General features: G+C 46.5%; 2 protein-coding genes across 2 annotated transcripts; both read left to right on the plus strand.

The window, feature by feature from the left end:
* The first annotated feature begins 1,893 nt into the window (after positions 1 to 1,893).
* Positions 1,894 to 41,423, plus strand: RRP15 (ribosomal RNA processing 15 homolog). Its single transcript, XM_066595079.1, has 5 exons — positions 1,894 to 1,978; positions 7,435 to 7,685; positions 15,579 to 15,676; positions 19,583 to 19,772; positions 40,536 to 41,423. The coding sequence occupies exons 1-5, from the start codon at positions 1,951 to 1,953 to the stop codon at positions 40,701 to 40,703; spliced, it is 735 nt and encodes a 244-aa protein (XP_066451176.1). The 5' UTR covers positions 1,894 to 1,950; the 3' UTR covers positions 40,704 to 41,423.
* A 65,979-nt stretch (positions 41,424 to 107,402) lies between these two features.
* On the plus strand, positions 107,403 to 213,894 carry TGFB2 (transforming growth factor beta 2). The gene is made up of 7 exons (XM_066595080.1): positions 107,403 to 108,461; positions 193,476 to 193,639; positions 199,130 to 199,262; positions 200,717 to 200,827; positions 202,975 to 203,152; positions 205,050 to 205,203; positions 209,140 to 213,894. Exons 1-7 carry the CDS (start codon positions 108,107 to 108,109, stop codon positions 209,296 to 209,298), a joined length of 1,254 nt encoding a protein of 417 aa, XP_066451177.1. The 5' UTR covers positions 107,403 to 108,106; the 3' UTR covers positions 209,299 to 213,894.
* The last annotated feature ends 58,043 nt before the right edge of the window (positions 213,895 to 271,937 follow it).

The raw sequence follows: 271,937 nt of genomic DNA on the forward strand, positions 1-271,937 counted from the left end.
GGTACTACTTGTACTATTGACACTACTATGGGCGCTGTGCCTGGCACTGTTATGGTGGTGATACTACTTGTACTATTGACACTATTATGGGCGCTGTGCCTGGCACTGTTATGGTGGCGGTACTACTTGTACTATTGACACTATTATGGGCGCTGTGCCTGGCACTGGTATGGTGGTGATACTACTTGTCTCACTGACACTATTATGGGCGCTGTGCCTGGCACTGGTATGGTGGTGATACTACTTGTCTCACTGACACTATTATGGGTGCTGTGCCTGGCACTGTTATGGTGGCGGTACTACTTGTACTATTGACACTACTATGGGCGCTGTGCCTGGCACTGTTATGGTGGCGGTACTACTTCTACTATTGACACTATTATGGGTGCTGTGCCTGGCACTGTTATGGTGGCGGTACTACTTGTACTATTGACACTATTATGGGCGCTGTGCCTGGCACTGGTATGGTGGTGATACTACTTGTCTCACTGACACTATTATGGGCGCTGTGCCTGGCACTGGTATGGTGGTGATACTACTTGTACTATTGACACTATTATGGGCGCTGTGCCTGGCACCGTTATGGTGGTGGTACTACTTGTACTATTGACACTATTATGGGCGCTGTGCCTGGCACTGGTATGGTGGTGATACTACTGGTACTATTGACACTATTATGGGTGCTGTGCCTGGCACCGTTATGGTGGCGGTACTACTTGTACTATTGACACTATTATGGGCGCTGTGCCTGGCACCGTTATGGTGGTGATACTACTTGTCTCACTGACACTATTATGGGTGCTGTGCCTGGCACTGTTATGGTGGCGGTACTACTTGTACTATTGACACTATTATGGGCGCTGTGCCTGGCACCGTTATGGTGGCGGTACTACTTGTACTATTGACACTATTATGGGCGCTGTGCCTGGCACTGGTATGGTGGTGATACTACTGGTACTATTGACACTATTATGGGTGCTGTGCCTGGCACCGTTATGGTGGCGGTACTACTTGTACTATTGACACTATTATGGGCGCTGTGCCTGGCACCGTTATGGTGGCGGTACTACTTCTACTATTGACACTATTATGGGCGCTGTGCCTGGCACTGGTATGGTGGTGATACTACTTGTCTCACTGACACTATTATGGGTGCTGTGCCTGGCACTGGTATGGTGGCGGTACTACTTCTACTATTGACACTATTATGGGTGCTGTGCCTGGCACTGTTACGGTATGTTGCCTGCGTTACGGGCGCTGTCATGAGGGTACGGTCAGGGTGCACGCGGGGAGGGTGATATCAGCGCGGGGAGCGGTTGTCGCACTCTGTAACCTGCAGTTTCCGCTGGACGCCCGCAGCGTTTTGGGACGCGCCGTATTTCTCACACCTGTGATTTTCGTGCACATTTTTTAATTGGAAAAATACAGGAATCGCCTTTACATGAGACGCTATTTATGTTTCTGCCTCATCGCCTGAGCGAATGAACGGATTGAAAGCAGCGCGTTGTGTTCACGAAGGACGTCTGACCGTATCGCAATCGCCAGGCAGAGCGCCGCAGCAGCGTGGGGGCTCCTCGTGGCGCTACTGTGGATGGCAGCGCGAGGAGTGGAAACAAGGATGAAGCAGAGACGGCACTGCGCGCGGCTGTGCCAGGATTACACCCCTATTACTTTACACTGCCGCACTGACACTGAGCTCCTCCCTGCAGCCACCTGCAAATGACCGGATAACAGCCAACTGCAAGAGGAAAGGCGAAATGTCGGCGTATTCCGATCAGCAAACATTCTCAGGTATTACCAGGCACTCACCACCAGATGGCAGCAGAGCAGCGGAGGACGGGATTCCCGACTCAAACATGGCGGAGTGAGAGCCGCGCAGACAGGAAGTGGAGCCGGAAATACGTCTTGATACCCGGAAGTAGTAGTGTAAGCACGTGTGAGGCTGCAGCGATGGAGGTGCGGGCGGCGGAGCGTGCAGGTGGGTGCGACGGCTCCTCACTGTAAATGTACTGCTGGAGGACTACAAGTCCCAGATTGCTGGCTTGTCCTGTAGTGACCAATCGGGTCCAGCTGCCATCAGAGTGGTTGCTCAGGGTAACGGTCCTACGTGGGGTCTGCACATACAGTGCCGCTCTCTGGTGCCCCCTGTGACGCAGTGGACTCCTCTAGACGGTGATGGAGAAAGCGGTGCTGCTGGATGTAATTATAGGGCCGTCAGATGAGAGCAAAGCCCCCCTGTAATTACTGGGGCCGCGGAGGTGGTGGGAGCACGGGGGCTGGGAGCTTCGTCATGTGACTCCCCACTTCTTCCCCCATAACCTCATGTGACTCACCCCCCCCCCCCCCCTCATAACTACCCAGTAGTCGCCACGCCTCCCCCCTTCTGCCATAGCCTCCTCAGTGGTCGCCGCGCCACCGCCCCCCCATTCTACCATAGCCTCCTCAGTGGTCGCTGCGCCACCGCCCCCCCCCCCCCATTCTGCCATAGCCTCCCCAGTAGTCGCCGCGCCTCCCCTCCCTTCTGCCGTAGCCTCTTCAGTGGTCGCCGCGCCACCGCCCCCCCCATTCTACCATAGCCTCCTCAGTGGTCGCCGCGCCACCGCCCCCCCCCCCCCCATTCTGCCATAGCCTCCCCAGTAGTCGCCGCGCCTCCCCTCCCTTCTGCCGTAGCCTCGTCAGTGGTCGCCGCGCCACCGCCCCCCCCATTTTTGCCTTAGCCTCCCCAGTAGTCCCGTACTCCCCCCTCTTCTGCCGTGGCCTCCCCAGTAGTCCCCGTACTCCCCCTCTTCTGCCGTGGCCTCCCCAGTAGTCCCCGTACTCCCCCTCTTCTGCCGTGGCCTCCCCAGTAGTCCCCGTACTCCCCCTCTTCTGCCGTGGCCTCCCCAGTAGTCCCCGTACTCCCCCTCTTCTGCCGTGGCCTCCCCAGTAGTCCCCGTACTCCCCCTCTTCTGCCGTGGCCTCCCCAGTAGTCCCCGTACTCCCCCTCTTCTGCCGTGGCCTCCCCAGTAGTCCCCGTACTCCCCCTCTTCTGCCGTGGCCTCCCCAGTAGTCCCCGTACTCCCCCTCTTCTGCCGTGGCCTCCTCAGTAGTCCCCGTACTCCCCCTCTTCTGCCGTGGCCTCCCCAGTAGTCCCCGTACTCCCCCCTCTTCTGCCGTGGCCTCCCCAGTAGTCCCCCCCCACTTCACCCCCCCTCTGCCGTAGCCTCCCCAGTATTCCCCCCTCTCCCCCCCTTCTGCCGTAGCCTCCCCAGTATTCCCCCCTCTCCCCCCCTTCTGCCGTAGCCTCCCCAGTAGTCCCCCCTCTCCCCCCCCTTCTGCCGTAGCCTCCCCAGTAGTCCCCCCTCTCCTCCCCCTTCTGCCGTAGCCTCCCCAGTAGTCCCCCCCTCCCCCCCTTCTGCCGTAGCCTCCCCAGTATTCCCCCCTCTCCCCCCCCTTCTGCCGTAGCCTCCCCAGTAGTCCCCCCTCTCCCCCCCCTTCTGCCGTAGCCTCCCCAGTAGTCCCCCCTCTCCCCCCCCCCCTTCTGCCGTAGCCTCCCCAGTAGTCCCCCCTCTCCCCCCCCCCTTCTGCCGTAGCCTCCCCAGTAGTCCCCCCTCTCCCCCCCCCCTTCTGCCGTAGCCTCCCCAGTAGTCCCCCTCTCCCCCCCCCCCCTTCTGCCGTAGCCTCCCCAGTAGTCCCCCCCTCTCCCCCCCCTTCTGCCGTAGCCTCCCCAGTAGTCCCCCCCTCTCCCCCCCCCTTCTGCCGTAGCCTCCCCAGTAGTCCTCCCTCTCCCCCCCCCCCTTCTGCCGTAGCCTCCCCAGTAGTCCCCCCTCTCCCCCCCCTTCTGCCGTAGCTTCCCCAGTAGTCCCCCCTCTCCCCCCCTTCTGCCGTAGCCTCCCCAGTAGTCCCCCCTCTCCCCCCCTTCTGCCGTAGCCTCCCCAGTAGTCCCCCCTCTCCCCCCCTTCTGCCGTAGCCTCCCCAGTAGTCCCCCCTCCCCCCTTCTGCCGTAGCCTCCCCAGTAGTCCCCCCTCCCCCCTTCTGCCGTAGCCTCCCCAGTAGTCCCCCCTCTCCCCCCCCTTCTGCCGTAGCCTCCCCAGTAGTCCCCCCTCTCCCCCCCTTCTGCCGTAGCCTCCCCAGTAGAGCCCCCTCTCCCCCCCCTTCTGCCGTAGCCTCCCCAGTAGAGCCCCCTCCCTTCTGCCGTAGCCTCCCCAGTAGAGCCCCCTCCCTTCTGCCGTAGCCTCCCCAGTAGAGCCCCCTCCCTTCTGCCGTAGCCTCCCCAGTAGAGCCCCCTCCCTTCTGCCGTAGCCTCCCCAGTAGAGCCCCCTCCCTTCTGCCGTAGCCTCCCCAGTAGAGCCCCCTCCCTTCTGCCGTAGCCTCCCCAGTAGAGCCCCCTCCCTTCTGCCGTAGCCTCCCCAGTAGAGCCCCCTCCCTTCTGCCGTAGCCTCCCCAGTAGTCTCCCCTCTCCCCCCCTTCTGCCGTAGCCTCCCCAGTAGTCTCCCCTCTCCCCCCCTTCTGCCGTAGCCTCCCCAGTAGTCTCCCCTCTCCCCCCCTTCTGCCGTAGCCTCCCCAGTAGTCTCCCCTCTCCCCCCCTTCTGCCGTAGCCTCCCCAGTAGTCTCCCCTCTCCCCCCCTTCTGCCGTAGCCTCCCCAGTAGTCTCCCCTCTCCCCCCCTTCTGCCGTAGCCTCCCCAGTAGTCTCCCCTCTCCCCCCCTTCTGCCGTAGCCTCCCCAGTAGTCTCCCCTCTCCCCCCCTTCTGCCGTAGCCTCCCCAGTAGTCTCCCCTCTCCCCCCCTTCTGCCGTAGCCTCCCCAGTAGTCCCCCCTCTCCCCCCCCTTCTGCCGTAGCCTCCCCAGTAGTCCCCCCTCTCCCCCCCTTCTGCCGTAGTCCCCCCTCTCCCCCCCCTTCTGCCGTAGCCTCCCCAGTAGTCCCCCCTCTCCCCCCCTTCTGCCGTAGCCTCCCCGTAGTCCCGCCCCCTCCCTCTCTTCTGCCGTAGCCTCCCCGTAGTCCCGCCCCCTCCCCCTCTTCTGCCGTAGCCTCCCCAGTAGAGCCCCCTCTCCCCCCCTTCTGCCGTAGCCTCCCCAGTAGAGCCCCCCCCCTTCTGCCGTAGCCTCCCCAGTAGAGCCCCCTCCCTTCTGCCGTAGCCTCCCCAGTAGAGCCCCCTCCCTTCTACCGTAGCCTCCCCAGTAGAGCCCCCTCCCTTCTGCCGTAGCCTCCCCAGTAGAGCCCCCTCCCTTCTGCCGTAGCCTCCCCAGTAGAGCCCCCTCCCTTCTGCCGTAGCCTCCCCAGTAGAGCCCCCTCCCTTCTGCCGTAGCCTCCCCAGTAGAGCCCCCTCCCCCCCTTCTGCCGTAGCCTCCCCGTAGTCCCGCCCCCTCCCTCTCTTCTGCCGTAGCCTCCCCGTAGTCCCGCCCCCTCCCCCTCTTCTGCCGTAGCCTCCCCAGTAGAGCCCCCTCTCCCCCCCTTCTGCCGTAGCCTCCCCAGTAGAGCCCCCTCTCCCCCCCTTCTGCCGTAGCCTCCCCAGTAGAGCCCCCTCCCTTCTGCCGTAGCCTCCCCAGTAGAGCCCCCTCCCTTCTGCCGTAGCCTCCCCAGTAGAGCCCCCTCCCTTCTGCCGTAGCCTCCCCAGTAGAGCCCCCTCCCTTCTGCCGTAGCCTCCCCAGTAGAGCCCCCTCCCTTCTGCCGTAGCCTCCCCAGTAGAGCCCCCTCCCTTCTGCCGTAGCCTCCCCAGTAGAGCCCCCTCCCTTCTGCCGTAGCCTCCCCAGTAGAGCCCCCTCCCTTCTGCCGTAGCCTCCCCAGTAGAGCCCCCTCCCTTCTGCCGTAGCCTCCCCAGTAGAGCCCCCTCCCTTCTGCCGTAGCCTCCCCAGTAGAGCCCCCTCCCTTCTGCCGTAGCCTCCCCAGTAGTCCCCCCTCCCCCCCTTCTGCCGTAGCCTCCCCAGTAGTCTCCCCTCTCCCCCCCTTCTGCCGTAGCCTCCCCAGTAGTCTCCCCTCTCCCCCCCTTCTGCCGTAGCCTCCCCAGTAGTCTCCCCTCTCCCCCCCTTCTGCCGTAGCCTCCCCAGTAGTCTCCCCTCTCCCCCCCTTCTGCCGTAGCCTCCCCAGTAGTCTCCCCTCTCCCCCCCTTCTGCCGTAGCCTCCCCAGTAGTCTCCCCTCTCCCCCCCTTCTGCCGTAGCCTCCCCAGTAGTCTCCCCTCTCCCCCCCTTCTGCCGTAGCCTCCCCAGTAGTCTCCCCTCTCCCCCCCTTCTGCCGTAGCCTCCCCAGTAGTCTCCCCTCTCCCCCCCTTCTGCCGTAGCCTCCCCAGTAGTCTCCCCTCTCCCCCCCTTCTGCCGTAGCCTCCCCAGTAGTCTCCCCTCTCCCCCCCTTCTGCCGTAGCCTCCCCAGTAGTCTCCCCTCTCCCCCCCTTCTGCCGTAGCCTCCCCAGTAGTCTCCCCTCTCCCCCCCTTCTGCCGTAGCCTCCCCAGTAGTCTCCCCTCTCCCCCCCTTCTGCCGTAGCCTCCCCAGTAGTCCCCCCTCTCCCCCCCCTTCTGCCGTAGCCTCCCCAGTAGTCCCCCCTCTCCCCCCCCTTCTGCCGTAGCCTCCCCAGTAGTCCCCCCTCTCCCCCCCCTTCTGCCGTAGCCTCCCCAGTAGTCCCCCCTCTCCCCCCCTTCTGCCGTAGCCTCCCCAGTAGTCCCCCCTCTCCCCCCCTTCTGCCGTAGCCTCCCCGTAGTCCCGCCCCCTCCCTCTCTTCTGCCGTAGCCTCCCCGTAGTCCCGCCCCCTCCCCCTCTTCTGCCGTAGCCTCCCCAGTAGTCCCGCCCCCTCCTTCTCTACTGCCGCCCCCTCTCCCTCTTCTGCCGTGGCCTCCCCAGCAGTCCCGCCCCCTCCCCCTCTTCTGCCGTGGCCTCCCCAGCAGTCCCGCCCCCTCCCCCTCTTCTGCCGTGGCCTCCCCAGCAGTCCCGCCCCCTCCCTCTCTTCTGCCGTGGCCCCCCCAGCAGTCCCGCCCCCTCCCTCTCTTCTGCCGTGGCCCCCCCAGTAGTCCCGCCCCCTCCCCTCTCTTCTGCCGTGGCCTCCCCACTAGTCCCGCCCTCCCCCCTCTTCTGCCGTGGCCTTTCCAGTCTTCGCCGTGCCCCCCTTTTCCTGAGCTTCCTACCTGCGTCCGGACCTTGTCGTTGGCCACATATAATGGCGTTGCGGGGCTGACTTGCCCACGGACCCGGAGTGTGACACGTTGTGTAATCTGTCAGATGTCCGTGTTCTCGGAGCTCAGCTGCCATTGCTTAAGCTGCTGTGGTACAATGGAAGCTGCGCAGTGATTGGTCGCTGCGCAGTGATTGGTCGCTGCGCAGTGATTGGTCGCTGCGCAGTGATTGGTCGCTGCGCAGTGATTGGTCGCTGCGCAGTGATTGGTCGCTGCGCAGTGATTGGTCGCTGCGGGCAGCGGGGACACCTTCCTGTCAGATATCTGTGATAACGAGGCCCTTTGTGTCTGTTCAGGTTCTGAAGATCCCGACTCGGGTGCCGACGTTCTTTCTTCCGATGGCGGAGAGGAGTCGGATGCGTCCAACCATGAAGCAAACAACCAGGTGGAGTCGGACGACCCGAATAAAGGCTGGGCGGACGCCATGGCCAAGATCCTCAGCAAGAAAGTCCCCTCGGACAAGGCCAGCGCCATCCTGGTGAAAAGCAAAGCGCTGGAGAAGGAGAAGGAAAGAGACAGACAGGAGCGGCTGGAGAGAAAGACACAGGTGAGTGACAGCCGGAAATACCTCTGCAGGAGGGGCGGAGCCTCGGGTGCGTGACAGCCGTAAGTGGGGCGGAGCCTCGGGTGCGTGACAGCCGTAAGTGGGGCGGAGCCTCGGGTGCGTGAGAGCCGTAAGTGGGGCGGGGCCTCGGGTGCGTGAGAGCCGTAAGTGGGGCGGGGCCTCGGGTGCGTGAGAGCCGTAAGTGGGGCGGAGCCTCGGGTGCGTGAGAGCCGTAAGTGGGGCGGGGCCTCGGGTGCGTGAGAGCCGTAAGTGGGGCGGGGCCTCGGGTGCGTGAGAGCCGTAAGTGGGGCGGGGCCTCGGGTGCGTGAGAGCCGTAAGTGGGGCGGGGCCTCGGGTGCGTGAGAGCCGTAAGTGGGGCGGGGCCTCGGGTGCGTGAGAGCCGTAAGTGGGGCGGGGCCTTGGGTGCGTGAGAGCCGTAAGTGGGGCGGGGCCTCGGGTGCGTGAGAGCCGTAAGTGGGGCGGGGCCTCGGGTGCGTGAGAGCCGTAAGTGGGGCGGGGCCTCGGGTGCGTGAGAGCCGTAAGTGGGGCGGGGCCTCGGGTGCGTGAGAGCCGTAAGTGGGGCGGGGCCTCGGGTGCGTGAGAGCCGTAAGTGGGGCGGGGCCTCGGGTGCGTGAGAGCCGTAAGTGGGGCGGGGCCTCGGGTGCGTGAGAGCCGTAAGTGGGGCGGGGCCTCGGGTGCGTGAGCCGTAAGTGGGGCGGGGCCTCGGGTGCGTGAGCCGTAAGTGGGGCGGGGCCTCGGGTGCGTGAGAGCCGTAAGTGGGGCGGGGCCTCGGGTGCGTGAGAGCCGTAAGTGGGGCGGGGCCTCGGGTGCGTGAGAGCCGTAAGTGGGGCGGGGCCTCGGGTGCGTGAGAGCCGTAAGTGGGGCGGGGCCTCGGGTGCGTGAGAGCCGTAAGTGGGGCGGGGCCTCGGGTGCGTGAGAGCCGTAAGTGGGGCGGGGCCTCGGGTGCGTGAGAGCCGTAAGTGGGGCGGGGCCTCGGGTGCGTGAGAGCCGTAAGTGGGGCGGGGCCTCGGGTGCGTGAGAGCCGTAAGTGGGGCGGGGCCTCGGGTGCGTGAGAGCCGTAAGTGGGGCGGGGCCTCGGGTGCGTGAGAGCCGTAAGTGGGGCGGGGCCTCGGGTGCGTGAGAGCCGTAAGTGGGGCGGGGCCTCGGGTGCGTGAGAGCCGTAAGTGGGGCGGGGCCTCGGGTGCGTGACAGCTATAAATACCTCCGCAGGAGGGGTAGAGCTTCAGGTGTGTGACAGCCCTAAGTGGGGCGGGGCCTCAGGTGTGTGACAGCCCTAAGTGGGGCGGGGCCTCAGGTGTGTGACAGCCCTAAGTGGGGCGGGGCCTCAGGTGTGTGACAGCCCTAAGTGGGGCGGGGCCTCAGGTGTGTGACAGCCCTAAGTGGGGCGGGGCCTCAGGTGTAGGACGGTCCAGGCAGCGGAAACCTTACCAAAAAATGGGATTTTCATTTGGAAAATGTATTTGTAGTAAATGTGAAATGAAAGTAAACCCGTAATTTCTCGCAGATGATGGTGAAGTTTCTGGGGGGTTTCCTGCCTCGTTGCATCGTCTGCGCTGCGGAGCGCCGGAGCGTTTCGGGACGTTCAACAGAATTGATGCAGCGAGAATCATTCCGCCTCATTTGTGGTTTTTTTTCACCTAAACAGATTAAAGGTTGAATCTGCCGCCGATCCGCAGCAAAAACCGCGTGAACGTCCGCAATCGTATTTTGGTCCGTATTACAAACTGAAATTGCGCAAGAAAGTCTGCGGGAGCCTTAAAAATACGCAATCACTACATTTGCAAATGCAGGAAGGAAGGAGAAACCGTCCGCTCCTCCCACCTCATTGTCTAAATCCGCAGAAGAAGCCAAAATACGGCGTGAATCCGCGTCATACGGTCAGATGGATGCGCTGCGCCAACCATATGCAATGCAGCCGTGAGCGGCGCTGATCTCTGTTGGGTATTCAGACGGGCGCTTTGCAGGTGATCACATACGTGGCCGGCGCAGTTGCGGGTAGGAATTGCGCAATACCTGAGTGCAAAAAAGATCGCAGCATGCTATATTTTCCAGCATATTGCGCACAAAAGAGCCCGTTGTTCCCTGGGCATCACCGCCACCCACACGCAGGTACATCGCCTACGGGCGGCAGGTATACCTGCTATTGCGAAGCGACAGCGTGGGAAACTTTAACCCCCAAAAAACCCAAACCGGGTGTAGAGCGCCGGACGGGGAGGTGTGACATACGCTGTCTTACGCCGTACAGTTTGAATGTCTCAGACTAACTTCACACGGGCGAGCGCGATACCAGGCCGTGACCGCTGGGGAGGCGGTGGGCACACTTCGGGCGCACTGGAGGATCGGCAAGTGTTTACCGTTATTCTCAATGTGAGACCTCGCACGCCATGTTTTTGCTGGCCTTGATTGAAGACGATGGGCGATGCGTTGCCAGGGAGCGCCCAAACACGGGTCATGCCGCGACTTTTTTTTTCTGCATTGCAGTCCAGTGTGGGAAGAGAATCGCTGGTGTACGGACCGCGATCAAAGGAATGGCGCTTGTTCTCGGCCGCGTGAAAGCAGCCATATGTATCCCTAGGGCCGGCTGACCGGCGGCTGCACATTGGCTTACACAGCCCTTTACGCTTATGGCCGCGGGCGCCCGGCCTGATGCTTCCATATGTTTACACATGATATCACTGGGGCCGCCTTACGCTTTTTGGGGGATTTATGTATGCAAAATGCTCACCTTCCCCGGTGTCGGTGCTGGAAGCCGCCATCAGTACCTTGAGCGGCGCTAGTGGGTCCGCCACTATAAAATTAGAATGGGTGGACCACCTAACAGCAACGGCTTTCAGCGCGGACCCTGGGGGGGAACAGCGGGGGAGTTAAGTATAACACTCAGCGGGTCACCTACCTGCAGCTCATAGGACTAAATGTAGGTGACGGAGTCTCTCCAAGTCTCCAGTATGACCCCAAGCCACTTCAGGGACATCAGTCTGTCCGGTCAGGAAGCAGAAGCCGTCGGGAATCCGATTCTCCTGCTTAGGCGCAAATGAAAGTAACAGACACCGCCCCCCCCCCCCCCCCAAAACAGCGAGGCGATCCTTCCCTCCTCCTTGCTGACTTGCTGATTCTCCTCTAGTTCTGGATGTCGCTGATGTCCCTGTCACTGCCGGTACATGAAGAGTACCTGCTGCCCATCAGGACCGGAGGGACAGGAGGAGCTACCAGAGCCCTACAGAATACCCTCCAGCATCAGGACTGGAGGGACAGGAGCAGCTACCAGAGCCCTACAGAATACCCTCCAACATCAGGACCGGAGGAACAGGAGGAGCTACCAGAGCCCTACAGAATACCCTCCAGTATCAGGACCGGAGGAACAGGAGGAGCTACCAGAGCACTACAGAATACCCTCCAACATCAGGACCGGAGGAACAGGAGGAGCTACCAGAGCCCCACATAAGACCCTCCAGCATCAGGACCGGAGGAACAGGAGGAGCTACCAGAGCCCTACAGCAGTGTTCCCCAACTCCAGTCCTCAGGGACCGCCAACAGGTCATGTTTTCAGGATTTCCTCAGTATTACACAGGTGATGTAATTATTGTCGGTGCCTCAGACATTGCCACAGGTGTTCTTACCATAGGATATCCTGAAAACATGACCTGTTGGTGGTCCCTGAGGACTGGAGTTGGGGACCCCTGCCCTACAGAATACCCTCCAGCATCAGGACCGGAGGACCAGGAGGAGCTACCAGAGCCCTACAGAATACCCTCCAGCATCAGGACCGGAGGACCAGGAGGAGCTACCAGAGCCCTACAGAATACCCTCCAGCATCAGGACCGGAGGACCAGGAGGAGCTACCAGAGCCCTACAGAATACCCCCCAGCATCAGGACCGGAGGAACAGGAGGAGCTACCAGAGCCCTACAGAATACCCTCCAGCATCAGGACTGGAGGGACAGGAGGAGCTACCAGAGCCCTACAGAATACCCTCCAGTATCAGGACCGGAGGAACAGGAGGAGCTACCAGAGCCCTACAGAATACCCTCCAACATCAGGACTGGAGGGACAGGAGGAGCTACCAGAGCCCTACAGAATACCCTCCAGCATCAGGACCGGAGGAACAGGAGGAGCTACCAGAGCCCTACAGAATACCCTCCAGCATCAGGACCAGAGGAACAGAAGGAGCTACGAGAGCCCTACAGAATACCCTCCAACATCAGGACTGGAGGGACAGGAGGAGCTACCAGAGCCCTACAGAATACCCTCCAGTATCAGGACCGGAGGAACAGGAGGAGCTACCAGAGCCCTACAGAATACCCTCCAACATCAGGACTGGAGGGACCGGAGGAGCTACCAGAGCCCTACAGAATACCCTCCAGTATCAGGACCGGAGGAACAGGAGGAGCTACCAGAGCCCTACAGAATACCCTCCAACATCAGGACTGGAGGGACAGGAGGAGCTACCAGAGCCCTACAGAATACCCTCCAGCATCAGGACCGGAGGGACGGGAGGAGCTACCAGAGCCCTACAGAATACCCTCCAGCATCAGGACCGGAGGAACAGGAGGAGCTACCAGAGCCCTACAGAATACCCTCCAACATCAGGACTGGAGGAACAGGAGGAGCTACCAGAGCCGTACAGAATACCCTCCAGCATCAGGACTGGAGGGACAGGAGGAGCTACCAGAGCCCTACAGAATACCCTCCGACATCAGGACTGGAAGAACAAGAGGAGCTACCAGAGCCCTACAGAATACCCTCCAGCATCAGGACCGGAGGAACAGGAGGAGCTACCAGAGCCCTACAGAATACCCTCCAACATCAGGACTGGAGGAACAGGAGGAGCTACCAGAGCCGTACAGAATACCCTCCAGCATCAGGACTGGAGGGACAGGAGGAGCTACCAGAGCCCTACAGAATACCCTCCGACATCAGGACTGGAAGAACAAGAGGAGCTACCAGAGCCCTACAGAATATCCTCCAGTATCAGGACCGGAGGAACAGGAGGAGCTACCAGAGCCCTACAGAATACCCTCCAGCATCAGGACCGGAGGAACAGGAGGAGCTACCAGAGCCCTACAGAATACCCTCCAGCATCAGGACCGGAGGAACAGGAGGAGCTACCAGAGCCCTACAGAATACCCTCCAGCATCAGGACCAGAGGAACAGGAGGAGCTACCAGAGCCCTACAGAATTCCCTCCAGCATTAGGACCAGAGGAACAGAAGGAGCTACGAGAGCCCTACAGAATACCCTCCAACATCAGGACTGGAAGAACAAGAGGAGCTACCAGAGCCCTACAGAATACCCTCCAGTATCAGGATCGGAGGAACAGGAGGAGCTACCAGAGCCCTACAGAATACCCTCCAACATCAGGACTGGAGGGACAGGAGGAGCTACCAGAGCCCTACAGAATACCCTCCAGTATCAGGACCGGAGGAACAGGAGGAGCTACCAGAGCCGTACAGAATACCCTCCAACATCAGGACTGGAGGGACAGGAGGAGCTACCAGAGCCCTACAGAATACCCTCCAGTATCAGGACCGGAGGAACAGGAGGAGCTACCAGAGCCCTACAGAATACCCTCCAGCATCAGGACCGGAGGAACAGGAGGAGCTACCAGAGCCCTACAGAATACCCTCCAGCATCAGGACCGGAGGAACAGGAGGAGCTACCAGAGCCCTACAGAATACCCTCCAGCATCAGGACCAGAGGAACAGGAGGAGCTACCAGAGCCCTACAGAATTCCCTCCAGCATTAGGACCAGAGGAACAGAAGGAGCTACGAGAGCCCTACAGAATACCCTCCAACATCAGGACTGGAAGAACAAGAGGAGCTACCAGAGCCCTACAGAATACCCTCCAGTATCAGGATCGGAGGAACAGGAGGAGCTACCAGAGCCCTACAGAATACCCTCCAACATCAGGACTGGAGGGACAGGAGGAGCTACCAGAGCCCTACAGAATACCCTCCAGTATCAGGACCGGAGGAACAGGAGGAGCTACCAGAGCCGTACAGAATACCCTCCAACATCAGGACTGGAGGGACAGGAGGAGCTACCAGAGCCCTACAGAATACCCTCCAGTATCAGGACCGGAGGAACAGGAGGAGCTACCAGAGCCCTACAGAATACCCTCCAACATCAGGACTGGAGGGACAGGAGGAGCTACCAGAGCCCTACAGAATACCCTCCAGCATCAGGACCGGAGGGACGGGAGGAGCTACCAGAGCCCTACAGAATACCCTCCAGCATCAGGACCGGAGGAACAGGAGGAGCTACCAGAGCCCTACAGAATAACCTCCAACATCAGGACTGGAGGAACAGGAGGAGCTACCAGAGCCGTACAGAATACCCTCCAGCATCAGGACTGGAGGGACAGGAGGAGCTACCAGAGCCCTACAGAATACCCTCCGACATCAGGACCGGAAGAACAAGAGGAGCTACCAGAGCCCTACAGAATACCCTCCAGCATCAGGACCGGAGGAACAGGAGGAGCTACCAGAGCCCTACAGAATACCCTCCAACATCAGGACCGGAGGAACAGGAGGAGCTACCAGAGCCCTACAGAATACCCTCCAACATCAGGACCGGAGGAACAGGAGGAGCTACCAGAGCCCTACAGAATACCCTCCAGTATCAGGACCGGAGGAACAGGAGGAGCTACCAGAGCCCTACAGAATACCCTCCAACATCAGGACCGGAGGAAGAGGAGGAGCTACCAGAGCCGTACAGAATACCCTCCAGCATCAGGACTGGAGGGACAGGAGGAGCTACCAGAGCCCTACAGAATACCCTCCGACATCAGGACTGGAAGAACAAGAGGAGCTACCATTTTGTTTACCTTCGGCTTTTTTGGTTTTAGTGTTTGCCGTTCAGGATAAAGTGTGTTCGATCTATTATACGGGCTGTGACGGTGCGATAATGCCAGACGATCTATAATACGGGCTGTGACGGTGCGATAATGCCAGGCGATCTATTATACGGGCTGTGACGGTGCGATAATGCCAGGCGATCTATTATACGGGCTGTGACGGTGCGATAATGCCAGGCGATCTATTATACGGGCTGTGACGGTGCGATAATGCCAGGCGATCTATTATACGGGCTGTGACGGTGCGATAATGCCAGGCGATCTATTATACGGGCTGTGACGGTGCGATAATGCCAGACGATCTATTATACGGGCTGTGACGGTGCGATAATGCCAGACGATCTATTATACGGGCTGTGACGGTGCGATAATGCCAGGCGATCTATTATACGGGCTGTGACGGTGCGATAATGCCAGACAATCTATTATACGGGCTGTGACGGTGCGATAATGCCAGACGATCTATTATACGGGCTGTGACGGTGCGATAATGCCAGACGATCTATTATACGGGCTGTGACGGTGCGATAATGCCAGGTGATCTATTATACGGGCTGTGACGGTGCGATAATGCCCAACGGGCGTGGTTGTCTTTTTGCCCCTATGGAGGACTTGAACCTGCGATGTGTGATGTCTCTGATCATACATTGCACTGTAATGCGTAGCAATCAAAGACCATGGCAGACCCGGACCTCCCATTTACATTAATTGTGGCATGTGAGGGGTTAAGAGCGAGGATCTGTGTTCTCCCTGCAGATGTCCGCCACAGTCTGCTCCCGCTGCGGATGGCGCTGACTCGGCTTCTGAGCCCGCCCCATCCGCCGGATGTCGGCTTACGTCTGTTTGTGGAAGCCATTCCCAGCCAGGAAGTGAACTTGGGTCTTGGGGGGGAAGGGGTTAAATACCTTTAACCCTTTGCCGATTGGGTCACCTGATGCTCTTCATGAAGGCCCCGTTTCCCGTAAGCTCAGACCCCTCGCTGTCGGTCTCCTCGCGCCTCCTGACGTTTCCCTTCTGTTGCAGTTCGATAAGAAGCGTCAGTGGGAGATGATGTGTCGGGTGAAGCCGGACGTGGTCCGCGACCGAGAAGCCGAGCGGAGCCTGCAGAGAATCGCCACCAGGTACGCCGACGTCCCCAACGCCGCTGCCGTCTGACCGCCACGCCGCTCTTTTCAAACCAATTCTGAAGGTTTCGTCTCTCTGGTTCTAATGAAGCAGATCCTGGGATCGGCCGCGGAGGAGCCTGAAGATTTATGTAGGGGGGCTAGTAGGAACACGTAGGGTGTATGTAGATGGATACACACATCATCCATCCAAGTCTTGTCAAGTACTAGGAGTCAACAGGTCCTCGTCCCCCACCCCAGTAGTCACCGCAGGCTGCTCTTCCATTTCCAATAGTAGTCGCTCTACCCCTCTCTTCTATTTATTAGTCCTAGAAAGCTCCACTCTTCTAATAGTCTCCTCACCTCTAGCCTAGTAGTCACAGCCCGACATTCCACAGTCCTCATAGTCAGGACTCTTGCCACCACAGCTTCTTTCACTGGTGACAGTAGGACTCCCCAATGGTCACAGCAGGACGTTCCACAGTCCTTCCCAGTAGTCACATTAGAACTCTCTCTGCCCCTACAGCTCTTTTCACTGGCCTGCTGTTCGGCTTCCTCCCTGTTCCCCAGTAGTCACAGCAGGGCGTTCCACAGTCCTCATAGTCAGGACTCTTGCCACCACAGCTTCTTTCGCTGGTGACAGTAGGACTCCCCAGTGGTCACAGCAGGACGTTCCACAGTCCTTCCCAGTAGTCACATTAGAACTCTCTCTGCCCCTACAGCTCTTTTCACTGGCCTGCTGTTCGGCTTCCTCCCTGTTCCCCAGTAGTCACAGCAGGGCGTTCCACAGTCCTCCACGTTAGTCACATCAGGACTCCCCCTGCCATCATGCCAGGACTCTCTACCTTTCAGTAGTCACAGCAGGACATTCCACAGTCCTCAGTCAGGACTCCTGCCACCACAGCTCCTTTCACTGGCCACAGCAGGACTCCCCACCTGCCTCCCAGTAGTCACAGCAGGGCGTTCCACAGTCCTTCACGTTAGTCACACCAGAACTCTCTACTTTTCTCTCAGTAGTCACAGCAGGGCATTTCATAGTCCCTCTCAGTAGTCGCAAATGGACTCTGGCTACCCCACAACCCTTTTCAGGGGCCCTCGCGGTACTGCCCACCTCCCTCCCAGTAGGATTTGTCCGAGTCTTCCAGTAGACAAAGCAGGACTCTGCTCACTCCCCCACCCAGTAGTCGCAGCAGAACTTCCCTCTGCCGTGTAGCAAGACTACCATCACCCAGAGCTCTTTTCAGTGGCCACAGCTGGACTCCCCACCTGCCTCTCAGTAGTCACATCAAGACGCCCATTGCCCCCCACAGCCTTTCATGGTCACAGCAGAACGTCTTCCCCAACCGCTCTCCAAGACGATAAAGAAGGCCTCAGACGAATCCTGTATCTAGTAGTCACAGCAGGACATTCCATAGTCTCCCCATTAGTTGCATTAGGACTCCTCTGCCTCCACAGCACCTCTCAGTGGTCACAGCAGGACTTCCCGCCTCCCTCCCGGTAGCCACAGTAGGATTCCGCCCAGTCCGCTAGCCACCAGTTAACAGACAAACTCCGTCCAATTCCCATGCCATCCGCAGCGGGAGCCGTGTGTGACTGACGTACGGCCTTCCTCTGCAACGGTGGGAATCGGAGAAAACACTGATCCCTGCTGTTAAACCCTTATGTGCAGCGATCCATGTTGATCACGGCAGACAAAGTGCTCAGAGGGCAGGCGCTCCCTTTGTGACATCATCGGCCCTCTGCCATGTAATTGTGGAGAGCCGATGGGTTGCCATGACAACCGGATGTAAGACTATGGCATCCAGGTCAGTCATTGTCTGTGATCACTGTGATTAGTAATAATACATTGCATTATAACACTGATCATAGCATCGCAAGTTCAAGTCCTCTACAGGGACATAAAAACACGTTATAAAAATGTTTCACCCCTTCCCGTAACAGGGCGTAAACTTACATCCTGGGGATAGCGTGAGATCATAATAGATCTCGCAGTATCCCGCAGCGGGAGCCGGCTGTCAGAGATAGCCGGCCTCCCTCTGCAGCAGCAGGGGTGCATCAGAGATGGGCCCCCCGCTGTTTACCCTTTCCCCGTCGCGATCTATGTAGATTGCGGCATGGGAAGGGTTTACAAAGGGAGCGCACTCCCTCTGTGAAGTTGCCAGTCTCTCGCAATATTATCGCAGAGAGCCCGGCTGGTTGCCATGGCAACAGGGCGCCAAATACTGGCGTCCTGTATTGCCATAGCCTGTCATCGCTGTATAAGCGAAATGGCATGGAAGGACAGAAGTCCTGCCATGCCCTATCGCTGTGATCATCAGTGCTGCAGTGTAAGGCCCCCAGGGGGGCACAGATGGTGTATAAAAATCCCACATATTTGGTATTGTCGCGTCCGTAACGATGCGTACAATAAGCCGAACATGCTTTTTATTCTGCACAGAAAAGAGCGTTAAAAACACTAAAAAAATGGGGCAAAATGCAATAAAAGTGATCAAAAAGCCGTATGTTCCCCAAAATGGTACCAATAAAATCTACAGCTCGTCTCGCAAAAAATAAGCCCTCACAAAGCTCCGCCCACGGGAAAATAAAAAAGTTATGGGACTTTGAATGCAGCGATTTAGAAAAAAAAAATTTCCAAAGAAAGGGGTTTTATTGCAGAAAAGTGTAAAAACCTAAAAAAAGTAAGAATTTTGGTCTCGTTGTAACCGTACCGACCCGCAGAAAAAATGGAATGTCTTATTTATGCTGCATGATTAACGCTGTAAAAAAACAAACACAAATTTATGGCAGAATAGATGCGTTTTCTCTCCCTGAGATCATAAAAAAAAGTTTTACAATATAGTGTATGTACCCAAAAGTGGTATCAATAAAAACTACAGCTCGCTGCGCAAAAAACAAGCCCTCATACGCCCGCGTCACCAGGAAAGTAAAGAAGTTATGACTTTTCAGAAATGGAGATGAAAATCCGCCAAAAATCGTTGCGTCCCTAAGCCCAAAATAGGCCGAGTCATTAAGGGGTTAAAGAAAAATGTAAAAGCACACGTGTCTCATCTCTACCATAACGACCCACACAGAAGATTGAGCGCGTGTTTTTTATCTTGCGCGGCGAACGCTATAATAAGGCAAAAAAAGAGCCAAAAACAAACAGAGCCTTATGTACCCCAAAGGGGCGACCATAACGAGTCCAGCCGTACGTGGAACAATAAGTCACGGGACTCTGAATGCAGCGCTGACTAATGGAAATATTGTTTTAAAAGGTGGATTTTCTGCTGTAAAGGTCGAGAAAACCTAAAAAATAAAATCTATAGCGTTTTGGTTTTGTAGTCGCAGCAGAAAACATTCATCCTCATTTATGCCTCACAGTGTAAGAATGAAGGGGGGCAGAACTGGGGGGCTTCTCCTCCCGGCCAAAAATATTAATACGTTTTACAAAATTATATACAGCAAAAAATTATATCAAAAACTACAGTTCGCTGCGCAAAACCCCGTCCGGCCGCGCTGGCGGATAAGGGAATCGGTTTTTGAAAAGTGAAGATGAAAATCCCCCCGAAATCGTCATGTTTTTAGGACCAAAACAGACCTCATCACTAAGGGGTTAAAATCCCCAGATAATCCCTCTAGGCCAGGGGTCCCCAACTGCAGTCCTCAGGGACCCCAACAGGTCCTGTTTTCAGGATCTCCTATAGTAAGACCACCTGTGGCAATGTGTGAGGACCGACTATGAGTACATCACCTGTGCAACACTGAGGACATCCTGAACACACGACCTGTTGGGGGCGCTGCGGACTGGAGCTCGGAAACACTGCCCTAGTGAGTTGCTTGCGTTCGCTCGCAGAGCCGCTGCCTAGAGTTAAAGGGGTTTCGCCAGCAGACATTACGGTGTAACCGCAGGACTGTCACTGACCGGTTTGTGTTCTGTCACCACAGGGGGGTCGTTCAGCTATTCAATGCCGTAAAAACCCATCAGGGCAACGTGAAGGACAAGATGAAGGAAGCCGGCATGTCGGAGAGGAAGAAGAGTAAACTGATGTCCTCCATCTCCAAGAAAGACTTTATTAACGTGCTGAGAGGGAAGGAGGGCAAAGGCCAAGGAGCGGAGCGACCAGGGGCCAAAAAGGTGCGTTCCATCTGGTTCGGTTTATATGTAACTACCTGGTATACCTGGCTCCGCCCCAGTTACTTTGGTCCAGGTGTTCCGGGTGTTTACGTGTTCATATGGCAAGTTTTATGAAGTCAAGGTTACTTTAGAGTAATCGAGGAATAAACTATGTATACACAGAGAGGAGTGTTAGATTCTCTTCAGGCTGCATGTACTGATGGCCCTCTGCAGAATGTGTCACAGATTTACCATGGATTCTACAGCAGAGCCGCGGCCCGTTACTTTAGTGGGAATCTGCGCCATAGTCTGAATGCGGATTGTGCGTCTCATCGTGCAGAATCTATGGATCCACCCATATGTGCGGTTATACATGTACGTATCTGCGGCAGAGGTCTACAGCGTTGGGCGTGCTCGCACTCTCATTTCAGGCTTCTCTTCTCAGCGAGAAACACATCACAGGTGTGAATAGAGCCATTAATGTGATTTCTACGCATTCTGCAGCGCCCGTGTGAACGAACACTTGGGTTTAACGGAACACACAGCGCAGTCTGTAAAGACGCCCGCAGCGCCGATTTCTGCCGTGATTTTTAGGGGTCGAATCTATGCTGAAAAATCCCCATTACCAGTCGTCAATAACTGGGATCGGAGAGGCCTCTGTGCTGCTTAACCCCTAAAACACTGCAGCAATGCTAACACATGGAGAGAACTCCATTCAGGACCCCATGGCTGTTCTGTGATGGCGTAGACGATCAATATCCTATAGATGCGGGGCGGACTTGTCACAACCCCACCGGCCAGCTGACTGGAGGAGCGAACAAACGCCACATCCCTTTCCTTGTTGACAGGTCGAGCTGCAATACCAGATGCCACCACTACCACATGTATGGCACTGCGTGGTAAACAAAGAAGGGGATGTGGCGCTGCAGCTGCCTGATAAGCGGAGTTGGACCCCCCTAATCTGATATAAATGGCCTATCCTAGAGGTAGGTTGTCGGTATTCTAGTCCCATGACAACCCGAGAACAAGATCCTATGTGGCAGTTAAGGGGTCACGGTTCATAAATAAGACTTAAAGGGGTTGTACCATAATTACAAGTTATCACCTGTCCACGGGATAAGGGACAACTAGCTGATTGATGGGGGTCTGACTGCTGAGACCATCACCAATCCTGAGACCTAGCATCCCATGTCCCCTGTTCTCCTCGCTGCATGGTCACTGCCCCCCTACAGTGTGGGGGAGACTGATTGCAGTGCCGGTCACACAAGCTGCTAGCGCTCCGTTCACTTTCAGTGGGACTGCTGAGATTCCCAAAGGGCTCCCGCTTGAATCTTTCCATCAACCCCATTGAAATGCTCGGCCGGCGCACCCTTCCTGCTGGGGAGAAGTGACCTCCGCAGTGACGGGCAGAAGGGGACACGGGCGTCAGGTTGGCAGGGGGTCTCAGCAATCAGCAAGTTATCCCCCCATCCTGTGTATAAGGGACAACTTGTGATTGTGCTGCAACCCCTTAATTATTACATGATGAGAAATTCTGCTACTTTCTCATTTACTTTGTCTTTTACCTTTCACCGCTTGCTGTCAGTGAATAGAAACCTTCCTCTCTAGAATCCTCAGAAAGACAAAATTACATCACAACTGAAATTGGCATTAAGGACTCAAGGAAAGCGGAGTGATGGTCCTTTTGGAGGTCGTGCAGCGCCTCACGGAACAGATCTGGGCGCCTGAAGAGGTTATCTTCATAGTCCAGGGCTGGTCTCCTTCCGGAACGTTGTCGCACCCAGCGGTGGCTGTTATATAAGGCAGTAATCTCTGCCTCAACATTGGCTTTTCTTGTATTTACAAGGTTTTCTATACATTCGTAGGCAGTACCACCACGTGGCCTGCAGGGGGCAGCGCTGCCTTTAAAATGATTAGAAAGGATTCTCCTGTCTGATTAACCTTACTCGTTAAATATAAAAGCAAGGAAAGGCGCGGCGGGTTCATCAGCGATGTGGCAGGCGCTGGTCCGTACTAACCGGCAGCTGTCGGCACGTTGTGGAGTCACTCGGGTCCACGATTTTGGTTCTGATCGCGAATATTCACCAGGTGCGGAAATTATTGCAAACCGTAGCGGAACGAGAAGCGGTGCAGATCGGAGATTTCTCCTCTGACAGTAAAGTGACCGACTCTCCGTGAAAATCCACATCAACGTGTAAAAATCTGCTGCAGAGAATCCGCCACGTGTGAACGGCGCCAAATCCAATATAACCAGACTGTCCTGGCTTGTTCTTCACCCCTTCACACCCAAGGCGTGCGGGTCTGTAGGGAGGGGGTCTGTAGGGAGGGGATCGGTAGGGCTGTCTCGCTCCATACACGGCAGGTGCCGGCTGTCTTAGACTGCTAACGCCCACAACAGTCGCAGTCGGCGCTCTCGCTGATCATGGCTGTTAACCATTGAAATGCCCCAATCAGTGTTTAGGGGTCCCGGACAGCACTTCATGATGAGATCAGGTGGAGTCATTTAGTTTCCATGACAGCCATGGGCCTTCTAAACACCCCCAGGGCTGCCATGACTGCCTGTGCCGAAAATGACAAACATTTTTAAAAAGTTGTGGCGGTCAGAAGATGGCGGCAGAAAATATATTTTTTTCCCACAGATAGAGCACAAATCCCGTCGTCCTCGTAGCGACTTGCAGGATGAACGTATCGGGTCGTTCTGCTGCAATTTGTTTGCTGCAGAAAATAGAGCCGCCTCTACTGCAAGCCAACATGGCGAGAAGCTGCTGCGCAGCACGAATGAGGGTCCGCACTGCCATCCTATCAACATGAAGGCTTTACATGGAAACCATTCATACAGACCAAATACACTGAACGCCCCTTTATTAGAGCCGCCCATTCTCTCACAATTGGCGCTTCCCTGTACGGTAATTCTCCCCGTGACCCCGGAGCATATAATCACGTGACAAGTTTTCCGTGGATCAGTTTCAGTGTGAATCCACATTAGATGGGAAAATCCAGCGATCGGAGCGACTTCCAACGAGGCCGGTCATCGGCGCTGGACTAGCCGGCGTCTCACTGCCAACCGGGGGGGGTTTTCTCGTGTAACGGTGTGGAGAGTATACAGGAAAATATCCAGCGAGAGGGGATCCTGCGGATGGAAACAACTCATCCCTGAAAGGGGTCAGAGGAGGATGTCAGGAATCGTTCTGACCAACAGGCTGCACAGTCAGCTGAATACAACGCTGGAGCTCCAACTAACGTGTCCGAACGCACAACTCGCCGTTCCTCCGCACGGATGGTATAACAGCGGGCGACCAGTTCCAGCGCCATTGTGTGTAAGAGGAACAGAAAGACTCCAGCGGGCAAAAGAGCGCAAAACTTGTATCACTGAGCAGCGGGAAAACATCTCCTGGTCAGATGGGCCCAGATTTATGTTGCTGATGGGAGGTCAGAATTTGGCGGAAGCGGCATGAATCGCAGACCCCTTCCTGTCAGCCGGTCAGAACACGTCAGCACCGCCATCTAATCTGCGGCGCCTACAAGAAGCTTCCTGTCCGCAGGGGCCGAGTGGAATCTACGCCACGATAAATCTCTGTAGATCTGAAGGCCAATGGATTCCAACGCTCCCAGCTTGGGGGTCTTATAAAGGGGCCGTTCAGTGTATATAAAGGCCCAGCTTGCCCATTTCTGGTAAGTCCAGCAGTGAGCTGCAGAGTCCGAGGGTCCGTGAACCTCGCACCCCCACACAGAATCTGCTGTAAACGGCCTTCTAAAAAGTGCCTAGTAGGCACCTGGGTTTTCTTTGTCTCCTTGGCGCGGCGCGGCGCCTCTCATGAGCTAATGCCTCTAATAACGGGCGCAGCTTTCCCTCCCCCCGCAGCTCGCTGCCCTCCTGGAATATGTTTGTGTTCGGTAATAGATGTTCCCGGCGGCGCGGCGGTTACAGAGTGTGCGGAGCGCCGTGGGATCGCCGTGTTGCTGTTTACACTTTGATGTGCGCTGACTCGGGGGGCGCGCGGCCCCCCACCTCCCTCTTCTACCTCTTCATCTAAGTGCTTTCTGGATGCCAGGGAGCCGTGCTTGATCCAATTACCCTATAAACAGATTGTCATATGGTTTTTGTTTGTGCGGCCGCGCCGAAGGTTACTTTTTTCTACCAGCGAAGGGTTTGCTCTCTTCCAATAACAGATACTCGGAATCAAACGCCCGACGTGGAAAGGTTACCGCGGATCTGTCATCAAAGGCCGCTGAGAAGCTTTTAACATTTAAAGGGGGGCTCCACCTATTGACTTGTTTATGTCTTCATGCCCTCCTGCAACTTTCTCCCCCTTTTAAAAGACGGGACGCCTCTCATCTGTTCCCGGCAGACACGTGGAAATGTCCCTCCTGCGCCGGCGTCATTTATTAGGTCCCAGCAAAGTCTATGGAGAAGGTTTCTGATGACCCCTCCCCCATCATGTGCAATTCAGGTGGTGGTGGGGGGGTTGTACTATAAAGTGGTGGTGCTGTCGCTGGCGATGACTACAGTGTTACGGCGCTCCTATAAAAGGTCAGGGCTGAATAACTAATCGCGTCTTGAGTTCACTTCCCCCCAAGATGTTGCACGTTGTGTATCATACTGGGCCCATCAAATGCTCTTTATCAGGTTGGGAAATCATATGGGAATCTGTTAACTGGTGTCCCTTAAATGCATAACCCACCAAGGATGACATGTATTTATAGGTCATTATCCTGAGTTACATCCTGTATTATACCCCAGAGCTGCACTCACTATTCTGCTGCTGGAGTCACTCTATACATACATTACTTATACTGTACTGATCCTGAGTTACATCTTGTATTATACTCCAGAGCTGCACTCACTATTCTGCTGGTGGAGTCACTGTGTACATACATTACTTATCCTGTACTGACCCTGAGTTACATCCTGTATTATACCCCAGAGCTGCACTCACTATTCTGCTGGTGGAGTCACCGTGTACATACATTACTGATCCTGAGTTACATCCTGTATTATACTCCAGAGCTGCACTCACTATTCTGCTGGTGGAGTCACTGTGTACATACATTACTTATCCTGTATTATACTCTAGAGCTGCACTCACTATTCTGCTGGTGGAGTCACTGTGTACATACATTACTTATCCTGTACTGATCCTGAGTTACATCCTGTATTATATTCCAGAGCTGCGCTCACTATTCTGCTGGTGGAGTCACTGCGAACATACATTACTTATCCTGTACTGCTCCTGAGTTACATCCTGTATTATACTCCAGAGCTGCACTCACTATTCTGCTGGTGGAGTTACTGTGTACATACATTACTTATCCTGTACTGATCCTGAGTTACATCCTCTATTATACTCCAGAGCTGCACTCACTATTCTGCTGGTGAAGTCACAGTGTACATACATTACTTATCCTGTATTATACTCCAGAGCTGCACTCACTATTCTGCTGGTGGAGTCACTGTGTACATACATTACTTATCCTGTATTATACTCTAGAGCTGCACTCACTATTCTGCTGGTGGAGTTACAGTGTACATACATTACTTATCCTGTACTGATCCTGAGTTACATCCTGTATTATACTCCAGAGCTGCACTCACTATTGTGCTGCTGGTGGAGTCACTGTGTACATACATTACTTATCCTGTACTGATCCTGTATTATACCCCAGAGCTGCACTCACTATTCTGCTGGTGGAGTTACAGTGTACATACATTACTTATCCTGTACTGACCCTGAGTTACATCCTGTATTATACCCCAGAGCTGCACTCACTATTCTGCTGGTGGAGTCACTGTGTACATACATTACTTATCCTGTACTGATCCTGAGTTACATCCTGTATTATACTCCAGAGCTGCGCTCACTATTCTGCTGGTGGAGTCACTGTGTACATACATTACTTATCCTGTACTGATCCTGAGTTACATCCTGTATTATACTCCAGAGCTGCACTCACTATTGTGCTGCTGGTGGAGTCACTGTGTACATACATCACTTATCCTGTACTGACCCTGAGTTACATCCTGTATTATACCCCAGAGCTGCACTCACTATTCTGCTGGTGGAGTCACTGTGTACATACATTACTTATCCTGTACTGATCCTGGGTTACATCCTGTAATATCCTCCAGAGCTGCACTCACTATTCTGCCATTTATCACTGCAAACTGAACAATCTGTCACCAAGGTGTGCTGTGATTGAGTCACGTGACATGGAATCCATGACATTCTGTTGAACAGACATCCTTATTGACGGACTAATCAGAAACCACTAAATCCATAATGGAGGGATTCTTGATGGTTTGCAACAGTGTATCGTTGTGCGCAAACTGCAGTCCAGGCTGTTGCACTCTGCTACAATTGTATCCAATCTAGGCTTACCCCAAACGTTCTGCTATGAGATCTCTCTCTTCAGCCTCTGATGTAAGCAGGAATGCTTTTATTCACTGACAGGAAGCAGAGTGAAGAGACCTCTCAGATTCAGAATTGGGAAGTATCAGGAGGTTTTTTTTGTTGTGCGACAATTAAACTTTGTAACCCTTCAGTAAAGTGGAACCTGTGGAATGAATTAGCATATATTCGGCGGCCCGGCTCTACGTTTGCGCTCTGCGTACACCTTGAAAGAGTTTATTATGGATTGTGCCGTCTGCAGCTTTGGGTTTCATTAACTTTATGGATTTTACGATCCGTGCTTCACATCGAGAGCCAAGAGAGCCTGCCGGCGCGTTCATCAGGATCACATTAGGATTAATACCTCCACATCACGAAGCACTTGAGCTAATTTGTAGAGCCTTTTCTTGCCTAGAACGGACGGCGACCACAATAGCGGCGGCAGCTTTGTTAATGTCCCACGTATTACTTCTGTGGTTTATGGGGCTTTGCAGAGAGGTTCACATTACTGCAGTAGCCGAGGAACATCTACTCTGCCTCTAGTGCTACCAAATTAGCACCCCGGCAGCGGCTGCTGTTTGCTGCATCCTGCATTCATAAAACAGCCAACTAGTTTAGAAAGTCCTCCCCGTGTTTACAGCCGACAGTTGTGTGGAAATGCTGCTCACGTGGTTCCCAAATAAGTGTTATATAGAGCCAACATGTTCAGCACCACAACATTCTCCACACCAATCACTGATCTAAATTCTGCCCGTCCGTTGGACCTGGTAAATGATGATATTGTAGACCCAGGTACATGGCTTCCATCAGTTACTTAAAACTAAGATCTCTCGCTCTCCTCCGCCTCCCGCCCCTTCGGGTCTCGGTCTCTCACTTTCCTCCGCCTCCCACCCCTTCGGGTCTCTCCCCTTCCTCCGCCTCCCACCCCTTCGGGTCTCTCGCTCTCCTCCTCCCCTTCGGGTCTCTCGCTCTCCCCCGCCCCTTCGGGTCTCTCGCTCTCCCCCGCCCCTTCGGGTCTCTCGCTCTCCCCCGCCCCTTCGGGTCTCTCGGGCGCTCTCCCCCGCCCCTTCGGGTCTCTCGGGCGCTCTCCCCCGCCCCTTCGGGTCTCTCGCTCTCCCCCGCCCCTTCGGGTCTCTCGCTCTCCCCCGCCCCTTCGGGTCTCTCGCTCTCCCCCGCCCCTTCGGGTCTCTCGCTCTCCCCCGCCCCTTCGGGTCTCTCGCTCTCCCCCGCCCCTTCGGGTCTCTCGCTCTCCCCCGCCCCTTCGGGTCTCTCGCTCTCCCCCGCCCCTTCGGGTCTCTCGGGCGCTCTCCCCCGCCCCTTCGGGTCTCTCGGGCGCTCTCCCCCGCCCCTTCGGGTCTCTCGGGCGCTCTCCCCCGCCCCTTCGGGTCTCTCGGGCGCTCTCCCCCGCCCCTTCGGGTCTCTCGGGCGCTCTCCCCCGCCCCTTCGGGTCTCTCGGGCGCTCTCCCCCGCCCCTTCGGGTCTCTCGGGCGCTCTCCCCCGCCCCTTCGGGTCTCTCGGGCGCTCTCCCCCGCCCCTTCGGGTCTCTCGGGCGCTCTCCCCCGCCCCTTCGGGTCTCTCGGGCGCTCTCCCCCGCCCCTTCGGGTCTCTCGGGCGCTCTCCCCCGCCCCTTCGGGTCTCTCGGGCGCTCTCCCCCGCCCCTTCGGGTCTCTCGGGCTCTCGCTGTCTCTTGTAATACTGCCTACCTCCTGTGGAGCTGCTGCAGGAAAATTAGATCCTCTACAAACTACAGTGGACTACTGGGAGTTTCAGCAGCAGGGCCCCATGTAATGAGTTTGATTGAGGCACCCTTCTAATAAAAAGTGTTGAAAGCTGCAACACCTTTAATGTGCACAGAGGTTTGAGGTATCGGAAGCCTCCATACAAACCATAAAATCCCCCCTCCCCCTCTCTTCTTCCCCAGCTTTGTCCATCCCCTATTTGCCCGTTATCCAGAAGTGCTGTTTCCACGCTTCCACTATTCCGGCGTAGTCCACAAGCATCTGCCGAGTATTTCTGTCCTCTGCCCCTTCACCCGCTGAGCAGGGGATGCCCATATGGTGCTCATTATATTTGGGAGCGGCGCCAGCGTTCTCCTTTCATATCTTCCTGTGTTTTTATCAAGGTATGGCGTTATCCTTATTCAACCTATTGCTTTTTTCTCGGTCATTGTCTTTCGCGGGTCTTTACTTCTCTTCTGGTTTTTCGGTCTGCGGCATTTTAATTTATTTGTGGCCCTTTGGGGAAGAATGAATCAGATCAAACACACGTTCTTGTTTGCCAAGATCTCTGCTCCAGGAATCATATTTGGGGGGTTTATGAAGTCACTTCCACCTCGGAGGGTAATACATCTATCTGAGCGCTCATGTCACGCGCCGGGTTACTTTATAATAACCTGCTCTCATGTTGCTCGTGTTCTTGATGACTCGCTTCTTGGCTACTGGAAGCGTTATGTTCAGTTAAATCCTCCTGCTGAACAGTTCATCGGTTTCTTGGTTAACCCCTTAGTGACCGCCAACACACCTTATTACGGCGGTCACTAATGGGCTTTACTTCTGCGCGTGCGTCTTGTGGCTTGGCTGACTGACACCTGGGCTCCAAAACAAGCCGTCCAAACGTCATCTGTATTTCGGAATGGCACCAATGAAAACTAAGACTCTTGCTGCAAAAACTAAGCCCTCAGATCGTTCCGCTGCTGGAGAAGAAAAACATGTTTTTTTGTGATAAAGTAGTAAAAAATAAAAATGTTAAAAAGAAATCTATATTAAGGTGGTATTGCAGTAATCGTGCCGATCAGATAAGGAAGTCATGGGGATTTTACTAGATGATGGAACGCTGTGAAAACAAAGCCCAGAAACAATGGTGAAATTTCTGTGGGATGTTGGCGGTTTCCATCTTCCAACGCAAATCTGTAATAAACGTTCTACAACACATTACACGTACGTCAGAGTGCGGCCATTAAAATATTTAAATGGTCCCACAAAAAACCAATCCTCCATACGACCATCAGAACCCGATATACAGGGTCGTTCTCTTCTGACCGGACTTGAGTCTCCCTTATCTGGGGTCTGGGTTCTGTGTTGTGTCCGGTCTGTTACTGGGGTGTTGGGCCCATATATGACCTACTTTTAAGAAGTCTATTCTGGGTAGGGCTCATACGACTGACAACTAGTTTGGCTCTTGCAATGTGACTATGAAAATTGCTTGGTTTTTTTAATGCACAAAGCAGGCCGGTCACCAAAGGGTTAAATGACATTTCACTTGAATGGTTACTTAAAAACCAAGTGTGTCCTTACAACTAAAAAAGGCTAACAGAGTATTTTATGTATGAAAGGCTGTTAAAAGAACTGGCAAATCTGATATGCCTAGCGCAGTGCCTGAGGGGGCGGAGCATGACACGGGTTCAGAGACAGCCAATCAGGGACCTGCTGTCCAAACCAATGAGGGACTCTAGAACCTCTTCAGTTTTGCAATAGGCTTGATGGGATTGTGCCAAGCTTGTCTTTTATCACCTATCTACAGCGTAGGTGATGAAAGTGTGATTGATGGGGGTCTCTCCAATGGGACCCCAACCAAAACCAAGAATGGAATGCCCCTCTCCTCCATACTGCGGGCTCACAGCACCCCCTACAGTGAGACGACTGAATGGAGTGACAGTCATGCATGTGCGGTGCTGCTCCATTCATCTTCGGTGGGGCTGCTGGAGAGAGCGGAGTACTTGGACTTGGCTATTTCTGCAGCCCCTTTTAAATGAATGGTGTGACATTGCGCATGTAGAGCTGCCATCCTATTTAGTCTGACATCACTGAGTAGGTGCAGCCAAACTGCACTGACGAGAGGAGGGGACCCCCTTTTTCTTGATCAATGGGTGTCTCGGCAGTGAGACCCTCGCACCACTCAGACTTTTATTGCCCATGGATCAGTCACTCTTGGTACAACCCCTTTACCGTTGTGTACTGATTTTGCCTGATGTGTTTGATCAGTGAGATTCTTCCATGATCAGCTGATCGCCCCTTCTAACCTCAGGAGAAGCCACAGCCGGACAAACAATTTAACACCAAAAATGAGCAAGTAGTCTGTCAAGATACAAAACTCAAAGCTTTATTGAAGTGCAGCTTGCAACGCATTTTGGAACCAGACTGGTTCCTTCCTCAGACTTTGCATAGGTATAAAGCCTGAGGAAGGACTGGTCCAGTTCTGAAACAGATTGGAGCTACACTACAATAAAGCTTTGACTTTTGAGCAATCCTCGGATTGGAACCAGTTCCATCACCGGACAGAGGAGGTGATCACATTAACGGTCATTTATCCCGCTCAGCGTGTCAAACCTTTACACCGGTAGATCGGCCATTGTAAAGAGCCCTACATCTTGGGATTACTCATGTATTTGGCATCAGCCTTGTCAAACCAAGAGCAAAACAAAAACCCCTAAACGTATGAGGCTTTCATCATCCATCGTTGCAGCTTGTTTTGTCACGTTTTATAGAATTCCTTTTGACATGACCATCTCATTAAACTCTATGCCTGCTGTTTTGACTCTGGGTGGTCTCCTCGCTCACCCTTTTCATTGTCTCCCCCGTTAATGGTTTAACAGGTGAGGAAATCTGGAGCCCTTGCAGCCTGGTACCTCTTGACATCTCAAGTAAACAGAGATTCCTCTTTGGCTCTGTGTAGTCAGGGATTATGTTCCTTATCTGGCTTGTGTACATACAATATATTCTTCTCCATCCTGTAGACTCTGGTAAATTGACACAGCTAATCAAACATAAAACTACTGAAGTGTTGGGCCTCCTAAAACAGTGGGCCTCCCAATGACCCTACGAAGATCCCCTCCCGAATGTTGGGTCTTCAGCCCACTCATTGTTGTGTTGATGATTTCTGTGATTGTCCCCATTTCTATTCTTGCTGGCCGTAGTCTTCATCTCTCATCAGTTCTGTCAAGAACCACTGTCTTTTAAAAAGACCCTGGTGTCCTCGCTCTACACCTGAAACAAGACAAAGGGTGAGATGGAAGGCTTTACCTGGTCTGCTTTGAGGGGGTATCCGCTGTGAACGAGTCAGCTTTGTTCTGAGGGTCCCTGATGGTAAGCAGTGATCAGTCGGGAACCCACTAGCAAGTTTTGAGTTACCCCGCAGTGCCCATGGGAAATGCAGTCTGCCCATGTCCTGTATGGACGTGTTGGGTCCTCTAGAGCCGGAGGCGCACTCTATAGCCTGTCTCTGCTCTAGGGTAAGGGTGCTGTTGTGGGACCCCTCCATTAAAAGGGGTTTTAGAAGGGGCAGATGTTCTGCCAGTTAATAAGCGCCAATTAACTATATACGAGGCCCTTTTTTTTTTTTTTTTTTTTAAAAGCAAGTTGTTTTTTTGTTTAGTTTTTTAATTTCCGTCGTTGGAAACTGGTAAGTAGCATTCCATGACTCAGTAGCTAGCTGGGGGCCATGTTGTCGCAGTCAGATTCGTGTTGCGTGGCACATGTAATTTAAAATGCGTCGATAAGTAATCCCGCCAATTGTGGAGTTCAAAGTCTTCCTGGGCAGTTCTGCTTTTACCAATAGAAAGTTCCTAAAAAAGAATTGGGAGGCTTTACATGGGCCGACCATCGGAAATGGGCGTGACAGAGTTGTTGGCGTATGAAAGAATGTTTGGGTGACTTTACACAGGCCAACAGTTCTTCTACATGGTCATTAAAGCGCACGCCTCTCTGCAGAGTTGTTGGCTAGTCGCTGATGGACAAACATCTGTTTACAAGAGGCAATAATTAATCACGTAGCAACGGTTTGTTTATTTAATTTAGGGGGATCGAAGCAACCGGGGAACGAGTTTTCGCTCGCATCTCTGTTGGTGGCGAGTTTACATGAAACAACTATCGCTTACATTCCCTTATGAGCCACTATAGGTGCAGGGGCGCCCCTGCCATGGGGCAACCTGAGACTGAATAGGCGTCCCGTGTAAACTCACCATTCACCATATGATCGTGCAAGTAGATGTTGGTTCCCACCGGCACAAGTTTGCATGGGACCCGGTGTCTTTGGCCGTTTTTCAGTTGGCCCATCACAAGCTACATTTGGGACATCAATGAAGACCGGTAATTCATGTTCTGTACCAGGACTTAGTACGAAAAAAGGAGACCTAGTCAGCACTTGTCTAAAGCCCACTCGTAGTCTTGGACCTCTCGCACCCGTGTTGGTTGACGCTGATTTGTTTGATCAGGCTGGATCCGTCAGAGTATCATTACTGTGACTCTTCAGTATTTGCAGCGGGGACATTCCCGGACAGCTTATTTATAGACGATGCCCTGAGCTATCAGAATGCCTTATGAAGGAAGATTGAGAAGACAAAAGACGACCTTTTACAATGAGATCTCGGCTGTTTACAAACCAATACCTCGGCGTTATTAGTGTAGCACAGAGGGTCTGGGCTGGAGGAGCAGACCAAGTGGTGTGAACGGTCTGCAATGCTGGGGTGCGGGGGAGACCTACATTATATGGGATCTAGTTTAACAAGGAAGCTAAGTCTCATGCTAAGGAGCTGGGTGTTGTCAATGTCTAAGCTTGTTGGCTGGCTGTAAAGGGGTTCTCAGGACCACCCATGCCTGGTAGAGCATATGGATGGCATAGGGCAAGAGGCATGTGTCCATGCACGGCACGGGCACCATGTAATGCAGTGTGCTGCCGTATTTCTCCTGCAGCCACGGCTTCAGTGCGTACATGAGCCTAAACACAGACAACCTATGCATTAACCCCTTCAGTATCAGATTCTTTGTTTTCATTTTTTTGCCCCACCTTCCAAGAGCCATAACTTTTTTAGTTTTTCCATTGACATGACGGCTTTTTTTTTGCAGGACAAGTTGTATTTATTTAATGTACCGTATAATGTGCAGTTTTATTTTTTTCTCAACTAGGCTGTTTTTTGTTTGTTTTTTTGAGCCACGATAGCAGGGACAAATTATCACAATTTTGATGTTCCGTCTTTTTTTTTTTTTTTTTTTTTTTCTTGTTTCTTCTTTTTTCGTAAGGTGTTCACCATGCTGGCTAAATATTTTGTGATATTTTAATAGTTCGGACTTTTACAAAACACCTGGGGTTTTAATTTAGATTTTAAATGGGGATAAGATCTTTTTCTCTTTTTAACTTTTAGTTCGTTTTTTTCACTGAGTTCCCACAGAGGACTCGAACCTGCAATCATTTCATCGCTTCTATTATATAGTGTGATTCTTCAGTATTGCAGTGTATAGTGATTTTCAGCATTGCGTATGAAGCACTGCCGCGGGCAGGACTTGAAAGACCTCTATGCATGGCGTCTGCTCCTGAGCCCACTCCATACACCCTTCACGACCGCCCAACATAAATTTACAGTAGGTGGTCTTGAAGGATTGTCTGTTGCAGCTAATTTTTTTACAGCGTCTGATTCCCAGTCATGTGATCTGAAGACTTCGGTGTTCAGTGGTTGCGGCAAGATGTCCTATCCTCCAATTGTGAACTTCTCCGGGGCTCATCCGGCCCCCTGAATGCAATGTGACAGCTGAGGCATACCGTCTGAAGGCCGTCCGTGGGCATGTTCTGCTATCTTGCACCGTCTGAGGCTGCGTTTACACACAGCGGATTTGGTGCAGATATTTCACAGCGGAAAATCCACGTCAAATTGCATCTCGGAATCCGCGCCAAAGATTTTGCTGCAGATCCGTTATTGCTGCAATTGTAAATCCGTTGCAGAAATCTGCATTAAACGGACGTGTGCAGCATCATTCACTTGTACGACCATGGGCTCAGGGTTCATTCACACGGGCGTATGTGGATTTCTGTCTATGAATATGCAGCGAATCACAGACCGAAACTCGCCTATTCAGTCCATATTTTGCCCCTTGTTGCATTTTTGTTTTGCGTCCATAATCGCTGCGTATTTACGAGCCATTTTCACATTCCCATTGACTATCTGTAATACAGACCTAAAGAGGACATCTGCATCCGAAAATCGTATGAAAAATGCACACTTGTGAATAAACCCATTGAAGTCGATAGGTCCTCTTCATTCCGTATTCCCCATGTAATACGGAGCGTATTTACAGCTGTGAGAGGCCTTACTATAGATCTGTCAGCAGGAAGTCATTCATTCTGTCCCGTTTTTGGGGATTCCGATGGAATGCAGCCTTTAGCGCCTGGTCGCAGCACTCTAAACCAGAGAACTCTTGGCGCGTCATCTCATTTACGTATGGGGGTGGCGGTTTGCAGGGCTGCAGACGGATCGCAGAGGTCCTTTTGTCATTCAGTATACTCATACAGATACAGCATTGCAGGCCTGTTGGTTTTCATTCATTATTTGGCTTGTTACTTTTACAATTACCCACTTGGTGGCGCCGTTGTATCATGCCGTCTCAAATCGTTGTACCGCTAACACTTTGGCAAATGCCAATTATTGTTTAAACATACAGTCATTTGTTACATCTTTATGAAAGGCCGTCGGAATGCTGCGCTGTATGCAGATTACACGCTTCAGTGAAACCGCTTCCTGATCCTTCCACCATACGGGAAATCTGAAGTGGCGCTTAATGCTGCCACATATATATATTGTGTTGTGTGTCCCGCATTACAGCACATATGTCATAGGATAGTGAATGGAGAGTCCGGAGTGGTGACCGCGATCAGTACCTACCTGATGACAAGTCACTTGTGTTACATGCTGCTAAGGAAGAATGCTTACAGAAGTAGAAGGGTTAATAGCTTATTTATCAATTAATAAAATGCAAATTGACTGAACAATAAAGAGATGTAAATCCCATCAATATTCGGTGCGACGCCTTTCACCTTCACCTGTAGGATTAACCAGTTATACCAAACAGGTGGTAATCATCAGCATTCTTATATGTAGGTTGAAAAACAGTCATTAACTGAAGCCAGAAAAGCTGAGTAGGAGGCTTAAAACTGAGGAACAACCAAACTCTGCTACAAAGGTGAGGTTGTGGAGGACAGTTCACAGGTCATACAACATGGCAAGACTGCGCACAACAACAAGATACAAAGTTATACGGCATCAGCCGAGTCTCGCAGAGACAACCTTTGACAGCAGACTGGGGGTTCAGGATTAGCTGTTCAAGCTGTTGTGAAAAAGAACAAAGAAACAGGCAGCGTTGAGGATGGTAGATGCCGTGAGCGGCCAAGGAAACTTTGTGCAGCAGATGACACATCATGCTGACTTCCCATCAAAATTGGATGATGTCCATCAGTACCATCAGCTCAAAACTGTCAGAAAGCAGTGGGACCCAGGTATACCAATCTACTGTGTAGAGTAGTCTGGCCAGAAGTAGTCTTTATGAAAGAACTACGACCAAAAAGCCATACCTTTTATGTAGAAACAAGGCCAAGCAACCCAACTTTACATGAAAACATAGGAACTGGGGTGCAGAAAAATGTTGTCAGATGCGCTGGACTGATGAGAAACAATGTGAAATATCTGGCTGCAACAGAAGGCAATTTGTTCATTGAAGGGCTGGAGAGCGGTACAATAAGTGTCTGCAGGCAGCAGCGAAGCATGGGGCAGAGCGGTACAATAAGTGTCTGCAGGCAGCAGCGAAGCATGGGGGAGAGCGGTACAATAAGTGTCTGCAGGCAGCAGCGAAGCATGGTGGAGAGCGGTACAATAAGTGTCTGCAGGCAGCAGCGAAGCATGGTGGAGAGCGGTACAATAAGTGTCTGCAGGCAGCAGCGAAGCATGGTGGAGAGCGGTACAATAAGTGTCTGCAGGCAGCAGCGAAGCATGGGGGAGAGCGGTACAATAAGTGTCCTGCAGGCAGCAGCGAAGCATGGGGGAGAGCGGTACAATAATTGTCTGCAGGCAGCAGCGAAGCATGGGGGAGAGCGGTACAATAAGTGTCTGCAGGCAGCAGTGAAGCATGGGGGAGAGCGACACAATAAGTGTCTGCAGGCAGCAGTGGAGAGCGGTACAATATTGAGTGTCTGCAGGCAGCAATGAAGCATGGTTGGGAGGTTCCTTACAAGTTTTGGTTACATTCCAGCATTCGTCAGAATTAATGTTGCCCTCAATCCAGAGAAATGCAGGCAGATATTTATCCCTCATGTAATACCATCAGAGAGACATCTCATTGGCTCCATATTTATTCTGCAGCAGACAACAACCCCCAACATCCAGCAGTGTCATTAAGAACTATCTTCACTGTAAAGAAGAACATAAACTGTGTGCAGGTGTACCTAGAAGGGCTGCTGCTGTTGTGAAGATGAGGGGCGTCAAACCGAATATTGATGGATGACCTTTTTCTTTTGTTCAGTCACTTTTGTATTCTGTTTGACAAAAACAAACTCTTAGGCCAATGTCCACGGGCAGAATCCGCGCTGGAGATCCGCAAATAAAGCCTTTCATAGGGATGCAGGCGTCCGCCAGTTAATTAAAGCATGTGGATTTGATTTGCGCACCTTCTGGCCCGGAAAAGAAATCTCAGCATGCTCCGTTTTTGTGCGGATCCTGCACAGACTGCTTCCATTGAAGACAATGGAAACCTTCCGATCCTCGGCAGACCCGCAGCGGACACTGCGGACGTGCAGCGGATCTGCGGGAGAGCTGGAGTTTGAAAGAAAAAACCTGTATTGCACATGTCCGACAACCCAGCGAACCCGGGATGGAAGAGAACCACGCAGACACTGCTGCCAGGGAAATACAGGTGTGCAGGGCTCACTGGCCACGGGCACAGAATCCGACCCGCCTGTGGACATTGGGCCTTAACACTTCTGTTTTTGAAAGCATTTTTCCACACAGGCCTAAAACTTTTGCACAGGACTGTATAAGGAGGATCTGTTGGATCTCCGTGATGTAGAAGAAATCCTGGCAGCATGTAGAGGTGCTATATAAAATACACGTGAGGCTTTTCTGACGTCCGAAACGTTGCTGTCCCTGTGTGATGGGAGAATAGTGTATTTTATATAGCACCTCTCCATGCTGCCAGGATTTTCTTCTACATTACGTGGACTTCTGTGGGAGTGCAGTTTGGACTCTTATCTGGCTGATGCATTTGGTGGCCCTGCACGGATTGTTTTTTTTTCTGACACACTTCGTTATTTTGCATTTGAGGATCTGTCGGACCGCCTGACATGTTTGCATTAGTAGGTACTTGTGTGTATTTTGTGGGGATCACAATTCTAGAACCTCTTCTCTTAGATTTCCGTATTATACTGTTCCTCCCTTAATCCCTCATAAAAATCTATGAATTAACTTACCATTGCATCTGGATGTTTGCATTCACCTTGTTACCACGTCTAGGGTACGTTTACAGATAGTGGAAAGCATGCAGATTTTCCGAAATGGAAAATCTAGAACAAAACCCTCCGCAGAAGTGCAGATTTTAACGGATCCACCCCAGTTTTTACTTTTTCAATTGAAAGGATACAATCTACTGTGGATCCACATAAAAAAACTGCATCAAAATCGCACCAATGCTGCAGATTTTGTCCGTTTTTGCTGTGGATCTTCTGCTGCATGTAAACGTACCATTACTGCAGATCATGCGCAATTGTTTTATGCTCTATTCTACCAAAAATAGTTGGACACCTGATTGAAAATCAAAAATGGTTATTGCCATATGTTAGTACTTGGTGGGGCTCCTTTGACCCTAATGACCTCAGATATTCTCCATGGCATGCTTTCTACCAACATCTGATACATTTCAGCTGGTATTCCCCTCCATTCATCCTGTAAACATCCCTTGACTTCTCTCAAAGAAGATGCATCGGGCCATTTGCAATGCTGCAAGTAGTATCGTCATTGGACAGTTGAGCTACTCCTCACATCAGATGGCTGTACCTGGGTGTGTTGTACCGACAGTTCCGTTATGGTCTGGGGATGTCTTGCGTGGCATGCCTTGGCCTGTTAGTTGTAGTACAAGAACAATGAACACGGAGGTCGACCCCCAACATTCTAGACAACAATGTGCTGCCAACTATGTGGCAAAACTCTGAAAATGGTCGGCCATACTTCCAACAAGACAAGCCGCCTTGTCACAAATCCAACGCTGTGTTTTGTTGTTTTGTGGATATGGATGTTCCACGGTTCAACTGTCCTGCACAGAGTCCCGACCTGAACCCCGTTGAACATCTCTGAGGCCAACTGGAACATCAGGTCAGGAAATATGAACAGCGCCCTCCTTCTTTGAGAAAACTCACCAGATGTTTGCAGGGTGAATGACGGAAAATACCAGCTGAAGTATTAATATTACTAGCCTGATTCCCTGGCCTACCATCAAGGCTGTGGGAGCTACCATTTTTTATTTTACTCTCTCTCTCTTTAAGCTACTTTATATCTAATGGGGATATTTTTTCTAGCTTTGTTGGTCTAGATTTTTTGACCTAGCACTGAGCTATTCAGACAGCGGCTGTACTCTTTATTGAAAGGGTTTTTGGATAGGAGGAGAATCCTCTCCTTCAGGTCCACGCTACCTATACACAGCCTGACTATCTGATTAATGTCAGAAATCTAAAAGCTGCGGTATCCATGCGTAAGACTTTGGGCCATGAGTACTAATTTTGTCTCATACCCCTAACAGTCCTTTTTTTACTCAGCTTTAGGCCGCCTGCAGACGAGCGGAAATCCCGCCGCGGGATTTCCCGCGGGATTTCCGCCGCTGAAAGTCTGCATAGGAGTGCATTACAATACGCACTCCTATGCAGACGGCCGCGGTTTGGCCGCGCGAAATCTCGCGCGGCAAACAAACCGCGGCATGTTCTAATTTTCTGCGGGGCACGCACTCACCTGGCCGCCGGCTCCGGTCTGCGCATGCGCCGGCTGCGTGGCAGCCGGCACATCAAAGAGCCGGGGCCGCCAGGCGCGGGTGAGTACGCGCTCGTCCCTGCAGGCTCTGGGGTCGGATCGCGCGGCGAGATTTCTCGCTGCCGGATCCGACCCGCTCGTCTGCAGGCGGCCTTATATACTGACAAGCTTCAACATTAAAAGAACTCAGTCTAGCTCTGAGGACAGCTCTAACAATTGAGCTATTCTCGTCTTGTCTCTATATTCTCTGAATCTTTTTAGAGATTGTATATTGGGTTTGGAGACCAGGTGGGCTTCTGTATTAGCTAGAACCCATCAGTGAACCAGACAGGGTTAGGACATGATCCGCACCCCAGCTAGTATCTAAGTTCATCCCCTTATAGCTTTGAGAGAATCTTGATAGTAGATGTTCAACATTGGACTAACATCGCTTCGATTTTGATTCTACCTTGTTCTAAGCTCCATTAGACTAAAACTCTTCTTTAGCTGCTCTGTATATCTAAAATACGAATCCTCCTGAAGAGCCACACACATGGAGTGGCGAAACGCGTAGAGTCGAAACCGTTTATAGTTGAAGTAAACGAGCAGAATTATATACTAAAGAGCTTAACCACACAGCATACACAATCTGTACGAAGTTTTTAATGAGCTGGTCAACTACAGAGACATTCTCCATTGAAATTCATTACTCAGGAATAACATACTTACCTTTACATACCATTGGGGTACTTGGAGACACACTCTCTGTAGCATTCTATTTGAAAATAAGACCGTAGATTTAGTCTTTTTAGAAATTAAAACACTTCTATCCGAGGCCCCACCAGCCCAGGCACTCTCTATAAACAAGACCCTATCAATTTCCATTGAATGAATTTCACAAAGGGTCTTTAGTCTGAGTGAAAAACTTTAAGCGTGGAGGCCATAAACGAGTTGTTTAGCTCGTATTGGCATTTTTTCTAATTCACCACTAGGCCTCTCCGCAGCCTACTGTCGGACCCTCAGTTCATCCGACACATTATAACCTCTAGCCGGTGGGGCTCAGACCGTATGTGTGAATGTTTGTCCAAGTGTAGTAGGTGCGCCACTTCCTCCTGTCTTGGCGACACCATTTGTGTGTGTTATATGTTGTGCCCTAAGTGTAGTTTTTAATGAAACTTCAATAAAATTTCTCTCTTTTACGTTCGTCTTTTCTGTGACAGGGATTAATATTACTAGAAAGTATCCAAGTATCGGATATCATGAGGGCCAAAGGAGCCCCACTAAGTAATAAATATGGAAATAAATGCTACTCTTAATTCCTGCTCAGGGGTCCAGTTACTATTGATAGAATAGTGTATCTCCTCATCTAAAGGTCCTCTTACAAAGCTCCATGATCAGGTAGGAACGTTCTCTTGCCCATTCGTCGCCTGTGAGAATATCCTCCGCCAGCCAATAAGCAAACACTCGGCGATTAGCTAATTATTGCTGAAAGTGTAGGGCGAGTGATTCGTCCCCCACGCAGTCGGCATCAGGATGTGGAAAGGCCATTTAAATGAGCGCCGATCTGGTTGGTCGAGGAGAGAGCCCTGAGGCATCACATTACTAAGATCACACTTGTATTTGGTATTAATTACATCTCTCAACTCTTTGCAGGCTGCTGCAAAAACCCAGAATGCATCAGAATGGAACATCCTCCGCGATGACTTCATGATGGGAGCCTCGATGAAGGACTGGGATAAGGACAGCGATGATGGAGGCGAAAACGCAAAGCCAAAACGTGGGGCCCAACCGGAGGATAGTGAAAGTGATTCCGTCAGATAACCCTGCCGATGATGGGACTTTATCTCCGTAGCTGCCATGAATCAACTCTGCATTCTGTGAATGCAGAACATTTTTGGCGTTAAGTAAATACTTTTTTGTAAAAAATGCGACATGCAGAAGAAAGCGATGGAATTTTTCCTTTATTCTCGCGGACTCGATGTCTCTGATCCCGAAATATTTTCCAAAATGTCTAATTTTTCAACCTATTTTTCCAAAACATCTTGTGCAGTCAAAACAGTGGCACCTGCCCAATTATAGTGCGGAGCCGTGCCAGGGGTCGCCGAGGTTGTTTGTTTTCAGTATGGATGGCCGCGTCTTTCCTCATGCCCACTGGCTCTCTAGCAGAAGATGCGGGTAATGCACTTGCGGGCATCACCTTGTGTGGCAGATGTGTTTTAAAATGTCTACTGTTACTGGCAGCGAGAGGAGTGCCTGGCTGGGCATGAAACAGATTCCAGAGCTGTGCTTCAAATTATCCTGCATGAAAGTAACTGCTTGGGTTTCACTAATGTCTCTCCAAGGTTAGAAGAACAGAAAACGGCCCGACCTGCATTTATCAAAGGATGCTACGGTTTCCCTTTACAATTGGTACCTTGTGGGGGAGGGGAAAGGGGAGTGGGGGGGGGAGTTGCCTATTTACAACTGAGCTACTGTGGTTTGGCCTTCAGCGATGATGCATTGAAGGGTTGTTGCTCTTTGTGTGTTGTCCATTAAAAGTTTAACTCTTAACCAAAAGTCTTATCGTATATTCATTTGCCATATCGTTTCATACAGACTGTTAAGGGCTCCAATATAATACACCGCACATTAAACCGACAGCTCCCTTCTCTACTACACCGCACAGGAGAGCAGACCGCTCCCTTATATACTACACCGCATAGGAGAGCCATCAGCTACTCTATATACTACACTGCATAGGAGTGCCGACAGCTCCTCTATATACTACAGCGCACAGGAGAGCGACCGCCACTCTATATACTACACCACACGGGAGAGCAGACCGCTCCCTTATATACTACACCGCATAGGAGAGCCATCAGCTACTCTATATACTACACCGCATAGGAGTGCCGACAGCTCCTCTATATACTACACTGCATAGGAGTGCGGACAGCTCCTCTATATACTACAGCGCATAGAAGTGCCGACAGCTCCTCTATATACTACACCGCATAGGAGTGCCGACAGCTCCTCTATATACTACACCGCATAGGAGTGCCGACAGCTCCTCCTATATACTACTTCGCATAGGAGTGCTGACAGCTCCTCCTATATACTACACCGCATAGGAGTGCCGACAGCTCCTCCTATATACTACACCGCATAGGAGTGCCGACAGCTCCTCCTATATACTACACCGCATAGGAGTGCCGACAGCTCCTCTATATACTACACCGCATAGGAGTGCCGACAGCTCCTCCTATATACTACACCGCATAGGAGTGCCGACAACTCCTCCTATATACTACACCGCATAGGAGTGCCGACAACTCCTCCTATATACTACACCGCATAGGAGTGCCGACAGCTCCTCCTATATACTACACCGCATAGGAGTGCCGACAGCTCCTCCTATATACTACACCGCATAGGAGTGCCGACAGCTCCTCCTATATACTACACCGCATAGGAGTGCCGACAGCTCCTCCTATATACTACACCGCATAGGAGTGCCGACAGCTCCTCCTATATACTACACCGCATAGGAGTGCCGACAGCTCCTCTATATACTACACTGCATAGGAGTGCCGACAGCCACTCTATATACTACACCGCACAGGGGAGGCGACAGCTCCTCTATATAGTACACCGCACAGGAGAGCCGACAGCTCCTCTATATAGTACACCGCACAGAAGAGCCGACCACTCCTCTTTATAGTACACCGCACAGGAAAGCCAACAGCTCCTCATATAGTACACCGCACAGGAAAGCCGACAGCTCCTATATAGTACACCGCACAGGAGAGCCGACAGCTCCTCCATATAGTACACCGCACAGGGGAGCCGACAGCTCCCTCATATACTACACCGCACAGGGGAGCCGACAGCTCCCTTATATACTACGGCGCGCATTAAACCGACCGCTCCCTTATATGCTACATCACACAGGAGAGCCGACAGCTCCCTTATATACTACATCGCACAGGAGAGCCGACAGCTCCTCTATATACTACACCACACAGGAGAGCCGACAGCTCCTCTATATACTACACCACACAGGAGAGCCGACAGCTCCTCTATATAGTACACCGCACAGGAGAGCCGACAGCTCCTCTATATAGTACACCGCACAGGAGAGCCGACAGCTCCTCTATATAGTACACCGCACAGGAGAGCCGACTGCTCCTCTATATAGTACACCGCACAGGAGAGCCGACTGCTCCTCTATATAGTACACCGCACAGGAGAGCCGACAGCTCCTCTATATAGTACACCGCACAGGAGAGCCGACAGCTCCTCTATATAGTACACCGCACAGGAGAGCCGACAGCTCCTCTATATAGTACACCGCACAGGAGAGCCGACAGCTCCTCTATATAGTACACCGCACAGGAGAGCCGACAGCTCCTCTATATAGTACACCGTACAGGAGAGCCGACAGCTCCTCTATAAAATACACCGCACAGGAGAGCCGACAGCTCCTCTATATAGTACACCGGACAGGAGAGCCGACAGCTCCTCTATATAGTACACCGCACAGGAGAGACGACAGCTCCTCTATATAGTACACCGCACAGGAGAGAAAACAGCTCCTCTATATACTGCATTGCATAGGAGATCCAATGGCTTCTATCTACTGCACTGTACAGGAGACCCAACAACTCCCCTCTACTGCAGTGCACAAGAGAGCCAATGGCTCCCCTGTACTACTATAATACTTCACCCCATCTATACAAGAATATAACTACCATAATACTGCTCATATGTACAAGAATATAACTACTATAATACTGCCCCCTATGTACAAGAATATAACTACTATAATACTGTCCTATGTACAAGAATATAACTACTATAATACTGCCTCCTATGTACACGAATATAACTACTATAATACTGCTCCTCATGTACAAGAATATAACTACTATAATACTGGCCCCTATGTACAAGAATATAACTACTATAATACTGCCTCCTGTGTACAAGAATATAACTACTATAATTACTGCTCCCTATGTACAAGAATATAACTACTACAATACTGCCCCCTATGTACAAGAATATAACTACTATAATACTGGCCCCTATGTACAAGAATATAACTAGTAAAATACTGCCTACTGTGTACATGAATATAACTACTAAAATACTGCCTCCTGTGTACATGAATATAACTACTATAACACTGCCTCCTGTGTACATGAATATAACTACTATAATACTGCTCCCTATGTACAAGAATATAACTACTATAATACTGCCTCCTATGTACAAGAATATACCTACTATAATACTGCCTCCTATGTACAAGAATATAACTGCTATAATACTGCCCCCTATGTACAAGAATATAACTACTATAATACTCCCCCTATGTACAAGAATATAACTACTATAATACTACCTCCTATGTACAAGAATATAACTACTATAATACTGCCCCCTATGTACAAGAATATAACTACTATAATACTGCTCCTATGTACAAGAATATAACTACTATAATACTGCCCCCTATGTACAAGAATATAACTACTATAATACTGCTTCTATATACAAGAATATAACTACTATAATACTGCCCCCTATGTACAAGAATATAACTACTATATTACCGCCTCCTATTTACAAGAATATACCTACTATAATACTGCCTCCTATGTACAAGAATATAACTGCTATAATACTGCTCCCTATGTACAAGAATATAACTGCTATAATACTGCCCCTATGTACAAGAATATACCTACTATAATACTGCCTCCTATGTACAAGAATATAACTACTATAATACTGCCCCCTATGTACAAGAATATAACTACTATAATACTGCCCCCTATGTACAAGAATATACCTACTATAATACTGCCTCCTATGTACAAGAATATAACTGCTATAATACTGCTCCCTGTGTTCAAGAATATAACTACTATAATACTGCCTCCTATGTACAAGAATATACCTACTATAATACTGCTTCCTATGTACAAGAATATAACTACTATAATACTGCACCCTATGTACAAGAATATAACTACTATAATACTGCTCCTGTGTACAAGAATATAACTACTATAATACTGCCTCCTATGTACAAGAATCTAACTGCTATAATACTGCTCCCTATGTACAAGAATATAACTGCTATAATACTGCCCCCTATGTACAAGAATATAACTACTATAATACTGCCCCCTATGTACAAGAATATAACTACTATAATACTGCCCCCTATGTACAAGAATATAACTACTGAAATACTGCCCCCTATGTACAAGAATATAACTACTATAATACTGCCCCTATGTACAAGAATATAACTACTATAATATTGCCCCCTATGTACAAGAATATAACTACTATAATACTGCCCCCCATGTACAAGAATATAACTACTATAATACTGCCCCCATGTACAAGAATATAACTACTATAATACTGCCCCCTATGTACAAGAATATAACTACTATAATACTGCTCCTATGTACAAGAATATAACTACTATAATACTGCCCCCTATGTACAAGAATATAACTACTATAATACTGCTTCTATATACAAGAATATAACTACTATAATACTGCCCCCTATGTACAAGAATATAACTACTATATTACCGCCTCCTATTTACAAGAATATACCTACTATAATACTGCCTCCTATGTACAAGAATATAACTGCTATAATACTGCTCCCTATGTACAAGAATATAACTGCTATAATACTGCCCCTATGTACAAGAATATACCTACTATAATACTGCCTCCTATGTACAAGAATATAACTACTATAATACTGCCCCCTATGTACAAGAATATAACTACTATAATACTGCCCCCTATGTACAAGAATATACCTACTATAATACTGCCTCCTATGTACAAGAATATAACTGCTATAATACTGCTCCCTGTGTTCAAGAATATAACTACTATAATACTGCCTCCTATGTACAAGAATATACCTACTATAATACTGCTTCCTATGTACAAGAATATAACTACTATAATACTGCACCCTATGTACAAGAATATAACTACTATAATACTGCTCCTATGTACAAGAATATAACTACTATAATACTGCTCCTATGTACAAGAATATAACTACTATAATACTGCCTCCTATGTACAAGAATCTAACTGCTATAATACTGCTCCCTATGTACAAGAATATAACTGCTATAATACTGCCCCCTATGTACAAGAATATAACTACTATAATACTGCCCCCTATGTACAAGAATATAACTACTGAAATACTGCCCCCTATGTACAAGAATATAACTACTATAATATTGCCCCCTATGTACAAGAATATAACTACTATAATACTGCCCCCCATGTACAAGAATATAACTACTATAATACTGCCCCCCTGTACAAGAATATAACTACTATAATACTGCACCTATGTACAAGAATATAACTACTATAATACTGCCCCCTATGTACAAGAATATAACTACTATAATACTGCCCCCTATGTACAAGAATATAACTACTATAATACTGCCCCCTATGTACAAGAATATAACTGCTATAATACTGCCCCCTATGTACAAGAATATAACTACTATAATACTGCCCCAAATGTACAAGAATATAACTACTATAATACTGCCGCTATGTACAAGAAGATAACTACTATAATACCGCCTCCTATGTACAAGAATATAACTACTATAATACTGCCCCTATGTACAAGAATATAACTACTATAATACTGTCCTCTATGTACAAGAATATAACTACTATAATACTGCCCCTATGTACAAGATGATAACTACTATAATACTGCCTCCTATGTACAAGAAGATAACTACTATAATACTGCCCCAAATGTACAAGAAGATAACTACTATAATACTGCCTCCTATGTACAAGAAGATAACTACTATAATACTGCCCCAAATGTACAAGAATATAACTACTATAATACTGCCCCAAATGTACAAGAATATAACTACTATAATACTGCCCCCTATGTACAAGAAGATAACTACTATAATACCGCCTCCTATGTACAAGAATATAACTACTATAATACTGCCCCCTATGTACAAGAATATAACTACTATAATTCTGCCCCCTATGTACAAGAATATAACTACTATAATACTGCCCCCTATGTACAAGAATATAACTACTATAATACTGCCCCCTATGTACAAGAATATAACTACTATAATACTGCCCCCTATGTACAAGAATATAACTACTATAATTCTGCCCCCTATGTACAAGAATATAACCACTATAATACTGCTCTCTATGTACAAGAATATAACTACTATAATACTGCCCCCTATGTACAAGAATATAACTACTATAATACTGCCTCCTATGTACAAGAATATAACTACTATAATACTGCCCCTATGTACAAGAAGATAACTACTATAATACTGCCTCCTATGTACAAGAAGATAACTACTATAATACTGCCCCAAATGTACAAGAATATAACTACTATAATACTGCCCCCTATGTACAAGAATATAACTACTATAATACTGCCCCCTATGTACAATAATATAACTATTATAATACTGTCCTCTATGTACAAGAATATAACTACTATAATACTGCCCCCTATGTACAAGAATATAACTACTATAATACTGTCCTCTATGTACAAGAATATAACTACTATAATACTGCTCCCTATGTACAGGAACATAACTACTATAATACTGCCCCTATGTACAAGAAGATAACTACTATAATACTGCCTCCTATGTACAAGAAGATAACTACTATAATACTGCCCCCTATGTACAAGAATATAACTACTATAATACTGCCCCCTATGTACAAGAATATAACTACTATAATACTGCCCCTATGTACAAGAAGATAACTCCTATAATACTGCCTCCTATGTACAAGAAGATAACTACTATAATACTGCCCCAAATGTACAAGAATATAACTACTATAATACTGCCCCCTATGTACAAGAATATAACTACTATAATACTGCCTCCTATGTACAAGAATATAACTACTATAATACTGCCCCCTATGTACAAGAATATAACTACTATAATACTGTCCTCTATGTACAAGAATATAACTACTATAATACTGCTCCCTATGTACAGGAACATAACTACTATAATACTGCCCCTATGTACAAGAAGATAACTACTATAATACTGCCTCCTATGTACAAGAAGATAACTACTATAATACTGCCTCCTATGTACAAGAATATAACTACTATAATACTGCCCCCTATGTACAAGAATATAAATACTATAATACTGCCCCCAATGTACAAGAATATAACTACTATAATACTGCCCCCTATGTACAAGAATATAAATACTATAATACTGCCCCCAATGTACAAGAATATAACTACTATAATACTGCTCCCTATGTACAAGAATATAACTACTATAATACTGCCCCCTATGTACAAGAATATAACTTCTATAATACTGCCCCCTATGTACAAGAATATAACTACTATAATACTGCCTCCTATGTACAAGAATATAACTACTATAATACTGCTCCCTATGTACAAGAATATAACTACTATAATACTGCTCCTATGTACAAGAATATAACTACTATAATACTGCCCCCTATGTACAAGAATATAACTACTATAATACTGCCTCCTATGTACAAGAATATAAATACTGTAATACTGCCTCCTATGTACAAGAATATTACTACTATAATACTGCCTCCTATGTACAAGAATATTACTACTATAATACTGCCTCCTATGTACAAGAATATAACTACTATAATACTGCCCCCTTTGTACAAGAATATAACTACTATAATACTGCCCCCTATGTACAAGAATATAACTACTATAATACTGCCCCCTATGTACAAGAATATAACTACTATAATACTGCTCCCTATGTACAAGAATATAACTACTATAATACTGCCCCCTATGTACAAGAATATAACTACTATAATACTGCCCCCTATGTACAAGAATATAACTACTATAATACTGCTCCTATGTACAAGAATATATTTCCAATTGTGTAGGCTCATTTACTTCACTAGACGTTTTATGGATTCAGTTATAAAATCTAATGCCTCTTCTATTGATCTGATTAGGAAGGTGCAGTAAGAGAATTATAGGCTGAACAGCCTCTGAGCGATGTTGTATAAAGTCCCGGAAGAGTGAAGTTGCGTTTTCCCACACTTGTCATTATCTGCAGTTATATGACCTCAATGGAGGAATTGATGCCGGAATTTGAAGTAAGGAGAGTGACTTCTCTTCTGATTATTAGAGATGGAAGGTCCTTCTGGGGGATTACCTCTGTTCTCCAAGTGACAGCTTTAATTCTGGTGCTTGACGTTGAATGAGCCTTGAGATTAGCTTGAGGTTTGATGATGACAAGTGTTGAAAAATTAATAATGGTCTTTAATTCGTTGATTGTTTTAGCCAAGTAAATGAGTCCTTGAATTTAATAACCTGTAGATCGTCGATTAGTAGCAGTCGCCTCCACCAAACATTTCATTTTTTGTCCTCTTCAATAGCTTTTTGGCAAAAAAAATGGCAAATAAGACAATGAGATTAAGAGTATGAGTGTCACTGGTGCTTTTCCCAATAAATAAATGCACACAAAGCCTAATTACTGACAGATTTGTGAGCCGTGCCTCAATGGAAATCACTTTCAGAAGGCATTAGAAGACGTGTTATAGAGACACATGAAGCTAAAGAAAGCTGCACATGCTAAAGATCTGGGTGCACAACAGTCCATGGTTAGACAAATTCTCTACAAGTAGGGAAGATCAACGACGGTTTTACTCTCCCTAGGAGCAAGCATTCTGTTATATCACTTCAAGAGCACAACAGGCAATCTTGAAAGATGCGATGAAGAACTCATGAGGAGCAGCAAAAGAAATACAGAAGACTCTACAAACTGCAAAAACTTCTGTTCATGTGTCCACTATTCGAGAAACACTGACCAAGAATGGGGATCATGGAAGGGCACAATGAAGGAAGCATAGAATGGTAGAGTTGGAAAGGACTTCTGGGGTCACAGAGACCAACAACCTGCTCAGTGCAGGATTCACTAAATCATCCATGACAGATGTCTGTCCAGCCTCTGAACACTCCCATTGAAGGAGAACTCCCCATCTCCCGTGGCAACCTGTTCCACCCATTGATCTCCTCACTGTCTAATATCTAATCTGTGTCTCCTCCCTCTCAGTTTCATCCCATTGCTTCTAGTCTTTCCTTGTGCAGATGAGAATAGAGCTGATCCCTCTGCACTGTGACAGCCCTTCAGATATTTGTAGACCGCTATTAAGTCTCCTCTCAGCCTTCTTTTCAGGAGGAAGTTACTACAGTCCATAGAAACCACTGCGGTGCATCTCAATTTTTACCACTTGGATGTTTCATGGAGCTTCTGGAAAAATGTTGTATGAATGGATCAGATAGAAGTAGAACTTTTTATCATAAATGTGCAACTTTGGAGGAAGAACACTGCATACCCAAACCGAATTGAACAGTGAAACATGGCAGAGAGGACATCATGGCTTGGGCCTATGTTGCGGGGGCCTCATGGTTTGGGGCTATGATGAAGTAAACAACATGGTTTTAGGGCTATGGTGGAGGGAGCATCAAGGTTTTGGAACTGGTGGAGGGAACATCATAGTTTGGATCTATAATGGAGGGGACATCGTGTGTGTGGTTGGGGGGGGGGGGGCAGCAACAGGCAGGCTCAGCAGCAGTATGTACAGCCCATTTCCCATGCCGTGCAACTGCTTTAGTAGTTGTAGACAGTCCTTTAAAGAAGTTCCCTACTTTGGATAACCCCTTTTCATTTTATTCCCCCCAAATAATCAGATTACAGGCTATCCTGTTGAAAACCCAGTGATCAGCTGTGATCTACAAGGAGAACCAATCGGCATATCTTCTATTTCACTGCAGCGCCACCATAGGAAAGCAGAAGTATTACATAGCACACATTGAAAGATTTTTGAAAATGGACTTTCCAAACCAGAGAACCTATCCACTAGCCAGGGGGTCTCAGCGACCCTCACTGAAGTCCCACCCCAAAATGGTGAAGTCCCACCTAAATGGTGCGGCAGATGAACATGTGGGCTGCTGCTCCATGCAAACAAGAGATGATTGGGGGTCAAACAGAGGCCCGTGTTGCCTCGCTGAAGTTAGGTAAGTGATGTTCACACCACGCATATATTATCTCTTCTTATCACTTACCGTAGATTGTGCCCAACGTTACACAGAGCTGCACCAGCGGACGGGATGAGAAACGCCCATCACAGGCTTCTCATGTATCCTACCTGCATCGGGGGATTCTAAGAGCCAGGACGTTGTTATTTCTCCGGCAGCGGAGCTCTGAGGGGCTGGTTATCTGGGGGAGAGTCTTGAGTGGTACCAGTTGGAGTTACTTGTCACTTTTGGATTGCTTTTAATTGTACTTTTTGGAAGGTGAAATAATTCTGCTATTACTTTTTATAATTATTTTTATGCCGTTCACCTTGCAAGATAAATAAAATATCTTCCGTGTTTGGTTCGTTACGAACGCAGTCATTCCTATTAGGGGTTTGCTTTTAAAGTCTTTTTTTTTCATGCAAAACGGGTGGGAAAATATTTTTTAAACTGGATTTTTTCTCTTTAAATTATACTTTATTTAACTTTTTTGTCACTATTTTTTTAGCCCCTCAAGAGGACTTGAAGATGTGATAGTTTGATCACTGGGATAGTACACTGCATTACTTATATACCGCATTCTACTAATCCTATGACATCAGCCTATTAGACACTGCAGGAGGTAGGGCCCTAATAGTCTGAGTTACATGGCGGACATGGAGATCTTTGTCAGGTTTCTGCCTGACATGGGGACCCATTAGTACCCTACGATCGCACCATGGGGTGCTGAAGGGCGATAGAGCCCCCTGTCATCTGCTTACATACTGCAGTTGTTAATGATTGTGGCATGTTAGGGGTTATACTGCTAGGATCTGAGGTTTCTCCGCTTCTGGCAGTTAGAGCAGGAACCTGGCTGTCAGTAGTCAGAAAAGCCACTGCCATAAAAAGATGTATATGCAGGTTTAAAAGCCCATTAATGAAAAAAAAGGCATATTGGTGGTCACTAAGGGGTTGTACCAGAATTACAACGTATGCCGTATCTGCTGGATAAGGAATAATTCACTGATTGGTGGGACTTGAACCTGTGATTCTATAATAGCATAAATACACTGGGGTACTTCTGTACTGCAGTGTATCACCTGGTTTCCTTGCCAGCACTTGCTGTGGCAGACCTAGAGGCCACTGGTTATTATAGCAACTCATCAGCCCGCCATGATTAGATGGAAGGTTAATGACATCATAGAGGGAGTTCCCTCCGTCTGTTAACTCTGTATATGCCACGATCAGCATTGTTAGTCACAGCCAGCTCCTGCTGCGGATGGCGAGAGCTCAACTTCCGAGCCAACGCCATTTATATACCATTCGGCATTTCACTGGAACCCCTTCCCACCCGCGGTGCACATGTATGCCATAAGGTGAGAAGGGGGTGAAGGGGTTTTCCACCTTTAAAAGAAAAGAAAAAAAAAAGTGCCGCAGAGTAGGGAACAGTAATAAAAAGTCCCATTACTCACAGTGCCTGCAGTCCAGCGCCGGCAGCCGGGCCCCGCCACATCCGTATGTCCTGCCTTGTCTTAATCCAGACGATGTTCACTCCTCAGGCCTCACCTCAGAGTCTAACTTTATGACTGTCCGGGAAGCAATCTCGCGATCAGCAGCCTCATTAAAGCGCCAATTATCAGACGGTTGTTGTAGCGAGTTGCGGCTCCTTTCCAGACTTGTAAACGCACGTCTGCTCGCAGCGTTCGGCTCGTGAAATCTGGCGAGTCGTTTAATGATCTGGTCAGCAATTTTAGAAAGATTATTTCCTTTGTGTTAAGCAAAGCTTATCCGTGTAGAAGCGAAGGAAGGCGACCTGAAGAACAACCGCAAATGGTAGAACGCCGACCGCATAATGTGTAAAACAGGAAATGTGAGACCAGGAAGGGCTGAGAAGTAACTTTCCAGGTGTCTCTGGTTTACTGAGCCGTCAGCGTGCCGTAACAATGCAGTAATGCGCTAACTATTAACTCTCCGGTGTTTGTCTCTGTCTGCGGCGTCCTTGTTTGTAAAGGGCTTTTTTTGCGAACAAGAACTTGCTTTATCTTTCCGCATATTTGTGCAGCAAAGGTCCCCATAGAAGTCTATAGGAGGCGGCGCAAAGGTGCAATATGCTGCATAATGCCGTGAAAACATGCCTAATACTTTGTTCTGTAGGGAGATAAGTCACCACCAGAGGAGTCCACCGGCAGCTCTTCCTATTGAGAAATGCAAAAACTATTTTAGGCGCTCTGAAGGACTATACACATTTAAATATAAATGCAGGAGATTCCTGCTGGATTTATTACAAAATAAACTAAAATAATGGCAAAATAGCAAGATGCCCAAAGACAGATTGTGCAAAATATGCAAATATGCAACGCGTTTCGTCGCTCCTATGGCGACTTTCTCAAGCATAAACATCCATGGTTACAAACAGCTATTTATATGTACAGACAAACACTTACATTAGAACACTAACCAATCCTGTTTCTTTCCTCTGTTCCCTCCAGCGTGTCCTAATGGAAATGCACGCTGGGGCTTGCCGCCCCGTGCAGTCCATGGGACTTCCGGGTTGCGGCCACCACGTAGGACGTCATGACGCTCAAGGCGTCATGACTAGTATCCGGTGTATAGACATGGGCTTTACAACCTGGTCTATGGAATTTCCGGGTTGCAACCAGCACGTGAGGCGTCATGACGTAACGGTCGTCATGACTACCGTCCGGCGGATACACCTGGAATGTATTACCCACGGTTCCCCATGCGGAGGTGAGATGCAATAATGCTTCCCCGTCCTATGTCATGTGACCGCACCTAATGTGTATCGTTCCCATGGTAGCAATGCTGGTCCCGGATCCCGGGCCAGGCTCACAGTGCAAATACGCCAACTTTAATGTGACCTGCTGCTGTCAGCAAAGGGGGGGCCTCATATTCTAATATCCCCAACACAGAGGATATTTATGTGTGTTGCATTGCAAAGTTGATAAAAATAAATATATATATACATATGTGTATATGAAGGCTAATTATTACACACATGTATATATAAAAAAACATACATACACACTTGTGTCCAACATGCAGATATAAAAAAATGTGCTTACTTGATATGTAAATACTTCTCTTAATATAATTTTAAAATGATTAAAATAATTAAAATTTTTATAATAATTAAAATTTCTCTAGAACTTCGTTTAAACCGTGTGGGACCAATGAACCTAACTTAAAAATCCAATACATCTCCTTTATCCTTAAACAGTTAACCGATTTCACAGATATTTTCTCTAATGGAATCACTTTTAACAATGAGGGGTCGCAGTTATGAGATAAACTGTAATGTCTCGAGACACTATGCTTCGTGAACCCTTTCCTAATATTACTTTTATGTTGAGAAATTCTGGAACTAAGACAATTAGTGGTTCTTCCCACATATCTCTTCCCGCAGGGGCATTCAAGTAGGTATATCACGTGATATACCTACTTGAATGCCCCTGCGGGAAGAGATATGTGGGAAGAACCACTAATTGTCTTAGTTCCAGAATTTCTCAACATAAAAGTAATATTAGGAAAGGGTTCACGAAGCATAGTGTCTCGAGACATTACAGTTTATCTCATAACTGCGACCCCTCATTGTTAAAAGTGATTCCATTAGAGAAAATATCTGTGAAATCGGTTAACTGTTTAAGGATAAAGGAGATGTATTGGATTTTTAAGTTAGGTTCATTGGTCCCACACGGTTTAAACGAAGTTCTAGAGAAATTTTAATTATTATAAAAATTTTAATTATTTTAATCATTTTAAAATTATATTAAGAGAAGTATTTACATATCAAGTAAGCACATTTTTTTATATCTGCATGTTGGACACAAGTGTGTATGTATGTTTTTTTATATATACATGTGTGTAATAATTAGCCTTCATATACACATATGTATATATATATTTATTTTTATCAACTTTGCAATGCAACACACATAAATATCCTCTGTGTTGGGGATATTAGAATATGAGGCCCCCCCTTTGCTGACAGCAGCAGGTCACATTAAAGTTGGCGTATTTGCACTGTGAGCCTGGCCCGGGATCCGGGACCAGCATTGCTACCATGGGAACGATACACATTAGGTGCGGTCACATGACATAGGACGGGGAAGCATTATTGCATCTCACCTCCGCATGGGGAACCGTGGGTAATACATTCCAGGTGTATCCGCCGGACGGTAGTCATGACGACCGTTACGTCATGACGCCTCACGTGCTGGTTGCAACCCGGAAATTCCATAGACCAGGTTGTAAAGCCCATGTCTATACACCGGATACTAGTCATGACGCCTTGAGCGTCATGACGTCCTACGTGGTGGCCGCAACCCGGAAGTCCCATGGACTGCACGGGGCGGCAAGCCCCAGCGTGCATTTCCATTAGGACACGCTGGAGGGAACAGAGGAAAGAAACAGGATTGGTTAGTGTTCTAATGTAAGTGTTTGTCTGTACATATAAATAGCTGTTTGTAACCATGGATGTTTATGCTTGAGAAAGTCGCCATAGGAGCGACGAAACGCGTTGCATATTTGCATATTTTGCACAATCTGTCTTTGGGCATCTTGCTATTTTGCCATTATTTTAGTTTATTTTGTAATAAATCCAGCAGGAATCTCCTGCATTTATATTTAAATGTGTATAGTCCTTCAGAGCGCCTAAAATAGTTTTTGCATATCTTATATCTGTGTTCCTTTTGAGGAGTTGCATCCCCTTGTTTTTTCGGGGGATACAACAAATTTTTGGGCGAGCTCCTCCCTGTACCCACGGGGGGTATAGAAGGAATACACATTTTTTCGTTTCCTGTGGATCCTGTGGACAAATTGTCCTCTGTTACTACGTGCAGACTTGGCCTTGGAGGTGTAGAGTGGATGGGTCCTCCCCTCATGGGAAGCATCCTCCACCCACACCGGGTAAGTCATCCTTTCTAATCTACACCCTGCAATAATGTTTGGCTATCTTGGATAATCGTAAGAGGGGCGCTATCCTCATTTATTTTCCTTCCTATTGAGAACATATGCATGTACAATCGTCTTAAGGGCCTTTTACATGATTGACAATAGGGCTAGAATGTTCTCCCCCCCCCCCCCCCCCCCCATGTACAAGGGCTAACGATAAGCCAACAAATGAGTGAAAGCTGGTAGCAGTTCAATCTGCATGTGAGTGCTCAGCCGATCCCAAACTATCAGCAGCATGCTCTCTAATGTGTATAGCTGTGTGACCCGACTCTCGCTCAATGGCAGATGTCAGCGGAAAACATGGTTAGGCATATTGAAACTCAACATCCCCAACACTTTGTTCTGTAGGGAGATGAACCACCACCGGGGTAGTATGGAGGCAGCAACAATCAGGAACACATGTACACTCGGCTTAGGGGCCTTATATACAACCTGCTAATCCAGCAAGAACATTCACTCTAATGTAAGGTGATAACGTTGCTCCTCCCTCCCTTTCTACTTGGCGCCTGACAGCCCTCAGGATAAGCGGTTTGGGAGGTGGAGCATTTGGCCCCCACCCCGTCCAATTCGACACTCGGCTGGGAAGGGGAGCAAGGAAAGAGAAAATGGAGCTAGCTCAGCATTGGGTGAAAAAGCGCAGAAGAGTGTCAGTTCTAGTCCCTACTCCTCGGTCAGACCAGTGGTGGGGAGCGGGGAAGTGCAGAGCGGAGCACAAGGCACCATTTTGTTGAAGCTAAGGCTTGGGCTATTGGTCAGCTGTGATCTGGCTAGCGCGTCACTGCCTACTTCAGCCACCATGATAGGGAAGTACTGCGGGGCTAGGCCCTCCCACAGCCCTGAAGATATGGGACTTTCCTAAGTGTCCTACAGGCACTACATAAGGAACACGGCTGTGTTACAGGGCCGCAGCGCAGCCACTGTAGAGACAGGACCACGGGGCTTGGTCCTGGAAAAGTACAGCGCATGCACCAGAATCGGGATAAAAACAAAGCTGACCGACATGTGAGACCGGTGTCCGACAATGTAGTGTGTGCAAACTAGGAACAATGACGTATCTCCTCAGAAGGGACTGTGATATGGGTCATGACACGGTGCTTATGGTTACCGGCATGTGTAATGGGTAAAGTGAAGCCATGCCATGAACAGTATTTGAAGCTGTGATTGACTGAGCATTCACAAGCACAACAGTTGACACATGGCCACTACCAGCATCTTCTAGGTTTAGAGTGGTGGTGACCGGAGCGCCTCTACTGGACTGTGGGTCCATTTAGGGTGGTAAGTATGGCTTATTTCTTTGTTACAAAATTCTAAAGCCATTTCTATTTTTTGCAGCGTAGAAAACTTCTTTAACCTTCAATCTCCAGAAATATTAAGCCAAAACATCGAAGACCAGCATGGACAATGGAGCAAATTACCACCAGAAAAACAAGATACCGTATGAACCTCAAATCTGTGCTAGATCCCCAGGGAGGTTACAGTCATACCATCTCTAACCTCTAAACTACCCTTTGGAAAAATCTACAATGTCCTGTTATTGGCAGTATCACTGGAGGGGGAAAAAGCAAAATAATTATGGGCACCAGCTTAGGTGAGGGTCTCCTAAAATCATAGCAGATGACATTCTGTTTATTTGCTTCTGGGTTGACGCAGGACAATCGATTTCTTCCCACTTGAGGTCTGGATACCGAAGATGAGGATGATCGAAGCCATCAGTCTTGGTTAGTGAACATTTGATTCCACGACTACTTCTGCGTTTTGATCAATAATTTGGTAAACTCCGTGGAGAAGTCTAACCAACACTGCTTAGAAATCCTCTAACTATGTGATAGTCCCCCTATGAACACCGCTGACGAAGTCCATCTGGTTTTCATACAGCTACAACAAAGTTGGACTTTGCCCCGCGGGTACGCCCCGTTACCTACATTTCTGACATTCTCACTTCTAGCTGCTGTTTCTGAGAGTCTATTACAGAGCTATCCAGGGAGCACCTTCCCGTTATGTAATGGTCCTATTCCTGGAAGGAGAATTACTAGGAAATAAGGCAAATGCTGTTGCTGTGCTTAAGAGGGATCCCTCGAGAAAGTGGGCTTTTTGGAGATGAAAGGAAATGTTTGAGAAATACCATTGGAGAAAGCTTGGAAGCTTCCCGAACACGGAGTAGAGGTGTTTTGTGGATTCACAAGGTTTATTCTTAGCTGTAATTTGCAAGGGTCAGAAGGGGGTTTGAAGCACCTGGCTTACCAACCATGCCAGGAACCGGCTTGTAGCATATGGAGTCTTGTAGATTCTGTACTGCGGAGCCATGGGAACTCCGTCTGGTTGACTGGATGAGAGGCCGGTAATGTTAGTCGGGGGCATAGGGGGATTTTTCTCTCATGTATCTTTCAATAACTTATTTCCATATCTTTTTTTCCCAGAGAACATTGCCTATAAGACTCCCTACATACCCCCGCTGCTCTCCACAAGACTCCAGGACTTATTTTTTTTACACTGGGCCACACCCCATTATGTTAAGCCACGCCCTTTGTATCCTCTCTATAATAGTGTGCCTCAGTATTCCTCTCACAGTAATAATGCCCTGCCATGCCCCCAGTCAGTAATAATGCACCCGAATGCCCACCCCTAATAATAATGCCTCGCTCAATTGAAAAAAAAACACCCATAGTCGCTGCTTTTGCCCCCCAGCCAGTCCGTGCCGTTCCAGGTCCCCCACTCACATCCAGGCAGTACATTCACGAGATCACTGCGGCTAACCTCTGACCTAAGTATTCGTACATCTGACCTCAGTAGCCACATGCTAGCGCTACCCAGAAGGAAGTAGGAGGGCGGCACGGGAGCGAGAGCGATGAGTATAGGTTCTTTATTTTACTCTCTTCCCAACCTTCTCTCCGAGATGCGTCTCCTGCCTCCTGGGATGTCAGGACAGCCACCAAACTACAGAACTGTGCTGCCGAGACTGTTGGGAAACATGCCAAGCGCTGCAGAAGAGGTTGTCACTAAACAAATAAAGGGTATTATGGTGTCTTTGTAGGCTCTGCATGTGACACCCTATGATAGAGAGGTTGTGTCATGCTCCATCTGATTTTGTATTTTCTCACGCAGAAGTCAATGAGGACCGAAACATTTACGTTTGGATCCTAAAGGCAAGAACCTTCATAGGTGCGCTGTCTATCCACCCTAGGCTACTGGCAAAGAGGGCTGCTTCTGGAACAGGAAATATATTGTATCTTTATGTATCAAAGTCCTGCCCATACACAATGCAGAACCACCAACAATGTACAAAACGTCATGGTCTAATGTACCACATAGAACTTCACAAATGCAGTTTGCACATATGTAAAAAGTGCTGTACAAGTTGTTCATCTGTTCTTGTGCATGAGACAAACTCCAACTGACACTTTTCATTGTCTTGAACAGAGATGTAACTCGAAGCTGCTGGACCCAATGCAAAATCTGTAACTGGGCCCCAAACTATAATGTTTCATTCATAGCACTGGACTCTTTATATGTGGAAGAGAGATCTTAAGAATCCCCTAAGGCTCCAGGGCACAAGTGCTACTGCATCCTCTGCACCCACTATAGTAATGTCCCCGGTCCTCAACCTACCCTAAGAAGTATTGGAATGTCTTGGGATCTCCGTCTGAGCACAAAGCATGTCTAAAGAAGATCTCTGTGTGTCCGGTGCTTCCAATGAGGCAAGAGACTGAAAGAGTTAAATCTGATCCAAATATTCTGCCCACACCGACTCGCTTCTCGAAAACGTGGGTGTTTTTGGCCAGTACAAAAATACATTAAAAAAGTTGAAAACGTAAGCCTTGATTTCATTTTCTTCTCATTACCATGTCTTTGCTTCTTAAATTGCACTTTACAAAGTCACGAGCCGTTCAAAGACACGAAGAGAAGATTTTATGTAAAAAAAAATACTTCTGAAATAATCTCCAGACAAGCATGCAGAACATGAGCCCATGAAAACAGGAATCGGCGGCCTCAACGCGGCCTCTGTGCAATTTCAGGAGGAGAGGGACTTCTTTTGAAACTGATACACTCACTTGTCACGGATGGGTGTCTGACAGGTCAAGTAACAAAGACATAATGAAGAAAGCTTAAACCCAACACAAAGCCCTAACCCTTCATTTTAATCCAAGCGGCCAAACAACAAGGCCTCGCGAACGCAGCAAACCTCCATTTGATCATCTGCCGGAATATAACTACTGCTGGCATATTGAAATGTCAGTGGACATGAATCCATTGTACCAGCTCTGTTTTCGAAGAACTTCTCTCTCTGTCTCTCTGACATATTAGGGACTCAGTAGCTTTCATGCCAAATTCGTTTTGTCTCACGTCTCGTTCTTTTTTTAACTTCTGCATCGTATAAACTTTTTCTCTCTTAAACGTATGGAAAAGTATATCAAATGTAACTTTCCCAGTAAATGTATCACGAAGCTGTGGGGAGGTTAAAAGAAGCAAAAGTACATCACACTGAGATGACTCTATTCTCTTGATGTGTTACTTCACGCATTCCATGTCTTGAAAGCGCAGAATAAAGATCAAATACCATCATTAACCTGAATGCTGTTGGTAGAGCTCAGAATCGAGCCGGTGTACCGGGCTGAAAATGACATCAAATCAGTGGAGCTTCACAGATGTAACTCATTAATCGCAAGGAGTACCCACTGTAATTCGGTTTCCTGAAACTCGAAGGGACTGCAATACCTTGTATGTTCAATCCCAGGCATATCAAATGCAATTCGGTGAACGGGTAACACAGTGGAGTGCATGAGTAGTGTGTGGGCTAGGCTTCGGGCGCAGTCCTGATGCAGATACATGGGTGGAGCTGTAAAGAAGGATCCCAGGAGTCTGGTTGTGCAAATAGATAGGGAGCAAGATCAGGGTCATATTTAATCCTACCGCAATCCAGGTAATCATAGTCAAGTCATGGCCATTAGGGGAAGATACAACGGCTGCCCAGTTCTGGCCATACTGGCATTACATTGATATGACTGTGCCTTACTTAGTGGCCATATGTTTCAGTTTCCACAACCAGTGAAGACATTTTGCAAGTTCCCAGGCTTCTTTCATCTCCTTGTGCTACACCCTGCATTTGTTTGTCCCCACCTGGCTCACAAATTATCAGATCTCGACATTTTAAAGTTGGCTAGCTTATAAGATGCCAGTTGGGCTAGCCAGAATCTATCCTCAGTATCTGGATACATGCTGGAGGTGCCTCCAAGGGAGAGGGACCTTTATCCACCTCTGGTGGTCCTGCCCATTAATCCAACCCCTTTGGCAGGAGATTGGTGCTCTTTATGCCTCAATCTGTAGGTACCCGATCAATATCACCCCCGAGATTGCCTTGTTGTTAATGATTCCAGGCTCCTAGGAAGTGGAAGTCCACTGCTGCTGCCTCGAGGCTGATGTGGCTGGAGTCTTTAGACAATTTGAAATATATGAGCTGAGATACACTAAATTTTACACAACATGGGCTGTCTGGATACAGTTTCCGGCCTTACCAGGATTAAATTCATGGCTCGCTAGTGGGATCGCTCCGTGCTGATCCTCTGGTCACCATGTGCCTCACCCGTCAACTCTGATGGGTCGAGGCCTGCTTAGTGAACCTTAGTGCTTGCCGGTTAACATACCTTAGTCATCTAAGGTCCCCTCCCGCTTCCCCCACCCCCACATCATCCCTTTCCCCCTCTCCTCTCTTTTTCCTTATCTTTTCTTCTTCTCCCTTTCACTTTCTCCAGTATAGGCGTTTCTTGCTATGTTGTAGTTGAAGATAAAGTAACTGGCTGCGTCGTCAATGCATTACAGATTATACCACATTAGAAATGGTCTGTACTACAGTCATTGGTGTAATGTTATGTATCCATGTACACACTGCTTGAAGAAAGTGCAGCTTTAATAACATTCTGGCTAGCTCATGATAGTAGCATATCAGCCATTAATGACCCGCCATGCAGATGCCTATAAAAAGTGAAGATGATGAAGACAAAGCTGCACAACACTTTCCTTACTTCACTGTCACTTTTGTTCTAGCAGTTGGCCTCTTACTGATCAGGCACTCATATCCAAGCCGTATGCCACCAATGTCTATGATGACTCAACCCCTTTAACTTTTTGTTACCCAGTTCTGGAACCAATCAAATATCACTGCAAAAAATGTCAAATGTTAGAAGACTTGAAGTGGGAACCATGGATGAGCGAGTGATACGTAATACAGCAATAACACCATTCACTAAACAGTGTTTTTAAAAGCTTGAGAGATCACAAAATATGTATCAATGCTCCTTAGATACTTATCATCTTTCTTTGGAGGTACCAAAGCCATTGATAAAGTCAACAACAAACCGTCCTTGTGTAAGACTCCAGGGGTGGAGAGGCCCAACATTGGTTTGCTAGGGCACTCAGGGACAGGTTGGGGCTGGGACTCTTCTGTTTTGGGTTGACTTGTTTTAGATGAGTGGACTGGAAAGTAAAGAACCGAGGCCACATGACTGGGGCAAAAGGAAAGTCTCTACTTGCAGTAGTCCAACTGACAACATATAACTGCTTGGGGCAGTGGTTCCCAAACTTTTTCAGCCCTGGAGCCCTTTTTGACACAATAGTTTTTCATAGAGTCCCACGGAAGGTGTGGTCAGGGTAGGCGCTAGGGGCGTGGCTTATCACGACATGATTTTTACCTCGCACTACATGTTATTATCCGCATGGGTTTTGTGATGACTTTATCACAGCGTGTGGATGAGATATACAAAATCTCATCCACTTTGCTGCTACAGCTACTGTAAATTCTGCAGCAAATCCACCCCATGTAATAGTGACCCCCTATATTGGTGGCCCAAGTAGTAATAGCATCCCCTATATTGTCCCCAGTAGTAATAATGACCCCTATATTGGTGGCCCCAATAGTAATAGCGTCCCCTATATTGGCCCCAGTAGTAATAATGACCCCTATATTGGTGGCCCCAGTAGTAATAATGACCCCTATATTGGTGGCCCCAATAGTAATAGCATCCCCTATATTGGTCCTAGTAGTAATAGGGACCCCTATTGCGGCCCCAGTAGTAATAGTGACCCCTATTGTGGCCCCAGCAGTAATAGCGACCACTATTGCATCCCCAGTAATAATAGGTGACCCCATTGCAGCCCCAGCAGTAATAGCATCCCCTATATTGGCCCCAGTAGTAATAATGACCCCTATATTGGTGACCCCAATAGTAATAGCATCCCCTATATTGGCCCTAGTAGTAATAGGGACCCCTATTGCGGCCCCAGTAGTAAAAGTGACCCCCATTAGGGCCCCAGCAGTAATAGCGACCACTATTGCATCCCCAGTAATAAAAAGGTGACCCCATTGCAGCCCCAGTAGTAATAATGAGGCCCTATGTTGATGGCCCAAGTAGTAATAGTGTCCCTATATTGGCCCCAGTAGTAACAGTGACCCCTATATTGTTGGCCCCAGTAGTAAAAGTGTCCTCTATATTGGCCTCAGTAGTAATAACGATTCCTATCGTGGCCATAGTAGTAATAGCAACCCCTATTGCAGCCCCAGTAGTAAAAGGTGACCCCTATTGTGGCCCCAGTAGTAATAAGTGACCCCTATTGCAGCCCCAGTAGTAATAGGTGACCACTATTGCGGCCCCAGTAGTAATAGGTGACCCCTATTTTGGCCCCAGTAGAAATAGGTGACCCCTATTGTGACCCCAGTAGTAATAAGTGATCCCTATTGTAGCCCCAGTAATAAAAGGTGACCCCTATTGTGGCCCCAGTAGTAATAAGGGATCCCTATTGTGGCCCCAGTAGTAATAAGAGATCCCTATTGTAGCCCCAGTAATAATAGGTGACCCTTATTGTGGCCCCAGTAGTAATAAGAGATCCCTATTGCTGCCCCAGTAGTAAGAGGGTCCCCCATCCCCCCCCCCCCCCCACCATTGGTCCCTGCTATACTCACCGCTGCAGCAGTGTCTGGACAGGCTGTAGTGAGGAAATGAATGAACCGGACCTGCAGTGGCATACCAACGTGGATCATATGACCGGAGCCAGCTCATGTGATCCGTGTTGACATGCCACCACAGGTCCTGTTCCTCACTAGAGTCTGTCCAAACACTGTTACATCGGTGAGTAGAGCAGGGGCCCAGACCCTCCGTCAGAGTCCCTGACTATCTCTTGTGGAGTCCCAAGGGCTCTGCGAAGAACAGTTTTGGAAACACTGACTTAGGGTGTTGGAAAGAGCACTGGGCTCACTTGGCTTGAGGACATTACTTGACTCGAATAGCCTGTTCATTTGGATCACACCAAGCCACTATACATGTCCCTTCAGGCAAACTCTTCCTGCAAGGGACAGGTTCACTTTATCCTGACCCTTCCTTCACTAAGACCCCACCGATCCCTAGAATGGTGGTCTTATGACCCCCTCTTCTGTGACTGCAAGCTGTCTGCATCCACCTGCAGTGACTGAATGCAGCGGTGGTCAAACATGCGCGGCTGCTTCTTCATTCATTTCAATGGAGCAGATGGAAATAACCGATCGCTTGTACTCACCCATGTCCGGCAGTCCTGTTGAAAATGAATGGAGCGGCACTGCATATGCGAAACTGCATCAACTTCTCCCGGTGGATACTGCAGTGCAGTGAGGAGGAGGAGGAGGGAAAGGGGATCACGATTCTCAGGATCGAGGGGGTTCTCAGTGGTCAGGCTCCCACCAATCACACTTTTACCACCTATACTACAGACAGGTGAGAAAAGTGTTTTCCGCTAAAACCCCTTTAACCCTTTCCAATCCAATTTGTATCCTGGTTTTCCTAGGGGGCTTACTCTTTTTCTGCCATTATACAACGGCGCTATCTGCTGGCTGAAGCCAGTACTGCATGAGGTGACACGTTGGATAGGCTCCGACAGCAGAGAGGCTGCAATATACAGTAAGAGAACCCCGACGGACGTCTTCCAACATCGGAGCTGTACAGCCTTAAATCATAATGTCTTCAGAGGTCAGACAGTGGGTTGGAAAGGGTTAACACAAACCCCCCATTACACTTTGCACTATAACAATATGCTTCCTCATCTTTATTGTCCGCATCAGGACAATGAAAAAAAAGAACATTATGGAGTGTAGCGCACGCCTGTGCATAGCGTAAAGCGGGGGTCTAACACGCCCATTTGTCCTTAGACTTGCACACAATCTGCACTTGTTTTCCTGTTCTTTGCAATACAAAGCGTTAAAAAGGAAGATAAGGAAAAAGTTTCTTCAAAAAACTTTCAGTTTGGTCCTCTCCATTATTAGAAAAAGCAGTCTATAAGTATGGCCAAATGTGAGAGGTTAAAGGCCCGTTTACACGTAACGATTGTTGCTCAAAGTTTGCTCAAACAAACAACAATGCGCGATAATCGTTAGGTCTGAATGCGAGCTATCGGCACTTTTCGTTGGTCGCTCAGTTTCAGCATGCATAAAAATCGGCGACTCGCTCATCTCTCATTACATCTAAATACTTTGCTCTCCGTATATACATGAAGGGAGCGATTCTCAGCGATGATCCGCCAGTCTAAATGTTCTACACGAGGGACAACAACTAGCGGAGACGTCACTTGTTCAAGCAAGAACCGTCCCGTGTAAAAGGACCAATAGACTGCTTTATCGCTATCTTGGAGGCACCTTTCTGCTGAAGGAACCTTCCCACTCCCTCCAAGGAGCCAGAGCTCGTATCTGAGCCCATCCCTTTAGACACTTCAGACAGCCATGGAGACAACAGAGGGATGAAGATTTCCGTAAGGTTCTTTCAGAAGCTCCTTGAAGACTGAAAATCATTATTATTATTTTTTTAAGCTTAATCATTTCTAGGTTCTCTTCTTAAAGGGGTTGTCCCGCGCCGAAACGGGTTTTTTTTTTTGTCAATAGGCCCCCCGTTCGGCGCAAGACAAACCCAATGCATCAGTTAAAAAAAAACCCCGTTTAGTACTTACCCGAATCCCCGCGCTCTGGTGACTTCTTACTTACCTTAGTAAGATGGCCGCCGGTATCTTCACCCACGGTGCACCGCAGGTCTTCTCCCATGGTGCACCGTGGGCTCTGTGCGTTCCATTGCCGATTCCAGCCTCCTGATTGGCTGAAATCGGCACACGTGACGGGGCGGAGCTACGAGGAGCAGCTCTCTGGCACGAGCGCCCCATTCAACACAGAGAAGACCGGACTGCGCAAGCGCGTCTAATCGGGCGATTAGACGCTGAAAATTAGACGGCACCATGGAGACGAGGACGCCAGCAACGGAACAGGTAAGTGAATAACTTCTGTATGGCTCATAATTAATGCACAATGTACATTACAAAGTGCATTAATATGGCCATACAGAAGTGTATACCCCCACTTGCTTTCGCGGGACAACCCCTTTAAGAAAAGCTTCTAATCGTTAGCAGATTTTTTAAAAAGATTTTGTTAGAAGAAGAATGTATCCACAATCTACACTTCAGCATAAAGTAGAACCCGTTGCCCTCCATGAGATGACCAGCCGCAGAGATCTGTATGGGTTTTCTATCGTACGCTCAGATTTGGTGACAAATTCTTCCAAGCTCCTCTGCTTAGTAACGAGAGGACGGCTCGGAGGATCTGGTTACTTCACTGTTCTCCTTCCTTTGAAGAGGGTTAAACTTGTTTTTATTAACAGTTCTTCAGCTGTCACCCGCAGGACAAATGATAAATACCCCCTCAGATGTCGGTGATTCCAAAAAGTTCTTTATGAGGAAACAATATACAAGTCGTGGGCAAAAGTTTTGAGAGTAACACAAATTTTGATTTGCACAAAGTTTGCTGTTTCGGTGTTTTTAGCTCTTTTTGTCAGATGTTTCTACGGTTACTGAAGTACAATTATAGACATTTCATACATTTTTTCACTCTTATTGACAAATATATCAATTTTAGGTAAACACTCAATATGTACAGTGTTGACCATTATTTTCCAAAACTTCTGTACTTCGCCCGACATGCTGGATATCAGCTTCTGGGCCAAATCCTGAGTGGCGACAACCCATTCTTCCTAATCAGTTCTTGGAGTTTTTCACAATTCCTGTGTTTTTGTTAGTCCACCAGCCTGTTAAGGATTGACCACAGGTTCTCAATGGGATGATATCTGGGAGTACGTGTGGTGGTCCTGCCTCGTCATTCGCTCTTTTTGAACATATTCTTTGATTTGGTTTATACTGTATCACGTCATTTTGTGCCGGACTCGGCACTGGCTCTTTGCTTCTTGTCTACAGATAAACTTCCATCCCATGAGTATCCTTGAGGCCACATCCTCTCCGGCATGTGTCAGGGGTAGAGTTGTTCATTCTAGAAAGTCTCGCAGGAGTTGGATACCAGCACAAAAATATTTCTTTGTGAGGACTCCCAATGTTTGATTCCATGTGACACCTTTTTAGTCCAGGATAAAGCTGCCCTCCATTCCTTCAAGTGAAGTTAACGTTTGAAGTTCTGCTCCCATAGTCACATATGAAGAGATTTACTTTGAGAAGTTAGGAAAAAAAAAGTTAAAAAAAATGGAGATGCCCTTGGATCCCCGAGAAGATAAAGAAGAAAAAATCAAAGCAGCCTTGGGGACTGTATGTTTAAGAACATTTATTGATCAAAGAACCTGTTGCAATCTTACCAGTCAATACAAATACTCCTAGGAACTTAAAATGATTAACAGAGTGAAGGGAAATCTAATATAGAGTTATTCTCCTATAAATCACCAATTTTTCTTATGCCCAGAAGTTCGGTAAAAAGTGAGATGGTAAAGGGGGAAATTTAACCACTAAGAGAGAAATCCGAGGGTCTCCTAAATTGGTGGATTCAATGGAAACCTATGAGAATGTCCGCCAATACTTAGTTTGGTCCAGAATCGCTGCGTGAAAATAACGCTTAATGTCAGGCCCTTCATGCCACCTATGTTACAGGGCTTAGCCAAAGTGCAAAATGTGTTTCTAGCATGAGTGCCACCCCAAATATAATTATCGAGAATAGTCTGGAGTTTAGTGAAGGAGTTTGGGATGGAACTGCCTAAAGTTCTAAAAATATAGCGGATGCGTGGTAAAAACCATCATTTTAACCGCTGCCGTCCTTCCTGCCCAAGAAATAAACGGTTTACGAAAGTTATTTATGAGTTGTGGAATGTAGTTAAGCAAGGGCAGAAAAGTTTTGTACAATGCATAGGAGCGAAGGCTTCTTAAATGAATACCCGAGCAAGGAATGGAATGATCATTCTATTCATACGGGAAGGAGTCAATATGCCTTCTAGTTATATTGTCAATCCCAACACCCAACAATTGGGATTTTGCATTATTTACACTTTAGCATGACATTTTCTCAAAGTCAGAAAGTACAGATTGGGCTTCTTTTAAAAAGGCGATGGATACGTTAAAGCTAAGATAATATCATCGACATATAATGCTGTGGGACCCAGAGGACATATATCTATATATGCATATCTTCATCCCATAAACTAATCTCCTATGTGATTAATCATGACTAATTTAAATCAGCAGAGCAAGACCATCACAGATACATCACATCTAACTGACGTTTCTATCTCCATTCCTGTAGGAGGGTTGCCGGTCTTCAGATTCACGTCATCAAGGTATGTCCAAAGTCTCCTTGTAGCCCAGTCCATCACTTAGTGCATCTTGTATAATGAGCGCACATTAATGTGTCCAACTGTGAGCCACTTCAACATTCATAGCAACTTAACTGATACGCCAGGAATACATAATTGTCTTTCAAAGGAACACTTCAATCTTCCACTCAATGACCGTGGATCCTCCGACCACGAAGTGGCCACTACGGGAACCTCTGCAAGGAAAAACTGTTTTACGATACATATATCCACATTATAAAATGACAATTGCCAATACACGCTTCCCTTCAAAATCAGAAGATGTCCAGCAGTACCATCAGCTCAGAACTGTTAAAAACCAGTGGGACCCAGATACACCCATCTACTGTTCAGAGAAGTCTGGTCAGAAGTGGTCTTCATGGAAGAATTGTGACCAAAAAGCCATACCCTGCATGTAGAAACAAGACCAAGTGACAACTATGCATCAAAACATAGCAACTGGGGGGCAGAAAAATGGCAACATCTACTCCACACCGAGGAGTCACAATGTGGAAAATATTCGGCTGTAGCAGTAGGTAATTTGCTTGGTGAAGAACTGGGAATCAGTATATTAATAAGTGTCTGCAGGCAGCAGTGAAGCATAGTGGAGAGTGGTACAATATTAAGTATCTTCAGGCAGCAGTGAAGCATGGGGGAGAGCGGTACAATAATAAGTATCTTCAGCCAGCAGTGAAGCATGGTGGAGAGCGGTACAATAATAAGTATCTTCAGCCAGCAGTGAAGCATGGTGGAGAGCGGTACAATAATGAGTATCTGCAGACAGCAGTGAAGCATGGGGGAGAGCGATACCATATTGAGTATCTTCAGGCAGCAGTGAAGCATATTGGAAAATGGTACAACAATGAGTGTCTGCAGGCAGCAGTGAAGCATGGTGGAGAGCGGTACAATAATGAGTGTCTGCAGGCAGCACTAAAGCATGGGTGAGAGCAATACAATAATGAGTGTCTGCAGGCAGCAGTGAAGCATAGTGGAGAGCGGTACAATAATGAGTGTCTGCAGGCAGCATTGAAGCATAGTGGAGAGCGGTACAATAATGAGTATCTTCAGGCAGCAGTGAAGCATGGTGGAGAGTGGTACAATATTAAGTATCTTCAGGCAGCAGTGAAGCATGGGGGAGAGCGGTACAATAATAAGTATCTTCAGCCAGCAGTGAAGCATGGTGGAGAGCGGTACAATAATGAGTATCTGCAGACAGCAGTGAAGCATGGGGGAGAGCGATACCATATTGAGTATCTTCAGGCAGCAGTGAAGCATATTGGAAAATGGTACAACAATGAGTGTCTGCAGGCAGCAGTGAAGCATGGTGGAGAGCGGTACAATAATGAGTGTCTGCAGGCAGCACTAAAGCATGGGTGAGAGCAATACAATAATGAGTGTCTGCAGGCAGCAGTGAAGCATAGTGGAGAGCGGTACAATAATGAGTGTCTGCAGGCAGCATTGAAGCATAGTGGAGAGCGGTACAATAATGAGTATCTTCAGGCAGCAGTGAAGCATGGTGGAGAGCGGTACAATAATGAGTATCTTCAGGCAGCAGTGAAGCATATTGGAAAATGGTACAACAATGAGTGTCTGCAGGCAGCAGTGAAGCATGGTGGAGAGCGGTACAATAATGAGTGTCTGCAGGCAGCAGTGAAGCATAGGGGAGAGCGGTACAATAATGAGTATCTTCAGGCAGCAGTGAAGCATGGTGTAGAGTGGAACAATAATGAGTATCTGCAGACAGCAGTGAAGCATGGGGGAGAGCAGTACAATAATGAGTATATGCAGACAGCAGTGAAGCATGGAGGAGAGCGGTACCATATTGAGTATCTTCAGGCAGCAGTGAAGCATATTGGAGAGCAGTATAATAATGATATCTGCAAACAGCAGTGAAGGACGATGGAGAGCGGTACAAAAATGAGTGTCTGCAGGCAGCAGTGAAGCATGGGGGAGAGCGGTACAATTATGAGTGTCTACAGGCAGCAGTGAAACACGGTAGACAGCGGTACAGTAATGAGTGTCTGCAGGCAGCAGTGAAACATGGTGGAGAGCGGTACAATAATGAGTGTCTGCAGGCAGCAGTGAAACATGGTGGAGAGCGGTACAATAAGGAGTGTCTGCAGGCAGCAGTGAAACATGGTGGAGAGCGGTACAATAAGAAAGAGATAGATTAAAGGTTAAAGATGCGCCATGTGTATTTAGTCAAATATACCAAATTGTTAGATAATGAGTAGACACTCACCTGGTGTCAAGCAAGGCAAACCTTACATGAGGTACCCTGCTGACACGGGCAGTCCAGGAAGGCATATAGGGGGTCTTTTATCCAAAATCTGTCCGATGTCGGAGAGCCACAGGAAAAAGTCACAAGCACAGCTAACCAGGGGCTTGATAGATAAGCCAATACATTCCGTTACATAGAGCTATGTAACGGAATAAAATATTTACAAACTAGATCATTGATCTATCCGGAGAGATTTTATTTTATCCTCAAGAGCGCCAAAATATTTTTTTTGCTTTTTATCTATATTGATTAACAATAAGAGAGAGAAGGATTGGAGCGAGCCGACATCTACAGAAGATCTGTAGTTAGTTCTCTAAGATGTCTGGAACAATCTTCATACTGACTTCCTTCAAAACCTGTGTGCAAGTGTACCTGATGCTGTTCTGATAGCAAAAGGGGGAGGGTTACACTAAACTTTTGTTCAGTCACTTTGGATTTTGGTATTTGACTAAAAACTATTAACACTTCTATTTTTGAAAGCATTCTTACTTTACAGCATTTTTCCACAGCCGCCTTTTACAGCATGTCAGACTTCAGAGGGCGACAGCACTGGAGCCAGGGAGCGGATTGAGTATAAAAACTACACCACCGGGCTCCGTCACGTCCCCCAACAGCATGATAACTTAGTTTTATGGTGCTGCAGGGAGGTGACAGGTTCCCCTTGTAGTGACATATAGACGATGAAGGATGTGGGGTGCAAAGCCTTGTTGACTGCTGACCAGAAATTAAAGGCACCAGTCGGATGCCCCTCCTACTCCTGAGTCCGGAGAAGGATCCATCTGGCTATATAGGGACCGCACCAGTGCTGCCGTTATTATCTTCTGCTCCTGTCTCTTTAAGGCCCTTGAAATCCCGCGACCCCACTGATAGGGTTACTCAACATCCTTTTTGTTATCACTTTTCTGGGTTTATTATTCTAGGGAAATATAATTTCCTGTTTCTATTTGCTTCGGAAACTAAACATGAAGTTTTGTGTTTTTGTTCTGGAATATTCCGGCATATTTTGCAGGTTTTGTGACTTGATTGTTGCCTCTTGTTCTATTTCTGGGCAGGAGTAAGTAGGAGTTTGTAATAACAGTACATTTATAACGTTACTCTATATGTCCTGTCCAGTCAGCTGATGGCCCTGCGCCAGGATGGGACAAAATGAGTTACTGTTCTTGTCTTCTGACCGCATAGACAGCTTAGCGTTATTATATTTCCCACTTTTGTTATAACGATTCGCTTTATATTTAAAGGGTTTATATAACTTTAGAAAAACACGGCTACTTTCTTCCAAAAACAGTACCGCGGCATCTAAGGGGTCAAACGGCCGGGATTGGATCTTTAGAGCAAGATTGGTGCAGAAAAAGAAATGAGTGGAGCAACCTTGTAGTATTATTAAAGACGTAAGACATTGTGATGAGGCCATGAAGACTGGAGAATAAGAACTGGAGAATAATATGGAGGTGCTAGCTACTACTTGATGGGCGCCAGATGACACGGGGATATTAGATGGAAAGAACTGCTATATGGTGCAACCTTCCAGTATAGAAAGTAAGAGAACAAGAAAGTATCATCCAGATTATTTTGTTAATGTTATAAACCAGCAATAATACATGTTTCGAGGCACAAAGCCTCTTCCTCAGTTGTGTTGGGATGAGTACAGCTGGGTCCAAAACTGGACTTAGCTGTACAGAGGCTAAGGTAAACAAACCAACTCAGGAGGTATTACTGCCAGCGTCTCTGCATGGCTGGACAAACACAGACCTCACAAATTGGTCTGTTTACCTTACCCCTGTCTCTACAGCTAAACCCATTTTTCGATCCAGCTGTACTCATTCCAGCACAACCGAGGAAGAGGCTTTGCATCTTGAAACGTGTTTTATTGCTGGTTTATAACATTAACCCATTTAGTACCAAGCACTGCAAATATACGGTGCCTGGTCCCGGGCTTTAAGCCCAGCCGCATGTAAAATTACAGCAGGGATTAAAGGCTCCTACTTCTGTAATTAATCAGAGGTAGGTTGGGTTGTCAGCTGTTAGTAAGAGCTGATAACCCGGAGGAGGAGGCAGGAGGGTTTTTTAACCCTTCCTGCCTTCTTCTTCCCTGAGTACACAGTGCTCAATAAGCGCTGTGTACTAAAAAGTGAAAGTGGAAGTGTAACTTACACTACGGGAGCCCAGGGGTCATGTGACTGCCGGGATTCCCTGCTATTGCAGAGCTGCAGGGTTGTACTAGACCCTGACAAGCTCTGCCAGTGACTAATGTCAGTACAGGGGATGTTTTCTCCTGTAACTGGGGCTCCTTATGGATGCGGCCCCTATGGATGCTCCAGCTACAGTGGAAAAGTGTCAAATAAAAAAACCAAAAAAAAAGCATGCGAATGTCCCCCAGGAGGTCTCATATGACGTCATGAGGGACATAGAAAGTAAAAAGAATAATTACATACATCGGTAAAACAAAATTACAGAATAAAACAACAATATATACATAAGAAGGAAAATAACCCAAAGCTATAAGTGCTCTGTAATCCAAAACCTTACATATTATATAACAAAACGTCCGAAACAAAATGAGGAACCCGTTCTTATACTTTATTTTAGCGTAAATATACTAATTTAAAAAAATTAACTAGAATCTTAAAAAAAATAAAAAATTTTTAGATTTTTACCTCCAATAAAACTAAAAAATGAAAAAAAATGCAGCAAAAATAATTTTGGTAGCTAAAGGGAAAAAAAAGAGGGCAGTAAAACTACCCCATGGGTAAAATCCCTAAAAAGTGTCTGGTCCTTAAGGTACAAAACAGCCTGGTCCTTAAAGGAGATGTCTCATGAAAGCAAGTGGGTCTATACACTTCTGTATGGCCATATTAATGCACTTTGTAATGTACATTGTGCATTAATTATGAGCCATACAGAAGTTATTCACTTACCTGCTCCGTTGCTGGCATCCTGGTCTCCATGGATCCGTCTAAAATCGCCTCTTCTGGCGATTTTAGACGCGCTTGCGCAGTCCGGTCTTCTTCTTTCTTCAATGGGGCCGCTCGTGCAGGAGAGCGCTTCCGTGTAGCTCCGCCCCGTCACGTGCCGATTCCAGCCAATCAGGAGGCTGGAATCGGCAATGGACCGCACAGAAGCCCTGCGGTCCACCGAGGGTGAAGATCCCGGTGGCCATCTTCACAAGGTAAGTATAAAGACGCCGGACCGCGGGGATTCGGGTAAGTACTATATGTTTTGTTTTTTTTAAACGTCTGCATCGGGTTTGTCTCGCGCCGAACGGGGGGGCTATTAAAAAAAAAAAAAAAAAACCTGTTTCGGCGTGAGACATCTCCTTTAAGGGGTTAATAAAAGAGAAGTTGGATGATACTTTCTCATCCTCTCACTTTCTACATCGGAGGGTTGCGCCATATTACCAGTTTTTTCTGCCTAATTACCAGCCTCTGTTAGAAAGCCGAGCACCTAAGGGTGGTGTTAGTAATGGCGCAGCAGTGGGCAGACGGAGGGGACATAATAACATTCTTTACTGTACACGTGTTCACATTGCATCAGTCCATCATTAGGGCATTAGAACTTACAAACAATCCGAAGCTTTACAATCGGTCATATCACCTACTCACTACAATCCCACAACAGTATGTGGGCCTGGTGCTCACCAATCATTAAAGGGGTTGTTCCGCGAAAGCAAGTGGGGTATACACTTCTGTATGGCCATATTAATGCACTTTGTAATGTACATCGTGCATTAATTATGAGCCATACAGAAGTTATTCACTTACCTGCTCCGTTGCTAGCGTCCTCGTCTCCATGGTGCCGTCTAATTTTCAGCGTCTAATCGCCCGATTAGACGCGCTTGCGCAGTCCGGTCTTCTCCTTTTCTCAATGGGGCCGCTCGTGCCGGAGAGCGGCTCCTCGTAGCTCCGCCCCGTCACGTGCCGATTCCAGCCAATCAGGAGGCTGGAATCGGCAATGGACCGCACAGAAGATCTGCGGTCCACCGAGGGAGAAGATCCCGGCGGCCATCTTCACCAGGTAAGTAAAAAGTCACCGGAGCGCGGGGATTCAGGTAAGCACTGTCCGGTTTTTATTTTTAAGCCCTGCATCGGGTTTGTCTCGCGCCGAACGGGGGGACTATTGAGAAAAAAAAAAAACCCGTTTCGGCGCGGGACAACCCCTTTAATAGCATTTTAAGGACACCACAGGGCGCAGCCTTTTACATGGTCCTTTAGTCCTGTAAGGGACCTCCAAGATGCTAGGGGGATTTCCAGCAACGGAAGCACTTAGGCGCTCGTGGCATATGATTCCCAAGATATGTGTCCCTCTGGCATAGAACCTGAAACTAAGCCTGTGTATCCTGTGACAACTCCTTCACTGCCAATGCCACATTCATATTTACCTGCTGACTCTGAACACACCAAGTCCCTGTGGGAATGCAGCCTTCCTCTCTTCTCATGTACTGATATTCCAGTGCCCTGATCTGCACCAGCCATCTGGAATTTGGTCTAGTGGTCCATAAGGTCATCACACCCCTTTGGACTTTGGTCTGTTGGTCTTGGCCATGCCGGTCATCTGCAGCCATACTGCTGTACTGCAATGGTCATTATCCTCTTCGACTGTACAACAGCCACTGCACAGGCCTTCAAGCTTAGTTCTTAGTAGCATGTTATAGGTTATATATCATCACAAGAATTCTTGACTTTTAGAAGTTCGGAAGTGGACATAAACATAGAAGGTGAGAGTAGGTGAGAGTAGCCATATGGTGAGCTGCAATGTATGCTATATGTTTACAGACCTAGCAGAGGAAAAGTCAAACTTCACCGGCCAGAAATGCCAGCTTGTGTCTCTATTGGAGGAAAAGGTGCAAAGTCTTCAGGAGAAGACTTCAGAATAGCTACATTGTAACTCATTAAGGAAAATGAGGATTTCCTTGACAAAGCAGAAATGACTCTTCGGAATATTAAAGAAAAAGATATTTTCAGTGTTCTTGCAGAAGCCGAGGAATGGAAGCATTTGTCCCAAAGAAGCAGGAGGATCAGGAGTCAGCCAACACCCATACTGCTCAGGAACCGGTACGAGGGTCTGAGGCAGGAGAACAATGAGGAGGTACAGCAAAAAAAGGCTTTGCCCACAAAGAACAGACTAATAAGCCCTCAGAATCCTCTTGCATGGAGAAAAAGAAGTGTGAAAAAGAAAAGGAGAGTGCTGGTTGTGGGGGTTCCCTATTGAGAGGAATAGAGGCCGCTGTCTGCAGACCTGACACCTCACGAGAGGGGTGCTATCCTCCAGGGGCACAAATCAAAGACGTTTGGGTAAGAATACAAGGAGAGAACAACAGAAAGGACACCATTGTAGGCATTTACTATAGACCGCCTGGACAAGCAGAAGATATGGAGGAAATCTTTCTACATTAGATTGCCAAGCTCTCAAAGAAGCCGAACATAGTGATCATGGGAGATTTTACCCATCCAGACATTTGTTGGGAATCTCTCAGGTAAAAGTAATGGATCCAACAGATTCTTATCCGCTCTTGCTGACAACTTTATCTGCCAGAAGGTCGAAAAGAAAACAAGGAGATCTGATATCTTGGACCTAATTCTTACCAACAGGGAGGGAATGGTTGAGGAAGTAAGGGTGGCTGGGACCTTAGGAGGAAGTTTGGGAAATATTGTGAAATGAGGTTCTCAGAGCACAATCGTTAACAGTTCCTAAAAGAAGGACGAATGGAAAGCATTTAAAGAGACCCAGATGGATGAACACAGAACTTGTAGACATGTTATAAAGGAAGAAAAATATGTTTATCAAATGGAAAGAGGAGGGAATATAATGGGGTCTGCAGAAACTGTAGGGCAAGTGTCAGAAAAGCTAAAGCTAATAATGAATTGAGGATTTGGGAGGTATATCAAAAGCAAAAGAAAAGTCAAAGATGCTATCGGATGTTTACAGGATGAAAATGGTGAATTGGTTAAGAATGATGTTGAGAAGGCCGAACTTTTAAATTCCTGTTTTGTATCTGTTTTCTCTCAGAAAGTAGATGGAACATCAACTGATCTTCCCTGTGCTATTGGGAGAATAAAATAATGCAGGCTATGTATAAGCAGAGAGATGGTGAGGGAACACTTAGCTAACTGACATGAATTCAAGTCCCAAGGTCCAGATGATTTACATCCTAGGATACTAAAGGAGGTAATTGCTGAACCACTCGCCATAATCTGTGAAAATTCCTGGAGAACAGGAGAAGTACCAGAATATTGGAAAAGGGAAATGTTGTCCCTATCTTCAAAAAAGGGAAGAAGGTGGATCCAGGAAACTACAGGCCTGTGAGCCTGACTTCTATACTGGGAAAGATCTTTGAACAAATTATTAAACAGCATGTATGCAAGTACTTAGATGAGAAGGGACTAATTAACCAGAGCCAGCATGGGTTTGTAACAAACAAGTCATGCCAGATGAATCTAATTTCCTTCTATGAGAGAATCACCGACTGGGTTGATCATAAAAATGCAGTGGATAAAGTATATCTTAACTTTAGTAAAGCATTTGACAAAGTATCCCATACCATACTTATTGAAAAATTAACCAAATATGGGATTGACAAGGCAACTGTTAGGTGGATTCATACTTGGCTGAGTGATCGTACTGAAATAGTGGTCATAAATGGCTGCACATCCAAGTGGAAGAATGTATCAAGTGGGGTACCACAAGACTCTGCCCTAAGCCCAGTGTTGGTCAACATTTTTATAAATGATCTAGACGAGGGAATTGATGGGAAACTGATCAAATTGGCTAATGAAACAAAGTTAGGAGGGATAGCGAACACTATGGAAGAGCGAGAGTATTCAAAAAGATCTAGAAAAGCTTGAACATTAGATGGCGACTAACAGAATGGTATTTAACAAGGAGAAATGCAAAGTCCTACATCTCGGCAAGAAAAATGAAAAAAGCACAAACAGAATGAGAGGAATTGGGCTAAGCAGCAGCACATGTGAAAAGGACTTGGGTATACTAATAGTTCATAGACTGAACATGAGTAAACAATGTGATGCAGCAGCAGAAAAGGCAAACACAATTCTGGGATGTATGAAGAGAAGCATAGAGTCTAGATCACGTGAGGTCATTATCTCCCTCTACTCTTCCTTAGTCAGACCTCATCTGGAATACTGGGTCCAGTTCTGGACACCCCACTATAAAAAAAGACAGAGACAAACTGGAGCAAGTTCAGAGAAGAGTTACCAAGATGGTGAGCAGTCTGCAAATCATGTCCTATGAGGAACGGTTAAAGGATCTGGGAATGTTTAGCTTGCAGAAGAGAAGGCTGAGAGGAGACTTAATAGCTGCCTACAAATATCTGAAGGGCTGTCACAGTGCAGAGGGATCAGCCCTATTCTCATCTGCACAAGGAAAGACTAGAAGCAATGGGATGAAACTGAGAGGGAGGAGACACAGATTAGATATTAGACAGTGAGGGGGATCAATGAGTGGAACAGGTTACCACGGGAGGTGGGGAGTTCTCCTTCAATGGAAGTGTTCAAACAAAGGCTGGACAAATATCTGTCTGGGATGATTTAGTAAATCCTGCACTGAGCAGGGGGTTGGACCCGATGACCCTGCATGATTCTGGAGGTCCCTTTTCAACTCTACCAGTCTAGGATTCTATGAATAGGAAGCATTTAAAGAGACCAGGATGGATGAACACAGAATTAAGGCCTCCCTCACATATGCTTTGCGGTAGGCACTGCGATTTCACTTTAGCTTTCGGACTCAGGGAACTGCGGTTGACAGTGGAGCTTAGCATACTACATCATTGATGAGGTGCGCTAAACAGGCAAAAATAGAGCAGACACCGCTCGAAAATCGCAGTACTGGAAAGTGCTGCGATCAAGGGGCTGTCTGAGCGGTCCCATTGAAAGCAATGGGAGCATTATACCGTGATTAGCGCAGTGCTGAAAACACCATGCTAATCATGGTTAAAAACGTCTGTGTGACGGAGACCTTACACCTATGTTAAACAGTCAGAGTGGCTGCAGCCACCCTTGTCTTCAGTGGAGTGAGCAGGAAGCTCCTCCACCATCTCACACAACTATTGCAGCCGTCACCAAATGCTCATGAAGCTCTTCATGAGCAGAATGTTAGATATACATGTATATATAACTCATACGAGACTTGGTTTACACTACCATCATGGCTTCCAGTCCTAACGGAGCCATGACAAGTCTGACAAAGCCAAACCAATCTTGATGGATCCATTAACTTAGAATGCGGTCTATCAGATCAGATGTTATTGATGTAAAAATAATGCTCCAGACTATGCTATTCTTGCTCTCAAAGACACCTGAATCCAAGAGCCGGTGTGAACTGAGCCTAAATTAGAACATGAATCATGAATAGAAATGAATACCGTGCTGTGACTGTCAGACTTGGAGTTGGGTTTTGGTTTGATTCTGCCAATTACCGTAACTGAACATGAGGTTGGAGCCACACAATGACCTCCCTCACTACGTGTTGGTGATATATTGCCATTAACACATCCATAAATTTAGATTTAATATGATTTTTGAACAATTCCAACTTTTAATCTCCCGTCTGCATTTATCTGGACTGACTCTACAACAGTCTAGTCGCTAATTTGCCTCCTGAGCTATTGAACCTCCTTCATGTCTCGTACGAATGGATTCCTTCCATTTGAGTTGTAACATGAAAGAGGAAATCATCGCTGGAAACCGGCAAATTTTTATATTATTTAAGAGAAATATCTACAAAATATTGATTTAATAAATTCCATTCTTTCCTATTGTGTAACATAGACGGAGTTTTTAGGAGCGATCAGTAGGAATTTCTAATGTGGAATATTTGAAGCAAAGTGAAGTCCGCCAATTGAATGCTACTTTTCCTTCAATATTTTTGTAAGCCAGATTGCCAACTTCTCCGTGCAGGAGAAAAAAAAAAAAAGCAAGGTTTGAGCAGACAGCATTAAATAGTTGATTTGTCATCAAATTCTTTCTCAACCACCAGTGCAAGGAACTTGTGGAATTTTTGAAGTACAAGCTCCGGTATAGACTGAACTGGGAGAAAAACATTACAAAAATACAGGTTGCTCTGTGGAGAACGGGATTACTATGCAAGATGGGCCAGAGGAAAAGTTTCTTTAACTTGTCAAACTTTTGAGAACACCTGTTAAAAGAAATGTAGCTATGTAAAGTAGCTATAAAAGTATTCCCCCCCCCCCCTTTCCCTGGAATTGTTTTTACATTTTTTGATTGCATTGAAGCGTTGTTGGCAGGGCCAGATTAACCATGGTGCAATGCAGCGCTGGCTCCAGACTCCACATTTCCCTTTGATCAAGGGGGCCCCCGGCTGCATGTACTTCGGGGACTGAGGGGGCCAACACTGACTCTCATTGGTTTGGGAGACCTGTTGAGAAGCAGTTAGGCCCCCTTTTCAGCTATTTTAAAAAATTAAAACAGCCATATACTCCCCCCTTCCACAGCGCTCCCAAGCCACACAGGATCTCTCTACCATCTACCATGTTTTCCAGGTTTAGTGCGGGTTCGTGGTAAGTGTTGCAGCAAGTGTCTGGCTCTGGTCAATCCTTGGCCTCAGGAATAGGCTGGGCATGTGTCCCGTATATACCATGTGCCAGCGCTGACCCAAGAAGACCTGGCAGAAAGACAGAGAAATCCAGAGCAGCTCACTTATCGCAGAAACCGGTAACCCACAGCCGGGTTGTCATGGTCTCTCTTCCGCTGAGGTGCAGGATCCACTTTTCAGGTGGCTGCAACAGGAATATAGTAGGGTCATAATAAGATGCCCTCTGAGCTGACATGGCTGTTGGAAAAAAGTGGGTTGCTGAAAAAAAAAAAGGTTCAGATACTAGAGAGGTCTAGGACCCTGTTGAGACAGCAAGTAAAAGAAAAAAAGATCTCGTTGAAGAATCCTTAAAATTAAATACAACATTGGATTAGCACCAAGACAGAGGCTGAAAGGAGAACTCTGGTACGAGAAAAGCGCAAGAGCGTGTTCCAACAACTGGTAGCAGGAATGAAGACCCTGCTGGAGAATCTTAAAAATAAGAAACAAGCGGTGAACTATGCCAAAATATGCTTAGAAGGTGGCCTGGGTGTTACAAGGGAACGGTTTGTGAAGACTGTCAAAGTCTTGAGGGAAGAAATCACCTCTGTGAATGAGAGGAAAGACACTGAGCAACGGATGAAGGCTGAGAAATCCTCTGAAGTACAAGAGACCACAAGGAAGGCAGAAGGTGAGGCTGCTGAGGAAGCCACTAAAGAAGCAGAGACTAGAAAACAGGCCTCAGAAGTTGCAGGTGAAGAAAGTCCCAGAGGGTAGTAAAACAGAGTCAGTAGGGACAGACTCCACACAAGGACCTGAAGAAATGCTAGTTAAACAGAAAGGGCCAGTTAAGGAACAGACTGAAGAAAAGGTTGTGAAGGTAGCTGAGAAGGTGCAAAAAAGGTGGAAAGGTTCTTAGTGTTATAGATCATGAAGAAATTGAGCATGAGAAAGATGAGCTGGCAGCTAGGAAAGTGTCAATAGAAAAGAAAGACCCCCGAGCCTAGAGTTTTGACCCCGGAGGGTGTAAAGGCTGAGATGCAGTCTACGGTTTTCATCAGGGGGTGGGGGATATGTAGGAGTGCAATGTACAGAATGGCCTGCAGAGGGTGATAGACAGGCATTCTGATACCTGGAGAGAGAGACAACACCTGTGGTTGTGGCAGGAGGTTAGATAAAAGGATCAGTTCCTACCACACTCAGAGAAGCTGGCTGTCAGCCAGAGAGGCTGTAGAAACAGCCGTCAGGAACTTGGAGCCTGAGGTCCATTGCAGACTAGTTTGGGCTCATCACACATCTAAAAGAGGAGGATGCCCTCTAGAAGCCCCGGATGGGGGTTAGTGACGGGAACCCTATGGGTTGTGTACCCTGGACATTGTATATACCACAAGAGTGCTGTGCTGTGACATGAAATAAATGCTGGCAGGCACCAGATTTAAAAGAGGTTCCTGTCTCTGGAACGTTTCTACACGTGTAGTGCCCATTTCTAATGGAGAGGTCAACGATCCAGGAGGCGAGTAACCCTGGCTTGCCACAATATATGCACTCATTGTCAGTAACATCCCTCCCCTAGAAGTTGTCAGATGAAACTTTCTCTGTGTGATTGTAATGTTGATATAAGTAAGTGATTACAATATCAAATACAAGATGTGATATATAGACGGGCATAGAAGCTCCAGTGCCCTGTTGGGACATCTGTAGCTTGGATACAAGATGTGATACGGGTGGGCATGGAGGCATACAGCTTTTGTATGGTATCTTTTGGCATATCGCTCACATTTGCTGTAAGTAAGCCTCTAGATCGTGCAAACTCTTAGGCTACAGAAATTGGTGTCGCAGACGGTCTCATACATGTTCTATTGGTGATAGAATCTGGTGACATGGTGGCCACAGAAGTGTGACAATGTTGTGGGGGCTTCCTGTGACCCCCTTATGTGTGCTGCCGAGCATGAACATATCGCTGAGCTGTCATTGTCCCTCCTACCACTACTAGGGGGTACTGTCGTATGCGATGACCCCCAGACCTTCACACCAGTAGGGGGCAGTGTGTCGCTCCACAGCAAAGGCAGGATTGAGGCGCTCACCCCGAGGTCTCCAAACATGAACATGGCCGTTCAGCACCCAAACTAACCTGGAGTCCTCGCTTGAGACAACCCGGTTCCACTCCGTAGCATCCAGCTTCATCATTAATGACTCCAATGCAAACGGAGGCGACAGTGGGTGTCAAAGGCCGTACATGTAATGGGCCTTTGACATGATTGCATCATAGAAGCATGTCTAGTGGTCAACAAGCTCTTCAGAAGTGGAAGAAGAGGTCACTACACACAAGGAGCCTCCAAGAACCTTTTATAGGCCAAGGGGCCTCACCTGACCAGCATCACCTGACCAGGCGGCTGGGAACTGGAAGCCGGGGAGCACTGACTGCAGAAAGCCTACAGAAGTGGTGAGGGGGGGAAAGAGGGTGCTGCATAACATGAAATCAGCTGCGGATTGAAAATCCACACCAATGATATGGATTTTGACTGTTTTCTGGATGTGGAAATACTGCGGAATTTGCAGCAGAAATTTTCCCCGCAGATACTTCGCAGCATTTCTGTCACGTGTAAACATACCCTTAGTGAGCTTGAGGTATACTGCCACATGCAGAGTGGCCTCAGTAGTAATAGTGTCCCCCATATTAGCCCCAGAAGTAATCATGACCCCCCACAGTGGCCTTAGTAGTAATAGTGACCCCACAGTTGCCCCGGTAGTAATAGTGACCCTCACAGTAGCCCACCTGAGACTTATATACTTACCTCCTCATCTTCAAAGTCCCACTGCTCCTTTGCTCAGTGCTCCTATGGGCAGAAGTGTGTGTGCCTGCAACCAAGTAGGAGAGGTCAGGGGAGGATGACCCCGGTTAGACACACTGCTGTCAGTGTGTACATCCCAGAACAACGCCACAAAGTAATTATCAGCCAGAGAGCCGCAGCACCCCGGCTGGTAATTACCTTCATGGTGACCCTGCATCCTGAAAGCGGGACCAAAGGCTGCCCCTCTTAGGGACCTTAGGGAAAGTGGGACACAGGGTCCTATAGCGGGACTGTCCCGCCTAAATTGGGACATCAGGTCACCTTACTCAAGTGACCACACCATTCATATAATCATGCCACAACCCTCATCATTTGCATATCTACCTGAGATGGAACTGTGCAGCGTCCAAGGAGCGGGCTCTCAGCCTAGGAGACAGTGGGGTTGACCCCCACCCCCCTACTTTTCTCACAGCCTCGGCAAGAACAGAGAGGCTGGAAATCTTCGCGGGCTTTGGTTTTGGTAAAGAAGAAGATGGAGGCCGGGCGCCATCTTGTCTCAGCACACAGTCTAAGTCCATATTGATAGTTGGTTGCTCACCATGTAATGCGGGCAACTCCACACGGTCTAGCAGCACAACACAGTCCCTATTCAACTTGTAGCGCATCCTTGCCACATATAACTGAGACTGGAACAATGAACTCAGGTTCTCTTTCTGCATTTTTGAGCAGATGACTCGGTATTTCACCACTCTCGTAGACGTCGTTAGGCTCAAAGGACCCGCGATCATGTTTACTTTAATTCCTGGAGGCTCAGAGGAACCGCAACCATGTCCCGATACTTGCTACAGGCTCAGAGGGTTGGAGGGATCTTGTCCTTGACTTTTAAACCATCTCAGAGGGCCTAAAACCAAAAGTGACTCTTCTTAAACTCGGACACGGGCAATAATTTTTCTCCGTGACTGGAAAATGATGGAGGTGCGTTTCTTCTTCATTTTCTTTGAACAGGCATGAAGGCATGATCCTGTTCATGACGCCATAAAAACCCCATCCTGCAGCATCTGAGGAGTGGACCCCCAGCCTAGGAAACAGCGGGGTAGAGTTTGGGCCTTGTCACAGGGGTCTACCGTCTCCAAGTAGATGAGGGCAGGCTTTGCAAAGGGGTAACCCAATACGTGTTTTACCTTGGTGGTCAGTTGTCACAGGTGATGCCACCGTTCCTTCCTCTGCAGTGAATCCAGGCAATGGAATAAAGGGTCCACACTCACAGGGAGTGATTAACTAGCAAAGCCGGGAACAGTCGGCAGTCTACTTTACTTGAAAAACTTAGGTACAGTTCCAGACAAGCACATTTCACACCAGCAAGAGAACAGTGCAGAAAATCACAAGGTGATGTGACAGGGAGGAAATCACAGGTGCCCATAGATATCTACAGTCCTAGTTATCTGTAGGGCTCTGGTCACGGCACAAACTCCTTTCAAACTCTCCAGCTCTCTACCGGTTGGCAATCACATTAGCAGACACTCCACGCTGCAATGGCGGTCTCTCGCTCTCTTTCTCTCTCTTCGTCAGTGGCGTTGGATACCACTGGTAACTCCTGGGTACAGCAGTCCGAGGGAATGCTAAGGTTACCTCTCAGCCGCTTCCATTCCCAGCCACACAGAACTGAAGGTGTCTGTGTGGCTCTCTCATCCAGCCTGACTGACTGGCAGACAACTCCAACTACAACTCCCTACTCTTGCAAACACCTTGCATTTACATACATAAAGCACGATCACATGACACACAACAAGATACAATTTTCAGACATCCTTGCATACCAGAAAGTTAACCCATTCAGTGCTGCAGCTATGCAATACACATTATATTCATGCAACATGAAAGACACCAACAATACAATTAGCACGAGACAAATGCATTCATACATTATGGAGGGGCCCCGTTAACTCCGGGCCACTACAACTGCAAGACGAGTTTTGCAGCTAAACGACAACTTCTTCTAGGGGTTGGAGTGTTTTTGACAGAGTGTATATACTTATGATAACTCTGTGACAGTTTTGAGATCTGTTCTTGAAATATCTTAAAGTACAAAACATCTTCAGTAAAATAAGTTTGTGATCCTTTCCTCGAGAAGCTTCCTTGTTCCCCGTCTCCATGACGACCGAGAACTTGTTAGCCCTCAATTCTGGTGAACGTTTTTCCCGTACGGACAGCCGGGCCAACACAAACATTCAGTAGTAGTTGAATGGAGCTTGGCGAGCCCTCACTTTCTTTTATGGTATACAAGTTGTCTGATGAAACAATCTATGCTTCCCGGAGCAACTGAGGAGCTCCGACCTTTCTCTTTAACCCTACTACTTGCTTACCCCCGTTGGCTGTCGAAAGCTCGCTTGCTACTCTCTTCCTAGCCGGCTCTGATTTTATTATAAGCATTGTTAGAAGTGTCTCTTTCTTTCATCTTGTATAACATGTTAATTCCGTACGTGCCTGAAGGAGCGTTGACGCCTCCAATGGTCACCAAGTCAACGGAGGTCCAAATCATCAAACTCCCAGGCTGCTTAGTCTATGAAGAAACAGGATACTTAGATTGATTTTTCTAATTTGTTGAGCGTAGGGAATGGAAAGGGTGTTCTAAAGTTCAGTAATTAGGGGTATATAAAATGTTCTGGAGTAGCTTTAAAGCATTTCTCCAGAAGGCCCCATGGGTTATTGACGCAGTTACATTATCCATGCAGTACATTATCAAAAGCTCCCTACCAGCCCAGGATTCTTTGTCCTAATCCTCCTGAGCCTTCCCGTTCTCAAATAGAATGCCCGGACTGCAGTGAAGTGTGTTGGTTTTATTTGAGCACTATATGTTGGTATTTATGTGTCTGTAAGGCCCAGGAATAGAAGAACCCTCACCCCCATTAGGTATAGGCTAGGAAGCTTGTGTGGGTGCTCCTTGGGGCTGCTCTGACCGGATCCTTTTCCAATCCTCCCTTAGTCTCCACTGGAAACATAGACAGTCCGGTCTGGTAGCCCACGGAGAGAACCTTTGGCTTGTGGTCTCCTTCTGCCCCGGTTCAACTTAGGTACTCATCTGTTCACCTGAACAGCTAGCGCAAAAACTGCACCGCAAGATGGAGCCTTCAGGAGCCTCTGCCCCCTCCAACGAGCCAACTGCACGGATTCCGCACATTACATCTTGAAGATGCATTCACACGTAGAGGTAACGCTGTGGATTTTCTGCAGCGGGAAATTCTGCTGCAAAATCCACAGCATTTCCACATGAAAAACTCCACCAACTATTGGTGCGGATATTGACTCAAAATCAGATGTGGATCCCCACTGCGCTCCTCTCACTCCCCAATGCTGAGGGCTGCTGTACTCCGAGCGCAGTGTACACTAGAAAATGCGCACCACTGCTGGTCATGTGACACCACTTCCACATCACATGGCAGGTGACATTCAGTAGCAGTTGCTGTTTCGCGCTGAGCTCGGGATACAGCAGCACTCAGTATTGGGAGGTAAATCAAAATCCGGACTATTGGTGTTTTTGATGCGGAAATGTGGCAGAATTTCCACCAACCGGGTCACGAGCGATAAATCATTCACCAGTCACTGCCTTTCAGCTCACCTAAAAATAGTTTCAGGTTGATTAATTATCATCTGGTGTAAACAGGTAATAATTTGACTTTCAACTGCAACTTAGCAGTGAGGAGTGCGCTGCAGTGACCGCAAATATGAACAACAACTTCTTTCTGTAAAAGCTCAGTGGATGAGGGCACAAAAGGTGACCGGGCTCAGGACGCCCCCTACAGACCATCAGTAGATTGGAGCATCTGACCAGACTGTTAGGAGGTGTTGGGACCAGTGGATGAGGGCACACAAGGTGACTGGGCTCAGGACCCCCGACAGACCATCACAAGAGAGGAGTGTCTGACCAGACTGTTAGGAGGTGTTGGGACCAGTGGATGTGTGAGGGCACACAAGGTGACTGGGCTCAGGACGCCCCCTACAGACCACCAGTAGAGAGGACTGTCTGACCAGACTGTTAATAGGTGTTGGGACTAGTGGATGGGGGCACACAAGGTGACTGGGCTCAGGACGCCCCCTACAGACCACCAGTAGAGAGGAGCGTCTGGCCAGACTGTTAGGAGGTGTTAGGACCAGTGGATGAAGGCACACAATGTTGACCGGGCTCAGGACCCCCCTACAGACCACCAGTAGAGAGGAACGTCTGACCAGACTGTTAGGAGGTGTTGGGACTAGTAGATGTGTGAGGACACACAAGGTGACCGGGCTCAGGACCCCCTACAGACCATCAGTAGAGAGGAGTGTCTGATCATCCAACTGTTACCATGAGGCCGGTCAGGGACCATGGGTGGCAGTGGCACTGTTCGCTGTGGCGTTCTGGGATGGTGTTGCACCCACGTTCGGTTGCGGCCTCGTTTCTCTGGGTCCGAGACCCAATGGGTGGAGATTTTTATATCTCTGCTTAGAGAGGGGCCTCAGTCATGGGCCTATTCTTTACCGGCTGATTCCGCTTGTCTGCAGTCGGTAGACTCTTTTTTCATTGAGCCCGGAAATATTTTTGATGAACCCGATCGTGCAGGTTATGCAGTCAGTAAGTTGTTGGCCCTACGACAGGGGCACCAGTCGGCAGAAGAATATTGCTCTAGTTTCAGGCAGTATTCAGGTGAATCTGCATGGAACAACTGTGCGCTCAAAGATTTATTTTTGGTAGGCCTGTCTGACGCAGCAAAAGATCTATTGCTATCCCATCCGTCACCCTCTACTTTGAATCAGGCTATGGAATTGGCAGTCAGAGCTGATCGTAGACTCAAGTCTAGAAGGGAAGTTAAGCTAGAGTACTGTCAAGAACGTGGTGCCAAGTCTCTGGCGACTTCTACAGCCTGTACCCCATTGTCAACCCCCGGAGCTGATGGTATGGAAGTGGACCGGTTGAGTCCTGAAGAACGGAGGCGATTCTGGGTTTCAAACTAACTCTGTTTCTACTGCGGCAAGGCTGGTCATCGCATTGCGTCCTCTCAGGAAAGGCAGCTACGAAAGCAGCAGGAAAACTTCAGCTCCTAGGTGACTGTCGGGAGGGTCATCTAGGAGGTCAGGTACTCTCTAAATTATTGGTGCCTTGTAGTGTGTCTTACAAGGCTTTTCACAGAGTGGGGCAGGCATTTATTGATTCTGGGTCGGCCGCGAACCTTATCCATTTGCAGTTCGTAAGATCACTGTTATCAAGTTTTACCGCATTAGGTTTGCCAATCCACTTTACCAGTATCGATGCAACCCCTCTGTCCTCAGGGGTAGTGCGGTGGAGGACACCAGAACTTCGGTTCATGGTGGGCGCGATACATTTGGAGGTTATTTCATTTCTGGTCATGGAGAAGATGTCCGTGGATATCGTTTTGGGATTGCCGTGGCTAAGGATGCACAATCCTCAGTTCGATTGGACTACTCTGGAGCTAGTTCGGTGGGGAGGGTGCTGTCAGGATCATCTAGTGCCTGTTACATGGTGCTCCACCGTATTTTCAAGATGTGTTCTCTAAGAAGCATTCTGAGGTATTACCCCCACACGGCGAATAGATTGATCTTGTCCCGGATAGTCCCATCCCTAAGGGGGCCATATTTAATCTGTCGGGTTGGGAGCATGATCCTATATTTCAGAGGCTTTAGCCAAGGAACATATCAGACCATCAAAGTCACCAGCTGGAGCAGGCCTATTCTTTGTTGAAAAGAAAGATGGGTCGTTGCGGCCTTGTGTGGACTATCGGGCTTTAAACAAGATCACCATAAAAAATCAGTGCTTGCTCCCTCTGATCCCTGATCTGTTGAATCAGGTGGTGGGAGCGTGCTGGTTCTCTAAGCTCGACCTGTGGGGGGCTTATAATCATATACGTATTAAGGCTGGTGACGAGTGGAAGGCCGCGTTCAACACCCCGTTGGGGCCCTTCAAGTGGCTGGTTATGCCCTTCGGGTTATGTAACGCCCCTGCGGTTTTTCAGGGGTTCATGAACGCGGTCTTCCACGATTATCTAGGGGTTTTTATGGTTGTCTATTTGGACGACATTTTGATGTACTCGTCGGATTGGGACACACATGTGAGACATCTCCATTTAGTGTTAGAGTGGCTACGGGAGTACCAATTGTATGCTAAATTGGAGAAGTGCTCATTTGGGGGTCAAACGCGTGTCATTCCTTGGGTATATCGTTACTCCAACTGATGTGTGTATGGAGTCAGACAAGGTTGCGGCAATCGCACAATGGGCTAAACCAGAAAATTTGAAGGCTCTTCAGCGCTTTGTTGGGTTTGCCAACTTTTACAGAAAATTTATCAGAAATTTTTCAGTGATTGCACAACCGCTGACTGATCTCACGAAAAAAAGGAGTGGATGTGACATCGTGGTCTCCGGAAGCTTCAGAGGCGTTTGAGCAATTTAAGAGGGCTTTTTCCACCGCGCCGGTGCTTGTTCAGCCAGACCCTCAGAAGCCCTTTTTCGTGGAGGTAGACACTTCGGAGGTTGGTGTGGGGGCAGTCCGCTCCCAGAAATGGGGGGGGGGGACATTCAGGTTATAGTCCGTGTGCCTTCTTTTCCCGTAAATTCAGTAGTGCCGAGTGCAACGATTTTGGGAACAGGGAACTGTTGGCAATAAAATGGGCATTTGAGGAATAGTGTCATCTTCTGGAGGGGGTTCGACACCAGGTGACAGTCTTCACCGATCACAAGAACTTAGTGTATCTTGAGAATGCTAAGAGTCTTAATGCGCAGCAAGCCAGGTGGGCGCTTTTCTTCTCAAGATTCAATTTTACAGTCACGTACCTGCCGGGAGATAAAAATGTGAAAGCTGACGCCCTCTCCCGCAGTTTCGGGACTCTGGAGGTTAAGGACTCTTCTCCGGAAGGCATCCTCCCGCCCGGTGTCGTGGTGGCAGCCCTGACATGGAACCTTCCGGCTCAGCTTCAGGAATATCAACAAGAAGCCCCGGAGGGGGTTCCGGCAGGGAAGTTATTTGTACCGATGTCTCTGCAGTTGCTGGTTCTGGAAGAGTCTCATTCCTCCGTTTTTGCAGGGCATCCGGGGGTCCAGGGGACTCTTGAGCTATGTTCCCAATTCTACTGGTGGCCCGGCATGGCACGGGAGGTCCGGGAGTTCGTAAATCGGTGTTCAACTTGTGCATGTGGTAAGAGTCGCCCTATGAGCCCTGAGGGACCGTTAATGCCGCTGTCAGTACCTGGTAGTCCATGGTCGCACATGTCCATGGATTTTGTCAATGACCTGCCTCTGTCACAAGGTTGTTCCACCATTTTGGTGGTTGTTGACAGGTTCTCGAAAACGGCCCATTTTGTTGCTTTGGAAAAATTGCCGACTGCCGCTGAATTAGTGAAGATTTTCATTAGAGAGATTATAAGATTGCACGGAATACCGGTCAATATAGTTTCGGATTGGGGGGTGCAATTCGTGGCCCAATCTTGGAGGGCCTTCTGTAAAAACTTGGGAACATCTCTGTCCTTCTCATCAGCGTTTCATCCTCAGACGAACGGGCAAACTGAACGTAAAAATCAAGACCTAGTACAATACTTGCGTCTTTTTGTGGGTGAGAGGGTCAGTCGGTGGGTAGAGTTTTTACCTTTGGCCGTATTGCCATAAATAATCGCGTCAGTTCTGCGACGGGGTGTCACCTTTCTTCTGTGTGTTGGGTCAGCATCCCCGGTTCCTGACTTCCATTCCAGTACCTACAGCTTGTCCCGCTGTTGATGTTGTTACTAGTGAGTTGCGGGAGGTCGGGAATGGTGTGCATAAGAATCTGGAGGAAGCAAGTGGTCGTATGCAATTACGTAGCTGTAAAAGGTCCACTGTGTCGGAGCCATTTGAGGTCGGTCAGAAGGTCTATCTGTCTATGAAAAATTTAAAATTGAAGCTCCCCTCAGTAAGGCTTGCGCCGCGTTCTATCGGTCCCTTTGCCATAACGCGAGTCATTAATCCTCTAGCTTATGAGTTGAATTTACCGAGTTCTTGGAGGGTGCGTAGGGTGTTTCATAAATCCCTTTTGAGGTTGTTTATCCCTCCGGGGTCTGGTGGGGGGGATGTCACCAGGTGTAGAGCTGACAATGGGGTCTGGTGGGGGGATGTTGTCAGGTGTAGAGCTGACAATGGGGTCTGGTGGGGAGATGTCACAAATTGTAGAGCTGACAACGGGGTCTGGTGGGGGGGATGTCACCACGTGTAGAGCTGACAATGGGGTCTGGTGGGGGGATGTCAGCAGGTGTAGAGCTGAGAACAGGGTCTGGTGTGTGTGTGGGGGGGGTGTTACCAGGTGTAGAGCTGACAGTTGCGTCTAGTGGTGGGATGTTACCAGGTATAGAGCTGAGAACGGGGTCTGGCGGGGGGATGTAACCAGGTGTAGAGCTGACAACGGGGTCTGGTGGTGGGATGTCACCAGGTGTAGAGCTGACAGTGGGGTCTAGTGGTGGGATGTTACCAGGTATAAAGCAGACAACGGGGTCTGGTGGAGGGATGTCACCAGGTGTAGAGCTGACAATGGGGTCTGGTAGTGGGATGTCACCAGTTGTAGAGCTGACAACGGGGTCGGGTGGTTGGATATCACCAGGTGTAGAGCCTACAACGGGGTCTGGTGGGGGTATGACCGGGGGGTTGTTTCCAACCAATCAGTATGTGACATTGCAGCTTCTGGACCTTCCAGAGTTCACTGTTGGCCATATTATTGGAAGATGGAAGCCATCCGGTGTGTGCGGTGCCGCCATGTTCATGGAGACCTCGTAAATTAACAGAACATGGACAACGAAGCCTTGTACGAGCTGTGAAGACATCACACACATTGTCTGCCCTCGCTCAGGGGGTTTCACAGGACATTGAGACATCCATTATCACCAGAACCCTCCGTAGGGAATGGCATGTGAAGGGTTACCATGGACGAGCGGCTGCACACAACATTACAGGAGTGAATTCAAAGCAGCGCCTGCGATGGGGCTTGGAGCGACGGACTGTGAGTGGAAGCAAGTGTTGTGGACAGCTGAATCACAGTACACCATCTTCCAATCAGCTGACTGCACTAGGTTGTGGTGTTTCTACTATGAAGGACTAGGACCATTGGTTATAGTGAAGCCCACCGCCAGTGCCAATGGGTGCAGAGATATCCAGACAATGTGGCATCACCTCCCCTGTGGTAATCCTCTGGTACAGCTCCGTGTCTCCACCAACATGATGAGCGCCATGTCATATGGCACGCAGTGTGGGGGAGCAAAACATCTGCAAACTTCATTGGCCAGAGCAAAGTCTGGATCTCAATCCCATCAAGCATTCTTGGGAGAAACTAGAACACTGTATCCGCGCACCCAACACAACCATCATCCTCTACATAACTGTCTGAAGCTCCTCCAGGAATGGAGGTGAATCCCTCCACACATTTATGGGAATTTGGTGGAAAGCGGCCACGGAGGGGGACTGCATTGAGGCAAAAGATGGCCAAACACTGGATGGAAAAATCTAAATAAAATCGAATTTCATCAGCTTCCATGTGCATCCCGATACCTCTGTCAACATTGTGTACATGTAGGTCAGCGCCTAGATAATTCTCTGTCAATGACACAAGTGACCACTAGATGGCGGTCAGCTGCTGACTTAAGGGTGACCTTCGCCTCTCCATATTGATTCGAGATGAAGGTACTGTATATTGGCTGGAACTATATCTGCAGTCGCATGCAGAAGTACCAGCAAGCAGGCCGATGCTTCATACAAGTAGGCGTCAGCAAATCACTAAGAATCTGCCTTGTTTGTATTGAAGCCAGAAGGTGAATTTGCTTTTACAAAGTCGTAGTTCCCACAATGGCGACTGAACTGTTGGACTAAGGACCGGTATTTCCGCCTCTCGTCTTCCGTGGGCCCGGTAATAGATATTTAGCCTCAGATTTCCAGTATTTGCTCGTCTCCTCAAATAATCGCTAATCTACAGATGCTCCTCAACATTGAAACTGCAACACCAAGAAGGACGAGCCGTGAGGTTATGCAAATCAAGGAAGTAGGAAATGTCGCTAAGATGTTCAAATGATCACGTCAAGCACTTAGCGCCAATCTGTGGCACGTGGGAGGGGCTTCAGTGGTCTAAAAGACAAATCAAAAGCAATTTTTTTCAACCTCAAAAATCAGATAAAGTCTTGTGGTTTGGTTGTGCGATGCCTCCTGGTCGTCGACCTGCTCGTTAGAGTCACTTGTGGCAAACTGGGAGGAACAGAATCCTTGAACTTGGTTTATCCCTCCGGCAGATCGCTACGCGTGTACCCGTGGCGTCAGCACTGTTCAGTGTTGTCTGTCCCAGCGGTTGGGAGAACAAGGATGAACTCGAATGAGAGCTGGAGATGAACCTCCGCACAGATGGATCATCGGATTAGAAGAATAACGCGTAGTGATCCATTCTGTACTGCAAGTGAAACTGGACGCCACATCCCAACCCTCGGGCGTGGAGCAGGGTCTACACAAACCATCAGAAGGAGCCTGCAGAACATTGGTCTACAAGCCAGACGTCCAGCGACCGGTGATCCATTGACCTCACACCACCCTCTTACAGGCTATCATGGTGCAGAGCAAGATGGTAATGGAGGCTGGAATGAAGGTCCGTGATCTTCAGCGATGAGTCGCACTTCAGTCTGGGATGCAATGACAGCTGGAGACCATGTGGGCAACACCATGAAGAGGTCTTCACGAGGGAACGTCATACTCTCAGGAGTGACATAATGTACGGCAGCCAGACGCCTCTAGTCTTCACTCCAGGTACTAACAGCTCAGTGTTGTGATGATCGGGTCGTGGAACCAGCGGTACGGCCATTTCTCTAAAGTGTCCCAGGAGCAGTTTTTGAACATGACATCAGGCCGCACGTTGCAGATGCAACTGTGAGCATCCTGCATGGCCTAAACGTGCCACCGTGGCCCGCAGCGTCTCCAGACTGGTCTCACATCGAGCACATCTGGGATGTGATTGGTTGGCAGCTGCCAGCAGCGCACCCTGGTGATTTGCGTTGCCAAGTGGGAAAACAGTTCTCAGACAACCAAGGTAAGTGCCTGAATTCCTGCGTGTGGCGCTCTTACTCGATACTGAATAACTAGAGATACTTTCCCCTTTTTCATCATTTGCATATCATTAACATGTCTATCCTTCCTGCGATTTACAGAATTCCGTGCTTTTCCTTCTTGATGTTGCATTTTCAATGTTGGGGAGTGTATAGGGGGGTCGGGGCTCATTTATAGCAACATGACAGCCAATAATATCACTGCTTTTATTTACACAAATGACAGCTGAAATCTGATTGGCCGCACCCTCCCCTCAGTAACCCCTTTGGTGCTGTGCAGAGGCTTCTCAGTGGTTGTATGGCTCTTGGCTTCAGCACTGGAGATGTCAGGCGAGCGTCTTCTGAATGATTTGGTCTGTAACGGTTATCTGTATGACAAGGCCAGCAGTTAGGCCGTATTCACACGGGCGAGTACGTGACCGATTTCAGTGCGACTGTCTGTGTTTTATATCAGCTTTTGTCCCATTACTAACGTGTGATTATCATCCGAGTGTCGCCCATATCCACACACATCAAAAACCAGGAAGGCGGACCAATTGTTGCCATTTAAAATGCCCTCTGAAATCAGTAGGTGAGTGAAAAAAACGGAGCACATGTGCAGCTATGCGGGGCGGTCCATTTTTTTCATGCACCCATTGACTTTAATAGGTGAAAATGCACCAAAATAGGAAATGCCGCAGTTTTTAAACATAGACCATTGGCCCGGGAAAAAAAATAATCCCAGGTGTGAACGACTGCATGCAGTTTTATGAGTGCGAGTTCTTTCAGCTGCGAACTCAGACGCTAGACTCCTCTGTATGGACAGACCCTAATAGGGGTTTTTTGGGACTTCATTGTTGCTCAGCAGCCCTCGGGATAGGTCAGTAGTTGATTGGTGGGGGTCCAGGACTCGGATTCCCGCTGATCAGCTGTTGGTAAGGGGGTCCCCGTGCCGTACAGCTGATGTTCATTTGACACGTGACATTTGTTGCGCTGTCGCTTTAAAGGGATAATATCACCATTATTTTTTTTGCGTTAATTAAAACCAGATAATGAAACATTTTCCCTTTTTCTACTGGTGTCTATACATGACTATGGGGGCGGCCATCTTGCCTGAGCGGCATCTAACAGTATTTAGAGCATTTAGAAGATATGTTTTACAGCAGACTCATAGGCCATTTACACAAGGGACAGGAGGGGACACACTGACTTGTAGGCAAGATCCCGTGTTATCTATATATATGGGTGTCACCTCTCAGTGTAATCCTGCCTGTGCAAAGAGGGGAGGAGGTGAGCTGTGACTATTGTGAATGGTGGTCCTGTGTTATCTATATATATGTCACCTCTCAGTGTAATACTGCCTGTGCAGGGAGGGGAGGAGGTCAGCTGTAACTATTGTGAATGGTGGATCTTGTGTTATCTATATATATAGGTGTCACCTCTCAGTGTAATACTGCCTGTGCAGGGAGGGGAGGAGGGGAGCTGTGACTACTGTGACTGGTGGATCTTGTGTTATCTATATATAGGTGTCTCCTCTCAGTGTAATCCTGTCTGTACAGGGAGGGGAGGAGGGGAGCTGTGACTATTGTGAATGGTGGTCCTGTGTTATCTATATATAGGTGTCTCCTCTCAGTGTAATCCTGTCTGTACAGGGAGGGGAGGAGGTGAGCTGTGAGTGACTATTGTGAATGGTGGTCCTGTGTTATTTATATATAGGTGTCTCCTCTCAGTGTAATCCTGTCTGTACAGGGAGGGGAGGAGGTGAGCTGTGACTACTGTGAATGGTGGCTCCTGTGTTATCTATATATAGGGGTCACCTCTCAGTGTAATGGTGTCTGTACAGGGAGGGGAGGAGGTGAGCTGTGACTATTGTGAATGGTGGCTCCTGTGTTAGCTATATATAGGTGTCACCTCTCAGTGTAATCCTGCCTGTGATGATAATGAGGTGATGGCTGAGAAGTTTTCTCTACAGAGCAGGAAGTGTCAGACTAATATTAGGCCTAGTGGTCAGTGCGAGAAATGCAGGATTTTAAGATTTTTTAAAAAAATACACATTTGTGACCAAAAAGTAAAAAATCACTCCAAATTTCTAAAAAAATGTGTTTAGCACGAAAATGTAATTTATATAATTGGTCATTTTCTGATGACACATTCCCTTTAATGCCGTAGAGTTTTCAATAAGGGTACAGAGCGAGGGAACTTGGGGGTCTGGCCACTCCTCTCACAGGGACATCTCTGGTTTCTGGGAGGAGGGCAGTTCTTGGTGGGCTCCTGAGGAGAGTGGGAGCAAGTTGGACGCAGTCCTACCGGCCACCAGTGTTATCTGCCCTATGGGCGAAGGTGTACGGAGCAGCGCTCATGACTGTACATGGAACAGGGGCCGTCACCCTCAGGGAGCTGGAGGATACCTGTTCCCATAATTACCCGGCTCCGGTAAGTAGTATTGTGAGTACACAGACTTGTTGCTGCGCATAGACGCGCCGTACGACTCTGGCTGGTATCATACCTCATCCAGTTACCGAGCCACAGGCTTTACAGACAAGGACTGTGACCGACTACGGCCTAAGCTGCGACTGATGATCTACACTTGTATCCCGAGTTGGGGACCTGCGGAACTGATTGCAGCCGACTCTGCCTTCATTCGTTGATTATTAAGCAGAGGTCCACCTTGGAATACTTACCGCTTCACTTACATTGTGTACTTCTCCCCAGAAGCTACTATAGGGAGATGACCCACTGAACTATTCTGTCTTTGCAATGGCCCAAACCTAAGGGGTTAATATTGTTACTGCCTTCCAAGGGAGATAAGAGCACGATGACCCCCTCCCTGGGGCATTTCCAAGGCTAGACTGAGGTGAGCCTTCCCATTACACCACCAACATTCCCAGAACAGAGGGACAGGGGAACTCCCAACTTCCACCTTGGTCCTCACTGTTATTGCAGACAGTACCGGAAGCAGACAGCGCTGTCCATAGTGTAGTGGCCAATGGGACCTCTACATGCAATAGCAATCCAAGGTGCTGCATTATGGGCAGCACTATCTGCTGCCAGCTCTATCCACAATGACAGTGGATCCGGCAAAGAGCTAGGTGGACATACTGAACCCCACCAATAACTACAGATGACCTATCCTGAGGACAGACCATCAATGGTAAGTCCCCGACAACCCCTTTAAGGAAGACCATGACCTAAAATCCACATCATAAACCAACTTTTTCTGCTCTTCACAGTTACTCCACTGCCCCATGGCGCATGCGCGGTGTACTAATTCCTTTTAATCAGTCCTCCTCCAACTCCCCAAACCACATCCCTTTGCTAATGACTATCATCAACAGACGCTGTTTGTTCTACATACTGTACTTGTTCTGCACGTGCAGAAGTGGCGCTTACGCATTGACGTGTTCTGTTGTCCAAATCGACTTGCCGCACCTTTCAAGGGAGTAATGATGAGTTGCAGCATCCGGAATGGAGCGGGGCAGAAGTGTAGTGCAACGTGGAATGCATGGCGTCTGAAAATGTCAGTGATTGTCAAGGGGGCGTGGTTTGTGTTGATGGAGGAGGAGAGAGCCCGGACCAGACAAGGATGAAAAAACGCCCACTGGACTAATAAGCATACTACCCACGCCAGGCAAAACACGACTACTTGGTGGTGGAGTCACTGTTAAAAGTGGAACTGGTGTTGCGTTCCCACATGGCAGTGGATTTTCTATAGCGTACAAAATCCAGGGCTCTAGTTATATTTATTAACCAGACAGGGGAGCAGATAAAAAGAACGTCTCGCCCTCCGGAGACAGATCACAGATATCAATGGGCACTGTGTAATTCTTCCTTTTACCTGTGGGGGTGCTGCAGAGAAATTGTACTTCGGTTTCTTCACAGGATACACCTGATCGGTGAGGATCTCAGCAGCGGACGACTTCTGATAAGCTAATTTTTTTGAGCATTCTTCTATCAAAAAAGCCTCGTCAAAAGCGGACAACTTTTATTTTTGTAACTTTTTCTCCTATTGAGGCGTCAGTACAGAGATCCCTCCTACCATTTGGTACCCCACTAGTAACCCCTCTAATACTGCTCCCTGTGGTATCACACTAGTATTGGTGACTCCTTCAATACTATCCCATGTGGTACCCCTCTAGTAGCCCACTCAATACTATCCCTTGTAATACCCCATTAGTAAGTTCTCTAATACTGACCCCTGTAGTAGCCCACTGTTAACCCCTCCAGTACTACATTCTTTTGTACCCCACTAGTATCGGTTACTCCTTTAATACTGTCCCATGTGGTACCCCACTAGTAGCCCCTCCAATACTTTACTTGTAATACCCCATTTTTAACCCCTCCAATACTGCCCCTTGTGAAACCGCACAAGTAAAAGTGACCAATCAGAGTAGGTATCATTAATTACAATCCTCCTGCTCTCTATCACTGACCAGTTACCCGCTTACACACATTCTTGCCCAGACCAAGCATTCTCATGTTTTATACCAACCCATTATGCGGCACAGTATCAAACACTTTGGAAAAGTCCAGATACACAAGATCCAGTCACTACTCGGTCCGGTCTAGAACTTACCTCCTCGTAGAGGATGATCAGGTTGGTGTGGCAGCAACGATCTTTCATAAACCCATGCTGATACGGAGTTATACAGCTATTTTCCTTGAGGTCCTCCAGGATGGCATCTCTTAGAAACCCTTCTAACATTTTACCCACAATGGATGTCAGACTTACCAGCCTGTAGTTTCCAGGGTCACTTTTTGACCCCTTTTTGAATATCAGCATTTCTTTGGATCAATTCAGTGGAACAGACCCAGCCACTATAGAGTCCTTAAATATAAGAAACAACAGTCTGTCTATCACATTACTTAGTTCCCTTAGAATCCGGGGTGTATGCCATTGGGACTTGGCATTTTGTTTATTTTAGTCTTTTTAAGGCAGCTCAGCATTTCTTCCTTGGTTAGACTGGTTACATTTAGTGGAGAGTTTACTTTATCACTCTGCATCTCATCTGACATTTCATTTTCCTCTGTGAATACACTGAAGAAAAAGCTATTTAATAGATTTGCTTTCTCCTCGTCAGCCTCTACAGTTTTTCCTACATTATTTGTTAAAGGGCCAACACTTTTAGTGTTAATATTCTTACTATTTATATAGTTAAACAGCATGGTACATCTTGTTTAGGGTTAGTTTTACTCTCCTTGGAAATAAGTCTCTTTGCCTCCATCTCTGCTGCCTTTATTTGCTTTTTACATCATTAATTTTTTCCTGTTTTTTAGTGCTTCTTTGCTGCCTTCTTGTTTTAGTAGTTAAGACGCTTTCTTTTTGTTGTTTATTGCCCCTTTACATCTTTATTGAGCCACATCGGTTTTCTCCTATTACTAACCCTTTTATTCCTGTAAGGTATGAACCGCTCACAATAAGTAATTAGGAACATTTCCCATTTATTGTACATACTCTTATTTTTGAGGACATTGTCCCAGTTAATAAGGCTTAGGGCATCTCTGAGCTGTTGGAACTTGACTTTCCTAAAAGTTTAGTACTTTAGTAGCTCCTCTGTAAAACTCTCTCCTGAAAGACAAGTTGAAATGTATTATATTATGGTCACTATTTCCCAGGTGCCCCCAATCTGCACCCCTGTTATTCTGTCAGGTCTGTTGGTTAGTATTAAGTCCACAATGGCCGTCCCTCTAGTCAGGTCCTGTACAAGTTAGGTAAGGTAATTATTTTTAGTAATTGACAGAAAGTTGTTACCTTTATGAGATCCGCAGGTTTCAGCTTCCCAGTTTCTATCTGGATAGTTAAAGTCCCCCATAATAATTACCTCGTTGTGATTTGCTGCTTCATCTGTTTACCTCAGTAATAGATTTTCAGTGGGTTTTGTTAAATTTGGTAGCCTATAAAAAATCCCTATGAGGATTTTATTATTGTTTTTCCCTCCATGTATCTCCACCCATAGAGACTCCACATACTCATCTCCCTCCCATATATCTCCCGGTTTTGTGGGCTATAGACGGGATTTTACATAGAGACCAAACCCTCCCCCTTTCAGGTTTTTACAATCCCTTCTGAACAGACTGTAACCCTCTAAGTTCACCGCCATAGCTTTCATCCAACCAGGTCTCTGTTATTCCCACTATGTCATAGTTTTCTTCAGTAATTATTACATCTATCTATCTATCTCATATCTATCTATGTAATATCTATCTATCTCATATCTATCTATATATCTATATATCTCCTATCTATCTATCTATCTATCTATCTATCTCCTATCTATCTATCTATCTATCTATCTATCTATCTCATATCTATCTATCTATCTATCTATCTATCTATCTATCTATCTATCTATCTCATATCTATCTTTCTATTTCTCCATCGAATATCTCTCTTTCATATATATCTACAGTGGATATAAAAAGTCTACTAAAATCCCAGGTTTTTGTCATGTTAAGAAATCCGACAAAGATGACTGATTTCAGATGTATTCCCCCTCCGTGTGACCCGTTATCTGTACAATTCCATTGCAAAACAAACTGAAATCTTTTAGGGTGGAAACATAAAAAAAAAAAATAATAATGTAGTTGCATAATAATGCACACCCTAAAACTAATACTTTGTTGATGTAACCTTTGACCTTATGACGGCATTCAGTCTTTTTGGGTCGGTTTCTATCAGCATGGCACATCTTGACTTGCCAATCTTTGCCCACTCTTCCGTGCAGAAGCTCCAAGTCTGTCAGATTGCGAGGACATCTGGTGTGTAGCGCCCTCTTCAGGTCACCCACAGATCTACAATGGCATTCAGGTCTGGGCTCTGGCTAGGCCATTCCAAAACTCTGACCTTCTTCTGGTGAAGCCGTTCTCTTGGTAATTTGGTGGTCTGCTTTGGGTTGCTGTTGTGCTGAAAGGTGAAATTCCTCTTCATCTTTTTATCAGAGGCCGGAAGGTTTTGTGCTACAATGGACTGATATTTGGAACTGTCCACAATTCCCTCCCCCTTGACTTAAGCCCCAGTTCCAGCAGCAGAACAGCCGCCCCTCTTGCACATAATGCTGCCCCCCACCATCCTCACTGTGGCTCTGGTGGTCTTCTGGTGATGGCAGCGTTGGCTTTGCACCAAATGTACCTTTTGGAATTATGGCCAAAAAGTTCCCCCTCGGTCTCATCAGACCACATAACTCGTTCTCCCATAGACTTCTGGTAGACTTGATGGAGGATCTTGGCAACACATAGCCGGACTTGGAAGCGCTTCTTTGGTGGAAAAGTCTTCCGTCTTGCCCCCCGACCGATCAACTAAGAAAATGTCAGGAAAATCCTGCTAGAAAATGGGGGAACCAGAATCCCTGTAAATACTGTCCGCGGAGTGCAGACTGCTGTCTAGCAGGAGGTTACATGGGATTGGCTAATTCTGGACACAACCACATCCCCAAATATAAGAGGGTGTGAAAACTTATGTAACCACAGGATTTGAGTTTTATTATTTTTATTTTTGCACCCTAAAATATTTCAGTTTGTTTTTCAATAGAATTGTCCAGAAAACACGGAGGGGGAGACATCGGAAATCATTCATCTTTGGTGGATTTTTTAACATGAGAAAAACATGGGCGTTTAGACTTTTTATATCCACTGTATCTATCTCATATCTATCTATCTATCTCCTATCTATCTATCTATCTTCTATCTATCTATCTATCTCATATCTATCTATCTCATATCTATCTATCTATCTCATATCTATCTATCTATCTATCTATCTATCTATCTATCTATCTATCTATCTCATATCTATCTATCTCCTATCTATCTATCTCCTATCTATCTCCTATCTATCTATCTCCTATCTATCTATCTATCTATCTATCTATCTATCTATCTATCTCCTATCTATCTATCTATCTATCTCATATCTATCTATCTCCTATCTATCTATCTCCTATCTATCTCATATCTATCTATCTATCTATCTCCTATCTATCTATCTATCTCATATCTATCTATCTCATATCTATCTATCTCATATCTATCTATCTATCTCATATCTATCTATCTATCTCATATCTATCTATCTATCTATCTCATATCTATCTATCTCATATCTATCTATCTATCTCATATCTATCTATCTCCTATCTATCTATCTATCTATCTCCTATCTATCTATCTATCTATCTATCTATCTATCTATCTATCTCATATCTATCTATCTCCTATCTATCTATCTCATATCTATCTCCTATCTATCTATCTATCTATCTATCTATCTATCTCATATCTATCTATCTATCTATCTATCTCATATCTATCTCATATCTATCTATCTATCTATCTCATATCTATCTCATATCTATCTATCTATCTATCCATCTATCTATCTATCTATTTATCTATCATCTATCTATCCATCTCATATCTATCTAGCTATCTATCTATCTATCATCTATCTATCTATCTATCTCCTATGTATCTATCTATCTATCTATCTCATATCTATCTATCTATCTATCTCCTATCTATCCATAATATATTTATCTATCTATCTATCTCCTATCTATCTCATATCTATCTATCTATCTATCTATCTATCATCTATCTATCTATTTATCTATCTATCATTTATCTATCTCCTATCTATCTATCTATCTCCTATCTATCTCCGTCCTATCTATCTATCTATCATCTATCTATCTATCTATCTATCTATCTATATATCTATCTCATATCTATCTATATATCTATCATCTATCTATCCAGCTATCTATCTCATATCTATCTCCTATCTATCTCACATCTATCTATCATCTATCTATCTATCTATCTATCTCATATCTATCTATCATCTATCTATCTTCTATCTATCTATCTATCTATCTATCTATCTATCTATCTATCATCTACTTATCTATCTATCTCATATCTATCTATCTATCTATCTTATATCAATCTCCTATCTATCTCATATCTATCTACCATCTATCTATCTATCTCATATCTATCTATATATCTATCTATCTATCTCCTGTCTATCATCTATCTATCTCATATCTATCTATCTCCTATCTATCATCTATCTATCTCATATCCATCTATCTATCTATCTCATATCTATCTGTCTATCATCTATCTATCTCATATCTATCTATCTATCTATCTATCTATCTATCTCCTATCTATCTATCTATCTATCTATCTATCTATCTATCTATCTATCTATCTATCTATCTCCTATCTATCTCATATCTATCAATCAATCAATCTATCATCTATTTATCTATCTATCTATCTATCTATCTATCTATCTATCTATCTATCTCCTATCTATCTCATATCTATCTATCTATCTATCTATCTTTCTATCTATCTATCTATCTCCTATCTCCTATCTATCTCCTATCTATCTCATATCTATCTATCTCATATCTATCTATCTATCTATCTATCTCATATCTATCTATCTCATATCTATCTATCTATCTATCTATCTATCTATCTATCTATCTATCTATCTATCTATCTATCTCCTGTCTATCATCTATCTATCTCCTATCTATCATCTATCTATCTCATATCCATCTATCTATCTATCTATCTCATATCTATCTGTCTATCATCTATCTATCTCATATCTATCTATCTATCTATCTATCTCATATCTGTCTCATATCTATCTATCTATCTATCTATCTTCTATCTATGTATCTCATATCTATTTGTCTCATGTCTGTCTTTCTATTTATCCATCAATCTATCTCATATCTATCTATCTATCTTTGTATCTCATATCTATCTATCTCAAATCTATCTATCTATCTATCTCATATCTATCTATCTATCTCATATCTCTCTATTTATTTTCTATCTATGTATCTCATATCTATCTGTCTCATGTCTGTCTTATATCTATCCATCAAACTATCTCACATCTATCTATCTATCTATCATCTATCTATCATCTATCTATCTATCTATCTATCTATCTATCTCCTATCTCCTATCTATCTCCTATCTATCTATCTATCTCCTATCTATCTATCTATCTTCTATCTATCTATCTATCTCATATCTATCTATCTCATATCTATCTATCTATCTCATATCTATCTATCTATCTCATATCTATCTATCTATCTATCTATCTCATATCTATCTATCTCCTATCTATCTATCTCCTATCTATCTCCTATCTATCTATCTCCTATCTATCTATCTATCTATCTATCTATCTATCTATCTATCTCCTATCTATCTATCTATCTATCTATCTATCTCATATCTATCTATCTCCTATCTATCTCATATCTATCTATCTATCTCCTATCTATCTATCTATCTCATATCTATCTATCTCATATCTATCTATCTCATATCTATCTATCTATCTCATATCTATCTATCTCATATCTATCTATCTATCTATCTCATATCTATCTATCTCATATCTATCTATCTATCTCATATCTATCTATCTCCTATCTATCTATCTATCTATCTATCTCCTATCTATCTATCTATCTATCTATCTCATATCTATCTATCTCCTATCTATCTATCTCCTATCTATCTCATATCTATCTATCTATCTCATATCTATCTATCTATCTCATATCTATCTATCTATCTCCTATCTATCTATCTCATATCTATCTCCTATCTATCTATCTATCTATCTCATATCTATCTATCTATCTATCTATCTCATATCTATCTCATATCTATCTATCTATCTATCTCATATCTATCTCATATCTATCTATCTATCTATCTATCTATTTATCTATCATCTATCTATCCATCTCATATCTATCTATCTATCTATCTATCTATCTATCTATCATCTATCTATCTATCTATCTCCTATGTATCTATCTATCTATCTATCTATCTATCTATCTATCTATCTATCTATCTATCTCATATCTATCTATCTATCTATCTATAATATATTTATCTATCTATCTATCTCCTATCTATCTCATATCTATCTATCTATCTATCTATCATCTATCTATCTATTTATCTATCTATCATTTATCTATCTCCTATCTATCTATCTATCTCCTATCTATCTCCGTCCTATCTATCTATCTATCTATCATCTATCTATCTATCTATCTATCTCATATCTATCTATATATCTATCATCTATCTATCCAGCTATCTATCTCATATCTATCTCCTATCTATCTCACATCTATCTATCATCTATCTATCTATCTATCTCATATCTATCTATCATCTATCTATCTTCTATCTATCTATCTATCATCTACTTATCTATCTATCTCATATCTATCTATCTATCTATCTTATATCAATCTCCTATCTATCTCATATCTATCTACCATCTATCTATCTATCTCATATCTATCTATCTATCTCCTGTCTATCATCTATCTATCTCATATCTATCTATCTCCTATCTATCATCTATCTATCTCATATCCATCTATCTATCTATCTCATATCTATCTGTCTATCATCTATCTATCTCATATCTATCTATCTATCTATCTCCTATCTATCTATCTATCTATCTATCTATCTATCTATCTATCTATCTCCTATCTATCTCATATCTATCTATCAATCAATCTATCATCTATTTATCTATCTATCTATCTATCTCCTATCTATCTCATATCTATCTATCTATCTATCTTTCTATCTATCTATCTATCTATCTCCTATCTCCTATCTATCTCCTATCTATCTCATATCTATCTATCTCATATCTATCTATCTATCTATCTCATATCTATCTATCTCATATCTATCTATCTATCTATCTATCTATCTCCTGTCTATCATCTATCTATCTCCTATCTATCATCTATCTATCTCATATCCATCTATCTATCTATCTATCTCATATCTATCTGTCTATCATCTATCTATCTCATATCTATCTATCTATCTATCTATCTCATATCTGTCTCATATCTATCTATCTATCTTCTATCTATGTATCTCATATCTATTTGTCTCATGTCTGTCTTTCTATTTATTCATCAATCTATCTCATATCTATCTATCTATCTTTGTATCTCATATCTATCTATCTCAAATCTATCTATCTATCTATCTATCTCATATCTATCTATCTATCTATCTCATATCTCTCTATTTATTTTCTATCTATGTATCTCATATCTATCTGTCTCATGTCTGTCTTATATCTATCCATCAAACTATCTCACATCTATCTATCTATCTATCTATCTATCTATCATCTATCTATCATCTATCTATCTATCTATCTATCATCTATTTATCTATCTATCTATCTATCTATCTATCTATCTATCTATCTCCTATCTCCTATCTATCTCCTATCTATCTATCTATCTATCTATCTATCTATCTATCATCTATCTATCTATCTATCTATCTATCTATCTATCATCTATTTATCTATCTATCTATCTCATATCTATCTATCTATCTATCTATCTCATATCTATCTATCATCTATCTATCTATCCATCAATCTATCTCATATCTATCTATCTATCTATCTATCTCATATCTATCTATCTGTCTCATATCTATCTATCTCATATCTATCTATCTATCTATCTATCTATCTCATATCTCTCTATCTATCTATTTTCTATCTATGTATCTCATATCTATCTGTCTCATGTCTGTCTTATATCTATCCATCAATCTATCTCACATCTATCTATCTATCTATCTATCTCCTATCAATCTATCTCCTATCTATCTATCTATCTATCTATCTATCTATCTATCCATCAATCTATCTCACATCTATCTATCTCCTATCTCCTATCTCCTATCTATCTCCTATCAATCTATCTATCTATCTATCTATCTATCTATCTATCTATCTATCTATCTATCTATCTATCTATCTATCTATCTATCTATCTATCTATTCCTATGATATTTGGCACCCCATGCCTTGCTGGCACTGAGCTGTGTACCTTGCATGTATGTGCAGTGGCAGGGCATACTTGGCACTGGTTGGCACCCTGCAGTCCCCGGGCACAGCACACAGGCCGGCTCTCTCCTCATCCACAGCACGTCACTCTGTGCAGGAGCAGCACGTGGTGCAGGAGACGTTATAAATGTGAGTGTGATGTTATCTGCTGGCAGAGTCACACATGGGGCGCCTTATAACGGTGTGTGCAGCAGCCGGAGCCGCCAGCTAGGAGGAGAGCACAGCGCCGAGCACACACTGGAGGGGAGCTGCTGCCTGCAGCACCGGAGCCCTGGATGCAGCCTGCACGACACGTCAGATCTCCAGCCTTCTCACTCAGCCCCCAGCAGCAGCAGCAGGATCTCCCTTCCTCTGCCCTGCACCAGTGTATGTGCGCCCTAGCTGGGATCTGGAGGTGATCTGGAGCCCGTACCCAGTGCAACGGCAGCAGCAGCGTCTATCATCACCTACATGACTGCACCTTTCCATGGACTGCTCATCACACATCCTATTACGTCTATTATTATTATTATTACATGTTGCTCTTTAGGACTTTTGTATACTTTGGGAACTTTTGGCAACTTTTAGAAACTTTTGAACACTATTTGGAAGCTTTTGGAAACTTTGTTAAAACTTTTAGAAACTTTTGAAAACTCCTTGGAAGCTTTTGGAAACTTTGTAAAAACTTTTAGGAACTTTTGAAAACCTTGGAAAACTTTTAGGAACTTTTAAAAACTTTTTAGAACCTTGTGCAAACTTTTAGATATTTTTGGAAAACTCTTGGGGAGCCTTTCTTTTGCATCGTGTTGTGTTTTTTGCACCTTGTTGGTTATTATTCTTAATTATTTGTACATATAATTGTATCACTTAGTGTCCTCATTTGTGGAAAGCCAAGATGTACTCGTCTTCTTATCTCCTGAGCGTCTTTCTCACCCTGGACCTGGCCGTGCTGGCCCTTAGCCTTTCTACCTGCAGTACCCTGGACATGGAGCAGTTTATGCGCAAGAGGATCGAGGCCATCAGGGGGCAAATCCTCAGTAAACTGAAGCTGAACAGCCCCCCGGAGGATTACCCGGAGCCTGAGGAGGTGTCCCAGGATGTCATCGCCATCTACAACAGCACCAGGGACCTGCTGCAGGAGAAAGCCAACCAGAGGGCCATCGTCTGCGAGAAGGAGAGGACTGATGAGGAGTATTTTGCCAAGGAAATTTACAAAATAGATTTTCTTTCCCCTTCTTTCACCTCTGAAAGTAAGTGCCCCCACCCTGCCCCTGGACCTGAGCACTGGGCGAGTACGTGCATTTTCCCATTCTAGATGTCCTGTTAGTCTGTGTCTATAAGCATTGCTCATTTGTGTATAGATATCTTCTGGAAAACATGCTGGGGGTTAAAGGTTTCTAACAGTTTGCTGCTCTGTAGCAGTTGACTCCAAGCTGTTGTGGAACTATAGTTGCCAGCATGCCCTGGTGGTTGTAGTTCTGCAGCAGCTATTCACAGTGATGTCCATATGTCCTTGCATTTAGAGCCCACTATGGTGGATTGATGTTCTGCAGCAGGAAGCCTCTGTATACCCTGAAGTTTATATGCCTCTTCATACTGTATACACTATGTATGTGTATAGCCTACTGTGGTGGCTCGCTGCACTATATTAGCACCTCTGTCAGACTGCTGGTCTCTGAGGGGTGCTCCTGACTCCCCAGCTGTGTATTTGGAGCTCATCCCCTTCCACCTCTGCTAGTCATCACTCATGCACTCACACATTCATAGGATGTACTAATTATTCCCTGGTGGTTGTAGTTCTGCAGCAGCTTTTACGCAGTGAGGTATATATGCCTCTGTATATAGAGAGCCCACTATGGTGGATTGACCTTGCTGTACTCTATAAGCCTCTATATCAGACTCCTGATCTCTAAGGGTCACTCATGACTCCCCAACTACTTTTTTCGAACTTACTCCCCTCTGCCTCCAGTATTTCTCACTCCTGTACCTACACATTCATAGGATGTAGTGGTTATACTATGCAGTTGTAGTTCTACAGCAGCTATATGCAGTGAGGTTCATATGCCTCTATATATGGAGCCCACTGTGGTGCATTGACCTGGCAATTGTAGCTCTGTGGCAGCTTTACATAGTGCGGTCCATATGCCTCTGTATATAGAAAGCCCAGTATGGTGCACTGACCTGGTAGTTGTAGTTCTGCAGCAGCTATTCACAGTGAAGTCCATATGTCCCTGTATATAGAGCCCACTGTGGTGGATTGACCTTCTGCAGCAGGAAGCTTCATATGTATCTGTATACCGTTAAGTTTATATGCCTCTTTATACTGTATACACTATGTATGTGTATAGCCTACTGTGGTGCTTGCTGCACTGTATTAGCACCTCTGTCAGACTGCTGGTCTCTAAGCGGTGCTCCTGACTCCCCATCTGGTGGTTGTAGTTCTGCAGCAGCTATACGCAGTGAGGTACATATGCCTCTGTATATAGGGAGACCACTATGGTGGAAAGCTGTACTTTTATTAATGCCTCTATTAGAGGACTGATCTCTTTAAGTTGCTCCTGACTCCCCAGCTGTGTATTTGGAGTCGTCCCCCTCCACCTCTACTAGTCATCACTCACACATTCATAGGATGTAGTGATTATTCCCTGGCTGCACATTTAGCACCCTCACCCCCCCCCCCCCCCTTCCCTTTGCCCCATGGTAGACTGTGGGACAACCTTTTTGCAATGTCTTTGCACTCCCTACTGATAATAGAAAGGTTCTTCCTGCACCCTCTGGTGTTCTGTTGGCATGGGATGGCATTAGCAGGAGGTTGTGGGGTGCAGCGCTGACGCTCCTCCTGGCATCAGATCCAGTAGTGGGTGCTGGTGGTTAGTTACATGCGGGCGAATGTGAAAAAAAACCTGAAGCAAATACAGAATGTGAACTGGGATTCTGGAAATTGACTTGCAGCCAAGAGAAATTTTGCAATGCGCTGTTAGCTCTCCTGGTGGTGACAGCATTAACCCCTTCCTGCCTTGGCTGGACCTTCTCATTTAAAGCGACCTTCCAGTTAAAAGGAAAAGGGAAATCTCATATGTGACCAGTTCTGTAGCTGCAGTGATATATAATGGGGTTATTTCATAAAACTGGATGCAGCTGTTATCTTACGGGGTTAACTGTGGGGTCACTACAGGGAATCGGTGCATCGTACCTGCATGCTATACCTGGCTTGTGATAGTGGTGACAACTGGGGTCACTGAAGCCTCAAAATACATCACAGCAACCATATCAATCAAAATAATCAGTTTAGACCACTACAGTCCAACTTTTCCAAAACTACAACTCCCAGCATGCCCTGACAGCTGCAGGCTTGCTGGGACTTGTAGTTCTACAACAGCTGGATACCCACAGTTTGGAGAGCATTCTTTAGACAATATCCAGTATAGTCCATATAGAGTCATCGGTAAGCATCAGTTGTCTTCTACTATTGCAATGCAGTTGAGTTTCAGCTATTGTTTCCTGTTATCACCCCTACTCCCCACATGATCACTACTTCATCTCCCAGATTTGCAGTTCTGACATATACATCTGTGAAGGGCATCAACACCCTTTATACATTTTTTGTAAAGCAAACTGCTGATTTAGCTGTAATGCCCCTTTAAATCGTTGCCATTACAAAATCCAAGACCCTTTACGGCACGTTACAGGCACTGGCAACCGAGCGACTTTACTGTATGTTATATGTCTACTGCATTTGGTTACACATAGAACTCAACTGCTGGAGAACATCTTGCTCAGCAAAACTGTCAATCATTACCAGCTCCTCTTTATTACCAAAGTAATGATACAGTGCGCTTTTGTAAAAAAAGAGGTTCTGCAGCAGCAGTTATTAAAAAATTTACTTTTGTAGTTCAAAAGGTGCAATAATCCCAGAGATGACAAGAAATAAGCACATTTCTCTTCTGCCGGGCGGCCAAGAATTCTCATGCGCTTAATGATATTTTAACACGGCTGATTACATAAGGGATCCGATAAACATTCTCCACACTTGTCTTCCCCCAGGCAAAAAATGCCTGTTACCTGCTGGAGCCAAGCGAATGCTTCGAGCACATGTCGTCTCCTATTCATCATAACGTGTAATCACAAAATAAGAGATACGAAGGCCTCGCCGTTGGAAGAGCTCTCATCATGCATCTAGAATTGCGCACCAAGCAGTCATATACATATATACAGTATTAGATATACATTCTATAATCATGGACTCCATTTACGAATCTAGGAATTGTTACATTTTTGCAACCCACCTTCGTGTCAAAGGAAAATAAACCCAAATCCTATTTATTGGGATTCAGTAAAATCCGGTTGCATTTCCATCTATGACCAATAGAGGGCGACAGATATTTTCGGATCCGTTGCTTTTCAGTGACTGTATAATCTGATTACTGCCTGTATAATTGGAGAGGCGATTATGATGGCGAATAGGCTTTTGATGACTTTAATAGAACGATTTATAGTCATACCAAATCACTGGTGACTTAAAGGGCCAGAAGCAAAAAGCCTCGATATAATATAAGGCCTGATGAGCCATATAACCTTATAGTGTAGGTCGCACCACTAAGCTGGTGGCATGGAAAAGTCTCTCTCGGTCGTCTTCGTCGCACAGCGCAGCTCACACCTCCTTCCAATCTATTAGACATATGCCGCAGTCCTACTTGTGGCGAGTTCTATATATGCAGCGGAGCGGCTCCCGATTTAGAAGGTATTTATGGAGCGGCTGCGATGGACGGCGCTCAGATCCCAAGCCTTGTGCTGAATTAAATGTTATTTTTGGCCAAGTGATCCCTTTAAATAGAGTAGATAAATTGATAGGGCTCCGCCCCCATCTCCAGGGTCTTACATGAGGCAGGAAAAGTAATTATGGGGGATGGGAATATTTCAGTGTCAGTGCTTTATTATAGATGATCCAAATCCTTTTTAATCCTGTTCACGTCATAAAGAGTTAGAAGAGAGAACTCCGCCCTTAGTAAACATTTTGTAACATTTCATGGCTTCATTCTATAAAATATATTGAATAATTAGGCGAATACTTTGATTCATGTATCTGTACTGATCCTGAGTTACATCCAGTATTATACTCCAGAGCTGCACTCACTATTCTGCTGGTGGAGTCACTGTGTACATACATTACTTCTCCTGTACTGATCCTGAGTTACATCTTGTATTATACTCCAGAGCTGCACTCACTATTCTGCTGGTGGAGTTACTGTGTACATACATTACTTAACCTGCACTGATCCTGAGTTCCATCCTGTATTATACTCTAGAGCTGTACTCCCTATTCTGCTGGTTGAGTCACTGTGTACATACATTACTTATCCTCTACTGCTCCTGAGTTACATCCTGTATTATACCCCAGAGCTGCACTCACTATTCTGCTGCTGGAGTCACTGTGTACATACATTACTTATCCTGTACTGATCCTGAGTTACATCCTGTATTATACTCCAGAGCTGCACTCACTATTCTGCTGGTGGAGTCACTGTGTACATACATTACTTATCCTGTACTGATACTCAGTTATATCCTGTATTATACTCCAGAGCTGCACTCACTATTCTGTTGGTGGAGTCACTGTGTATATTACTTATAGGATAGGTAATGTATGTACACAGTGACTCCACCAGCAGAATAGTGAGTGCAGCTCTGGAGTATGATACAGGATGTAACTCGGGATTAGTACAGGATAAGTAATGTATGTACACAGTGACTCCACCAGCAGAATAGTGAGTGCAGCTCTGGGGTATAATACAGGATGTAACTCAGGATCTGTACAGGATAAGTAATGTATGTACACAGTGACTGCACCACCAGAATAGTGAGTGCAGCTCTGGGGTATAATACAGGATGTAACTCAGGGTCAGTACAGGATAAGTAATGTATGTACACAGTGACTCCACCAGCAGAATAGTGAGTGCAGCTCTGGAGTATAATACAGGATGTAACTCAGGAGCAGTACAGGATAAGTAATGTATGTACACAGTGACTCCACCAGCAGAATAGTGAGTGCAGCTCTGGAGAATAATACAGGATGTAACTCAGGAGCAGTACAGGATAAGTAATGTATGTACATAGTGACTCCACCAGCAGAATAGTGAGTGCAGCTCTGGAGTATTGTACTAGATAAGTAACAGACTGCAATGTATTTCTTTTGCTTCATTTTCGGGCCGCCTGGTTGGGTCTTCGGGTTGTTTTCCTGCTTCCCTGTAGCCACATGTAACTGTATTGTTATGTCTGTGAACACTTTTGCTTTTCTCATTCATTGGCCTCCTTTGTTCAGCCGTTTTGCTCTTTATCACCAGCGCACATTCGCCGCCGCAAGTTGCCCCTTGGGAGCAGATAGAAGTGTTTTTACAAGGCCGGCATTATGGCGGGACGGCCGTCTAGCAGAGGAAGCGGCCGGAGCGCCAGCAGAGGTTTCTTACCAGAATGAGAGTGTAAAGTTCATTATTGTTCCTAAGTACCGCGAGGAGCGTCCGCACATTGTACAGCTGAGAGTTGTAGTTCAGCCACAGGTTGGGGATCACGGGGTTAAAGCTGTGCAGATACTTCCTTCCTTGTGTTAATCATGTGATGTAATTTGTGCGCTATTTGGCTTTTAGTCTTTCTATGGATATTGACAATGTTGCAGTACGGCGCCGCCCTCCGTGGTTATGGTGCCTATGCATTGGATTACCTCTATTGTATACTGTGATGCTCGGTACTAAAGGGGTTCAGTGGGACCCGGTGGGGTCCAGGTACCAGGCCCATTATATGCCATAACTTAGTATTGTGGACGAGCCTGTAAAGTCATCCGTGCCCAGACTCCCCCCTCTCCCCGCGGTATAGTGATCTCTTTAAGTGCTGGGTGTGGGGGTCTGTCTCACCAAGGTAGGTCCCGCAGGGGTGACCTGGAATGGCACAAAATAAAACCAGTCTATACTCACCCCTTTTTTTTTTAAATTGCCATTTTGGTTTCCACTGTCTTCCTTGTAGCATGATCGTGTGCGGTCTGCGGCCAATCACTGTCCTTAGCCATACCAACATGGAGCCCGGGAATCTGCTGGAGCCGATCATGTGATTGCACTACTTTATCTGCTTAAAAATGAGTCATTATTAGTGATGGGGTAATGGAGGGGCTCTACGACTTTAAGGGTTTTACTGCTGTGAGGGGGTCACCGAGGGGCACTATTACTGAGGGTTTCACCGAGGAGCACTATTACTGAGGATTTCACCGATGGGTACTATTACTGAGGGTTTCACCGATGGCCACTATTACTGAGGGTTTCACCGAGGGGCACTATTACTGACAGGGTGGCCATTTAGGGGCACTATTACTGAGGGTTTTACCGAGGGGCACTATTACTGAGGGTTTCACCGAGGAGCACTATTACTGACAGGGTGGCCATTTAGGGGCACTATTAGTGAGGGTTTCCCCGATGGGCACTATTACTGAGGGTTTCACTGATGGGTACTATAACTGAGGGTTTCACCAAGGGGCACTATTACTGAGGGTTTCACCGAGGGGCACTATTACTGAGGGTTTCACCAAGGGGGAACTATTACTGAGGGTTTTACCGAGGAGCACTATTACTGAGGGTTTCACCGGGGAGCAGTATTACTGACAGGGTGGCCATTTAGGGGCACTATTACTGTGAGGGTATCACTGAGGGACACTATTACCGATGGGGGTCACTGAAGGGCACTGTTACTCACAGGGGGGTCACTGAGGGGCACTATTACTTTGAAGGGATCACTAAGGGGCACTATTACTGTGATGGGGTCACTGAAGGGCACTATTACTGTGATGGGGACACTGAAGGGCAATATTACTGTGAGGGTATCACTCTGAAGGGCAATATTACTGTGAGGGTATCACTCTGAAGGGCACTATTACTGATGGGGGGGGGGGTCACTGAAGGGCAATATTACTGTGAGGCAGTCACTGAGTGCCACTGTTACTGTGAGGGAGTTCCTGGGGGCACTATTAATGTGAGAGGGTCAAAAAAAAGTCACTAGTACTGTGAGAGGGTCACTAAGGGCTCTGTTATTTTGAGGGGGTCACCAAGGGGCACTATTACTGAGGGGGTCACTAAAGGGCACTGTCACTTTGAGGGAGTCACTGAGGGGCATTTTTAATGTGAGGCAGTCACCGAGCGTCCCTATTATTGTGAAGGGGAATGGCACTATTACTTGGAGGGAGTCATTATGGGCTACTATTTCTGTGAGAGGGATATCAAGGGGGCTCTGTTATGGTGAGGGGAGCTGCTTGGGGGCGGTTTAGTGGCTACGACTCCCATGTATGACATAACCAGCTTATTGCAGAGGGGGCTGGGTAATGCTCTATTTGCTTCACTGGCCACTTGCCTCAGCAGGGGAGGACATGAGTTTAACATTGGGGGACCCTTTTAATCCCCCCTTTATGTTACCACGGGGTTCACAGCTCGTACCTCTTGGCTCCTCTGTGACTTATTTGCGGAGGTTCAGCTAATGAGATTTGCTGTAATCTGGAAGTTTATCTTGTTGCTCATTTACATTTTACGGGCAGGTTTACATTGTATAAACACGTCTGCAGGTTGTCTGTCATGTCCCATAAAGTGGAAGATCTTTATTGTTCTGCTGTGTGAAACGCGTTTTGCTTTGTTTTGCATTTCTGTAATTTTTGGAAGCTTTTCAAAAGAACTTCCTGGCTGAAAGTACAAAATAATTATCCAAGACATGCAGGACTGGAGTTACTTGCTGGAGCTTAAAGTCATCGGCATCTGATTGTGAGACCAAGCCGGTGGCTCAGCCGGCCGCGGGACCGGCCTGCGGGCCGCAACGTGCCGGGGTATTGGGACTGCGCCCTGCAGTGATGCCACGGTAGTAGTGCCGGTGGGCTGAGGGACTGTTGAAAGCCACAACTATGTCACCTTCTCTTCTTTGTGGGATGAAACGAGGGTCCGTAGCTGATTGGGCCTGTAGACATTGCACTTCGTCCAGCCCTGGGTAATACTCAGGGGTGCCTCAAGCATTTATGCTGTCTGAGCCAAAATTCATCTCCTCCTAAATTGTAAGTGCCCCCCTAGGTGGCCCTAACAGTGTTAGTGACCGTCCTAATGGCCCCAGTAGGAATAGTGGCCCCCTCAATGGATCCAGTAGTTATAGTGACCCCCATTAGTTGCCCCAGTAGTATTAGCGTTCCCTGTAGTGGACCTTCGGCCAGGCAGCAACCGGACAAGCAATTAACTCACTCAGTCTGCTGCAGTGGCCTGGTGACGGCCGCCAATCTGTGACCCCTGACCTCTCCTCCTGGCATCTATGCTGCGCACAGCAGGCATCCGCATGCAGGAACATAGACTCGGCAACTGCCAATCAGAGCTGCAGACTGAGTTACAAGCTTGTTGAGTTTCTGCCCGGCCAGTTCGCAGCTGGCAATTACTTTTTATTGGCCATTGACATAACTGGTACAAATAATTACATTCCCCACCCTCCGAGGTCCTGCATACTGCCACTTGAGGTGGCAGACTCCATCTAGTTATGCCAATATGCTCTCTCCAAGGAGGAAGAAGTCTTGGCTCTCTAAACCATTGACGATGTGTATTAGTGTATGGTCGTATGCTGACTAGTGCGTAATCAATGCACGGCCATACACTCTAAAGAAGCTCGCCCCCTGCTGCCTGCTTTACCACTTGCTGTAATCACAAAACTAAAGGCAGCAATATATGTGTTTTTTTCCATTGGGGTTTGGCGCCCATAGTCTTGGGCTCGGCCCGTGCTGATCGGAAGGGGAAAGGTTGGGTTAGAGTAAACGGGGTACTCTGGGCTTTTTTAATTGATGACCCATCCACTGCATCGGTCATCAGTAGTTGATGGATGGAAATCTGCCGCTCAAGACGCCCATCTGCCAGCTGATTGTACGGGCCGCTGCTAGTGGCCCGGGCCGGACTTCATCATTGGTGGTCAAAGGAGGAAGACAGAGTGCCGACTTCACTCCCATTGAAATGATCGTGAACACCACTCTGCTCCTACACTTCCTGCTCAGGACAGTGACGTCCAGACCATCGGAGGAGCCGGAGGTGTAGGGGAAGCTTGGCTCTCCCTATGATTTCAGTGGGAGCGAAGCTGGTGTTCACACTTCCCCTTTGACTACTGATGACGACATCCAGTCCGCTGCACTTGACAGCCGGCCAGACAATCAACTGATGGATGGGGATCCTGAGTGGCAGACCCCCGTGCATTAACTACTGATGACCGATCTAGGGAATAGGTCATCAGTTAAAAAAGCCCAGAATACCCCATTTAAGGGGGCCATATGCCTTATATAGCCTGTCGGCTGAATGCTCATTTGGCCAACAGCTATTCCTTCCGCCTCCCACAATACACGTCTTAGGGCTTGTTCGCATCACTAGGGGTTTCTGTTTTCCTGTTCCGTCATATGATGGAACCAAGCGGCGCTGAATGGACACCATTGACTATAGTAGATTTATTCGGTTTCTGTCCGCCCAGACGGCATTTTGATGAATTGGACAGGATGAAGTAGCGTTGCATGCTGCCCTATTTTGTCCTGTTTTGTCGGGGGAGTGTCTGGACACCACCATATGCATTAGTTGTTTGGTGGGGTGGGCTGACATGTGTGGCCACCTTTAGACAACAAGGCATTTCATTCTGAATGCCATCTACACACTCCCAGAAGATACTGAATGAGTTGTCCAAGGGCAAACTTTTGATGGCCTATCTTTAAGATAGGTCATCATTCGTGGATCAGTTGGGGTCCATCGCCAGGGATCCCTGCCAATCAGCTGTTCCTCAGGCAGGTGCGCTGGTGCGCTGAGCTGATTTCAGCAGGAAGTAGACAGCTTTGTTCCAAACTTTGCCTGCAATCCCAAACTTGACCACTAAAGTGGGAAAGTAGCTGTTTGCTTCCTCTAGAAATAATCTCAGCACACACTGGCCCAGCTAATTGGCCGGGATAGTTTGCAACTGGAAAATACCTTTTATAATAGCTGATAACGGCATGTTAGAGACTTACTAGAAAAAAATATACTTTTCTTAAAGGGGTTGTCCAGGATTACAGAAACATGGCTGCAGTCTTCCAAAAACAGCACCGTACCTGCCTGCAGGTTGTGTGTGGTAGTGCAGCTCAGCCACTTTCATTTCAATAGAGCTGACCTGTAATACCAACAGCCACCATGGACGGGTGTGACGCTCTTTCGCAGCCATGTTTTTCTAACCCCGGACAAGCCCTGGCTCAGCAGTGGTTTTAATAAGACGCGTCTCATTTCATTGCCAGACCTGGTGTCGGACAGACGGGATGAGACCCTCAGGACCACAGATTTATCACTTTTTTGTCGCTGCCTTCCAACAGCTTTCTAATTTTTCCAATGGCAAAGCTTGTTGTTTTTTGTGGGACGACTAGTACTTTTTAATGCCACCTTTTAAGGTACAGATAAACTTTTTCAAATTCTTAAGTGGGCAAAAAAGGAAAAAAAAAAGGAATTGCGCCATTCTTGGTGGCTGTAGTCTTTACAGCGTTCACAGTGCAGTACAAATGTCATATGCACCTTGTTCTGCGGGTCGGTGTATTTCCGCCGCCGCTGTATTCTGAGACTTGTAACTATTTTTTTTTTTTTGCTGATCGGGCCGTGTGAGGGCTCGTTTTTTTGTAGGGTGAGCTGTAGTTTTTATTATTAGCATTTTGGGGTACAGACATGTTTTTATCACTTTATTGAGCCAAGATTCCATATATGCGCGTTTTTTTAATTGTTTAGGTTTTTGTTATAGGAAACTCTTACGCTTAATCGCATCTTTTTTACATTTTTATTTAGTCCCTACAGGAGACCTGAACTTGTCATTTGATTGTGCGTACTGTATACTGCAATACATCAGTACTGCAGTATATAGTGATATTTAATGTTGCCTAGGATGCCGTGCCATGGGCAGGACTCGATAGGCATCTATCTTTGGCAGACCTGGGAGCCTTCAAGAGGCTCTGGGCTACCATGTTAGCCCATGGGCACCCTCTGATCGTGCTGCAGGGGTGCCGGTAGGGTGCAAGAAGGGGTCCCTTTCACTGACTGTTAATATACGCAGTCAGCTTTCACTGCGGCACATAAACAGTTGACTGCCACAATCAGTGCTAACTCTGATCATGGCAGTTACTGGCGACTCTCAGCTATCATAAACAGGCCCGCTCCATACACATTTCAGGACTGCAGGACGTTTCTAGTCCTGAAGTGGTTAAGCTCTTCCTTTATATGGGTATGGCTGGAGATGCACATCGCGGAGAACCTCCAATGATCTCACCTCTGCTCCAGAGTATGAGGATACGGCATGGAGCTCCTGAAAGATGCCTCTAAATCCGACTGACGGAAGAACAATGAGGGTTAAATACAAGTTCCTGCACATCGCACCAAACTATGAAGCCAGTAATTATACCCTATGCAACAAAAAGTCTTCTAAATTTCAATTGCAGGGGATTAGGAATTAGGTCTGATGATTGATTAGAGACTGAAGAATGACAGACGTCGAATGGCCGCCGTCCAAAGCTGAGCAAAGGGCTATGGGAAATCAAAAATTAGCACATAGGTCAAAGCAATTAAAGAAAAGTTCTGTTCGTGGCTCTTGGATGGAAAAAAAGGAAGGTCCGGCCAGGTTAGTTCAGGTCGAGTCTTGAAATAGTCAAGTGAATGGAGCAGAACGGTCCAAGTCCTTAAATAAAGAGAACGTTATAAGTGAGAAATTTGGACTTGAGGCCTGTAAACAATTACGTCATGCAGCGAAGCCCGTTGGGAGAGGTCGTCAGCTACGAGAAGGGCAGCATCTGGCCTGTGGGCTTTAGGTTGGAGCTCCGGAGCCTGAAGTTTGTTTTAGTTATAGGTCCTGTTCTGGCCAAAAATGAGCAATTTCGCCCATAGAGTAAATGTCACTGATGGTCTTCTGGTTTTCTGCATCTTTTACGACTTGTTTTGGTTCTTTTTGGTCATGAAGATGCATCATTTCTTGTGCAGTGTTCTCCTTCATGGAGGTCAGTAGCGATCAGTCCTATAAACACAGCTAATGGACATGTATAGCTAGCCATAGTGAAGCGTCCGAGGAACGGGCCCACAGCAGAGGAGATGGCGGGGTAGATAAGGATTTCTGTCATGGTGGCTCTACCATCTCCTCCCCTGGAGGTAGCCCAAGACCCGTCCAAGTTACTGCTGAGGGAGGTCACAGGGGAAAAGTAACCGGGAGTTACCTTCAAGTTCTTTTTCACTCGTGACGCCACCGTTCCATCCTCTGCGGTGAATCTTGGTGAAGTAAATTACTTAGTCCACACACAGGGAAACTTTCTGGACAAACCAGGAATTTACAACAGTAGTTTGGCACAGGTACTACAAGTCAAGGTGGTTTGACAGGGAGGACTCATGGGGTAATCCAGACAATCCACAGTCTTAGTTATCTGTGTGATCTCACTCCCGGCAACTCTCTCTCCTACTATCTACCGGTCAACACTCATGCTTCTTGTGCCTTACTTCTGGCCAAGCAACGATCCTCCTCTCACTCAGCATTCAGTGGTAGTACTGGCATATCCTGGGTAGGCTGGTCCCAGGCCAAGCAGAAGGGAATCGCTCAGCTTCTTCCATTCTGTCCACACACAGACCAATCTGTGCGGCTCACTCTGCAAAACTTCTTCCTTCTTGCACTTTGAAGACTCTGACTGGCACAGACTCTCTCTCTTGCTAAAAACTCCCTCCGACCAACTTTGCACTGTACTCTATGCCCCTCTCCTCTCCTCTCCTCTATACCCCTCTCCTCTCCTCTACTCTACTCTATACCCCTCTCCTCTCCTCTACTCTATGCCCCTCTCCTCTCCTCTACTCTATGCCCCTCTCCTCTCCTCTACTCTATGCCCCTCTCCTCTCTTCCCTCTTCTCTTGCATACGGTAGCATCCTTACAAACACATATAGGCCTCCTGCACACGGGTGGATTTGCATTGCGAAATCCGGAGTGGGATTCCACCTCCGGATTTCACAGCAAATCCAGCTCACAGCATGCTATTGAAAAACACGATTTCCTGCCCATAAGTGGAAATCGATTGTGATTTTCCGCTGGCAGAAAAGAAAGGGCAGCATGCTGCGTTTTGCCGCGGGCTATGCATGACCGACTTCCATTGAAGTCAATGGAAGCAGTCCGTACTGCAGCCATTCCGCAATCATCATTGCGGAATGGCCGCAGGAGCCACATCATTGCTATGGTGTTGGCGCGGCGTATCCTGTACTGCGCATGTGCTGCCCGACACATTGGCAGCACAGGAGAAGATGCTGAACAGGTAACCTGGCCTGGCACTGGGTTGAACTCCGTTGTGGGAATCCTGCATGCGGAGTCCGACCCATCCATAGACAGCAGGCCATATAAGACATAGTCACATGACATACAACATGATACATTTTCAGACATAACCCATTCAATGCTGCAGTGGTGCAATACACATAGCTCAAATACACTCCACAATTAAGACGCTGACAAGACAATGGCACAAGACAGACATATTATATAATGGAGGGGCCCCTCTAACTCTGGGCCACTACAATAGGCTGTCTAAGGAAAACCTCCTGCTGTTGTAGATCGCCCTCGGCTGGTCATACGGGCTGCATAGCTGTGTTTAGCCGCTATCTCTCCTGCCCTCCTCCCCCACCCCGCTCCAGGACTCGAAGGGCCAATGCATAAAAGTGAGGTTTTATAATTACTATACAGTTTTTCCTTTTTACATAGATAACTTTAAAAACTCACTTTAATGCTTCAGCACCCTGTATGCAAAAGGACCCGCCTTGAGTCATGGAGGTGCGCCGCCAGCATCCTGTATGCAAAAGGACCCGCCTTGAGTCATGGAGGTGCGCCGCCAGCATCCTGTATGCAAAAGGACCCGCCTTGAGTCATGGAGGTGCGCCGCCAGCATCCTGTATGCAAAAGGACCCGCCTTGAGTCATGGAGGTGCGCCGCCAGCATCCTGTATGCAAAAGGACCCGCCTTGAGTCATGGAGGTGCGCCGCCAGCATCCTGTATGCAAAAGGACCTGCCTTGAGTCATGGAGGTGCGCCGCCAGCACCCTGAGTCACATGGTTCTGCCTTTAGTCATGCCCCCGCCTTCGCTCGTCCGCCTCCTTTAGCTGCTGATGCTGGAAGCAGACATGTGCAATGAGATCGAGCGGTCTACACCCCAACATCAGTGGCGCATTGCACATGCGCCAGGACACAAGTGTTGTAGGCTGTCGCTCTGCTTGCGCTGATGTCAGTCGCTAGGGAAGGCATGAAAATAGCAGGACTGCGTGGCCTCAGGTGCTCGCGGCCCGCCTCCGTGCCTCCAGGAAGGTTGTTTGGCATTCAGGGCGCCAAAGGATAAAAGTGAATTTTTTCATTTATTGTACGGTTTTCCTTTTTACACAGATATGTATATGTTGTGTCCCGTGTCACGCGTGACGCTATGGCGCCTGCTAATTTACATGTGACAGAATCGCTTTAAATAAAATAGGCAGAAATTTAAAGTGACCATTACCTGTGAAAACAACACTGCAATATGACTTGTAACTAGTTTTATAATTAGAATTGTCTAGAGCTAGAAAAACCAGGCTACTTTCTTCTTAACATAGCGCCACCCTTGACTGTGGTTGTGTCTTGCATTGCAGCTCAGTTCCCATTCACTTTAATGAAACTGGGCTGCAATACCACAAATGGCCCTATGGACAAGGGTGGCGGTATGCTTGGGAGAAAGCAGCCAAGCTTTTCTAACCCTGGACAACCCCTTTAACAGAATCCGCAACATGTAACTTCTTGATGTGCTGACTTTTAGAGATGCGATTTTCCACGTCCGAATTCCGTGTGCGAATTTTGCGCATTGACGGTAAATTCCGTTTGTGGATGCATACCAAAAACTACGGCAGAAAACACGGATTTTGACACTTTTTTGGAGGCAAAATTAGCCATGAAAACTTCCATGCGACTTTCCCCCCCTGCAGGACGGGAGGGTCACCGTAACGTCTCTTTGACGTGTGCGCGCTGTTTACGTGCGTGTATAATTCCGTGGGTGGCATCGGGCCGCGTGGCAGACGCACGGATTCCTTCGCGTTCACAGCCGGTCTGTTTTTATGTCGCACATGTGTGTAACCAGTTGTAAGTTGTTGTTGTAATTACGTGTCGTTCGCTCCTCGCCTGATACGTGAGCGTCGCACGGCCGGATTACTCGGCTGCTATCATCAATAGTAGGATGGTTGTAGCTGACATGTTATAACGTGAGTCATTAGATAATGGTTTCCTTCTGTGTGAGTTATTACGTCGCGCCTCGGGGACTCGCCCGCTCTGCTGTTTGCGCACTACTGTACTACCGGCCGCCGCTGCCAGATACTCGCTCTTATCTGCTGCATCTCCCAGTGACGTTTTTTCTCTAATCTCAAAACAAGGATCTTATAAACTCTGCAGGGCGTAATAGTCGATCTTAAAGGGCCAGAATGGGTTATTGTGGATCTCCAGGAATTGCTACAAAAATGGTAATTTCTTACAAAATTTTCACTGGAAAAGGAGGAGCCTGAGAGAGTATAAAGAAGAGGGAGGAGCTAGCAGGATCTGTGCTCAACATGAAGCTCGAGTGACTCCAAAGCTCCTAATATTTAAACAATGGCAATTTTTGTTATTGTTAGGCCACACCCTTTCCATGCAAAGCCACGCCCTTAGAGACCCCCCCCCAGAAATAGTGCCGTCTAGTGCCCCCCTCACAGTAATAGTGCCCATTATTGACCTCCTTAAAGTATTTACACCACTCAATGACCCCCTCCTAATAATAGTGGCCATCAGTGACCCCCTCCCAATAGTAGTGCCTCGTAATGACTCCCTTATGGTAACAGTACCTCTTCGTGACCTCCTAATACGGTCTATTAACAGCAGACGACCAGTTCCAGCGCCATTGTGTCTAAGAGAAACAGAAAGACGAGACTCCAGCGGGCAAAAGAGCGCAAAACTTGTATCACTGAGCAGCGGAGAAACATCTCCTGGTCAGATGGGTCCAGATTTCTGTTGCTGATGGGAGGGCAGAATTTGGCACAAGCAGCATGAATCGCTGACCCCTTCCTGTCAGCTGGTCAGAACATGTCAGCACCGCCATCTAATCTGCAGCAACTACTAGAAGCTTCCTGTCCGCGGGGGCCAATATTCCTGCAGGACCATTTCATCACTCAGTGGAATCTACGCCAAAGGAGCCCAACGCTACTAGATGGGGGTAATGAAGCGGCCTTCAGCCTGCGCCGTCTTTTGCTTTTTTCAGTCATATTTTTCCCATCTTTTTCTGCACGTTTTTGGGGCGTCTTAAACTCCACCAATTTTTTTTGTTTGTTTTTTTTCTTCCCCCAAAAAATTCCGCTGCAAAACAAGACAGAAGAGACGCGGTGTTTCTGTTGACTTAACATTAAGTCAATTAGCTAATACTGAAGTATTCTTCTGCTCGGCACAAAACTTCCTTCTGTTACCGTGACCCTGGCCGTGTTTATTTGGCTCTATCTGGCCGTATCAAACCCCACACCACACTGAGAAATACCACATCTGTCCCGGCTCCTGACTAAGGCCGTTGTTTCATTCATAAGACTGCCTCGTTGGCCGCCAGATGCAACAATTGAGAAGCTCTTCGTGTTTTTCTTTTTTTTTGTTTTCCCAAACTTTTTGCAAAAAAGAAAAGTTTTAAACTTTTTGAAAACAAACAAAACAACCCCCAGCGCAGCCGACAGAAGTCGTACTTAACGTCATGCCTTCGACATTAGAACATCTGTTGTTTGCCGGTGATGAAATTAAAATGTTCTGGAGAGATAATTGAATTTTTAAGTGTTGGACGGAATTCAGTAACTTTAATTTCAACACTTCCTGTGGAAGTCCAACGCTGAGGTTTGTATTCTCACAAGTACAGCCGTAAAACTGTCATTCTTTCCCAAGCCAGCGTTTCCCCCACATAATTCCTTTGTTTCTGTATTTTTTTCCTCTCCCCCCCTCTGTTTGGGATTTAGATTTTCTTTGGCCATAATGTTCTTAACCCCCTCCTGTATCTTGTTTCCAGGAGTCGTGACGCAAGTAGCGCTGTATTGTCTTCCCACGTAAAGCCGGGCTATCCCAGGAAACCCTATAGACTGTGGGAACAGATGGGGAGCTGCAGAATCCATTTACTGCTTTAAAACTCCTCAGATGGAAGAGATTGATTGCAATGTTCAGCCTGATCCTCCTGGTTTATGAACAGAATGCCGTGGGGCCGTACAGTCAGGCCAGGATCCACCTGCACACTGATAAGGGCGGCAAAAAAAACCCAAAACAGTCGGGATGGATTCTTGCTTGGGTTTCAAAAACCAATCATTGTTATAAAGACTTGTATAAAGGGTCGGACATTGATTTGCAGGAATGCTGCCATCCAATAGGTGGCGCTGCAGAGGGACGGTTCCATGTTCCTTATTTGCATATATTTCCCAAAGGAGCATGCTTGGCCTTATAAGTCTTCTCACTCACCTCCTAGGTGCTCTCCTTAAAGGGGTTGTCCCGCGAAACAAAGTGGGGGTATACACTTCTGTATGGCCATATTAATGCACTTTGTAATGTACATCGTGCATTAAATATGAGCCATACAGAAGTTATTCACTTACCTGTTCCGTTGCTAGCGTCCCCGTCGCCATGGCTCCGTCTAATTTTCAGCGTCTAATCGCCCGATTAGACGCGCTTGCGCAGTCCGGTCTTCTCCCTTCTGAATGGGGCCGCTCGTGCCAGAGAGCTGCTCCTCGTAGCTCCGCCCCGTCACGTGTGCCGATTCCAGCCAATCAGGAGGCTGGAATCGGCAATGGACCGCACAGAAGACCTGCGGTCCACTGAGGGTGAAGATCCCGGCGGCCATCTTCGCAAGGTAAGTAAGAAGTCACCGGAGCGCGGGGATTCGGGTAAGCACTGTCCGGTTTTTTTTTTCAACACATGCATCGGGTTTGTCTCGCGCCGAACGGGGGGGCTATTGAAAAAAAAAAAACCCGTTTCAGCGCGGGACAACCCCTTTAAGGACTGATGTTACTCCTCCCGAGTCCGTATAGTAACACACCGAGTCCCTCCAGCTGTGTGGATTTTGACTCGGATTCAGAAGTGGCATCACCTGAGTAGCGGCGGCCGGTGTGCACTGCGCTCTCTGGGCTGGCAACGCCGGCATTTGGAAGTGTGCACTTATGTGCTAGCCGAAATCAGCTGCAATTATAATATGTTCAGACGGCAGAATTCACCACGGAATTTACTGCATAATTTCCACCTTTATAAACTATCAAATCCACATCTTTTTGTTGCAGCTTTTTGCACAGATCTGCATTCGGATTTAGCCTCATCAACGGGCAAAATCTGAGTGTGGAGTTCGGACAAGGAAAATGGATTCCAGAGAGTTTCCACACCTAGACGTGAGGTGCGCAGAGTTATCCCTGTTGCTTCTTAACTGGAAACTCGCATGTCAGGTCTGCAGATTTTAGTCCTGCAGGCCCGCCAATTTCACCTAAGGCTCTGTGCACACTTGCATAATTTGTCTCATAACTGGCAGTGGAATACTGTGGTAGAGCTGTGGTCTCCTGCCGCCGGACTGCACAAGCTGTTGTCATAGATCCCCACACAGACTGCGGCGCGGATTTTCATTAGAGTTAATGGAGTATTCCCATTTTGGCAAGTGATCTGCTATCCAAAGGATGAAAGATGATCAGAGGGAGCCCACCCTCTGTAACTCCCACCAATCCAGAGTGTTCTTTAAATTTGGCAGCTTTGTGTGCGTGCCACGGCGCCATTCTCTTCCATGGGAACTACAGGAGATAGCTGAGCTTAAGCGCTAAACAATCTCTGGCAGTCCCAGTGGGCCCACCGGTGATTGCAGAGCGCTTCAACTTGGCTGTCCCATTGAGGTGAGTGGTGCACATGTGCGGTGACCATTATTTTGGGACATGCTGAGTTTGATACCTCTGGATCGGTGGAGGTCATACAGTTGGACCCCCAACAATCAACAAGTATCCTGAGAATAGGGGATAACTTTCTGAGATGGGAATTCTCCTTTAATAATGCACTTTATGATGCAGGAACGTTCTGCGAATGAGTGATGGAATAATCTTCCAACAGATGGCGCTGCAGAGGATTATTTCATCCCTTATTTGCATAGCATTTTCCCAGGAACCATTGCATTGCTGACCCTCCTTCAGACCGGACATCCACTCTCCCTAGGTATCATTTGCAGTACGCGTTAGCTTGGGATCTTCTGGTTTTGTGTATTTCTAGGCTTCTGCATGAAGACCTCAGCAGCTTCTCGCCCCAGGAAGCTTTGCAGAATCACAGTACGCGCCGCGGAGCATCTGGTTGTCGTTTCCAGAACACACAGCATAGAAATATGTTTGGACACAGCAAAATGGAGACTCCTGTGGATTGTGTTTCCATTGCAGGTTGAGGGCTGTTAAATCGTCTTCAGTCCTTCTTAGAGGTCTTGGAAAGTTCTTCATCCAAATGTTTCTCTAGTAGAATTCACAGACGTTCCTACTGCAACAGACGATGCAGTGTGAACCCTAATCAGATGATCGACTGGGGTCACAAGCAGAGGACCCACATCAGTCAGATATTGATGACCTGCTTGGAGGAGAGTCCAGTAGACCCCTCTATCCATCAAGGGCCTTCTGAAGCCCCCAGGGCTACCATGGTTGGTTGCCTATCAAGGAGTGCCTGTGGTGTCGCTTGATAGACGGCCTGTCAGAATGCGGTATAATATACAGTAATACCGTGGTATTACATTATACTCTATTAGCAATCAAACAATTGCAAGTTCAAGTCCTCTGTGGGGACTGAAAACAATGGAAAAGAAAAAAACATGTTTGGCATCGCTGTGTCCATAAAAGTGTGATCTATGAAAGCAATGCATTATTTACCTCGCACATCAGAATTGCACTTTTTGGTCACTCTGTCTCCAAGAAAAAAAAGTATAAAAAAAGGCGATCAAAAAGTCACACGAACTCCAAAATCGTACCAGTAGAAATTACTTGACGTCCCGCAAACGCACAACGCAGAAAAAAAAAATATGGCGGCAGAAAATAATTCCATTTTTTTCCAAAGTGATTTGATTCTTTAAAAGTAGTGCAGCAAAAACTACACCCATTTGGTATTGTAGTAATCGTACCGACCCGCAGAGAAACAAGATCCCCAAAGATGGCGGAATTGTGGGGCTCTTTTTCCATTTCAATCCACTGAGAATACAACTCATCCTGCAAAAACCCTCCAACAGCGATTGATAACTGGGAGTTATGATTTTTTGAAAATGGGGAGGAAAAAACAAAAACAAAAAAAGGGTCCGTCCTTAAGGGGTTAAAAGTAAGGTGACCAGATTTTCCCAGGGTCAAAGTGGGACAGAGGGGTGTGGTCAGGGGCGGGGCTTATCACAATGTATGATTTAGCCTCCCTTGTTATAAAATGTACAGGGCTGCTTCAAAAAAGACAGGGAGCAAATTCTGCAGCCTTTCTGCATCCAAAAAACAGTAGCGCCGCATAGTATGAAATCACCTGTGGGCACGCCCTAGTAGTAATAGTGGCCCTTAGTAGTAATAGTGTCCCCTATATCAGCTCCAGTAGTAATAGTGTCCCCCACAGTGGCTCCAGTAGTAATAGTAACCCCCACAGTGGCACCAATAGTAATAGTGTCGCCTATATTGGCCTCAGTAGTAATAGTGACCCCCACAGGGGCCCTAGTAGTAAAAGCAACCCCCACAGTGGCTCCAGTAGTAATACTGACCCTCACAGTGGCCCTAGTAGTAATAGTGACCCCCACAGTGGCCCTAGTAGTAAAAGCAACCCCCACAGTGATACCAATAGTAATAGTGAGCCCCACAGTGACCCTAGTAGTAATACTATTACTACTGAGGCTGATATAGGGGGGAGGATGATCTCGGGTGCACACACTGTCGTCAGTGTGTGCATACGGCAGCAGGAGTGAGTAATTACCAGCTGGGGAGCAGCGGCACCTTGGCTGGTAATCAATCGTGTTAATGGTGACCCTGCATCCCAAAAGCAGGGTAGAGGGTCTCAAAGAGAAACTGTTTCGCCTAAATCAGGACATCTGGTCATCTTATTATAAGTGATAACCAATATGACTGCACTTCCTCCTGTGACTTTTGTGGCTACAAGTCAGTAAAAAAAATGCTGATTTTCAATGAACCTTGACTTCTGCTCTCACATCTAATCTACAAGTAAGTGGGTGGGAATCATATTGCAAATATGTTAATATTCCTTTAAGAATGCGTCCCCTCCTGCTCCGTGACCCCGCCTTGGCTTTGTCACTTGTGCCCTGCATTGATTGGAAATATGCAAATGAATGAATACTAAATAGCATTCTGCTAAATCTTTCCAAAATACCACCGAAACAGGGGCGGCCGTCAGACGCTCTTCAGCTGCAATTCTGCTTAGCAAAGTTTATTTGGATAGGAAAAACCACGGCGCTGCTCGCCCCGCGTGAGAGATGAAGTATGAACCACCGTGGGATACGGAGCAGAAGTCAGGCTGATTTATGGCCGTGCGGTCGCTGAGGAGATCGCGCTCCTCAACGGATGACATCATCAGAAATACAAAATCATATTCATGAATGAGGTTTTAAAAAAAGGCCAGAAATGTCGTATTTGTAGTTACCTGCAGGTGGAGATCCTAAATTATTGCCCCCCCCTCCATGAGTCCAATGCAGTCGGAGTCCATTTTTAGTCCCATTTGACCACCCATATAGACAACAGCGGTCCTGTGAGTCAAGGCGGTTTGGTTTAACCCCTCTGAGGACAAATCAGTGGGCTTTACGCTGTCTGGATTACACGTATAAACAATATGCGCGATACACAGAGCGCAGATACAGCCGTGAGAAGGAGCCCTTGTAAACAGCCCTTTGAAGGCAGCCATAATGTTGATGTGGCCCTCGGTGAAAATGGGTTTGACTTGCCCCTAGACCTAAAAGAAAAACTGGCCTTGTTGCCGCTAGCAACCAGTCTCAGCTGTTGGTTGCTACAGGCAACATGACGAGTTTTTCTTTCAGACGGTTTCATAAAAATGTTCAGAATTATTCATGACCCGAAGACATCCGTCCGCGGAGAACCCTACGAGCAGAACATTAAAACCGGAAGATCAGGAACAGCAAAGTGAAATGGCAGATGATGGGGCTGGTGATCCGGCCGGTGTGTTCATGAGAACGTTCATCGGTGCTATCATTGGCGCGTCTGCACGGGCCCGCAATCAGCTGATTGGATCTTTTACACCGGCATAAAAATGCTGTCAGCGTAGACACGGGGGAGGGGATGCCGGCGAATGCTACCTGTCTGGGGATGACTGGTCGTAGTACTGAGGCTTGTCAATGGTCAAGAAGGTTGGGAAATATTGCGAGATGAGATTACTCGGAATGGCCACAATGGGCGCCGATCAACGGAGGGACTGATAAGAGTTTCCAGGCCGGGATCATCACTTATATCACTCACACCTTGTAAAGGGGTTTATAGACGGGTTAGAGGGGTCGTCCAGGAAGGCTACATGCTTATAACGTCCAGCTTTGTCCGGAGTCACGTGGCCCCTCTCTCTGTGCCCGTCACATCATCATTTTCATAACTAAGCCAACCAGAACAGACATGGGAGCCAGCTTAGTCATGAGGAGGAGCCAAACAGCCCTTCCCCTCTATGACATCATAATCATGGAGATGTGGCCCATGCCACGTGACTAGGTGTTCAAACCAGACAAAGTTGAGGTCCTGACCCCACGGGTCCACGTGATCAGCCACTTTTAAGGAGGTTGTACCAAAATTACAAGTTATCCTCGGTTTACAGGATAGGAGATAACTTGCCGATCATTGGGGGTCTCACCACTGAGATCACGCCGATCTCAAGATCAGGGATCCTGTGTCTTCCTCACTGCGGGTGAGGAGGAGACTGAATAGAGCTCGGCCAGTGCTGACGTCACTGCGGGAGGAGAAGCTATCGTGCACAGTGGTAGGCAGAACAGGACGAGGGAATCCCGTTCTTGAGATCGGCAGGGGTCTCATCGGTGAGACCCCTGCTGATCAGCAAGGCATCCCCCATCCAGTGGATAGGAGATAACTTGTAATCTTAGTACAACCCATTTAATGTCTTCTTGGACTATTAAGGTGCAATATATATCCTCCCGTGTGTGGTTGCTGTAGAGTAGCCATGTGTGGCTGGACCGCCACGTGGAGACCTCCCTTCTGGGTCGGATTTGTGCCTATTTTTTAATACCGGGCACTAAACTGTTTTCTTAATGTTCTGGGTCTACATTACAGGTTCCCCTTAACCTCCGCGCTCCATAGTTAGTGCACTGTGCTGCCCGGCTGCAGCAGGGACGCGCTGCCAACTTGCCCATGTGCCAGTCCTCCAAGCTTGTGCCTTCCCGGTTCTCACACTGGAGTCTGTTATTTGCTTTTTATAAGAGTCTTTACAGTCTTCAACTTTGTATTTAATAAACATATTCAATAGTCCTCCCGCGGGAGCCGTTCTTTCTGACATACCTTTTCTATTCCAAAACAGTAGCGCAGTCTTCAAGAGTGTTGGAGGAAGATTTAAAAGATTAAGACATGTTCGGCGCTGCATATGTTTAATTTGAAACAGCTTTTTTTAAGAGCGGCAGAAGTGAAGCCTGAGACCCGGGGTGCTGAAGAATAGATGTCAGCCACTAGAATGGCTCCTAGTATTATTTAAAGGGATTGGTGAATTAGGGTCAGCGTTTTCTTTTGGCCACCGCTGGGGCATGTCCATGAGCGTTGCACCCTGACGCCCCCTAGTGCATGGAGCAACCGTGCCACGAATGACCACTGCTCCATTCACATCCATGGGGCTGACAGAGATGGTCGAGCACTGCTCTACAGATGTGGAATGGACTAATGGTCATGCCTGTGCACCGCCTCTTTGTGGCGGTGCTCTGTTACCTGTGCAGGGAGGGGAAGGAGGTTAGCTGTGATCATCATCTATAGACTTCTAGGAGAAAGTGTGGGCGTGCTCTGTGACCTGTACAGAGGGGGCGGTGAGCTGTGACATCAGAGAGTGTTGTGGGCATGATCTGTGACCTGCGCAAGAAGGAGGGAAGAGGTCAGCTGCGACTATCGTTTACAGACTTTCATGGGAGAGTGTTGTGGGGATGCTCTGTGACCTGTGCAGGGATGGGAGGAGGTGAGCTGGGACATCACCTATTGTGAATGGTGGATCCTGTGTTATCTTCACCTGTCACCTCTCAGTGTAATCCTGCCTGTGATGATAATGAGATGTTGGCTGAGAAGGTTTTTGTACAAAACAGGAAGTGTCAGACTATTAGGCTCAGTGATCAATGTGCAGGGAGGGGGAGGAGGTGGGATGCAACATTGTCTATTGTGAATGGTGCATTCTGTGTTATCTACATATAGGTGTCACCTCTCAGTGTAATCCTGCCTGTGATGATAACGAGATGACGGCTGAGAAGTTTTCTCTACAGAACAGGAAGTGTCAGACTATTAGGCTTAATGGTCAGTGTGCAGGAAGGGGGAGGAGGTGAGCTGTGACCTCACCCACTATAGTGATCCTGTATTATCTATATAAAGGTGCAATCAGTGTAATCTTGCCTGTGATGATAATGAGATACCGGCTGAGAAGTTTTCTTTACAGAACAGGAAGTGTCGGACTAGTGGCAGGTTTTTAGGAATTAGTTTAAAAACTATAATCTGAGGATTTTTTAAAATATGGATCGCGACATCATTAATTGAAAAAAAAAAATCATCAAAAATACTTTTAAAAAATATGCTAAACCTTAAGACCTGGTTTTCACACTAGTCGGCTTTCTGACGACACTTTCCCTTTAAGTCTTTTTCAGCCCTCTAGAAACTATATATAAATACAAAATTGTGCATTTCAGCAAAATCTATTAAAGCCGACATAATGCAGTTCTGTAGCTCAGCAAATTCCCTGGGAAACGGAGCGGCCTGAAATGCCCCGGCTCAGTAGCCAAGTGTCCTTGGAAATTACTTTAAAATGTTTGTGGCTGCGTTCCGGCGTGCAGAATGGCGGCGCGCACATTATATAGCGCACGCGAGGCGGCAGAGCGGCCATATTTCATTTTTAGCTTTATTTTTTTTTCTTCGCGTCAAACTAAATTGTAGAATATTCTGCAGAAGGTTGTAGAAAAGTCTCGTTTATTGTGATTTACGAGCCGCCTCACACTTGTATACAAGGAGACAAGAGAGCCATTCATCGCCACGGCCTGTAAGTGTTGTTTTGTGAAGTAGCTGTCGTCCCGCCGCGCCGAGGGTGGTCTCTCTGGTTTTGGGACCTCAGCGAAAAAAAAAGCTCCTTAGTCAACTTGCGGGCTGATTTTTATAAAGTCTAAGTAAGTGTTGGTGATTTACGACCGCATCACCTTTCGGGGCTTGAAATCAGATTCGAATCAACGTTCTCACTGGATCTTTTCTCCCGAAGGCGTCGGGTTGTCACCTAGTCAAACAGCCGCTTCTGGGCATTAAAGGGGTTTTTAGGAGTTAAAGGGGCCGTGCACCTCAGCTGTTGGCAGCCGGCCGGCGCTCGCTGCTGCCCTCTAGACGTGACGGCTCTCAGACGATTCTCCATTGGAAGAGCGGGATGAGGATCCAGGAAGATGGGATCCCCTACGGAATGTTTTTGGTGCCCGGATGTTCCGCCCCATTAGACATTACATGGGCCATTATTGATATTTCACTTTTGCTACCAATTCTTACACTTTTCCGGTTATCTGCTTGCTGTCAAAAATTGGCTGCGCAACCATGAAAAGCCATGGGTTTGAATGGTTGCACCGCATTGGCCAATAGTATGCTCTATTTTGGGCCGCACTTGCGCATTCGAGGCTCCATAGGAGTCTATGGTACGCGCAAATGCGCCCTTGTCCCGAACAACATTACGCTGCCGTGGACTAATTAGGCTGGACCATCCACTAAGTAGGCTGACCTGCCTAGTCATTAGAATGCCCCGCCTGTTCAAACATGGCGTAGGTGTCTCCCGCTTCCATATGAATGGGGCCGTCAGCGGTGCAAAGAAGAGTAAGGAGGGTGGATCCGCTCACCAGAGGATGGGATCTGGCTCCATTCGTAGTGCAACAGTAATGTGTTGAGAGGTGGAAGGCGCCAATGTTGCTGTGAATCCCTCGTAGTGTTAAGTTGTCCTCGGCATCCGCCCTTCATCTACCGACACGACTAAATCCTTAATCCCATTAACGTACAAGCCGAAGTCAGTTCATTGCTTTGATGTCACTGGAGTTCACGAATCCACGAAGACAAGAGGCTGTTTGCTCTGCGCTCCGTCCTGGAGAGGTTTTTCGCTTTTTGCTATAAACAGGGGGATATTTGATTTCAGTGCATGAAATGCCTTCTGCGCCTCCATACATGAAAGGCATCACTATGTAAGAATGTTCCACCGCCGGCACATTGAGTATCGCTCTTCCAGAAGCACAAATGTTCCATTAATGGTTTTCACATGGGCACATGGGTTTAATACTGCGCCGCTCTGGGAGATTTTCTCACTGTGACTATATTTTGGCTGACGAGATCCTTCGCTGCGGTTGTCAGATCAGAAAGTTGTTCTTTTTGTGTTGCTTTTTGGAAAACTTCTTAAGAAATGCTCCAGAGGTGACCGGTTTTAGGTAGCCCTCCATCATCTACCAGTTTCAGGTAGCCCTCCATCATCTACCGGTTTCAGGTAGCCCTCCATCATCTACCGGTTTCAGGTAGCCCTCCATCATCTACCGGTTTCAGGTAGCCCTCCATCATCTACTGGTTTCAGGTAGCCCTCCATCCTCTACCTGTTTCAGGTAGCCCTCCATCATCTACCGATTTCAGGTAGCCCTCCATCATCTACCCGTTCCTGGTAGCCCTCCATCATCTACCGGTTTCAGGTAGCCCTCCATCATCTACCTGTTTCAGGTAGCCCTCCATCATCTACCGATTTCAGGTAGCCCTCCATCATCTACCCGTTCCTGGTAGCCCTCCATCATCTACCGGTTTCAGGTAGCCCTCCATCATCTACGGGTTTCAGGTAGCTCTCCATCATCTACCAGTTTCAGGTAGCCCTCCATCATCTACTGTGTGCAGCAGATATTCTCTACGGTCCTCGGTACAACGACCCAACCATGGAGGTCAGAAGCAAAAACATTCCCACTCCGCCGATGTATCCCAAACCAGATATGAATTTGCTACTTCCCCATCCATCATATGTGAGTGTAGTAACAAGGATAGTCCGGCCCAGAAGAGGGTAAAGGGGTTGCTCACATGTTAGAACCACCATTGCTCTAGTCCCGATGTGGCTGGTAGTCCCTTCAGTCTTTCCCCACTGCGACGGTGATGAGATGTGCTGCCGCTGATCACCGCCCTCACCATACATGCATCCTTCACTGCTGAGGCCAATGACTGGCTGCAGCTGACGCGTGGATGTATGGAACACCATCACAGCAGCTAAGACCGCTGGGGACATCAGATCGTCAGCGCTGCCGTGGTCGGGGATGCCAGGATGGTAAAGTTTTATACTTTTAACATTTTATTTGCAATTTGTTTTTGACCAAGCGTGTACAGGATTAGTGAAGTTAAACTTCGCCAAACCAGAGGCCTCTGGAGGGCGCTCTGCTGCACCAAATGAGACAAAATGCGGACAATGGCCACTTCAGACGATGCAATCGCCATTAATGAGCAAAAATATTTGCTGATAGGCAGTAAGTTCCCATATGTTTTCCACCATTGATCACAATGGGTCAGCTTTAATCGCTACAACATGCAGACGGCAGCTGTCCTTCACATCTGACACCGATGCACGTCTGTCACGGTAGACCAGGTTTGCTACAGCGCCATCTACCAGCAACTTTTAACAATTTTTTTCCCCATGCATCGCCCGAAGTGGCCGTTGTCCGAACCTCATCTCATTTGGAGGAGCAGAGCGCCCTCCAGAGGCCTCTGAGTTTGGGAAGTTTCATTTTGCTAACCCTGTACTATGATGATGATGGAAGGGGCACAATTGGCCAAAAAATGGCTGCCAGGGGTTGGCAAAAAATTGCTGGTAGACAAGGACCGCAGGAGCCCCTGTACAAGTAGCGTGTGGGTTCCTTTTGCCATCTTCTCTTTGTCCACTGGGCACCTACTAAAGTGCTGACATACTGGACACGTGCTGCACAGATGCCACTCAAATGTCAGAACAGTCATGTGGCACGTAGGCACCTGTCACTTTCCTGCCACATGGCGCACGGACGCCACTCACAGCGCCAGATACATGTCGTAGGAGCTTCATTCACACACTGCCATGCTACACACCAAACCTTTACCTGGTTTCTGCTGCCCAAGGTCACTTGGTAGAATCCCTTCCGCCAGGGAAGAGACATCTCCCGTGGGAATGTGACATTGCAGCCTCCCATTGGCTGCCGCGGTCACCTGAGTTCCTGTGATGTCAGTAATTACAACAACCACCGGGACCACAGCGGGGCTGCAATACTGGATCCCTGCATCTGCAGAGGGGCAAAGGTATGTTTCAATTTATTATTTTAACCCCTTCAGCCCTGTTGAACGAGGTTGTCCAGTAACCTTACAACCCCTTTAACTGGCACTCATTTTGAAGATGGCTGGTTCTTGGCAGTCAGACGCCCACTAATCCAGAACACAAATGTCAAACATACGCCAGCAGGCTGAATCCGGCCCGCCACCTCATTTTATGTACCTCATTGCAAGCTCCAAAGTATTTGCAATTTGTTTTTGACCAAGTGTATACAGGGTCAGCGAAATGACACTTCCCCAAACTGGAGGCCTCTGGAGGGCGCTCTGCTGCTCTAAATGAGATGAAATGCGGACAATGGCTACTTCAGACGATGCAATTACCACTAATGAAAAATCCTGAATCGGGGTTCAGCTTGCAGCGCCGCAGCAGCTGGACCTCTAGGTTTGACATGAGTCCCTGGATTCTGCCTCTGAGGACGTTGGAGAACAGTCAGCACTGCCATAATCTGGTAATTTAGCGCACACTGGGTGGGGTTGGGGGGGGGGGGGTACTTATCTATAAAGTAGCCGAGGGATTTTACCCTTATACTGCTTTATAGAAATGGGTGTTTATCGACTGGGGAAAATTATCCACATTCTGGAGGGGACAAACTACCTACTGGGGGACCTACCTAATAGGGGGAATCACCTACAAGCTGTTCTTTAAGGGCAACCATGTCCAACAATAATACCTCACATCTAATAATATAAACCCCCTTGTAGAGGTTCGGGGGGCGGGGGGGGGGGGGGGGTCAGAAAACAAACGGGGAGAGTTTGTGAGTTGCAGAAAAAAAAGCATGAAAAGTTTAGATGGTCAAAAGTTTTTGAAACAATGTTCATTTAGTCGGTGGTGATAACTACTGAGAAGGAGAGAACTTGTACACCTCTCCTAGATTGTGGTGGGACGTTGGCCTCCATCACTCCGGCCCCCGTTGGCCTCCATCACTCTGGCCCCCGTTGGCCTTCATCACTCAGGCCCCCGTTGGCCTCCATCACTCCGGCCCCCGTTGGCCTCCATCACTCCGGCCCCCGTAGGCCTCCATCACTCCGGCCCCCGTTGGCCTTCATCACTCCGGCCCCCGTTGGCCTCCATCACTCCGGCCCCCGTAGGCCTCCATCACTCCGGCCCCCGTTGGCCTTCATCACTCCGGCCCCCGTTGGCCTCCATCACTCCGGCCCCCGTTAGCCTCCATCACTCCGGCCCCCGTTGGCCTCCATCACTCCGGCCCCCGTTGGCCTCCATCACTCCGGCCCCCGTTGGTTGTCTCTTTGCTTTTATCCTGATGCGCTGTCACAATATTGACTCCTCCGGCATCTCAGACTTCTGTTTGCTCACCTGCTTCAAGAACCTCCCGCTTTCTCTCCACCACTTAACATATTTCATGCGGTAATTGTCTGTCTTTCTGTGGAGGCTTTGTGCATCAGAGGCTTCGGTGACGGATCACCTCGTCTGTCGTCACATTTGGTATTGGTTTCTATCTGCAGAAGAGACTTTGAAAAAAGATCAGCGATCATCCTATGAATATTACGTGCTTGGATCGTGCTTAGTACAGAGTTGGGAAGGGTATTGTTCCTCCTTAGGGAGAGCACCTAGTGTGGGGACTTATAAGGCCATGCATGCTCCTCTGGGAAATATGCAACTGTCAGGATGGAACAATGCCTCTACAACACCATCTATTGGAAGGCAGCATTCCTGCAAGTCAGTATCAGACCTTGGTGAGGAAAAGTAAAGTTCCTCCTTAGGAATGGCAACTAGAAGGTGTGAGCAGACTTATGAGGCCACCCATGCTCCTTTGGGAAATATGCAAATTCAAAGATGGAACAATACCTCTACAGCGCCACCTATTGGAAGGCAGCATTCCTACAAATCAATATCCCACCTTTTAACAAGCCTTCTAATAATTATATTCCCAGTTATTATTATAAGGCTTGTCAAGGCGACTTCACATGGGACTGAATGACACTTGTTGTGTGCTGTGCGACATATTCCATCCCATGTGAAAGCTCCCTAAAGGGGCTGACATTGACTTGCAGGAATGCTACCTTCCAATGGGTGGCGATGTAGAAGCATTGTTCTATCTTCCCATTTGCATAGTGTTCTCATTAATACCTCGATCCTAGTATTTCCAACTAAGGGAACTTCTCCAACCAACATGGAATTAAGTTACTGTCAGATGTCATAGAATGGTAGAGTTGGGAGGGTCCTCCAAGGTCATCGGGTCCTCCGGGGTCATCAGGTCCTCCAGGGTCATTGGGTCCGACCCCCTGCTCAATGCTGGATTCACTAAATCATCCCAGACAGATGTCTGCCCAGCCTCTATTATAAATGATGATCCCAAAAGTGTATTTAACGGGTTTGAAAGTGGACTGAGAGCAGTGGTGGGTTTCCATAATGCACGCTGCGGTCCATCCTTATGTTCACACCTCTGCATTAAGGTTTGGGACCTCGTTGGACTTGTTTTTTGAGTTGGCTGGTTTCGTAGCTGTTGGGTCTCCATCACATTTACAGTTATGACACATCTAAGTGAGAACTTGTAAGTCTTTCTTTTTTGGAATATACTGTCCATGATTCATAAGAAAAAGCATATTTTATGAATGCCGAAGGGTCATCTATGGTTTTCACTCTGTTTTGGGGGGCCAGGGCAGCTTAGAAACTCAATTCTATCCACACCCCTTCCCCACCATCTCTAAGCCCTTCATTGATCAGTGCCCAAGAGGACTTAATGCTGAATGAAAGTTGTAATTGAGTTGGCCATTGAGAAGAGCATGAGGACAGTGCTGTACAGGAGGCTTCAACCATCAGTAATGTGTCTTTTAAGACCACATATACCTAGAAATGGCCTCTCCTGATGATAATGGAGACACACGGACATAGGGGGCCAAACTCATGAACTTTTTGATGGCCATTGTTATCTTTATTGGGATTGTGGTGGCAAACAGGGCTGCTGAAGCTAGCCCAAGGGTCACAATGGCATTCTCTGCTACAGCCAAGTGCATACATATCACAGAGGTAGACTGTGTGACTGCTATGGGCCCCATGGAGAGACAGGGCCCAGCTTTGATTGCACCATCCCCTTTTCTGCGGCATTGTTAGCAAACAAGGAGGTGGAGGATTGGTCTAAGGGTCATTTTAAAGAGCATGGAATGGGAAACAAACACCAGGCCCTGCTCTCATTGGTGGGGTGGCAAAACTGGGCCCCATAATGGGGGGCCCATTTAAGATTTTGCTATGGGGTCCCATCTCTTCTATGTACTCAAGCGCCTACTGGTGATGGGCATACAAGCCTTAGGCTCCCCTTTCTTAGTATGGTGGGTGTTCAGCATGGGGCCACAATTTTGCTATTCGTATGGGGCCTGCATGTTTATCATGTCTTGTAAGACTTGTTTAAAAGCCTGATTGGTTATCAAATATAATAGCAAGTAGATTCTATATTGTTGCAATCTCCTTGTATGCTGTAGGTGGCCCTTGTAGGTTCATGCGGCCCTTGTAGGTTTATGCGGCTCTTGTAGTTTCATGTGGTTCTTGTAGGTTCATGCGGCCCTTGTAGGTTTATGTGGCCCTTGTAGTTTCATGTGGTCCTTGTAGGTTCATGTGGCCCTTGTAGGTTCATGCGGCCCTTGTAGTTTCATGTGGTCCTTGTAGGTTCATGTGGCCCTTGTAGTTTCATGCAGCCCTTGTAGGTTTATGTGACCCTTGTAGGTTCATGCGGCCCACGTCGGTTTATGCGGCCCACGTCGGTTTATGTGGCCCTTGTAGGTTAATGCGGCCCTTGTTGGTTTATGTGGCCCTTGTAGGTTTATGTGGCCCTTGTAGGTTCATGCGGACCTTGTAGGTTTATGTGGCCCTCGTCAGTTCATGTGGCCCTTGTAGGTTCATGCGGCCATTGTCGGTTTATGCGGCCCTTGTAGGTTTAGTGGCCCTTGTAGGTTCATGCAGCCCTTGTCGGTTCTTGCGGCCCTTGTAGGTTCATGTGGCCCTCGTAGGTTTATGCGGCCCTCGTCGGTTCATGTGGCCCTCGTCAGTTCATGCGGCCCTTGTAGATTCATGTGGCTCTCGTAGGTTTATGCGGCCCTCGTCGGTTCATGTGGCCCTCGTCTGTTCATGTGGCCCATGTCGGTTCATGCGGCCCTTGTAGGTTTATGCGGCCCTTGTCGGTTTATGCGGCCCTTGTAGGTTTAGTGGCCCTTGTAGGTTCATGCAGCCCTCGTCGGTTCTTGCGGCCCTTGTAGGTTCATGTGGCCCTCGTAGGTTTATGCGGCCCTCGTCGGTTCATGTGGCCCTCGTCTGTTCATGCGGCCCATGTCGGTTCATGCGGCCCTTGTAGGTTTATGCGGCCCTTGTCGGTTTATGCGGCCCTTGTAGGTTTAGTGGCCCTTGTAGGTTCATGCAGCCCTCGTCGGTTCTTGCGGCCCTTGTAGGTTCATGTGGCCCTCGTAGGTTTATGCGGCCCTCGTCGGTTCATGTGGCCCTCGTCAGTTCATGCGGCCCTTGTAGGTTCATGTGGCCCCGTAGGTTTATGCGGCCCTCGTCGGTTCATGTGGCCATCGTTGGTTCATGCGGCCCTTGTAGGTTCATGCGGCCCTCGTCTGTTCATGCGGCCCTTGTAGGTTCATGCGGCCCTTGTAGGTTCATGGGGCCCATGTCAGTTTATGCGGCCCTTGTAGGTTTATGTGACCCTTGAAGGTTCATGCGGCCCTTGTAGGTTCATGCGGCCCTCGTCTGTTCATGCGGCCCTTGTAGGTTCATGCGGCCCTTGTAGGTTCATGGGGCCCATGTCAGTTTATGCGGCCCTTGTAGGTTCATAGGGCCCATGTCAGTTTATGCGGCCCTTGTAGGTTCATGGGGCCCATGTCAGTTTATGCGGCCCTTTTAGGTTCATGCGGCCCTCGTCGGTTCATGCGGCCCTCGTCGGTTCATGCGGCCCTCGTCGGTTCATGCGGCCCTCGTCGGTTCATGTGGCCCTTGTAGGTTCATGCGGCCCTTGTTGGTTCGTGCGGCCCTCGTCGGTTCGTGCGGCCCTCGTCGGTTCATGCGGCCCTCGTCGGTTCATGCGGCCCTCGTCCCTATAAATGACCTTTAGATAATATGATGTTTGTAGTATAAGGTCCCCCCAATCTGCACACGTGCGCCGCGGACCGCCTGACCGCCATACGGAAGCTCGGAGAACACGTCGGTCTTCCTGTAATTATGACATAAGCCCCGCGGTATACGCAGACGGGATACCTGTGTTTATATCCTTGCCATAAATGTTTAAGAAAAGCTAAAAGCGGCGCGGCGAACAAAGCGGCGGCGTTTGTTTAACATCTGCTAATGTGGCAGCGAGGTATTTGAGCTTCTTAGTAGCGGCAGCCGGCGGAGGCCTCTACAAATACACATGTCATAATACAGTACGTGAGCGCAGGAAATGTTCCCTAATCGCTCCGCGGCGCGGCTGAGGAGATAGAGCTGGACGTCCGAAAACATGGCGAGGGATAACCCAAAGACAGCAAACAAGCGGCCCGCAGCAGCGGTTACAGAGCAAACAAACCAATTAAACCGCTCAAGCCTTTGTGTATAATTATCAGCATTAAGAACGTTTAAACAGCCACGGCGGCGACGTCAGCCGCGCAGCTTCCCTCGGTCGCGGCTCGCAGTGCTTTTCCTGTTGCAGTATACAATTATGTGGGCAGGGTTCTAATACAGACTTCCAGTTACTCCGTGTAGGCACGTGCCTATGGGGCGCCGGAGGATTAGCTGGTGGGAGATGTGCCAGGCAGAGGAACAAAAGATGTAGCAGAGCTCAGTTTGGCATTTAAAGGGGTTGTGCCACAATTGCAGGTCATCCCCTATCCACAGGATATCCACAGGAGGGGGGGGGCAACTTGCTGATTAGTGGGGGTTTCACTGGTGAGACCCCCGCTGATATCGAGAATGCGGGTGCTGGGCCCCCCGTCCTCCTCGCTGCGGGCTTACTGCACCCCATGTAGTGAGGAGACGGAATAAAGCCGTATTTCCGTCAGCTCCATTGCAGTGAATGGGGTGCGGACCATGCATGCCCAACCAGAGCGCCCATTCACAGCAACGTCTATTCTGGGAGGGTGACAAGGAGTCCCGTTCTCGAGATCGGTAGAGGTGTCAGCGGTGGGACCCCCACTGACCAGCAAGTTATTCCCCGTCCACCGGATAGGGGATATCTTATCATTTTGGTACAACCCCTTTAACTCCTTGAGAGTTTGTGAGAAAAACAGAATTGGTGCCACTCTGATCTGATGGCGGAGTATGGAATTGCACTTCAGCTTCACTTTAATGAGCTGCAATACCAGGAATAGCCAGTATACAGGAGGGGCGCTGTTTCTGAAAATACCTACACCTGCTAGATAACTCCTTGTGATATTGCGATGCGCCGGCTAACAAGCTGCTACCACTGCTCACAGGGTTGCGGTCAGACACCTTTGCCTCTACTCACTTCCAGATCTCTGCCTGTAGAGCTCACGGGCACTCCTTTACCCTCTCTTAAAGAGCCAGAGCGCGCTCCCTAATCCGATCCCAACCAATCATCACCCATCATTTGCTTTGTTAGGCATCCTTCCCCCTTGGAGGACGCCTAAGAAATTGGTTTGTGCGTATTCCTGATTCTGACCCACTTTTTGACCATCCTGACTGCCGCGCTCCCTGACCTCAGATCTGTATTTTGGACTTTGCTATTGCCTGCTGCCAGCCCTGACCTTCAGCGTGTTTACTCACTATTCCCCTGCTCAGACCTGCAGGTACGGCGCCTCGGCCCAGTGCAGTGACAGAAGATTTTCCGTGCAGATTTGCGTGGAACAATTCCCGACATACAATATCAGCGCGGTGGATGGAAGCTAAATACATGTCATCACACGGCGGAGTGTTTCGGCGCGGACATTGACCCGCAGCCTGGTAACTTGTGGATTTTCACCAAGAATTTCACCTCATTAGGTTTAGAGGAATCAGGGGGGGGGGGGGGGGGGGACTATTCTGATTGTGGAGAGTGCCACAAAGGTGTAGGGGTCTTACAGGCCATGCAATGCTCCCTGGGAAAAAGCTATGTAAATGAGTGATGGAATAATGCTCCATAGCGCCACCTAGCTGCCGCTGCCAGGCATCATTCCGTTACTTATTTGCAAAGTAGAGGGGTAAAATCCTCTGAGAAATTCGCAGTAAATCTCATTATGTGGCAGAGTGGCCTTTGGACGAGGTTTAGTACATTTTAGCCCCGGCTGCTCCTCTGCGCCCCCTATTGTACGCTCCTGTTAAGGCTGCTTTCACATGGGCGACAATGCGAGAAAACGTATATATGTGAAGCCCATGCTTTCCATTGGCTTCCTTCACATTAGCGGTTTTCTCTGATGCTGTCTTGCTTTTTCTGTAGCCCATGCTTCCCTATAGAGAACAGCGATGGTCTAATAAGCAAAAATGCAAAATACTTTCTTAAAGGGGTATTCTGGTCCTTTTAGCGGATGACCTATCCCCTGCCTGGCCTCCATCCGCCTCTTAACTTCAGATCATCAGCTGGACTTTATTTACGGGCCATTAACTTTTCCGATAACTTCTGCTCATCTACTAACTTGTGTCCGTCTCATCATTTCTGTAATCCCCCCTGTAGATCACGTTTGAAGTGGCAGCCACCAGAGGTCTCCCTTCCAGATTGTCTGCTATCCACTCTCTGTCATTAGGTGCAGAGCTTCTATAGGAAGAAGGACCTATGGGTGTTTCCATAGGAATGGGAGCAGGGCTATCTTCACAAGCAGCTCTTACAGGCTGCAGGCTGACAGATCTGCAGACTCTGATAAGGATCTCCACAGTCTCCGCCTCCCCTGCTATTACAGCATGCAGATATGTATTTTAATGCACAGATCACACACACATTATAGTGGGTTCACTAACAATTTGGCTAGAATGTCTCTAAATGCCTGATTATCCTGGGAAAGCAGAGGGGCGGAAACATGGGGAAGTCCACCTGAAAATCAGAACTTGCTGACATGAAACAGAGTGCAAACATCAGCAAATGAGAGGAGGGTGAGCAGAACTCGGGGTTTAAAACAAACTCAGATATGGATTAACTTAAACGGATTGTCCAACTTCTAGCTGTTTTGCTGCAGGAAGAAGGCAGCTCCATACATTGCATAGTGGCCCAGGTTGGTACTGCAGGCTGAGTCCTATTGAGTGAATGGGCCTGCGGTACCAACTTGCACCACTGAGCAATGTACAGAGCTGTCTCCTTACTGCAGCAAAACAGCTAGAAGTGGGCCAACCCCTTTAAGTTGTATTTTTCTTTCTTTGTGTCTTAAAGATTCGATTATTAGAATCATACTCTATAGGGTCCGACTACTGATGCAACTAATTCAACCAGATGCTAGTTTTTTATAAAATTGACTAAGGTTAGGCCATTAATATATAAAAGTCCTGTAATACCCCTGTTACCCATTTCTGAAATGCCCTAAACTACCCATATTAAATATCAAAATGCTGTGTAAAGGCATAGACATAATAGTTGCAGTAACTCTAGGTGGCACTGTTACTTGAACGTTGCAGAACAGAACTTGAACAGTCCATAGATCACAAGGACGTGAACTCTCTTTCAGGTCATTGTTGGTTTCACGGGGGCCTCAGACATTATTAACTTCACCCGCTGGCCCACATCTGTATCACACTGCTTTCCAGAATTCGTCACACTTAGACATTCACTCACAACTTAAAGGGGTTGTCCAAGGAGGGGAAATGCTTGCCAACTCCTGGAGTGTCAGAACCTCCATGTCCAGCCCAGTTCTAACACTGATATGGTCGTTCAGTTACATGTAACGCCTTCACAGGCGCCTGGATGTTCAGCTCAGTGAATGCAGAGACAGGAAATCCAGGCAATGACATTATGGGCAGCAGAAGGACCACACCATGTGATCCGGGCGGGAGGTTCCAACACCAATGGACCAGCTGAGTATTTTCCCTCCCTGGACAACTCCTTTAAATGCATAAAACAATTCTCTTAAGTATCCAGAAAATGGGTCACTACTACTTTTGGCCCCGTTCCTAAGATTCCTGCCCAACTCGACCCTCCTAGCTTGTTTCCTTTCAGTCCACTACGCTACAACAATAATGAACCAACAAGATGGCGCCAGAGTAGCCAACCTTCTGCTACTTGCTGTAGCAGATATTCCACATAGTCTCTTCTTAACCCAGCTGCAGCCTCACCGATGTGGCATCAGTTATGGAAAGCCATCTGCCTTGGCTTTCCATCACTGATGCCACCTTGGGTTGACAACTCGCTCAGTCCACACCGCCTCATCGACAGCCCGCACAGAGTTCTGCAAGCTGCCCACTTCTGCAGCTAGACTGTCTCGGCCTACTACTCTATGGTGGCAACTGTCTTCCATGTTAGCTTACTGTTCGCTCTCTGTGACCCTCTGGACCACCCTTGTTTGATGTCAGAGTGACAGCTTTCATTCATGGGTCCTCCAAAAATAAGCCACATGACCAATGAGCACCTTCTTCGCAGGCCCCACGTCCCATCATCCGGGCTCTTAGGCTCACTGGTCCTTATGCAGTGGACATGGTGCTCTGGTCTCTCATCCCCCAATGCTCCCTCTAAGAGGCTGGCCTCCAGATTTTTCATGTGCCTCCAATGGACCAGCCCATGCTTAACAAGTTTCAACAAGGCCAACTTGACACCCTATATGCACCATCCATACTGAGGGCTTGGCACCTTGTTATCAGCTCCTCTCTGTCAGTGATATCAGCACTCCAGCATCTCATTCACATGCATGTGGAGATGTTGGGACCTCCTCCTGTGAGCTGGCAGCCAAGAAACTGATCATTCTTGCATGGCGGCGCCATGGCCAACCTTAGCTATGTGCGATCTCTATGGTAAGGAAGGCACTAGGTGGATATAGGCTGAGGATGATCGGCCCCCTTAAGTCACCCAGCCAGATGATCATCTTCCTCTGTGTGGCAGCATTTTGTGGAGCTCCATGAATCATGCTTCTCCTGAATCTGTCTCCTATTTTCTATTTTGAGGTACTGCTGTCAGTCCATCAGTGCCCCTGCAATACGATTGCTTAGTTCTGCTACTGTACATATATTATGAGCTTGGTTCTGGTATTGTATCTTTGTACTTAGGTTGGTTTGCGCTGTATTTATTATGGGTCTGGTTCTGGTATTGTATTTACTGAGCTATTCTGGTGCTGTATTTATGTTATGAGCTTTGCTTTGGTGCTGCATTTATGTACTGAGCTTGGGTCTGGTGCTGCAGTTATGTACTGAGCTTGGCTCTGGTGCTGCATTTATTTACTGAGTTGGGTTGTGATGCTGTGTTTTTTGTTATGAGATTGATTCTGGTGATGTATCTATGTTATGAGCTTGGCTCTAGTGGTGTATTTGTTATGAGCTTGGTTCTGGTGCTGCATGCATGTACTGACCTTGATTCTGGGGTTGTATCTATGTACTGAGCTTGGTTCTGGGGTTGTAGCTATGTACTGAGCTTGGTTCTGGTGCTGTCATTTTGTTATGAGTTTGATTCTGGTGCTGCATGCATGTACCGACCTTGGTTTTGGGGTTGTATCTATGTACTGAGCTTGATTCTGGTGATGTATCTATGTTATAAGCTTGGCTCGTGTATTTGTTATGAGCGTGGTTCTGGTGCTGCATGCATGTACTGACCTTGGTTCTGGGGTTGTATCTATGTACTGAGCTTGGTTCTGGTGCTGTCATTTTGTTATGAGTTTGATTCTGGTGTTGTATTTATGTACTGAGGCTAGTTTGGAGGCTCTATATATAATATGAGCAATATATATAGCTTTTTTCTTATGACGGGATGGGGGAATCAAAATAATTCTGCATTGGATGCCATCTAACCAAAGGCTGGCACTAGTGGCACCACAGGATACTGCAGATCACCAGTCCAACTAGTCGAGACCCGAGGTGCACAGTATCAGATGTGAGGATTTCTCAAGTTCTTGGTTCATCATCTACACATCACCTTTATTCTCTTTTCTGTCCCCTTCAGCGTAATATCCGCCTATAACCAGACACTACGATTTTTTTTAAATACACGGGATTTTAGCTGCAGCTGAAGAAGCAATATCTGGGAAACCCCCAAAAACCCGAGACGACCCCTTTTTTTAGCTCCCGGTATTCCAAACCCCAACTTCATCGAGCCGCGGGTCGAGCTGCCGTTGTATCAGATACGAGAAACATCTTGAATATTTGGGTTGATGATTAACATTTTTGCATTTTGTTGAGTTTGAACCATTTTGAGTTCTCGTTATTCTTGCTAATTATGGAGTGCGATTCTTTATGTTAACCCCTCCTGGACCGCTGTACGACTATGAACGTCCTGCGGCTGCGACGTGTGCACGCTGCGGGCTCAGGAGTCGACTCCGCTCCATACTCGGCGGCATTCAGCGGTTTCTGATAGTTGATAGCCACCAGTAACTGCCACAATAAGAGTTGGCTCTGGTTGTAGCAGTTAACTGTTTAGGCGCCGCGGTTAAAACTGACCACATTTCTAAACAGTCAGCACCCATTGGCACCTGCTGCAGTGCACTCGAAGGGTGCCGATGGGCTAGCATGGAAGCCCAGAGCCTATCGGAGGTTCTCAGGGCTGCCACTCCTAGATGCCTATCAAGCCCTACCTATGGCAACATCAAAAATCACTATATACTGTAATACTGAAGTGCTGCAGAATATAGAACGAGCAATTAAAAGATGGCCAGTTCAAGTCCCCCGTGGGAACTAAATAAAAGTGTAAAAAAACTATTAGGTTAAAAAAATTTTAAAAAAGTTTAAAAAAAAGTTTTCCATACATTATACGGTACAATAAATAGTACCATTAAAAAATCCAACTCGTTCCGCAAAAAAACAAGCCCTCGTACGGCTAAGTCAATGGAAACATTAAAACGTTACGGCTCTCGGAAATAAAAAAAAGTGATACATTTCTGGGCCTGAAGGGGTTAAAGGAAAAAGTTACCCATAATCATAATTGGTTATTACACACCCCTCTAAAAAAAAGTGTCTGTTACAGGAGCCGTAGTTCAATAAAAGTGTAAGTTAAAAGGGGCCAGGAGGCCAGTTTCCAAAAGCGAAGCAAATTTCTCCGTACGAAGCGTAGATGAGAGGAAAATGAGCGGAGCCAAGTCTTTACACAAGCGTTTTATCACCTCACATGACCCTCCTCAGTATAGGAGTAAACTGTTTATTAGGCGTCGTGTTCACATGGTCTCTTCTTCCACCCGTTCAGTTTTTGGGATTTCAGCTTATTTCATCACCAAAAAATTCTGAATTGAAAGCATCTTCCGATGAGGCGACTGAATGTGATGGATGAGGGTTGTGATATCTGGTCAATGTATAGACTGGAGCTAACGAAGGGTCCTCATATTCCCGGCCAGACCGCTTTTTTCCCACCGGTGTTGTAGTGAATCGCCACGGAAAACCGGTGCCAGAACCGATCCCATAGTATTCAAGGCCGAGTCACGGCATCTGGCACTTACGGTTTTCTATCCATTTAAAGCCGGCTATAGGCACCAGAGCGGTGCGAAAAGGGCAGCAAAAAGGCATCAGTTTTTACTGGCTCTGGCATGAAAAGACTAGCCGGATACAACCAATGAACAAGAACCTAGCCTAAAGTGAAAAACTGGAGGTTTCTATTGTAACTATTAACCCTTTCCAATCAAATTTTGTATTCAGGGTTTCCTAAAAGGCTTTCTCTTTTTGAGTGGCGGCTGGCAATAGAAGGAAAGAATACCCTGTCGGACGTCTTCTGACATTGGAGCTGTACAAGCTTTAATCAGAATGTAGGAAGACATCAGACAGTGGATTGGAAAGGGTTAAGGGGATTGTCCCTAGTGTAAACTATTAATGGCCTATCCTTACGGTAGACCATCAATAGTAGATCAGCGAGGGTCCACCTCCTGGTGCCCCCACCAATCAGTCAACCAAGGATAGACCATCAATAGTTTACAACTGGTCAAAAGTGGACAACCCCTTTATCGTTTTAGGAAAACCCTTGCTCAGATACACAATTTAGGAACTTTTCAGTTAGAGGCCCTTATTTGGGACCTCTGTGAATAGACCAGACAGCAATCTTAAGGGGGGCCTTGCTGTGGAGGACCAGCCACGTTCCTGTATTACACAGACAGCCCATTGATTTCAATGGGAAATAATGTGTAGTTATGAGGGCGGCTGGGGTAAAGCTTGAGGTCGTCCCTTGTCCTTTGAAAAGCTGAGACCGGTATGGCCAATGTAGATAGGCTCACCTCAGTTTTTGCCAGTTTGCTGTTATCATGCCAGAGTAGGTGTTATGGTGATCTTGTCTATAACAGCAGAAGCAAAGTCAGAAACTCCTCATGCCTAGGATCTGGCTATGTTAGGACATGGGGTTGACAGGCGTGCCATCTTTCAGGGCTGGCTTCCTGGCATGGGCACATACCAGCCAACGAGTGAAGCTCTTGTACCCAGACATTGAAATGCTTGTCAGCTTGGCAGCAGAGTTCTCAGAAAGGATTTCACCGTAGGGTCAACTGGTGCAGTCTAATTCTCGTTACGTCTGTAGGGCTTGGCACTTCGGTACTAAATTGGCTTTTCTCAGGAGCTGCCCACAACATACTCTGTCCAGCTCCTCTCTCGGCTCTGACTGCTCTGCTCCCGGAAATCGGTCAGAGTTGATGTGGAATGGAGCTACTTATGGAACCCTCCTTCCCAGCGGCGCTCTTTTAATGTACCCTAAGGTAACTAAGCATCATTTTAACAACTGTGCAAACAATAAACTTACAATGGTGCCCTCTCGTCTATAATGCTTCTTACCACCTGTGGTGGTGCTGTGTGGTGAACGCTTGCTACCAAGACCATCCAGAAATTACAGCTGATTGTTGGTTTCTCTTTGATTTACTTTTTTGAATTTAACTGTTGCCCACATTTCTAAATGTAGATCAAATGTCCCTCCGTTGTCAGTGACTAACCACCTGTCACATCCACCCAGGACGTGCTGGATCTGTAACCTGCAGATATTGCACAAAAACACACAAACTGCGTCAAAACAATAATAAACCAAAACATGGGAACTCCTTCCCTATCTAGATGACCACAGGGACAGGGACCTGCCTAAATGCAGGCAATACGCCCTGACAAGGACGTCCTTGACCTCGTACCTCGGTTCTTAGTTAACCTTACGTGGGACAGGGGAATAACATAAGAAGCACAAACTTAGCTTTGTGATGCAGCAGGCAAATGATAGTTCCAGGACCGAGCTTTGACTGAGACCACAGTCAGAGCTAGATTGAACATTAACAGCAATTCAGTCCAGCATCAGCCAGACTAAATAGCCCTGACAATTACCCACTGATGCAGCTAAGCATGTCTCACCTAATATCACACCCACCAGGGCCAGAAGATGGAGGGCAACCTGCACCAGACTATCAGCATAGCAGCAATCCCAGAACCGCCACAACACCACCACTATTAAGTGTGTCCAAGTCTCCCTCCCTTCAGGCACTGCAGTCAGGAATGAAATGACCTTATCCTAGCCATGAGGGACAGCCCTCTTTGGAGTTTAAAGGTGGCATCATGATCCTAAAACTAGAACTTTTGGAGAAAAAGTAAAACATTAAAGGGGATGGTCTATCCTTAGGATATGCAATCAATGTTTGATCGGAGGAGGGTTGACCTTTGTGACCCTGTTGATCAGCACAGTTAGGGTGCAGCAGCTCTCACATGGATGGAAATGGGGCGTATTGGGCAAGCCACAGTGCCAGGCACACTTGCTGTTATGGATAAGCAGTTTTGCCTATGTAAACAATGAAGATGATGAGTTACTTTCATGTCTGTTGAGGTCCTTCATTGTGATTGGTAGGGGACTGAACCCTGGGAATCCAGCTTATCAGCAAACATTGATGGCCTATCCTCATGTTAAAGAAGGCCCATCATGTTCTCCTATCAGCAGGGACCGTTGCATAACTTTGCAACTTCGGCTCCACTAACTCTAACAGTGTCTTTCTTTTGTTTATGCTAACCCCGTTCCCCCATGTGGACTCTTCATAGCTTAGGCACCTGGTGCGGTAGATGGTCCTCAAGTCTGTTACCCATTAACACTGAGCGGTACGGATTGCCCACTGGACACATTCACAGTGTCGGGAGCCAAAGTTCAAAATAGTCTGTACGAGGATGTAGGGGGGAAAGAATAAACAAAAGGAGGGCCTTGTTAGAGGCAGCAAAGCTATGCAGATGGCCCTGCTAATGTAAGGACATAGTAGGTCCTCTTTAAAGGCCTGTAGGGCCCCTTTAAAGGCATTTATTTAAGTCCCTAACTATGCACAAGTGCTAAACATTTACTGAAATTGATCTTTCCAAAAGTTTTCGATACTTCTTTTTGCAAACAGGAAATTTGTTTCCTCTCAGAAAAATCTTTGGGGAATATTTATGATGCCTAAAGAGGTGCAAAAAAGTCACAAGCCATGCTCGTTCCCAAAGAATTTGTGACTTTTTGCTTTTTCTGTTGTCCCACAATTTTAGTCTTGCTGGTAGCCTGTGAACAATAGGGTCCGTAGAAGGGGAGGTAGATGCAGAACAGACAAATGGATGGAGCAAACCTGTATGACAGGTAGGGCCCACACTTCTCCCCCTACAGTGATGGCAGCCTGAAAGGAGCTCTGGCCGAGCATACGCAGTTAGTGCTTCATTCATCTTAATGGGGCTAAGAGAAATACCGGCGCCAAACTATCTCAGTGAGCCTAGGTGATTGGAGCACTAAGGCACTTGCGTGTCCAGCGCTGCACTCAGCCCCCTCCTCACTGCAGGGAGTGCAGTAACCCCACAGGGGACACGGGACCCCCGTTCTTGAGATCGGCGGGGGTCTCAGTTGTGAGACTGCCACCGATCAGCAAGTTATCGCCTATCCTGTGATCGGGGGAGAACTTGTAACTGTGGTTCAGCCACTTTAATAAACTCCCCCCTCTTTGTTCCTGTTGAGAATCCCGCAGAACAAGCGGCTCAACTACATGAAGAGACTGATGTGCTGAGCTAAACACACTGTCTCACAGAATGATTCCCAAATGCTGACTTAAAGCAACTATTTTCTGCATGGAAGAAGGAAAATAAGCACGTCTTTTGTAAATGCCTTTTGGTGAGAATCTTTGTTGTATGTCCGCTTGGTTCCAACTGGCTCGCCGTCCCCGGTTCAACCTCATCCAGAAACACCAGAGCATAATCACTGCAGCCGCCTCTGCAAAGCGCAGCATTCCTGCTCGAGACAACAGCTGTGTTTTTAATGCCTTAGAATGTTGCCATTATGGATTAGGTTGGCAAAAGTCGGAGCAGGATAAGGGAGAAAAGCACTTTTTTGTTGAAGACAGAGATAATGGGGCCTGAGAAGAGCCGCCGGTCATGACCGAAAAGGCATAAAGGCAAACAGCTATTAACGATGGCACTAAACCTCTGGCCTGGATCCATCGAAGATGGAGATTACTGACCAGATGATGGTTACTTTTTGAGGTTTATTGCAAATTTTTTTGAATTTTTTTTTATGTGTGGCATTACACCAAGGACAAAGTTCTAGGGGGTAGAGAGATAATAGTCGGAACCGATCCCTGGTGCCTAAGGACTCCTCTGTCACATGACATGAACATATCTACTCTGATCGCCCCTTTATTACCCGACATCTAGTAGTTCTGGACTCCTTTGGTCTTCGGAACCGCAGCGATTCGCTGTGACATAGATCCCAGGAGGTGATGAAATCACTCTGCAGGAATATCGGCCCCTGCGGACAGGAAGCTTCTTGTAGTCAGATTAGATGGAGTTACCGGCTGACAGGAAGGGGTCAGCGATTCATGCTGCTTGCGCCAAATTCTGAGCTCCCATCGTTAATAGAAATCTGGATCCATCTGACCAGGAGATGTTTTCCTGCTGCTCAGTGATACAAGTTTTGCGCTCTTTTGCCCGCTGGAGTCTTTCTGCTTCTCTTAGACACAATGGCGCTGGAACTGGTCGTCTGCTGTTATAGCCCATCCGTGCGGAGGAACGGCGAGTTGTGCGGTCGGACACGTTAGTTGGAGCTCCAGCGTTGTATTCAGCTGACTGTGCAGCCTGTTGGTCAGAACGATTCCTGACATCCTCCTCCGACCCCTTTCAGTGATGAGTTGTTTCCATCCACAGGATCCTCTTTCACTGGATGTTTTCCTCGATCGCGCCATTCTCTGTATACTCTCCACACCGTTACACGAGAAACCCCCCCCCACGGTTGGCAGTGAGCCCCCGGCTAGTCTAGCACCGATGACCGGCCTCGTTGGAAGTCGCTGCGATCGCTGGATTTTCCCATCTAATGTGGATTCACACTGAAACTGATCCACAGAAAACTTGTCATGTGATTTAATGCTCCGGGGTCACGGGGGGAATTACCGTACAGGGAAGCGTCGATCGTTAAAAGACCAGGGTCTAATAAAGGATTGGGATCTAATAAAGGGGCCATTCCGTGTACTTTAGCCAGTGTTACTAATCAACCAATCGTGACTAATTTAGAGCTCGTTGTCAGTTCCATTTTGTGTCTTTGGCGTATTTTGATGAGATTATTGGCTTGACTGCTACTAAACTCGACTCCTCCACACCGAGCCAGTAGGCGTTTTTGCTGATCAGGCGCTCAGGTCTTGTATTCTCTGCATAGCAACCAATCTTTTCATTGGGGTTGTCAGACTGCACATCCTTAGCAACCAGCCTGCAGCTCATGGTATATCTACTAACCCCAGCATATCCCACAAAGCAGCGCACAGATTGTCATCACTCACTTCAATCCCCGTCCCCAATGGGGCTCACAATCTAATTTCCCCGTATTTAATACACACACAGCAGCCAATTTCATAGAAGGCCAATTAATCCTATCGGTATGTTTTTGGAGTGTGGTAGGAAACTGGAGAACCTGGAGGAAACCCACACAAACACGGGGATAACGCACAAACTCAATGCAGATGTTGTCCTTGGAAGGACTCAGACCCAGGACCCCAGCGCTGCAAGGGAGGACAGAGAAGGGTCAAGGATTTAAAGGGGTTGTCCAATGTCTAAAGAAAAACGTTAACTACAAACCGTATTAAACTAAAGCGAGAACACTACTCACCCCTTGTTACCCCGGCAGTCCAGAGCCAGCGCTCCCGCAGCCTACCCAACCCTAGTTTACAAGCAGGCAGCATGTGACCGCTGCAGCCGGTAGCCAAGATCATACGGCGTCCTACCGGCATCATTGCTCCCATCGCTGAGAGGGGATGCCAGTTATATGTTATGAGACCAAAGTGGCCACTGACTGACATGTTGGTTTGTAGAAGTAAAGCTGAGTCCAGGGATTGGTTCGACAGGCAAGGATGGGAACGCGGGCAACTGCTAGCCGCACAAGGATGCAGAAGTGGCTGTCCACCCAGGGCCATCAGGTTTCAGACCTGCCTCGAAATACAGGACATGCAGTGATGTAGTCAACAATCGCACCGTTGGGGTCCACATGAGGGAAGTAAAACTCTGAAGACTCCGTCCTTAGCTTGTCAACAATTTACTGAACTTAGTGGCAATGCAAATATACAAGCAGCAAGTTTACTCGCTGGTAGTTAGGCAGGAAGAGGGCGCAAACCGCTTACGGGTTACATCACCTGGGGCATGCTTACATAGATACGGTAGCGGAGTTAGGGCGAGACATTGAGGTAACGTTCAGAGCTTAACATTTTGGTTTGCATTCCCTCTTCAGCATTTTAGTTTCCTCCTTGCAGGTGACCATCCTCAGAGAGGAAACCGCGTCCCCTTTTCTTATTCAGGGCAGAACCGGATGCGCCAAGCACTGCCTGTCCACAGATTACCCGCGTAGGCCTCATCCAGCACAGCATGCTCTTGCACTCTCGTGGCCTCCTCTTTAACTGGCCTTTGGCCTCTCTCACCGAAATAAGGAGCCTCACCCGGCAGGTGGAACTCCCTCCCATCTCACTCCGTGCCCAGCTCCGTTAAAGGCACAGCGTTCCATTACTAATAAACAAATGTAACGTTGCAAAAAACAAGGGCACAGTCAGAATGACACGTGGCATCAGAATGGCATTAATGTTTGCTAGAACGCTCATTTGCCGGTAATCGAGCGGCGGCACGCTGCACCTGATCAGCCAACAAGCGCTCATTGGTCAGTTGATCGCATCTTTTGTGTAGCCGGAAATAAAACCATCCTTGTGGACAACAGATCTTCCCGTGTGAACGTGGAATGTGCCGATTCTAAATGAGGATGAAGCTGAATGCAAAGGTTATGCAAACAAGCAATGATCATCATGGCCGACTGTCGAGTAGCACCTAGATTAGCCTGTGTACGGGGCTCTTAAGCGTTGGTCATAGTGGCACTGGCTTCTCAATCACCAAATTGGTTCATGATTCCATTTCTTGATACACCAGCTCAGGTTACATCATTGCAGCTATGGCCAGGTCACCGGCCACCAGCTGGTAGGTGGGCATCAAGTGGATGTAGGCTGGGGGCGATCTCCCTCCTTAGGGCTGCCTGGCCAGATGACCTTCTTCGTCCGTGTGAAATCACAGAGGTGAGAAAAACAATAAAGACATTATTCACTGAAAAAGCCAAAAATGCAATACCTGATAGTCTGCAAAGCAGACACGGTCGCCATAGGCACGATCGCCATAAGGCAGGCACAATCGCCATCGATTGTGCCGATGGCGATTGTGCCTGCCTTATGGCGATCGTGCCTATGGCGACCGTGTCTGCTTTGCAGACTATCAGGTAGTGCATTTTTGGCTTTTTCAGTGAATAATGTCTTTGTCCGTGTGGCAGCGTCTTGTAGAGCTACATGTAGAGCTTCTTGGCTCTGTCTCCTTCCCTCTCATGTTTAGAGTCACCCCTGTGTGTTCAGCAGTGCCCCCGCAGCACAATTGCTTAATTCTGATACTGTATTTATGTTATTAACTTGACTCTGGTGCTGTATTCTGGTTCTATATTAATATTATGAGACTGGTTTTGGTATTGTATCTATGTACTTAAATTGGCTTGTGCTGTATTTATAATATGAGCTTGGTTCTGTTGCTATATTTATGTTATGAATTTTGTTCTGGCGCTGTAGTTATGCATTGAGCTTGGTTGTGGTACATTATCATCTTGGTTCTGGTGCTGTACCTATGTATATAACTTAGTACTGGTGCTATATTTGTTAAGAGCTTGGTTCTGGTGCTGTATTTATGCATTGAGTTTGGTTCTGATACTGTGTTTGTTATGAACTTGGTTCTGGCATCATATCTATGTGCTGAGGTTGGTTGATACTGTATCTATAATATGATCTTGGTTCTGATGCTGTATTTATGTACTGAGCAGCTCTGATGGGGTATACTGATACCATGCTGCTCTCTGCATAAGCAGAATAATGTGTATATATATATATACATGGCCGGCACTTATTTTGGCCATCATAAAGCCTCGGGTAGAACGCACCACGTAGACAGGCTGGCAGCGGCACCACTGTTGGATTTGTTCTTATTACTTTGCCTGTTTGAGGTTTTCTTCCCCCCCTCCGCCGCTCTCGGTAATCGAACAAGCCTTATTGTTTCTGTCGGGGTTTTCTTTGTGCCGCCAGAGTCCCCCATCACATTCCCTCATCTCATTTTATGGATTTATTCATGAATACATTTTACTTTTCATTTCCCCTGTGCGCCATTCCTTTCCAAATCCCTTCCTCGTCTGTATCAGTCGCCTACTCTCTGAACTCGGCCTCCACTTTTTTTTTTTTCTCTCTCCAAGTAAAACTTTTTCCATCTGGACAGGAAAAAAATAAACTGCGGTGAAGTGTTGAAGCTTAAATACATGCGACGTCGTTCTCTGCAGCCGCGGAGGAACTACAAGTCACACGCCTTTGTTTCAGCGATTTGTATCTCGGCCCGCGTGATGCCGGATTGTTGGATTCTCTGGATTATAGGATTATTGAAACCCACCAGTGCAATAAACTCTATCTGTGTCCTGAGAATGGCGATGGGGTTAACTCGGGACAAGTCTCCAAATCCAGGACTGTCCCACTGGATCCAGGACTGCTGGGAGGCATTGAATATATAATATTGGACTGGAGGAATGATGGCGGCCGGGATGGATTGTGTGTTGTGGCCCTGACTGTGAATATGTTTATAGAGAGGGACAGAATATAGGAAGAGAAAAAGGGACAAATGCCATCATGGCGCCCATCCACAGGTATCAGAGGACCAGGAAAACCTTCGCGCACCGTCACTCTTGTCTGTCACCTAAAATTAAAGTGACCCTCCAGTTTCGGAACAGTAATTGGAGGGTGTTGGGGGACGTTACTTGGAGCCGTTCTTCTTTGTCATCCCTCTGATCTGCTGCTTTCAGGTCTTGTTTTCAGCTGTCCAAGATGACTGACACAATCTTAAGACTACCCATTCACCCCAGTGCATTTGTAGCGTTAGTCCTGCTCTCTCATTGGCCAGAACTGGTCACGTGATCGATCACAAGAGCAGTGCACAGTGTGCATTAGGTAGTTAGGAAATTGCTGCAGCCAACTTGGATAGCTGAAAGCGGCGCCCGATACTGGCGGATCGGAGGGGCGGCAAGAACAACTACTGATACTTTGCCCACTTTTAGTCTTGTTCGGAGACAAAATTTGGTCCCAAAATTAGATCTAACCCACGATTGGGCTGTACAGACAAGTGACCATCGGGCTCGCGGACATCACGCTGATGTGCCAATTATGGAAGTGCAGCGCAGATTGTGGGGGGAACACAGTGTGTCTCCAGTTCAATATAGCTGGCGAGGTCATTTAGGAGCGTGGTTCATGCCAACGGCGAGGGGGAAAGTCCGGATCAGTTGCCAGAACCCCCAACATATAATGAATTAGAAGAGGGACAACTTATATGGTACATGGGCTTCTAGCAGTGCCCACTTAGCACCCCACACAAATGCCATCCCAGTGCCACAAGTGATGCCTTCACAGTAAATATTCCCTATTAGTGCCCCTAATGATGCCCCCTTAGTGTCCCCAATAAAAAATACCTTTAGTGTCACCAACAATGTCCCTAACTGTAAATATTACCCCTTAGTTATCCCATAAATGTCCCCAGGTAAGGATGCCCCTTAGTTGCCCCAGTGATGCCCCCATAGTCCAGATTCCCCCTTAATGCCCCCAAACATAAAACATGTTCCCTGAGTGTCTCCAACTTAAAATAACAATATAATTATCTACCCACCCCCATTCCCCGATCCCCACGGGTCTCCTCTGGTCTCTATGTGCGGCTCAGTGCAGGTAAGAGTGATGACATCACTGCGCCTGGCAGCTCCAAGCGCCCACGGGGAACTGTTCGGCAGTGAACTGACGGCTATCTATCTGTGTCCTCAGGTTGTAGATATATTTAAAATGAGAGACGATGGGACCGCTCCCAAAATCCAGGACTGTCCCACCGGATCCGGATTAGCTAACCACATGCTGCGAGAAAATGGAAATGTTGGGGCTATGAAGAGAAAAAATGGTATAATTCCACTCGTCTATATATCCCCGTCTTCGGTTAGGTTTCCTTTATGATGTTAATTTTGGGTGACGGACTCCGTGGTCCCAACTGTGTCTTTCTTTTGTTCACACTCACTCCTATTCCCCCGTTCAGGCTCTTCTTAGATTTGGCGCCCAGTGCTGTGAATGTGTCAAGTGGGCGGTCCTCACCATGGATGACAGTAGTTGATAATGCGCGGCAGGGACCATCCATTTGACACATTCGCAGGAGCCAAATCCAAGAGGAGACTGTATAAAGGAATGGGGGTATAAGCAAATGAAAGACACTGTCAAAGTCAGTGGGGATGTGGCTGCGAAGTTATGCAGCCGCCCTGCAGGCGGACATGACAGGTGCTCTTTAAGGGGGTTTTCCAGCACTAAACTATTGATGACCTACCCTCAGGATACGTCACCAACAGTTGATCGGTTGGGGTCCACTGTTCAAGATCCGTGCCGATCAGTTGATTGAAAAGGCTGTGGTACCCCAGTGAGTACTGTGGCCTCTTCTCAAGCATGTGATGTCACTTTCACCGTGGCCAGAAAACAGCTCAGTCCCATTCAAGTGAACGGAACTGAGCTGCAATACCAGGCACAGCCACTATACAATGTACAGCGCTGTGCCTGGTATGGACTGGAGCGACAGCAGCGCTCACCAGAACACCGCTGTCACTCCAATCATCTGATCAGCAGACCCAACCAATCCACCACTGCTGACCTTTCCTGAGGACGGCTCATCAATAGCGGAGTGCTGGAAAACCCCTTTAATGAGGAAAGCAAAAAGATGAGTGTCCACCTCAGGGTGCATTCACACAGGCAAGAAACCCGGACCCATATCATGTTTGTAAAATTACAATCTTGGATTGCTTAAAATCCAAGGCGTCGCCAAAAAATAGGACATACAGCATGGCTGCGTGCGAAGAATTGCTCATGCGAATACGTACATTGAATCAATATGTTGCTTCCACGCGTAAGTTCCGCCAATCAGATGGAAGCCGCGCCTGAAGCCCGTCCGTGTGAACCCACCCGTGTGCAGCTTCCTCTTCTTGCAGGCCGCAGTAGAATGGAAGTAGTCGCGGTACCGTCAGCGGCGCTGGGCTCCGGGTAGATCAGATTATAAGCCGCGGCTGGGAATAGCCTGGTTGTGCTCTAGGTCTGACACGTGGGCGAGCCGCCCGTCATGTAAGCGCCTGTCTCATCTGCCGCACAATCGCGGTTATTTCTGTCAGCTATTGTAGCATCTAATCTCATCAGTTATGTCATCCGCTGTCAGGAAGGATCATGACGCCGCGCCGCTGAGCTTCCGCTGCAGAATGCAGGCTGCTGACAGATCGCTCCAAGTGATGTTAGCTTAGATTTGTAAAAGCACAGAGATGCTGCGGGGGGCGCTCTCCGCCTCTTCCCTGCACTCTTCTATATCGGACATGTCAAACACAAGACCTGCGGGACAAATCCGTCCGTCCGCCTCATTTTATGTGGCCCACTGGCCGTGCAGCAACCTAACAGGCCTGCAGGTCTGATCCGGCATTTCAGAGGCTCTGACCGCTGGCCCCTCCTCCTCGGAATCTGCGTGCGCCGTCCTGTACGGTAGAGGTCAGCGGTCCACGGAGATGTCAATAGTGGGGCACTATTACTACTAGGATGAGCCTCGTGTGGCGCAGAGTGTTAGAGCAGCAGAAGTGCGGTCCTAAGCTCTCGCTCACGACCTGAAGGTTGTGGGTTCAATCTCCTTGTGGTTCAGGTAGCGGCTCAAGGTTGACTCAGCCTGTCATCCTTCCGAGGTCGGTAAAATGAGAACCCAGCTTGCTAGGGGGTAAAGATGACTGGAGAAGGCAATGGCAAACCACCTTGCAGAACAGTCTGCCAAGAAAATGTCACAATGTCACATTACTTAAGGAGTCAGGCACCAAGGGACTTTACCTTTACCATTACTACTACTGGGAGTACTATGGGGGTCAATATAGGGGATACTATCACCACTGCAGCTACTATAGGGGGCACGAATACTACTGGATCCACTATCAGTGGGCAATCAATACATGCCAAATCTGGGACTGTCCGACAGAATCCGAGACAGCCGGGAGGCATGGAGGGTCTTGTGTTACCTATATGTAGGGGTCTCCTCTCTGTGTAATCCTGCCTGTTGTGTCGGTGAGGCTACAAAGCTTTCTCTACTAAACAGAGAGCAAGAAGTATCAGACTACTATTGGGTTTTGTGGTCAGTTTAAAAAAATGCCGGGTTTGGGGATTTAAAAAAAAATACAGATTGTGAAAATTTTTTTAAAAAATCACCAAAATTCTTAAAAAAATCTGTTTGACACAAAATGTCGCTCATATAACGGGACGTTTTCTGATGACACATTCCCTTTAAGCCGCTTAGCGGAACGGAGCAGCAGTTTGAGTTGTGGATACATACGTGTCCTGAGAACGATGGGCCAGGGTAGAACGCCACGCAGTATGAATCGTATCAAAACATGGGGATTGAAGACAGACGGATTAAAATATTCAAGAGATTGGCGTCTTCCAAAATACACAACGTGAAATCCTAAAATGGGTTTTAGTTTAGTGACTTCGAGAAAACAGCTGGTTACATAATATGTGGAGATTTGTATTCAGGTCACTCCGCATCAACCTTCACTTTCCATTCAAACTTCCCGTATAACTTTCAGCCTGCAGTCGGCTGTCAGTGTGTAATATGCAGTCTACAGTCCTGGTATTAGAACCTCTCCTATAGTAGGCATTGATGGGATAGTAATTAGATATGTCGTATATGGATGACCGCGGAGGTCCCATTGTTTGGACCACGTCTGTTGCCAAGCACAAATGGCCATGGGTCCTTCAGCTTTTTACCCTGCAGTCCCTCACATAACCATGTGCTGTGTTCAAACTGAATGAGGCCATATTGGAATTCCAGTGCGAAAGGGGTATTCCTAACTCAAGGGATCACCCCAAGTGTCCTTCACTTCCATGGGAATTGCTAAGATAGCTGAGTTCAAGCACTCAGCAATCTCCAGTGGTCCCATTAATTTGAGTGGGACCACCAGTGATTGCCAAGTGCTTGAATTTGATGGTTCTGTTGGTGGCCACTGCTGTCAAAATTTTAGGAGCAGCCGGGCACAATTTCCAGCGGTCAAAAAGTTACTTCCTAACCTGGATACCCTGTGGATAGAGGATAACTTGTTACTGAGGGGCATCAGTACAGAAGAGCAACAGCAGATAATATAACTGCCCCCTCCAGTCGCAGAGCAGTCACTTTAACCAGTTTCTCCACAAAGTCCTGTTAGATGTCTATGACACTTTTCTATTTTCAAAAATCACAGGAGCAGAAATACTTGACATTAAAGTCCTCTTAAAAGCGGAACAAATATTACAAATATTTTGATCAAAGGGCACCAAACTTGAAGTACTGTACATAGTTTATAAAAGAAGACATTTATAACATGAGCTGACAATTATTTTATTAAAGGCTATGGAAACCTTTGTGCATAATAAAATCAATACACACATATCTTACAATACACACATATCTTACAATACACACATATCTTACTAAGTCCATGCAGAAGAGAATTATGCAATTATCTGTTTATTTGCATTAAGTTTTCCTTCTCATGCATTTAGAAAACCTCATACTTAGTTTTCAGGCTCTCCTACATTCAGGTTTCTGATTCCTGGCTGTTCCCAGTACTAATCAGCTGGTCTCTCTTATGAACATGCAAAAGCTCAGCCCCCCTTCCAGGCTCCTCTTTCAGAAGCCGTGTAGCAAAACCACAGCCACTGAATACTACACAGCTATCTTACTAAGTATCTGAAGAAAACAATGATGCACTTATCTGCATTTAGAAAGTCTCATACTTGGTTTTCAGGCTCTCCTAAATTCAAGTTTATGGCTGGCTGGGGCATTCCCAGCACTCATCAGCTTGTCTCTCTTATTAACATGCACAGACTCAGCTCCTCCTCTCCTCTCTTCTTTCAGAGACAGTGTAGCATAGCCATGCCCACTCAAAACTACACAGCTATTCATCTACTTAATCCTCTCTCTGAGTGGCTGCTGGTTCCGTTTTTCTCTCACTGTTGATAAAAGCAGAAAATTCCCCAGTAGTGAATTACAGCCCTCTGTAATAGTAGCTTTCTCTGCTCTCTGTCCTGATCTGCTTTACCATCCCCAGACAATCTCATACAGCCCTCTGTAATAGTAGTTTTCTCTGCTCTGTCTTCCTGATCTCCTTCACCATCCCCTGACAATCTCATACAGCCCTCTGTAATAGTAGCTTTCTCCGCTCTCTGTCTTCCTGATCTCCTTCATCATCCCCTGACAATATCATACAGCCCTCTGTAATAGTAGCTTTCTCTGCTCTATCTTCCTGATCTCCTTCACCATCCCCCGACAATCTCATACAGCCCTCTGTAATAGTAGCTTTCTCCGCTCTCTGTCTTCCTGATCTCCTTCACCATCCCCCGACAATCTCATACAGCCCTCTGTAATAGTAGCTTTCTCTGCTCTATCTTCCTGATCTCCTTTACCATCCCCTGACAATATCATACAGCCCTCTGTAATACTAGCTTTCTCTGCTCTCTGTCCTCCTGATCTCCATCACCATCCCCCGACAATGTCATACAGCCTTCTGTAATAGCTCCGTAGAATGGCAGTGAATGTACGTTTACAACAGAGCAGCAGACTAGGGGAGGAGTCAGTTAATTTACTCTGACGGACATAATTTACTTAGATTTCACTCCTCCAGTCTGCAGTACCTTGGAAAATAATACAAGCATAGAAATCAAACAATCAGAAATTTATAATGAAAACCAATTACAAAAAGTTCTCATTTCCAAAAACACATTGATTTAAAGAAAAAAAAAGTTCAAAGGTGTACATAGCATTTAACCTGGGGGTAAAATAGTCATGAGGGGACAAGGTAGCCATATACTGTGCAAAAAGTGCCATATTTATCTTGTTGTACAAAAGGTAGTCGGTGACTGTTTGTCTTCCCACAGAAAGGGATTACTGTTATCTCTGCCACTCATTCCTCTCTTCCTCCTACACCTTTCCCATTGCTGAAAGAGGATAATAGAAGTGTTGTAGGCCTGAAGGAGTGGGTGTAAAACTGGCAAGAGAGGAATTTACATCCTGTTTTTTAAAATCTTCAAAGGAGTCCATTGGAAGTGGTTAGACAAATGGAAGGCCTCTATAAATATGTTAAAAAAGGTTATTTATTTATGTGCTGACCGAATATGCTGATGTCCTCCAAAGCATGATGAGGGATGTGCCATGTTCACTGACATCCTTTGTATTTTAACCTGCTCCTGTGTTGGGGCCCGTGTCATCTCTGTTGGGTCAAGCTGCCACCAACTTTTCAGTCTTCAACTGCTCTTCTGTAGAAATGTCACCCATCATCTCTCGGCTTGTAGACGGAGCAAAGACCTCTCTGACCTCTCGTCTAAGAAGAGGTTCCATTAAATTGATAATCAATCACATTTGAAGGACTCCTGGAGGTCTGGGATTTAGTCTTCATCAGTTAGAATGTACAATAAACACATGTGGAACTTTATCTACACGAGACCTGGTGATTAAGCGTAGAGTGAGCCGTCACGATGGCAATCAGTTTTACATGCCCCTTGTGTGAACCAATATGTGAGTTATTTTAGTTGTATGGAGCCACGAAAATTGGTTATTTGTTCTGAAATATATTTATTTACAACTATTCGTTATAAATCAGTCTCACTGCTTTTGCAACCACTGGTTTGGCCAAAACAGATCTTGGCAAGGCAAGTATTCAAATGAATGGACATCTAGGCTGTCTATTGTTTACATTTGGTGGTCTATAGATTCTCTAAGGCCAAAATCTGCAAGGCCATATTTGGCCAAAAGAAGTGGACCTTCAAGTCCAAACCCTATTCCATTATCTGAGGGTCATGTTGAGTGCAGACTTGGCATGACTCTCAGATAATAGGAGTGGGTTTGGATTAGAAGATCTACTTCCTTCGGCCAAATATGACTGATATTGCCTAAAGGCAATTTCAAAAAGATGTTTTTGTGGTTAGAGCAGATATAGTGAAATTGTATTGAAGGATGTATATTTTTAATGGTGTAGTTGTGTAATACGCTGATGACCATTTGGTCTCCCTGATGCTCCTTTCCCATATTACATGAGCTACTCCCATTGACTTGGATAATATGTTGAACCTTCAGAATTGTGGGCCATAAGATGTGAATTGAATGGGGTTGGAGGTGTTGGGTTGTTAAAGCAGTTCTCCGACTTTTTTTTTTACATATCCCCCCCCCCTTCCTTCCTTGTCCCATACAATAATGTATTAAATAACTCATTTCGGCACTTTGGTTTCACATCTTGTGACCCATGATGTCACTGGGTCTTGTAGCCCCGATGAGGTCCTGTAAGCAAATGACATAGGCTTCTACTGTTCTGTTTACAGGATGTCAATGATGACGACCCGGTCCACCTATTGGATGCAGTGGTGACGTAGGTAAACAATCGCATGACCGCTGCAGCAAATGTATAAAGAGACCAGATGGTGGATGCTAACAGCTGTGGGGCAGCAATGTGTCCACTCGGAGGTGCATATTATTAGTTTTTTATTATTATTTAGTCCCCCCCCCCCCCCCCAATGATTTCTTAAATCAGAAAACTCCTTTTAACATTTTTGCGGCCTTTAGTAGAAGTAATTGTTTCTACTAGTATCAGGATCAGTGGATGTGGACCTACTGTGCCACACACTAGTTTGGCTTTGGGCCAAACCAAGAAGTGACACCTAAGATACCCTGGTCATCACCCTTCAACAGTTGGGATGTGAGCTTCACTGAGGGGTCCCCAGGGCATATTTTGTATTTCAGCCGCACTTCAGTAGCCGTGAGCGATTCCAGCGACCTGATTGGTTGTTGGGTACACCTCCCCCCCTTTGGAGATGTGCACGAGTGGGCAGCCCATTAAATAAGCAGCAGCACGGCTGTAGAAGGGTCGGCAACTAACCCTAAGGGCGCCCACCCACTGGCGATTTTTTTTCCTTTGCGTTTTTTCTGAAGAGCAATTAGTATAGAATGTGTTCTTGTCCATTTGCGGTTTTTTTTCGGTCCGTTGCAATTTTTCACATAGGAACTGTCAGTTGCATATGTGTCCTTATTTTTCTCTTAATGCACCCATGAATGTCAATGGAAATTAACGGAAAACGCGCAAAAAAGCAGCAAAAACCGCACCAAAAACGCTGCGTTTTTCACGCACAAAAATCGGCAACGCCAGTGGGTAGGCGCCCTAACCCTAAACCCTAACCCCCCACGGGTCTCGTGAACTAGCCAAAGTCAGGAACCGGAGAATCAGAACATACTTCACAGCGGCTTACTCTCTTCCCTCATTGAGAACACAGACCAAATGTGCATGGTGGTGGGGAGTGCGGTGTCAAGAGGAATAGCGGTCAGCCAAAGTCAGTCGTATTGGTTATTGCCCACTGGAACATATAATCTCAGGTGGCTCCATTAGGGACATTTTCATTGGTCAACATCTGACTTTGGCATTGGCCCTAGTGTGAGATTGATCGGCAGCCCCGGGATTAGAGATGGAAAACGGAGACCTCTTGAGATCCCCATAATTGGCCTGGAGACCTTCAAGTCCATGCAGATGTTGTCGTAGTTGTGAATCAAACCCGTAGCCTAAGCCGAGCCGGTGTGTGGCCATAAGACTATAAAAACTAATGGATTTGGTTCTATTACATTTATAGCCCCGTCTCAATGGCGATCGCAGTGCAGGGCTTCCTGGTAACAGATGGGTTAAGTGCCGGATACGTAATTGCTCGGCAAACACCTGAATAGGATTAAATGTGTTGCTTTCTTTTTCATTTTTTTTTCGTAAATCACGGTATTAAATGGATTAAAATTAAATACATTTTAAGTTGCTACACGTAGGGGTAATTACAGCGCTACTAATTTATCCCGAGGTACAGAAAACAGTCGGACCTTCTCAATGCCAGATGTTACATTTCATAATTTAGCGGGCAGAAAGAAAAACAAAGCAAATGATTTGGGAAAAAATCCAAAAATTGAAGAAAATTGTTTTTGCTGCTACCAAAGATTGACACTTCAACTGTAGAAGCAGACGTGTATGAATGATGGACGATGTGTGCAGGGCTGCAGCAGGGGTCGTGTGTATAAGGGCAGGACGCCTCACTGGAATATATGGGGAAACCTTCCTATCTGGAAAAATACATACATTCATTAAATGGAAATCTGTAAAGTACATTTTCTTCAGAATTTCCAGAAGCATGGAGCCACAGTGCACCCCTATAGTAATTTATAGGCCACAATTGCCCCATGAGAAATTTATAGGCCCCACTGTGCTCCCTGAGTAATTAATAAGGCCCCACTGTGCCCCGTGTTCAATTATTATAGACCCTACTGTGCCCCATGAGTAATTAATAAGACCCTACTGTGCCCCATGATTCAATTATTATAGACCCCACTGTGTCCCTTGTGTAATTAATAAGGCTCATTGTGCCCCATGAGTAATTAATAAGACCCTACTGTGCCCCCTGATTATTTAATAAGGCCACACTGTGCCCAATGATTCAATTATTATAGACCCCACTGTGTCCCTTGTGTAATTAATAAGGCTCACTGTGCCCCCTGAGTAATTAAAAAGACCCTACTGTACCTCCTGAGTCATTTATATGCTCCACTGTGCCCCCTGAGTAATTACGGTAATAATGCCCAATTGTGTTCCCTGATAAGTTAACAGGGCCCTGTTTTTACCCCTAATAAGGCCCCACTGTATCCCCTGAGTAATTAATAAGGCCCCACTGTATCCCCTGATTAATTAATAAGGCCCCACTGTATCCCCTGATTAATTAATAAGGCCCCACTGTATCCCCTGATTAATTAATAAGGCCCCACTGTATCCCCTGAGTTGCTTATAGGCTCTACTTTGCCCCCTGAGTTATTTATTAGGCCCACTAGGCCTCCGAGTCATTTATATGCCCCACTGAACCCCAAAAATAAAATAAACCTGCTCACCCCCATCACGCTCCCACACCATCCTGCATCCTCTGCTTTGGCCTCTTCTCTCCAGGATCCTGTGGAATGAAACAGGCGATTACATTATCGTGCCGCTTGTTTGACAGAAAAGGCACTTGGTGGACCAGGACGGGTTCGGCTCCCGGCAGTTCCACCATGGTAGTCAATTATATCCATGTCCTAAAGTCGCAGATAGAGTTGATTTCAAAGAACAAGGGTCAGATTGATTCCACCGCTGAGTGGCCCCCCCAGACTCTGTGGGCCCCGGTACCTGCCTAGGTTGGCCGGGTGAGGACTCCGGCCCAGCATTGAGCACATATTTCCTATCCTCTTTACCCTTGGAAGGGGTTAGCTTGTGTTTGCCTCCCTGTTGTAGGGATGACATGGAGCATTGGTTGAAAAGTAGTACAAGTGATACAATGTTTATAAGTGCCATCCCATGTCACTTTATGACAACCGCGATAATTATTATAATATTGTCCTCCTATGGTGAAAAATATATATCTGAACTGGTAGGAGATTTTACACATGATTGGTCGGCTCCATCAGATTGTGACGGCCTCTTCCCTCTATGTCCCACCCCTTGCTTGATGACTGACATCTCCGACTCTGAGCTGATATGCTGTGCTTTGTAAAGACAAAGCGTGCACCGCACATCCCGGACTAGGTTTGTGTCCGTGTATGACATCACTAAGGCCGATTCTCAGCTGTAATCTGTAGGGGAATTTGAAAGCAACTGTTTTATTTCTCTGCAGCTCCTCCGCAGGAAAAAAAAGGTATTGCACAGTTCTTACTGTAATCAGTAACCTGTTAAGTCCACCTATATGAAATGCCTTTTATAGCTACTCTTCGATCTGGGTAAAGGTTTGCGAGAGGCCACAGTTCCAGCACTGGGTCATGTGGTACGGACCCTCTCTGCGCCCGTCATGTCAGCGCAGGGGGTTGGCTGTTTAGCTTTTGCCAATAACTAAGCCAGTTCCTACTTCTCTGCGCTGTCCGTAACAGAGGAGGCTGGTTAAGTTGTTACGCCGGCCCTCTGCGATGATGTGAGGAGCACTCGGACAGTCCATACCGCGGGGCCCGCTGTTGGAGCTGGGCCAGAAGTGGAGGTTCCGACACTGCAGCTCCGGGTTTATTCTCTCCCTTTAATTGTAGAAAATTGGGAAAACGCTGTTTGATACTTTGTTACAAACGCCATAAACTCCGGTAGGAATTCCATATTATTTGCTCTTACTATTTACATGGTTTTACGAGCCGCTCGTCATACGGGATTCACACTGCGCCGTGGAAATGGAAACTCTGGAATTGAGTAGCGGCCAGGAAGCATTTATTGTGGGTTGTACATTATAAGCTACTGGAGCTCTTGAAATAGCAGCTCTACCCCGGATATGTGAAGATTTATAATTAGTACTTTGTTTTAGGAAACATCTCACGACTCGTAAAGCTGTTTTCATTCAGTGCGCAGAGGATCCACTTCAGACGCTCCTCTATACATTTCACTCGCATTCTCCATTTCCTTTTAATAAGCCCGCTGTAGAAACCAACTCAGTATACATTTATTTTGTCTATTACTTTCTATGTAGCACCATGACGCCCATCTTCTTAAAGGGCACCACTCACCAGAATCCTAGCAGATGCCTTGTGCAGCACCCCTCTTGTCCATGGCCGTATCTGGTATTGCAGCTCCATACAATACCAGCCACAGCCTGTATTCATGAGTGGTGTGGTTTCAAGAAGAATATAGAGCCTTTTTCTAAGCATGGATGGCTCCGTTAATGGGGGTGTAGCCAAATTTCAAGTTCTCCCCAATCCACAGGATAGGAGATAACTTGCTGATTGGTGGGGACCTCACAGCTGATCTCAAGTAGGGGGGTCCCATGTCCTGCTCTCCAGTCACTTGGGGGGTTGCAGTGACATCAGCAGGATGGGTGCGCTGGCCGAGTATGTGTGGTGAACTCCTCATTCATTTCAATGGGGCTGATGGAAATCCCCGCTCGGCTATCTCTGCAGTCCCATTGAAAGTCAATGGAGCGCCAGTGTGCTTGAGCGACCAGCGCTCCATTCAGTCTCGTCCTAACTGCGGGGGGTGCAATAACCCCACAGTGAGGAAGGCAGCGGTGAGATCAGCGGTGAGACCCCCACCAATCAGCAAGTTCCCCCCTATACTGTGGATATCCTGTGGACAGGGAATAACTCGCCATCTTGGTAAAAGTCCTTTAAAGGGACAGTAAACCTGCTGTGATAAAGGTAAACCGGAGGTAATGTTGTCCCCACTTTTAGGCCGGCTGGACACGGGAGAGCTGGATTCCACATGCGGGAGCCCGCAGCGGAATCCAACTCTGACCCGGCAACTCTGCATATCTGCAAAATCTGTTCTGCGGATGACCACAGACGCTCGCCGCCGATCATGCGCAGCGCAGATTTTTTTTTTAATTGTTTGTATTTCATGCATCATTGCCAGGTGATGCCACGGGTATCTGTGGCCCATACAGATGAGCTAGGGGTCAACCAGCCTCCATTGGCTTCAGCGGAGGTCGTCCACGTGAAATCCGCTACAAAATAGAACATGCTGCGATTTTTTTCTCCGCTCGTGGAATACGCAATTTGTATCTGCGAGTGTGAAAGAAAAATTGAAAATGCATGCTTTACAATTAATCATTCTATTTTTTTATTCTTTACATTTATATATTTTTATACAGAGCTCCGACTTTTTTGGAATTAGTGTAGTCTTGTGGGGGGCTCTCTCTCTTAGGTTGACAGTGTTTATGGGGGCTCTTTGGTTGATGCTGATATTGAGGGCTCTCTTGTTGACACTCTTTATGGGGGGCTTTCTGGTTGACATTGTTTTTAGGGGCTCCCAGGTTGCCGCTGCTTATTGGAATCCTCTGGTTGGCGCTGTTGGGGCTCTTAATATATCTGGCGCGGATACAAGAGTAATAATAAAAGTATGTTAGCGAATAGGTTTCATGCTGAGACCATTAACTCTACAAGATGGGTGAGGCTCCCCGGCATTGCTGCATGACTTCTGGAAGCTTCTATAGCGTCCGGTTGGCCATAACCCTGGACGGCGTCCCCATGTCTTCTGATGACACCGCGGAGCTGCTCATTTATTATGTCTCAGCTATAATATGTGTAAATGATAGGTTCCACCAGCATTTCCTGAACGTCTCGTTAGACCCGTTACATATTCATCCGCCAGTGCCATCTGGAGCTTGTTTAGAGCTGAAATGTGCCAATGTAAAAGCTGGACAGCGAGGCGGCCGGAGGGCTGGCAATATACTTGTACACTTCACGGAGACAACTCAAGAAGAGAGATTGGACTTTTTTGAATTTTTTGTTATTGGACACTATGGCTGGGGGTAGGTGGGGGGCACAAAGATCCCGAGAAACCCCTAAGACTGCCATATACTTACCACCAGCCAGGTGGGCATCACACCTATAGATGGTGGATGTCATTACAAAATAAAGGTGTTACCACAGTGACCGCCCCTTTATTACCCCCATCTAGTAGCGTTGGGCTCCTCTGCCCTTCAGAACTGCAGTAATTCCCCATGGCGTAGATTCCACTCAATGATGAAATGGTTCTGCAGGAATACCGGCCCCCACGGACAGGAAGCTTCTTGTAGTTGCCGCAGATTAGATGGCGGTGCTGACATGTTCTGACCGGCTGACAGGAAGGGGTCAGCGATTCATGCTGCTTGCACCAAATCCTGACCTCCCATCAGTAACATAAATCTGCATCCATCTGACCAGGAGATGTTTCTCCGCTGCTCGGTGATACAAGTTTTGCGCTCTTTTGCCCGCTGGAGTCTTTCTGTTTCTCTTAGACACAATGGCGCTGGAACTGGTCGTCTGCTGTTATACCATCCATGCGGAGGAACGGCGAGTTGTGCGTTCGGACACGTTAGTTGGAGCTCCAGTGTTGTATTCAGCTGACTGTGCAGCCTGTTGGTCAGAACGATTCCTGACATCCTCCTCCGACCCCTTTCAGTGATGAGTTGTTTTCTTGGATCCCTTCACTGGATGTTTTCCTCGATCGCGCCATATAGACGAGAAACCTCACATGGTGGCAAACATATCTGCTTTTTTCCCAAACACAGCGCCATGCTTGTCTGTTGGTCGTGTCTGGTATTGCAGCTCAACTCCCATTCACTTCAATAGAGCTGAGCTGCAATACCACGGACAAGGGTGGCGCTGAGTTTGGAAGAAAGCAGCCATGTTTTTCTAACCCTGAACAACCCCTTTACAGCAAGCTGAGCCGCTGTCTAACTAACCCTGGATTACATCCTGATTGGTGCTAGCGGGCCCGAATCGTACAAATGAGGCTTGCGATTGCCTTTCATTTCCCCCGTTGCATCATCCCATTGTATTAGCTTCATTCATCATGAGCCATGCAATACTGTAATACTGCGGTACGTCACATGACTCCGGATGCTGATTAAGTCAGCGGTATGTGCTATCACACGTTCCTGGAGTTAATGAGGCTAATTGAAAGCTGAAGCCGAGTTTATTGCGCTGACATTATGCAGAAGCCAGAGAGATAATTACACTTCAATTTCCTCGCCCCGAGGTAGCGACACACAATACCGTCCTGAATAATTCAAACTGTGCTTGTGCAACCGCCGCCCGCCGCCCGCTTCCTTCAACGTCGTGTTTATCATCCACATAGTGACGACTTCCAGGCAGCGGCGACCGGCGACACGACCGCAAAAAACACGAAGACTTTGGGAAATGTCTATTTACGATTCTATGAATGTCAGTCTGTTTTTGTTCTCCGCGGACCCGTCGTCCGGTGAACGCGGGGCGGCCCGTAATTAATGGGCTCTCCGTGGACCGTCGTCCGGTGAACGCGGGGCGGCCCATAATTAATGGGCTCTCCGTGGACCGTCGTCTGGTGAACGCGGGGCGGCCCGTAATTAATGGGCTCTCCATGGACTGTCGTCCGGTGAACGCGGGGCGGCCCGTAATTAATGGGCTCTCCATGGACTGTCGTCCGGTGAACGTGGGGCGGCCCGTAATTAATGGGCTCTCCATGGACCGTCGTCCGGTGAACGCGGGGCGGCCCGTAATTAATGGACTCTCCGTGGACCGTCGTCCGGTGAACGCGGGGCGGCCCGTAATTAATGGGTTCTCCGTGGACCGTCGTCCGGTGAACGCGGGGCGGCCCGTAATTAATGGGCTCTCCGTGGACCGTCGTCCGGTGAACGCGGGGCGGCCCGTAATTAATGGGCTCTCCATGGACCGCCGTCCGGTGAACGCAGGCGGCCCGTAATTAATGGGCTCTCCGTGGACCGTCGTCCGGTGAACGCGGGGCGGCCCGTAATTAATGGGCTCTCCGTGGACCGCCGTCCGGTGAACGCGGGGCGGCCCGTAATTAATAGGCTCTCCATGGATCGTCGTCCGGTGAACGCGGGGCGGCCCGTAATTAATGGGCTCTCCTTGGACTGTCGTCCGGTGAACGCGGGGCGGCCCGTAATTAATGGGCTCTCCGTGGACTGTTGTCTGGTGAACGCGGGGCGGCCCGTAATTAATGGGCTCTCCGTGGACTGTCAACCGGTGAACGCGGGGCGGCCCGTAATTAATGGGCTCTCCATGGACCGTCGTCCGGTGAACGCGGGGCGGCCTGTAATTAATGGGCTCTCCGTGGACTGTCAACCGGTGAACGCGGGGCGGCCCGTAATTAATGGGCTCTCCGTGGACCGTCGTCCGGTGAACGCGGGGCGGCCCGTAATTAATGGGCTCTCCGTGGACCGTCGTCCGGTGAACGCGGGGCGGCCCGTAATTAATGGGCTCTCCGTGGACCGTCGTCCGGTGAACGCGGGGCGGCCCGTAATTAATGGGCTCTCCGTGGACTGTCGTCCGGTGAACGCGGGGCGGCCCGTTATTAATGGGCTCTCCGTGGACCGTCGTCCGGTGAACGCGGGGCGGCCCGTAATTAATGGGCTCTCCGTGGACTGTCAACCGGTGAACGCGGGGCGGCCCGTAATTAATGGGCTCTCCATGGACCGTCGTCCGGTGAACGCGGGGCGGCCCGTAATTAATGGGCTCTCCGTGGACCGTCGTCCGGTGAACGCGGGGCGGCCCGTTACTAATGGGCTCTCCGTGGACTGTCGTCCGGTGAACGCGGGGCGGCCCGTAATTAATGGGCTCTCCGTGGACCGTCGTCCGGTGAACGCGGGGCGGCCCGTAATTAATGGGCTCTCCGTGGACCGTCGTCCGGTGAACGCGGGGCGGCCCGTAATTAATGGGCTCTCCGTGGACCGTCGTCCGGTGAACGCGGGGCGGCCCGTTATTAATGGGCTCTCCGTGGACTGTCGTCCGGTGAACGCGGGGCGGCCCGTAATTAATGGGCTCTCCATGGACCGTCGTCCGGTGAACGCGGGGCGGCCCGTAATTAATGGGCTCTCCATGGACCGTCGTCCGGTGAACGCGGGGCGGCCCGTAATTAATGGGCTCTCCATGGACCGTCGTCCGGTGAACGCGGGGCGGCCCGTAATTAATGGGCTCTCCATGGACTGTCGTCCGGTGAACGCGGGGTGGCCCGTAATTAATGGGCTCTCCATGGACCGTCGTCCGGTGAACACGGGGCGGCCCGTAATTAATGGGCTCTCCGTGGACCGTCGTCCGGTGAACACGGGGCGGCCCGTAATTAATGGGCTCTCCATGGACGACCGACGCATCGTCTGCCATCATACAGCTATTGCAAACAAATGTAGGGAAAGTCCGACGTATAATGGGCTGACGGCGGACGCGCACCGTACACTATTTATCTGCACACATTATTGATGACCTGTTTCCCCCGTGCGCCAAAACCCCAAGACTACGCCGGATTTTTAACTCTTACATTGCAGTCCACTACAAAGAACTGTAAAGGTCCCTCAGGGCCCGTCCACACCGACGGAAGGTTGAGCTTTAAGTTTCTCATAAGTTCTAGAAAAAAATGCGTAAAACCGGATGCATTTTAAGCTCCATTGACATTTTTAAATTGCGCTATAAGTTTTGATCTGTTTATTTTTTTATGTTTACATGCATTTTTTTTGTGGGTATTTTTAGCTTCATTGAAAAAAAACACATCATGCTACACGCAGTCAAACATATACGTAGTCTCACCATATTTAACCCATTGTAGCTTATGGATTCGTGAAATGCTACATTTTCATCCGTTTTTCACGGAGGAACATACGCCAGCCTGAACAGGCTCTTAAAGGGGTTGTACCAAATTGAAGGTTATCCCCTATTTACATGATAAGTGATAACCTGCTGATCAGTGGGGGTCTCGCCGATGAGAGATCAGGGGTCCCATGTACCCGTTCCTTCTCACTCCGCGGCACCCACTTGGGTATTTCCGTCAGTCTCATTGAGATGAATGGAGTCCTGACAGCACGCTTGGCCAGAACTCCCATCATACTGACGTCATTGCGGGGGGAGAAGTGACCCCACAATGACAGGATGGCGGGACGCAGAAGTCCTGTTCTCAAATTTGGTGATGGTCTCAGCGGTGAAGCTTGTAATCTTGGTCCTACCCCTTTAAGGGTACACTCACACAGGCAATGCGCATGCGCTCTATCTGACGGATTGCGATATACTCAGATCTCACTCGTGAAAGACCACATTGCTTTTGTGTTTAATTACGTGAGAGACGTATCTCTCGGACGGATGGTCTGACACTCAAAAATCGCTGGGTGTCCAATTGTTGGACGATTCTGCTTCAGAGTCGCCCATTATTCCCTGACAGGCAAAAAAATTTCATCGCAGTCACATGTGCCGTATGACATGGCACCCGGTCATGTTGGTGGAGACACAGAGCTGTACCAGAGTATTACCACAGGGGAGGTGATGCCACATTGTCTGGCATGTCTCTGTGCCCATTGGTGTTGAGGGTAGACTTTATTACAACCAATGGCCCCTGTCCTTCCCAGCAGAAACACCACCAAACCCTAACAGAGCCTCCTCCAAACTTCATGGGGTGATGCAGTCACATAGAAACTGCTCTCCAGACAACCGCCACACCGAAGTGCCGCCATCCCATGTGAAGATGGTGGATTGTAATCTATCTGTCCACAACACTTGCTTCCACTCACTTACAGTCCATAGCTCCAAGCCCAATCGCAGGTGCCGCAGTGACGACCCCATTGTCAGCTCTACACCTGGTGACATCCCCCCACCAGACCCCGTTGTCAGCGCTACACATGGTGACATCCCCTCACCAGACCCCGTTGTCCGCTCTACACCTGGTGACATCCCACCACCAGACGCGGTTGTCAGCTCTACACCTGGTGACATCCCACCACCAGACCCCATTGTCAGCTCTACACCTGGTGACATCCCCCCACCAGACCCCGTTGTCAGCGCTACACATGGTGACATCCCCTCACCAGACCCCGTTGTCCGCTCTACACCGGGTGACATCCCACCACCAGACCCGGTTGTCAGCTCTACACCTGGTGACATCCCACCACCAGACCCCATTGTCAGCTCTACACCTGGTGACATCCCACCACCAGACCCGGTTGTCAGCTCTACACCTGGTGACATCCCCTCACCAGACCCCGTTGTCAGCTCTACACCCGGTGACATTCCTCTACCAGACCCCGTTGTCAGCTCTACACCTGGTGTCATCCCACCATCAGACCCCGTTGTCAGCGCTACACATGGTGACATCCCCTCACCAGACCCCGTTGTCCGCTCTACACCTGGTGACATCCCACCACCAGACCCCGTTGTCATCTCTACACCTGGTGACATCTCCCCACCAGACCCCGTTGTCAGCTCTACACCTGGTGACATCTCCCCACCAGACCCCGTTGTCAGATCTACACCTGGTGATATCCTCCACTGGACCCTGTTGTCAGCTCTACACCTGGTGACATCCCCCCACCAGACCCCGTTGTCAGCTCTACACCTGGTGACATCTCCGCACCAGACCCCGTTGTCAGATCTACACCTGGTGACATCCTCCACTGGACCCTGTTGTCAGCTCTACACCTGGTGACATCCTACCATCAGACCCCATTGTCAGCTCTACACCTGGTGACATCCCCCTGCCAGATCCCATTGTCAGCTCTACACCTGGTGACATCCCCCCACCAGACCCCATTGTCAGCTTTACACCTGGTGACATCCCACCACCAGACCCTGTAGTCAGCTCTACACCTGGTGACATCCCACCACCAGACCCCGTTGTCAGCTCTACACCTGGTGACATCCCACCACCAGACCCCATTGTCAGCTCTACACCTGGTGACATCCTCCCACCAGACCCCATTGTCAGCTCTACACCTGGTGACATCCCACCACCAGACCCCGTTGTCAGCTCTACACCTGGTGACATCCCCCCACCAGACCCTGTTGTCAGCTCTACACCTGGTGACATCCCCCCACCAGACCCTGCTGTCAGCTCTACACCTGGTGACATCCCGCCACCAGACCCCATTGTCAGCTCTACACCTGGTGACATCCCCCCACCAGACCCCATTGTCAGCTCTACACCTGGTGACATCCCCCCACCAGACCCTGTTGTCAGCTCTACACCTGGTGACATCCCCCCACCAGACCCCATTGTCAGCTCTACACCTGGTAATATCCCCCAGCAGACCCTGTTATCAGCTCTACACCTGGTGACATCCCCCCACCAGACCCCGTTGTCCGCTCTACACCTGGTGACATCTGATGGTTTCTGTACTGGGGTCTGCTGTGGGATCCTCTCCTTTATACCTAATGCTCACACATCACCTGACCACACCGGACTGCTGGGGGGCCAATACTTTTGTCAACATAGTGTAGCTGTGAGCTGTTTTCCTGCTTACTGGAATGGGGATATGCACCAATACAAACTGCAGCCCAAGGACAATGGTGGCGCTGTTTCTGGAAAAAAAAACGGTATCTAATTCTATGACGTCTTGGCCATTCCAGGCGCCTGCTGGTTAATGATGGCCGTCATCTCGCCTCGCAGGCTTATTCATCCTGTAATAACAAAGTATTTGTCAAAACTGAAGGGACTTTTGCAGATTCCCGTGTTGTTATTGTAAAGCCTGGATTTGATTGATTGGGATGAACTGGAGGACGTCGCTGGTGATTCGGTGTAATTAGTGCGGTGTATTGATGAGTCCCCTTCGGCTCTGGTTACGGCAGCCTGGAGAATACATCCTTTTGTTTTGGCTGTGGATGCTGGATCGGCGTTCGCGCGGCGCTCTGTGCAGGTGCTTCCTCCCCATCTGCCTTGAAGTTAGTATTTCACAAGTCTCTGATGAATATCCCTGACCTCATGCATTAACTCCGAAGGCATCAAAGAACCTGCTAGAAAGCCAACTGCAACATATTTTATATCATCCACACTGGTGCGCTCTGGTGTGCGGAGGTCAGCGGCTCCGCGCTTTTAGCTGTCTGTAACGGCATGGTCATACTGCACACATGTCCTGCAGTTTACAGTCCCTGGATTAAAAGGTATAACTGTATTACATCTCCAGTTTAAATATGGAATTAATCTACCCAAAAAGATCCATGTACTGTGTACATACATTACTTATCCAGTATTATACTCCAGAGCTGCACTCACTATTCTGCTGGTGGAGTCACTGTGTACATACATTACTTATCCTGTACTGCTCCTGAGTTACATCCTGTATTATACCCCAGAGCTGCACTCACTATTCTGCTGGTGAAGTCACTGTGTGCATACATTACTTATCCTGTACTGCTCCTGAGTTACATCCTGTATTATACTCCAGAGCTGCACTCACTATTCTGCTGGTGGAGTCACTGTGTACATACATTACTTATCCTGTATTATACTCCAGAGCTGTACTCACTATTCTGCTGGTGGAGTCACTGTGTACATACATTACTTATCCTGTACTGCTCCTGAGTTACATCCTGTATTATACTCCAGAGCTGCACTCACTATCCTGCTGGTGGAGTCACTGTGTACATACATTACTTATCCTGTACTGCTCCTGACTTACATCATGTATTATACCCCAGAGCTGCACTCACTATTCTGCTGGTGGAGTCACTGTGTACATACATTACTTATCCTGTACTGATCCTGAGTTACATTATGTATTATACTCCAGAGCTGCACTCACTATTCTGCTGGTGGAGTCACTGTGTACATACATTACTTATCCTGTACTGATCCTGAGTTACATCCTGTATTATACCCCAGAGCTGCAATCACTATTCTGCTGGTGGAGTCACTGTGTACATACATTACTTATCCTGTACTGATCCTGAGTTACATCCTGTATTATACTGCAGAGCTGCACTCACTATTCTGCTGGTGGAGTCACTGTGTACATACATTACTTATCCTGTACTGATCCCGAGTTACATCCTGTATTATACTCCAGAGCTGCACTCACTATTGTGCTGCTGGTGGAGTCACTGTGTACATACATTACTTATCCTGTACTGACCCTGAGGTACACCTGGTATTATACTCCAGAGCTGCACTCACTATTCTGCTGGTGGAGTCACTGTGTACATACATTACTTATCCTGTACTGCTCCTGAGTTACACCTGGTATTATACTCCAGAGCTGCACTCACTATTCTGCTGGTGGAGTTACTGTATACACAAATTATACAGTATTAACTTGTAGTGATTCGTGTTACATCCTGTGCTATACTTATGAGCTACATTCATAATTCTGCAGACTTCAGAGCTGATATCTCTCAGCCTTCCATTTCAGGCAAGCTGATGCCCTCACTGCATTATAGGGAATTTGGCTACACTGTTACTGTTGACAGTTTCCAAAGGCAACCAGCAGAATTGTGAATTCAGCTCTTAGTTTTAATGTAAGGAAAGTAAAGTATTCAAAAAGGAAACCCCGCGCTAATCCATATTTGGATCCGCTGGCAGTGATGATAATGAGATTAAAGCAGTGAGAGGTTACAGTAATCAGGGCAGGAAATGAGCAGGACGAGCGCTGATATCCGACAATAATGAGATCTACGGAGAACGATAGCACAGAGAACAGGCAGAGCTGTGATATCAGATGTGGGCAGAGCTGTGATATCAGATGTGGGCAGAGCTGTGATATCAGACGTGGGCAGAGCTGTGATATCAGACGTGGGCAGAGCTGTGATATCAGATGTGGGCAGAGCTGTGATATCAGACGTGGGCAGAGCTGTGATATCAGACGTGGGCAGAGCTGTGATATCAGATGTGGGCAGAGCTGTGATATCAGACGTGGGCAGAGCTGTGATATCAGATGTGGGCAGAGCTGTGATATCAGACGTGGGCAGAGCTGTGATATCAGACGTGGGCAGAGCTGTGATATCAGACATCTTTCTTCTAGTGACGCTTTGGCTCAGTAATCCGTATACAGATGGTTGATGTCTGAGGAGAAAGCTGGCCATTGCCTGGTCTGAATATAGTGGGGATGACCGGATTCCACAAGGAATGTAAACCAGTGAGACCAGCGGGTGCCGAGGCGGGATGAGAAAGAATGGTAGTTGTAGTGATCTGAGATGGATAGATAGATAGATAGATAGATAGATAGATAGATAGATAGATAGATAGATAGATAGATAGATAGATAGATATGAGATAGATAGATAGATAGATAGATAGATAGGAGATAGATAGATAGATATGAGATAGATAGATAGATAGATAGATAGATAGATAGATAGATAGATAGATAGATAGATAGATAGATAGATAGATAGATAGGAGATAGATATAAGATAGATAGATAGATAGATATAAGATAGATAGATAGATAGATAGATAGATAGATAGAAGATAGATAGATAGATAGATAGATAGATATGAGATAGATAGATAGATATGAGATAGATAGATAGATAGATAGATAGATAGATAGATAGATATGAGATAGATAGATAGATATGATTTAGATAGATATATAGATAGATAGATAGATAGATAGATAGATAGATAGATAGGAGATAGATATGAGATAGATAGATAGATAGATAGATAGGTATGAGATAGATAGATAGTTAGGAGATAGATATGAGATAGATAGATAGATATGAGATAGATAGATAGATAGATAGATAGATAGATAGATAGATGATAGATAGATAGATAGGAGATAGATATGAGATAGATAGATAGATAAATAGATATAAGATAGATAGATAGATAGATATATATGAGATATATAGATAGATAGATATTAGATAGATTGATAGATAGATAGATAGGAGATAGATAGATAGATAGATAGATAGATAGATAAATAGATAGATAGATAGATAGACATGAGATAGATAGATATTAGATAGATTGATAGATAGATAGATAGATATGAGATAGATAGATAGATAGATAGATAGATAGATAGATAGATAGATAGATAGATCATAGATAGATCGATAGACTTCATGCTGTACTCTGGGGTCACGGGGAGAATTACAGTACAGGGAAGTACCAATCGTGAGAGGGCCGGGGGCTCTAATAAAGGGTTGGGAGCTCTAAGGCCTCATGCTCACAGCCGTGGCGGGCTCCACAAGCGGAATACCGCAGCGGAGTTCGTCATGGCACCCCCCTAAAGACCCCATACTCACCGCTGCATAGCTCCCGTATGACACTGCCAGTGCGCATGCGCAGTACAGTGCATGACGCGCCGGCAGCGTCATATGACATGGCCGGAGGTGCGCGTATTCCCGCTATACTTCCGCTGTGCTACAGTAGAAGTATAGCGTGATGGGCGGCTTCCATTGGCAACAATGAAAGCCATCCGCGCGTATGCCCGCCGCAAATAGAACATGCTGCCGGTAATTTTATGCTGCGGTATTCGGCAGCATGTACATTGAGCTCTGCAGTGAAATGCCGCGGATTTCCGCCCGTGGGCATCAGACCTAATAAAGGGGTCATTCCGCGCATGTGCAGTATATGTGAGCACTGGACCCCCTGGTGATGATACTCGCACTCTCTTGCTCCCTTCTCGTTGGGTTGGCTGCGGAGAGGAGCGGTCAGGGTGTGGTAATACTTGGATCCCAGCGCCTCACAGTCAGATCTGCTCGCTGTCTTACCAGTGAGAATAATCCAGGCTGTGCAGTTTGACAGAATTTACATGTTATTTTGGCAATTTGCACGGCTGCTGTGACAACGAGGTGGTTTGGCAAAGAAGAGCCATTGAGTCTTGTGCTCGTCTCTCATTGCATTCGAGAGAGAGGGAATAGAAAACAGAAGATCTACTGTTATCCGGCTCTCCCGGGAGAAGGAGGCTGGGAATTGTAGCCAGGATCATTAGTCCTTTTTCCCAAATTCTCATACTTTTATTGGTCATTTATCTGCCAGTTTGCGTTTCATAACAGGACGGTGGAAACATAGTCCATGCAGGCTACAGTCAACATCATCCTACTGCCCTGCCATGACAGTGGCACTTTAGAAGCAACCAAGGAAGTGACAACTTCTGCAGAGGTGCTGGAGAGAACACGGCTAAGAATTCCCACTGACCCTTTGGGAAGCCAAGGGGTAATATATTGAGTGTCATGCAAATTTGAAAAGTACAAAGCCTGTGCAGCGCCACCTATTGAAAGGAAGTCACTATACAACCTTATCGCTGGCCTTACAACATGACTACAGATGCCTGTTAGAAGCTCGGGCATTGATTTAAAGACAAATTTCCGTCCAATAGGTGGCGCTGCAGAGGCCTCATACCATCCCTCATTTGCATACCAAATTTCCCAGAGGAGCATTACATGACCTATAAGCCTCTGTACGCCGAACTTGGCACTGTCCACAAGGAGAAACCGTCTCCCTTTTGAGTTTTGTTTTAATGCACCTGGATAGATTTGAAAACATGGATGTAATTAGGATAGTTAAATGACGAAACCCTGGGAGGACTGTCAGCAGCAGGAGAGGACTGTGCCAGTTTTTGTGGGAGGCAGTGACCTGACCACTTATGGGATGACGTGTTTGAGGGCAGAGCCTCATGGTAATAGGGACAGCGTCATGAAGTGAACACTCCACAGCCAATTAGATGATGGATATGAGGATAGCAGCAGGAGTGTGCTGCCCCTGCTGGAGGCAGTGACCTTTACATTACTGGTATGTTTGGTTTGTATGATGCAGGCCCGTGTCATGAAAGGGACTGTATAGCTAATATGATCATAAGAGTGATGGCAGCAGCAGGTGAGGACTGGGTTGATTTTTGTGGGAGGCAGTGACCTGACCACTTATGTGATGATGTCTTTTTGGACAGAGCCTCATGTTTATAGGGCAGCGTCATGAAGTGAGCAATGATAGGGCACTCTACAGCCAATTAGATGGCAGCAGGAGAAGAGTGTGCCGACCCTGTTGGAGGCAGTGACCCTTATATTCCTCTAATGTCTGGTGTATATGTAGCAGGGCAATGTCATGAAGTGAGCAATGATAGGGCACTCTACAGCCAATTAGGCGATTGGAAATTATGGTAACAGCAGGAGAAGATTGTGTTTCTCTTGGAGGAGGCAGTGACCCCTCCATGTGATAATGCAGAAGGCTGCAGGTCTATATGTAAAACTATAAAATGTGCAGTGTAGAGAAATTGTCTGAAAGAAAGTTGTATTTGACTGCAGTTTTCTGATTTTAGCAAACATCACTTATTCCTTGTATACTGTATAGATCACATGTCAAACACAAGGTCTGTGGGCCAAATCCGGCACGGCATCTCATTTTATGCGCCAACTTCCACAGCCTACCAGATTGTACGATCTAGAGAGCTCAGTTACAGCAAATATGGAGCGATCTCCTGCAGAATATTATATGGAACCTGTATGCCTCCATGACTGCCCGTATTATATCTTGTATCCAAGCTAGGGGTGGTATAACAGGTTACTAGAGCCTCCATGCTCCCTCCCCCCCATTACATCTTGTATCCAAGCAAGAGGCGGTTCAACATGGTACTAGGGTCTCCATGCCCATCCGTATCACATCTTCTATCTCAGCTAGAGGTGGTACAATAGGCTACTAGAGTCTCCATGCCCATCCGTATCACATCTTGTATCCAAGCTAGAACCTCCATGCCTGCCCGGATCATATCTTGTATCCAAGCTAAAGGTGGTACAGCAGGGAACTAGAGCCTCCATGCCCCCTGTATAACACCTTGTATCCAAGCCAGAGCCTCCATGTCTGCCTGTATCATATCTTGTATCCAAGCTAGAAGAGGTACAACAGGGTACTAGAGCCTCCATGACCACCCATCTCATATCTATCTATCTATCTATCTATCTATCTATCTATCTATCTATCTATCTATCTATCTATCTATCTTTGTATCTCATATCTATCTATCTATCTATCTATCAATCTCATATCTATCTAATATCTACCTATCTATCTATCTCTCTATCTCCTATCTATCTACCTAATATCTACCTATCTATCTATCTCATATCTATCTATCTATCTATCTATCTATCTCATATCTATCTATCTATCTCATATCTACCTATCTATCTATCATCTATCTATCTATCCATCTATCTATCTATCTATCTATCTATCTATCTATCTCATATCTATCTATCTATCTGTCTATCTCATATCTATCTATCTATCTATCTATCTATCTATCTCATATCTATCTATCTATATATCTATCTATCTATCTCCTATCTATCTATCTCATATCTATCTATCTATCTATCTATCTCATATCTATCTATCTATCTATCTATCTATCTATCTATCTATCTCATATCTATCTATCTCATATCTATCTATCTGTCTATCTATCTCATATCTATCTATCTATTATCTATCTATCTATCTATCTATCTCATATCTATCATCTATCTATCTGTCTATCTATCTCATATCTATCTATCATCTATCTATCTGTCTATCTATCTCATATCTATCTACCTCATATCTATCTATCTATCTATCTATCTATCTATCTATCTATCTATCTATCTCTCTATCTCCTATCTATCTACCTAATATCTACCTATCTATCTATCTATCTCATATCTATCTATCTATCATCTATCTATCTATCTATCTATCTATCTATCTATCTCATATCTATCTATCTATCTATCTATCTGTCTATCTATCTCATATCTATCTATCTATCTATCTATCTCCTATCTATCTATCTATCTATCTCATATCTATCTATCTATCTATCTATCTATCTATCTATCTATCTATCTATCTCATATCTATCTATCTCATATCTATCTATCTGTCTATCTATCTCATATCTATCTATCTCATATCTATCTATCTATCTATCTATCTATCTATCTATCTATCTATCTATCTATCTATCTATCTATCTATCTTATCTCTATCTATCTTATATCTATCTCATATCTATCTATCTATCTATCTATCTATCTATCTATCTATCTCCTATCTATCTATCTATCTATCCCATATCTATCTATCTAATATCTATATCTATCTATCTCCTATCTATCTATCTATCTATCTATCTATCATCTATCTATCTCATATCTATCTATCTGTCTATCTATCTCATATCTATCTATCTATTATCTATCTCATATCTATCTATCTCCTATCTATCTATTATCTATCTGTCTCATATCTATCTATCTATCTATCTATCTATCTATCTATCTATCTATCTATCTATCTATCTCATATCTATCTATCTATTATCTATCTATCTCATATCTATCTATCTATCTATCTATCTATCTATCTATCTATCTATCTATCTATCTATCTATGATCTATGACATGCCGGTTTATATGTCCCAATTTGCAGTGTCGCCGGCCCTTTGTGCATTCGTTTGGAACGTTCTCAAGAATTCCGCCCGTTCCTTAGGAGCCGGTCCCATCATTGATGCAGGAGGCAGATTTTCACACAGTAGCGAGGGCCATTTTGGCCGGCTTCACCAACATTCCTGAAGACGCCATCCATTCTTAAGGAGCTCCTGACATCAATAAAGTGTGACAAGTTTTGCGAGCTGTACTAATATTTATGAATATCGGTGCGTCCCCCAAAGTCCGGCCCTTTTCTTTGATGCCTTTCTTGCACCGCGGCATTGTTCGCTCGCAGCATGGATGCCGTACATTCCTCGTTTCATGGTAGATCGGCTTCGGAGACTGCCTAATTATTTTAATTGCCGGTGGGAAGAGAAATTGGCCGGGATGTAAAAAGGATAACAACTGTGTTTAATAAGTAGATGCAACTGTAAATATTTGCAAATCCTCCCTAGATGACTGCCGCGTTTCGGAGACCCAGGTTGGAAGCAGAAATTGTGAAGCGTTGGCCGTAGACCAAAGAACAGGAGCTTCATAAACACAAAAGACCATAAAAATAAATCTTGGTAACACTTGTTTACCAGCGGTAATTACAAGAGAAAGACGTTACTGAGAGTCTACTGATCCTTCCAGAGATCAGCCAATTACACCGCGCTCATCCTCCTTCTAGAATGCGGTCGGCTCGGGTTTTTTCCCCTTCGAAGAAACAAGAGACATTTATTTTTTCTTCACTTGTGTTAATCTTTCGATGTTTATTGCCAGTGATGGCTTTGCCAACAAGCCTATGCTTGGAAAATAAAACACCGCCTCACGATGATGTCACACAAGACTTCTTTCTCTTAAAGAGCACTTCCAAAGTTCTACAAGTTTCCCACAGTTCAACGAGGTTGGCATAGTAGGGTTAAATTTAACCTCTGCAATTCAGATCCGTCTTGTGAGACTCATCAAAAGATTGGGAGAAGTCGGATCATGGCTCATTTTATCTAAAAACAGCGCCACACCTCTCCAAAGGCCGTGTGTGGTATTGCAGTTCAGCCTCAAGGGCATCAACGGAACTGAGCTGTAATGCCAGATACAACCTATCCGATGGGACTGCGATGCGAGTTTTGCGTTCCATCGGAAATAATGGGCTATGCCAACCAGAAATGGGCCGTACTGCTCACCGAATCACTGCTAGGGAAAAATCTCACATGTAGATAGTCCTATTGCAAAAAATGGGTTCTAGTTCCGTACGAGGCTCGTGCGTTTCGCAACGTGCAAAACTCGCATGTCGAAGTCGCCCTTGTAAATACAGCCCATTCACACAGTCATATTTTCTGTCTGTATTCAGTCCGTTTTTTTTACTGAGGGAATACGGGCGGCAGACGGACCCATTAGAGTAAATCGATGTATTCAGACGCGCGTTTCTTTATGCTCTTCCAAAGACAGTGGCATGGCCTGGCCAAGGCTTATGTGTTGTATAGCAGCTCAGCCCCATCACTTCACTGGAGCTGAGCTGCAATACCAGACACAACCCACTGACTAGCGTGGCGCTGTCTCTAGGAAAAAAGCTTTTCTAAACCTGACCAGCCGTTTTTCACACGGTTACCAATTGCTGAGCTGCAGTATCTGCCCAACATCTGGAAGTTCCGTATCAAGATGTTTCTGCTGCGCCATATGCAAACAGCTCCACTGCGGACGACCTGAGGATTGTCCAAATGGCGGGAGCTTCTCTGGAAGGGACTCCGTAGGTGTCAGACCATCTTGTGGGTGATTGTCTCATGAGAACTTGGATACACTTTAGGGCTCCTACCCACTAGCGATATTTTTTCTTGCGATGCGAGAGCGAGCGAAAACACAAGCCTCGCAGCTTTAAATGGGGCCCGGATGTTATCCCATTGCTTTCAATAGAGCTGGCACTGCTGCGGCCCCATTGAAAGCAGTAGGTTGCAGGCAACTCCTGCAGCGATAATTTTTGGGGAAGAGTGTGAAATATAAGCCTTTCCCTGAAAATCAGCCCTAGCTGTAAGAAGAGGAAAAAAAATTTTTGAATGACAGCTGAGTGCTGCCTGTGATTGGTCACTGCACTCAGCCAATGACAGGCAGTGCTCAGCCATTCATTGAATTTTCAATCCCTGGCCTCCAGAAGACAAAAGACGACTGCCGGTACCAGAGAGAAGAGCCGAATAGCTCTTCTAGGTGAGTAACTTTTTTTTTCACAGTTTTTTCAGCTAGGGCTGATTTTTGGGGAAGGGCTTATATTTTAAGTCCTTCCCTGAAAACTATCGCTGCGGGGGTTGCCTACAACCCACTGCTTTCAATGAGGCTGCAGTAGCGCTGGCCTCATTGAAAGCAATGGGATAGCATCGCGGACTTCTGCCACAGCTGTCACAGCTATGGCAGAGGATTCCTTCATCCCTGCAGCGATGAAGGGATCCTCTGCCATAGCTATCACAGCTGTGGCAGAAGTCTGCGATGTACTCTCTATGTTTTCAATTGGGGTGGTGCTGCTGCCGCCGGCCCTGTTGAGAACGATGAGTGATATTGCAGAGTTTTCTCGGTTCTGCGAGGCTTAACCCTTTCCAATCTACTGTCTGACGTCTGAACACATTCTGATTGAAGGCTGTACAGCTCCGATGTTGGAAGACGTCCAGCAGGGTATTCTTACTGTAGATTACTGGCCGCTCTGTTGTCGGGGGCCTCTCCAGCATGTCCCATACAGCAGTACTGGCTCTAGACAGCAGATGGCACCATTGTATAATGGCAGAAAGTGAAAGCCCCCTAGGAAACCCTGAATCCAAAATTGGATTGCAAAGGGTTAAGTGTAAAAACCACAAATGAGTATGAAACCATTGAAAATCATTGGTTTCATAATCATCGCTCTCGCATGGCAAGAAAACATACCGCTAGCGGGCAGGCGCCCTTATAACGAGCAGCGGTCCAGTATGTTAACGATTAGAGATGAGCGAGTATACTCGCTAAGGCACTACTCGCTCGAGTAATGCGCCTTAGCCGAGTATCTCCCCGCTTATCCCTAAAGATTTGGGGGCCGTCGCGGCTGACAGGTGAGTTGCGGTGGGGAGCGGGGGGGAAAGAGGGAGAGAGAGATCTCCCCTCTGTTCCTCCCCGCTCTACCCCGCCGATCCCCACCCCCTGCCGGCCCCCGAATCTTTAGGGACGAGCGGGGAGATACTTGGCTAAGGCACATTACTCGAGCGAGTAGTGCCTTAGCGGGTATACTCGCTCATCTCGATTAACAATATTACAGTTTATCTCATTATTTTGTGCATTTTGGTCTTTATCAATTATGGATGTTTTAATTGTATTTTATGATTTGCCGTTAGATTGTGGTTTTTATTTTAATAGGATAGAATGAACTGAGTGTGAATGTCGAACAGCGCAGCCTAGAGTGCATGATTTACTGCAGTGATCGGTTATACTGCAGCGCCACCACAGGAGAATTGAGGCATTGCACAGAGGCTTTTAAAATCAATGACTTATTTAAGGTCCTTTTACACGGACCAACAGTCGCTTCCCCGACGGCACGAGCACCGAGGTCACCGCCAAGGTTGTCCACGCTTGTGAAAAGCATTCAAACTAAAAAAGTCCTGCCGGCCGCTCGCTGGCTTCTCGTCCGCTTCACCTCCTGTAGGAAGCGCTGAGCTTTAAGCATTCACATGGAGCGACAAGCCAGCGAGTGCTAACGATGTTCTTTTAAGCTGACCGAATAGTCAGCTTAAACAACCGCGAATGACAAGTGAGCGATTTTTTTCGCTTTCCCATTGAACGATTATCGCTCACTTTCGATAATCGTCATGAGTAAACGGGCCTTCAGACTCGGGTCCTCCTACGTCTTTTGGTGCATTGGGCAACAGAAGAATGCCGTTGTTGATGGTCCAAGGCAGCAGTTCTGGCATCATTCCATGAAAGGTCAACAAGTCTAGTATAAATGGCCGTTTCCAGGTGATCTGTTGTCTTCCCCATCGCTGATGGTTCCCATTTTTGGCATAGTAATTCTTGCTGGTCTTGTCTCGGGGAGGGGTAGAATGTGTCGGCATTCGATGGCTCAGGAGTGGAGTGGAGACTTATGAGAGCAGTGCTAGATTTCTTCATTGGTAATCCCATCATGGTAAGTGACCTTAAACAGGTGAGAAGGCATCGCTGTTGGAAAACATCAAGTCGCCGGTTGATACATTTGGTAAGTTTCAATGTTTCAGATGCATTTAGTGCAGTTGGGATCACAATACTGTTCAGAAGTCGGATCTTCATTCGTAATGAGGCAGAAGCCCATAAAGGGCGTAGATGTTGGAAAGTTGCCCACTCTTCCGATACAACACTGGTCATCATGTTCGTCATCGCGGTCATTGGTGATTGTACTGCCTAAACAGACAGACCGGCCGACCTCTTCTCACCGCTGTTGTTGGTTGACCATGATTTGTGGATATTTGTGGATATAATGTATCCAACTCGCATAATCCGTGTCTTCTCCTAGTTAATCCGTAAGCCAACCATCGCCGCTTCTTCTTCCAGAGCTGATGCTGTTTGTTGTAGTTTGGGGAACGATGTTACGAGGAGGGCAATATGATCTGCAAAGTACAAGCCAGTAAACCATTGTAGCAGGTGACGCCCCACAGTGCCAGCTATATGCGGCCCGATTACTTGTTTCATGGCGTGGTTGAGCACTAGATTGAGAACGGCGACAGGATACATCCTTGTCGGACACTTGGTCCATACTGAAGAAGTCCGTTGCTCCCGTATTGGTCCGAATGCAGCAAACTAGAGTTAGAGTGCGGGAAAAATGTTAGTGCTTGTGGGGTATGCTTCCAGATTCTCCCATAGAGTCCCACTGACCGCTGGGGTACCTTCTATCATAAAAGGACTGACAAACCCATACAAAGGACTCGGCTACCTGCCTGAGACAGATAGACGTGTGATACCACACCAGTTACTGCAGTTTGATACCTGCTCTTGTCCAGTTACTTGGGACGCGGTCACTTGTCCAATCGGCACTGAACTCAATGGGGTGTCTTATAATAAATAGACATGCTGGGTCCTCCAGGGTCAGAGATGCTCATTGTAGCTGCTCTCCTCTCTGACTATAGGACCTCAATGACCTGACGATGGTTCTTTGAAGTCTAATCCGTTCCATCTCTAGTGTTCCTTATTGGGAAGTATAGCAAGTGTGCAATTATACTGCAGCGCCACCACAGGAGATTTGAAGCATTGCACAGAGCCTGTTTAAATGAATGGGCTGTTTCATAATAAATTAGATGTGCCAGGTCCTCCAGGGCAAGAGACGCTCTTTGAAGTTGCTCTTTTCTATGGTTGTAGGACCTCAAAGTCCTATCGGTAGTTCTTTGAAGTCTAATCCGTTTCATCTCAAGTGTTCCTTGTTGAAACTTGAGGGTCAAAGGCAGTAAGTCTTTATGGTACTTTTGACTTTGCTTTTTCAACCTCCTGAAAACCATGACTAGGAGATTCGCTGTGCCAACTATTTACTTAATAGCATAAGACGGAGTGATGCCAAATTCATAGCATTCATGGGATAACTGAGGGAACCGTTCCTTGCTATATCAGAACGCTGTCGGGTTCAGCAGAGCGCTTTCAATGACACTTAATATCACTATGGTTAGATCGGTTATCCAGCACAGAAAGGGCTTTTTGAGAAGGGTCTCCCAGTGAGAAGAAGATCAGGCTTTGTCCTACTGAAGAGACGCCCATTGATTGGCTGTAAACTCTGTAGGATGTGCAGCAAGTGTTCAGTTATACTGCAGCGCCACCACAGGAAAAATGAAGCATTGCACAGAGGCTAAAGGATGTACCGGGTCCTCCAGGACAAGAAACGCTCATTGTAGTCTCTCTCTGCTCTTACGGAAATGTGAAGGTCCTATATAAAATTTGAATTCACTAATTAGCTATCAAAAAAGTTTTCTATGCCAAAAAACACAATTGTATGTTTACCCTGTATACAGATAAAAGGGGTTGTCCGGTAAGAGATCTCTGTACTAACCCTGATTTATATATACATAGTTATTAGAGCGCCCCCTTGTTACAGTCCTGGGTATAATAGATGATGGTAGAGATCTCTATACTGACCCCTGATATATGTATACATAGTTATTAGAGCACCCCCTTGTTACAGTCCTGGGTATAATAGATGATGGCAGAGATCTCTGTACTGACCCCTGATATAGCTATATATAGTTATTAGAGCGTCCCCTTGTTACAGTCCTGGGTATAATAGATGATGGGAGATCTCTGTACTGACCCCTGATATATTATACATAGTTATTAGAGCGCCCCCTTGTTACAGTCCTGGGTATAATAGATGATGGCAGAGATCTCTGTACTGACCCCTGATATAGCTATACATAGTTATTAGAGCGTCCCCTTGTTACAGTCCTGGGTATAATAGATGATGGGAGATCTCTGTACTGACCCCTGATATATTATACATAGTTATTAGAGCGCCCCCTTGTTACAGTCCTGGGTATAATAGATGATGGGAGAGATCTCTGTACTGACTCCTGATATATCTATACATAGTTATTAGAGCGCCCCCTTGTTACAGTCCTGGGTGTAATAGATGATGGGAGAGATCTCTGTACTGACCCCCGATATATCTATATATAGTTATTAGAGCGCCCCCTTGCTATAGTCCTGGGTATAATAGATGATGGGAGAGATCTCTGTACTGACCCCTGATATATTATACATAGTTATTAGAGCGCCCCCTTGTTATAGCCCTGGGTATAATAGATGATGGGAGAGATCTCTGTACTGACCCCTGATATATCTATACATAGTTATTAGAGCGCCCCCTTGTTACAGTCCTGGGTATAATAGATGATGGGAGAGATCTCTGTACTGACCCCTGATATATCGATACATAGTTATAAGAGCGCCCCCTTGTTACAGTCCTGGGTATAATAGATGATGGGAGAGATCTCTGTACTGACCCCTGATATATCTGTACATAGTTATTAGAGCGCCCCCTTGTTACAGTCCTGGGTATAATAGATGATGGGAGAGATCTCTGTACTGACCAATGACATATTTTACATAGTTATCAGGCCGCCCCTCAGCCATCTTTTTTCTAAACTAAATAACCTCAATTTTGATCACCTCTCTGGGTATTGTAGTCCGCCCATTCCATTTATTACTTTAGTTGCCCCCTTGTACCCGCTCAAGCCCTGATATGTCCTTCTTAAGTACCGGTGCCCAAAACTGTCCACAACATTCCATGTGTGGTCTGACCAGTGACTTGTAAAGAGGAAGAACAATGTCCTCGTCATACACCCCTAGACCTCTTCTGACGCCCCCATGATCCTACTTGGCTTGGCAGCAGCTGCCTGACACTGGTTGCTCCAGTTAAATATCCCAAAGTCCTTTTTCCTGTCAGTGTTCCCCGGTGGTTTCCCATTTAATGTGTAATAATTGATATTCTTTTAGCAGCTGGTTCCAGGGTATATCTTGTGTTTTGTATCGTCTTGTGGACGTCTCTGGATGGACGCTGTCTGACTATATATTTACAAAAGCCATATTGTTTTTTTGCAGATGCCATCCACCCGAGTTATTACAATCCGTACTTCAGACTCGTCCGGTTCGACGTCTCTGCAATGGAGAAAAACGTTTCAAATTTAGTGAAGGCAGAATTTAGAGTGTTTCGTTTACAGAATCCCAAAGCGCGAGTATCGGAGCAACGGATAGAACTCTACCAGGTAAGTGACCGGGTCATGTGCTGGTCAGTACTCGTGTGATAGAAGGGGCCCCAATGACAAATGATTGCAGGTTGTCCCACAGGCTAGCACCCCAGCGATCAGATACAATCTTTGGGAGAACCTGGTAGCTGGAGTTCTATTTCCCTCTAGCGCCACCACAGTTGAAATGAAGTATTACATAGTTTCTATTCAGATAAATGTTCATGTAATGTCTGGAAGTCCTTCGTCCTCCAGAGACAGACGATCTTCATAGCCGCTCTCTTTCCTGGCTAATAGATGAGCGTCTCCAATGGGGGAACCTTCTGTAAAATATAATTCAGGATTTGGGAATTAACCCTTTCCCTCCCCAGGACGTAAACTTACATTCTATGGATAGCATGGGCTCAGAAGCTGAGCCCACGCCATCAGCAGCGGGTGCCATCTGTGACTGACATATGGCCTCCCTCTGCAACAGCGGGGATCGGTCAGAACATCCATTGCTATGTAATCGCAAAGGGCTGGTGAACTGCCATGGCAACTGGATGCCAGACTATGGAGTCCTGGTCTGTCATGGCCTGTGATCGCTATGATTAACGATCATGCATTGCAATACAGAATTACTGCAATATATTATCAGAGCAAACATAGCATCATACAGGGACATGAAAAATGTAAAAAAAATTAAAATGGTTAAAAAAAACCCAAAACGCTAAAAAATAGTTAAAAAAAGGAAACCTTTTTTCGCCCTTTCTCCTGTGTTAAATATATATATGTTTCGTATCATCGCATCCGTGACAACCTGTGCAATAATTTGAACATACTTTTCATCCTGTATGACAAAAGCTATAAAAAAGCTAAAAAAACTGAGCCACAATGCTTTTTTAATTCATTCTGCAATAAAAGTGCTTTAAAAAAAGCCAAAAGTGTCCCAAAATGGTACCAATAAAAACTACAACTCATCACGCAAAAAGGATACAGCCCTCACAGAGCTCCGTCCATGGGAAAAGAAAACCTTCCGGGACTTGGAATGCAGCAATGCAAAAAAAGACACAATATATTTTTTCAGAATGGGGTTTTATTGTGCAAAAGTGGAAAAACCTAAAAATATCTATCATTGTGGTATTGTGGGAATTGTACCAGCCTGCAGAAAACATTGATCAAGTCATTGATGCTGCATGATTAAAGGGGTTGTCCCGCGCCGAAACGTTTTTTTTTTTTTTTTTAACCCCCCCCCCCACGTTCGGCGCGAGACAACCCCGATGCAGGGGTTAAAAAAACAAACCGCTCAGCGCTTACCTGAATCCCAGCGGTCCGGCGTCTTCATACTCACCTGCTGAAGATGGCCGCCGGGGTCTGCTCCCTCCGTGGACCGCAGCTCTTCTGTGCGGTCCATTGCCGATTCCAGCCTCCTGATTGGCTGGAATCGGCACGTGACGGGGCGGAGCTACACGGAGCCGGCATTCTGCACGAGCGGCTCCATTGAAGAGAGCAGAAGACCCGGACTGCGCAAGCGCGGCTAATTTGGCCATCGGAGGGCGAAAATTAGTCGGCTCCATGGGAACGAGGACGCCAGCAACGGAGCAGGTAAGTAAAAAACTTTTTATAACTTCTGTATGGCTCATAATTAATGCACAATGTATATTACAAAGTGCATTAATATGGCCATACAGAAGTGTATAGACCCACTTGCTGCCGTGGGACAACTCCTTTAAGGCCGCTGCACACGAACGGATCGGACTGCGGCAGTGGAATCCAGCCCTGTGCTCAGCCAGTGACCCCCGCGTACCTGTCAGTGCAGACGGCCTTCTGTACTGCGGATATTCCGGCCGGCCGTTAGACATTCACAGTACAGATCCTCCTGTGCCGTCGCTAGGCGATGATGCAGCTCCTGTGACCCTTCTGCAACACTTATTGTGCAAGAGCCACAGGACAGACGTCTTCCATTGTCTTCAATAGCCCGCACTAAAATAAAACATGCTGCGATGTTCCTCCCGCGAGCGGACGCCGGCCCTAGATTCGGCAATGCAAATCCAGCCGTGTGCAGGCGGCCTTCTACTGTAACGGCCTCACCTTCTCCCAGCAAAGTCACCTAATTTCTGAAGCCCCTGAGGGTGGGACCTGTGACCATCAGCTGCTCGCCCCAGGCCCCGCATTCTGGGAGGGGTTGAGTGTCTTGGCACTGCCCCCTTAAGGGCGCAGCCTTTTGTGACCTTCAGGATGAGCAATTTTTTTTTACATTTTATCACCTTCCAAGAGCCATAACTTTTTTATTTTTTGCCGGCAGAGCCGCGGGCTTGTTGCTTGTCAGGCAAGGTGCAGGTTTTATTGGCATCATATAAAGTGTAGAACAACTGTTTGTAAAGTTGTTTTTGAGGTAGGAATGACAGAAAACAGTTAAGCACAATTTCTCAAGTTTTGTCTTGTTTTTTGGGGTTTCATTCTTAAACACATTCACTTTGTGGTGTGAATCCCGTTACCGTAATTCTTCATTTCGGTACGATTATGGCAATGGGAAGTTTATATGCTTTACTATTTTTGCACAAAAATTTGAAAAAGGATCAATAAAAACTCCTGGTCAGATGGATTCGGATTTCTGTTACTGATGGGAGGTCAGAATTTGGCGCAAGCAGTATGAATCGCTGACCCCTTCCTGTCAGCTGGAGGAGGCGGAGCAATGGTGTCTGGGAGGTTTTCTTGGTGCACCTCCGGTTCTCTGATATCTATGGATGGATGGAAGCGCTGCAGAAAAAGTTGGCGCTATACAAATAAAGATTACTATTAATTATGATGAATTGCTGTGATCCTGAAGGCCAAGGAAGGTCCAATGGGCTACTAGATGGGCGTAGTAGGGTTGCCACCCAGCTGGTAAGTCACCAGCCCAGCCGGTCATTAAGTTCCAAGGTTAGGGCCTCTATTTATGTTTTACCGGCCATACACCCGGCAGCAACCATGGCCACAAGTGGCTTACTCACCAGCGCATCTCTGCTACAGCTTGACAGCTTCCTCCCCCAGTGTCTGCGCTGCATGCGATACATACAGGAACGTAGACGCTGGGGAGGAAGAAGGGTCTCTGCATACAGAAGCCATGGTGGCCGGAGCAGAGCTGCATCAGTGAGTAAAACTACTTGTGGTTATGATTTTTGCTCAAGGACACCAAAGGGGCGCACTATTACTATTGAGGCCGTGTTCGGGGATGCACTAGTATTTTGGGGGTATTATTGGGGGCACTATTACCAATGGGGCCAGTAAGGGGGATGCACCATTGCTATTGGGACTACACTATTATTATATGGGGCACTATCGGGGGCACCATTACATTTGGAGCCACTAAAAGGTGCACTATGACCACTGAAGCCACTGAGAGGAGGCACTATTACTATTGGGACCACTGAGAGGTAACATTTTATGTCATGGTAAGCCCTGCACATAGCCACACCCCTGGTCACACACCCTTTTACATTGGTCAGTATTTTTCTAGATGGGGGGCACAAAGTGTCCATTCAGCGTATATAGTGCATGCATACATTGAGATGGTCGTTAGTTGCATCGGTCGCTGTCCCCACTGGGTCTCATAAACCAGTAGGAGGCACCTCCTTTGTTTCACGACTGCTGATGGGTGATGTGTTACAGACCGCTGATCTACATGCGGTGTCTTCGCTGAATATGCAGGATTAGGGCTTGTGGTCCGTTGATGCTTTTGGGATATATGAGGAGATTAGATAATACTAGGACAACACGATTCTCAAGAGAAATGGCTGCAGAGTCACTTGGGGTCAGAGCTGCAGGTTGGCGGCTTCCTGCCAGCTGCTGACTTTATGGGAATGCGATCAGATAAGGCCGTGCGATGCGGAAATCTTTCTCAGTAGATGATATTTCATTACTGGTTTTCAAGCATTTTAGATACTGGGAAGATCTGTGTGGCAATTGTGCGTCTTTTATAAAGGCAGAGAGTTTATATTCACTGGCGGGTTGATAGTCAGGACTATTCAAACAGAGCGCTGCTCTGGAGGCTGAGCTGAGGATATTTACTTGTAGGGATGGTAGAAGCAAATCAACATTGAGGAAACAGAAAATCAGAGAGCTTCACATTTTTGGAAATTGGTGGATTAGAAGATCCCTATTTATGACATGTACAGCCTAAAATTATATTGTGAAATGATGGATGGATAAAATGGTAGAGCTGGAAGGGACCTCCAGGGTCATCGGGTCCTCAGGGGTCATCAGATCCTGCAGGGTCATCGGGTCCAACCCCCTGCTCAGTGCAGGATCACTAAATCATCCCAGACAGATATCTGTCCAGCCTCTGAAGACTTCCAATGAAGGAGAACTCCCCACCTCCTGTGGTAACCTGTTCCACTCATTGATCCCCCTCACTGTCTAATATCTAATCTGTGTCTCCTCCCTTTCAGTTTCATCCCATTGCTTCTGGTCTTTCCTTGTGCAGATGAGAATAGGGCTGATCCCTCTGCACTGTAACAGCCCTTCAGATATTTGTAGACCGCTATTAAGTCTCCTCTCAGCCTTCTCTTCTGCAAGCTAAACATTCCCAGATCCTTTAACCGTTTCTCATAGGACATGATTTGCAGACCGCTCACCATCTTGGTAACTCTTCTCTGAACTTGCTCCAGTTTGTCTGGACCCAGTATTTCAGTCTGACTAAGGAAGAGTAGAGGGTGATAATGACCTCACGTGATCTAGACTCTATGCTTCTCTTAATACATCCCAGAATTGTGTTTGCCTTTTTGGCTGCTGCATCACATTGTTGACTCAGGTTCAGTCTATGATCTATTAGTATACCCAAGTCTTTTTCACATGTGCTGCTGCTTAGCCCAATTCCTCCCATTCTGTATGTTCTTTCTTCATTTTTCTTGCCCAGATGTAGGACTTTGCATTTCTCCTTGTTAAATACCATTCTGTTAGTCGCCGCCCACTCTTCAAGCTTTTCTAGATCTAGATGTTATTTTTTTATCCAAAAGAATGGAAATTGCCTTTCCGTTTGCTTCTGTTTTTTTTTAATCCCATTCAAATCAATGGGGGAAAAAAGCAGATCCGTTTTTTTCCATTTTATTTCAGTTTCTCTCATCCAAAAACGAAGCATAAAGACAGAAACTCTGAACTGAGCCCAGATGCAGGTGTGAAAGCAGCCCTACTGATCCTCTGCCTGTCAGACCTGCAGATGGAAGTCTTCTCATCACAGCGGGAAGGGAAACTTATTTATCTTTTGCTGCATTAAGCTGTGCTTAAAGATTTTGTGCTGTGAGGTATCATGCAAACTGTTGAGTCTCACAAACTCTGGGTTTAAGGAGTGCAGGATCACAAAAAAGTTTTATCCAGAAATAGTGCCACTCTTTCTTATTGGCCATGTCTGGTACTGCAGCTAAACACTATTGAAGTGAATGTATAAATGAAATTCTGGGTTTTAACCTTTTTCATTTTTGTCATTTGTTTATTTCTTTTACTGATACTAAATTATTGTCTTGTCCACATTTTTTTGAACATTTTTCCATACAGATACTTAAATCCAAAGACTTAACATCGCCGATGCAGCGCTACATAGACAGTAAAGTAGTGAAGACGAGAGCAGAGGGGGAGTGGTTGTCGTTCGATGTGACAGAAGCTATAAAAGAATGGCTCCGTCATAGAGGTAAAGAAGGATCTTTGCTCATCTAATGCTGGAGTTCTTAACATTTTTTGGGTCTCAGGACTTTGGGACATGTGCTTCACCAACCACCATTCCTTAAATGTGTTGTCCAGGTAGAATCCTTGCCCGGAGCAGTAGTGTCAGAACCTCCACTTCCAGCCCAGTTGTAACACAGAGAAGGGGGCTGGCTTGGTCATTAAAGATGTGCAGAAGAGGCAGTCCCCTGCAGAGAAGGTCCAAATTATATGACCCAGTGTCAGAAGCAGGCATAAAGTGTAAAGATTGGGTCCATGCAAAGAGCCAACCTCCCTGGACAACCAGTTTAAGTAGTGGGCCTCATCAAAAGGGACTACCAGAAAAAATGGCCTTTTTTGTAATTTTTAACCTTCCAAGTTTACCAAACTCCTGAAATGTGTCTACTGAGGGCTCATGGTTACCATCTTAAGAACCCATGAAATCTCTCATCTATCTATCTATATTGCAAGTAAAGAAGCCCTGATCTAATGCTTTGGTGTGCGCTGCCCATACCTCCCAACATTTGAACCCTTAATTACAGGATATTTTGAGCCCTATCTTAACTCTACCCAAGAACTTTACCCAAAACCATATAGAAATGTTCCTTGTTATGCAGATTTGCATGGACCACATCCCTTTTTGTTCCACTTGAGTGGACAGTCCAGTGAAATATGGGACTGTTGGTAGATGTGCATATATTACACCCACAATATAACACCCAACATTAGAATCCCCATTTGTGGGACATTTTAAACCCTACTCCCGATTGCCCAGAAACAACCCCTAGAATTCCCACTTTGTGGAACATTTGCAGTAGCAAGTCCATTTGACAAGAGAATCCCACCAAAAATGTTTGAAGGTATCTCAAAGTAAAGGTCAATATTCTCTTGTCCAATTATCCACAAGACTACCCTCCATTCTTAGAGGCCTGTATTAAGACCTACTAAATGTGGTTTCCGGCCCACCTCCTAACTGCAAGTGTGATGATTGTATACAGTATGGCCCCTGTTAACAGTTTATCAATAAACTATTCTATATGTGTGGGGATGCAAAGGTTGATGTTGCATCGGGGCCCAGGTACCTGCGGGGGTGCACAGACCTCTTGGCCACACATTGCAGATATGGTAGGCAAGCGATCCTGTTTGCATTGAGGAGCCTTTCACTATGCCTCTGATTTGCATGGCCCTTGTTCTTCTATATGAAGGTGATTTATGGGCCACCATAGAGTCCGAGTTCAGTTACGACTGTAACCACAGAACCCCTATAGCTAGCTGCACCGCTGTAGTGTATGGACAGCTAGAGTCTGGCCCCAACATGTTGGTGATGAGCAGGGGATAACCTTTTAAACCAAAAACAAGCATGGTTGATGCCGAAGGGGAGACGGATGGCAGAAAGGAGTAATGAAAATGAAATTGTGAACTTGATTTTTTTTTCTTTTATAGATCGAAATCTTGGATTTAAAATAAGTTTACATTGTCCTTGTTGCACCTTCGTACCCTCCAACAACTATATCATCCCAAACAAAAGCGAGGAGTTGGAGACCAGATTTGCAGGTACGGCTCTCGGATAGTAATGTCTATTAGCCTATATTTGGGTACAATCACCTGGCATGTTGTGGACCATCCAGCACATCGCCTTGCCCTATCACAGGCAGATCCTGGCTGTGACCCATCACCCTCACTACCACACATATCCAGGTCCTGGTAATCCCCATCCATCGGGGATTTTCACTATTCAGTTATATTTATTCCAAACATGCCAACTTTTGAGAACAGGCATCAGGGGTATTCTGAAACATGTAAAGCGTTGCGTTTTGTGCAATGTACAAAATATTTACCCTAATGCCCCCAACCTGTAGCTATTGAATCCCAAATAGTGAACTTGATGTTCTTTATCACATCCCAGTATGAATACAGACTCCAATCCAAAACCCTTAAGGAAAGCTCAACTCTCCAAACTAGACCCTTAAAAAAAGCCATCCCCTTGACCATACCTATCGAAAAATACAGACACCAGGCTCTCTAAACTAACGGGCATCAGACAAGCACATACCCTCAGACCAACCCTAAACATTACCGACATCCAGACACATAAACAATTACAGAGCCAAGAGCTCCTAAAGTAATTCAGATGCCAGATCAGACCCAGAACCAAAGACAGACCCCAGGCCACACCCCCAACTGTAGACCCCAAACCAGACCCCCTTTACAAATATAGACTCAGGACACGCTTACTCCTCACTCTCTAAATACAGCATCTTAATGAAGCATCCTAAGTAGTTTCTGAAGCTCGCTGTAACATTGCTTCTTTTTGTTAACCATTATAAGTTATCGTATCTACAAGATTACTTTGTTTCTGTTACGGAGAACAATTACATTTTGTTCTCCATACCAAAACCAAACTATTTGCATTTTAATTGACGTCTAACACAGATGCAGTAGATTTGGGGTTCTGACTTTGAATCTAAGACCGCACATGCATCAAGTTCTCGAGTCTGTGTGTTCTACCCATTGCCTGCTGAACGATCACCGCATTAGGAACACTTACTCAATAACGGGTTGGTCCATGTTTTTGGGCAATCACTGTTTTCAGGCGTTAGGGAACAGATTCCACAAGGTGGCTGACATCCTCCATACTCAACTCGCCCCATGCCCACTGCAGCTGCTCCATCTGTTGGGGCACATTTTGCTGATAGGTGAGAGCAGATCTCACAGCCCCTTCCAGCAGATCCCAAACACATTCACTGGGATGACAGTCCAGTGAGTTTGGGGGCCAAAAGTGGGGAATTCATTGGCATGTTCTTCCAACCATTCCCCAGTGATCTGAGCTCGATGGCATGGAGCATTGACTTGTTGAAAGATGGCACTGTGGTCATGGAAGACTTCTTGAACATATGGGTGTAGATGGTCCGCTAACTAGTTTCTGTAGCGTTCACCATTCAAAGTTTGTGGTATGATGACCTGTGGCCATGCTAGGAAAACACTCCCCAGACCATGACACCACCACCACACTTATGGTCCACACATGGGATATGGCTTCATGCTGTTTACCCCAGATGAGGACCCAGCCATCCGTATGGTTCATCAGGAAACAGAACTCGTCACTGTAGATGACCTTCTGCCATGTGTCCAATGTCAATTAATGCCTTTCAACTTTGAGGAGCCCATGTGAGAAGTTTGTTAGCGATGACAAGGGGTCATCAGCGGCACCCTTTGGCTATTGAACCCCAGTCAACCCAAAGTATGCCACATGGTTATTGTGGAAATTTGTGTGCCACCCCACCCTTGTCTCTAGGATCAAGCACATGTGGCCTGCTGCTGTCTAATCTTCAGTCCATGGTTCAGCCACTCTTGGTACACTCCGGGGTTTGAGAACCACTGGCACCGCACCTCGGGCACCAATCTGGTTAAAGTCACTCAAGCCACCACATATACCCATGACTGCTAAATGTTGCCTTCTGTTGCGCAGATGAGAGGGTGGGATATTATCTGAGAGCAGATCATGACGTGCCCATTGCTTGGTACCACATTACCGATCACAAGATGTCACGTGCCAGCAGTTCCTAATGCAATGAACGTTCGGTGTTGATATATTGCCTTGTCATCCTATATTGAATAAAGAAGGCAAAATAAATGTACCGTTTAATCCAGCGTGATTATAGTTGCAGATTTGAATGACAGTTCTGGTTTCTGTATCTCAGGTATCGACGACTCCTTCTTATATCCCATTGTGGACCACAAAAATCTGAAGCCTGGTCAGAAAAAGCACAACAGCCAGACCCCCCATCTACTGCTGATGCTGCTACCATCCTACAGACAAGAATCCCAGCAATCAAGTCGGCGGAGGAAACGGGCGTTAGATGCTGCATATTGTTTCAGGTGTGTGAACGGAACCAACTGTCAAATTACCAGCAATAAACAGGCAGACAGATTTGAAGAGTCCGCCATGTTTAGAAAGCCCATCTTTAATACCGTGTTAAGAGAATTCAGTGTTAACAGAAAGAGAAAGTAGGACGGGGTCTTTCATCTTGACCTCTATCAATTAAACAAGATGGGAGTGGCTTCAACTGTATCTATGGAGGACCCAACAAGTCCATGTATTACATAGAAAGCCTTTAATAAGCACCATGTAGTACTTCATTTCTCCTGTGATGGCACTGTGGGAGAATTGAACACTTGCGGTAGTAGAAGCGGGGAGCAGATTTTTTTTGATGGATGCTTCCAACAAATGTTGTATTGTATTTTTTAACCTGTTGGCAACATCTGCTGTACATGTATAATGGCTATGTGCTGGGATCGTATAGGGCAGGCCCAGGAGTCAAACCAGCTCCATACACGGTAGGTGTATTCTTGTTTTTGTCTTTAACCATTTAAATACCGCTATGAATTCTGAGAGCTGCATTTATATTGCCGTGATTGGCATTTAAATGTCTGAACACCCCCCCTGCCGTTTAGGAGTCATGGCAGCCTGGTACCTTCTGAAGGCTCCCTGGGCTGCCATGTAGTTAAGCCTATTAAGACATGCCTGTGGCAGGGCTTCATAAGAAGGCCTACAGAAATACTACATATTGCAGTATCTTGTAATGTTGTATAAGTGAGCAAACAATCGCTATTAAGTCCCCTTTTGAAGCAAAAATAAGTTAAATAAAGTTTTTTTTAATTATGAGAAAAGTCAAAAAGTTAAGAAAAAACTTTCCCATATTTATATAATTTAAAAATAACATAATTGATATCACCCTGTCTATAAAACACAGCTGTAGCAACAGAAAAATAAAAACGTTATGGCGGTCAGAAGGTGGCAAAAGATAATAACTTTTTTCAAAAGATAATTTATTTTTTTAAAATAGTACAATAAAGAAAAAAACTATATAAATGTGGTAACATCGTAATCACACTGACCCACGGAATACAGTTATCATCTCATTTTTGCATCGATGTGTAAAAATGAGACCCCCAAAAAGTGGCATCATCCATTTCAGTCCATGTAGAAATTTTTTCAGTACATCTTTTGGTACATTAAATGGCACCAGTGAAAAATACAACTCATCCCACGAAAAACAAGCCCTCAGGCAGCTACTTCAATGGAGAAATAGGTTTTGATTTCTTGAAAGTGGGGAGGAGAAAACAAAAAGGAAGAAAACAAAAAATTGCTGTGTCCTCAAGGCATGGAGCAATTTTAAAGGTGCATTCCGGGATTTTTTACAGGCTGACCTATCTTCCTGCTCAAGACAGTGCATGATGTCCTGACTGTGAGAAGAGCAGGAAGGGTAGAGAAACGCAGCACTCCCATTAATTCCAATGGCTTCCTCTGACCGTTGATGATGATGGTCGGCCCACTGTCATAACGATCAACTAATGGAAGGGGATTCCGAATGGCAGACCCCCATCCATCAACAGCTGATGACCTACCCTGATACCTACCCTAAGATAGGTCATAAGTTTAAAAAGGAAATTGTAGCCAAAAGCCTTTCGACTCCTTCATTATCTTTGAATAAGTCTACTGGGTGGAGCTTGTAGACTTGTTTAGAGAGTGCATTGACCAATAAAATTCTTTCTTGCTCAATAATATATGAAAGGTCACATGACAGCCCAGAGGACATAATAGAAATGTATAAGAATGAACAGGAGCAGAATCTCTAATGAATATTTATGAGTGCCATCTTGATTAAGACATACAAATGAAATGTAGAAGAAAGTTATCATGTAGTGCAAAATCTATCTATTGTGTGACTCTGCAATGAAAGAGAAGCTAACTGTGAAGCCTCTTTCTTCATAGAAATGTCCAGGACAATTGTTGTCTACGCCCCTTGTATATCGACTTCAAGAAGGACCTTGGATGGAAATGGATACATGAACCAAAAGGCTACAATGCAAATTTCTGTGCTGGAGCATGTCCCTATTTATGGAGCTCCGACACCCAGCACACTAGGGTAAGTCTACTTAGTTCATTAGTGTATCTCTCTTTTGTCCTGAGGATTGGCATATATGACATATATGTAGTGTTGTCCCCCAAAACAACCACCACCAGTGGATCTTCTTGTGGGCCCCAGTTCTGATACAGGAATAGGCCCCCGTAGGTCCAGCAGAAGACAAACACATTTAAAGCTAAAGGCCCCCATACACACTACAGTTTAGTCGCCTGAACCCTCTGGTAACAGTGGAGCCGGATGACCTTCTAATGTGTATGGGGGTGGTTCAACCTTTCCTGGACAGATAATGTCTTGGGTAATATGCATTAGTATCCAAGGAGGCGGCAGCATCAACGGTGTAAAGATAGTAAAAAAAGGGTTTTATTGCTCCATAAAATGGCGACGTTTCGACTTAATCTAAGTCTTTTTCAAGCCACCTCCAGAGCTATTTGGCCGTGCTTACCTCCCTAAACACATGAACATTTGGCTAAGTTGAATGTTCATGTGTATGGGGTAGCTGGGCATAACAGCTGTCAAACCAACAATGTTCGTCTGACATTTGTTGAAGGTACATAGGGGCCCTTATTTGGAGCCAATAACTTAGTCACAGAGTTGATTTGCAAAATAGAAGAAGTTGTTGCTTTGCTGCAAAACCCGTCCTGCAGTTCCATCTTAGGCAGATCTGTAAATGATGAGAGTTGTGGTGATTAGATGGACGGTCTTGTTACCGGAGGCCCTAAAAGTAGTTTCCCCCTTGGCCTATAAGAGGCTCTCGGAGGCCCCTTGTGTGTAGTGACCTCTTCTTCCGCTTGTAGAGCTTGTTGGCCACTAGACGCCTCTACGACGCAGAGAAGAGATTTCACTCTGTTACCAGAGTCTGAGAGGGGCGCATTATTGGAATTATGTATTCCAAAGAAAACATATAGAACCAGCTCACCCACACCGGACCCGATCTCAGAAAATAGATAACGAGGTCCAAAGGAGGAGAAACCACATGAGCCATGGGTGGATCTACTTTCTGCCCCAAAATGCAGGATAACTCCAGCACTCCCATAGGATCTGATAAAAACTAGACCTTTATTGTATTTTCCTTAAAAACATCTTCACAGGAACAGAAAGATAAAATAAAAATAAAATAATAAATCTTGTATATCACCAATTTATTCCACAAGTAATGTATTCATTACCCTCCACCAAACTGGGTACTCATTTTACTGACCTTGGAAGGATGGAAGGCTGAGTCAACCTTGAGCCGGCTACCTGAACCATGTGGTGATTGAACCTGCAACCTTCAGGTCGTGAGCAAGATATTAGGACTGCATTTCTGCTGTCTTAGCACTCTGCACCACACAAGGCTCTAACAGGGAAAGCTATGAAACAACCACTCCTACTTGTATGTTGAATAATCAATTAATTCTAGTAATTATTTGAAAATTATAGTACCTGTGTTTCTGGTTGTGCAGTGCACCACACAGCTCTGCTACATGCATATTACACACAGCACTGCTACATACATTGTTCATCCCATACAACAGGCATCAGAAGCAGCACAACACTGGAGTTGAAGGACCTGTAATGATGTCACTGTCATGCTCAGCCCCTGATCACATAATGATGACACTCATCCCGAGTTAATGGCTTACATGCTCCGCCCCTGATCACAAGACGGTGACATCATCAAAGGACCTGCATCCTTGTGCAGATTACGGGCAGAGTACAAACCCCCTGTGGCCTCAGTTGCTATGAAATGCTAACAAACACCTCGCCGGACAGCAGCCGTGTGTGTACAGGACCTGTGATGATGTCACCATCTTGTGATCAGGGATGGAGCATGTAAGTCACTCACAAACCCACTCACGCACAGACAGACAGGTCATCGTTAGTAGTATCATACATGGTAGATGCAAATAACATCATTGTAAAGTCTAGGCCACTGCATAAATCAGCTCAGTGTAGGAGGGCACCAGCCAAGAGAACAGCTAATCAGTGGGGGCTCCCAGGACCCCTGACAGTCTACTATTAAAGACCTATCCTGAGGATAGGCCATCTATAATTTACAACTGGACAATCCCTTTAAGCCTCCTGCTTTTACGTACACCATTGCATTATCAATACTACATACCATAGGCTATTCACATGGACTTGAAGTTCATAGCTCTCAAGAGCTTCCTGGGGCTTTTCAGATACATTTGGGGTCTTATACCATGGAACATCTAGAATTTTAGTAACGCCTCGCTCCTTGCTTTACTGGAGAAATATTCTCAGGAAGTTCAGCTGTCACAAATATCTTTTTGGCATTTACGGTACACAAGACGCCAGCAGGAATGTAGCACAACGTGGGCTTTGTAGGGATGCTGAAGAGCGCTACTGTGTTTAGTTATAAATAGTCCATTGAACCTGAAGGAAAAGGTCACTTTGTGTTTTACTAACCTATTAATGGCATCCTTATAAATCGGTAAGAGTTGCCACCGGGTGACCCACATCTGCGGTCAACGTTATTATCGCCCGGATGATTTAGTATAAAAAAGCCGATATCTTCAGTAATAAGCAGATATGTAATGAACATTCTAATGATATAAAGTTAAGAGCCGCTTCAAAAACAAAAAAGTTTCCATCACTAAAAATGACAAATAAAGACTAAAGGTAGTATATGACATGGACAGAATTAACCCCTTCCAGACGTGCGTTGTAATTGAAGTACATGTTGGGCGTCATTGTATGGAGCGTCCATATAAACACCAAAATGAATGGTGACGGCACAACGTGAAGAACAACTCAAAGAGCAGGAGATTAACCACTTCAGGACCGCCAAAAGCATATAAATGTCCTGTGGTCCTGAAGTGTGCATGGAGCAGTCTCCAGTCCGAGACAAGTCCACTCCAGACCTGGTGGCTGTCAATGCAAATTTTTTGGGAAATCCTGACTTCAAAAACTTAAAATAAAAGTGATCAAAAAGATGCACATCAAAATGGTATTAATCAAAACTACAGCTCACCCTGCAAACAATGAGCCCACACAGCCCAATCAGTGAACAAATGTAAAAAGTCTCAGAATAGGGCGACGCAAAGCAATTTTTGTTTACGAAAAAAATGTATTACTTTTTAAAAATAGAAAATCATTAAAACAAAGTACTTATATACTCGAGTATTAGCCGACCTGAGTATAAGCCGAGGCACCTAATTTTACCACAAAAAACTGGGAAAATTAGGTGCCTCGAGTTTAAGCCAAGGGTGGGAAATGGATGGTCCGTGCACCATTGCTTTCAAAGGGGCCATGGCTGCTGTCGGTGGCCACATTGAAAGCAATGGTCTGCCGGCAGCAGTGATTTTCAGGGAAGCGATTTAAATATAAGCCCTTCCCTGAAAATCATCCTTAGCTGTAGTAAAAAATAAAAAAATATATATACTCACCTGTCCGCCACTGCCGGGACTCAAGTGCAACTAGCCGCTTGGGTCCCATCACTGTAATGAAGTTCTTTCATCAGGCTGGGATTTAAAATCCCTGCCTGCTGAAAAGGCTGCGTCTGATTGGCTGAGCTCTCAGCCAATCACAGGCAGTGCTCAGCCATTCATTGAATGAAGCTGAGCGTTGCCTGTGATTGGTCACAGCACTCAGCCAATCACAGGCAGCGCGTGGCCATTCATTCAATTCATTGAGTTTCCCTGTCGTAATACTCAGTTGCACAACCCTTGGCGACAACTAGAGCCTCTTCTTCCACCCGTCTGCTGGATGTTTCTTCCACTGTAGGTATCACAAGCTCTTGAATGTTTGCAGGTTCCTTCTCCCAATAATAGTTTTCGGCTCTCACCAAAGAATTTCAATTGGATTGAGATCAGGTCTTGTTGCTGCCAGTTGCCCATTTCTCTCTTCTTCAGCATTCTTGTGTTACGCCTCTGTGCACATATATATATATATATATTCACAATCAATGTACTGATCTTCTTTTTTTTTCTATAGGTGCTCAGTCTGTACAACACCATCAACCCAGAAGCATCAGCGTCACCGTGTTGCGTATCTCAAGATTTAGACTCTCTGACCATTTTGTATTACGTCGGAAAGACACCAAAAATTGAACAGCTTTCAAATATGATTGTAAAATCATGTAAATGTGGCTAGAGTGTGTGTGTTTTTTAGTGGGATAAAAAAGTTAACAAAAAACGTTTTCAAAGAAAAAAAGCAAAAAAAAAAAAAATAGGCCTTGTTCGATCAGTGTTATTTTCTTAAAAAAAAAGAAGAAAAAAACGGTACTTAGTGTGAACTTTTTGGAAAGTTTATTTTTAATAACTGGCAGAAACTATACATCACAGAAGGCTTTATCCAGAGTTGTTATTAAAACGGAGTGGAACATTACCCCCTTTCCCATGCTATGATGTTCCTGTGTTAGAGTAAGAGATTTGGGCCAATTTTTTCAGTCTCACTGCCTGCCAGGATCAACCCAGGTCTCCTGAAATTAATTTTGTTGACACATCATTTTTCCTTCCTTGGTACTCTGTTGAATACATCATGAGACTTTCTGGTCTTCGTTCCCATGCTTGTGTTGTACCCAGCGTCTGAATGGCCCACTCTTCACATTTTTTTAATGTTTTTGTATTTGTAGTTGACAACTCTATAAAATTAAAGGAAAAATAAATAAAATGTAGATGTGCGTAAGCTTAGGAGATTCGCCTCACACAGTTTCCGATCTATTAACAGGATCGAATGTCTCGATTTTTTCTGAGCATCTTTGAAAAAAACATAAAAAGCATTAATATAAGAAATAAACACTGGAATAATGTGTAAGCGTTATGTGAAACAAGAAAATAATGGAAATACCCATTTAGAGGAGTTATATCTGTCCCGGTAATAACTCAGATCACTTTTTGTTTTCTCTACAACAGGCCATTGGTTAGTTGCCCCGCTTTTTTGCAATTTTTGGCTGATGATGAAACCATGTGCCTACCGCTGTTTCGTGGGGTGACTCACTGTTCCCTAGTGACAAGATGACTGCTTAGAAAATCTTGGGTTAGATATAACAATTAGCAAATAGATGAGTTGCCCAAGGCAAAAAACATTTTAGGCAATTGTTTCCATCTTTACTTGAAAATGGCAGACTCTGACTGATTGCTATGGGCATTACCATTGTTGTCCTGTGCATTTTTATTACATATACCCCCACAGGGATGGTAAATTCCCAAAAGGTTATAGATATTCTATATTTGGTTCTGCCAAACAATCGTCACCTTCAGAAGTCCTTGTTTTCATGGGTCATGGTCCGTTGACTTGGAGACCAGGTCATCTCGGAAGGTTGGATGGTGTGACCAGTTTTGACCATTTTTTATCAAGTTATGTTGAAAGAATGTGACTATTTAGGCCTATGGTATATATTAAAGAGGTGGTCTGGGCTTTTTTCAAATGATGATCTATCCTCTGTATAGGCCATGAGTACTTGATAGACAGGGGTCCGCTGCAATTCTACTGGGCTTACCATGTATATCACTGAAGAGTGTGCCTCAATGATGACTCAAGAATCATTCTTAGTCACCAATACCCTCTGTTAATTATCTTGATATGTCTTAAAGGGGTAGTCTGGTCTCTTTTTCAACTGGTGACCTGCCCCCTAGCTAGGCCAACAGTGGTTGATGGATGGGGGTGCACTGTTTGGGACCCCTGTCCATCAGCTAATCATCCTGCCCATAGTCCAGTGCAGTAGGCCAAACCTGTTGTCATCAGTGGACACGGGAGGAAATAGGAGTACTGGCTTCACTCCCATTTAAATCAGTGGAGCACCACACAGCTATTGCACTCCCTGCCTAAGACAGGATGTCAGTTTACAGGAGCAGGAAGTGGAATAGTAACGCAGCACTCCCATTGATTTAATGGAAGTGAAGCCGGCTATCCCACAACATCTGGCCCGCCGCACTGAACAGCAGGCCACGCAATCAGCTGATGAATGGCATTTCCAAGAGGCGGACCCTTGTCCATCAACCACTGATGGCCTATCCACAGAGTATGAAAACAGCCCATACTATACCTAAAAAAGATATCAAGAAAATGAACAGAGAGCAGTTGTAATGTAGAACGACCGTGAGTCCTCAGCACATTCACTCGCCTCGGTGATTTACATGGTAGCTCAGTAATCACAACACTAAAGTAGAATTGCGCTGTTCTTATCATGAACAACCAGAGAAAGGACGTTTTGGCCAAACTCAAGTTAGGCTCTTCTTCTTTGCAGAACTTGCCCATAGCAACCAATCAACATCGTACTGTTATTTTTCTGATGAGGTATCGAATATTATAGGTCTATTGGCTTTAGCAACCCTTTTGTTTTCTTGACAGGTTTCAAAAATGCCCTTCTGCACATCTATTTTCCATCCAGCTTCACATCTGTGACTTACCTTACGTACTCACCACCATTTTCAGTGTACTTAAAATAAGCCGTTGCCGACTACGCCCTTCTCCCAAGTCTGAGGCATTTATATGAATGAATTAATGTAAATTTCATTTATTAAACCAGTGAAATATTTAATAATTACTGGTCTAATTACCAGACCTTACTATGATGCTGTATAGCTATGCTATATGTGTTTGTTTTTGGGTATATGTAATTGTACCGATAGTATTACAGTGGGGGAACAGAAGGGGGGGCACAGCGGAGCCAAAATTACTTTGGAAACTATTCTGTAGTTCTCTGTTGTAAACATTGAAAACCAATAATTATGTTCATGATGTGTAAAATGTACAACCATAGCGTATGTTTATACTCCGTACAAACGTCAGCTATAGCGACCATTCAGTTACAGTTAGGGCTCTTATCGATTCTGTGTAGCTGGCCAGTATGAGCTGAGTCCTGTACATTGACTTGCACTAGAATACATATTTTATGTTACTACATCTTGCTCATAATTACGCCGTAAGCTACCTGTTCTTTTTCCTTTTAGTTTCTGCATGTTCCCAAACAGATCAGATATTTTTGCAATAACGGATTTGAGATTTATTGGAGGTTTCACTGTATTTTCTAGATTTGAACCAAAAAAAAAATCAAATCTGGCACATTTAAAAACTTTTATTTTGACCCCAATCTGACTTTCTGGTCATATGGTAAATCAAACGCCAAAAATATTTGAAGTAGAACTGAATAATTCATGTTGAGGAACACAAAATAGGACTTTTTTCAAATTCACAACTCTTAATGGTCCTTCATATCCCAAATAAATGGGGTTTGCTCAGTAAATTTGGCAAAATTTGACAAAAATGAACATGAAGGATTGCAAGCGGAAATCTTTCTGCCAAACCAAGGACAACATTCTACTCCTATCTAAATCAAATTTTGATGGAAACACTAGATCAGCTGGTCTTCATACCCAACGAATCACAATAATCGAGCCAAGGGTTCGATCGTTCCTGATAAGCCCACCAGAAATGTATATCGAGGTTTAGGAAAACCAAACAAAAACTTCTCTTGACACTTTGATAATTCTCCAGTTCAGTATTTCTACAGTAACTCCTAGTAGAACTTGTGAACCTTGATTACTATGGTTTGGTCAGCCATCTTGGTTCGAATGGTGTTGATCAAAATTGGCTACAATCGACTTTCTAGCTAACCCTACCATAAGGAAGGAAGGGAAATAGAAATATGCCAAAAGTGTATATTTCAGAATCTGTAATATTAATTCCCACTCCCTTAACTGCTCTCGACAATTGGCTTGGTCTTGGTTATTCAAAAACAAAAACTTTTCCATTTTTCTTCTAATAATCAAAACAAAATTCTAATTTTGACTCCTTTTCTTTACACTCAAATTCTGAAATTACATAAAATGTCCAATAATTCTCAATCGTACCGAAATTCCCGTTGAAGCGTCGGCTCGCGATTATCCGCTCTACAACCTACAGTATGCTTTCAATAGAAAAAAAAACAAAAAACTTTTCTTCTTCTCAACTGTGTAAATAGTTATAAATATGAGCAGGAACAACTTGTAAGTGATTTTATTTTATTGTCCTTTTTTTTACAGTTTTTTTTTGCTAGGAAGGTGCAGTGAATACGCCAGATTCCAGTAATGTCAGTGTAAAATACTTTAGAAAGGGCTGAGAAGCACCATATAAACAGCAACAACCTATAAAAGGTGTATTTAATTTTTTTTTTTACATGAACTTTTAAAAAAACAAAAAGTAAAAAAATATGATTGACTTTACCAGTCGTGGAACTTTTGTTTGACTTCCGCTTTCCAGGAAATACGCCAAGTTTTTTTTTTTTTCTTTTAAAGCAATTTTGAAGGGTTGAGATGATTAAAGAGAGAAGCAAATGAGTAACGGTTACTGGTGGGATTTTGGAGAGCAAAGGCTTCTTTATTTTACATGTCCAAACCATTACCCTGCGGTGGAGGCAATTAAATGTGAGGGAAATGGATTTCTTCAAAAGTGCATTGTTCAGGCATTTTCTTTTTTTTGTTTTTTGTTTTTTTTTTTTACTTACCACTTCTGAATTTCTGTTTCCAATTCAATTTGGTTCATTTTTCCTTCTTTTCCGTATTGTTTCAAAAACATTTTCCGTAAAAGAAAAACTAAAGTTCAGTGTTTGGGCGTTTCATCAACAATACACCTGTATAGACCGTGTAGGAAAAAAAATAAGTATACAACCAGTTCAGCTGTATTTTTGACTGATTATTCTGTATTTTAACACATTGTATGTTTGTTTTTTTGTGGTGCTGTAGTGGTAAATAAATTATTTCAGTTGTACAGTTGTGAGTTTTAGTGTTTTTTTTATATCTTACACACACATGTATATACCCCTGTTTCCCTGAAAATAAGACAGTGTCTTATAGAAATTTTTGTTCAAAAAGGTTTAACTTTTTTACATGTACAGCTGCCTGGACACTATTTAAATTGACTTTTTTAATTGACTGTTAGCAGGGCTTAATTTTGGAGCAGGGCTTATATTTCAAGTATCCTCAAAAAGCCTGAAAAATCATTTTGCATCCTCAAAAATTCTGGAAAATCATGCTATGTCTTATTTTCAGGGTATGTCTTATTTACCGGGAAACAGGGTATATATATATATATATATATATATATATAAAAAACTATAGACTATAAAAAAGTCTCCATCAACGTCTTGATATAGAGGGTGTCTCAAAAGTGTGGAAACAGCCATGTAGAATGAAAATAGTTCGTCAGACTGTGATCCAATTGTGCATACAAGCAACAAGGGAAGAGAGACCTGTCAGGCCATGTCATCAAAATGACGGCCATTTTGAATGCCAAACCGTTTTCGTTCTACACGGGTGTTTCAACACTTCTAAGATACCCTGTATAAAATATTGCAATTGTATTTCCCTCAAACCTAAAGCTCAGGGTCAGACCGTCACACCTGAAGCCCCATATGGCTTATCAAATGCTCGGTTGAGATGGCCAAAGACTTCTCTTGTCACAAAGACATCTAAAACTGGAGAGAGACGACGGGATTCCGAAGTGAGTCTCAGTCATGTGTGAAGATTGAAATAAGTAAATAAAACCCGGCACTGCAAGGATTACAGTCATACAGAATAGGAAGAACATACAACTTGCTTCACGGGGTTCTCCAATGGCAGCACCCCCTTGCTCCTGGTCTGCCACATGCCTCGATGTTGTTTTCCAGAGATCTAGAGCCGCAGTCCACAATGGGAGTTTAGAGAGGATCCATTTATTAGTGAGGATATTTAAAACATTACAAAGTATAAAAACAACCAATGGGGTAACAGTTGTGGGGATTCAATGCGTTTAGAGGGATATAAACCTCCTTCATCAAGCACATGACCAAGTGGTCATCCAGGGGATGTATATATAGTTGTAGGTACTGCTTGGAGGGGTGGTGTTAATTCCCGACATTTCATTTTCTTTGGTGAGCAGACAGGCTGCTAAAACCGCTGATTTGGGAGGATCAAATAGTTAAACTTAATTTAGCAGGCAAAATCCAAGATGGCAGGTTTAGCCGATAGCCTGATAGGGTATTCCTGGGTGTTAAAATTACACCCACATTTGCTGCTGGTAGCGGCTATTTTTTTACTATCACTATGAATGCTGGGAAGATCACTTGACTACAGTCACCAATCACCGAGTACGATACATTTCTTCTAGGTTCAACCTTTGATCGCAGATCAAGTGAACTAAGTTTTGCAAATCCTAGATCAAAACCTTAAACCAAGTTCAACAGCTGATAGCAGTTTAACTAAACCTGGATCAGCAGTATGGTTGGACAAGCTGCCCTAAAGGGGTTATTCAGGGAGGGTCAATATTTACCCCATCAGGGGTGTTGTAACCTCTGCTTCTGACACGGGGTCACATCTCATTTCAATAACTAAGCCGACCCTCCTCTCTGTCACGGCCAATGCAGAGATAGAGAATGGGACGGGTTTATTTATTGAAAAGAGCTGAACAGCTAGTCCTCTCTAAGGCCATACCAAGTGACTTAGTGTTGGAACCAAGCCAGAAGTAGAGGTTTTGACACCTCTGGATTGGTATTTTCCCTTCCAGGGCAACTCATTTAAGTAAGTATTATACTACACAATGTTGACAAAAGTGTTCAGACGCACATAGAAGGTGATGAAATTTGATGTTATTCCCATTTTTCCATCCGTTGCTAGGCCATCTTTGGCCTCAATGACTGCAGTAACCCTCCGTGGTTGCTTTCCACCAAATTTCCATAGATGTGTGAAGGGATTTGCCCCCATTCCTTGAGGAGAACTTCAGATAGTGATGCAAGGGATGATGGTCCTGTTGGGTGTGCACAGATACGGTGTGCTAGTTCATCCAAAATATACTCTATGGGATTAAGATCTAGACTTTCGGACGGCCAATGCAATTTGCATACGTTCTGCTCCTGAAACCAAGCCTCAACACTGCGTGGCTTATGACATGGTGCTCAGTCATGTTGGTAGAGACACGGAGCTATACCAAAGTATTACCACAGGGGAGGTGATGCCACATTGTCCGGGAATGTCTCTGCACCCATTGGCGTTGAGGGTGGACTTCAATATAACTAATGGCCCGAGTCCTTCCCAGCAAAAAACACTCCAACACCATAACAGAACCTCCTCCAAACTTCACTGTTGGGACGATGCAGTCGTATAGAAACTGCTGTAATCTAACCGCCACACCTAAATGCAACCATCCGATCAGAAAATGGTGTACTGTGATTCAGTTGTCCACAACACTTGCTTCTACTTATTTACAGTCATATGCTTCAAGTGCCATTGCAGGCGCCTCTGTGCATTCACTGATCTAATGTTGGGCTTGTGTACAGGCACTCATTCATGTTAACCCTTTGCATGCAGTTCCATTCAAATGGTTCTGGTGCTAATGGATGTTCCAATGGCCTGTGAGACCTCCTCAGTGATGGCAGATGATGTGTGTGATGTCTTCACAGCTCGTACAAGGCTTCATTGTCCATGTTCTGTCAGTTAATGAGGTCTCCCCCAATATGCACTGCACACACCAAATGGTTTCCATTTCCGAATAACAGTCCAAAAGTGCTGCAATATCCCGTACTGATTGGTTGGTGGCATGCCACCACCAGACCCTGTTGTCAGCTCTACATCTGGTGGCATCCCACCACCAGACCCTATTGTCAGTACTACACCTGGTGACATCCCCCCACCAGACCCCATTGTCAGCTCTACACCCAGTGACATCCCACCACCAGACCCCATTGTCAGTACTACACCTGGTGACATCCCCCCACCAGACCCCATTGTCAGCTCTACACCCAGTGACATCCCACCACCAGACCCCATTCTTAGTACTACACCTGGTGACATCCCCCCGCTAGACTCCGTTGTCAGCTCTACACCTGGTGTCATCCCCCCACCAGACCCAATTGTCAGCTCTACACCTAGTGACATCCCACCATCACACCCCGTTGTCAGCTCTACACCTAGTGGCATCCCCCAACAGACCCCATTGTCAGCTCTACACCCAGTGACATCCCACCACCAGACCCCCTTGTCAGCTCTACACCTGGTGTCTTCCCACCACCAGACCCCGTTGTCAGCTTTACACCTGGTGACATTCCACCACCAGACCCCGTTGTCAGCTCTACACCTGGTGACATCCGCCCACCAGAACCCATTGTCAGCTCTACACCTCGTGACATTCCCCTCATTAGACCCCGTTGTCAGCTCTACACCTGGTGACATCCCACCACCAGACCCCGTTGTCAGCTCTACACCTGGTGACATCCCACCACCAGACCCCGCTGTCAGCTCTACACCTGGTGACATCCCCCCACCAGACCCCGTTGTCAGCTCTACACCTGGTGACATCCCACGACCAGACCCCGTTGTCAGCTCTACACCTGGTAATATCCCCCCCACCAGACCCCGTTGTCAGCTCTACACCTGGTGACATCCCACCACCAGACCCCGTTGTCAGCTCTACACCTGGTAATATCCCCCCCACCAGACCCCGTTGTCAGCTCTACACCTGGTGACATCCCCCCACCGGACCCTGTTGTCAGCTCTACACCTGGTAACATCCCCCCCACCAGACCCCGTTATCAGCTCTACATCTGGTAACATCCCCCCACCAGACCCCGTTGTCAGCTCTACACCTGGTAACATCCCACCTCCAGACCCCGCTGTCAGCTCTACACCCGGTGACATCCCCCCACCAGACCCCGCTGTCAGCTCTACACCTGGTGACATCCCACGACCAGACCCCGTTGTCAGCTCTACACCTGGTGACATCCCCCCCACCAGACCCCGTTGTCAGCTCTACACCTGGTGACATCCCCCCACCGGACCCTGTTGTCAGCTCTACACCTGGTAACATCACCGCCACCAGACCCCGTTATCAGCTCTACACCTGGTAACATCCCCTCCACCAGACCCCGTTGTCAGCTCTACACCTGGTAACATCCCAGCACCAGACCCCGCTGTCAGCTCTACACCTGGTGACATCCCCCCACCAGACCCCGTTGTCAGCTCTACACCTGGTAACATCCCACCACCAGACCCCGCTGTCAGCTCTACACCTGGTGACATCCCACCACCGGACCCCATTGTCAGCTCTACACCTGGTGACATTCCCCCACCAGACCCCATTGTCAGCTCTACACCTGGTAAGATCCCCCCACCATACCCCGTTGTCAGCTCTACACCTGGTAACATCCCCCCACCAGACCCCGTTGTCAGCTCTACACCTGGTGACATCCCCCACCAGACCCCATTGTCAGCTCTATACCTGGTGACATCCCCCCACCAGACCCCATTGTCAGCTCTACACCTGGTGACATCCCACCACCAGACCCCGCTGTCAGCTCTACACCTGATGACATCCCCCCACCAGACCCCGTTGTCAGCTCTACACCTGGTGACATCCCCCCACCAGACCCCGCTGTCAGCTCTACACCTGATGACATCCCCCCACCAGACCCCGTTGTCAGCTCTACACCTGGTGACATCCCCCCACCAGACCCTGCTGTCAGCTCTACACCTGGTGACATCCGACCATCAGACCCCATTGTCAGCTCTACACCTGGTGACATCTGATGGTTTCTGTACTGGGATCTCCTGTGTGATCCTTTCCTTTATACTTAATGCTTACACATCTGATTTGCATAATCCCTTCACCTTACAGCACAGGATGGGTGGGGGAGCCAATACTTTTGTCACCAGTGTATTAACTGTATCAGTAAACGTCAGTCTTCACATGAAATGTGTGTGTTTCCCTGTTCCTTACTGGAGAGGTTAACTAAATTTAGAATTCTCGGAGACGGCCCAGAGCTGAAAACATTAAAACATATTCTTATTAGAATTAACATACTATATAACAAAATACAGCCTGGTAACAGTAATGGCCGTCCCCTAAACTCATCGCAAGGTCTTGCTCTGCTCCCGGGAGTCTTATTATGTCAACATTCCTTCTAACTTTGGATGAGAAGAAGATAAAACATTAACAATAAAAGCAGAATCTCCAGCCGCCAGGATCGCCTGGCCGTTGACTAAACATGTTTTCAGCATTGCTATCTGGGATAATGTTAAAAAGATCCCTACATGAACTCACATTTTTTATGGCTTGAAGACTGATTAAGTTTCATTTAAGACTTTATGGGCCGCAGCTCCTACACAAATAGCTATAAACTGTACTAGATCTTAGCCCTCCGTTTACCCCTTCGCTGCTTCAAGAAATCTTGGAAGAGTCAGATAAGCCTCCGTGCTGAAGCCTTCCCTATAATTGTGTGATCTTTCTAGTCCTTAGAGCATTGAACAACCTTGAACCTTTTCATGTTCGGGATTGTCAAGTTGCGGTGCACTTGAGTATTTAAAAGCTAACTTTGAGGAAGGTCCCTCCGGGTCGTGTTGATGCACTACAAAATAAGGAGAAAGGAAAAACAAGCCGTCTACCTAAAACTAGTGAAATGGAGCCCTGAGGTGTTACTTTTGCAACCAAACATTTTTGAGAACCGTGGTTCCTAATTCTAAGGTATCCTCCAAATTTACAGTTTTTGGAAACTTTTTTCATTAAAAGGAAGTCTTTCACTATTTTTTGGGCTACCAACTGAATGTACCGTCAGATCGTCGGTGCAGCGCAGTGACTGCGGGCTGCATGGCATTTCCAGCGGGTGGAGCTAGAAATGTCACAAGGCACAGAATTGGTACATTTTCCTTAACAATGGGCAGGGAAGGAGTCGGGCCGTAGGCAGAGGTGGAGTCGCCCATGGGACAGTCTACCACTAATTTGCACACGGCACACTTCACAAATGATATCTGGTGAGTGGAGTTACAGTGAAACACAGTAAGGGTAACAATATGTTCTTCATATCATCAGAGATCTGCCAGTATATACAGTTGTTAACCTAAAAGGTAGTGACAGACTTCCATCAAAGTCAATACAATCGAATCGAAATGGACTCACTCAACCTTTTGATTGCTCTTGGGTTTCAGATATTTCAGGGTCCTTGAGTTGCTATTTCGAAAAACTTATAGGCTATCTGGAGCCAATCTTTCCTGTGCTTTTGAGTCAGTAGGCGTGGACCTCTTGGAGTTCGGGCATGAAGAGCTTCAGCGTTTAGTATGTGCCTTACTGAGCAAATAGAAACCTCAGTGCCCGCTGCTACCAAAAGTTGCTGCAGGTCTGTTGAAGTCATTCAAGGTTTTTTGACTACCTGCCTCCTCAGTAGCGCCTCATAACATGACTGGGGAAGTGACAGAGGCCGGAGGAGGATGATTCATGTAGCTCTACAAAACACTGATGCATCATCTGGCCAGGTGAACCTGACGGGGGCAGTCACCCCTAGCCTACATCCCCGTGGTGCCACCCCTCTTCCTCCCAACCCCACAAGCTGGTGGCTGTTGCCTTGTTTAAGCCACATGGGAAGCATGTAGCTAAGGCTGGTCACGCTCGACATTAGAAAATGTTGTACTTTGGTCATTGTACTTGTGTTTTCCTGTTCTCACTCATTTGGCTCCGCCTTGTATAGTGCCATGGATGGTAAATGACAGCGGCGCGGATATATTCTGCATACAAGAATAATTCTGGACCTTCTCATCCAACCTTCATAAACCATGTAACTTCTGGTCTGACCGCTGTTCGGCGAGGCGGCGGGGGACCACGTGGTCAAACATCTGCTTCTCATAGAAAAATCTTTAAAAAATCTTTTGATATCATAACAGCTTGATCCTCGGAATGTGCAGAGAATGTAAAGGAATGAACTCGAGATTCGGGGCTGTAACAGCGTATTCCTCAAGGAACCGCACTTGACACTCAATTACCTTTGACACTTTCATTATGTCTTCTTAGATAACTTATTCTTCGGCTTTGCCAAGAATGTTGTAGCCAATATTTCGGATTATTCGGTCGTACGATCAGTGTTACTCATTATTCCCCTACATACAATCGTTAACAAATATAAAAGCATACTACTGCGCTGTACATGGGCTCAATGGTTGGCATTGCCCACTAGCAGAGCTGAGGTCCTGGGTTCAACCAGGTGCAACAACTATGTGGTGATTTTTAAGTGAACCCTATGAAAGCTAGTGAAACAGTGGATTCAATTGTTTCCTTTCCTCTTGTTGAAGTCTATATTGAAACAGCAACTCCCCCTCCAGTGGCCGATTAAGTGGACCATAAGCCCTGGGCTGCTTACACAACTGGAGCCTCTGCATGCCGTAACTATAGTCAGCAGCACCATTTTCCTGTGCCCAGCACCACTGTTCCCTGTCTATGTAGATTCTGCACACTCTCCGCATCCTGCTGCTAACCCAATACCCCTTTCAGCGATTCCCTATAGTAATAGTGCCCCCCTTCTAGTTCCCCGATAGTGCCCACAACAAGACCTCATGTTTCCCTTGTGCTCTCACTTAGTAATAATTACCCTTTGTGCCCCTCTCACAAGGTAGTAATTCCCACTTTATGCCATGGATAAGCAATATAGCCCTTCCTGTGCCCCATAAAGTAATATATCCTCCTCTGTTCCATCATAAAGTAATAGTGCCCCCTCTGTGCCTCCACAAAGTAATATATCCTCCTCTGTGCCCCTGTAAGGGGGTGATGCGAACACTTGGGCAAATATTTATTTGCCCATGCAAACGTTTATTCGCCCGTGCAAACATTGGCATGAATTTTCACTTGCTCGAGAGAAGCCATGCACCATGTCCAAGCAGAAAGTCCTGCCACTCCATCCTTCACCACTTCTTTAAAGGGACAGCACCGCCTAATGAAGTACCTAACAGTATTTTTGCATAAACAATACACATCAACTTCCCCCCTCCTTTTACAGACACTTCAATGATTGCATCTGCAAGCCCCTCCCCCTGCAAGCCCTGCCCCTGGAGTGATGCTGGTGGGATGTGGCCATGGTAGGAACAATAGGTGGGATGAAGTATACACTGTGGAGCAGCCACCATTTTTCCAGACAGTGTGAAGCTGTATCCCCATGCTGGGGGTGCAACAGAAGGGCTCCAGGGGAATGAGTGTAGGTTCCGTAAAAGGCTTACTGCATGCTACAGCGGCATGAGAATAAAGTGACAAAGGGCCAGTGGCTTGTAGGTCCAAGAGATAATCACTAGGGCTGAAGAGGGTCTGACAGTGGAGAGTGGGGCCTGCAAGGATCCCTAGTAAAGGCCTTTGCAGTGAATGCCGTATCGGTGTAGCTGTGCGGCGCAGCAGAACAGCTGCAGAAAAAAAAACAGATTCTGAAAGACATTGTGTTGTCAACCCTGAAGAGTGCGTGCAGACGCCGGTGAAAAGGCTGATTAGAGCAGTGGTGCTGCAGCCATCGGACGGGATTACCAGTGAGATAAATGCTTGTCAGGTTGTCGAAGGTCATTATTACTATTGAGGCTACTAAAGGTATTCACTATCACTATTAGGGCCACTAACGGGGGTCGTTATTGCTACTGGGGCCACTATGGGGGGTCACTATTACTACTGTCCTCTCCTCTGTCACCACTCCAGTAAGTAGCCGGCTACTACTCCCAGAATACTGTAGGTGATGGTTGGTGGCCGATTTACTTCACCACACATGGCAGACTGGTGCTCCTAAGAACTGCTCTTCTCACATCAGAACACACTGTTGCAACACTTTCTTTACCTCTGTGGGCCAAAAGGTCTTCCCTGGGAATCTTGACCAGAATTATGTCTCCCACTGCTGTTGGAGGTACAAGTAGACCTGATTTAGATGCTGCAGAAGCGCCTCTGTGTGCTACAAACACACAAAGTGCCTAATTTCCTTTTCCGTGTATACTGGAACAGGATCGATAGAGTCATCTCATAATGTTTATAAGGACAGCGGAATAAGTAAGGTATGTCTTGCACTGCTGGAAGCCTAGATAAAGCAGTAGGGCCAACAGGACAGACTTTCGAAACTCCAACTTATCCATTGTTCATATAGACACAAAACCTTGTCCCTATTAGTTGCTGTTGTCAGGCAGACAAATGTAGATCCACCTTACCTCCCTAATGTGTATCTGCTTCCCCTATTATGAAGGCAAACAATATGCAGACATGTCCCTATGATGAGGTGACCTGAGACAGCTGCCTCAGATGGCTCTGCAGGACCTCAGAGGGGTGGCAGGTTGCCACCCAGCTGGTAATTATTCCTTGTTGTTTGCTGTTTAATTGTGCACACCCTCGGTGACCCTAAGGCCACATGTCCACGGGCAAAAGAAGAATTAAAATCCGCAGCGGATTTTAACTCTTCTCCTGCCCGCAGATCCGCATCCCATAGGGATGCATTGACCACCCGCGGGTAGATAAATACCCGCGGATGGTCAATAAAAGTGATTTTTTTAAAAATGGAGCATGAAAAAATCTGGACCATGCTCCATTTTCGTGCAGGTCTCCCGCGGGGACGGCTCCTGCGGGCTTCTATTGAAGCCTATGGAAGCCGTCCGGATCAGCGGGAGACAAAAATCGGAATTTACTCACCCGCTCTGGTTCTTCCCTTCGCCGCGTCGCCATCTTCTCTCCGTCACGGCCGGATCTTTTTTCTTCGGGCCGGCGCATGCGCAGGGCACGTCACCGACGTCACCGACATGCCCGGCGCATCCGCCGGGCCGAAGAAAGAAGATCCGGCCGCGACGCAGAGAAGATGACGCCGCGGTGAAGGGAAGATCCGGAGCGGGCGAGAGGTGAGTTAATTCCTATTTATTCTTATTTTCAGCGCTCATGTCCGCGGGGCAGGAGAATCCGTAGCGGGCCTGATTTTCCCCGTGGACATGAGGCCTAAAGAAGAACTCCCTCCATGTTTTTTTGGTTTTGCTTCTTTCAGTTGTGTGATATCCATGCCAGTATCAGCTCTGACAGTATTAGCCATCGTGTTCTTTGGGTCTTCTTTTGACACTGATCTGTCCAAGTATTATAGATATTTCTAGCGGCTCTGCTTGCATTACATGGCCAAAATCCGTGAGTCTGAGTCCGGTCATCTTGTCCTCCATGAGTCTGAGTCCGGCCATCTTGTCCTCCATGAGTCTGAGTCCGGCCATCTTGTCCTCCATGAGTCTGAGTCTGGTCATCTTGTCCTCCATAAGTCTGAGTCCGGCCATCTTGCCCTCCAGTGATATATCTGATCTTATACGCAGCAGCTTTTGCTAGCAGCTCCAATACATCAATCCTTCTTCTATCGGCTTCTTTCGTAGTTCAGCTTTCACATCCATACGTGGCTCTGGGGTAAGCGGTGGTTTGCACTATCCTGTCTTTAGTTGCTATGCTGATATCCCTACTTTTCCAGATTTTGTCCATGTTTAGCATCACTCTTCGCCCCAATGCCATCCTACGTTTTATCTCTGACATAGTAAATTATTTTTTACTGGCCATTAATTGATGGTGAAAAACAATTGCCAACTGCAAGCAGTCCAGGCAGCAAGCCAACAGGCATTTCATTCACCAGTCCACGAGTGGCCACTGTTGCTGTGACCCCTGAGATCTGGGGGCAGAGGTCAGTGGTCACAGCAGTGGTGCCTGCTGGTGGACAGAGCTGCATGCTGGGTGAGTGAATTGCTAGTCATGTTGCTGCCAGGCAACTACTGGGAGCACTATTACTACTAAAGCCACTGTTGGGGACACTATTACTACTGGGACCACTACGGCGGGTCACTTTTATTACTAGGCCCACTATGAGAGACACTATTACTACTGGGGGCACAATGGCAGCGTCACCGTTATTACTAGGGTCACTATGAAGGATATTATTACTACTAGGGTCAATTTTATAAATGGGACCACTATGGGGGATGCTGTTACTACTGGGACCACTATGGGAGTTAATATTAGGACTGGGGCCACTATGGGTTCACTATAACTATTAGGACCATTATGAGGGGCATTATTACCACTGGGACCACTATGGGAGTTAATATTAGTTAATATTATACTATAACTATTGGGACCATTATGAGGGACATTATTACTACTGGGACATTATTACTATGGGGGACACTTATTACTGGGATCACTATGGGGAACACTATTTCTACTTGAGTAACTATACACAACAGTATTAGTACTAGGGCCACTAATGGGGGCACTATTACTACTAGGGTACTATTACTACTGGAGCCACTAATGCAGAGTCACTATTACTACTAGGGCCACAATGGGGGATATTATTACTACTGGGGCCACAATAGGGGGTCACTGTTATTACTAGGGCCACTATGGGGGAAACTATTACTACTGGGGATGCTTTTACAAATGGGAGCACAATGGGGGAATCTGTTACTACTGGGGCTACTATGGGAGTCAATATTAGGGATACGGTCACTATAACTATTGGAACCATTATGAGGGATATTATTACTACTGGGGACACTGTTACTACTAGGATCACTATGGAGGACACTATTTCTACTGGGGCATTCATGGGAGACAGTAGTACTACTAACGGAGGCCCTATTACTGCTGAAAGCACTAACAGGGGCACTATTACTAGTGAAGCCACTAATGCTCAGTCACTATTCCTACTGGAGCCGCTATGGAGGTCACTATTACTAAGGGAATCACTTTTGTGGTCACTATAATTACTGGGGCGATTAAGAGAATTGCTATTACTATATTGCTATTGGGGACACTAGGGGGGACACTTACTATTTGAGCCACAATCATGGGTGCTATTACTACTGGGGGCACTATTGCCTAAATGGTTCAAATATGTGTTGGGTATCTTGTGTATTGGTGCTTTCAGTGCCTGTAAAATGAATTGTTTTTTTCTGAGGAGGGGTGGGGTAAGTATTTTACGCTTTGCCTCGGGCAGCGTAAGGCACCCCTGACAATATGCAACATTTACATGGAGTTTGTATGTTCTCTCCGTGTTTGCATGAATTTCCAGCAAGCTCTCCAGTTTCCTCGCAAACGCCAAAAATATAAATAACAGACTTCCTATGAAATTAGCCCAAATATGTGAGCCTGAGCTAGAGATAAGGTGACCATTCCTGTACAGCGCTGCCGAATATGGCGCCACTACTGGCATGTATCGTCCAAGTAAAATACACACAGGGTATTTCAAATACATAATATTTTCCAATATATGAATGGCTGCCAGTGGGGAAAAAACATTGAATTACAGGAAATATCTTTTTGTGTGGGACCTCTTCCCGATGAGGATTCTGAATAAGCTAGGAAGAAAGTTGGTGTTCTCATTAAATCTGTAGAAGACAGTTAACCTCTTAAAGAGGTTGTCCAGTTGTAAACTATAGTAGCTATTGATAGTCTAGCCATAGTATAGGTCATCAAAAGTCAATCAGTGGGGTCTGCTCCCCAGGATCAGCTGCTCACCAGGCCAAAGAGCTTATGCCTGAGCCGATTTGTGCAGGATCAGACCACTCCGTCCTCACTATAGTGGCCAGACTTGGTATTAGTTCCTATTCATTCAATGGGAATTTTGCCTGCAATACCAAGCATGGCCACTGCAGTGACTCTAGAGCTGTCTGTTTCCTGTAGAAATCAGCCCAGTGAACAAAGCATACCTACCTGGTAAACAGCTGATCAGTGGAGGTCCCAAGTGACAGACCCCCACCGATCTACTATTGATGGCCTAACCGGAGGGTAGGTTTTCAATAGTCTACAACTGGACAACCCCTTTAAGTACAGTGAAGAGGCATGATAATGGCAGTGTATTGAATAAGGTGAGAAATGTATTTTTCTCAGTTTTTGATTTCTTGGCCAAAGTGGCCATGTGACCATACAATGAGAATAGCTGCATGTGTGTTCTCAGCTGTGGCTGAATATGTTTTGGCTTGTCACGGGATTGGGTGTAACAGCAATTTATTCATTTATGTGTCAAAAGAAGATTGAAAGGAACAGAACGCAGATGAGATGCTGCAAACAGAACCGATGTGCTCATTCTAGAGCAGCAACCTGTGATATCATGGCTGCCTGTCAAGGTAACGATCATCCAGCAATGTGAAATCATCCATCATGCCATCAGACCTTGTCAAAAATGAGTAGCTACAAAATAATATACTGATAATCATGGCTACCCTTAGCTATGTGTGAGTCGTGTGGTCATACGGGGCAATCGCCAGCATGTAGGGTGGTCACCAGATGGATCTATGCTGGGAGCGAACACCCCCCTTAGGTTCGCCTGGCCAGATGATTTTCTTCCTCCAAGTGGCACCATCTTGTGGGGCTACAAGAATCTTCCTCCTGGCTCTGTCTCCCCCTCTCAGATGTAACGAGGCACTGCTATTGGTCAAACGGCGCCCCCACAACATAATCGCTTAGTTCTGCTACTGTATTTATGTTATCAGTTTGGTTCTGGTATTGTATCTACATACTCAGGTTGGCTCATGCTGTATGTAGCGGTTTCAGGTACTGGGTAGGAGCCTCAGGCGTAATAGCCACAGGTCTGGAAGGTAATCAGGGATGAGCCAGGAATCAGCAACGGAAGGACTCAGTTTACAGTACAAATGGATAAAGCAGGTAATGTAGTCAGATGGAAAGCCAGGAGTCAGCAACAGGAGGTCTCAGTTTCCAGTACAAGTGGATGAAGTGGGTAATGTTGTTAGATGGAATGCCAGAGGTCAGCAACAAGAGGTCTTGGTTTGTAGTACAAAGGGATGAAACGGGTAGTCAGATGGAAAGCCAGAAATCGGTATCAGGAGGTCTAGTCACAATAGCCGAGGAGGAGGCAGAAGTGGAGCTGATCAATCAATGCTGGGGAGCAGAATATGTTTATATGTCTATTTATGTTATATGCTTGGTTCTGGTTCTGTATTTATGTTATGAGCTTGATTCTCATGTAATATTTATTCACTGAACTATTCTGGTGTGGGTATGCTGTTATCTTACTGCTTTCTGCACTGAATACAGGTAGGCCTTTCAGTGCAATGTATATAGTTTTTCTTCTTTTGATGTGTTACCATCTAACCTAAGACTGCTGATAATAGTCAGCTCCAAGCAGTGGTAAAGCTGTAGCGGGTGTGTAGGTGAGGGTGGCCACTAGCCCCTTACATTGGAGGGCACCATCAAGTAGCTAGCTTGTGTTGCATGTATCATGGGTACTGGGTGCCAATGTGATATTGTGAGGCTGGATAAGATTGCTCCCTCACCTCGCCTGCTATATATGTGATTTGCACTGTTTACTGTATTTAGTTTTTCCACTATGGATGATTTGTTGTATTTCCAACTGCTAGGGTTTCCCCTTTTAATTCTTGGGGGTTAGAGTCCAGTTTGTATGAATGACGTGGTGCCCAGAATAAAAGGCCATAAGCTATGTTGCTGGGAGTTGGTGACACAACCATCTGTTAGGGAGGTCCCCAGTGGATGTATCTAAATGACGTAAGTTGGCACCCTGGCTGCGGGTGTGTTTATGCATGTTAAATTACAGGGGTTGTCCAGTTGTAAACTATTGATGGTTAATCCATAGGATAGGCCATCAACAGTAGATCGTCAGATGCTTGCTGATTGGCTGTACATCAGGCCAATGACCTTGTGCACTGAGCTGTTTTTTGCAGGAAGCAGACAGCTCCATTCTCTCTACAGTGGCCAAGTCTGGTATTGCAGTCAAAATTTCCTTTTAAAGGAATGGGGATATTGGGTTTAATACCAAGCCTGGCCACTGCAGTGGGAACAGAGCTGTCGGCTTCCTGCAGAAATTAGCATCCCGTGTGACAGACCTTGACATTCTACAGTTGATGGCCTATCCTAAGGAAGCCCCTTTAAGAGGAGTAGTGGTACGCTGACTGCATTTAGGGGGCAGATACCTGCAGTGGTGAAGAGACCCTTCGTTGTTAAAGGAGATGTCTCGAGGCAGGAGTGGATTTTTTTTTATTGCCCATTCCCCCTAATTAACCATACATTACTAAGCCCCCCTGTAAGTGACTTTTCTAGCTGGTTTGTACTTACCGTTCCAGCGTTTCAGCAACTTATAAAAATTTTCCCAAGATGGCCGCCAGCTCTTTTCCCGTCGCTTGCTGTAGCCCGACGTGCGCGCTCCCGAGACGCTACCAGCTGTGTCTCACTGACAACCAGACGCCCCGCAGCCGCCGACCGGACCCCTGGAGTGAACACGGCCGACCAGTCACCCACCGCCAGGCAGCAGGTAACCGGCGCAGCCCCCCCCCCCGACACAGCGACAGCCCCCCCATCGCAGCGACAGCCCCCCCATCACAGCGGCAGCCCCCCCCATCGCAGCGACAGCCCCCCCATCGCAGCGACAGCCCCCCCATCGCAGCGGCAGCCCCCCCATCGCAGCGGCAGCTTATGTGCCATAACTATTATGCACCCGGCACAGCGACAACCCCCCCATCGCAGCGACAGCCACCCCCATCACAGCGACAGCCCCCCCCATCGCAGTGACAGCCCCCCCATCGCAGCGACAGCCCCCCCATCGCAGCGGCAGCCCCCCCATCACAGCGGCAGCCCGCCCCCGGCGCAGCGGCAGCCCCCCCCGGCCCATCACTTACCAGGACGGCGGGACGGCTGGACGGCGGGACAGCTGGGCGGCTTCTCCGGACAGCTGGGCGGCTCTGCACCTTCCTCTAACAGAGGATGGTACAGAATGGCCGCTCCAGCGCGCTCCCGAGCAGTGACAGTTCGTCTGCGCATGCGCAGAAGAGCTGTAGCGGGGAGCACACTGAAGCGGCTCGTGCTGAAAGGAGAAGAATGGACTGCGCAAGCGCGTCTAAAAAAGCAAGCTGCCGGCGAATTTAGACGGAACCATGGAGACGAGGACGCTAGCAACGGAGCAGGTAAGTGGAATAACTTCTGTATGGCTCATATTTAATGCACGATGTATATTACAAAGTGCATTAATATGGCCATACGGAAGTGTATAGACCCACTTGCTGCCGCGGGACAACCCCTTTAAGGGTAGTTCTGAAGGCAAACTGAAATTGTGCCAGTGACCAAAGAAAATACTGGGTCCAATAGAAAGATGAGTGCACCATATTAGAGTCTAGCATGAGCGGCTGTGAGTGGGGCTCTGTGCATTGAAGGTCTCTGCAGGTGGAAATCTGATTCTCCTTGGATCTGGGGCTTGTGGGTGGAGCTCAGAGTCTCCCCACAAAGAGAGAGATAAGGTGAAGTTCAGGCCTTGTTTCCCCATAAAGACAAGTCTGGCAACCGTTAGCTGCTCCGAACTGCCATGGGACTTATAAGAGAAAAGTTACCCCTGCTGAGTCACTTAATGCCTTTTCCAAGTTTGTGAGTCTTCATGAGAACCAATATGCTTATGTGCCATAACTATTATGCACCTGTGCCTTCAAGAGTGAAACAAAGTCTATTTGAGTTAAACATTGCCTCTGAGACATCTTTCCCAGTCACCTTCCGAAGAGAACTGTTGCTGAACCACCTAATAGGCTACATCACACATTCTTGTGCTTCTGTAAAGCCAGCCTTCGCCCTGCAGAGTGAGTGCTTTAAGTCTTTGGCCATTGTGTTATACTGTCATCACACAATACTAATGGCTAGATGGGCCAAGTTATAACTTTTTTACTGGTACCCAAGAACTTGATGATTCTCCGTTGGCCACCAGGGCTACTACCCGTGGAGGCTTCGCTTTGCAAAGTAAGCTCCCTACTAGAGATGAGCGAGCATACTCGTCCGAGCTTGATACTCGTTCGAGTATTAGGGTGTTCGAGATGCTCGTTACTCGAGACGAGTACCACGCGATGTTCGGGTCACTTTCATTTTCTTCCCTGAGAAATTTGCGCGCTTTTCTGGCCAATAGAAAGACAGGGAAGGCATAACAACTTCCCCCTGCGACGTTCAAGCCCTATACCTCCCCCCTGCAGTGAGTGGCTGGCGAGATCAGGTGTCACCCGAGTATTAAAATCTGCCCTCCCGCAGCTTGCCACAGATGCCTTCTGACATAAATCAGGGAAAGTGCTGCTGCTGGTGCTGCTGCTATAGGGAGAGCGTTAGGAGTTATTTTAGGCTTCAAGAACCCCAACGGTCCTTCTTAGGCCATAGAAATCGCAGATCGCACCTATGTGCGATCTGCGATTCCTGTTCTCTTCTCTATATGCGCTCAATGGGGCCGGCGGCAGCAGCGCCGACCCCATTGAGAACATATAGAAGACAAATCATTCTTCTCTGCCACAGCTGTAACAGCTGTGGCAGAGAAGAACGGTGTTTGCCCATTGAATTCAATGGAGCCGGCAATACAGCAGGTTCCACTGAAAGCAATGGGCTGCCGGCGATCGCGGGATGAATTGTCGGGAAGGGCTTAAATATATAACCCCTTCCCTGCAATTCATCCAGAAATGTGTTACAATAAAAATATATACCGTATATACCGGCGTATAAGGCGACGGGGCGTATAAGACGACCTCCCAACTGTCACCTTATACACCGGCAATACAGTGGAGCAAAGAATAAAAATCATTACTTACTTCTCCTGGCGTTCTGCGGCGCTGCTGCAGGCTATCGCTCCCTCCTGGTCCCCGGCAGAGCATTGCTTTCTGGACACAGGGCTTGAAATCCCCGCCTCCAGAAAACACACGTGCCTTCAGCCAATCACAGCCAATGACAATGATGTCATTGAATGGCTGTGATTGGCTGAAGGCACGTGTGTTTCTGGAGGCGGGGATTTCAAGCCCTGCGTCCAGAAAGCAATGCTCTGCCGGGGACCAGGAGGGAGAGACAGCCTGCAGGATCACCGCAGACCGCCGGGGGAGGTGAGTAATGATTTTTATTCTTTGCTCCACTGTATTGCCGGCGTATAAGGTGACAGTTGGGGGGTCGTCTTATACGCCCCGTCACCTTATACGCCGGTATATATTTTTATTGTAACACATTTCTGGATGAATTGCAGGGAAGGGCTTATATATTTAACCCCTTCCCGACAATTCATCCCGCGATCGCCGGCAGCCCATTGCTTTCAGTGGAACCTGCTGTATTGCCGGCTTCATTGAATTCAATGGGCTAACATCGTTCTTCTCTGCCACAGCTGTTACAGCTATGGCAGAGGAGAACGATCTTTATGCTGACAGTGGGGGTGGGGGGGGGGCACTCTTGCCGCTATTGTGGCTTAATAGTGGGACCTGTGAACTTGAGATGCAGCCCAACATGTAGCCCCTCGCCTGCCCTATCCGTTTCTGTGTCGTTCCCATCACTTTCTTGAATTGCCCCGATTTTCACAAATGAAAACCTTAGCGAGCATCGGCGAAATACAAAAATGCTCGGGTCGCCCATTGACTTCAATGGGGTTCGTTACTCGAAACGAACCCTCGAGCATCGCGAAAAGTTCGTCCCGAGTAACGAGCACCCGAGCATTTTGGTGCTCGCTCATCTCTACTCCCTACGTCCCTAAGCCGATGCGTTACTCTATCATCACACAATAATGATGGTTGGGTGGCCAAGGTATATCTTTCTTACTGACACTCAAGAAATGGATGATTCACCCTAGGGCACCAGGGCTTTTACCTGTGGAGACCTAGTCCGCAGCTGTGAGGAATTGCTCTCTATGTGTCTAGAAGAGAGTTACTGTTCCATACATTAAATACTATTTAAACAAATGAATGACTTTCGAGGGAAAAAAACAAGGATGGTCGTTATCTTGTCCTCTTCAGTTTGCGACTTTGCAAGAATATTCAGTCTGTCATTTCCTTCGTTGGATGTTGCTGTTTTTCCTTGGGCTTGTGCCATGTTTTGGTGGATTTGTGGACTACGTAAATTAAGCTGTACATTGTGTTCTAGGGATGTGAGGACCCGTTACATGTGGGTTTCTCGATAAAACATCTCTAGGATGATATCATCTTTGGTTATTTTAAATGTTGAGTAGGCCTCTTCTCAGGGCATTAAGTTGAAAAGTTTCTTCTCCCTTTCGTAACTTTTATGATGGGACGGTTTACTATTTCTTGGCAAAGGGGACACTTTTGCGGTCTTGGTCTTGGTATTTTGTTAAGAAACTCATGTATGATGTAACCGGTTGGTGCGGCATAGAAATAGAGGTTAAATGGGCTAGATACACAACTAGTGTCCCTACATGTAGAAGCTGTCCTTACAAATAAGAGAATGTTAATGTTTTACAAGGGATCTGAAATCGCACATCAATGGCCTTTTAAAGAGGTAGCCTGTTTAAGATACCCATTTACTTATGGGCCAGACTAGCCAGGACCATGTGCCCAAATTCATCTTAAAGACCCCTGCTAGGCCCTGAAGTGCAAAAACTCAATGTAGCATTGATTCCACAGGTGGACGGAATACATATGGAGGAATATCAAGCTACGCTGTCAAGATAGTCACCCACAGCTCTGTCATTTATAGGTGCAGGATCTTGGGTGCAAATGGACTTCTCCACCACATCCCATAAATGCTCAACTAGGCTCAGGTTGAATGGATGTGCAGACGACACCATTCATAGGATCTCCCCAGAATGGTGCTCAAACCACTGGAGCTCGATGGCACGGTGCATGATTCTGCTGGAATGTCCCATCATTGTGTCATCTATTGCATCTAGCTTTATTGAGGCCTACATCTGCACAATTGTGTCATCAAGTAAGGCCTATCCTAGTAGGCGGTAAACGTTTCAAAAATCCCTTTTGCAGTTCATGAATCGGCCTCCCTAATATCTTCTGTCTGTCCAGACCTTTTTTGAAGGATGAATCAAATACTTGAAACGTTTCAGGAGGCCAATATATTTCATGTTCTTCCCAAAACTTGTTAAGGAAAACTTGTTTTGTTATTCTTGGTCTCTATCCCCTGTAATTAAATTTCCTTGTTCCTGACAGCAGTGTTAAGCTCCAATCATGAACTTGTCCAGGGTAAATAAGATAGGTTCCCCCCTTACACCCATCTCTCCCTCCATTGTATTTTTACATTGATATGTTCCTTTGAACCGCAGCCATTGATCATTTCTCACAGGGTCTGCTTGTAATACATGGCGTGAAGGACAGCAGGTCAAGCCTGACTACAAGGCGGAAGGTCGGCCAGATTCTAGGCTTCGTATCTCTATGAATCATCGAATATGTCCATGTTTCCTGTTGGCCAGGTTATAAAGTACATTTTTCGAAACAATAAGTAGATCCTTCAACATTTTCAGCCTTTAGCAGCCCCGACTCACAACAATTACAGATATTTAAACTGTATTATGAATCCGCCTGTGATTGAAGTCAATGGACGGATAACATTCCTCAAGCTTTGTCTGAAGAAGAATCAACTCTTTTGGAACATTGTTTTAACTGGTGTCCAAAAAGGAAGCAAAGCCGGACTGGCAGCGGTGATAAGGAGTTTATTACATTAATATTATCTGGACTGAGGGAGCGATAAAATACCCAGCTTTTCATTGGAATTCCTAAGCGGAACCCTTTGGGAATAGAGATTGCTGGTAATACTGCGCCGCAATGTTCATTTGTAGATAAACAATATTCAATGTTTCCTACATATACGGAGCGCAGCCAGACATATTATACTACAGGCTACATCAGTCACTAGAGGCATGTATTAGTATAATAGTAGTTATATTCTTGTACATAGGGGCAGTATTATAGTAGTTATATTCTTGTACATAGGGGGCAGTATTATAGTAGTTATATTCTTGTACATAGGAGCAGTATTATAGTAGTTATACTCTTGTACATAGGAGGCAGTATTATAGTAGTTATATTCTTGTACATAGGGGGCAGTATTATAGTAGTTATATTCTTGTACATAGGAGGCAATATTATAGTAGTTATATTCTTGTACATAGGAGGCAGTATTATAGTAGGTATATTCTTGTACATAGGAGGCAGTATTATAGTAGTTATATTCTTGTACATAGGAGGCAGTATTATAGTAGTTATATTCTTGTACATAGGAGCAGTATTATAGTAGTTATATTCTTGGACATGGAGGCAGTATTATAGTAGTTATATTCATGTACATAGGAGGCAATATTATAGTAGTTATATTCTTGTACATAGGGGCAGTATTATAGTAGTTATATTCTTGTACATAGGAGGCAGTATTATAGTAGTTATATTCTTGTACATAGGGGGTAGTATTATAGTAGTTATATTCTTGTACATAGGAGCAGTATTATAGTAGTTATATTCTTGTACATAGGAGGCAGTATTATAGTAGTTATATTCTTGTACATAGGGGCAGTATTATAGTAGTTATATTCTTGTACATAGGGGGTAGTATTATAGTAGTTATATTCTTGTACATAGGAGCAGTATTATAGTAGTTATATTCTTGTACATAGGAGGCAGTATTATAGTACTTATATTCTTGTACATAGGGAGCAGTATTATAGTAGTTATATTCTTGTACATAGGGGGCAGTATTATAGTAGTTATATTCTTGTACATAGGGGGCAGTATTATAGTAGTTATATTCTTCTACATAGGAGCAGTATTATAGTATTTATATTCTTGTACATAGGGGCTGTATTATAGTAGTTATATTCTTGTACATAGGGGGCAGTATTATAGTAGTTATATTCCTGTACATAGGGAGCAGTATTATAGTAGTTATATTCTTGTACATAGGGGGCAGTATTATAGTAGTTATATTCTTGTACATAGGGGGCAGTATTATAGTAGTTATATTCCTGTACATAGGGGGCAGTATTATAGTAGTTATATTCTTGTACATAGGAGGCAGTATTATAGTAGTTATATTCTTGTACATAGGGAGCAGTATTATAGTAGTTATATTCTTGTACATAGGGAGCAGTATTATAGTAGTTATATTCTTGTACATAGGGGGCAGTATTATAGTAGTTATATTCCTGTACATAGGGGGCAGTATTATAGTAGTTATATTCTTGTACATAGGAGGCAGTATTATAGTAGTTAAATTCTTGTACATAGGGGGCAGTATTATAGTAGTTATATTCCTGTACATAGGGAGCAGTATTATAGTAGTTATATTCTTGTACATAGGGGCAGTATTATAGTAGTTATATTCTTGTACATAGAAGGAAGTATTATAGTAGTTATATTCTTGTACACAGAGGGCAGTATTAGAGTAGTTATATTCTTGTACATAGGGGGCAGTATTATAGTAGTTATATTATTGTACATAGGGGGCAGTATTATAGTATTTATATTCTTGTACATAGGGGGCAGTATTATAGTAGTTATATTCTTGTACATAGGGGGCAGTATTATAGTATTTATATTCTTGTACATAGGGGGCAGTATTATAGTAGTTATATTCTTGTACATAGGGGGGCATTATTATAGTAGCTATATTCTTGTACATAGGGAGCAGTATTATAGTAGTTATATTCTTGTACATAGAGAGCAGTATTATAGTAGTTATATTCTTGTACATAGGAGGCGGTATTATAGTAGTTATATTCTTGTACATAGGAGGCAGTATTATAGTAGTTATATTCTTGTATATAGGAGCAGTAATATAGTAGTTATATTCTTGTACATAGGGGCAGTATTATAGTAGTTATATTCTTGTACATAGGGGCAGTATTATAGTAGTTATATTCTTGTACATAGAGAGCAGTATTATAGTAGTTATATTCTAGTACATAGGGGCAGTATTATAGTAGTTATATTCTTGTACATAGAGAGCAGTATTATAGTAGTTATATACTTGTACATAGGGGGCAGTAGTATAGTAGTTATATTCTTGTACATAGAAGGAAGTATTATAGTAGTTATATTCTTGTACACAGAGGGCAGTATTAGAGTAGTTATATTCTTGTACATAGGGGGCAGTATTATAGTAGTTATATTATTGTACATAGGAGGCAGTATTATAGTAGTTATATTCTTGTATATAGGAGCAGTATTATAGTAGTTATATTCTTGTACATAGGGGGCAGTATTATAGTAGTTATATTATTGTACATAGGAGGCAGTATTATAGTAGTTATATTCTTGTACATAGGGGGCAGTATTATAGTAGTTATATTATTGTACATAGGAGGCAGTATTATAGTAGTTATATTCTTGTACATAGGGAGCAGTATTATAGTAATTATATTCTTGTACATAGGGGGCAGTATTATAGTAGTTATATTCTTGTACGTAGGGGGCAGTATTATAGTAGTTATATTCTTGTACATAGGGGGCAGTATTATAGTAGTTATATTCTTGTACGTAGGGGGCAGCATTATAGTAGTTATATTCTTGTACATAGGGGGCAGTATTATAGTAGTTATGTTCTTGTATATAGGGGGGTATTATAGTAGTTATATTCTTGTACATAGGGGGCAGTATTATAGTAGTTATATTCTTGTACATAGGGGCCAGTATTATAGTAGTTATATTCTTGTACATAGGGGCAGTATTATAGTAGTTATATTCTTGTACATAGGGGGCAGTATTATAGTAGTTATATTCTTGTACATAGGAGGCAGTATTATAGTAGTTATATTCTTGTACATAGGGAGCAGTATTATAGTAGTTATATTCTTGTACATAGGGGGCAGTATTATAGTAGTTATATTCTTGTACGTAGGGGGCAGTATTATAGTAGTTATATTCTTGTACATAGGGGGCAGTATTATAGTAGTTATATTCTTGTACGTAGGGGGCAGCATTATAGTAGTTATATTCTTGTACATAGGAGCAGTATTATAGTAGTTATGTTCTTGTACATAGGGGGGTATTATAGTAGTTATATTCTTGTACATAGGGGGCAGTATTATAGTAGTTATATTCTTGTACATAGGGGCAGTATTATAGTAGTTATATTCTTGTACCTATGAGGCAGTATTATAGTAGTTATATTCTTGTACATAGGAGGCTGTATTATAGTAGTTATATTCTTGTACATAGGAGGCAGTATTATAGTAGTTATATTCTTGTATGTAGGGGGCAGTATTATAGTAGTTATATTCTTGTACATAGGGGGCAGTATTATAGTAGTTATATTCTTGTACATAGGGGGGAGTATTATAGTAGTTATATTCTTGTACATAGGGGGCAGTATTCTAGTAGTAATATTATTGTACATAGGGGGCAGTATTCTAGTAGTTATATTCTTGTACATAGGGGGCAGTATTCTAGTAGTTATTTTCTTGTACATAGGGGGCAGTATTATAGTAGTTATATTCTTGTACATAGGGGGCAGTATTATAGTAGTTATATTCTTGTACATAGGAGGCAGTATTATAGTAGTTATATTCTTGTACACAGAGGGCAGTATTATAGTAGTTATATTCTTGTACATAGGGGGCAGTATTATAGTAGTTATATTCTTGTACATAGGGGGCAGTATTATAGTAGTTATATTCTTGTACATAGGAGGCAGTATTATAGTAGTTATATTCTTGTACACAGAGGGCAGTATTATAGTAGTTATATTCTTGTACATAGGGGGCAGTATTATAGTAGTTATATTCTTGTACATAGGGGGCAGTATTATAGTAGTTATATTCTTGTACATAGAGGGCAGTATTATAGTAGTTATATTCTTGTATATAGGAGCAGTATTATAGTGGTTATATTCTTGTACATAGGGGACAGTATTATAGTAGTTATAGTCTTGTACATAGGGGACAGTATTATAGTAGTTATATTCTTGTACATAGGGGGCAGTATTATAGTAGTTGTATTCTTGTACATAGGAGTCAGTATTATTGTAGTTATATTCTTATACATAGGAGGCAGTATTATAGTAGTTATATTCTTGTACATAGGGGGCAGTATTATAGTAGTTATATTCTTGTACATAGGGGGCAGTATTATAGTCGTTATATTCTTGTACATAGGGGGCAGTATTATAGTTGTTACATTCTTGTACATAGGGGGCAGTATTATAGTAGTTATATTCTTGTGCATAGGGGGCAGTATTATAGTAGTTATATTCTTGGACATAGGGGGCAGTATTATAGTAGTTATATTCTTGTACATAGGAGGCAGTATTATAGTAGTTATATTCTTGTACATAGGGGGCAGTATTATAGTAGTTATATTCTTGTACATAGGGGGCAGTATTATAGTAGTTATATTCTTGTACATAGGGGGCAGTATTATAGTAGTAATATTCTTGTACATAGGGGCAGTATTATAGTAGTTATATTCTTGTACATAGGGGCAGTATTATAGTAGTTATATTCTTGTACATAGGGGGCAGTATTATAGTAGTAATATTCTTGTACATAGGGGCAGTATTATAGTAGTTATATTCTTGTACATAGGAGGCAGTATTATAGTAGTTATATTCTTGTATGTAGGGGGCAGTATTATAGTAGTTATATTCTTGTACATAGGGGGCAGTATTATAGTAGTTATATTCTTGTACATAGGGGGCAGTATTATAGTAGTTATATTCTTGTACATAGGGGGCAGTATTCTAGTAGTAATATTATTGTACACAGGGGGCAGTATTCTAGTAGTTATATTCTTGTACATAGGGGGCAGTATTCTAGTAGTTATTTTCTTGTACATAGGGGGCAGTATTATAGTAGTTATATTCTTGTACATAGGGGGCAGTATTATAGTAGTTATATTCTTGTACATAGGAGGCAGTATTATAGTAGTTATATTCTTGTACACAGAGGGCAGTATTATAGTAGTTATATTCTTGTACATAGGGGGCAGTATTATAGTAGTTATATTCTTGTACATAGGGGGCAGTATTATAGTAGTTATATTCTTGTACATAGGAGGCAGTATTATAGTAGTTATATTCTTGTACACAGAGGGCAGTATTATAGTAGTTATATTCTTGTACATAGGGGGCAGTATTATAGTAGTTATATTATTGTACATAGGGGCAGTATTATAGTAGTTATATTCTTGTACATAGAGGGCAGTATTATAGTAGTTATATTCTTGTACATAGGAGCAGTATTATAGTAGTTATATTCTTGTATATAGGAGCAGTATTATAGTGGTTATATTCTTGTACATAGGGGACAGTATTATAGTAGTTATAGTCTTGTACATAGGGGACAGTATTATAGTAGTTATATTCTTGTACATAGGGGGCAGTATTATAGTAGTTGTATTCTTGTACATAGGAGTCAGTATTATTGTAGTTATATTCTTATACATAGGAGGCAGTATTATAGTAGTTATATTCTTGTACATAGGGGGCAGTATTATAGTAGTTATATTCTTGTACATAGGGGGCAGTATTATAGTCGTTATATTCTTGTACATAGGGGGCAGTATTATAGTTGTTACATTCTTGTACATAGGGGGCAGTATTATAGTAGTTATATTCTTGTGCATAGGGGGCAGTATTATAGTAGTTATATTCTTGGACATAGGGGGCAGTATTATAGTAGTTATATTCTTGTACATAGGAGGCAGTATTATAGTAGTTATATTCTTGTACATAGGGGGCAGTATTATAGTAGTTATATTCTTGTACACAGAGGGCAGTATTATAGTAGTTATATTCTTGTACATAGGGGGCAGTATTATAGTAGTAATATTCTTGTACATAGGGGCAGTATTATAGTAGTTATATTCTTGTACATAGGGGCAGTATTATAGTAGTTATATTCTTATACATAGGAGGCAGTATTATAGTAGTTATATTCTTGTACATTGGGGCAGTATTATAGTAGTTATATTCTTGTACACAGAGGGCAGTATTATAGTAGTTATATTCTTGTACATAGGGGGCAGTATTATAGTAGTTATATTCTTGTACATAGGAGCAGTATTATAGTAGTTATATTCTTGTACATAGGAGGCAGTATTATAGTAGTTATATTCTTGTACATAGGGGGCAGTATGATAGTAGTGATATTCTTGTACATAGGAGGCAGTATTATAATAGTTATATTCTTGTACCTAGTTCTTGTAGACATTAGACAGTATTATATGGTGTCTTGCTTCTTACAAACTTACTTTACCACATTACAACCGGCAACCACCAGTTTTTAGCACTTTTTTATGTTGTGACCTTCTGCAAGGTAATAAAAATCAGGTTTCTCCCACTCATTCTGCACTCAATACCCTATAATGACAAAGTGAAAACAAAATGTTAGAAATGTTTGCAAAGTTTTTAGAAATGAAAATCTACTATTTAGCATTATCGCATTGGCTCATAGATACAAAGCAGAGGGGGTAATAAATGGTTCGTACTCTGATTGGGCCACAGTCGCTAGTGGGGGCCATAGGGCTCAGTATTGGGCCCCATTCTGTTCAATATATTTATCAATGACCTGATAGAGGGGCTGCACAGCAAAATATCCATATTTACAGATTATACAAAATTATATAAGACAATTAATACAACGGAGGACAATGTGCGGCTACAAACAGACGGAGATAAGCCGGGGGCTTGGGGAGAAAAATGGCAAATGAAGTTCAGTGTTGATAAATGTAAGGTTCTGCACATGGGCAGGAGAAACGGATGTCACCAATATACACTAAATGGGGTACTGCCAGGGAAAAGACCTGGGGGTACTAGTGGGCTGTAGACTAAACTGGAGCAATCAATGCCAGTCAGCTACTGCGAAAGCTAATAAAGTCTTGGGGTGCATTAAAAGAGGTATAGGGGGGAGGGACGAGAACATTATCCTTCCATTATATAAGGCACTTGTCAGGCCTCACATGGAATACTGCGTACAGTTCTGGTCACCGGCGCTCAGGAGGGATGTAGCAGTGCTGGAGGGGGTTCAAAGAAGGGCAACTAAACTAATACATGGAATGAAGGGACTGGAATACATAGAAAGGCACCCAAACTGGGATTATTCACCCCGTAAAAAAGGCTGCTAAGGGGCGACCAAATAACTGTATAAATCCATGAGGGGACAATACAAGGATCTCTGCCATGGTCTGTTTATACCCAGGACTGCGACGGTAACATCAGGGCATCCGCTACGTCTAGAAGAAAGCAGGTTTCATCACCAACACAGAAGGGGGTTCTTTACTGTAAGAGCAGTGAGACTGTGGAACTTTCTGCCTGAGGATGTGGTAATGGCAGAATCCATAGAGGAGTTTAAGAGGGAGTAGATGTCTTTATAGAGCAGAAGGATATTACAGGATATAGACATTAGGTGACCAGCAGGGTTGCTTATCTTAGATGGTGATCCAGGGATTACTCTGACTGCCATTATGGAGTCAGAAAGGAATTATTTTCCTCCAAATGAGCTAAATTGGCTTGTTAGGGTTTTTTTTTTTTTTTGCCTTCCTCTGGATCAACAAGTGGGGGTTTGAAACAGGCTGAACCAGATGGACATTGTCTTCACTCAGCCTAACATACTATGTTACTATGTTACAAGTTTTCACACCCCGTACCCAGTACTTAGTTGTAGCCCCTTTCACAGTGATTCCAGCCTCCAGTCTTCTTAGGGATGATGCCACAAGGTTTGCACACCTGGATTTGGGGACTTTTTTGCCCTCCGTCAGGCTGGATTGGGGGCCATTTGTGGACTGCCCTTTTCAGGCCGCCCCAGAGATATGCAATTGGGTTTAAATCAGAGCTCTGGTTGGACCCTCAGAGACATTCACAGAGTTGTCCCCACTCCTATGTTGTCTTGGCTGGGGTCTTAGGGTCATTGTCTTGTTAGAAGGTGACCCTTCTGCCCAGTCTGAGGTCCCTTGCACTCTGGATCAGGTTGTCATCATGTCTTTACTTTGCTGAATTCAGCTTTCCATCCATCCTGACCGGTCTCCCCTCCATCAGCATGATGCTCCACCACCAGACTTCACTGTAGGGATGGTATTGGGCTGGTGATGAGCGGCGCCTGGTTTCTATCCACCCTGACCAGGATCTTTAAAACTCAGCCAGAGTGACCGTTGGGTTCTTGGTCTTTTCTTACCAAGGTCCTTCTTTCCCGATGACTTAGTTTGGCTCTAGAAAAAGTCCTGGTTATTCCAAACTTCTTCCATGTAAGAATTATTGAGGAATTTGGGAGCTTTCAGGGCAGCAGAAATTTTTTTGTATCCTTTTCAAGATCTGTGCCTACACACAATCCTGTCTCTGAGCTCTGCAGGCAGTTCTGTCCTTCTCTTGGTTTTGGCTCTGATATGCATTGTGAGCAGTGAGACCTTATAGACAGGGGGCTATCTTATAAAATTATGTCCAATCAGCTGGATTTACCACAGGTGACTTCTATCAATGTATAGAAACATCTGAAAGATGATCATGGGAAATGCGAGGTGCCTGGCGCTAACTGTCAATTGTCATACCAAAGGGTGTGAATACTTCTGTCAATGTAAAATGGTAGTTTTTCATTTTTAAAACATGTACAGGTTTCTAACATTTTGTTATCACTTTATCATTATGGAGTATTGAGTGCAGAATAAAGCGGGAAAACGGGATTGTTTTTTTAACTTGCAAATGGCCACAAAAAAAAGTAAAAAAGTGAGGGGGTCTGAAGTCTTTCCATCTACTCACATAACCATCTGCTCATGCTGACTTATTTGTCTCTGCTGTGTTATTCTGACTGTGACACGGTATATGACCATAACCCAATAATTGTGGTTGAATAGGGATTAACGCTCATTTCTGCTTCTGGGGGCTTAGAAGTCATGCAGCAGCTGGTAATTCGATAATATAGCTAGGTTATATAACCCAGCTTTCCCGAAATTGCCTTGCTAGTTATTGCCTCTTTTTGACAACTCTTGTGCTATTCGTTCGGAATGTTCAGGATTTCTGACTCGGTTGACCCTTCTTCTGCACAGCTATAGACCTTGGCCTGCCGGTCCTTACTGCTGCTCAATATGCTTTGACCTATAGTTCCTCTCAGGTTTTCTAAATCTGGATTTAGTCTAATGTTCTGGCTTGTACGCTACTTATATTCTGATACTGACCCTTGACTTCCTACAGTTTATGCTCTTCCCATTTGGTCACTAATTGCTCTTTGGATGTAAACTGGATGTTCCTTGCAGCCAAATGGAGCCCTCTATAAGGAGGAGGGTAAGGGTGAACCCCAAGAGCTCTCAAGACTTTACCAAGAAGAGCAACTAGTGGCACTGTGGCCTTAGCAGACGGACGAGCTAGACCATTCTTGTGGCTATATATGAGAACTATGGCTGTTTGATTTCAATGGGCAGCAACCAGGCATGTGTGACCTTCTGTTCGCCCAGAACAAGGACCAGGAGCTTCTTGCTCTCAGGAGCAATGGGGGCTCCAAGCAAATCACATCTCACAGCACGGTTCCTTTCAAAAGAACCTTATCATCCGTAGGAGAGAACTTGGCGTGATACCTTGTGCTATTACAGTACATGGTCCAAGAGATCCCTGGGTTAGCGAGATCTTGTCTAAGTTTATGTCACTGATTAATAAATGATTCTAGGATCAAAGTTCCCTGAGAAGTATGTTGTGTTACAATAACAGTCGTGACGAGAACTCAGTCCGTCCGCATTACAAAAATATATGGATTAATGTTATCGCATTTATGAATTCCAGTGAAGCGCTATACAAATAAACAAGGCTACTGTATCACACAACAAATCATGGTAGGAGGGGGCCACACAGGGACCGTGCGCTTGTGCAAGAGCCAAACTGGAAACTCTCAAGATAAACATTACTATATGTGGGAAGCAACGTGAAAAATGTGTCATATTAATGGTATGTAAAAAGAAAAATAGTTTATAGGAAACCTCAGCGCTGATCCCCAATATGGTATCTTCTGGCTTTCTCCACCCCATAACTAGTTAGAATGTTAGAAGAAGCCCACTTTTATTATTTAAGTCTAAGGCCTACAAGGCTTTATGCACTGAACGACCACTGCATTAGGGACACCTACTAGATAATGGTTGCTCACTTTTTTTTGGGTGATCACGGCTTTCAGACGTCAGGGAGCAGATTCCACAAGGCGGTGAACAACCTCCATAGACAACTCGCCCCATACTTGCTGCAGCTGCTCCGGTGGTGGATAAGTAGAAGCAGATCTCACAGCCCTTCCCATCAGATCCCGAACATGCTCAATAGGGTTACAGTCCGGGGGGTTTGGGGGCCGAGACAGTGTGGGGAATTTATTGTCATGTTCCTCCAACCATTCCCCAGTGATCTGAGCCTGATGACACGAAGCGTTGTCGTGTTGAAAGATGGCGTTGTGGTGAGGGAAGACTTCGTGAAGATATGGGTACAGATGGTCACCTAAAAGATCTCTGTAGCGTTCACCATTCAGGGATTGTGGTATGAGGACCAACAGTCCTAGGTCATGTCAGGAAAACGCTCCCCAGACCAGGACACCACCACCAGCAGCCTGTGGAACCCCAACAATGCATTGATGGGATACAACTATATGCTACTTATACCAGATGCAGACCCGGCCATCTCTATGATTCAGCAGGAAATGAGACTTGTTTCTAAGGTTAATTGATGTCTTTCCAGGGTCCATGCAAGACGTTGTTGGTGATGATGTGGGGTCATCAGGGGCACCCTTGTTAGTCTTCGGCTATTGGACCACAGTTGACGCAAGGTACGCCGCATGGTCATTGTGCAGATTTATATAACTTCCCTGCTGTTGTATTTCTCGGTCAGTTGGTCCACTGTGGCACATCATTGCTGAGATACCAGAAATGCCACCCAACGCTCGTCTCTAGGATCAACCACATGTGGCCTGCTGCCGTGGATCTTCTCTCAGATTTCTGTAACATAGTATGTGACATATGTCCATGGTTCAACCAGTCGTGGTACACTCTTGTGGTTAAGGAACTGCCAACAAGTGCAATTGTTTCAGAAATACTGGCACCACCCCTCCGGGCAGCAACAATCTGCCCACGGTCAAAGTCACTCAGGTCGTCACATTTACATATGAGTGCCAAATGTTGCCTCCTGCTACACAGAGGAGAGAGGTCAGTGTATTATCTGAGCGCAGATCGTGACGTGGCATCCCGTGGTACCGCATTACTGATCACAAGATGTCAGACACCAGCTGTTCCTGATGCAATGATCATTCATTGTAATACGGAGAGGAAAAACATACAAACGACTTTATACAGCATCACAGTCTGACATCACAATATATATATTTTAGTGTCTTCTGCTCTTGGAAGACCATGAATGACCACTGTATCCCACATTATGAGGTTTTTTTCCTTTATGTTTCCTTCATTTATAAAGGACCCACCTTCAATCAATGATACTTCAATTACAGGTTGTGGATATGTACCAGATATATTACAGGTTGTGGATATGTACCAGTTATATTACAGGTTGTGGATATGTACCAGTTATATTACAGGTTGTGGATATGTACCAGTTATATTACAGGTTGTGGATATGTACCAGATATATTACAGGTTGTGGATATGCACCAGATATATTACAGGTTGTGGATATGTACCAGATATATTACAGGTTGTGGATATGCACCAGATATATTACAGGTTGTGGATATGTACCAGTTATATTACAGGTTGTGGATATGTACCACATATATTACAGGTTGTGGATATGTACCAGATATATTACAGGTTGTGGATATGTACCAGTTATATTACAAGTTGTGGATATGTACCACATATATTACAGGTTGTGGATATGTACCAGTTATATTACAGGTTGTGGATATGTACCACATATATTACAGATTGTGGATATGTACCAGATATATTACAGGTTGTGGATATGCACCAGATATATTACAGGTTGTGGATATGTACCAGTTATATTACAGGTTGTGGATATGTACCACATATATTACAGGTTGTGGATATGTACCAGATATATCACAGGTTGTGGATATGTACCAGATATATTACAGGTTGTGGATATGTACCACATATATTACAGGTTGTGGATATGTACCACATATATTACAGGTTGTGGATATGTACCAGATATATCACAGGTTGTGGATATGTACCAGATATATTACAGGTTGTGGATATGTACCAGATATATTACAGGTTGTGGATATGTACCAGATATATCACAGGTTGTGGATATGTACCAGATATATCACAGGTTGTGGATATGTACCAGATATATTACAGGTTGTGGATATGTACCAGATATATTACAGGTTGTGGATATGTACCAGATATATTACAGGTTGTGGATATGTACCAGATATATTACAGGTTGTGGATATGTACCAGATAGGAATCAAATATTTGTAAAAATACATTTCAGTAGAAAATTCCTCAAAGGAAATGAAGCAGCCGCATCTAGAAATTACAAGTCATTTGAATGAACAGGCGACCATGTAGTACAGGGTTGTCCCAAGTCTTCCAGAGCGAGAGTCACATCCTGCAGTAGATCTCCACTTTGGCCAATAGAGGGGATCCCCAGAGGAGCCCCTCTTCCTTTATCATGTCCATCTCCTTAATGTGGCCTGCGGACCGGTGTGGATCCATTGAGACAAACGCATCGAGCTCTTCAGGTAGTTCATCGAACCACCTGGGCAGTTTAGAATGAATTACACCTGTAAGAAGGAAGAGCAAATAATGACGTCTACGTTAGACAATGCAAAGGTTCTTCCTCAAGCCTCCCAGTCAATATCTAACATGCCATTGCAACAACACCAGGGTTTTGCATACAATGGACAATCAGGTACTTATTGCCAGGAAGAATTAGAAGAATGCCATAGGTCTACAATGCCGACACATTAGACAGGTATCCTGAAACTAAACACACAGCGAACGCTCACTTAAAAATGTCAAAAATGCCAGAGATGTCTCTGCATCAGTGAGTCTAAGACCAATAAAAATAAATTACATCAGAGAACGGTATGTTCCCTGCCCGAAAATAAAAATATGTTAAACAACTGATATCCCATTCAAACACCTGGTGACCGCGGGCCGCGCCAGAACTGGTTATCAGCTCCTCCTAATGAATTATTACTAAGCAGTGGGGGGCATCGCAAGAAATGCAGAATCATAGCACTGTAATAATACCAAACGGTTCCAAGAGAGCTCAGATTACACTGGTAATACCGCCATACAGTGACCAACGTATATTACCGTACAGCGGGCAAATAATGTAACCTTACAAAAGACGAAATGGTCAGACAATGCTGAGCGAATGCGTTCAGGCAAAGGAAGCAATCAGGAAGTGAAGTAGGATTATATATTCTATATACACCGGATGGCCAATTTATTAAGGCCTCCGGAATTTTATTAGGGACTCCAGCCCTTTATTAGAGCCCTTGCCTCTTTTTTAGAGCCCCCAGCCCTTTATTACGGACTCCAGACCCTTTATTAGAGCATCTGTCCCATTCACGATTGGTGCTTACCTGTATGGTAATTCTCCTCGTGATCCCGGGGTGCGGCATAAAATCACGTGACAAGTTTTCTGCGGATCAGTTTCAGTGTGAATCCACATTAGATGGGAAAATCCAGCGATCGGAGCGACTTCCAACAAGGCCGGTCATCGATGCTAGACTAGCCAGGGGCTTACTGCCAACGACGGGGGGTTATTGTGTAACAGTGTGGAGAGTATACCAAGAATGGAGAGATCAAGGAAAACATCCAGCGAAAGGGGATCCTGCGGACGGAAACAACTCATCACTGAAAGGGGTCGGAGGAGGATGTCAGGAATCGTTCTGACCAACAGGCTGCACAGTCAGCCAAATCAACACTGATGCTCAAGTTAGCGTTCCTCCGCACAGATGGGCTATAACAGCAGACGACCAGTTCCAGCGCCATTGTGTCTAAGAAAAACAGAAAGACGAGACTCCAGCGGGCAAAAGAGCGCAAAACTTGTATCACTGAGCAGCGGGAAAACATCTGCTGGTCAGATGGGTCCAGATTTCTGTTGCCCCATGCTGATGGGAGGTCAGAATTTGGTTCAAGCAACATGAATTGATGACCACTTCCTAACAGGCTGGTGGGGTAGTGATGTAGGGAAGGTTTTCTTGGCGCACCCTGGGGTGTCTGACTCCTGTGGATAGATGCCATGAAGAATTAATGCGGTTCTGAAGGCCAAAGAAGGTCCAACTACTAGATGGGGATCTCTAATAAAGTGGTAATTCAGGATAAGGCATCCTTATATTGGTGGGATATTGGCTGTGGGCGGGACAGTGGGCACGTTTTGATTTGTGCCTATTGCCCTTCTGGCACTTTTCTGCCCTGGTTCCTTCTTGATGAGAGGTGCTTTGAATGTGCACTCAGGCAACGAGCAACTCACTAACTTTACACCTCCACCTCTTGCAGCAGTTTTGATACATTTGATATATGTGGATGATAACTGCTGTAGCTGGGGGAGCTGAAGGCAGCTGCACAAGTTCCCTGCAGCAGCCTCTACTGGAGAAATGTGGCATTACATGGCGCCTATTAGAAAGAAATGGACAATCATGTAATAATCAGTCCTCCGGAGTGTGAGACACTCTTTGCTATGGATTGTGGCTCCAGATTCAAGAGTGGGCCACCATTCTAGAAGGTGACATGATGGGCTGCTGGGAGCTGCGAGGGTGACTTGCATAATAATAGTCACCAGACATTTTTGCTGCTCAACCGCAGCGTTTATTATCAAACAATCGGGCTGGACCGACTGCATGCAGATAGTAAAGAACAAATGGTGTAGGTCACTAAAGTCAACAAGCACAAGGCCGTATCCCGCCGCAGATCTAATAAGTCTCTTGGGGGTCCAGAAGTGCTGAGGGTTTCCCCAGTCAGTATGCGCTGCCGTGCAGAAGGGGCCAAGTACTTACAGTCCTCAAAGGTGTCCAAGACAGGGTGCCAGTGGGGAGAAGTACAAGGGTGTGACTGCTGCCAGCTATCTCCAGAGGCGAAGCCCTGTCTCTAGAGCCTGAAGAGGGACACGTCACCCATTGGGTCCTGTCTGCAATTTGCAGGTGTAACTCCTGCGTTACTCCTACTGCTTCGATAGCGCCCCAAGATCTGTGCGTACAAAGTCCGGAAAGTCTGCAAGGAGTCTGGTCTATGTCAGTTGGACAGAAAATCAGTTCTTGGCCTAGTCTAGCCTGAACCAATCTGAGAGCAAGGACACTTGGAGTATCTGTTGATGTGTCTTTGATGCGCTGCATATAGAATTTGCCTGTGCTGTGGAAATGAAGAAGCCGAAAGATATCACCCGTCCCTCTTGGACATCTCTGATCTCCGGAGACCCTGGGATAACTTCAAACCCCTGTCAGAAAGAGGAGTTCACCACGCAGCACTGGGGGCGCCTGAAAGAGTGAGTGTTGGCAGGTTGAGAGTCCGGAGAGGAAAGAAGTGAGTTGTTGTCCAGGAGCGGAGCTGCACAGATAACTAGGACTGTGGGCCCGGTATTCATCCTGTGTGCTGCCTCCCTGTCTCACCACCCACTTTGCCTACTCTCATGCTGTATTCTGGCCTATGTACTGTTGAACTGTTTAGTGTTGGCGTTTCAGGTAAAGCAACATTGCCGACCGTTCCCGGATTTGTTTTCAACTATACTCTGTTTGTGTGGATTATCATTTCATCATCCAGCTTCCCCGTAGAAGAAGGAACGGTGGCGTCTCCCATGACAACCCAAAGGAAGAACCAAGGTAACTCAGTTCCCGGTTACCCATTACTTTAATAGCTTGCGCTGTTGGATGTGCCCCTGGCTACCCTCTGGCTGGGGCACAGTAGCACCACCATGACAAGACCTACAACTCATCCCCGCTGTCTCCTAGGCTAGGGCGTGCTCCTCGTACACGCTGCATGTATACCCAAGAGCAGCCACTTCTAGGGACCCCTGTGAACTGAGTCCTCCAAACTCTATGGCACTTAGGGTGGACGCTCATGGGCGTAAGCATAAATACACTCGTGACAGCGTGACATACAGGCTCTGTGCAGCGAGCGCATTTGCATGCTTTGCCCCCGTATCAGCGCTTTTAACTTTGTTGCGCTTCCGGGTCTGCTCACATCGATGTGGTCCTGGCAGTGCCAGTAGGTGGCCAGCCTACTTAGTCCCGGGTGTTATTGATTTTCTGCGCAAAATCACACAATTCAGTGCGCAATTTCGTGCAGAAGGAATCCTTTGGTCCACAACTGCGTATCAATATAGAGCGTGTTGTGTTATTTCTGCACATGCGAAATGTGCACGGAAAATAAATGTGTGAAAGAAGCCTTGAAATCCATGGGTTCTATTCACTGCGTATTCCGCGCTCAGATTTTGTGTGCGCAAATGAATGCGAAAATATGCCCGTGTGCGGCCACCCTTAAAGGTGTCCTCACTGTCCCACCCTTAAAGGTGTCGTCACTGTCCCACCCTTAAAGGTGTCATCACTGTCCCACCCTTAAAGGTGTCATCACTGTCCCACCCTTAAAGGTGTCATCACTGTCCCACCCTTAAAGGTGTCATCACTGTCCCACCCTTACCCCTTTATAACCACTTCAGAGATGTTGGCCGGACTCTTTATATACGGACGATGTCACAGTTCCGCCATGACATTGGGCCACCATTAATCTGCTACGTGTCGGCTGCGCCCCTGGATGCGGACGGTGATTTGTGACCCTGCAGGTTTTCGGCCTGTGACCATCTCTCACTACCGGCCCTTCGAGTAGCATTTTTAGTAGACCATTATGGTAAAAACCATAAAGATGAAATAGCGGGGATGGTATTGAGCCGACAGCCGTAGATTACGCCTCACTTTTCACGTAGATTTGGGATAAAGGCAGACGGAGGTTCAGTCCGTCCGGCATGAGGTGCCTATTGCGACCTGCGCTCACAGACATCCGTCACCAGCGCTGACAGGTATATGGGGGCCGCAGGATGGTTTTCGCATTGAGCTCTGGAAAGTTCTCTTTCTGCAGCAGCGCACATTTCATTCTAATTATTTCTCAGGCTTTTAACTTCTAATTCAATAAACCACTTTTTTCGGAGCTTTATGGTCCCTTTTTTCTCCCTTAGAATCACATTATTCTTTCATTTTTTTGTAAAGATACTCGGAGAAAATTGGTAACATTTTCCCTCAGGCTTGAAATTAACTTACCCAGGGTAACAGGAAATGTGGAGTTTAGTGATGTAGATTGTTAAACCAGATGGACGCGCCGCCGCCGTATAGATGAATGGTGCAAATGAGTCATCCTGCTTGTTGTGAAAACAGTCCTGTTAACCCAGATCTGACATGCTGAATCCAGCAGCGAATGCCGCGCTTCTGTCCGCGCTATTGGCCGCAGTGCGCAGGACGAACGCTGCAGACAAACCCCTATGTAAGTCCTTTCCTCTGGAGTCAGTGGGCTCTCGATTGTCGGACTTCATGTAAGGGAAGAGCACTTAGAAAACACCTTAACCCCTTAGTGACGCGGCCAAATTGGATCTATGGACGCAATCATTTTTGGGGATTTCCTAACTTTTTTTTATTTTTCCGTTCACATGGCCGGATGAGTTTTTATTGGCACCATTTTTAGGTACATTTAATGTATTGTATAACTTGTATTAATATTTTTTTTTGGGGGGGGGGGGCAGGGAGAAAAAAATACAAATGTAATTTTTTTTTACATCATCAATGATCAGATGATGTTTTTTCTGTAGGTACGATTACGACCAAAATGATAGATTTTGTTAAGGTTTTCCAATTGTGCACAATAGAAACACTTTTTTTTTTTGGCATCGCTGCATTTAAATTTCCATAACGCTTCTATTTTTGCATTGACAGGGCCGTTTATTGCGAGGCAAGCTGTAGATTTTATTGGTACAATTTTGGGGTACATACGGCTTTTTTTGATCACTTTTATTGTGTTTTTTTGGGAGGTGAAATTGAAGAAGGGAAGGGGCGCACGATTTATTTTTACTATTTTTTTTAAACATTTTTTGTCCCTGTGGGGGACTTGAACCTATGAAACTATGATTGCTCTAATAATATATTATACTAAGGGCTCCTGCACACTCACGTTTTTCTTGCGCATTTATTTCACGCGGTATCGCTGCGTTTTTTTCACGCAATTCTGACTGGGACTTTCTAATGTTAAAAATGCATCGCAAGTTTGCGCTCTGTGATTTTTGTGCGATGCGTTTTTAACATTAGAAAGTCCCATTGACAATTGCGTGAAAAAAACGCAGCGATGTCGTATGAAAAAACAAGCAAGAAAAACGCTAGTGGGTATTAACCCTTATACTGTGTTTCCCTTAAAATAAGACCTACCTCAATAAGCCCCACCCTGATTTTCGGGGGGGGGGGGGGGGGGCTTGAAGCCCTCCTCCCAAAAAGAGCCCTAACTACACTACATGAAAAAAAAACTGTACTCACCTAGCAGGCGCAGTTCGGGTCCCTCTCGCTGGTCTCCGATGCTGCGGAAGTCTTCTGTGTAGTCCTCAGCACTGAGAGAGCATTCTCTTCCTGGTAACCAGCCTTGAATAGCCCACCTCCAGCAAGAGATTGCTGTGATTGGCTCAGGAACGCCACCTCAGCCAATCAGAGCTGGTGCTCGATGAATCAATCACAGACATTCAAAGATGTCATTATCAATGATCACTATTAAGATCATAGGCACTGTGTATTATTTTCGGGGGGTGTTCTAATGCTCACCTAGCAGGCGCCGTCCGGGTCCCTTTCGCTGGTCTCCGGCAGTCTTTTGTGTATTCCTCAGTGCTGAGAGAGCATTCTCTTCCTGGTAACTGGACTTGAATAGCCCGCCTTCAGCAAGAGATTGCTGTGATTGGTTCAGGAACGCCACCTCAGCCAATCAGAGTCGGTGCTCGATGAATAATGACACCATTGAATGGCTGTGGTGTCCCCAGGCGTAAGTTTACGCCCTGTTGCGGGAAGGGGTTAAAGAGGGGTTTTTATTGCTAAAGGCTACATTCTCACCGGTGAGCGCCATATCAGTCCGGAGACTGGTCCAATATCGCACCCGCCAACATGTAATTCTCACTGTGCTTTTGATTATAAATCACATCACTTTGGTGAAATTGCGATGGAGTGCGATGGGATGACAAATATGGCATCACACAGAGTGGAATGTATTTCAAGGTCCCATTGAAAGCAACGGCTGAGGCGTTCCCAAGGACATGCTGCAATGTTCATTCATGTGAATGAATCCATTCAAAAGAATGGATTTCATATTCGTGCGAGTTTTGTTTGCATCGCATCACACAAAACTTGCGCAAGAATATTGTTCAAGTGAATAAGCCCTGAGAATGGAAAAATAATCTACAGTTGTGGTTGAACGGATGAGTTCTTGTCTTCCCGTCTGCCAAAAAAAGTTATACATTATATGAGCCCAGAGCATGGTCCCAATAAAGACTACCGCTCGCCACGCAAAAAACAAGCCTCATCCGGCCGTGGGGACGGAAAACCAAAAAGTTATGGCCTTTCAAATTAGATATGAAAATCCCCCAAAATTGTGGTGTCCCTAGGTCCAAAATAGGGGTTAAATTGCTCTGATAAGGTGAAAGCTGCGCTCTGATTGGTTGCTATAGGAAACAAGGACGGGCTTCCTGTTGGACAGTTTTGATAGATGAGGCTGGATGAATATCTCTTAGTGGTTGTGAAGGTAATACCCCTTTAGTGTGACATGAGTCTGTGTGATGGTGCAGTGACCGCAGCAGAGGGGAGGTGAGTTCCTGCTACTGCGGTGCTGCAGTGACCGGAGCCACAGGCCCACTGCGACGGGACGACCACGGGAAAACAAGATGGAATGTCACGGGTGGCTCTGCAATCCCTCCCATCAGCGGTGCCAGCTTGGCCTAGTTGCTCGCAGTACATAAATGTAGTATTAAAGAATCTGAATATCACGTGACGCCAGTACCTCTCTTAGGCCGCTATTCACACGGCGTGAAAAAATTGGGGCAGGGAAATGGGATGTAAGCGCCTGCTGCTGTGGTGCAATGGTGCAGTCACTGCAGGAATAGGAGACGTGTACTTCTGCTGCTGTGGTGTGATGGAACAGTGAATGCAGGGATAGGGGAGGTGAACTCTGGCTACTGCAGAGGTGCAATGGTGCAGTGACTGCAAGAAGTGGAGAGGTGAGCTCCTGCTGCTGCAGTGCGATAGTGCAGTGACTGCAAAGAGAGGGGAGGTGAGCTCCTGCTGCTGCAGTGCGATAGTTCAGTGGTTGCAAAGATAGGGGAGGTGAGCTCCGGCTACTGTGGCGGTGCGATTGTACAGTGACCACAGAGGAGGGGGGGCAACCTCTTGCTGCTACAGTGCGATGGTACAGTGGCTGCAGGGAGAGGGTAGGTGAGCTGCTGCGGTGCGATGGTACAGTGGCTGCAGGGAGAGGCCAGGTGAGCTTCTGCTGTTACAGTGAGATGGTGCAGTGGCTGCAGGGAGAGGGGAGGTGAGCTCAGGCTACTGTGGTGGTGCGATGGTGCAGCGGCTGCAGAGAGAGGGGTGATGAGCTCTTGCTGTTATGGTGAGATGGTGCAGTGGCTGCAGGGAGAGGGGTGATGAGCTCTTGCTGTTACGTTGAGATGGTGCAGTGGCGGCAGGGAAAGGAGTGGTGAGCTCCTGCTGCTGTGGTGCTATAGTGCAATAGCTGCAGGGAGAGGGCAGGTGAGCTCCAGCTACTGTGGCAGTGTAGTGGTGCACAGACCACAGAGAAGTGGAGGTGAGCTCTTGCTGCTGCAGTGCGGTGGTGCAGTGGCTGCAGGGATTGGGGAGGTGAGCTTCTACTGCTGCCGTGTCAAACGCCAGGAATGCACTGATCTAATGACTGAATGATTATCAGGCTTCCTCATGTTTAGAGCCTCGTTATGACTCATCTCACTCCTCTGATTTGGTATGTGTATTTTTCTGCATGTTATGTAATAGTTTTCCTGAACTCACACTTCCATCCTTCATGTCAGCATTGTTCTCACAAGTCTGCTGATATCCACCGTAACCTAAGCGCTTTTCCATATTTTCCACATTCAGCCATGGACATTCTATTCGGATGAGTGAATATCTGCTACTTTGTTTCAGTGCTCTGCGTGCTGGGAGATGCGCTGTACTACCGGTATACATGCACTATACAATGAAGCTCTAGCGCTATATTAGACGTCGGGTTGTGGTGGTGGTGGTGGTGGGGGGGGGGGGGGCACGTTTTATGCTGGCTTCATCTTGACCACTTTGTATGGTAATTGTAGCATTTTCTGTTACAGTGCTTTAAGGGGTGAAGCAGCCCTACTGGCACCAACCGTAAGTGAGTGCAACCATGTGATGAGAGGACAGAGTGTGCAACTACCACAAAAGGAGCGGATATGCTCAGCGTTTTCTCCCAAGGGGAACACGTTTCAGATTGGTGACACCGGCGGCTCCACGAGGGACCGGCGGATCATAACACGACGCCGTTTGGTGATTGAAGTTAGTCTTGTTTACTAGAGGACCTGATTACTATAAAACACTCAAAATAGCTTCCAGCCTATCCGATATGCGCTCCTTCGGCTTTGTACTGGTGGATCCTGCTCCCAAGCCCCCTGCAAGGCAACAATCATGGGAGAAACCAGTTCAAGAGACGCTAAATGTCGGATAGTGAAAACATATGACCCGTGCCTGCCTAATCTAGCGCCTCTTGTGCCTGGTTGTGCCATGTTGATCAGTTCCGGGCCCCAGTGACTCCTGGAGACGTTATAAATAAAGTTCCAGTTGTTACAAGCAGGGATCCAGTGCCAAGAGGTGTATTGTCTGACGCTCCTGACCAGTTATCGAGGCCTGCACTAGGGGAACCCCGATCCCTCTGCCTGTCGATGACTATGGTCAGGGTCGCCTGCTGGCGGCTCCACCTAGTTTCTCCCCATCCGCCCATGCTCAAACAGAAACGCTGCCCCCGGGAGGAGAGGTCAGGGGTCACACTCTGATTACATCACTTGCAGCCACCGGACTAAAGCTGCAGAGCAAGTGAGTTGAATGCTTGTCGGTTTGTTATCCGGCCGGCTCTTAGGTGGCAATTATTTTTTCCAGCCATTAATACGGGCAGTAAAAAATAAACACCCGCCAAGCTGCAACCCTAGCGCTGCCCCTCTGAGGTCCTGCAGACTGCAACCTGAGGCAGCAGGTTGCCTAGTGGTAGGGGCGCCCGTGTCTAGGCGCTCACTAACAAGCCTTAGCCAGGATTTTTAGGTAGAGGGCTATGGAAGTAAATCGATTCTTTGCCCAAGGTGAAGGAAAGACTCACTAAGATTCTACCCATGTCCCTAACTCATCAACAGAATGCTGGAGAGCCACGGCCCGCTTGTTTCCCAGGTACATTAATGTACATACCAGTGTGGCAGTGCCAGCTCATGCAAGTGAATAAGCTTGAACGGAGCTGAGCTGCAGTACCAAGAACAGTAACACCCAACCGAAGGATGAGCTTTTCATGCCCCAGGCTTCAGATGGTCATCATGGTCAACCAGGCCCCATTTTAACTTTTACTATGGGGCCCCTATGATTACTTGTTACCCCCCTGCTAGAACAGATAACCCAAACTGCAATGGGGCAGCAATTCTCAGAAGATTAACCGTAAAAAATGACCTCCTGGTCCATCTCCGCTGTCTTTATATGATTTGCTATCACCCAGGAACAGTATTATGAATGCAGGATCGTACATTGTCATTTTTGCAATAGCCTTGAAAAAGAGTCTCCACTCCAGGAAGGAAATTGATTTTTTTAAACGTTTCTGTTGGTAAGAGCAAAAACCAGTCAAATAGAAAAATGCCAAAAAAGCTGAAGAACCAGCCAAATATCCAAGGGTGGAGAAGTGGCCCTTGACCCGTTTCTACTGGAAATGAGCTTGAATATGGGATAGTTGCAAAAGAAATCCCAAGCAGATTTTAAAATGCTGCATAATATGTGGAGACAGAGTGTCTGGATGAGTGGTCTCCAGAAACACCCCAGCCATCAGGGCTCGCGGATCATATGAAGGAAGGGGCCCCTCTTACTTGACTTTCAATGACCCAAAATAGGCAAAAGTCCAAGTCATTGGGCAAGTCTATACAGAGTTGGTGCACAAGTAGATTTCTCTGTAATCGCTTTGGCTTCATTTGCTGTGTCACACGTTGTAAAATGTTTTGAGAACTAGTGATATGAAAGAACATTGGGATTCTTTAGAAATGTGTTCTATTGACTCTCGAGTTGAGTCTCTACAGATAGAGGCAGCGAGTCTTCGTAAACTGTCAAGTAGGAGCGAGGACTTCAGCAGTAAGTCAATATGGAGCAAGTCTGCTGGAATATTCATACTCCAGTAAGTAGACCCTGAATGCAGGGGCGTAACTAAAGGCTCAGGGGCCCTGATGCAAAAGGTGAGCTGCCCCCCCCCTCTATCTGTATCTGTACCCGTACCCATACCTAGACCATGCTGCACAGAGACATAACTTGAAGCTTCTGGGCCCCAATGCAAAACCTGTAACCGGGCCCCCAACTATGATGCTTTATTCATAGTACTGGGCTCCCTACATGGAGAAGAGAGGCCTTATGGGCCGCCTAAGGCTCCTGAGCCCAGGTGCAACCGCATCCCCTGCACTCTCTATAGTTACGCCCCTGCCTGAATGCCCGGCCTTGGGAATGATTTTCACTTTGTTTTTTAAAGGGGTTGTCCCGCGGCAGCATGTGGGGTTATACACTTCTGTATGGCCATAATAATGCACTTTGTAATGTACATTGTGCATTAATTATGAGCCATACAGAAGTTATCAAAAGTTTTTCACTTACCTGCTCCGTTGCTAGCGTCCTCGTTCCCATGGAGCCGACTAATTTTCGCCGTCTAATGGCCAAATTAGGCGCGCTTGCGCAGTTTGGGTCTTCTTCTGTTCTCAATGGGGCTCCTTGTAGCTCCATGTAGCTCCGCCCCGTCACGTGCCGATTCCAGCCAATCAGGAGGCTGGAATCGGCAATGGACCGCACAGAAGCCCTGCGGTCCACGGAGGGAGAAGATGCCGGCGGCCATCTTCAGCCGGTAAGTAAGAAGTCACCGGAGCGCGGGGATTCAGGTAAGCGCTGTGCGGATTTTTCTTTAGGTCCCTGCATCGGGGTTGTCTCGCGCCGAACGGGGGGGGGGGGGGGGGGGTGGAAAAAAAACCCCGTTTCGGCGCGGGACAACCCCTTTAAGGTTAAGGTTCTAATTACTTTCTTAACTCCTTAACTACCAGTACCTTTTTTCATGTTTGCATTTTTTTTTCATCCCTACATTTCAAGAGACAGAACGTTTTCATTTGCTTCCATCAACTTAGCTGCACGAGTGATTGTTCGTTTGTTTGTTTTTTTTGTATTTTTTTATTGGTGGACTTAAAAGTATTGAAAAACCCGTCAGTTTAGGCAAAAACAAAATTCGATCCTAGGACAGGAGGAGGTATCCATTGGTTTCGGGCTCTGTTATCAGCCATGCAGGATGGTCCCAGCAATTTTCTAACTACCTATTGCACACTGTGCGCTGCTGTTTTATTGGCCTGTGTTGATCACATGAGCAGCTCTGGCCAAGCAGACAGCAGGTATATTGCACTGGCAGTCTAACACCACCAATGCACTGCGGAATTAGGTAGTCAGAAGATTGGACTGGCCATCTTGAATGGCCAATAATGGGACATGGAAGTAGTGGATCAGATGGACAGTGGAGAAGAAGAACTACAGGGAATATATCATCCTCTCCCTCTGGTTCCAGGAGAGTATTTTGTCCCGTCCACTGCTGTATGATTGGTCAGAGCTGATCATGTGAGCAGTTCTGGCCAATCAGACTGCAGGTATATTGCATTAGTAGTCTACCACTACCAATACACTGTGGGGATTAGGTAGCCTGAAGATTGTGTTGCCTATCTTGGATGGTCAAAAATGGGACCTGGAACCTGCGGATTGGAGGAACAGTAGAGAAGAATGACTGCAGGTAATATTCCCATAAGGTCCCACATATTTTGTTTACATGTTCTGTTGTTGTTTGCCAGAAGATTTTAATGCTTGGACGTTGTGACCCTATGTGGAGAATTGAATTCCTCTGTGATTCGCACCTCCAGCAGATATCCGATGACACAAGATTGACTCTAAATAATGTGTTGGGTGTTTCGTACCACCTTGTGAGTATTTTATAAGAACTCTCCTGAATGCGGGCGCATCTGCAGAATCCATGGGAGTTATTTACATCTTTATTAGTTTCGTCTTTGTTAAAGGTGACTCCCAGGTCTCTCCCACACTCCCTGAGGAACCTCGGTTTGTCTTGGGAGGATTTTAGGAGCAATTCCTTGTATAAATGTGTCATGAGTTTCTTTGGTCGTACAGGGAAAGATAGGTCTCAAACCGGAGTGGGTCTCAGCCTATTATCACAAATCCCCTGGATCTTCCTCAGTGAATTATAAATGCCCATGTGTGGTGATCCAGTACACCACCCTGGTCATCTCCATAAATGTCATACATGTATGTCTTATGTGGAAGCACTGTGCAAAGCTGTCTTGTTATTTCCAGTGTGTGGGGCACAGCTGCAGCGCTTGAGAGGTTAATTTCTAATTAAATCCAAAGCCTGCATGTAAATGTATCAAGTCTGTCATGTCATGTAATGTAGTATTAGAGAAGGTATAAATGTGAAAAGGTCTTCAATCTGTGTTCTATCTCGGTTCCACCTAACACAGAGCCACATGGGGACACCTTCAGTCCTCATGTGTTGAAGCTTGGAGGAGAAGGAGAGGTTTTCTCGTTCTGCTATGAATGGATGCTCAATGGAGTGAGCCCGAGAGAGAGAGAAGAAGAAAGCATCAATAAGTCTGTGGCGTTGTGCAAGGCCCAGTGCAGAGGTACTAGTGATTTTATTTGATTTCCTACACGGCCGTCTGAAGTCTGGATCACTGCGTAGAGGTACACCCTGTTTGTCACACCCACGCATCACTAAGGTCAGGAGGCGGTACTACGAGTGAAGAATCTCTAAAGTTTATTCACTTACCTGCAGTGAGAAGTCTGTCTTGTATTGTTGTGATTACTCTCCAAGTAAAGTTATTACCGTGCTCTGACCGTTCCCAGAGACCCGTGGTACTGCAAAGACTTTCCGTGGCTGTGTTTATTTGCCAGGGATGATACCGGTGGGAACGGTGGTGTCATGCGTGACAATAATCCCCCTGTTACTCAGTTTGGTGGATTACCCTATCCTAGGGATGTCCGGGGTAAGCTGCAGCGCTGCCCTGGCCTTGGCTGCATGTGTCACTCCGGGAAGGAGCGTGGTAAGTGCCACCGTGGCAAGTCAGCACTTTACCCTCCCAGCTCCCCACCTATGTCAGGTGTCTAGGGCCTCCCTATGGAACGCTGCACATGCCTTCTACAAAATTTAGTGGGCTATTTGGCATAAGTGTGCTAATTGGTTTTAAATTAGTTATTTTGGTGCCCTTCACGATGTCGTGTATTGTTAATGAGTTAAAGGGGTTGTCCCGCCACGCAGGGTGAAATTTGTTTAATAAAAATGATGCTTCCCTTTCACTAATCATCCTAACACACAGCATACAGGGGCTCAAACCGGCAGGCAGATCAGCTGGAATGTCAGTTTCTTACTTTGTAATCTGATGTTCAATGCAGTTTTCAGCAGGACGCATACACATGAAAAAGCAGGGTCTCCTCGTCTCACTCAGCTGCCGTCCTGGCCCCGCCCATGCCCCACCCACCTCTATTGAACTAATCTACAGTCTCTCCCCGCTCAGGCCCCGCCCTCTCTAAGCATGTTCTGCTGCACAGTGTACTTATAGGGGGCGGGGCCGGAGAGATTGTCTATACACACAGGTGAAAATCCTAATGGATGAGAGTTCAGTGTGAACAGCAGCCGTTCGGGACTAAACAGCCGCTGTTAGGTGAATGGAGAGTGGTGGGGGAGCGAGAGGAGAGAAATCTCCTGCAGCCGCCCCACTGTGAAACAAGGATACCCACCCGACAGCCCCCCCGCGCGACAAGAACACTGACAGCCCCACCTCCCCTGGGACAAGTAACACTGACAGCCCACTCTCCCCCACAGGACCACCATTCACAATAGTCACAGCTCCCCTCCCTGCACAGACAGGATTACACTGAGAGGAGACACCTATATATAGGTAACACAGGAGCCACCATTCACAATAGTCACAGCTCACCTCCTCCCCTCCCTGCACAGGCAGGATTACACTGAGAGGAGACACCTATATATAAGTAGCACAGGAGCCACTATTCACAATAGTCACAGCTCACCTCCTCCGCTCCCTGCACAGGCAGGATTACACTGAGAGGTGACACCTATATATATAGATAACACAGGAGCCACCATTCACAATAGTCACAGCTCACCTCCTCTCCTCCCTGTACAGACAGGATTACACTGAGAGGTGACACCTATATGTAGATAACACAGAAGCCATCATTCACAATAGTCACAGCTCACCTCCTCCCCTCCCTGCACAGGCAGGATTACACTGGGTGGGTATGGTGGCTGGCTGTCTGGGTCGGTCGGTGACCCCCCTCCCCCGACAAGTACACTGACAGCCCCCCTGACAAGTACACTGACAGCACCCCCCTTCCTGACAAGTAGACTGACAGCACCCCCTCCCCCGCGCGACAAGTACACTGACACCCCCCGACAGATGCAGGTTACAGTTTTCGGTTACTTATGGCGTTGAGCATTTCTCACAATGTTGAGATCCATGAGGCAGCTTCGTCTACTGTACATTTGTTGTGTCTATGTCCTGTACTGTATATTGTGTTGCCTACAGCTGTTGTATACTGAGATTGACATTTCTATATAGGGGTTGCTGCTCCCTTGTTATCTGTTTTGGCACATTCATCACTGAGCACTTCAATGTACTCCGCCACATCACAAAGTCTGGAAGTGGAAATTTCATAAGATCTGTTAAGGCAATAACTCAAGACATGAAGTATTCTCATCTAAATAAGTATGTTGTGTCTGAAGGCCGATCGCTTAAGTATGACTTTATTTCAGATCTTGGTTTTTGCTAGCTGTGAATGTCTTCCTCATCATTGGTGGATAGGGGTGGACGTTTGTCAGAAAAAATACTATATAAATACTAAGAACCTATTCTAGTTGCGCCAACTGTAATCGTACCCCTCTCAGTGGCCCCAATAGTAACAGTGACTCTAATAGCAGCCCCAGTAGCTTCCTGCAGTCCTTGGTCGCCAACAGAAAATTGCTTCCTGGTTATGGGATTTACAAATCCCGCCTCCAGGAAACGATGGCTCTGATTGGTTCTCGAATGCTGCTTAGCCAATTAATGCAGCGCTCGATGAACCAATCATAGCCATCGCGTTGTGGAGGTGGTATTTATGAATTGGCTGAGCTGCGTCATTGATTGATCAATTCATAAATCCCGCCTCCACAATGCGATGACTGTGATTGATTCTCAAGTACTGCTCAGCCAATCAATACAGCCCTGGATAAACCAATCACAGGCATCACATTGGTTCATTGTGTGCTGCATTGATTGGCTGAGCAGCGCTCGAAAACCAATCAGAGCCATCTCTTCCTGGAGGTGGCATTTACGAATCCAGTAACCAGGAAGCGATCTTCTGTGGATGGCCAGGGACTACAGGAAGCCAGCTGAGCAGGGGCGTAACTATAGAGGATGCAGGGGATGCGGTTACACCCGGGCCCAGGAGCCTTAAGGGGCCCATAAGTTCTCTCTTCTCCATATAGGGAGCCTAGTACTATGAATAAAGCATTATAGTTGGGGGCCCTGTTACAGTTTTTGCATTGGGGCCCAGGAGCTTCAAGTTACGCTTCTGTAGCTGAGGCTCCGGAGAGCAGTGGTAGAGACGCGGACCGAGCCTGCTAGGTAATGTATTGCTTTTTTTATGTAATGCAGCTAGGGCTTATATTTCAAGCCTCCCCGGAAATCCCAAAAAATTAGGGTAGGTCTTATTTTGGGGAAACACAGTAATAGGGACCCCCATAATGTAATAGTGCCCTCAGTAGTAATTGTGACCCCCACAGTGGCCCCAGTAGTTATATTGACCCCAGCCAAAGCAGCCAGCACATTCACTTAACTGAAGTTCCGTTCCGGATGCCACTGGCTGTAGTCACACAGAGCCCTGGACTCCTCCACCGACGTCTGTGCTGCGTACAGTATATGTATGGCCTCTAATAGGGGTGGTAAAAATTTAATACCATTCTCCCAAATAGCTGCTTATAGCAGTCTCTGATTGGAACAGCTGAGCACTATAGGGCTTTATTATGTGAAGCCAACCTATTGTTATCTTGCATAAGTTAGTAGCACATGTGAAGAAAGGCAGCTGCATTCCCCTGATGGGGTTGTGAGAGAAAGCCCTTTGGTACGTGCCAAGCCAGGCCTGAGGAGCAGAGGTGAGGTGTAGAGAGCACCGATGACTGTAGGCCCACGAATGACCGGTGAGGCCAGAAGTAGAATTACTGAGTATAGCGGCTGCTATAGCAGTTGAAGTGCTGAGCTGACCATCAGGACCAAAGAGGGTAGAGTGTAATGCCAGTTCAGCAGAGGTCGGCCACACATGACCACTATGGCCTAGACCAGCATGAGAGGGAGGAGAGGGACGCTAGCTCCCCATGCAGGTGAAGATGGGTGCAGTAGTTGTGGCTGAAGAATGCATTCCTGGAAAACCATAAGGGAGCCACAAAGACCTGAAGGAACCCATTGCTGAAAATCACCCCTGTATCAGGTAGGTCCCCTACAGCAGGGGTCCCCAACCGCCGGGCCGCGGACCGGTCCCGGGCCGTTGGGTGTTTAGCGCCGGTCCGCGGCACCGCCGGGAACTTTTACTCTAAACACAAGGCCCGCGGGCCGAATCCGGCCCGCTGCCTTGTGCTATGTGGCCCGCGGCGTGCCGACGCCGCTGACCACCGAAGCGATTACCAGCGAGGGCGCCGCAGCTCCCCGCTGGTAATCGCGCTGATGCCGGCGCACACTGAGGTCTGTGCAGCCAGGATACTCTTCCCCGAGTCCCCTGCTCATTAGTTCCGCAGGAGAGGACTCGGGGAGGAAGCGTTCCGGGCTGACGTCAGGGCAAGCAGACAGAGAGCGACAGCAGGGAGGAGGTAAGTATATGGGTTGGGGGGCTGCCTATTACGGGGGGGGCTACTTATTACAGGGGAAGGGACTGCCTATTACGGGGGGGGGGGGGGGGGCGGCTACTTATTACAGGGGAAGGGACTGCCTATTACTGGGGGGCTGGTTATTACTGGGGGGTGGGGGCTACTTATTACAGGGGAAGGGGCTGCCTATTACTGGGGGGGCTACTTACTACTGGGGGACCTGCTTATTACTGGGGGGTTGCTTACTGGGGAGGGGGGAGGGGGTGTGCTTATTACTGGGGGAGGGCTACTTATTACAGGGGAAGGGGCTGGTTATTACTGGGGGGGGGGCTACTTATTACAGGGGAAGGGGCTGCCTATTACTGGGGGGCTGCCTATTACGGGGGGGCTGCCTATTACGGGGGGGGGGGGGGGACCTGCTTATTACTGGAGGGGTTGTTTACTGGGGGGGCTGCTTATTACTGGGGAGGGGGGATACTTATTACAGGGGAAGGGGCTGCCTATTACTGGCTGGGGGAACCTGCTTATTACTGGGGGGGCTGCTTATTACTGGGGGGGGGGTTCTTATTACAGGGGAATGGGGTTGCTTATTACTGTGGGGGCTGGTTATTACTGGGGGGGGGGGACCTGCGTATTACTGGGGGGGATTGCTTACTGGGGGGGGCTGCTTATTACTGGGGTGGGGTGGGGGCTACTTATTACAGGGGAAGGGGCTGCCTATTACTGGGGAGGCTGCCTATTACTGGGGAGGCTGCCTATTACTGGGGGGGGGGGGGGCTGCCGCCTAGTACTTGGGGGGGGGGGCTGCCTATTACTTGGGGGGGGGGCTGCCTATTACTTGGGGGGTGGGGCGCTGCCTATTACTGGGGGGGGGGGGACCTGCTTATTACTGGGGGGGGGGGACCTGCTTATTACTGGGAGGGGACCTGCTTATTACTGTGGGGGGGGACCTGCTTATTACAGGGGGAGGGGCTGCTAATTACTGAGAGGTGGGGGCTGTCTATTACTGAGGGATGGGGGCTGTCTATTACTGGGGGGGGGGAGATAAATTATATGCTGCCCTATGTGTGTGCTGGGGGGGGGGGGGGGAGATTATACACTGCCCTATGTGTGTACTGCCAGGACATTCTAATGTCATAACTAAATAAGAATGCACTAAACTCCAACCCCCTTCATAACCCCGCCCCCTATAACCAAAGCCCCACCCATGTCCCGCCCAACCCTGCCGGGCCTTGTAAAAATGGTCTTGCTTGAAGCCGGTCCCTGGTGCCAAAAAGGTTGGAGACCACTGCCCTACAGGACTAAATAACCACATAAGAGACAAAGCTCTTGTAAGGTCTAAAAAAGGTTAACTCTTGGTTAATTGGGGTATGTTCCTTTAAGAATTGAGGTAAGGGAGGCTGACTGGTCTAGTGGGACAAAACCGGAAGGTGGCTGAGCGCCATCTTGCTGATTGGGGAGAGTGTTTGAGAAGTAAGATGCGGACAGACCAGAGAGAGATCCTGGACACAATGTTGCAAGCAAAGTAGCATGAGCAGAAAGTGGGAGGCAGATCAGAAAAGAGAGAAGCAATGAAGGTCCCTCGCGGATGACACTGTTAGCAGGCAGCTACTCGCCAGAGTCGTCATCCCCTGCCTAGTTTGGTTTCTGGTTTAATAAAGAGTTTGTGCAACATGTGGAGTCGTGAACTGCGCCTTTCTATTATCCGGATGACAGCTGTTGACTCTGTGACCATTCTTATAGAAGTACGGCTAAGGGGCGTAGTGTTCCACCCATATGGATTACTAGTTCTGTCCACGCAACCATGGGAGGTGAACGCTGAATCAGGCGCAGCACTGTGAGAGCCAGGTAACGGACAGCATTTAGACAGTCTGATGATCCCTACTCTAGGCCTATGCCAATGGGAAGCGAGATGCCACCACCAGTTCGGGTTGCTTCACTCTGCTGCTCCACTTGTTACGAGACTGTATTGTAGTGGGCATTAGTCCTAATTGCAGTCTTCAGGACTGTTTGCAACATTTAGCGAATGTATATATGTGCAATGTCAAAAGGTTGCCAAAAAACTGTGTTGCTTACATCTGTCCACTGCCGCGCCATTTACAACACCGCCCTTTCTTTCTTCTGGTGGGTCAAAGAACCTGCGTGAATCACCAGCTCAAAGGATTAAGGCAAGGCTTGGCTAGGTGGGCAGGTGGGACAAGGGAGCAGCGGATTGCCCACCGGTGGTGGGTAGGCTGGAGCATAAGTATGGTCACTCATATTGGTGGAGCATTGGAATGTTGGTGCTCAATAAAGTCCGCGTGCCAACCAGCATTGTGATCAGCGTTGTCTGGGCAAGGATGTGCAGAAGCTCTGGCAGCATTCTACCCTATAGCAACAAGTCAATGATGTCTTGTACTCGCGCCATTAGTGACTGCAAGTGACGCTCCCTCAAAGAGGGTTTGGTCCAGACGGAGTCCCACGTGGAGTCCTGGTAAGTATCTCAGAATCCGATGTGATTGACCACAGCATACTTTCCAATGCGCCTTTCCTCCCAGTGTTCTGCTACTCAACTGGCCTTAGGCCACCTCCTGTTCCTGCTATCAGAGTTCGTCCGCCCCCAGTATTCCCGCACATCCTCTCCATTTAAAGAGACAGTCACCTTTTATCAAATGAAGATACTATAAAGTCTGTAAAATAGAGTCTGCCATAAAATGTCAAACAATCATATAAGGGATGTAGGGTGTCCTCATCCTGGACAGACACTGAACAAGCAGAGGAGTCTGGGAGATTTGTAAGTGACGTGGTTTATTGTAAAGGTACCAAGTAGGCTAAATCTATATTTGATTTATAAAAGGGCGTTCAGACGAACGTAGGCTTTAAGACCACAGAGACCGCCATCATGTAGTCTGCAAGTCACTGCATTACATGAGACGGCTCAGTGCATTCTGAGGATGTCTGACAGACCACGAATGCCAAGCTGCCCTTAAGGTTGGATAATGCCCCCGGTGGATGGCAGCTTGGGTTGTCTAAGCTCTCGCAGAATGTTGTATGCGCCCCGGGACTGAAGCTTAGCTTCTCCCTCTGATGTTACTGGATTGTTTTCAAGGTAGGAGATATGTTCTCAGTGCTTTCAACCTGCTTGTTTTCAGTGGTTGAGTCTTTTCCCATTGCATTGCATATCATTTTCCGAATACCAGGCATTCCAAGAATTATGAAATACTTTACTGCTGTGGAAACTGGATTGCAGCTTGTGGGAAGAAGAAGCCGTTATAGGTTCACTGCTCACATGCATTTTTTATGTCCATTTTTAGGATGTTGAGGAACATGGAATTTACTTACAAAATGTGATCTGTAAATATGCAAATGATTAGCGGGCCCCGTCAGCACGTCCTCCCGCTCCGGACCCCTTACATTAAAGGGGACCAGCTTGGAGCTGGTGAAGGTGATGGCATTAGAGAGTGTGCCAAGCGTTACGGCCCGTACTGCAGCCATACCTTGTAAAATATAGGGTTAATCCTTCCTGTGGAAGTTGGTGGCACCCAAGAAACTGGAACGAGTTGTTTGTCTGAGCCACTAGGTAGGTACCTGTGATCCATACACAGGGACGCCCCTACCATAAGGTGACTTAAGACTGCAGTCTCCAGGACCTCACAGGGGCGACAGGTTGCCACCCAGCTGATAATTGTTTTTTTTTACCAGCCATTAATATCTGGTTAAAAATAATTGACTGCTGTGAGCCGGCTGGGCAGCAACTCAAGAGGCATTCCACACACCCAGCCTGCAGCTCTGGTCTGGCCACTACCGTGTCTGACTGCTGAACTCTGCCCCCGGCATCTGCATGCGCCATTCTGTACATTGCAGATGCCGGTGGTGAAGGTCAGGGGTCGCAGAACATGCAGTGCCTGCTGCCACTAAACAGAAGCTGCAAGGTGGGTGATTGAAATGCCTGTTAGGTTGGTGTCAGACTGAAGGCCAATAGGGGTCACTATTACTATTGGGACTACTACAGAGGTCACTATTATTACTGGGGCTGCCATGAGGGGCACTATTACTATTGGGACCGCTATGGGGACACTATTACTACTGGGACCGCTATGGGGGACACTATTACTACTAGTGCTACTATGGAGGACACTATTACTACTAGTGTCACTATGGGGGTTACTATTCCTACTGGGGCCTCTATGGAGGTCACTATTACTACTAGTGTCACTATGTAGGTCACAATTATTACTAGGGCCACTATGGCAGTCACTCTTACTACTGGGGCCACCATGAGGGGCACTATTACTACTGGGACCCCTATTTGGAACACTATTACTACTGGGGCCACAATGGAGGACTTATTACTACTGGAGCCATTAATTGGGTCAGTTTAACTACTCGGGCCATTGAATGGGTTGTACCAAAATTGCACGTTAGCCCCTGTTCTAAGCTATCCTTATTGCTTCAGAATTAAAGCAATTAAAGTTTTGGCAAAGGTTTGGTAATTCAGTTTCACAATTATTACCCAGTGGCAAACTCCCAGACATCAATAGAGGCCATTACTAAGGTCCACCCTATAGAGAAATGAGCTTATCAGAGGTATGGGACATCAGACTCTCTGACAACCTCCAAACAGTTTGGCCAATGTCCAGAGCCTGATAATATATTGCCCAGCACAGAAGAGGACACCCTGGGTGCTCTGATATCTCTGGATGGATGCCATGACAAATTGATGGGGTTCTGAAGGTGCGAGTAGACAAGGGAGGCTAATAGAGTGGCCATTCATGGTCTATTTCGATGCTACATCTGCTTTTTCAGGTGTCCTGAGAAGCACAGTTGACTTAGTTTTCCAGTGCTGAAGGATCCCATAAAGAAACACTGCATTATATATGTTTCTTTTGCACTGGATTCTAGGGGTGATGTGTGACGGGGTGTTACCGTTATATTATTCATGTTCTTTTACCATGGCAGAAGCGGGTGGTCTGGAGACCGGACTAAGAAATTTGGCTGGCGTTATATTGGTGGCGCAGTTACGCTGTCAGGAGCTGATATGGCAAGACGCAGGGAGAAGGAGCTCCTGCCTGACGGTGTAGAAGGTGGCAGTGGAAATGAATCTGCTACCATGTTAGAGACAGTGAGTGAAATGACCAATTTAGTGTCAAGCCATGGAGGAACATTCGACTTGCTCCCTACCAGTTTCCCAAGGCCATCTGCTACCTGCTGACTGTTGTTGGTGCCGAGTTACATCGTAGAGTTAATAAAGTTTCCAGAATTATGTGAAAATGCAGTGAGTGCCTTCTGGGGTCTCAACTGGCGCAACGCCAACACTGCAAAAGGAAGGAGTAGGGATCTACTCTGAACACTGCAGCGGCATCCCGACTGGAGCTTTATAGAGCTTGATGATGTGGCTGCTGCCTGGCCAGAGGTTCACCAGGGGAGAACTAAGTACTAAGAGGAGGCACTATTACTACTGAGGCCACTAAGGGGGGGAACTATTACTGCTGGAGTCATTAAAAGGGCTACAATTACTATTGGTGCAACTAAAGGGGACCCCATTATAACTGAGGCCACTACAGGTGGTCATATTATTACTGGTGTCACTAAAAGGGTCAATGATACTAGTGGGGCCACTAAAAGGGGCAATAATACTACTGGAGCTACTAAAGGGTGCCCTATTACTACTGGGACTATTAAATGAATCCTATTATTACAGTAGCCACTAAAGGAGGCAAAAATACTACTGGGGCCACTGAGAGGGGCACTGTTACTACTGAGGCCACTAAGGTGGCACTATTACTGCTGGGGTCTCTAAAAGGGACCATATCACTACTGAAGTCACTTAAGAGGACCCTATTATTACTGGGTCCTCTAAAGAGGGTGCTATTATTATTGCAGCCTCTAAAGGGGGATCTATTATTAGTGGGTCAAAAAAAGGGACAATAACACTATTGGGGCCACTGAGAGGAGGCGCTATTACTATTGGGGCCACAAAATGGGCTCTATTATTACTGGGGTCATTATAAGGGGCAATAATACTACTGGGGGCACTATTACTACTGGGGCAAAGAGAGGGGGCACTATTACTACTGGGGCAAAGAGAGGGGGCACTATTACTACTGGGGCCACTGAGAGGGGGTACTATTACTATTGGGGCCACTAAGAGGGTGCACTATTACTACTGGGGGCACTAAGAGGGGGCACTATTATTACTGGGGCAAAGAGAGGGGGCACTATTACTACTGAGGCCACTGAGAGGGGGGCACTATTACTACTGAGGCCACTGTAATAACGGAGGTAATAACATATTGTGATAAGCCACACCCCTAACCACGCACCCTTTTACCTTGGCCGGTATTTTTTGGTAACAAAGGCGGTAACCCTACCCGCTAGTGTGTGACAGCCCAACAGGCCATGTTGGGAGTTGTAGTTTTGCAACACCTGGACAGCCACAGCTGCTCTTCAGGAAGTAACATTTCAATGAACGTGGCTCTTTTTCTTACTAGTAATTAATCCGTAGCGCCGGCGGATGAACGCAGCTATTTAAAGTATGTGTAACATTTTCTGCAATGAATTGAAAAATGGAGTTTCCGTGTAACCTAAATAGTTCGAATTGAGATGAGCTTACAGAAAACATGACTCAACAGTCACATATGAAGAATCGAAGTTTCAGAAGACGTATAAATAAGACGACGTGTCTGTGTCTATTTTGTAAATCCCAGACAGGAATATCAGCCCACACAGTCTTCACGTTGGTCACCGTCTGCTCAAACAGAACCTTTGTTGTTCAAACAAGCAGACGCAGGTGTTTGGCAGAGGGGATCTGTGCGCCTCCTATACAGGGCCGAGCGCCGGCTATATGGATGCCGCTGACCGGCTCATCGTAAACCTCCCTCTAATACTTAGCCCCATTTTCCACTAATAATATTTGCTCCGTCTTTTATAGCAGTTTTCCAATGGGATCTGGAAATACCGTTGGGCAAATCATAAATGAATGGACAGGTCTACTAAGAAAGTACTAAAATACACTCCAACTACCAGAACTCGCCCTGCGAGAGGCCAATTTAAAGGGCTTTTACCACCAAAGACATTCCCCATTCAAAGTATCATGGTAGGCCTTAGCTACATGCAACCCATGCGGTCTGCCACCGGCTTGTAGGAGGGAGCACCAGGCTGGGTGCGATCACGGAGGCAGCTCCCCCCGCTGGCTCGCACATGTCGTCAGCGTCCATGAAGGTAGGACTTCTTATTGTAATTGATTATCTATAT

Source organism: Eleutherodactylus coqui, chromosome 3 (genome assembly GCF_035609145.1).
Source record: "Eleutherodactylus coqui strain aEleCoq1 chromosome 3, aEleCoq1.hap1, whole genome shotgun sequence".
Lineage (NCBI taxonomy): Eukaryota > Metazoa > Chordata > Amphibia > Anura > Eleutherodactylidae > Eleutherodactylus > Eleutherodactylus coqui.

What these genes read in the sequence shown, in the direction of transcription:
- RRP15 (XM_066595079.1), top strand. Translation starts at nt 1,951, where the DNA reads ATGGAGGTGCGGGCGGCGGAGCGTGCAG. An exon ending in GCGGGCGGCGGAGCGTGCAG is followed by an intron (nt 1,979 to 7,434) that starts GTGGGTGCGACG and finishes GTGTCTGTTCAG; the next exon opens with GTTCTGAAGATCCCGACTCG. An exon ending in CTGCAGAGAATCGCCACCAG is followed by an intron (nt 15,677 to 19,582) that starts GTACGCCGACGT and finishes CTGTCACCACAG; the next exon opens with GGGGGTCGTTCAGCTATTCA.
- TGFB2 (XM_066595080.1), top strand. Translation starts at nt 108,107, where the DNA reads ATGTACTCGTCTTCTTATCTCCTGAGCGTCTTTCTCACCCTGGACCTG. An exon ending in CCCTTCTTTCACCTCTGAAA is followed by an intron (nt 108,462 to 193,475) that starts GTAAGTGCCCCC and finishes GTTTTTTTGCAG; the next exon opens with ATGCCATCCACCCGAGTTAT. An exon ending in GATGCTGCATATTGTTTCAG is followed by an intron (nt 203,153 to 205,049) that starts GTGTGTGAACGG and finishes CTTTCTTCATAG; the next exon opens with AAATGTCCAGGACAATTGTT.